The following is a 288,358-nucleotide window of genomic DNA, read 5'->3' as shown; positions in this document are numbered from 1 at the left end:
TTACATGGCCCTATATTAAACTGGTAACAAATGTTATATATTTGAGTTAAAATAACACTCTAGATAACGATTATTGAGTTAAAGCAACAAGAATTACCGTAATATTGATAAGTTTGCAGGACTAGTTTCGAAGATCTATAGTTGAAGCTTCGAAACTATTCCTGAAATGTTATGATAATTACGTTGATTCTTGTTGCTTTATCTCTTCTAATAAAGTATTATATAGTCAAAGATTTCGAATAGTTTGGCACAATCAATTAACAGTATAATAAGTGATCTCTTAAATCAATTAATAGTATAATAAGTGAGTCTCTTAAATTAATTATCAAAGACATTTAATCAGAAATTTAGTGAAAAGCACTTAATAATCTCTTAAAGCACAGGTTTTTAATGTTATTTTATTTACGTAGCAAATTAAATACATTGAAATTTTCCCTGTTCCTGGAGAATTAATAATTTCTTAAAATATTGTTTTTGCTTCTTGAAAGTTCAGCATAGTCCAGCATTTTTGAAAGCCCAGTATATTCATCATATTGATAGTAAATCAATGTGATGAATATACTCATGTTTTATTTTCAAAGGCACGCTCATAATCCTCTACTCACAACTGTAAAATTCGTAAATCTTGATGTTCAGGTCTTAGATCCACATACAGATCCTTACAATAAGCCAGTGACTCGTTTGTGCACCATTTTCAGGAATGTAACTACCGACGTTCAACACAAAAATGGAATAAATACAAATACGTTATTAATATGATGTAACGGCAGAGAAAACTTGACTCGATTCATCTTCAAAATGTTTCAAAAGAAATTGTCATTATACGACAAATTAAATAACATTAAATTCTTAAGCATTCGTTAGAGCTAAACGGTCTTCTTATTCGAAACTACGCATTGAGTTATTAATATTGTTACAATTTGATTGTCGTTTATTTCTAAAATAATTATTGAGACTATTATATATAAAAAAACACTAGATATAAGATGTTGCAGAAGAAATAAAGTGAGATAGGATATAGTAAGAATGTTTTTTGTATAGCAAGCAAAGGTCACGTTGAGACAGAATAATCATCAAGAAATATAATTTTACTCTCTAGTAACGTATAATTGAATAAATAATGTTCCAAATTAGCTTCCTTCTTTTTGTCACTACTTTCAATAGCGAAAGACTTTAAACACACTATATCTATATAGTATCTATAAATACTTATCCAGACTTTCGAGAATATTTATTACAAAATATTCTGTTATGATGCACCTCTAGGTTTTGATATACAAGCGCACTAATATAAAATCTAAGGCACTGTCTTGTGAACTCACAAAATATCTTCTTCTTTTTTTAAAACGGATTTTGTTTCAGTATGAAATCTAAATACATAAACCTCTTCAGCTCATACATTCTTTAATTCCTTTGAGTTTTTAAATAGAGTTTCACCAGTTCTTTAATAATAACATCCCCAAAATAACTAAAATTCGTTCTAACTAAATAACAAACGTGAGGACATAAAATTTAGATTCTTTTCTACAATGAGTTAAGACTATGTGAATCGAATTCGCAGAAGTTCCGAGTATGCTTGTTACATCTATCAGTCCTCTAACTTTGGGACATTTTACGATCAATTCTTAAGCAAGAACTACTTCAGAGGCTAAAAACATTTGCTTCTTGGACATGTTAGTCATTACAGCTTTGTCTGCTGGATCGATTTCACTTAATGTTTCTTATTGAAGTCAGTACAAATTAAATAAAAGTACAGGAACTCTGTCTAGTCTTGCAAAAGCCAATTTTAGAGCAACTCAGTACAAATTGTTTTAGCAATCTACATATTGAATTGAGTTTTTCAAATATTAAATTCTTTTAACCTTTGAATCTTTCGAGATTCAATGGAATTTATTTAACTGTAGCACAAGTATTTGCTCCCTGGCTATTCGGGATTATTTGCTTCTTGATTAACTTTGATACAGCTTTAATTAAAAGAGAGCTAATTGTTTATTTTTAATATTCCCATTTTTGCAAGTTTTGACGCATTTTGACTGTGCATAATTTTAAAAGAAATAGTCATTTATTCTTTACTTTTGATTTTGAATTTAGTTCTTGGGTTTCCTCACAATGAAATGTTTTTAGGATTTTCATCAAACGGTGCATAAAATTTTGGTATTTTTCCAATTTCTTTGACTTAAATTTATTCATTTTCAATCTTTTGTGAAAGCAAAAGAGACACGGCCTATCTAAATTTCATTTTCAACTGTTGTCATTTCTGCAAAGGACGAGAAAAGAAAAGAATGAAATATTATTTTAATAAACTAAGAGAGATTTTGAGACGGACTGAAAAAGGTCTTTTCCTTGAACTTTGTTGTCTTTATTTCTGATTCATTTAATTTTTACTTCTTATGAATATTTCGCTTCAGTTTGTTTATTTCGTGCAGCTCTGTTCTATAACAGGACAAGTAACTATTGGCCTTCAGACTTTGTTTGGATTTTTAAAATTTAATAGTGTACGAATAATTACGTATTCATATCTAATATTTGTACATCTAGCAGCAATTTTCATAATATAACCATATCTTAAAATTCTATAGTCTATTCTGTATTCTATAACTACATCACTGAAATCCTGAAATCCGCTGAGTTGGCTTCTGTCTCAGAGTCTATACAGAATTAGTTACCAACTCAGCAGTTTAAGGCCTTTGAAGATATTAATTGCACTGTGTTTTTAGGAAGCTGAAGCGATGGGTAATATCGTACATAGTACATGCATACTTACTAATACATAATACAAATATAAAGTATAAAAGCAAAAATGTGATGCAATTACATAAAGCATTCTTGAATAAATGCTATTACATTCTAGAATAAGTACTAAAACATTGCTGAGTTATTAAAAAATTATACAAAAGTGATTAATCTTATGAAAGTAATGTGTGCTCCCAATACCTGTACTTTATACCTATACACTATACATTTACCAGTACTTGATAGACCATTGACTTGTACCATATTATTACATAACTATATTATTACAGGTGACGGGTGACGGAGGACGGGGACGCCTGGCGTATAACATAGGTAAACAGGCATATGTCCCACGTCCTCCACTATCTCGAAAAAGCAACTCGCTGGAGCCCCGTGAGGCTGCACCGGGAGTTTACATGGCCATACAGGTGCTAGATGTCGGGTAGTTTTTACATAGGACGTTGTTAATAACACAAAGTAACTTAAAAAAGAATATAAAGGATAGCATTAAAACACTAAAACACTCATATAAGCTGAAACACATAGATATACAAAATTCAACGTAAAAGCATAAAAACACACTCGTTATTACGTAACATAAAGACAAAAACACACACGAGAATACATATCATGACACATAGAATACATATGGAAACACGTAGAGCACATAAATGCAAATGTTACACACAGAAGAAACATATGAGACATAGTAACGTGTGCGTAAAGCAGTAGCGCTGTGCGGAAATATGCTCAGTTCACATAATACATAATGTACATACTTTCATTAGGGGCTTCTGTTGCATGAATTACATATTTCGTTGCATACACTATATTCGTGCATTGTACGGATATTATATATTTCGATTTACGATAACACATCATTCCATTGGGTGCCCAGTGCTTTACACTGATGAACATGTCAGTAACATTATTTCTGCAAGTTGGTGGCTATTGAAAGCGGATGTTAACACGAGGCTCGAAATTGAATGTGGAATGTGTATTACAGAATGTGTACATACTGCGAATATCTAATCGTTGAGTACATTGTCTGCAGTACCATGCTACTGTGGCTCGCAAATGTCTTGCCCTAGAGCGTTGATTTGCTGTACAACTGCGCAGATACTCCTTATAGCTGGCGGGTGTTTGATTATGAAACGATAGTAAAGTGTTCTATCATTCATTGGATGTGGTAAGTGGTGGTTTGTTGTTAGACCGCAGTCAAATAGGTAGTGCTCGGGAGAACCTAGCATGCCACAGACACAATTGTCAGATGCTGAGATGCCATGACGCATAAAATAAGATGGAAATGGGCCATGACCCGTTATGTACTGTGTCAGTGGGGCTATTGTTATAAGACGTTCCGTGTCTACCTTTGGTAGGAAGTTATACGTCCTTCTCCCTGTGTCGCAACTATTCCATTCTTCTTGCCACTTTTCTTTACAGATATTACGCAGAGTTTTTTTGAGGTGTGAGACGGGGGTAGGGGCTCTTATAGTTTGTGCGTGGATGTTGTTGGCAGCCTCATTAGCCAGACGGTCTGCGACGTCATTCCCTTCGTTGTCGGAGTGTCCTTTCACCCATACCATGTTAAAGCGGGCTTGATGATTATTGCGTAAAAGTTGCTGTATATCTATGATGATGGGTGAAGTGTGGTGATGATCCCTGAGTGCGTGTAGCACTGACATGCTGTCCGTGTAAGAAGTCGCATTGGTAAGGGAAAGGTTGAGGGCATGTCGTAGCGCATTCAATATTGCTAGTGCCTCTGCTTGGAAGATACTATTGCTGTTAGTGAGATGTCCTTTCCATTCCTTTACTAGTGTGCCATGTTCGTAGTGAGCAAACGCGCAGCCCACTCCCTGATCATGTTTTGATCCATCAGTGAACAGTTGTGTAATCGCAGAGGAAGTGTGTTGTCTGGAGTGCGATTGCTGATGTTGGATTTTGACATGGATCCCTCTACCTTTGATGGCAGGGTGGATGTGTTGCACACTGCCAGGGAGTTCATAGTCTGTTGTTCTGAACGTAATTCCTGCATATGTGGCTTCTTGTATGTGATGGGTGATTCGTACATAGGTAGCCTCTGCCTCTGCCTTTATGTGTAATGGCAGCAGGCCTGCAAGTATCGTGGCGGCGCTGGACGCTGTTGTGCGATAACCTCCGCAGATGTTTAATGCAAACGGCCGTTGAATTGTGGTCAGTAGCTTGGTCTTTCGGCTGCTCATTGGTTGTGCCCATATGACTGCTGCGTAGAGAATTATTCTCTCTGCCACTGTTAGATACAATAGTTTCCTGATATGGGGGTTTTGTCCCCAATTTCTCCCTTGAAATTGCCTGGCTTTCCTTGCGATGGTCGATGTTTTTGTACGTATTTCTTGGAGGTGCGGTAACCAGGTGACTCTTTGATCCCAAGTGACTCCTAGATATTTAATCGTCTTCGTTATTTTTAAGTTCTTGCCCAGTAGCTTTATACATGGTCGTCTTGTGGGATTTGTGCCAGGACGTGGAATTACGATGGCTGCGGACTTTTGTCGAGAGATGATTAACTTAAGTTTATTGCATAGGTCCGTGAATATCGAGCAGGTTTCTGTGGCATTCCGTTCCAGTTCATCTCTTGTGCGGCCAGACACCAGAAGAGCTACATCGTCGGCGTATGCTATGATATCTGTGTGCAAAGGCCATTCATGTTGTAGTATGGAGTTAAAGGTGATTATCCAGAGCAACGGACCGGCGCAAGAGCCTTGTGGACACCCTCTTTCCTGCCGCTTGATAGTGAGGCCATTGTTGTTGGCTACTATGAAGCTACGTGCATGTAGATAGTCCGTGATGATGTTAAAGATGTTTTTGGGACATTGTGCCTCTCTAAGTGCTTGCTTTATAGCAGGCCACCAGAGGGTGTCAAAGGCGCTTTGCAGGTCCAGGGATATGAATGCCGTGTGAAGATTTCTGCCTATATTTTGTTCTATGCTATCTTTAAGATGACTCAGGGCATGCGTGGTTGACAAGCCAGTTCGGAACCCGTATTGCCGTGGGCTGAGGAAGTTGGTCTGCTGGAGATGGAATTTAAGTCTGTTTACCAGCAATTTTTCATAAATTTTTCCCACAGACGAAAGTAGGCAAATTGGCCGAAACGAGCTTGGGTCATCTGGGGATCTCTGCTTCTTCAGGAACAGGACCACTTCTCCTTTTTTGAAAGCAGTAGGGAAGATCTGGTATTTTAAGAGCTTGCGGAAATATTTCTCGAAGAAGGTAGGGCGGGATGTGTAAGCCACCTTTATTATTGCATAATCTAGACCGTCTGGTCCCGGAGCCTTTTTTATGGGAAGAAAACGGAAGATTTGCTGTATTTCAGCTGAGTCGAAGGGTATGTCGTCTGGTGTGTTAGGAATGGAATGGTTGTCCCGTATCTTCTGTTGTTCTGTTGAGTCATCATCCGGGTTATCTGCTAGGAAGATTGCATTAAGGATAGCAGATGCTGTGGTTTCTGCAAGATTGGTGTTGTCTGAGTTATTGGCTGATTGGGCATAAAGCTGGTCAGGCTTGTAAACTTTATTTGCAGCTAGTTTATGCAGGATTCCATAGACGTTGGTATTAGCTGTGCAAAATTTCCGCCAGCTATTGACTTTGGCTCGTAGTATGCATTTTTTATAATGCGCTCTTTCCCTGCGGAATGTGGTCAGCAATGCCATTTTGGTGGCTTCGTCCATTACACCTCGGAGACGCCATCTTAGGGCTCTGCACTTTTGCCGTAATTGGCGTAGTTCCTTAGTCCACCAGCATATGCCTTGTATGCGTTTAGCAGTGCGAGTCTTCAGGAGCTTGTCGCAAATACATCGCAATGTATTGAGGAGATGATCTGTATAAGTGTCTAATTCCTCTGGGCTGTTTATTTGGTCTATTACTTCTTCTTCACTCTGTAGGGTATCCGAGAAAGCCTTTGTTAATGCACGCAGTTTATTGCCTGGGATCTTGTAGCGCTTAAGGATAGTGATGCTTGTGTCGGTATTAATTGCAAAGTGGATATATTTATGCTCAGAGCAACTCTCGTCGTCTGTGACCCTCCAATCTGTTATATTGTTGGCTATGTTACTTGTAGCTATTGTTAAATCAGGCCATCCTTTGTTGTATGAGTTGTCGAACGTCGGTGGGGCATTCTGAGTATTTATTAACTGTAGATTGGCTGTCATAATAAATTCTTCTAACGCTGTTCCTTTCAGTGAGGTATCTGGGTATCCCCAAATGACGTTGTGCGCATTTAGGTCTCCACTTATTACGTGAGGAATGGTAGTATGTTTTCTGTGTATTTCTGCTATACTATCTACTGCATTACTATCTATTGCTGATGTCTTCTGGTGGAGAGCTGTAGACGGATGATAGGATAATCTGGGAGTTATTATAATTCAGAAGAATTGCAACATGATCTCGTGCCTGCTTGATAATGAGTGGGGACCATTGTGGATTACAACAAATGATCGCCGCTCTCGGGGGTAGTTCGTTAAGATGCGCTTTCCGCTGGAAGATCTTCCATGAGAGTGGTAGGCAGGCTATTGCGCCATTTCTGCAGTAAGGCTCTTGGAGAAGAATGATATCTATCTCATGATCGAGGACATGCTGCGCTAGTTGCGTATTAGCTGCTTCTGCCCGCTGGAGGTTAATTTGCGTGCATTTTATGGAGCCTGCTGAAGAATGAGTTAGAATCAGGTTGACTGGGTTGTCGATATTTGTCGGTAGGATCTCTTGTGAGAAAGTGTTGCTTTCTTCAGACCCATTAGGTAGTAACATAGCATTGGTAGGCTGCTGTGATGTTATAGCTTTAGTATTGTGTGTTGCAGCGTGTGTTGTAGACGGCTCTCTGGTACATCGGGCATTCCGGGTGGTATGCCGGATGTTCAAAGTTGTAGGAGGTGCCGTTGCGGTAGTTACAGTCCCCGCAGTTGATACAGGCTGGTGACTCTGCTTGACAGACTTTGGTGTTGTGCGAACCAGCGCAGAAAGCACAGAACTGTTTCTTACTGCGGCAGAGATCCTGGGAGTGCCCGAATTGCTGGCATCTATAACATCTACGGATTCCCAAGAACTCCGTGATAGTATGATCCTGCCATGCTGTGAACAGACGTCTGATGTTGATGGCGATTCCAAAGCTCTCCGAGGTACACTCGAGAACCCATTTGACTCTGTTTGCTCGGCGCTCTTTAAGTCGGAACAGGGGTTTGTATACTCTTGCTGATAGACCTGCTGTTGCGCTGAGCTCTGCGATGAGCTGTTCTGGTTTAACATGTTCTGGAACATTATGGATGGCTATTCTCGGCTGCCTCTTTTGCCTGAGACGAACCTCTGCCTGGACCTCAGCTTTTTTGATGTGCTCCTGTAACTTGAGTACCTCCTCGTTTGTATTACAAAAAACTTCTAGTCCGCCTTTTGGAGCCGGTTTGATAGCGTTGACGACAACTGGGATCTCACTAAGTGGAACCTTTTCTTGTAACTGTGTTCTTAGATCACGTGGATGGATACTCCCTAAAGGGTTGATGATCAGACTGGGTTTACTGAACTGTTTAAGCACTGCCGCAAAGGTTGGTTTCTGAGGCACAATCGCTGATGGTGTTGTCGCTGACTTCAAGTGGCTATGCCTTTCCCCTGTGTTCCTGGGAGCCTGTGTAGTTGCCGTTACTGGCAGGGAGTCCGTGTTTGTACTTGAAGTAACCACCTCAGGGTAAGGGGTGTTAGTGGCAGTGGTACAGCGCGGGATTACAGAAGTGTTCACGTCTTTGTTGACTACCTCTGTTCCACGTAATGCGATGTCCCGAAAGATCTCTAGAGTGGCTATGAAGCGTGGTAATATATTTTTATTACCTCGAACTGTATTGGCTATTTGTACGCTCTCGTCGAAGACCGCTTTTATTTTTTCTCTATATGAGAAGTCAGTTGAAACTAAGTGATTTGGCAAATCTAGATCACTGCAGTGTGTGGAGGTACGCATTTCAGACATACTGCATTGAGTCTATTGTATGAAATCACTAATGATAAATAAAAAATATATAAATTATTCTGCCATTCCACAGAGTCACTAAATGCTATTGGAATCTTTAAAATTATGCACTAAGTCTCTAATTTCACTGTGTAGACTATCTCACTGAATGCTGTAGAAATCTCTATATTATGGCAATTAGAGGCACTATACTGAGCACTAAATTGTGGCACTATAACAAGGAACTATCTTTAGGCACTGTAATCTCTGTATTAAAGCACTGCTGTTGAAGTCTTATATTAGGGAGCTGTTGAGATCTCTATATTAAGGCACTGAGTCTCTAATTCACTGAATACACTAAATCACAAAGCCACTGCATAACTGTAGTTCACTTGAGCAGTGCTTAAAATTGAGCCCGCAGGAAGAATTACAATGTAAAGTGCACACAAATTATCACTTGCGCAGAACTTGAAACTGAGCACGTAGTGAGAGTTACAGTACACAACATAGCAAATGTGTGATGGAAATAATTAATTATTAATGCACAAAAGTTTCAATAAGCACAAAAAATAGCAGTACACATGATATTTTGCAAGTATACACATATATAAGTGATAAACACGTGATCTATATAAGTCTATATAAGTGATCTAGATTATATTTAAGTGATAAACACGTAAACCGAGAGGTTGTAGTGGTATGCCAGAGGCCCGAAGAATGTTAATAAGTCAAAGATAGCAAAGAGAAGAGATGAGTGATGAAAAATGGGGGAGAATGTAAGGAATAGCTGAAACGTGAACAGAAGGAGAATCGCAGGTGCAGAAAGAGTAGTAATAGGAGAGCCTGGACCTTAAAGAGGTTGCGGGTTTACAACAGGAAGAATGTGGAGGTGATTCCACTAGAGGAAACTGTAAAAAAAAAAAAAAAATAAATAAATAAATAAAAATAAATAAAAAAATAAAAAAAAATACAAGTGTATAGTTGCAAAAATTGCTCGGAAAAAAAGGATTAATTAAAATATAAAAAAAAGGTGTGCAGAGGGTTGGGGTGGAAAGAAAGTGGGGGTCAGCAAAAGAAAAAAAAAATCTAAAAATACAAGTGTATAGTTGCAAAAATTGCTCGGGAAAAAAAAAAGGATTAATTAAAATATAAAAAAAGGTGTGCGGAGGGTTGGGGTGGAAAGAAAGAGGGGGGTCAGCAAAAAAAAAAAAAATAAGGTAAAGTGTCAAGAAGGGGAAAAAGAAAAGAGAGCGCTATCTAATGTAGTTAAGGAGAAAACTTAGAAATTAAAAGGGAATAACAGGATAACAAGGGGATGAAAAGAAGAGTTTGAGGCCGCTAAGTTACATAGAAGCGAAGTTATCAGAGAAATATAAAGAAGGGGAAGTCAGTTAAAGGGGGAAAGAAGAGGGGAAAAGGCTTGAAGACAGCTTAACTAGAAAGTCATAGAGGAAATAAAATTAATGTTGGACTGAGAACTTATACTACCCGTAACTTAAACCACAAAATACAGACATTTTAGTAGGAGAAAGAGACAGAGGAAAAAAAAAAAAAAAAAAAAAAAAAAAGGTTAGAAAGTGCAAACACAAAATTATTAAATTTATATCAATAGTCAGTAATTTATAATACAATCAGTAAATTTCATTAATCAATAAATTTACATCTATAAAGTATAAAAAGATTGTAACATAAACATGAATGGGCGAATAAATGACAAAGTTGAAGTTCGAAACATAAACAAAGCCGCGCGGTAAAAAGTTCTAATGTCACAGATGTCAACAGGTACTGTGCCAAGCGCGCATGCGCTTTGTGGGTGGAGGGGAAAGGTCGTTGTTAATATGCTAACCCTGAGGGGCTTCTTGAGAAAACAACAACCTTGCAACCCCTGCGTCGAAAAATTCGACTTGGAAGAAGTTAGTAGGGGGAATACGAGTTACGGATTATAAAAATAACACAAAAGTCTGCATAGCAGATGAACTAATAAACATAAATTCAAAGCAAGGGTACCGAAATAAAGAGTACAAGAAGACCTACTTTGCCGAGGATAAATGATGATGATATTCCAAATAGAAGCCGAGATATCCTAGAAGAAATCCGCAAAAATGACACTTTATGGACTCTAATTAAAATAATTATAACTCTGCTTAAACACACACCACAAACACAATTCTTGCACCGTTAGAAAGCGGAATGCGCCAGCTTTCTCCAGATATCTGTGTTGAGAACAGAAGGCAATTTGGTCGCGAGTAATCACTTAACAACGACGTAGCATAAAGCAGCACTTCATTTTCTTCTTCCGGTTCTTCATTCAAAAACATAGGCTCATGCGTAAACAATAAATGAGAATTTAAAAATTTCAATAACTCCGGAATTATAAGACGTACGAACACAAATCAAGCATCAAAATTTGTAGCTTGTTGAGACCTTTACGATGTTACTAACCTTGTAGACACACGACAAATATTACCGCGGTTATAACTCGTTCAACGAGGAGCTCCTAACACACTGCTGCAGCGTTGTCACGGGGCAGACTATATTATTACAGAAATGCATTATACAGCATGTACAAATACAATATATTATCAAACTACTCCTTCACGAGTAGTTTTACAAAGTAATGCATTATACAGCAGGTACAAGTACAGTGTTTTATCAATCTACTTCTTAACGAGTATTTTTTGCATTCTTAGGTAAATACTAAAATCTGTTTCAAGTACTGATACATTAAACACATGCAAATTTACCTTACAGTATATAGTACTTTATCCAATCACCTATACTTTATAATATTACTGCGCATAATACAAAACAAAAAGATAAACAAAACTTCCAAGTAAATTTATAATAAGAGTACATATATATACAAATACGAGTACATATACTTTATACAAATGTGTTGTACCTGTCTATTACATAGTTACCAATATTTAATACAATTGCAAGTATATTACAATTGGTACATTTACGGACAAATGTCAGAAGTGCATTAATTGCAAATACAGTTATGACATTTATTATCCACTTATTGATTAAATACTCATACATTACTAAATAATTGCATCTTACAATGTCTAGTACATATTATAATCGCTATTACATTATACAATTACTATGCACAATATTTCATCATCATATAACTTAAATAGATACAATCCTGATTACATACTAATATTTTGTTCAGTTACCACTTTTTTTGGGCATAAACTGAAACACAAATACATATTCCACCTTACAAAATTTAGGACATTATACAATTATAACAAGTCCAGTCGAATCCAGGTAAACGGGCTGGTTGCATGAGTGTTTTCGTGGATTTTCTCATGTGTAACATGTATGACAGCTGGTTTCCCTTAGAAAGTTCTTCACGAAGACATCCTTCCTTTTAGACAGATAGCCCTGCTTTGCCGTAACTTAATAATCCAATTCAATCAATTTCATCAGTATTTGAAGTATTCATTTTGAAGCCATGAGATAAAAGGAAAGACTGGTTTCATCAAGAGGTTTTGGTTTAATTAATTATGGCAAAGCACTCTAGAGCTATCTGCCTAAGGGGAGGGATGCCTTCGTGGAGGACTTTCTGAGGGGAACTGGCTCGTATACACGTTACACATGGGGGAAAACCACGAAAATGCCCATGCAGCCAGCCCGTTTGCGGGATTCGAACCTCGGACCGAACTACCAGTGTTCAGCGATTTTACCGCTCGGTCGCTGGTGGGCTCTCTCTCAATATACAAACCAACTGTTTTGAATAAGAAAGGTAATAATTGTAGGTGTAATGCATTTCTAAATTTTGTCAGCAGTATGTAAATGGTCCGCATTCAACAAGCTTGTAAGGAGTAATTTAAATTCCTTTACCTTTTAGTGATAGAAGTATTACACTAATACCTCCTAATATCAATTTTTATGAAAAGTACAATCCCAAATTAATAAGACAGAAAAATATATAGCAAATTATTGTGAAAGTGTATTATTTATTGCAGTTAATACAAAACTAATTGAACAGTTTTAGACTACTTTAAATGTAATAGTCAATTCAAAAATGGAATAAAGCCCCAATAAATAAATGGAATATATTAGCTTTGCTGCTTAATATAGAAAGAAAGTTAATTAGAAACTTGGAGCCGTGTGCTTCTAATTTATTTCATTAATAATATGTAATAAAATAATTGCTCCATTTCATTCCTAAAATTCTCGCAGAATATATGCCATCATTAATATCTGGCATAATTTAAAATTAATATTTATTATTCTTGTAAGTATTAATGATGTACTAACAAACCTGCATATTCCGCGGAGTATAGTGTTTTTCCCTATGTGAACAGCAAAAATACATAAGTAGACTTTAAGAAACTTTACAAATGAATCTTGTGATGAAATTGACTTTACATCTAGTTTTTAACAAAACTTCAATATAAAAAGAAAACAAATTCTGTTTTTCATGTTACCTTTCTCTAATTTTGAAATATTATTGCAAACAGTTTTTCATTTTAGCTCAATCTTTTTGTCCTTTCTTTACGCACTACAGCTTAGTCTCGGAAATACATGTCATGTCCTTCTCTTGACAAGGATTAATTGCCCTTCGAAAACAAAGAACGTGTGTGCGGGAAGGTTCCTTCCTTTTATAGTGCTAAGCTACAAAGAAAAGACTTCCTTACCATTATATCACTACAGTATAAAAGAATTCTCTACGGTTTCTAATTTTTATACTTATCCCTTATACATTTGGCTAGCGAAATCTTGCGCCTGTTGGGATGAAAGCTGCGAAAGAAAATACGCAGTCCTGCTTTCGTATTTAATTCAGCTTCGGGTTAAGATAAAGCGCTAAGGATTAAAAAATATTCTTTGAAAGCTACTGTGTTACCATGTCATTTTTAATGAGAGGGAGAAAGAAATGATTTTATTCTTTGCTATTTGTTCTTAGTTTTAATTATAGAGAGAATGTAGATAGTGTCTAGAGTATGCAAATGCAAAGCTTGAATTAAAAAAAAGCGAGGAAAAGTGTAAATTAAAGCAATGATATTCGCTAAGTATTGCACTCCAGTTTCGAGATTAAAGTAAGGTAAAGTAGTCGATTGTAAATTAAGGTAAGGTATTGTAAAGTAAGGTAAAGTAAAGTAGTCGATTGCGGACACTGCACTCAAATTCCGCTGCAGGTTAATTTAATATACTGTTAGCATTGAATTTCGATAATTTGTTCTATCGGAGATGTCAATGCGTAGCTTCCATCTAAAATTCATATTTTAATCAAGTTGTTTCATTTTTAAACTTAATTTAATTTATATGTTATATACTCCAGTTTACGCGCGTAGATTCTGCAACTGAGAAATTATTTTGTTAAGAGAAGTGAGCTAAATAAAACAGAAGATTGGAAAGTAAAGTAAGTCTAACACATCTGGTAATAAAGAATTCGAAAAGAAAGAGAGAAATTTAAACAAAGCAAAAAAAAAAAAAGCACCATAATGGAAAAATTCATATTTCATCAACGTGTTCTGCAGCTTAGAAATCACTTTCATAATCACACCGGATTTATTATTTTATGATGCTAATAAAATACTTTCCCCCGCCTAAGATCTTAAATGCAGAAGAACACATAATAATCATATGTGGTAAAAGTGTGTACCTAGCTTTGGTCGTAGACCATGGGTTGCAGTGCAGCAAGGTACTTTGCTTTATATTTATTTATTTATTTATAACATTTCTTTAGATGAATACTTTTATGTTGTATCTTTATATTCATGTATATGTTGTATGTTATGCTAAAATTTCTATGATACTGTATATAGTGTTATAGAATGATTTTACAACAAAAATATTCCAATATCGTTATTTCCGTGCAAAATGCTGCTGAAAATTAATTAATTATAGAGTAAAAGGTATTTTATAAGCTTCAAGCCAGTCCCACAAAGACATGAAAGAAATGACATTTAAAACAAGTGCAATCCCAAAATCTACAAATAAAAATTGTAAAAAAAAAACCATCAACTTAGTGTTTTTAAAACGGGAAAAATCCCCAAAACAACAGAAATACATACAAATCCATAAAAAAAAAAAAAAAAAAAAAAAGAAACGAAAAGGAATACAATCATAATTTGACTCAACGTTATCAAGGGAAGGTAGATCAGATACCAAACGAACTCAATTTACTACTAGAAAAATCACTGTGTTTGTGTTCATCCAAAATTAGCTGATGAGCCATTTTAAATTATACAATTATTATAGCTCATCCGAAAATTCTGAATATTAACTCTACACAACAGCTTTCCTTTCATATGAAAAAATAATACCTAAATGAAATAAATTCAAATTGCCTGATAAAGCAAAAGCAATATACACAACTTACTAATATTAAAATTCAAATAAAAATGTAACAATTTATAAAATCTAGAGAAGGCACTCAACTATTATTTACTAAAATGAATTATAAACTGAGAACAAATATTTTATCAAAGTAAGACAAGTTTGAACTTACCTTTGTTGAAAGAACAAAAGAATGTAATTCAAAATGGGTGAAAAGAGACGTTTAAGGTTGCCTGTTTGGCTCTATTGCCGATGGAAAGTTTTAAATCTCCCAAATAGAGAATATATTGTAAGAATGTTTTAAAAATCAAAATTGTAAAGCATTAAAATAATGCAAGAAGGAAAAGGAAATAAGGGACGAATGTTAGAAAAGAATAAAATTTTCACGCAATGGCCTTATCATGACGACTTAGAATAAAATAGGCCATCAGTTAATAAAGTAAAATCAAGAAAACTTATACAGTAATTACATAATTACAAATTACAAATTACCCTTTTAATTTATTCTTCCTTATCTTCTGCTATTTGAGCTTTCAGATAAAAAATTCATTACTTTAAAAACATTTATAGTGTGTAGACCACTCCAATTTTTTTTTAAGCTGATTGGATGAACTGGAATTTCATTTTCGTGAAAAACTTTAGTAAGAAGAAAAATCTCTTGCTATTTTTGTTCAATTTCAGTGCATACTTTTTAATTCTAGCAATTTGATTAATAATTGTGCTTGCAATAAACGTTTTATAAATGTTAGTATTCCAGTTTATAAGTTTAATTGTTGAAAAATTGAATTCTCTTCTTTTATTGAAAAGTTTTGCTTCTTTTAGATTACAAATGTTTAGATTTAGATAATACCCAATTAATTTATTCTTATTGTTGCTATTTAGTTTTAAACAGTTGAGGTAGATGTTGCTTATTTCAATAAAATTATTATTGTTGAATGTAATTAAATCATCTATATATCTGAATTTAATAAGATTATTATTGTTGAATGAAATTAAATCATCTATATATCTGAATTTATGTATAAATTTATTGAAATTATTATTTGAAAGGCTTTAAGAAGGCTTTTTTTTTTTTTAATAAACAGAGGTTACAAAAATGTGTTGTTTAATAAGAATTGTTTGATAGGATTTTTATGAAATTTTGGTATTGCATGTAAATTGGCAAATTTACTGTTTGAAATTTTTTTGTGAAAAGCCTTAATTGTATTGATTGATTTTACTTTATTTTTGGAAATACAATAGGTTTTTGAATTGTGGAGTTCCTTTCCAATAACCGAAATATAGAACTCTTTTCATTAAACACTAAAACTGCTGTTTGCTTTGTCAATTTGAGTAATTTTAAACTTTTTATTTCAGCTGTGTTATAAGGTAAGTTTTCCATTTTTTTAAGCATGCCTTTGTGGTGTAATGGTAGCACACTCGGTAAATAGTCGAGATGTATAGGTTCGAGTCCCGGCGAGGACATTGCATATTTTTCATGTCTCCTGTTCAAAATAAGTTCATGGTGTAATGACTCTACAAGTGGCACACGAACTAAAATATGGTGGACGATAATTAGTCACCGCCAGGATTTGGTTATTGGATCCCCTTTCCAGTCGCCCTTTAAAAGGGGGAGTCTTGCAGCATGCCTTTATGGTGTAACACTCGTGCATACTCGACGCATTCCAGAGATCCAGATTCAATTCCGGCGAGGGCATCACATAATTTTTCACGTCCTCAGCATCAAAAATCCTAATGAATCTATATCGTAATCTTTTGAAACAAATCTTTGCACTTTTTAATTCATTTAAATCCTTAAACGTATTTTTGCTTTGATCTAACATTTCTTATATATTGTAAGTTCATGCTGTATATATATATATATATATATATATATATATATATATCGCCTGTTTAGTTTGTGGTATATGTACATATGTTATATTTTACAATATTAAGAGCATGCCAAAGATGCCAGTCTGTACCACATGTACCATTGTAAAGAAGGCAAAAAACCATTAGGCATGCCAAACATTTTCTCAAAATATATAAACTTCCGAAACAGCACTTCTGTTGCCCCTAGGAGGTGTTGCTCTGGATATGAGAGGGTGTGAGACATACATCTAATAACATATGTCCGACGTCAGGTCCCCCCCCCCCTCATTTACCAGTAACCAGGAGTCATATCATCAGGGCTTTGATTGTTTTATCTAGTTTTGTTCAAGTACAACTTAGAGATGGGATACATGAGTCTGATACCATTTTACCATTTTTCCTCTATCGGAAACGTTTGACGAAGATTTAAGGATCAATGGATTTTAAATGTCTCCAGTTCACAAAGAAACTACATTGGAAAGCTTTCATGCTATATCCGGAATTCGAGTTCATTAGTCAGACTTCCGCTGAACATATACTAGACTGACGGCTGCTGACGGCTGCAATACTAATAAAAACAATAAAAAGATTAATTTAATTACGTTTCTATGAACAAAACAATTCCGGAGAAATGCCGGATGTAAGCTGTTCAAACAAAATGACACGTACGTAATTGGAAATAAATCACTTTCACCTAAGTAAAAAGATAGCGCCGATGACATACGCATAATGAATAATACAAATTAAAATGAATAAAGCCGTTCTGAAGCTTAAATGTAAAGTTGAATGAATGTAATAGAAGCTATGCTTCTATTCGCAGTGCCTGAAATTCTCTTTGATCATCAGGAGTAGAAAAATATCAGTATACTGTGATATTTATGTTAAGCGGTTATAAAAAAGTTACTGAAATATTCCACTTTTCCAATTATGTCCCACTGAATGATTTCCAATCATGAGTCAACAAAATTTTTGGCGTAGCAAAATTAATTAAATTCTGTTTGTTCCTTAGCGAATTTTCCTGAAAATAGCATCAATGTTCTTCGCATATTTAAGTTTAGAATACAAATCCACTAATCCTTCAATAGAGATTTCACAGACTGACAGATCAAAGAAAAGAAGGATTTGCATGTGCTTGCAAGCAATCAAATAACCTTTAAAATCTTTGTAGGCGAAAAATTAATAGAACGTGCTTCAAAACGCGAAAGTCGGAATCTGCGAAAGATGAAATGATTCAGTTGATAGAATTCAAGACAATGAAAGTCAGTGCTAGAGAAATATAAAGCAAAACTATTAAAAATAAGGAAATTGCAGATAGAAAAAGAGATGAAAAGTGCTTATATGATTTAACTGAAACGATTTTAATATCTTTGAGTAATTATTATTTTTGTATAATAGTGAAAGAAATCATTTCGGTTTATCAACTGTTTCAACTTTCTTTTGTCAATTCTGCAGTAGTTCGTTTTATATGCGTTCAGTGACTTAGTTTGAAGAGAAGTTCTGAACTATTTTCCGTGCAAGTCCCCATCTTTCTCATAGTTTAATACTGTGCCTTTCATTTGAGTAAACAATCTTTTTTACTACCTGCAGTGCTTATAAATAACAATAATAATAATACAAAAGCAATTGCTTTACGTTAGAAATGCAACTTACTAAACTCGAATAAATACATTTTCCCAATGTAAGAAAGCTCTGTGTAACTTGCGTTGTGCTTATAATATAACCTTTTGGTGTATACACTATGCAAGTATAGCAAATCCAGCATAAATACAAGATGTACACAATACTTATTAGATATGAAAAAAGCGATTTTTTATTAATGTTGGCTTATTTAATGCCTTCGTTTCAGCTAATGCTGATCCACAAGACTTTTAATGCCTGGCTTCAACACTGTCAGTAAATATATAAAGGTCTATCTGTCTGCACCGTCAAGACAGATATTAGCTTGACAGAGAAACGGACATATGACTAATTTCAGATTCACCAGTGTAAGATGTGAAAAAAAGGAAGAGTTATGTTGTTTGCTTGAATATGGAAGATAACTGAAATACTATCTCTTTCAAGGAAATATGACCTTAATGGAGCAGTTTCTAAAGGAAACTGGATTGTATTTACTTTACACTTGGGGCAAAACATTAAAATAACCATGTAAACAGCCCATTCGCCTGAATTCGAAATCTATGGGAAATAACAGCATTAGCTATTTCAGCGCTAATATAAGTGAGAGATCACTATATATATATATGCATATATACAGTGATCTCTCACTTATATATATATATATATATATATATATATATAGAGAGAGAGAGAGAGAGAGAGAGAGAGATTAATATCATACGGATTCAAATTTAAAATATCACTGGTACATATAGAACAATGATTTTAACATGATTTAACGTGGTACTTGCACAACATTCATAGATTCGAAACCAAGCGAATACTTTTCCATCAGCTAAATTTGTTTTACTCAAGAACATATTTTGTGTAGTTCTGTATTAAAGTAATTTGAGAAAGAAGCTGATCCTAAGAATGTTTTGCATAAATGATGTATTTGCTGATGACTGCCAGGAAAGATCCGCAGAAAAATCCTAAACGTTGTTTCGAAGGACTCAAAAGTCTTAAATGCTGTCAGATGTAGAACAGTATAAACAAAACATATGTTTTCCCTAGAGCCCCACAGCAGAGATTTTAAGTGATTCATTTTCGAAGAGTTATGGGGTTTTAACAGACAGGTGATAAAATAATAAATGCGGATGAGTAAAGCAAATCTGTGGGAATAAAATAAATGAAATATATTGTATTCTTGCAGCAAAGATAATTTAATTTTGTAAACGATTCCGCACATCTCTTCTAATTATCTGGAGATTTGCCTATTTTCATTTAATATTATGTGCAAGTGAAACTTAAACTAACATTCAAGAAAAATCAATAACGTTTTTATTTCTATGTGAAAATGAGAGTAACTGAAATTTATGCACATAAATTTAATATAACATCCAAGTTAAATGTTTGTATTAAGCAAATGTTTAAACAGAAATTTTAAGCTTGCCAGGTAATACAGAGAGTTAAAAAGATCAAATTGAAGGCACAATAGCTGAAATCCTTTTAAAACACTTTCTGCTATGTTATGTTACGAAGAAAATAACTATAAACCTCAGTGTATATTCTCTGAAATGTATTCTGATATTCGTAAGTGAATAATTGGTTATTTCATCTCGTCTTAACAGTTCTTCGAAACGATGACATGTGCAATTGTGGTGAAATCACTTAAAGAGTTCTTAGAGTTTAATAGTATTTTTTTCAAATGCATGTATTTCTATATTAGCCTACATATTTCTTTTAATGTACAACCGCACATACCGAAAGAAACATCTTGCTATTAGTAGAAATTTATAAAAAATAATATAGCGTATTCAAAAATATTTTCAGGGTTTTGACGTGAATCAAGGAAACCTCTTTTTAGTGAATACTATCTGGAAGAAAACTTAGTTTCATAGCTTTCATTTTAACAGCATGGATTTAATAAAAACAACAAGAAATTTAACTTTTAAAAATGATTTAACCTTGTATTTGAAGTCAAGAAAACATTAGTTGTTACACTGAGACACTTAATTACACTACCGGGATTTCATGAATCTTTTACTAAGGTTTCTCTGTTAGAGATTGAAGCTTTTTTCTTAAGGACTAACTTAAGGTTGGAACATATTTTGAGATATGGGATGTATCATCTTTATTATTTCATAAAGAAGATGTTTATCATCAGTTGCCTGAACTAAATCAAATCAAGTGTAATTAAATGGCCTGAAGATATCTGTGCTACAGCCCTTATGAAAACTGCAGATGAAATTGAAGGGGTTCGTCTTTTTTTCTTTTACCAATCTTCTTTGAATTCCCAAGAGACCCTTTCTGGACCGAAGAAAAGATTACACTTTACGCAGAGGGCAAGGGTTTCTTTTTTTGTTACCAACGTGGAAAAATCGTGTGCTATCTACTTAATAGATTTTTATAACAGCTTCACTACGGTTCTTGATAGAGAGAAAATGCTAGTATTGTGTTTATTGATTTTTCTTAAACTCTTTACAGAAGTTCCTCCTACCGTCTTGATTGTTGAAATGGAAAAAATATGTCTTGGAAGAAAAAAGTTTTGCCTGAATTTTACATGTCTACATTAGTTTGTTACCCAGGAATGATACCGCATTAATTTGTCTCCTATAATTTATGTGCGTATTTATTTGCATGCATGTATCGATTATTTGCAGAAATGATAGTATGTGAATGTGTATTTAAGCGAACTCGTAAATGAAATTGGAACAAGGTCGCTAATAAGCAAGAAAAATCAACCACAAAATCTGCTGGCGTGAATTTATGTCAAGATTAAATGATAAACCTAAAATAACTGAAATTTTTATATTAGAAATATCCTTAGCGCAATTTTTCAAAGGTTCTGGAGCTTTATGTTACGTTACATTACGCTACCGCGATTATATCATTTACTCGCTTTGATAAGTGCAGCACAGCGAAAAAATGGAGTACATTTGTCTTTCATCCGGCCATACCCTTAACTAGTTCTCGGAGTGCTCACATTTGGCAGAAAATCTTATCTACCGAATTTAATTTACCTGTTGTATTGTTGTGAATTATCTCAGTTGTCTGATAGTAACATCAGAATAAGCCCACGAAATTAATCGTGGCAAGGAGTGCAAGATTCCGCCTGTCACTGGCAAGAGCTTTGAGCACCATACAGTGACAGTATGACTCACCTGCTCAATTTCAGCCCCTCAATTGCTCAGTTTCACCCCCCTTCAATTGTGATGGGCAGCACCCCGAGGGGTGGTTCCAAATGTCTGTCACCCCTCTTCTCCTAAGATCAACCTCTCGAGAGGAGTAACGACTCGTCTCAAACTTAGAGTGCTCCATGCCGCACATACACTATACATTTACAAGAATCCATGCATTCTCCGAGATTCGAATCTGGGCCCTCCAAGCCGAAGTCAGCGTCGCTAACCACAATTCCGGTTGAGCGGGTTAATTTAACTTCAATTGCTAACAGTATGAGAGATTAAAAAGCCACGCACGCATTTCTTATTAATTCAGATCTTCGACTTATTTTTTTAATAATGTATATAACTCATGTAAGGTAAAATACATGAGGCTTTACTATAATTACTGAAACGTGTTTCTAACGCTATTTGTTATGCAATGTACAGGATTCCAATTATAGTTGTATTTTATTTTATTTCTTTTACTCTTTATGGGTAAGACAATATAAAGAAATATTAATACAGGAAAGGGTTACGATGGGAAAACTTTCCTTTCACTGATTAGCTAATTAGAATTTGATATAGGTCTCTAATCTGTATAAGAACATCGCAATTGGCTTATTACTACAGCGGTCTCAAACTGGCCGGTCGCATACGGCTCCCGAAGCAATTTTATGAAGCCCGCGAATACCTTAATTAACAATAATACTGATTATCAATAATATTACATTATTTATTGAGTTTAGACTTTGAAAAAAGGTTTAAGATTTTAATGATTTGAGTCCAATTTAATGATTTTAAGCAACTTTCGTTGCGATTAAAAATGAAAGTGAATGATGCCCCGAAAAATCTTCAAATGGAGCTAATTAATTTGCACTGTGATATAAATCTTATTTAAGGATTTGAGGATACATATTTGATGGTTGTTCCGTGTTTTTCAAAAGATAACTATTCTGAGTTAAGAATTGTTTCTATAAGAATAATCGTTATGTTAACGAACACACTTAAATGTGAACAATTTTCTTCAGCGGCTGAAAATTTAGAAGTTTTAAACGAAAACCCAGCTGATCAATAAGCATGTACTCGTATAATTCGTGATAAAGATACTTTCTATCAATTTTTTCCCATGGTTACAAACTTTGTCGAAATCGAAACGCCTTGAGATTTTGTAGATGAAAGCTGTAGAAGAAATAAAGAAGGTTATAACTATTTACATACAAATATATGTATTTTTGCCGTAAAAAACAGAGAAAGGTTTAATAAATGAAAAAAAGATGATAGATTTTCATTGTTTATTCTCAGACTTTGTCAGACATTGAAAATTCTCGTGATTCTTTTTGTTTTCAGTTAAACGTAAGCTATTCAATGGCTAATTCAACATATTAGAATTATTTTAAAGGAATGTCTGTCTAAAACTTTAAATATTTAACTACCACTACGTGCCGCCTATAAAGGAAAGTGGTTAGTGAGTCTGACTGCCGTAACGAAGGTCCCGGGTTCGAATCCCGGAGAAGGAATGGGTGTAAATTATCCATGATTACATAGGAGATAACGGTATCCTCCACAAAAAATGCCTATAAAAATATTGGTGCCTCCAAAATAAAATGACTAACGCTGCTGGCCTTAGTAGTTACCAAAAGGGCCAGCGTCCACCCTAAAAAACTTTACGTTTGAATTGCGAAGTGAAACAACAGGATATCCTTTGCAGATCTTAACCTTTAGATTTCAGGCACAGTAAACATAAATTGGAATTTGTTTCCTTTGCGTCATTATTTATATCTTTTGTGCATGTTTTGATAAATATTTAGTAAATAAAATTTACATTTAAATTAAAGAATCATTTTGTTAAAAAGGGTCGCTATGATTTTCCCCATGTGTGAATAATAATTTGATTCCTTTTGAAAGCCCTTCAACGAAGGCATGCCCCCTACACACATAGCCTTTGCAAACTTGTCTATAGCTGACTGATGGATCGTGTGATTTGCATAAAGCATATCTCACCCCCCCCACACACATTGAAATCATCGAATCAAATTATCTAACTGAGAATCGCAAAATGCTTTCGACAATTTCTACACAATCAACAATGCAGCCTTTTGGAGATAATCTACAAACAATCACAGAGGAAATCTATAGATTTTGCCTAAAACATAGTTTATATAACTAAACATTTTATAAAACTTAATTCGAATAAAATGGAGTTTTTTAAAATCGCAGGAATTTTATAATTATTTTCTTTTATTCCATTATGTACATCCTACAAACCTCAGAAAAATGCTGCGCTCTATTTCAACCTTTATGAAACCAGTTATATCATTAGTTGATATATTTGTAATAGATGTTACACATATACGCTCATTTCGTTTGAAAATATATATATAATATTTTATTTGTTTGTAGGGGGATACTGTATACTGTTTTAAATATTGTGTTTTGTATACTTCAGATTTTATTCATTTAATATTCTTTAGTACTCTTTGAGAGGATATAAAATAATATATTTCTGCAAAAATATGCTTTTTGTTTGCAAGAGAGAGTGCATAGTGTAGTTAGTCTTGAAATGTTTAGCAACTGGTGTATTTTAAATGCAAACCACATAATTATCTTTCCTTTTAAAGTTAATTTTTTAGTAACTATTTTTTTAATCAACAAAGAGAAAAGATTACCCCTGGTTTATAAAATCTGAAAAAGAAAGCTATGTAATACACGATTCCATAAATTTGTTTATTCGCCTAAATTTAATTTGAATTCAAAGGTTAGAGACTGATATCAAATAAGAGTGTATTTTTATTGGTCGTATAAGGAATATTTGATCATTCCACCATGAAATAAAAAAAAATCTGATGTGTACACCACATGACTTCCTTGTACGGAATATTAAATTATACGCATTTTTTCTTGCATTTTATTTAAACTTATTAGATTGAATTAAATCTGCTTCGTCGAAAGCGCATAGCGACACTCTGACGCTAGGTTTACTTAACAACGTTATATTTCGTTCATATTATAACTCAGAATGCACAAAAATTATATCATTTGAAGAATTATTTAATCGTTGCCACATGTTCTATTCAAATACTGTAATAAATCTAGGCCTATGTATAAAAGAAATTAAGCAAACAAAACAAAAAGGAAACAGTTTTTCACAGACGATTGAGTATTTCTCAGTCAATTAATTCAGTTCTCACTTCGCAACAATGCAAAAATACATAAAACTCAAAATATCTATATTAAAAATTACGAAATTAATCTTAAACACTTATTTCCTCGACAAAATTCCAGAAGGGATTAAGCATGATTTAATTCGGAATAATAAATGAAGGCGGTATCTTTGTTGTTGAGAAGCTTAATCTCTCTAGATTGGCAAGAAATCTACTATTCTGCTGTTTCAAATGTAAACAAATATATTATTTAAAATTAGGCTTAACCGCACTTAAACAGCTTTTAAATTTTTGATAATTTTACAAATATTGCTTGCAGATTTCCTAAAGGCATAAAAACCTTAACCGGAAGATAAGAACAACATAATTCAATCACTTTTAAAACAAAAAATGCACAATTTACAAACATATAAGAGTAAAGAAACTGAGCTCACTGAGCTGGATAACAGAGCGGATATATATATATATATATATATATATATATATAAATATATTTAATATATATTTAGTGCGGCCGATTGAAACCAAAATACGAGGTGCACATGTATATGTTATAGCAGTCCTGTATACAAAATTGTAACCTGTAACGTTCTGAGGCTATTCGTTTTTGAGTTATGCGAGGTACATATGTACGTACATACGTACAGACACCACTAAAATTTCTCTTCAGAATTAATTTTAAAGCAGTTTTATCATTTTTTTGGAGGAAAAGAGTATTTTATTCTATCCTTACGTTGAGATGTCACGCAAAAACATCGTTAAATTGCATTCGCTAGCGGTCAAAATGGATATTTTCGTTGAAATATGCTGCCTGAAACTTTTCGCGATTACAATACTTCCTTTTTACTTCGTACAAGGAAGTAAAAATGAAGGTAAGATTTCTTTCCTACTACTTTGAAGATTAAAATCTTTATCTTCGACACAAGATGCACGCGTCTTTCTTGCTGTTATTTTTGACTACCAGCGTAAAACTAATTTTTATTTTAAATTAAGATATTTAATGTATTTAATTGTTTTCACTATTGACATATTTAATAGTTTTATGAAACGTACCCTGGCTCTAAACATTTCTTAAAATAGTAATATAAAGGTAATGGAACGGAATGATTTAGTTGAATTAATTCGATAAAACATTCATTAACAGAACAGTAAATAATAAATCTTCCCGAGTTTGATGTTCTGTCGTTATATATTCCCATTATACAATTTAAGAAAATGTTATACAAGGTATTAGTCAGAAATGTTCCAGAATTCAGGGAAGAGAACTGATTCCATATCACTAGGATGAAAGGAATATTTTGGGCCTCAATGAAAATGTCTACGACTAGGTCTATACGAAAGTTGTGCGAGTTCAGCACAATAAGTACGACAGGGGTCAATTTCATGATAGAATGAACATTTGGAAGAAGAATATTATACGGAAATCAAAATACGCGCACGCAAGCCTGGAAAAAGAGAAAGGTTCTCACTGCAGCTGCATATGAATCGCTGACGAATGTCTTACTTAGAACTCGGAGGATGAATTCTCGTTGCTTAGCAACGAAAGAGCTCCCAAGTCAGTGATTCTTCCAAAATAAGTTTAGAGGTTAAAAGCTGATAGTTTCAAAGACATGCATGCCTCATTCATTAGCTGCGCTTTTACACGGCTAATGAATGAATCTAAGTGAGTGATTTTGTACCAAAATTGATAACCTCTACCTCTAAGGCCTTTTAAGAGCTTAATAAGCTTAGACGTGCATTTTAGAAATAAAGTGCTTTATGTCAACTATGATAAAAATACATTTTATTTTATAAGCATAGACTAAACGGCTTTCCTTGCTTATAATTCAATGTTCAACGTTTTAGTTGATGTCAAAAATTGAATAACCCTAAGATGCTATAGGAAGTGAAATGAAGGATTTAACAGATAGAATAATCTATTTTAACTATTTAGGACAGAATATCCTATTTTAACTATTTAGGACAGAATATTAAGAATTTAGAATTAACTATTTAACTAAGAATAATTTAGAATAACTAAGAATTAATTAGAATTAAACTATAAAGAATTTAAAAGTTATAATAAACAATTTTAACTAACTAACTTTGATCAGATTTGTAATAAGTAAACAAAACTGATAAAAGCATAAGAGGGTGAAATGTACGTACAGGTTCTTTAGTAATTCAGGTAACAAAGGATGCTAAAACAATAAGATGGTAAGATTTGCGCTATATTTTAATTATAATGTTTTAATTTGATTAATTAATGAAATAATTTGATTAATTAATGAAAACATTCGGACACATTATTAAGTGTTTCAAGTAAGTTGCTGTTAAAATGTCCTGATAAATCTACTGTACAAATTAATAATAGTTATGAAGAATAGTTAGGTTCAATTTGCAGAATAGGAATGTATTTTAGCGGGTTTAATAGCTCTAGTGAAACCAAAGCTATTGCAGTATTTCTCATCTTGACAGCAATGAGCTTTACTTTAATTTCACTACTTTGAAAACAGTATTCGTAAATTTGTACTTGATTAAAAATTTGCATCTGTCGAATGCTTAATTTACTTACTTTTCCTAATTATATGGAATTCGGTTATTTCTGCCTTTTAGAACTTTCACGCAATTTTCCCATATATGCTATCCAACTAATTAAAAAAATGAATGGATTTTATCAACCGAAAAAGTGGAAGGCTGTTACATTTTCATGTGGATTGCTTTGGATTTAATATATTTTAACGCTATGAAAAACTATATCATTCTTAAATATATAAATCATAAACTGTTTCAAAACTCCCTTTTGTTAATTAGGTTTGATAAAACATTAAATATTCCTAGCTATTCATCCTGTTTCTAGTTTTAAAAATTTGTATTTAGTTTCTTATAAAACCACTTTCTACATTTAAGATACAATTTTAGCTGTAATGGTTGCAGCCTGTAAAGTCTCCCCTTTAATTTTGTTATTTTCTCTTCTTGTCCTAAAATAATAAATTTATATTCAGTCGTTCTGGATTGCATCATCTTCAATTGATGCTTAAAATATGCACCTTATAGGAAGCTGCCGATTCCTGATGAAACAGCAAAAGTGAATGTCGAATACTATAGTATTCTTTTGAAATATCAATTAAATAATGATAAAGGTATTTATGTTCAGGATGACAAATCTTTAGTACTAATTCATGCAAAAATGGGACTAATCTGGGTTTATTTTGAAGTATTTATTTGCGTTTTACTGCCTTCAGAGCATTTTATGATATTACTACCTTAAATTCTAAATGAATTCAAAATAAAAGTTCGATAAATATTTTTGAAACAAATATAAAAAAAAAGGCATAATTTACTTCATAATGGTTATCAATGAGATTATGAACTGCAGCTTTCAGTCTTCATAACGAGTGTCCCACTTCTAACTCTAGCATTTATCACGTGCATATTAATTTCACATCTGACATGTTGCTTGCATCATTAGTCCATTTAACAATTAAGTTTCACTTATTTAATATGCTATTTGTATTCATAAAGCTGTTGTTACTCACAAGGAAACGCTGAAGAAGTAATTATTCATTATTTTAGCAGATATTTCTAAATTAACTGACTATTCAGAAATAGTAAAATCTGAAGCTAATGAATGTTTTAAATTTTCTTTCGTCAGAATACCTCCCTTAAGCAAGGGAGTATGTAGTCAATTTTGTATTTTATTTTGATCATGCTCATTGTTGGAAATTTTCTCTCAGTTTATGTTGATACACACGAAAGACGTAATACACCCTGACTAATGTAATTAAATCAAGCAACATTTTCTCTGTTAATACAATATTTTCTCTCGTAAAGTTTTATTTAAAAAACCCATAATTTTTTGATAATTTGTCAATCTTGCTATAGCTTTAAAAACTTACCATTTTCTCTCTGAGGTTAGGTTAGGTTATTTAGATATAGAAAAGAACACGAGAGCCATCTGCCTGAGAAAAAGGGATTCCCTCGGAGACGTTTTTCTAAAAGGTGACACCAAACATCCAGTCCGTTTGTAAGCATCTGAACCAGGATGAACTATCAATGTTCAGGTGTATTATTAATTACTCAGCTACTGATGAGAGACTATTCTTTACTATTCTCTCTCATTACATTCTTAAGTAAGGTGAGGAAATTTACAGTTAAGGTTATTATACTGTAGAAACAATCTAAGCAAAAATTATGCTTACCAAAATTATGCTATTTTTATCTTTTCATTTGAAGAAATTCCATATCGCTTACTTAAACGTTTAGATAGTGCGAAGAGAATTGAAAATTATATGGTATTGATTTTATATCATTGCTGAAGTTTGAAATACTTTAAAGAACTGACTGCAACAAATCAACAAAATGTATTTACCTAATGATGTGCAAAATACACTGTGCATCAGTAGCTAGAAGAGTATGGGATTATGGAGAACGTTAGCTGTAATACGAAGGGAAGATAGAAGGAAATCATGCTTCTGTTACTGACTGTCACCTATGATGCAGCGAAAGAAGAGAAAATATAAAAACATGTTTTTAACTCTAATTTGTTATTAGTACCGCAGTACTGGAAAATGAATGAAAAAGTACTAGAATTCTCCATGTGTGTACTAGTACACTAAAAATTAATAAAAAGTAACAAATCTAGTAATGAATCTAGTAACAAATCGATTCGTGTGTATGGCGAACTGATTCAGTTTAATGAGCGAACAAACGGTGATTCCGCAAAGCGGAGTGTGTAGTTCGTTTAGATTTCAACATTAAAGTGCTCTTGTTGAAAGCGTGGCAGGAAATTTCGATTCCCATTTTAGAAGAGGAAGAAATATTTCACCTGCATGTTAAAATTGAGTTTAATTTTTAAAATTTCCCAATTTTAACATTTTTTGAGAATTTTATCGTTAATTCTATTGCGAAAGGAGGTTCCATGAAACGCCAAAACTACAGTTGAAAGAAATCAGTCGACGGAGTTAGCAGTTTGATTGAATCGATAATTCTGAACCCACTGCTTGTTCGATTCTTTCCGCTATTAGCTTCGTCCCATACCACTCTTGATTCACTTCCAGTTCTCAATCTTATTTATCAGGTTTGTTGTTAATCAGCGGCGAGTCTTAAAAAAACGACTCAGTTCGGTGAGCGAACGGTTCTGATCTGATCTCATAAAAGCGCGGTGTTTCCCACCTCTGCTACGAAAGTAATAAAGTGGTCTCACTGCCTACGTCTCTCTATCAAAGTTACTATGTCATTTTTAATTTATCCTACTAGCATGATTCTTCCGGTTTCTTTTCCTTTGAAGGCTGGATACATGAGAAGACAAAGCTGCATGAGTGACACAGTAAATCTTCTTCGCAGACATGGTCTGTGAGAGCATTTCGTCTGCACAGGGTGATTTTGTATCAAAGTTGCTCTGGGTTGCAACTAGTTTTCGCGGTTTTTCCCATGTGTAAAGTGGATACCAGCAAGTTTCCCTAGAGACTCCTCCATGAAGGCATCCCTATCGTTAGGCAGATGGCCCATGTGTGCTTTGAAATATCCAAGTAACCTAACCGAACTTAGAGGATTTTAATATTTGGTTAACAGGGTCAATAATGCGAATTTTTATTTTCTACGACCTCTACATTTTGGTGTTGCAATTTTGATGTTCAGCAGCGTAAATGCTTTTCTCTCTATAAGCATAATAAACAGAAGGAAATCAAATAAAGCAGGTGAAGGAAAAAACTATTCTATAACTATTAGTGTTTATTTTCTTCGAGGAAATCAAAAGAATGCAATAATACGAAACGTTCTGAAAACTAACAGTAGCAGTTTATCTCATTCTTTAATAACTATATCTTATAACTGGCATTATGCGCCAGTTTATTGCATTTTTTATTAACATTAAGTAACCAAATTTCTGGCTGCTTTCAAATTACAATTCATAAGATGCAAGTAGCAAAGTCTTACAGTACAGTACACCGAGTACTACAAAATCTTACTTTCGATCCCCGCTAATGAGAAAAGGAAGTCAAAATTATAAGATATGGTGTCCAGTCAATTTGATTCGGTGTCTAACAATAAGGAGTCCAGTCAAATCGTCCAGCTAGTTCTAAGCGTTTGGAAGAAATCTGATAATGTTTCATGAAATATTTTAACTAAGCCATGAGAATTTAGCTCAATAAATCTTAGAAGGCTCTAGCAGAATCGATATTTCATGATGAATAATTTAAATCTCAGCGCAATTTTACATGAGCTTTAAGGAGATAAATTTACGATTTAAGCAAATTTGAATAAACTTAACAGTTAAATAATTAAATTATTTAACTGTTAAGTTTATTCAAATTTGCTTAAATTGCAATGTTTAAAATGATTTATTTTTCAAAAACCTGAAATGTAACTATGGTTGCTCTCAATAAAATATGAGAAAAAGAAAGCAAGAAGGTATTCATTGTGCGAAAGTAACTTTATGGAAGCTCTTTTATACTTTCAAAAAAACAGTTAAGAAAAGAAGTAATCTCTTAGAGCTCGCTTATATTTATCCTTGTCTGGAGTGTAAGGATTACTGATTAGTAAAACAGAATACAAAGCCTGAATTAATTATTCAAAACACATCTGGTATCAGCTTCAGGAAGATTCCCTGTCATGTCATTCCAACTTACTCTATAGTATCAAACCTTTTAAAGAAAATTTCAGAGCGCATTCTTCGTTCAAAGTAATCCCGGCATATTCTTTCATTCAGAATATTTCAAGCATCACTAGGCCTTTTAAATTTATTATGATGTACAGACGCAGATAACATTTTACTGTGGTATATTTTTCCAGGAATAGGGAACAAGGCTTTTGTGATTTGTTTGCTACATTAAGAGTAACCTTTTTCTTTTTGAAGGAAAACAGTATTTTTTCTCTGTTCTTTACATACTACTTTTTTCTTTTCTAAAACTTTTTTTTTCTAAAAGAAAAAAAGAGGAAATGAAAAGTTCTGTAATTCATTGCAATTCTTTTATTTATTTATTTATTTATTTATTTTCCTTCTTTGCATTTCAGTACTTATACAAGGTTACCATTCGCTCATTTTTATTTCGATTGGTGTAAAGCTGTCCTGTTACTTGTGTTACCTTTCTGTGTTGTATAAATGTACACCATTAAGTTTCCCTTTCAATAGCAAATATTAATTATTTTATTGTACTTTCTCTAACATCCTAACCTGATTTAAGATTTGGCCGAAATTGATTGAAAGGATTTTCTTGCGCGTTTTTTCGAATCAGCACATTTTTTATACAAAAACAAAAAGTTATACATTCAAATTAATCACATTGATAGAAAACGAAATAAAACTCAAGTTATCACAATTTAAAAACAAGAAGATTTTACATGACAGCTGATTTCTTTTAAGTTTGTCACAAACTTATTTTTCAAAAAAGGTGGTGTATTGGTGTATTAGGGATACGGCAAAGCACACTAGGGCCATCTTCCTAGGGGGAGGGATGCCTTCGTGGAGGACGTTCTAAGGGAAACTGGCTCGTATACACGTTACAGATGGAGAAAACCACGAAAACGCCCATGCAGCCAGCCCGTTCTCGGGATTCGAAACTCGGACCGAACTACCAGTGTTCAGCGATTTTACCGCTCTTCCGCTGGTGGGCTTTTCAAAAAAGGAATTTATCGTAAGTTAGTTTTAGGCTTTATCTGCATGAAAAAAAATTAGTTTCAATGTATTATGACAATGATGTTTATTTCATGCCTTTTAGAAACATATTTTCTTCGTGAATTTTTGCTCTGTTGCTCATTACTATTCCAATTATTACAACAAAACAGCGGAATTAAATTAATAGTTAAAGTGCTATAGTAAATAATTCGCTATTTAATACTGCAAATTCAGCAACTTAATATTAGCTCAAACCATCAAAACGAAGGCGTTTCTTAGTTGATTGCAGTCCTGCATTCCTTCGCAAGGTAGCGAAAGACGAATGGGTGGGTCCGAGTGAAGCTGTCATTTAGAAAGGACATATTCAACCATCTAAAAATGAATGACATTCCTGTAAGTGCTATTTTGAATAGAAAATGAGAAATTAAAAGTAACTGTTAGCTAATATTATAAACATTGCATCATGCACTGAAGTGTCACTGAATTGGGGATAGCATGTTGGGGCTCCTCTGGCCTTGTTATTGGCTCCCACTCGACAATGTATAGATTCAATACGTTTGCGGAAACATTCTACGGAGATGGCTTATCAAACATCGGATAGAGCTGTCTACAATTCAGGAAGGGTCTCTAGTGTTCTGTAATGCGGTTCCACACCTTTCTCCAAAGCATCCGAAAGGTACCCAGTAGTATTTAAGTCAGGATTTCTGGGTAGCCAGTTCATGACAGAGATGTCAGAGAAATGCTCATTAAACCAGGCAGTAGCCAACCGGGGCTTGTGAGAGGTGCAGTTATCTTGCTGGTATACTCCATTTCCGTGTGAATGACAGGATAACACAAATGGATGGAGATAATCACCCAGTAAAACTGTAGGGTTTTACTTATTTTGCATAACAGATTTATTTTAAGTTTTCCTGTTCTCAACTTCCCCTCATATTCTCTCGCCATGATTTAAATTTAAAGTTAAGTGAAGTGCTATTTAAAAGTGTGTTTATCTCAGTTTATTCAGAGCTTGTTTCGTAGCCAAGCGTACGTTTCCTAGTTAATTCACGGTCACGCTAGTAAGCCTCTTGGCCTTATCAGTTTAGTATCACGCCGGTTAGATTTTTGTGAGTCCACCTCTTAGGAGTAATTTTGAAATGCGTTCTTGCGCTCGTTTATTTTTCAGATTTGATTTGTACTATTATAGTCTACGTTTAGTTACCGCCGCAAGTAAATGGTATTTTGTAACGCACGAAGTCCGTGATCTCTGTTAAATTACTTTGATTTAATAAAGGGTTATTTTGCATACTTTTTCTGTGCTGGTATTTAATTCCCGCCTGTGCGAGAATTCGCCAGGTTCATTGTAGGATCTAAGTTAGTGTATGTGGAAAAGTAGAGATAGGTCTTACAAAATTACGTACTAAATTATATAAAAGGATGTTGGTACAAATACCCACGATTTCAAACACTGCCAAAAGCAAACACGGCACACCATTATTGAGCCGCCATGCCCTTGTACGTTTCCAACCTGACATGCAGGATCCATAGCTTCATGAGCCTCACGCCATATTTTCAGCCTCCATCGTTAAGTAGTCCTAATCAAGACTCATCACCCCATACTACTCGTTTCCAATCCTGTAGAGCCCATTCTCTGAGAAGTGACTCTATAAAGTAATATCGGAAAACATACCTATTTTATGGAACATACTACATGAAGCATGACCAAGACATTGTTAAACTGGTTGGAAAGAGTTGGTGGTTTTCTGATACCTACATCGTGGGAAAACGTCGTCTAAGCTTCTGAAAAATTAGCAACGCCTTCGCCGGGAATCGAACAGCGGATCTCTGGAATTCGCGTCCAGCGTGCAGACCACCATACCCCGAAGACATGCCAAGAAAGCGAAAGAAATACCTTATAAACTATAAAACATATTATGTACAAAACATGTGTAAATATGAAAATGGAGCATTGGCATGGTGAAATGGTTTTGAGTCTCTTCACGAAACTAATTGATCACCTCTAAACGATAACTTTAATGTTGGTTTTAACATACTGCCGAAAATTAGAGCAACCAAACAACGCTTTTGATTGAGAAAATTCTGCGACTGTGAAATCAGTCAGGCTTTCCTTCATTTAAGTTTGGCTAAACAAATAAAGAAGTTCAACTCGATTTATCTGATTACTATTGCATGTTTCTCTGGTTACAGACTTTGTTTTAAAATTATACTTGCTTTGTATTCACATGCGATGATCAGCACTGATTATTAAATTATCTAATGTTTATAATTTAAACTAATATAACTACTATGTAATGTAAAATTACTGTGTATATGTAACACAAGTTTAAAACTAAAAACACACGAAAAAATCATACGAGGGAAAACAAAGAGGATGACTACTCTGTTTCTGATTTAAAAACATAACGTTTAAAAAAGGTTAAAAATGAAGAATGAAGATACTGAATAAATTGTAAGTGCATATAAAACCTGAAATCAAACCCCGCCCTGAAACCTGCTGTAATTTAGCGGAAATGTAAACGCATAACTATAATAAATAGTAATAATTTAAATTAATATTACCTTGAATGAACAACAGATGAATAAAAAGGAATAAAGTTGTGAATAAACCACTGCTGTAAATTAAATAAGTGATATAAAAACAAAAAAATTATTTATAAAGAATCAAATAATAATAAAAAATCATATAAAGATTTCTGCATTTCTCTTGACAGATGAAAGGGTTGGTATTCCCAGAAACGTAAAAATAATTAGTAATTAATCATAATTTATATTTTATTACTATAATAATGTATATGAGAATAAAATTTACTTATATATTTAATAATTTATTATCATAATTAATCATAATTTAGTAAGTCTTAATGATTTAATAATTAAATAGTTGAATAAAATTTGGGGTAATTTTCTCATTAGCTGACCAACCCTGAGAGGTTATCAGTGTGAAAAAATAGCACTTGAATGAAATACTCTTGTAAGGAAAGGTCATTAAAAGAAACAGATTTATAAAATACTAACCAAGTCAGAATCAAAATGCGAATATCATAGAAAGCCAGTAATGGCTGCTCCGCGTGACTGGATCATAGAGTTTTCTATATATGTATTTAGAGACCCACATTTCAATATATTTTGTTGAAATCAGACGCGAAATTTATAAATTCTTTTAGAGTAAGTAGTTTTCAAAATACATAGTTACTAAAAGTACTGGGTAATATTTCACGATTGTTAGAGTATATGTGTATAAAACGTTACTTCCCGCAAAGTTTAAAGGCGCAGAAGTTTTAATAGAATTTCAGAAATCGTTTTATCCCACCCTTCGGTAAATTCAAGAAAAATACGTAATTAATGAGAAAACAATAACAATAAAAAATAACTTTCAGTGATATTTTTTTTGTTTGTTCAAGATGAGAATAGCTTGGAAGCTTGCATAATCAAAGATTGATCACCTTTGTGCAGCTATGACAAAAGAGGTCCTAATTAACGTCCGTATAACTTATTTATGAAATGAGAAGGTGATGCATCTAGTTAAATCTTATACGAAACTAATGGGAATACTACTAAAATCAAGTACCTTCTGACAGTAAAAAAAATACAAAAAATTCTCAGATTTATAATTATCCGTTAAATGCAATGAGGAAGAAAATAACAATAGTTATTGGAAGTACATACCCATCTCTCATTATATGATGCAGTAAAAATAATGGGCTTTCGGATAATGAACACGTAACACGACGAGTAGTCATTTATTATCCTAAATTAAACACGTTACCTCCCCCGGTATACCCAATATCTATTACCCGTCATCGCGGATCTCTTACGTAATTTAAGCTACACTCAATTTATGAGATAATTAATTTAACTTATACTTTGAGATGGTCTGAGGGATATTCCTTAAACGACATTTAATTGACCCTAGCGATTCTTTAAGTGATCGTTGTTATTCAAAAGTCAATTTGTTTATTTAATAGGTTAATCGTTATGCAATAGGCTACCAAAATTACTGTAAATTTAATAAATGCATAAGAACTTAAATTCAGATAGAAGCTTGGACTAGGCTGATGGCATTTATCTGCAGTTGTATTAATATGTAAAAGTTAACTGCAACATTCTTCTGTTAATTTTGTATTAAATAATATCGAATAATAAAGCATAGAAAGCACGCAGATTAAGTCTAGATAAAACTCTACATTGCTAAGAAAAGGCTGTTTTGGAAAAAAAAGTTAGATAATAATAATTACATTAGGCGATTTATTAAAATTAATAATATCTGAAATATTCAACTTAAATTCATTAATGACAAAACACTGGTTGAATGATGGCCGTATTCGCGGATTTCTTCATGCAGCAGCATAAATCCAGAGTAATTTAAAAGTTTTGATTTCGGAGTTTTATTAGCCAATTAAATATTTAACTTGCTCTATAACCATCGTCCGCTTTTTTCTGAGCCATATTACTCAGTTAGAAATAAACAAGTTAATTCACTAGTGTAAGCGGAAATGCATGTAGTCGCGATATAGCAGACCTAAGCTTTGTTCTTGACTTAGGTTTTGCGGTGAATAAGCTGGCTAATTCTTGAGTTGTGTTAGTATATACAGTACTGGCACTTAATTGCTACATTAGGAAGGAAAGCAAATAGCAGCATTTAGTTTTTGCACGTATATCTTATAGTGGGTTGGAGGAAGATATGATTAAATTTGCAAGTGATTTAGGGTACGCAGTGCACAGAATTCAGTATATTGAGCTGCCACCTCTGTCAGCAAGTAATCTGCCTGGGCATAAAGTCGAACTGTGTTTGTATGACATTTATGGGTATTTCTCTTCATATAGCTTCAGCTCTGTGCCTAAGTTCATCAATTGTAGTGTTGGCATGCCAGTCTCTCGGCAGCTTATGACCAGATGATCTCATTAGGTGACAGATCTGGAGAACGTGCTAGTCAGGGCACTGTGTTGTGGAAGGTCAGGAAAGCCGGGGAAACATTTGATCTTAACTAATCATGTTGAAAAATGGTGTTACGCAGGCCTCGAGGACAGGGCACAGCACGGGCCTTAAACGTCAAAGATATAACGGTGGCTATCGACATTACTGGCTCTGCGAACAAGAGATGACCGGGATGTGCATCCAATGGCACTCCATACCAGCACTGCAGGTGTTGGGCCCATATTACCATGACGGATGTAAGCTGGCAACTTTTGTTTTCTCGGTGCCCCCACACTCGGCTACATCCATCATGATGCTGTATGCAGAATGGGGATTTGTCTAAAAATAAGATGGTGTTATTTTTATGTCCGGTGTGGTAGTTTCTCCAACCATTATCGACGCGCATGTGCCTGCTGCAGAGTCAAGGGAAGCCGTAACAACGGGGGCTGTGTTGACCTGTTCATGGAGCTTTAGACGTATTCGCACTGTCCGTACACACACTTGAAGTCCGCCATCCAGGTACCTGACTCAGAGTAGGTGATGTGGCTGTGCGATTCTGCAAGGCCGACAGTACAAAATGTCTGTTCTTAAAAGCTTTAAGGCCGTTGTGAAGATGCACAGTTTTCAATATAACCATCCTGGACCCATCGATTTTATAGTCACCTGTTAGTCATGGGATCCCAACCAATACGAGCCGCTAAGTCTCGGATAGCTAAAAAGCAGTCCCGATATACCACGATTCTACTGCGGAAGAATTTAGACCCGTGCTGGTAGGAGTTTGTCCTTCCTTCACTAGACATAGCACAAATTTTACAGGAAAAACTAATGTTCAAATTCAATCTCCGAATGAGACACACACAGTGCACAGCGCAATGATTTATACACAACGAGATTACATTACTTATACCTGCTTTGTGCGCATGTGATGGGTTGTTAATATTTACAGAGTCCAGCGGGTAATACCTTTCATCCAAATTTGACGTTTGTAGCATGCCGCCTTCATCGTACAGCAATTTTAATGTGCTGCAGTTAGTGTCCAGCTCAGTAGTTAAGATTAAAATTTACGAGTGAGAAATTTCTGCAACAGACTTGTAAGCAGTCATGTTAAAAGAGATCTAATTTTACTGTTTATAGATCAGAGTTAAGAGAGTTAAAGCCTTAAGAATAAGGAACCTGAAGAACTTTTTATCAATAAATAATAGATTTTCATGAGTCGTATGTTTAAAAGACTGAAATTCAGATAATTTAAGGATGGCCAGTGGAAAAGTTACAGTAAAAAGTTAAGAGAGCTTGCAAGTTTCTCTTAAAATGCTTTGCACAAATTCACTGTTTTTAAGGGAGATATAGTTCACATATTTTGCTTTACTTGAGTAACCAACCCAAATTTCTTAACTTTATAAAGGTTTCCCAGACAAGCAGCTAAGACGATTTAGGTTGAAAAAAAAAAAAAAAAAAAAAAAAAAAAAAAAAAAAAACTATGCAGTTTCCTGGATTTTTAATTACAAGTTAAAATTTTGCAACATAATCATGCTCCTATTGAAAATGCATGAATATTATATGTTTTTCAATTAAAAACTTATTTTTTTATTTAATAATTTAGATTTATTTCTTTCTTCTAGTACAACTACATACACATTTTATCAGCTGAATTAAAAAGATAATTTTAGTTAAGTACAAAGTATACCATTGGCTTAATAAGTAAAGCCGCTGAATACTGGTAGTTGTTCAGAACACGTTTTGCGGTGAACAAGCTGGTTACAAGGGATTTTCGTCGTTTTTATTATGTGGAACTAAGAATTAGGTGTCAGCAGGAAGTCCTTCAGTAATGTATCACTTAAAATTGAAAGTGATTTTGTGTTAATTAATTAACCAGTTTACTAATTGGCAAGTATAAAATTATATGTGTAAAATTTATATGGTACATATCCTTTAATTTGAAATTTTAGAAACATGGGGCGTATTTATTTTGCTGTCATGCAGAAAGTAAACGGTAAAAACATAAATGTGTAATACGATTTGTTTTTGCGTATTTTATAATTAATTGTTTATTACCTCTATCACATTTAGTGACGTCAAAAAATTAAGCAGGGATGAAATATTAATGATTTCATTTTTACATACTAGGAAAAAAATGTGTTTTGAAGCACGGGGGTGAATCAAATATAAACAAGTTCAAAGTTTTGTTTAAACAAAATTTATTTTTCTAAATAATCTCCTCCTTTTATGATGCATTTTCCATTCCGTTTTCGTAGAATGAAAAGTTGGATGGGTGTTCCACTTCATTGTTGGTCTCAAGTCGCTTACCTCCAATTTCTTTGAAGGGGTCCAAACATGTGAAAATCGCATGGCGATAGATCTTGGCTGTAAATTGGATAATCAAGCATTTTACAGTGTTTTTCCATCAGTTTCTGCTGCGTTCCACCTGCTTTGTGGGGCCTGACGTCGTCATGGAGAATCAACACTTTGTGGATGGGACAATTCGTCTTTTGTGTCAATACTGAAGCTTAATCTGATCCAGGAGACCGAAGTAATAAGCTGCATTGATATCCATGTAAGAAATTCAACAGTAGAATCTCCATACAGTCCCAAAATACCGTGGCTAACAATTTCCCCGCAGACAATCAAGTTTCATCCGAAATCAGCTGATGAACTATTCTAAATTATTTAATACACTAGTGTGCAAAACTTAAGCAACATCAGGGTTTTTTGCCATAACCCAGGAGAAATCAACTGAGAGACATGAAATGCAGAAATGAAGGAGAGTATTATGTACGTAAAGGATGACGAAAGCATCGGAGCTGAAAAAGAAATACAATGCATACGGTATGGAATCAAACAAAAACAAGCTTTATTGAACACATAGTATCGTGACTCATGATTGTCTATCCAAGAGGAAGAATAACAAGAAGATGTTCCTTAATATGGAATATGCCCTCTCCTCATTACAATGGTTGCTTCGCACCGTCTCCGCATACTCAGACCCAGCTGGTGCAACATTTCTTGCTGTAGGAGTGCCCATTCCTCAATCAGCATCTGTTTAAGTTGTTGGATGTTCTCCGGAGGATGTAAGCGTGCTTCAATGCGTCTTCCCAAAGTATCCGACACGTGTTCGATGGGATTTAAATCTGGGGAGCACGCTGGCCAAACCACTCGAGTGATATCTTCACTTTCCAGTAGCTCCTCAACAGCAAGAGTCCGATGTGGCCGTGCATTCTCATCCATAAAAAATAAATCTGGACCAATACCACCTCGGAACAGACGCACATGGGGAAGGAGTACCTCCTCACAATAGCGATCCCCGGTTAAAAACCCTCTGTCGAAAACGTGGAGCTCAGTTCGCCCGTTCAGCATAATGCCTCCCCAGACAAGAACTCCAGGACCAAAGTTACGGTGTCTTTCCTTGATGTTACTGGGATAAAACCGGGTCCCGACCTCTCTCCAAATCAAAACGCGTTGAGAATCGCTTCTGGTATTGAACCGACTCTCATCCGTAAAGAGGACATGACACCATTGATCAGTTGTCCAGTTTTTGTGCTCTCTGCACCACTGTAAATGGTGGCGTCGGTGGCCAACTTTCAACGGGACACAGCGTTCAGGACGGTGGGCGAATAGGCCCCCCTTGCGAAGGCGTCTGGTCACAGTAAACCGCGACACTTGTCGCCCCGTTGCTGTACAGAGTTGCCGAGCAATGTCGCTTGCTGACTGCTGTCGGCCTCTTTTCGCCTGCAGGATGATATATCGGTCATCCCCTGCAGCTTCCGTCCTCGGGCAGCCACCACCAATCTTTCTAACAGCTGTACCTGTGGTTTGGAACGCTTTCCAAGCGCGCGAAACGACACTTTTGTTGATTTCGAACTTTGCAGCTACACTAGTGACAGTACGCCCCTCCTCCAGCTTGCCGATCATTCTTCCACGTGTAAAGTCGTCTAGGTGATTTCTTCTAGCCACATTTCATGAATTGACTCACTGGCACTTGCAGCGAATATGTTGAATTTCGTCTCCGTTCTTCCTTTTATTCTACTATTGAGCTCCGCGCGCCGACATCACGCGTTTTGTGTACGCTCACGTCGCCTCTGACGTTTCGTTCCTGATATTTGCATACGCATGACGTTTCTACTGACTTACGTGTTCATTGTACTGATCTCCAGACCTACTTTTCTGCAATTTCATGGCTATCTGCTAAATTTTTACATTGTTGCTTACGTTTTGCACACCAGTTTAGTAACTATGTTATTTAATAGTAAATTTTGAACTCCTCCTCGAAGCACAGGAAGTCTGCTAATGAAATAACAATACTATGATCTACTCTCTATACCTCATTGCAGTTAGGGAGTCTTTTTAAAACACATCCCGGGATGCGCGGGCGTCCAACATAATGCCTACCCTAACCATTATATTTCTAACACCTGAATGATCGTTTTTCCTGATGAAGAAAGGATAATATCGTGTTCCAGGCTCTTTTCAGGTACAGGTAAGCCAAGAATCAGTGTTCAAAAGGAATCTGGACTCATCTGTAAAAAGCAAAAACACGGTGCTCCACTAAAGTCTAATCCAAGGGGCATGCTGTCTACATTACGTTAAACGCGTTCTCTTGTGCGCTACAGTGAACGGGATGCAAACAGAGGGTCTTCTGCCATACAACCCTATCTCATAAAGCCTTAGGGCAACTTCTACTGTTAAAATCGAGTTACAGTAACAGCATACAGCTCACGTAAGAGCTGAGAAGTTGTAATACTTCTGTATCGCTATGATGAAAGTGCCAAATAACGATACTGATTCGTCGCTGTGGATCTTGATCGACCACAGTCCAGGTTTTCTCGGTATGTATCTTGTGCCCTAAAACTGTTTCCGCTACCAGATGACCTGAGCGCTACGTTAAGATCTGTAGCCACCTGCACTTGTGAATGACCTGTGTCCAATCTACCGCAACTCTCTATCTCATTCTCTCATCTATACGTTCGTTTTACCTTATGCCTAACAAAATTTATCCAACTATTGCGAAAAACGCAGTGAATATCGTGAAGTACTATGGGCACGCAAATCGTCGAACACCCCTCATATGCTTATATACCCTCCACAATCACAGCTCCGAGAACATGAAAGTATACTCTTACGCGTTCGACGTATATTTGCATAAGGTTCATCAACTTCCGTAAAAATAGACATTATTTGCAAATTCTTTTAGTTTTGCACACTGGTGTGCTTATTGGGCAATAATAAATGAGTAATAAACATTTATTACTTACTAGGCAATAAAAATAAATAATGGACATTTATTACTTATAAATTAACATCAAATGGACAATAATATTTTATTATTCGTTAGACAGTAATGAATTGTTTACTATCTATTAGACAATAACAAATGGGTAATTTTTTGTTTTTGTGGTTAGTGGACCGCTTCTATAAGCACTTGTTCTGAATATCCGTAAAGCTTATCAAAGTGTTAATTAATGAAATATGCTCGTTAACTTGAAGCTCATTAGTACAATGAAACCTGTTCACTTTAACTACATTCTGGTACCTCTATTTTACTTATCTTTGTGAACATAGAAGCTCTTCGAAGATTTGTGATGTCGAGAAGAGAGCAATTGTCTCTTGCCTGAGCTTTGAACTGGTATCCGTGCCTAACTTCTACTTCTTAGAAACACTTGTTTTCTCTTCGCAAAAGTTTCCTAATGGGAGAGATGCAGCGAGTTTTGCAGCATCATTAGCTTCATTCTTTCTTAATCGCTCTCTACTTCGTTTCCTTTGATCACGATCTTTCCATGTTGTTCCTTAATACTTTTCTGTCTCTTCGTATCATCTGAAGGACTGCAGCAATTTAAAATTTGAACTTCCAGAACTAAACTTTCTTGATCTCTATGTATTTTTTCTGGAATATTACTTTTGCTTAAGTTTTAGTGCTCAGCTCGGGAATGTAAGGAAGTTTAGTTGCGTATAACATTTCCATGTAGGTTGTTTAAATATTATAGTATTATAGTATAGTATAGTATCAATCAGTTAAATATCGGACCTGTAATTTATTTATACCGTATGCAATTTATTTATACTTTCTGCAATTTATTAAATTTTGAGCTCTAACCATACTCAAAGTTCATATCTTTACATTTGATTTCCAATGTGCAGAGGCACTCATTGGCGTTGAGCGAAAGTAAAATGTGTCCTGCTCCAAACACATGACAGAAGCTTGAAATTGATAACTATGGAAGAAGTAGATTGTGAGTGAATATAGCTTACGATACCTTAATGATGGGTAGCTTGAGCAAAAACGATTAATTTCACTTCACGAAGGGACTCTACAATGTTTTTTCAAATAATCTAGTTTTTCGTTTTGCAAAAAATCTGTAGGTTGGTAAATGATAGGATTATGAAATTCATAGATTCTGCAAGTACTTTTCCTATAATATTTCCCATAACTCTCCTTTTAATTGTCATGAGCGCATTTGTTAGTGCAAAGTACTTTAATGGCAGAAATTTAATTATTTAAGATAACTATTTTGATATGGTCACAGAAAAATATTATATATAGTACTTAAATTTATTGCTACTTATAAATAAAACAAAATTAAGCACTTAGAATAAGACGACATTCTGACTGATTCCATGTTTTAATTAATTTTAAGACTTGATATTCAGGATTTTGTATTTTCAATTAATTCTAAGAATTGATATTTAGGAGTTAATGCAAAATTTTGATAAATTGTTCCTTTTTTACCTGCTTGCTTTTTAATATTTCAATATATTTTACTCAATGGTTGAAAGGTTCTGGCATTTTAAGTAATAACTAATAATCAAAGTACATATATTTTTATATTTTCTATATATATATATCTTATATATTTTCTAGTTAATATATCACTGTATAGTGATAAAAATACAATTAGTGAGTTCTATAATAATAATAGCAATGTTAGACAAAACGCAGCCTTTTGCTTTTGTGAGAACACAGAAGTCTCACAGTGTACATTGTGGCTGCATCGATTCTTGTATCGTTATCACGCGCGAGCACGTGCGTCGAAAGGTATAAAAACTGGAAGGACTGGTTTGTCTCTCACAAAATGAGGATTAGGAGTGTAACACAATTGTTAATTGTAGATCAGCAAATCAAAAAAAAAAAAAAAGTAAAGACATTGTGATTATAATAAGAATGTAGCATGTGTACAAGCTAGATAATGAATGATGATCATGTGTGGTATGGGTCAACTTAGTGTAATAAAGCGCTAATTGCACGATTTTGGTAGAGTTGGCTGGTCCATATACCAGAAGAATTGAATTATACTATGCAGGGTCTCATTGATTACTGAGTAGCAGATTCCCAAAAAAAAGAAAAAGAAAGAGTGTGGTTCAAATCTCCTTGTCTTACTGCTGAATCAAATTGAAGGTATGTAATTTAGTAGTGGATCTAATACAAATGTAGCTTGTAACAATGTCATGACATATTGGTATATGAAATGTATATGTAAAATGAATATGATCAAATGATAAAAGTAGCTATGTAATGAAATAGTGAATGTGATTCTAAAATGTAAAGAATGAGATAAGGTAAACAATGGTTAAGAGGAGTACCATCAAAATTGATAATGCAAATGTTCTTAGTTTAAGTGATTAATTGGATATTTAATCATATGTGAATTGTAAATTATGTGTAAGTGCCAAATTTTCATTGCCTGGAATCGCATCTGTGGTGATATTTTAGGTAAGAGTAGACATGCATGAGTACGTAAAAGAATAATACTAATGTAAAAAATATATATCACAAAATGTTTAAAGTGCTGTGTTTTTTTTTCAAGCAATGTGAAATATTAACGTGAAATATGTGTGATAGTGCATACGAAAGCTCAACTGTTTTCATGTAATGAGGAATGTTTATGGAGTGCCAACGAAATGATAAAGTGCAGTGCCTTTGCAAATGATGTAAAGATTGGTGTGAAATATGTATGTAATGCAGACGAAAGTTCAAGTGTGTCCAGTAGAGAGGAATTTCATTTGTCCAGTGATGGGACAATTTTTTTTTCTTCGGCCGGAGGGAATGTGAGAACACAGAAGTCTCACAGTGTACATTGTGGCTGCATCGATTCTTGTATCGTTATCACGCGCGAGCACGTGCGTCGAAAGGTATAAAAACTGGAAGGACTGGTTTGTCTCTCTCTTTCCCTCTTTCCCCTCTTGCTGCCTGACGTCGTGTTAACGAGTGTGTGGGCCTTCGGGCCACACGCACTCAGCAGTCGCCATTGTTCCTATCTAGTTTTGCACGTGGAATGTCGTCGTATTTTTGCAGAGAAAGAAGCAGAATGAAGAGATCCAGTACCTAAAGTAGAGTGTTTGATTTGAGACTCACTAAGTCCTGCTGATGTGAATAACATAAAATAAACGCTCAAGCAGAACATCAATAGGTGTTCGACTTCAAGATGTGCTTAGCCAGCGATGTGTCACCACGTGATGATAAGTGTATAAAAATAACGTGAATGTAAAAAAAAAGAAGAGCTTACAAGTGTGTAACCAGACAGCGCGATAATACGAAAATGAATATGACAACTTTTCAACCGCAAAATTATTCGATGGGACAGGATTGCGCGAATAGTCACGCTTCGGCACTCCACGAACATTCCATTTGAGTTATCGCATTGTGTGTATCTTAGTTATGATATTTTAGTATTTTATATGTGTGTGATAAATGTGCCTTATTTAATCCAGAAAATATGTTCGATAAAATAAATATGAGATTGAAAAAAGAAAATATTCGGCTCATGCATGCATCATTGGGTAAGTCTTGTTAATCTATTTAGTAATGATTATGCAATGTACTAAACACTAAATTTTAGTTTAAGTATTTACGCAAAATTAATTTGTATTTGATATTCTTAGTATCGTCATTTTTGGCGATCACGCCAGTAACACCACATTTATGGTGCCGTGACAAAGAAAAAAAAAAAAAAAAAGGGAGGAATTTAAGTTTTAACTGTTTGATTTCAGGTAGAAAACCATTTTATGCTTATGCCTAAAAATATAACTACACATGTGATTCCAGTTTGATAATTGCTTAAATATTTTGAATTTTATGATGATGTCTGATATCAAATAGGTGAATATTAGTAATGATTGGATAAAATTTTAAATTTTGTGTTTATCTGATATGAATCATTAAGAAAAAGTTGAAAATTGCATATGTAATATATATATATATATATATGGAATTCCATATGACGGTTTCCTGCTAATGTGAAATAATTTAATGATGAAAAATAGATATGTGAAAATGGTAATATCAATTCAAAATTGGTCAGTATTTAAGAAATTATTCCTGAATGTATATTATATTGTGTGGTAATGAGTATGTAATAACTTGTATCCATGTGAAAAATTTCGATAAATTACAATAGTGCATTTATGAATGTACTATATATTAGAAGTAATAATAATAGTAATTTAGAGTGGTAATAAAGTATAGTAAATTGATTCAGAATGGCTAAGAAAAATAATGTAATGAATATGAGTCTGGCTACTGCTCTGCCTACTTTTTCAGGGGATGACGAAAATATAACGTTTTTCTTTTAGATCAGTTATGCCAAATGGCAAATTTAGAGAACTGGAATGAGAACAGAAAAAGTTTGGTATTAAAAATTCAATTGAGGGGTAAAGCATTAAAATTTGTAATTGATAATGAATCGTGTAAAGATATATCATTTGATGATTTAAAAGCATTACTAAGTAAAAAATTTGCAAAATCTCAGTCATTTGACACAATTCAAAATAACTTTAACTCAATTAGACAGACCCCAGATCAGTCAGTCGAGGACTTAGCGGAAAAAGTGAATACTTATGCCACAAAATATTTTGGGTGCTATCCTAGTTCGAGTGAAGAGGTACATAACCTCACTCAAAAAGCAATGCTTTCAAAATTCTTAGAAGCTCTCAGACCAGATTTAAGACTGGAGGTTAAAAAACTAGGACCTATTGATTTTGCTACTGCTGTTAAACAGGCAAAGAACATGGAAAAAGCATTGGAGGATTCTGGTAATAGCTCACAGACACATGATTTTTCACCTGAATTAAATACATTAATTATGCAACAAATGCAAAATAATAGAGCCATTCAGGATTTGTCAAAAAAATTCAATGAAATTTTACCTAATGGTAGTGTAAACAATGTAACAAGCCTAGAAAATAATGCTACACAAAGTAGTAATAATAGAGAGTCTTGTCATATTTGCCAACAGAATCATTGGACTACAGAGTGTCCTTATTTTCCTTCAAACAATAATTTTCAATATTATAGACAGGCTAGAAACAACCACAGAAGAAATTTTTATAGGGGTAACTTTATTAATAGAAGGAATAGATATAATAGTCGGTATGCTTTCACGCAAGGTAATAGACTACAGAACAGTAATAGAAATAGGCCACAATCAGAAGATACAATACTCGTAGAAATAATTTAAACTAATGAAGGGTACTTGCAGATCTCCCAGGTACACAAAGTATTACTCGAGTGCCCATAAAAAAATTTGGAGGAAACAAGACAAAATTAAGAAAATAAGGAACTCAAATAGGCCGAATACACATGAAAGATTCCGACACAAAATTAAAGAAAGTAATGAACAAAAATTGGTAGCTTCTTGCCAGACTAATAGTATCACAGAATTACCAGTAATAGAAATCAAATTTGGCGACTTTGTGGTAGAAGCATTACTTGATACAGGTGCAAATTTAAGCTTAATACAGCCAGACACCTTGCAAGTAATAAAAAAATTACACAAAGATTAATTACTTAAGCAGATCTGTAAGAATACATACGATAAATAATGCTACTATCCCATATTTATCTGCTGTAAACTTAAAATTTCGTTTAGGAAATAAATGGCTTGCCAACCAAGTTTTTGTTACACAACATAATTGGAACACAAATTATCAAATGATTTTAGGGTATGATTTAATTCAAAAAAATAAGATACTTATAGATGCAGATAAAAGTCAGTTAATCATTGATAACACATACTTTGATCTTTTGGACAAAAGAAAAAATTGTACTAATATTAATGCAAAAAAGGTAGACAAGAATAGTAGACCAGAGGAGTCGGGTATTGTAAGAGTAGTATTGAATACCAGAATTGCGCCAAATGCAGCAGAGATAGTAAAGTTAAGCATTCCAATTAATATGCAGAAAGCAAAGCAAATAATGTTCTCACCAGACAGGCGAAAAGTGGGCAAGATAGGTGTGACTGATTCAATTCATGAGATAAGTGACAGGCAATATATATTCACCATAATTGAAAACAATTCCAATGCTGCAATTATTCTAAGAAAGGGTGAAAAGATTGGTAAGGTATATAAAGTCGAAGAAAAACAATTTGAAAAACCTAGAGAGCAACAAAATTTGCAGATTAACCATATAACTTTAAAAGAAATTAAAATATTAAGAGAGGAGGAATTAAGCCCGGATGATTTTGATTTAAGTCATTTAGAAGCAGAACAAAAAAATAAGATGATTGAAATGCTCATGAAAAATTCAGCTGTGTTTTCAAAATCTTACACCACTCTGGGTGAGACTGATGCTGTCGTGCCACAATTTAATTTATTACATAACTTACCAATTCAAACTAGACCATACACTATTCCTCGCATTGCTAAAAAATATGTCCAAGAGGAGATAGCCAAATTGTTAGAAGCAGGTATTATAGAGCCATCGACATCGAGTTATAGTTTTCCAGTAATTTTTGTCAAAAAGAAAGCACCACCTAGTACTGATCCTAGTAAATTAAAATTTAGAATGGCAGTAGATTATAGATTGTTAAATTGCATAAAACTGAATCATATCAAATATGTCTACCTAAGATTTCAGATATTTTGCATAATATAGCAGGTAAAAGTTATTATTGTGTGCTAGATCTTAAGTCAGCATTTTTTCAAATAAAGTTAGATCAGAAAGATCAAGAAAAATTAGCCTTTTGCACGGAACTTGGCAATTTTCAACCAACTCGGTTACCTTTCGGTGCAAAAAATTCATCTGCTTATTTCCATACTCTAATATCAAAATGTTTAGGTGAATTGCAGGGTCCAAATTTACAATATTTTCTAGATGACATAATTGTTGCAGCTAACAGTATAAATGAACTAGTAATTATTTTACAAAAGGTGTTTGACAAGTTAAAAAAATTAATTTAACATTAGACCCAGCCAAATTGCAGTTATGTAAACAAGAGATTACGTATTTAGGTTTTTCGGTTAATAAGAATGGTTTTGCTCCTTCAGAGGAGAATATTCAGAAAGTAGCCAAATTTCCTAGGCCAAGAAATGTGAAAGAGGTTCAAACATTCATAGGCATGGTAAATTATTTTCGACACTTAATTTTTAATTATGCAGAAATCGTCAAGCCAATAGTAAATTTAACAAGAAAGAATATACCATTCGTGTGGAACGAGAGATGCCAAAATGCATTAGATAAAATACAAGAATTAATTTTAGAAAAACCCACAATAAAAAACATAGAAAATGATAAACCTTTATATTTAGTAACCGATGCTTCTAGATCAGCCATTTGTGGCATATTAATGCAAAAAAATGATAAGTTTTTCCCAGTACAATTTTACTCAAAAATTTTAACACCTGCTGAGGCTAGATATCCTTCAATTAGGAGAGAACTTTATGCAATCTTCAGATCAGTAAAGCAATTTCATGAACATCTGTATGGGAAAAAATTTATAATATTAACGGATGCTAAACCTCTGACTTTCCATATTAGTCTTGACAAACAGCCAGATATTGTAGCACGCTGGTTGTTATATTTACAGGAATTTCAATACACGATGGAGCATATTCCTGGTTTAAAAAACCCAGCAGACTACTTGTCAAGAGTTTCAGAGGATGTAGTGGTAAACAATGTAAATATATTTAAGACCAATGATAATTTGTCTATTCAAAACATAATTAGTAAACAGCAAAGTGATCCAGACATAAAATCAATTATAAAAAAATTACAGGATAACCACAAAGAAAGTGTAGAACAATATTTTATTGATAGTCATACAGATGTAGTAATGATAAAATTAAAACCTGTAAATATGAGAAAGAAAGACAGAAGTATCCAGAATAAAATTCTAATTCCTAATTATTCCTATTAATTAAATTCCTATTAATTAAAGATGTATTACAGACAGTTCATGCGCCTCACTTTGGTATTCAAAAGTCATATGAGTTTGTAAAGGCAAAGTATTATTGGAAAGGTATGTACAGCGATACGAAAAGTTTTGTAGAAAATTGTTCAGATTGCTTACAAAATAAGTCTAGACCTCTGCCACGTCTAATTCCTAAGAAAGATCTTGCTCCTGGAGAGATGATAGCTATAGACATAGTTGGTAAACTGCCAAGATCCATAGATAATAAGTTTTATGTACTCACTATGATTGATCATTATTCCAGATATTTGGAAACAGTTCCGTTAAACAACTGCACTTCTCAATCCATCATAAAATCTTTAAATGATTATTTTGCCAGATTTGGCATTCCAAAAATTTTGTTATCAGACAACGGTTCCTATTTTTGTTCCACAGAATTTACTTAATTTTTAAAATCGCTTAAAATAGAACACAGAGAAAGTTCAATTTATTATCCACAGTCCAATGGGTTGATTGAAAGAGTTCACAGGGTAATGAAAGAATCAATTGCAGCAATATCAAACAAAATATTTGAATGGCCACAAAAAGTACTGATGTTTAAACTGTATTATAATAATGCTAAACATTTTGTAACTCAATTTTCACCAGCAGAACTATTTTTCGGTAGAACATTAAATACTCCCATAGATAGCAATGATCCTCTTAAATTAGCAGAAGATTTCCAGGAATATTCCAAAAGAATAAAGGAACAATTGAGTAGAGATAAGCAAAAAGTAAAATTAAATGAGGATGAATACTTTAATTGTGCAAAAAAATATTTGAAAGGGAGAAAAATTCCAGAATTGAAATTGGGGGATAAAGTTTTTATGCAGGAATTTACTGATCGAAGGGTGCTACATCCAAAATACAAGGGGCCATATGAGATCATTAAAAAGCTACGAAATGATAATTATATAATACAATTAGAGAATAAAACCACTAAAGTTCACGTAAGTAAATTGTTTTTACAAAAGCCTTCAAGAGTAGATTCAACACAAAATGAGGATTAGGAGTGTAACACAATTGTTAATTGTAGATCAGCAAATCAAAAAAAAAAGAATGTAAAGACATTGTGATTATAATAAGAATGTAGCATGTGTACAAGCTAGATAATGAATGATGATCATGTGTGGTATGGGTCAACTTAGTGTAATAAAGCGCTAATTGCACGATTTTGGTAGAGTTGGCTGGTCCATATACCAGAAGAATTGAATTATACTATGCAGGGTCTCATTGATTACTAGGTAGCAGATCCCCCCCCCCAAAAAAAAGAAAGAGTGTGGTTCAAATCTCCTTGTCTTACTGCTGAATCAAATTGAAGGTATGTAATTTAGTAGTGGATCTAATACAAATGTAGCTTGTAACAATGTCATGACATATTGGTATATGAAATGTATATGTAAAATGAATATGATCAAATGATAAAAGTAGCTATGTAATGAAATAGTGAATGTGATTCTAAAATGTAAAGAATGAGATAAGGTAAACAATGGTTAAGTGGAGTACCATCAAAATTGATAATGCAAATGTTCTTAGTTTAAGTGATTAATTGGATATTTAATCATATGTGAATTGTAAATTATGTGTCGTAAGTGCCAAATTTTCATTGCCTGGAATCACATCTGTGGTGATATTTTAGGTAAGAGTAGACATGCATGAGTACGTAAAAGAATAATACTAATGTAAAAAATATATATCACAAAATGTTTAAAGTGCTGTGTTTTTTTTCAAGCAATGTGAAATATTAACGTGAAATATGTGTGATAGTGCATACGAAAGCTCAACTGTGTTCATGTAATGAGGAATGTTTATGGAGTGCCAACGAAATGATAAAGTGCAGTGCCTTTGCAAATGATGTAAAGATTGGTGTGAAATGTGTATGTAATGCAGACGAAAGTTCAAGTGTGTCCAGTAGAGAGGAATTTCATTTGTCCAGTGATGGGACAATTTTTTTTTCTTCGGCCGGAGGGAATGTGAGAACACAGAAGTCTCACAGTGTACATTGTGGCTGCATCGATTCTTGTATCGTTATCACGCGCGAGCACGTGCGTCGAAAGGTATAAAAACTGGAAGGACTGGTTTGTCTCTCTCTTTCCCTCTTTCCCCTCTTGCTGCCTGACGTCGTGTTAACGAGTGTGTGGGCCTTCGGGCCACACACACTCAGCAGTCGCCATTGTTCCTGTCTAGTTTTGCACGTGGAATGTCGTCGTATTTTTGCAGAGAAAGAAGCAGAATGAAGAGATCCAGTACCTAAAGTAGAGTGTTTGATTTGAGACTCACTAAGTCCTGCTGATGTGAATAACATAAAATAAACGCTCAAGCAGAACATCAATAGGTGTTCGACTTCAAGATGTGCTTAGCCAGCGATGTGTCACCACGTGATGATAAGTGTGTAAAAATAACGTGAATGTAAAAAAAAGAAGAGCTTACAAGTGTGTAACCAGACAGCGCGATAATACGAAAATGAATATGACAACTTTTCAACCGCAAAATTATTCGATGGGACAGGATTGCGCGAATAGTCACGCTTCGGCACTCCACGAACATTCCATTTGAGTTATCGCATTGTGTGTATCTTAGTTATGATATTTTAGTATTTTATATGTGTGTGATAAATGTGCCTTATTTAATCCAGAAAATATGTTCGATAAAATAAATATGAGATTGAAAAAAGAAAATATTCGGCTCATGCATGCATCATTGGGTAAGTCTTGTTAATCTATTTAGTAATGATTATGCAATGTACTAAACACTAAATTTTAGTTTAAGTATTTACGCAAAATTAATTTGTATTTGATATTCTTAGTATCGTCATTTTTGGCGATCACGCTAGTAACACCACAGCTTTCCAATGATTTTACATGTAAAGGCTCAATGCATTTGAAAAAGCAATTACGTTGTTTCCATTATTCTGGTTCAAATTATGTTACAGTCACCTCACTTCTAAAGCGAATTAGATTGTCGTGATTGCGTGCTATAGAATGATACATGCAATATTTCGAAATTCATCGAGTTTTTCATCTAAGGTCATAGCTGAAGAAAGAATTCTGCCAATTATTAGCGTGATTGTTGATTTTTCGTACGAATATTCCGCATTAAATGATAGGAACTAGGAGCATATTATATATATAAGCATATCCCCCCCGCAGAGTTAATATTATATGTCTAATCATAATGAAAAATAAAATAAATTTGTGATTAGTACATAAATAAAATTCTCATAGAAAACTTAAATAAATAAATGTAGAAGTTGGTTCATTCAAAATTTCCTTCATTCCGAGTCTAAGAAGTGAGTAAAAAGTGAAAAACATATCACAGGAAAATAATTTCCTGTGATATGTTTTTCAAGCTCAGAATATAAATTATCTGTGTAATCAGATAATTGCAATACTTCACTTGCACTAAATGACATCTAAATGAGATATTGAAATTATAGGATATCTGGTGGAATAATTTAAAATGCATTTTTTTATTTCATTACAATCTCTGTTACTTATATTGACCTACTCGAAAAAAGTAAAGCTCATTATTATTTTTAAATGTATTTACTTTTCCTTTGATAGTCAATATATATATATATATATATACAGGGTGGATATAATTAAACTTCCACTTTGAAATGATCATAAAAGAAAAATGCTATTAAACCAAATGCTATTAAACTTGGTAATCGTGTAAAGGGTGGTAATGGGAATTCATTTTCTGCAAAAAAAAATTAAAAAACTCACCACTAGGGGGGATATGGTGCTATATGTAATACTGTTAAACGAAATAACACATGAAGACATCTGTTTAAAAACGTGTTTAATCGTTTCTGAAACATGTTACAAAGCGTGTTCAATGTGGCGTCCACCATTTTCCGAAAGCTAGTTAAATCGTATTACATTTATGTGTATCGCATCTTTCAATTCCACCAAACTGTTTAGATTATCACCATAAATAGTACTTTTGATATAACCCCATCGCCAAAAGTCTCAGAGGTTGAGGTCTGGCGACCGAGGTGACCCAGAAATAGAAAAATGCCGGTCTATAATCCGTTCATTCGTGAAATGCTGCCTAAATAGCTGTGTGAAACATGTGCCAGAGTGAGGTGGGGCGCTCTCTCCGGCATAAAAATCGTGGTGTCTAAAATGTCACGTGGTTGCAGTTCAGAAACGAAACGTCTTAACATTGATGCTAGGCGAGCTGCAGTCACAATGCATGTAACAGGTCCAGCTTTTGGCTGCTCTTCAAAGAAAAATAGTCCGATTATGAAATATATATATATATTGTACAATGTTTGAAATAATAGTTTCATAAGTAAGGTCTGATTCTTTGTTTTTTAAGAATCAACAATCAGGATTTTGTATTTTTTCAGCCATTCAACAGTTTAAGCACTCTAATGAACTTCCTTATTATTTACGAGAAAACTCTCGAGGGCTAGAGAATAAATAATAGGTTATCCTCTTCCAGAATTGTCTAATGCAGACTTTATCGTGTTTGTATTACACTAGAAAATACAAAAGCCCGATACTATTAACCCTATAAAACCATAAAAACCTCGATAAAATCAATGCCAAATCGAAGCAGGGACGCATTGTCAGCGTTTTCGGAGTGACCAACTCAGCCTGTGTTTATCTGAGCTTAATAATAAGTTAAGTAAACTATTTTATCCTTGAAAAATATATGTATATTTTTACAGCCTGAAGAATGACAGAATGTTCTGCGATTAAAAAAATGCCTAACTTAATTTAGAATTAATCCGGTTGTGAATAATCAAAGAAAGAAGGAACTATGCAAAAGAAAATTTATAATGCAAATATAATAGCATACTTTGGCAACAAATGCTTTTGTTCGAATAATTGCTGTGTAGGGTATCCAGAATTTCAACAATTAGCATAAAATCACAGAGTTATTTAAATTAAAAAAGAACATTTTTTACTCCTTCACAGAGTTTTTATGTGTTATACTCACTGCAACTGTCTTTGGAATATATATATGCAACTGTCCTTGGAATAAGATTAAAAGTAAGTACAAGCAGTACATTGCTTTATAGTAGACGTATGAAATGACCTTGAAAGTTCGTTTTCAACCAGCACATACATCTGCTGCGATGATTTCCTGTACATAGTCTTCGATGCAGGCATCCATCTTAGGTATGTAAATCTCGAGCTTTGTGTTGTTATTCATAAACTTCTTTTTTTCCCGCCACGTCTCTAGCAAACTCGATATGTCGGATTAAATAAAAGCGAATGCAGTGGGCTGGAGCCAGAAACTAGAAATATTCACATAAATATGAATTTTACATAAACATGTAAAATTTATTACTTCACTGTGTTATTAAAAACTGTATGAAAACCTCTAATGCATATGGATGCTATAGAGATAAAATAAAATAAATCATATAAGAAAAATGAAAAGAAAAGTCTTTTTATATATTTAATTTATTTAGTTTCCCAGAATAACCTTACGTGATAACAAATGGATTCTCATAAATGTTACGAGCAGTTACATGTCTTCAGAGTACTTTACGAAAGAAGAAATTATCGAAAAATACTGAGGGACAAGAGCTTACGGATAATGAAGGCCAAAATATATTATCGGTGAAGCTTAGAAGAAAATATTAATAGCTCCAAAGTTTATCAAAGCATTGCTAGCGAGAAGAGAACACTGAATTTAAAATTTTGTAGAAGAAATATAAGGCCATTGTAGATGCTGTAATTTGGCAAGAAACATTATAGAACTTTTGCTCGAAATATAATAATCAATCAAGCATAAAAGAAATTGAAGTGAATACCTCAGTGTTCAATAAAGACGTAATGGTGACATAACAATTATAAAGCTATGTTGATCATGCACACGGCAGGATTGTAAGCCGTTCACCAAGAATTTGGCTGTAAACAAAACCAATCGTAATTATTTTTGTGTCCTTTAGTTGTCAGAAAGTTGATTTTTTAATTGCCAGATAATAATTAAGAAAAATAAGAAACGCACTAATAAGTTATGGTAAATCATTTTACCTTATTTTCTGTGTTCTGAAAGGTTGTACTGTATAAGCTTACATAAAATTAAACTTATTTTGTACTAAATGTACTAAATTTTAAAGGCTTTTATCACTTATGTCATTTCTCATACATAAAAATCATGGACTTTCAATGCCTTTTACACTGTTAAGATCGCTCTTTTGCAATATACGTATTTAATTTTGTTGTGGTGAATAATTCGCACTTTATGAAATATATCATCACTTTATTGCGGTGAATATTCTCTTGTTTTTCATTAATTCAAAAATATGACCAATGACATTATCAGGTTCAATGTTCCGTCTTACTTTCTTCGGGAACATGCAAGGACCTGACTCGGAACAGAGAGCTTACTAAAGCTATGTTCAATAACTGTGGGAAGTAGACAGGATACACAAGGGTATACAAAACCCTTTATTTTTCTCTATTTACAATAACTTCCGTACTTCGGAATACAAAGACCCACTACTTGTGGTCTAAACGTAAAAATATAAAAATAAAACTAATAAAACTAAACTCTAATTTAACTTTAAAATAATAAACGTGGAAGATTGACCTTATATTAACAGGAAGCCGTATGTAGTACAGAGAACTGTGAACACTACAATACGTTTAAAAATTATCAAGAGGATTAAACCTCTGGCCTGGAAGGCAACCAGCAACTGAGTAAAACTTCTAAGGTAAGCGGCTGCTTCGACTAACTGCTTCCTCTCTTTCACTTGGCAAAAAGCCACAACTTAAGTACTTGGTGTTCGCCAGACAAACTTTGCATAAATACGTTAACGCTTATAATTCTGGCCGGAAGTAGAAAATAAGAAGTGATAGTAAAGATTTAAAATAAAATAAACGTTAGTAAAACTTAAGATCCTTACATACTTCCCGCCAGAGTTAATTAGTTTGAAACTGAGGTCTAAAACGACCTTGTTGAAAACTTTTAGCTCTAGAATCTAACGCGAGGCCAATCTTTTACAAACATTTTTCGCTAGAAACTAGAAATTTAAAAGAAAGAAATTTGTTTTTACAATAGCAGCTCCCAGGACACGCAATTTTTTCATCTGTACTGCATCTAAACAGGAGCTTTTATTCAAATCTGGTTCCTTCCAGATATCTGGAAGGAAAACTAGTTTAATGAAATGTTACACAATGAAATGGCAAGTAACATGTATAATTATATTTCTCTTAACATTCTTATTTCATTCATGACCAGTTTAATTATCTCTCCCCGTGCTCTCTGACATGTGTTGTAAAAGAACACCAAACACGAATGTGTTTATGTCTACGTGTTAAACACTTCCTCCTACAATCAAAGCACTAACGTGTTAAAAATTCAACATACCAAGACCTCGTAACACACCCTAACTTCAACTCTAAACCCTGAGGTACTATTCTGAAAGTGGCTAACTCTGAAGTGTAGCGTCAGAGAGCCTAACTACATTCATTCAACCTTTAACACATATTCACCATGATTTAGTCTTTTTACAGTCACACGAATAAAAAAAAAATTTAACATTACTTTCACTTTTACCATATCACGGTATTTCTTAACATTTGAAATAACAGTTCACATTGTATATAAGAACATATTAACATGCCGTTAATTTTACGCATTTGACAACATACATTAGTAGTACATTGTTAACTTCTATTCTTTTCAAAGCAAGTGCCAATTTTTCTACATTGAAATACTACATTTCAAAAAGTCTTTCAGACTAAAACTTCTTTCTTGCCAGAATGTTTTAAATAAAATGTATACAATAACTTTTACAATATTTAAGTCTTTACACATCGCTATTATACATCAACTTTAGTTTTACACGCGAGTAATTGAAAAACATAATACCAAAATCGGTAACAACTCATTTCTCGCCCTTTTGGCGATAAAGGTAGACCTCGCATGAAGTAAAACTTCTTGAAATCTGCCACTTGCAGTAAGAATGAAAGATTAACTTAAGTTTGCAAAGTAACATAAAATTTTACTTATCTTTGTGATATTCGGACATTCTTTTCTGAGCCCAGTCCTGGAAAGTAGCGTAGATTGTTGTTTTATTTATCATCCTTCGTGTGCGGGCTCGCCCTTCAGTGCCTTCCTCTAGAAGCTTTCTTTTTTTTACAGTTCGGTCACCCTTGAATACCTTCTTTTTCGCCTCTGCCTGTGGTCTTGGCCGTTTGATGGCAGCTGGTCTTGGCGGAACCGGGAAACTTCTTTCGTGTTCCTGCTTGGACCTCGTTGCTGGCCGTTCAAATTTTCCTTGTAACTTTTCCTCCGCCGCTGGTGGCCCTTCCGCAGTTCGGCGACATTTGCTGCGGAGAGTCCTGTCGGATGAGTAGATCTTCCGTTTTAGAGCCGGGTTATAGTTGCCGTCATTTCTCCTGGCTCTCTTTGCATACGTCGTCCTTCTCCCTTCTTCATTCTGGAGGTGTTCGTGAGCTCTCTTTTCTGGACGGTGGAACGGCTTCTTTTTCTTGCTACCTTCAATTTTCCCGCGGGGAAACTTTCTTTTCACTTGCTCCTGCCTCTTAATGGCTTGCCCTTGTACTTGTTGTTCCACCTCTGGAGCTTGTGCCTGCGGTGTCTGCCGTGCCGTATCCTGCAAAAGATCACTTGTCGGATTCTTCGCTGTTCTTCATTAGGCAGGTGGTCAAGATTTAACATCGGCGGTTCAGCCTTTTCTCCACGAACTGGTTTCATCGTCAGCTTAAGGGACGCTTCATTAAAATCCAGCGTTGCTTGTGCCTCTGAAAGAAAATCTATTCCTAAAATAATATGTGCTTGCAGATTCTTTACTATGAAAAACATCACCTTTACTTATTCGTCCTTGATACGGACATACAGCGGTAATTTACCTATACACTTACATTTTTCTCCTTGCGCCGCTAACACTGTCGTATTATCCGAATTATATATGCGGTATTTCCGAAAATACTTCCTAAAAAAATCTTCTGCCACACAGGAACACTGCGCGCCTGTATCCATGAGTGCGGTGGCTGGGATATTATTCACCAACACTTCAATCTTCGGAAGAGTAAAATTTTTCACCATTACTGTATTTAACTTGAAGGAAGAGGGGGTTTCTTGGCCTTCGGATTTCCGCACCCTCCCGTCAGCAGAAATCCGTTTTAGTTTAAATTATTTTTCATTTCCGTGCTTTCCTTCTTTTTCCACTGGCCTTGAGACTTTTTTCCTGGATTGCTATTGAACTGTCGACGTTCGCCGGCTGTTTGTGAATGCTCGGGTTTTTTTGCCCACTGATTCGCTTTGCTTCCGTAGCCGTGTGCTTGAGGTTGCTGTAGTCTTGGCGCACGAAATTGGTTTCGCTGTTGATATTGGCGTCTTCTTTCAATGTCCGCCGTTCTTCTACTTTCAAACTGGATTGCTAGTTCAAATAACTTTTCCAGTGTAGTCGGATTTCTTAATTCAATAAAGTCTTGTACTTGGGGCAGTAACCTCGGCAAAATCACTTGAATTATCTCAGGATCCGGACGGTTTCCATACAAGAGTTTGAAGACGTGAATTTTTCTTAAAATAAAGCTTGAGAGATTTTCGATTCTTTGCTGATATATGCTGAAAAGTTCCGTTTCTAATTTCGCACGATCCCTTACAACAGGGAAGGCTTTTACTAGGGCAGTCTTGAAATTGTCGTAAGTATAGGTGGGACTTCCTGCTTGACCCAAGAGACTTCTGCCTATACATTTGAACCAGTTAAGCGCTTGGCCCCTCAAAGCGCTGGTAGCTAAGGTAAGTTTTTGAAACTCGTGCACGGGGTAGAGCATGAAGTGGTCATCCAATTTTTCCAAAAAAACTGGTTACCGGTGATTTCCCATTAAATGTTGCTTCTGGTTTCATCGAAGCGCGCATGGTCTGGACGATGTAACCAAATCCTTCCAGGGCGGCAGCTGGCATTTCTGGATTCTGAGCCGCTTCTGCAGGCAGCACAGGTTCTTCTTGAAATTCGGCCATGGTTATTCTTCTTCGTTGGGCGCCACTATCAGGTTCAATGTTCCGTCTTACTTTCTTCGGGAACCTGCAAGGACCTGACTCGGAACAGAGAGCTTACTAAAGCTATGTTCAATAACTGTGGGAAGTAGCCAGGATACACAAGAAGGGTATACAAAACCCTTTATTTTTCTCTATTTACAATAACTTCCGTATTTCGGAATACAAAGACCCACTACTTGTGGTCTAAACGTAAAAATATGAAAATAAAACTAAACTCTAATTTAACTTTAAAATAATAAACGTGGAAGATTGACCTTATATTAACAGGAAGCCGTATGTAGTACAGAGAACTGTGAACACTACAATACGTTTAAAAATTATCAAGAGGATTAAACCTCTGGCCTGGAAGGCAACCAGCAACTGAGTAAAACTTCTAAGGTAAGCGGCCTGCTTCGACTAACTGCTTCCTCTCTTTCGCTTGGCAAAAAGCCACAACTTAAGTACTTGGCGTTCGCCAGACAAACTTTGCATAAATACGTTAACGCTTATAATTCTGGCCGGAAGTAGAAAATAAGAAGTGATAGTAAAGATTTAAACTAAAATAATAGTTAGTAAAACTTAAGATCCTTACAACATAATTAAAAATAACTGTGCAAACTGAAATTTGCTTGTGTGGTTTCAAAATCTAATATCCAAACTATATGAGCCTGGTTAAGAAAACCCTGGTTAAGAAAGTGTATGTTAAATAAGGAAACAAAAGTATAATACCAAAAAATATAGCACAGAAATAAGACAATGCCATTCTTCCTGGAGAAATAAAAATTCAACTCATTTCTGAATTGCTAAACATGTTAACATTAAGTAAAATAATCATTTTTTAATAACATTTTTTAATAAACAATTATTCGGCAGTGGCTAATAACAAGGGGTCGGTACTGGATTCTAATTGATCCCATCTCCAAGGGTAAAAGAATGTTGTGCAAGTTTAAAGGATTGTACTTTCTTTTAAGGAAAACATCTATGTGCTCGGCCTTTGCCTAGATCTTGTTAGTGAGAACTTCAGAATCGGCGACGGGGCTCCTCGAGTTCAACGCAGACATCAATGCAGGCTATTTCGGTGCGAAGCAGCATCTTCTACGGGAGGGATATCAGGTGCCCACTAAGCCCATATGTGCGACAGCTTCGGCAAACCCGGCAACGGGTCTTCAATCGGAAAACTTCCACATTCCCTAAAACTACCCACAAGAGATTAGAAAATTTTGCAACCTCGCTAAGAACAAAGCAATATAAAAATTTCTATCTTCTTCCCATAACAATTCAACCTTTTAAGTTTTCACGACAAAAACCCCATCAAGGCAAATAACCCTTTTTGTGGGAGCATTCCTCTTCCGGAAATAAGTGGGAAAAACATACATCACCTCTCAGAAATCAACTTTGGAAGCTTAAAAACTGCACTTCTAAGTGGAAAATTCGAAGTCAAAAAATCTGCGCCATTTCTGCTAGAAATATATGCTTAATTGTGGATAACTTCTCAAGCAATTAAGCTAGGCTAAAAAAATATAATTCTACCAGAGAGGAACAAATTTTCTGTAGAAAAGCATATAAATTTCAATTTGTTAAATTTATAATTTCTATTTTTAAACTGAGATAATACTCCAGAAATACGAGAAACACTAGTCTCTTTAACACAGAATCAAACCCAAGGTACCTATTTTTGAGTTTTCCAAAAATTAACCACAGTTTAAAAAGTTGACTAACTATAATTAACTTTACTTATTAAAATAAATACTAGCAAACACACAAGTTGATTAAATGCTTAATTAATATTACTAATAAGGTGTGTAGCTGAAATTTATGATACACTTTGAGTAATCATTTCTAAAAATTACATTTCTTCAACACCTGTCGACATCACCACTAGAGTCAGAATATATGGATTCATAAGAATTTACCAGAAGGAAGGGTAAACATTAAACAAAAACTAATTAAAATTTACACACGAAGCTAGTAATTTACAGAATATTTTGTTAGGCATAGTAAAATTTATCCCTTTTCTCACACAAAATGCTCATTTCAGTAAATATTAGGATAAATAAGCCATAAAAATTTTAGATACCTGTGAGCCGTAGTTCCTGAGAAAAGGTACATCGAGTATAAAAAAATCGTGTAATAAACAGTACAAATAAAAACAAATAATTAATTTTAAAATTTTAGACAAGAATAAAAAGTTAAAAGTTAAAAACCAAACTTCGCTTTAAAGGATAAAATGATTAACACTAACAATCTTAAATTTAAAGTCAACAATTACAGCTTACAAAAATTTAACTTTGAACAATTACTTTAAACAAAACAGAATAAAATCAAATTAATAAATTTTAATTTTTGAAAAAAAAAACTGAATTAAGAAGCAGTAAATAACTAATAAACTGAAATTAAGAAACAATATTACATAAGAATTTTTTACTATACTGAAAAAAAAAAAAAATCAAAATACCGATAGTGGTTTTTATAGATCATGAAAGAATTTTTTTTTATTTATTGAAGTTGCTTAAATGTTCCTTAAAACAACTGCAAGACCATTCGTATGTATTAAAGTTACCAAAACTAATATCACGAACTGAAATTTTTATTTGTGTGTAACACAAAATAATTTTTTTCCAGATCTTGCTTCTAAAGATTGATTTTGCATTACATAAAATCATTTCTTAACTGTTTTTCGCAAATATGTAATATTTGGAAATCCTGGAAATAGTTTAAAGACGCATGACTAAAGCTGTATAGAAATGCACTATTTTTACTTAAAAATAAGCGTTGATAATCCCTATTTTTATGAAAATCGACTGATAGGAGACTGATTTATTTGAATACGTGAATTCACAGAAGGGCTATCTGCATAATGAAAAAGATTCTTTCATGGTGTGCAATGAAAAGTTAGCTTGCTTTTACGATACACATGAGGAAAAACAAGAAAGTTTCTATGCATCTAACTCATTCCTCGTGATCTAAACAATGGTCAGACTGCCGGTATTCAGTAATTTTAACGTTCGGCTTATGGAGGCGTAAGAAGCAATACATGATATTTAATTTCTGACTAATATCAAACAGCCGTTGTTAAAATATTAAAATTTTCAATATCATAAGGCAGACAGACTTCTTGGTAACGGAATAAGTCATTAAATATTAGATGTTAGACCACTGGTTCGATTCTTGATCTGCGGAATAAACTGGCATTGTGAATGCTTTTAGAAGCTTTCCTTATAGATAACATAAATACGGGCAAATTGGTGAATTTTCGGATTATGGTAACTTAGCGATTTTTTGGCGACCAACCCTGCTACAGCAACCTGATAGTTTTTTTTTTTTTGGACGCCATTTTGTTTTCACGAAGTAAAGGCTTTTTTTTTTACTCAAAATTTTTTCCAACAATCTGCTAGCCGAATTACGCTTATGCTAGAACTTTTATGGAACAAAAGTGCTTAATCATGACGAAGATTAGGTGCGAAATTAGGAGAAAGTGCAGAATCGCCCACTGCTTGCCAAGTTTTTAAGAATTGCACATACACGGTATCCATGTACACGTCGACCTATTTTCACTTAAAAAAATCTCAGAATTGCACAAAAATGGCATTGCGCACACTCTTGACTTTATCAATGTACACATCGACCTATTTTCACTTAAAAAGTCAAAGAAAATTGACAAAAATCCAATTCTTCTTACTCTTGTAAAAAGCGCCAAACAAATAAGTGGGCGATTCTGCACTTTAGCAGCGAAATTGTTTCTAAGTGCTTATTAGCTAAAATCATGATTGGAATTTTCCGGAAAATGTCACATTACATGTCTCATGATCTCTCATTTCTCTGAGACAAAATAATCTGTGATTCGAACTGTGTACTCGGATTATTGCTAAAGTCTTAGCTAGTAACCTTTATCGCCTTACCAAAACGTCGCCAAACTACCTGTTACCATATTCCAAAGATTAGCCGGCAAATTTATCTTGGAATATTCTCCATGAAACGTTACGAAATTTATAAAGAAGGCATAAAGGCCAGAATGCCTTCTATATTATGCTAATACGAGATGTCCAACATAACGCTATCATCATCATATAATCGAATTCCTTCTAGAATTCATAAATTTATTGGATTTTCAGAAATAGCATGTCCTCCTTACAGATAATATTGATGATTTATTTACCGGCCATGAAATCATCATAAATGGATAATTTGTACTGTTTAGAAATCTAAAAATTTATACTGTTTACGATCAAAATAAATGGAGAGGCAAGTATTTGGCTTCTAGTCTTTCTTCTATTGCTTAGAATTAAGGAGTGAATAAAGACTTTGAATTCCCTTAAGAATTTCCTAGCTTTCAGAAATGTTTTTGTAAACTATATTTCTTATGCAAGTACACTGACGGTTTTTCAAAAACAAGCATTCTCATTTTAAAAAGCAGCACGCACGTTTTATCAAGCTTAATCTTTTGTTTAGGTGATGGATAGAGTTTCAATCCTCCATAAAATAGAAACGAAAGAAGTGTAAAATAATGACTTAGAAGATGCATTTTAATGGGCATGTTTTTCAGCTAATTGATTAATGACTCCTCTTCCAAATTTATTTATTTAAAAATACGTATCCAGAGACTTGAGTAGTTTATCCATAGGAAGACTTGACCTACACCATATAACGTCTCCTTTTTATCTTTTGAGTACATGGACTGAAAAGGCAATCTGTGACGAAAAACCTTATGAAAGGCAGTTTGAATTTTAAGTCATTCAATTGTTTTAAGACTCATTAACCAGTGCTACATGTCGTATGCCGTGTTTCATGTATTATTTTGTGAAAAGAAATAAGCTCTCTTCTGTATAAATACAAGTCTGGAATACTAAGAAACGAAGTCATTCATTTTAATTTTTATAAAGAAATGGTATACATTATGAGATTTTTCTTAATCTGGTAAAAGTTAATCAGAGCAAAAACCCTTAACAGACGTCAAGCAAATTATCGTTGTATCTGAAAGTATCTGAAAAGTCAGAGAAAGGTTTAAATAAACCTTTTTATTTAAACAGAAGTTGAAATGTAAATACAAGTTCTTACGATAACAATGTCAATTCTAGCTCGTGGGAATTGCGACTAAAGGTGCAGTCAGTTTCAAGTCAAAGCATAAAATAGTAGTCAAAGACTACACAGTTTAAATATACTCTAAGCTGTAACTCTATACACTGCAATAAAACAAAACCAGTTTGTCTGCAGCGAATACGGCAAAGCCGAATAATTATAACCATCAAACTAACGTAGGAACTAAACGTAGCGTGCAAGCGCATGCCAGAAGCACGCTCTGTCTTTCATTCCAAAACCCTCAGTTTAAATTCTACAGAATTCATTTACATTCTGGTGAGGAAGCGGAAAGGAGAAGTTATAATAAATGCTTAAACTATAAATACCTGACTGATTTAAATAATAACCTTAAAATTTCTTTACCAAAATTTAAGTAATCGTAACGAAGGTCTTTAACGACCTTACTAAGATTTTAAATTTTTAATCTACATTATGAGACAACTTTTAAACATCATGAATTTAAAAGTCTAGAACTAAATTTAAATTTTACAGAAGTTTCAGATTCCATAGACTTAACTTCATGTCATCACTAAATTTACTTTATTAACATCTTCTTCCAGGCATCTGGAAGGAATAATATTTTAGCAAACACATGTTTAGATATTCATACATTTCAACTAGCGCTTTACAAAACACCTTTTGAAAACTTTGCTCCTTTTCTAAAATCAGTTTCTCATTTCAGCTCTCCAGCATTGTCATGTATGCGACAGGCGTGTGTACAATTGTAGAATGTATTCCATACTACCCCCTACCGGAAATTCTATGTATTAGTCACGTAAATACACTAGACTTTAACGAACACCTTATTCAAAGACTGTATGTACCTAATATACTAAGCTTACAATTTGATTACGACTTTCGTGTTGACTGAAGAGTCTAACTTTTAACTACTTACAGTTAGTCTGCGTACATCAAGAAAAGTAATATCAAATCCAAATTTTAAGGTGCGAAAAGGGTAGTTTCTTAAAGTTTTATTTTTTAAATATTTAGTTTCAATAAGGGACTTTGAAATTACTTAACTGTAATATTTTCATATCTAATAATTTATGCACACTAACTTTTAAAAGATAAGTGGCCAGAAATCAAAGCCAATAAAGTTTGCGTACAACGCGAAGGAGGCGGGGGATTTCTTATCTAGCTTTTAAACTTCAAACTTGAGAATGCAAAGAAGGTTACAGTTTCAAGGTCATTGACTTCCGAAGCAAATTTCACGTCGATTGGAAGTTGTTATTTCTACTTTCTTTGACGAAAATGACAACCAATAAAGAAATTCCTTTAGTTACGAGACAACTAATTATCAAATTGAGAGATGAAGGTTAAACTCTTCGTTATATTGGTAAAACCATCGGAAAACGATTTTATAGTGTGCAAAGAGTTATTCAAAACTATCTTGTCACTGGTAGTCTTGCTGTAAAACCAAGATGTGGGAGATCGAAGAAGCTAACGCAGAGAGAAGAAAGAAAATTTCTTTTACGAATTAAACAAAATCCTAAACTTTCTGCAAGCATTGAAAAAGACTTTTTTTTAACTAGCAACAAGAAAATTTTTCCTGAAACTGTACGAAAAGTGCTGCGAAAGGCCGATTATCATGAACGCAAACCTAGGTCTAAGCCATACATTTCCGAGACAAATAGAAAGAAAAGAATTGCTTTTGCCAAAACATATTTAAACTCTTCGCAGGACTTCTGGAACAATGTAATTTGGTCAGATGAAAGTAAATTTACAACATTTAAAGTTAATGGCCACCCTATTGTATGGAGAAAACCAGGAACAGAACTGAATCTGAGAAATTTAAATCCAACTGTCAAACATGGAGTTGGCGGTGTGATGGTATGGTAGTGTATGTCGTCGAAAGGAGTTGGAAATTTTCACATTATTGAGAGTCATGGATACGCATGTTTATCTGGATACTCTGAAGAAAAATCTACGAGACAGTGCCCGAAATTTAAACCTTTCTAATACCTTTATTTTCCAACAAGACAACGACCCGAAACATACAGCTAAAATTGTGAAGGAATATCTCCTCTATCACACTCCAAGACAGTTGCGTACTCCTCCACAGTCACCAGACCTCAATCCAATCGAACATTTGTGGGCAAAATTGGAGAAACGAATTCGAAATCACAATATTACGTCGCGAAATGAGCTAATTAGTAAATTGCAGGAAGAATGGGCGAAACTTACGTCGGATGACACTGAGAAACTAGTTCAGTCAATACCAAGACGTTTGCAAGCTGTTTTGAAGAATAAAGGATAAGGATATCCTACAAAGTATTGAAGTAATGTAAAACACTTTTTTTTTTAAATGTGCGCAGACTTATTGAGGGGAATTTCTGAGATTTTTGTGACTAAATATATAATTTTGAAAAAATGTAAAATGTATTACACTGATATTATTTACTTTTTATTTAAGCTTACAGTTTTAGCTAATAAAATAAAAAAATACAATGATTAAAATACATTTTTCTATGCTTTAAGTGTTTATTTTAATTTAAAATTTAGTCTGTACGCAGACTTTCGTGACTAACTGTACATTCACTACGCTAGCTTTTACTTTAATTTTAACTTATTGCTTGCTAGCTTCTATTTCACATTTATTCACAACATCAGCTGAACTTTTACAAAGCATTTAACAGAATACTTCATCAAGCATTTAAATTCAAAAGCGCTTGCATTTTATATCATAAGGTATAGAGCCCCAAACGTAAATTCTGAAAATCTTCCAAACAGTCTGTTGGACTAAAATCACAGTGTCATGTTTATACTAGAAACTAAGAATAAGAATCCTTCAGATAAATGCATAATTAAATTAAAAAGCATAAAATCTGAAATGTTCTCGCTTGAGGCAAAATTCAATAAGAGCAAAGTACTCCTGTATTTAAGATGTAAACTAAAACTAAACACTCAAAGAATTATTCAAAGATTTACTTCACTTGTCTTTTGCTTCGGCGATATGCGTCCATTCTTTTGTTTAAGAATTCCTGTGAAGGCAGTTGTACAAGAATTCTTCACAAAGTGAGTCACTGATTGCCTGGTTCATCTGGTAGTCTGCGTTTCTATACTTTTGTCACTAATTCCTTTAGAATTCCTATGGGCCTGCAGGAATTCTTGTATCTTCTTCCCGCTTGCTTACTCCTAGATTCGCCGTTAGAAACCTCCACTGGCTGTTTCAGAATTTAACCGGTTGAACTGGCTCTTCATCCATCGGTTTTTTGCAGCCTAAGTTCTGGCTTGCTTGCCCTGAGTTCTTTCCCTCTTTGCAAACCTCTTTCGGAACTGGGTTTATCGTACGTTGATTTCCCAACACACTCGATTTATCGCCGCATCCGTTGGATCTTTGTAGTTTCTTTTCTGTTTTGGATATTTCTCCTTTTTGTCTTCTTGGCTTTCCGTTATACGTATTTTGCTTTTTCTAAACTTGTCGAACTTTAGCCTTTTCTTGTCTTCGGCCTCTTCCGTTTCCTTTGTGGACCTTGTGTGCCCGATGTTGATCATTTCTCGTTGGCCATTCATTGCTCACACTAGGTGATTCCTAAAATACATCCCTTAGCAGTGGTATATTAGCGTGCTTATAATAGCGCTTGATCTGGTCTCAGAGCTTTCACCATTTTGAGGTTTCAGATATACTAGATTTTCCCTTATTCACCGAATCAAAAATGGGTCTTCGAACGTATTACAGAACTTCCTCACTTTTTCTTCTTGTGCGGACGAAAGAGAATGTTTAATTTTCAAGACTTTATCTGCCGCATTAAAATTAACTTTCCGCTCTATATTGGCATAATAAAAGTTTGTTTTGTTTCTAGCTTTCATCAATGCTTTTACAAAAGTGGTTTTAATTAAATGGAACTCATAGCTCTCACTGTCTGGTTCACCCAACAAAAATTTACAAAGACCTTTGTACCAGCTCACTGACTGTCCTCGAAGAGCAGCTACTGCTATCGTGACTTTCTGTGCTTCTGCAATCAGATGAAGCAAGAAGTGGAAATCTTAGTTGTTCCAAAAATTTCACTACCGACATTTTTAATTTCAAAAATTTCACTACCGAATGTAATAAAAGCGAAGACAATGCGCAATTAAGCATATTTGTGCATCATGCGAACGATAATTTTGATATTGTGAAAGAATTTCTTGATTTGTTCCAACTAGTCTTAACTGCAGGTGAGGAAACTTTTAAATAACTTAAAAATGTAATTGAAGTTAACAAAGTAGAGTGGACAAAATAAGATAGTGTTTGCACAGATTGAAGGCCTTACATGTTTGGTAGGATAAAAGGTTTTATTGCATTGCTTGAAAATTATTTGGAAAGAAAACCTTTTAAGTATTATTGCATTATCTACGAAGAAGCTTTTTGTGCTAAGGACTTAAACCTTTCTTCTGTTCTTGATCATACAGTGCGCTTGTATGAACAAAATACGAGCTCGAGCTCTAAATCGTCGACGATGTTGTGAACGTATACTTGAAGAAACTGAAGAGAATGGTGATTTATTACTTCATTGTTATGTGAGTTGGCTTTCTAAAAGAAGTACATTCAAGGGACTTTGTATTAAAATATTCGGAAGAAAACAATGTAAGTGCTTGCTACTTATGAATGAAGATTGGCTATGCGATTCAGCTTTTCTCACCGATATTATGAGACATTTAAAAACTTGAAACTAGAGAGAAAAGATTGTAGTTTTCGTGCCCTAGTTGGTCATATATCTTCTTTTATGAACAAACGTTTGCTTTTTTTTTTTTAACGATTTTGGAGAAAAAGGATTAAAACATTTCCTTTAATGCAGGAAATGGCTGTAAAAGTCAATAATGCTGCGAACTGTGATAGATGTAAAATTAATATCTGCTATGCAGGATTCAATCAGTGTTAGGTTTGATCATTTTAAGAAGATACAAAAATGCTGATCTTTTCACAAATAATTTTTCAATTCCTCTGCAAGATGTTAATTGTCACCCACCTGAAATCCGAATAGAAATTATGGACCTACAGCACCATTTTACACTGAAAAGCAATTATAAGGAACTTATTTCAACTACAAGTGATGCAAATTATATTGAATTTAGGGAATTTGCCAAAAAAATTACAAATTTATATGGTTTGGCTGTGAGATATTATTGTAGGATTTTTTTCGGGAGCCTTATTACGTGCTCCGCCCTTAGGCACTACACGGAAAGGTCTTTTTAAGGCAAACTGGCTCGTATCCACGTTACACATGGGGAAACCACGAAAACGCCCATGCAGCCAGCCCGTTCGCTGGGACTCGAACCCCGAACCGAACTACCAGAGTCCAGCGTCTTTTGTGGCTCGGCGGCTGGTGGGCATTATTGTAATTTGGATCAACATAAGTTTCTGAAAAATTAGTTTGTATTATGAACATAATAATAACAAAATATCGTTAAATATTAACTGATATGTACCTAAAACATCTAAGTTTTTTAGCATATTCAAATACTAATCCTAATATAGATGATTTGGTGAAAAAAATGATCATTTATAAGTCACATTAATTAAGTACTGACTGTTTTATATTTAGTTAGATTTAAATATTTCAAGTTATTCAGTTTTATTTTATACATACCTAACTGATTGAACGTTTAAAATGTTTATTAACAATAAAATCTATATCTGCACTTTTGTTTTATTTATTATATTTTTTAATCACCGCTACTCAGACATACATGAAACAAAATGTGCTGTTTGCATAAAAATCCCATAATCAGCCTATAAATAATATGTTTTCACAGATTTATATTTTTTATCGTGTTGGAAAAGTTAGAAGTGAAACGCATAACCTTTTTTTCAGATAGTGGCATTCTTCCCAAAATGGTTGGCCACCCCTGAAATAAAAGAAGAGTCAGTGTCAAGTTAAAACGTAGAATAATAGCCAAAGACTACGTAATTTAAAAATACTCTAAGCTGGCTCAGTAACTCCATCTGGAGTGTGAAAATTAGTTTGTCAGCAGCGACTCAAACTGGCAGGAACTAAACGTAGCGTGCACTCGCAGACCAGATATACGCTCTGTCTAACAATTCAAAATCCTCAGCTTAAAACAAACTTATTTACATTCTGCTGAGGAAATGGAAAGGAGGAATTACAATAAAGGCTAAAATTATAAACAACTGATTAATTAAACTAATAGCCTTATAATATTGTTGCCGCTATTTCTAACTATTGTCCTCCTTAAGTTCTTTATAAGTATTGCTAGAGAATTTTGATAGGGAGTTCTGAGCAAAGAAACTTTCTGAATAAAATACTAACTCATTTTTAATTGCTTATTACAGGAGATAAGTTGCTCTCGCTCTTAAAATATGTTGACATGAGGAAAAAGTTAAATATTTAACTACTTAGAGCTGCTTGTCATGTTCTCATTAAATATGAGGTTAGCGAAAATTTTCTGATCTTTTATCTTAGCGTGTAGAGTTTTATTTATCTTCACTAATAGTTATTTTAATTTGCGAGCGTTTCTGCTTTCTGATAATCCTCGACAGATGTAAATAAGTTAGAGTGAACGTGATTATGTAAGCTGTGTATTAGCGAAAGGTTTAGTCAGACCCTCATCTGAATCTGTCCTCCTGAACTCATGGTTAAGCATTGAATCTACTAGAAGCGCTCATAGAAGCATCACACTTTATGATAGCCGGAAAGCAGCTTGCATGTTGCAAAAGCTAATCGCGGCACACAGCCATAGTTGGAGGAATTTAGTCAGAGTGAGATTTCGCTATTGTGAGCCACGTTGATACTTTCTTCCAGCTGTTAAACTTAATATCGGCTACGAATTCTTCCTGCTGAGTTATTATTCTACCGATGTAGATTATGAGACAACCTATTAGCTTAAATTGAACTGTGTAGTCTTGCACTACTCTTTACCTTTAAATTTAGTTCTACATTATCCTTTAAGTTGTCAACGCAAGTGGTCGGTATTTGTGAGCACGCAAGTCCGAGCCGTCTGTGAATTATATTGTGTTCAATAAAAGGGTCTTTTACAGCCTTCCCCCTGCTTGTGTTCATCTTCAAACCTGTGGGAGAATTCGCAAGGATCAACACATAGGTAGATCTACTTAAACTTTGTGATAGTTAAAAAGACTAGATCTAACAAGCGTATATCATGTATTTTGAGAGGATTTATTATTTCATATCCTCTAAAGTGCTATAATTTTTTTCTTTAGTTTTCATTAGTCTGAACTTCTTTAATAACCAGCTGTCACAAAATAGACATTCAACTGTAACTTTATAGTTGAAATTTGCGATTTATTAAATACTTCTATAATGAGAAATATTCAGTTAAAGTTGAAAATTAAGAATTATGTTACTTAAGAAAAATATTTTTTTAATGTTTCTTGAATATGATTACAAACTTGTTACACTGTCATTTATGAAATCATTTTAATTCTCCATATCCAATATATCTTGAAATTCTTACATCTGAAAATCTCAAAATGCAGATCTTCCATTTAAACATTAAAATTAACATTAAAAATTTAAACAAAACAAAATTAACATTAAACATTTAAAAACTGTTTATTTTTGCTACATAAAAGGTAAACGTTTCAACTGTTGTAATATACATTAATACACATCCTTTAGTTACATTTCAAGCCCATTTACAATCCTAAAGCCCTTTCTAAGATATTCGCATTTAATTGTAGAAATTACTTCAGGCTTTTGATGTAGATTATTAATGACTTACATTTCGGAAAATTTTCATGTCGTGTTGAAATGTTACAGCTGATAGATTTCTTTTGTATAAGATTTCCAAGTTTGACTGAACTCAGTAATCAAATTTTATTTCAGAAACCAAACAAGCAATGAACCTTTTCTTGTAGAATACTTTCATCCGGCTATCATATATCATTTAATTTTATGAGACAGGTAATTAGATCCAAGCATTTACTGCTTTTTTCAGTATACAACAAGCTGCCTTAAAATGTTGCAATAAATGAATTACTGGTGATTGCCTAAAATTAAAATGGTATTTTATAGAGACATATTATTATACTTGTAATAAACTTGTGTCTTAATGTTTGAATACAAATTCTTCGTTTGAAATAAACAAATGGTACAGCAAAATGCCAATACAAAATTAAAATTAGGAAAAGGTTTTGAATAAAACTATCGATTTCGAAGACTATCAAAGATATGCCTCTCTCTTTCACAGGAAGAGAAAACTGCTTTTGAAGAAGAGGGACTTGTGTATAATTAATTACCCTAGAAATCGACAGCTTTTTTCAAAAACCTGTTGTGTAGCGAATTTAATTTAATTAAGTGATTCATAAAAATCAAAATTTTAATTTGTAATTATTCAAAATTTGAGCTACACAACAAGTTTGGTTATATTCTTTTATTTGGCTCATTAATTCTTGTGTAATTTATTTCGGCTATTCGAATTTACGCGAACTGCGTTTTCGATTTTGTACACTCAGACAATGGATTTAGGTGAAATTTTTCTTGAAATAAACTCAGTTTTTCATGTTAAAAATTAATTTGATTTCTTAGTATTTAATATCATTAGTTGCAGATAAATTAGCTCCTTAATTTGACATAACTTTCGTTTTCCTAACTTTAATTGCATTTTAGTTATGAGCTTTAATTAGTAGATTTTTTTTTTCGTTTTCATGGTGATTTCTCTTTTGGGGGGAAGAAATGCCCTTTTCCGGTAAAATAGTCGCTTTTTTCGAGTTTCAGCGTTCCCTCGTTGGGATGGTTTGCAGGGTTGTTGAAATTCCAAGTTTTCTCCTTCTTTAGGCGTGGTTATTTGGCGGCGGTTTGGCGATTTAGAATTTCCGTTGAGGTTTCAAAGTGGTGGCTTTGGCGAGTTTGCTAACATGAAGGAATGCTGTAGTTGCAACTGGTTTAACTATTGGCGAGGAGGGAGTTGTGCCAAGTTTGAATTCCGGCGCTCTCCCTTTTAACGGGTTGTTTTGTGGGACGAGGTGACTTTTTGACACGTTTTTGACTGTTTTCACTTGCCGAGAAGAGGAGCTAGCCGACAGCTGATTTTTTTCTGGAACCATGTTCGAGATGAAAATTTCTGAAGGGCCAATGTTAGGCCATTGCTTCTCGAATTTACCCTAATGATGTTGGCTCCAGTAGCCGTTTCTCGTGGCACTCGGCCCGAGAAAAATGCTCGGCATCTTTATAAAGTGAATTCCGACTGCATAGATTCCGACTGCTTTAAAAATGATCTGCAAATTCAATAAATATTTTTCAACATCGATATTAGCTACATTTTTCGTTCTACTCATGTTTTCTTTTCTTTTTTTTTTTTTTTTTTTTTCAATAAGTAAACAAGTGCTTCCTACCATGGTTAACGGTAAATGGTAGTGAAGAATCTGCATGGATCCACATTTAATGCCTTATTGATTCCTTTACCTTGCCCTGTTGATGGAAATTCATCTCAACCCTCTTCCGAGTCTAATTCAGCAAAGTAATGGTCTCCTGCTTTCACCGATGCTTTGCCTACAAATATGGACATTGGACAATTCATCTTGCTTGGTGAACTGCCGATGACACGATAACTTGATTCGTAATAAAGAGGTGTGCTGCTTCTGCTTCATCGGAAAACGACGTCCATTGTGTTCGGGATGGTGTTGTCCTAGCTGTCTGTCTGGATGTAAAGCTAAGTGTTAAATTTATTTTAGTGTTTTTTTTTTTTTTCTTTGTGTGTGTGTGTGTTTGCTTAACTATCTGAAAAAATAGAATTTTTTTTGGTTAAAAGGACTGCATTAACTTAATTTGTTGAGCCTTAAATTTTTTTTCTAGTTGATAAATTTATCCTAACTCTATTGAAATCATATTTTTCTTTTTTGTGTCGATTAGGTAAAAGCATTAGATTGAAGAAAGATTTACTACCTTATTAAAATTATTGTAACTTAACTTGGTTGATCTTTACATTATGGTAACTTGGCGTTTTTTTGGCGAAAATTTGGCGACCAACTCTCCTACATCAACCCTCTATTTTTTTTCCGCCGCCATTTTGTCTTCACGAAGTAAAGACATGTTTCTTTTCTTTTTATCTACTGAACACTTCTTCCAACAATCTACTAGCCGAATTACACTTATGCTAGAAATTTTATCTAACAAAACTGCTTAATCATGACAAATATTCACTGCAAAATTGGGAAAAAGTGCACAATACCATACTCCTTACGCGTTTTTCAAAATAACACATACACATAAACCATGTACACGCCGACTTATTTTTACTTAAAAAAACATCCCTGAATTGCACAAAAATGGCATTGCGCACACTCTTCACTATATCCATGTACACTGCTTTTTTCTCATAAATTAGAAGAATTTCACGGAAATACATGACAATTTTCTCAATCTTTAAACCCGGTAAAAAGAACATATATGAAATTACCTGATCGCGAAAAAGTATTTACCCTTTCCAAATATGAACATTTCCACATATAAAATAAATAAAATATCCAAAAACTTTTACCTCTAAATCATCTATTACATTATACACGTCACCAACGAATTCATACCGCAAGCATTACAAATACTTAGTGTCAGATATTTAAATTATTTCCATGCACGTTTACTTCAACTTAAACGTATACCAAATTCCTACAAACATAAAATTCACAAAATAACTATCATTTAATTAAAATATCACTAAACCATGTACACGCCGACTTATTTTTACTTAAAAAACATCCCAGAATTGCACAAAAATGGCATTGCGCACACTCTTCACTATATCCATGTACACTGCTTTTTTCTCATAAATTAGAAAAATTTCACGAAAATACATGACAATTTTCTCAATCTTTAAACCCGGTAAAAAGAACATATATGAAATTACCTGATCGCGAAAAAGTAATGAACATTTTCACATATAAAATGAATAAAATATCCAAAAACTTTTACCTCTAAATCATCTATTACATTATACACGTCACCAACGAATTCATACCGCAACCATTACAAATACTTAGTGTCAGATATTTAAATTATATCCATGCACGTTTATTTCAACTAAAACGTATACCAAATTCCTACAAACATAAAATTCACAAAATAACTATCATTTAATTAAAATATAATTAAATTCAAAAACACTACTTAAAATATAAATGAGCACATACATTAAATTAATACATACGTAAATACCCATTTCGAATTCACTTTAGTTACGGCCATGGGATCCAAAAATTCACGAACACTGTTTCACACAACACAGAATAAAGCCAAATACAAAATTTCCAGATTTTTTCCCGATTTCCCCCCTTTTCCGATTAAAGAACCGTAATTCGTCCATTAATATCACATGACATATCCCATGATCTCTCATTTCCCTCACACAAAATAATGCGTAATCGGAACTGAGTACTGCTCACATTATTACCAAAGTGCCAGGTAGTAACCTTTATCGCCTCCAAAATGTCGCCAAACTACCAGTTACCATATTGTAAAGATCAACCCTTAACTTAATAGTTAAGAAAATTAAGTTCTTCAGGAAATTATTTAATTGCATTTTTTTTTTGAGTTACTTCTTGGTGAGGATTGATTTGTAATAGTGCCTGTATTAGAGCATTTTGCTCCTCTCATGACGAACTTTTTTTTTGTAGAAGTGTAATAGTGTCACGAATTATCTTTATCCGGTTAAACCATATTTTATTAATCAAAAGAAAATAAATTAAATGATAAAAATTATTATGTGCAATAATAGTATAATATTTAAATGATGGTATTGAGTGCAATATTATGCAATATTTTTTTTTAGTATTGATCAATTCTGTGTGAAGTGGAAAGAGTAACTTGTTAAATATATTTTTTTTTTTATTTTTCTCCCCGGGGAGGGTACTGTTAATAAATTTGTAGTTTATTTTTGGTATGTTTTACCAGATTGAAATAGTAAATATAATAGAAATTACAAGGATGTTAAGAAATAATTTCTCAGAAATAGTTGAATGTGTAAAGCAACAGTAAAACTTTTGTCTAATATATTTTGATTTTTCCAACTAATGGATATATATATATATATATATATATATATATATAATTGGCATTAAGAGTAAATAAATAAGTTTTTCTAGATCAATCAATGGTTAAATTTATTTTGTGTGCTCATGATTTTTACCAGTCTTTTACTCAAATTGATTTAAGGGTTAATCCGGAAGAAACACAACGCAATTAAAACAAGTTATTGATAATAGTATGTTATGTTAGAAATGAATATTTTTATTGTTGTGGTCAATTAGTAGGGTACCTTTTTGGTAATTTCAAAAACGACAAACCTATGCCGAAATAAAGCTGCATTTTTCTTCACTTTATCCTTCATTGAAAGTTACATTTAAAGAGAAACTTACGTTTTAGTAATGGAATAAGATAATACAAAACATAACTGTTATTGTTCTTGAAGGTAATACTTTCTCATAATGTAAGGTTATGGGGTATATTCTCCTCCTTTACTGCACGCCTTCGTAGTGTAACGGTAGCACACTCGGCGCGTATTCGAGAGGTCCCGGCGGGGACATTGCTCACTTTTCAGGTCTCCCGCTTCTAAAAAAATCCTACAAGGTTACTTTAGAAATCAAACAACAAAAATAAGTGTTATGTTTGTTAAAAGAAACTGAAAAACACCCACATAGATAAACAGTTCAGCCGGGAAGCGAATTCTAGATAAAATTATAATACCTGAAAAATGCAATTAACTCTTTAACAGATACTGGCCTTTAAGAAACTTTATATTTTTGTGTTATAATATTTTTTTATATGTAGTGATGGGATTATGGTGATGGGATGTAGTTGAGAGTGATGGGATATAATGGAGAGACTCGTATGGTTATATCATCGATACAGCAGTTGTAGAGACATTAGGTTATTTCGAAGCAGAAAAATGAGCAACGCCTTCGCCGGGAATCGAACCACGGACCTCTGGAATATGTGCCCACCGTGTTGACCACTACACCACGAAGGCCTGCTAAGATAGCGGGAGAAATACCTTATATATTATCCCTTTTGAAGGACGACTGGTGTTTAGGGGACCCAGTCGCCAAATCCTGGGTGTGGAGAATCATCATCCACCACTCTTTTAATTCAGGCGCACTGTAGAGACATTAGGATTTTTGGAAAACGATGGATTTGAAAAATAAGCAACGCCTTCTCCGGGAATCGAACCACGGACCTCTGAAATACGCCGCGCCCAGCATGCTGACCACTACACTACGAAGGCGAGAGAAATACCTTATATAGTGTGATAGTCCAACATTTTACGATGTCAAGCATGGAATATCCCAGCTATCGATTATTCTTAAAATGTTTAAGTAGGGGGAAAAACATGTACTAAACTTGTTTATTTTTTTACTCTCTCATGATAGTCCTGCAGAATTCTTGCATCAACACCTTTTCCTCTGAGTCGAAATCTCGTTTTATCACTCTTTGGGGATTTTCGCATTGATTCTCATTTTCCCGTTTTCTGCTTGGAGCACTTCAAAGTTACTTTACTTTTCTTATTCTTATAACCACGTTTTGTTGTTTTTATTTTTGGTTGATTTCCGGTCTAACTAGCTCAGAAATTCTCTGTTGCTGATTAATTTTACCTTTCTCACAGTTGATAGATTTAATGAAAGTAAAGATCTGGTACAAGGATTACACATGAAGTTTCGTAATCTGTTCTTAAAAACTAAGCCAAAGTTTCAAATATAATCTACCATATTAATTCGTATTTTAAAGCTGCGAGAGAGCAGATGAAATAGGAGGGTTTCCTACAGTCTATTAATGAATAAAAAATTTTAAAGAATTTTGATAATTGTTAAAAAAGATTGCATCGAAAAAGGCATAAAACAAAAGCCAATACTTTAATAGCGCCTGTCGAATACAATAGATGGTCCAACGCAATATAGGGTGGTAATAAAAAAAATTTCGCGATATATGAACATCTAGCGGACTATTCGGTAAACAGATCCAAACGAAATTTCAAATAATGTTGTTTGAAAGCATGCGCTCGAGATTATGCTGATTTAAAGCAATAGATACGATTACGGTTACAATAAAAATATTCTGAAATTTTTTAATAGCAGTCCCAACTTTTTTCTTGCGCAAACTGATTAGCCTTTTGAAACCCGAAATGGGAATGTAACGGTATATATATATTACGAAAACTGACGGACTAAAAGCATCTGCAAGGAAGAACATTGTAAAGGACCAATGACAAATTAGAGAGGAGGTGCATTAACTCAATTTGCATAATTCACAGGGACAGACAGTAGAGACGTTTACTGGGCTGATAAAAATTCTCACGATGTGGCACCAGAGCTTTTGAACGAAGCTGAAGTGACTGTTTGTAGTGAGGCATCGCAAGCGCATTCGTTCTCGATCCGTATTTCTTCGAAGAGGTAATTTTCATAGGTACGAAAATGTGCTCCGTCACAAGTACTCGGAATTCAACAATGTTGCAGAACTACATAATTCCAAAACTGCAGCAGCAAAATATCGTTAATGACATTGTACGGATGTAAGATGGTGGTTCTCTCCGCGAAAGTCCGTCACATGTTTTCGGCTAATGCTGCAACAGCACTTCGGAGATAGAGCCATCTTCCCTAAATTTGAAGTTGCGTGACCAACGCGTTTTCCTGACTCCACTCCGGTAGATTTGTGGTTCTAGGGTTACATGAAATCTAAGGTATGTACATCAAATCTGTGAGATTCGTCTAAATTGAAACATGTCAAAAATCGTAAAGTTGTAGAAATTACTCCTGCAATTGTACGTTCGTTCCAATTCACCAATGGAAGAAACGTTTTGGATAATTTTTGGTAGACGCAAAGTCAAAATCTTGATTAAATTACCAACTATGGTTATCTATCGAAGACTCTTTAATTTCGCTTTTTCGGACATATGTGATTCGTGTTTTTTGACGCAAAACATTAACGCTCTTTATATTTAGCCGATATATCTCAAACCACACTGAGAGGTATGCTATAGATTCCTCTAGAATTACAATCAGAAATTGAAGCTTTAAAAATCGAACCATAGACTTTATTGATAGGTGATAAAATCAATTGAACGTCAGTAGAATTCAAGCAGTTTTGTAACTGATATGAACTGAAAAATTTGGAAAAGGTAAAAAGGAACTATTATAGAAAGCTACTACCCAAAGTGATAGAAGAAACTGAAGAAGAACAAAACATGACTGAAAAACAGAAGCGCATCAATGTAAAGGAAATCGCTTATTAGGTTGAACAAGCCTGAGCTGAGTAAGAGCTGCAACTATTTTCAAATGATGGAAGAAGCTGTTAAACGATAATGCAATTATGAATATGGAGAGCGCAGACGGAACCGAACAACACATTCCAACGTTAATGTAACGTATCCCTGGATGTAAAGATGCATCTTTTCCAGAAATCCAAAGTTGGATGAAGGATGATAAGTAGGAAATAAGTGATGAAGAAATTCGCTTGTCAACTGCAATGAAAATGAAACTGAAATTCAAGATCTGGTCACATCTGTTAATCCTCGCAGAATTTCGCTTAAAGACAAAATTAAGGCTCGAGAAACTGCAATATTAACAATTAAGAATAATCTACAGGAATTGGCATAATGATGCTACAAAGAGGCAGGCCTGGAAAAGAAGAAACGACACTCGTCAAGAAAGCAGCAGAAAGAAAAATGTTTTTCAACCAACAAACGATTGAATTTTAGAAGCACTGAACACAGTACATTTAATTTCAGACAATCCTGTAACTGGAAGATCATTTTTCTAATTAATATTTCGTTTCTTTGTTATTAAACATGATTATTAGGCTCCTCAAGTGTGAACTTAGGATATAAGTTGACGTTTGTAGGCATTTTTCTTAACACTTCCCTATAATTCAACATTTTCGCTTATTCGATATTTTGCCTGCCTGTTGTTGTCGGATAAGGAAGACTCTACTATATATATATATAAGAGAGAGAGAGAAATTTTGCGAAATCTCATTTTAATTTATCAGACGAATTTTGAAACACAGTTATTTTGTCCGACGAATCAAAGTTTAACATTTTAGAGAGTGAGGGACGATAATACGTGTGGAGGACGCCTAACATCGAAGTGGAAAAACAATATTTAACACCGACTGTAAAACATGTTGGAGGGAGCGTTGTAGTTTGCGGCTGTATGGCAGCAAACGGTAACCTGTGCTTCATTGATGGTATTATGACAGCTCTACGTATATTGACATATTGCGCCATAACATGAAATTCAGTGCCCAAAAATTTGGCTTAGGAACACCATTTGTGTTTAAACAGGATAATGACCCTAAGGATACAGTGAACCTCACTTGGCAATAGTTACTGTATAACGCTCCTCGCCAGTTAAAGACACCTCCTCAATCCCCTGACATAAATTTAATTGAAAGTTTATGGCTCAAGTTGGATCTAGAAGTCAGGAAACATAAAATTTTGTGTAAAGATGATCTGAAGCGTATACTCCTGTAAGAATGGCACAAAATTCCCAACAGGACTTTTTCAACAACCAGGATATTTTCTATGAGTAGATTACAAGCTGTTATAAATGCAAAAGGTATGAGTACAAAGTATTAAATTTTGTTCTCACATTTTGCTGTATGATCTTGCCAATACTTTTTTAACATCCAAATTTACGTTTTTTGGTGTATATTTTGTGTAAAAGGCATATTTTGCGTAAAAGTGGCATATTTTGAGTGATGGTGTATATTTTGTGTAAAAGTTTCATTAGATTTCTGTCTTTATTGCCTTCTGTGTTCATTATGTCCAGCTAAAATTCTCAAGCATTTCCTTTGATAGCTAGATTGATCAATTATAGTCAATTGCCAATACGTTTTTTACCCACTGTATGTATAGTAAGTTTATCTGTAAATTTCACATGATGGATCTGAGGAACTCAGGCTGCTGAGAATGATATGAAATTCGGCTCAATAAGATCATGTTATACTAAATGGTTATCCTACATTTCTTGACGTGTTGTACTAATAGTCTAATTCAAAATGCTACATTACATAATTGGCACAAAAAATAAAGGTATATTAATTTAAATTAAATTTATGATTTTGCGTTACGCAGAGAGTACATTTAGTATATTTACAGCCGCGGAAATATTCCAGTACTTTGGATTGCCACGTATCCAAGTATCTCTTTCCTGACTGATAGGAGTTTCTTTGAAACTATGATCTTAAACATGATGTTAGAGCTAACTCAAAGTGGGTTACGATAGAGACACCGTTACAGGTAACTGACTGCAAAATCGAGTTGAAAGCATTAAGAATCAATCGATCAATGCACTTGCTTATTAAAAGCGTCTGTTCCTTTACTTTTAAAATGAGTTTTAAGTTCTGATAAGCATTGCTATGACTTAATATGAGAGAATAAAAGCGCAACATATAATTAAAATATTGTTGTTAATTAACATAAAATACCAATAAAAATACTTTCATTTTCTAACCGATGCCTTTCATGATGATGAGTTTCTTTATTGTCGACATGTAAAATAAAGAGCAAACAAAGAAGCTTGTCTTATTTTTATAAAGGGAGTACCCTCCCATCGAATTCAGAAGCCTCCGTATGCAGTACCAGATTATGTAGTTAGATATTTAATAAAATTTAGCAATTAAAAATAATGAAAAATTATATTTCACCTTGCAGGTCTCTTGAATCATGTTAAATGCAAAATGCCAGTGAAATTAGAAGAGCCTGTGGTAGATTCCTAGGCAATACAGCATTTGTATGGTTTATGATAGATTATTGCTTCTAAATTATAATAGCGACCGAGGAATTTAGGCTACTACCTCTGCATATTTACCCATTGTGTCAGCATCATTATTTCCTTTGATCTTTGTGTGATCCATGATCTACGAGAATAGCGCAATATTCACGTCAAGTATGCTGACCCTGCAATATTCGCTTATCTAATGAACTGATCTGAATTACACTGGCAGATATCAAAGCTTCAGAGATTTGCGTTAATGAACCTATGTGCTGGGGAATGAAATGGTGTAAAATGCTGTGAAGTATAATGTATGACATCGATGTACATGACAAAATATCTAATTATTTAAACTAAAGTAAAATGTTTGTAATTAAAATTATACTAATGCTCTATTCTAACTTTGTAAGATAAATGAATCGCATTGTTATACAATGTTCAATAGCAAAGTAGTTATCATTTGCTTTCGTACTAACGGGATTATTTTGATCCTCAAGAGTTATGTCTAAAATGCATTTTTGTAGTAAAAAACGTTTAATGTCAGAAAAGATATTTATTTAAGAAAATGTTTCAAATAAAATCTTTAATCTAGATTTTAAGATTTTATGTCATTGTCCTGATGAGCTGAGAAATTATTAGCAATGTTGAGAGATTATGAGCATTCTTAAGTCATTATTCTGGCGAGTTGAGAAAATATGAGCACTGTTTATTTCAGAATCTGAAAATCTTTCAAAGAAAGATCAGGATTCAATTTAATAAGGAGAACTGCACTAATGTTATAAAACACTATACATTCAGGTATCCTAAATAACTGTGTTAATTCAAGTTTGCTTTTAAATAACAAAATTTAGTAATTAAGTTCCCTGGAATTAAAAATGTATTAGAATAGTGAGTGATTACGATTCAATTTGTTCAGTCTCATTTTCTTCCAAAAAAAGTTTTCACAATATCGGGTCTTAAATTTGATTGTGCAGTTCACCATTGGTAGCATTATGAACGAGAATTTCATCTGAACATTTAATATCCCACCATCGTAATAATAAATGATTTTGGTTCCTCTTTGAGCTTGGGGGCCTTCGCGATTGCAACTTGCGTGACCCTATAAATCATTCTCTTCAAGTCACAACTTTTTATTCAAAGTCACTGCTTTATATGCTCTATCCTTTGCTTTGCATTTTTGATTAACTGTATTAAGTGATAGGCTGCTATATATGAAATAATTTTATTGCGCGTTATGTATGAACATGTTATGTATAAAAGTATGCGTAACGAACGCGTACCGTGAATATGCTATGTATAAACGTAAAAGTATGCTCGTATAAAATACATAAGTACAGTGAATATGCATTACGTACCATGAGCTTCCTAGTATGCTATTTCCTAGGAACAATAAACGTTGCAGGAAATCTCTTAAAAATAAATTTTTTTCTTCATATTTCTATTTAGCTTTCGTGTTTTCTTTATTTCAGTATTATTTATTAAATTATGCCGCCTAAGGATTGTACGGAGATAGGCATGTCTCTGTAAACAACGCGAAAGATAATGTGTGATTTTATGCTTCCACTTGCAAATATCGTATCAGTGATCGTATCGCCTCTGGTCGTGTAATATTTTGGATTGGATCATGCCTCAACCTTCATTTCTGAAATATTTTGGCAGAGAATATTTGCATCGCTTTTGTGAAATAGCGCATTGAAATTCCCGAGGAGAACAGCTTTATATTTTTCCACATCATTTCCTAATACATAGCCAAAGGCAAAGCAGTGTCTTTCAAATCTGTTCCAGCTGAAGCAAATAACACCTTTAAGCAAAGATGTTATTATTATTTGCTTCTAGTGCTGAAATAGAAAAACGAGAAATAATCAACTTATGATACCTTACCAAATTATTAAATCCATAGATAAAATTCATACTTTTCATATTTTATTTTTTATTCCTTATATTACTGAAGAAATTTATTGTTTGTTTATTTGTTATTCCCTGTAGTTTTCTTTTTCTATGGTTTTAGAGCAACATGAACATTTATTTTTTATAGTTTGGCAAACGCATTAAACTTTACAAATAAATCTTTTGCAACTAGCAACGCCGTAAAAATAAAAGCTGAGAAAAGAACTACAAAGGATTTTTACTAAAGAATTTTATTCCTCTGGATAAACACTTTGTAGAGATAATTATTAATTTTTTTTATTATGTAGTGTTTCTAAAAGGGTAAAAAATTTTAACAAATCGTTGTTTTTAAGACAGGAGAATGAAAGGATATGTCACGGTAAAATTGCTAGCTTACTGACCTTTGAAACCAGGTGGTAAGAGAATATTGTTAATAATTTAAATGAATTATGTAGATTTATAAATCCTACTAAAATTACATTGTGTGGTAGATATGAGCTTAAAATGACGGGATACATCCAATCGACACAGAATTACTATGGCAAGAGCATGCAAAAACTAATTCAGACTCTCACAGTCAGAAGAAAGAAACTGCTAATCTTGACTATCTTGACAAAACAGATTCAAGATGGAGTAAAATACGAATAATAGAACAGTAAAATACGACAGCAAAAGAAACTGCCCAACGAGAATTATTTGATGAAGATCATTTATATAACACTTCAGATAAGAAACTTGCACTTAACCATCAATTATTACGAAAAGACTTGTTTGGGCACAAAATGCAAGAACTTCCTTGAAAATGAAACAGTATTTGTAGTTTTAACTGATCTATAATGATTCTTTGAATTTCGCAAATGTGACGGTGGTCCAAATAAATGCTGAAAAATCCAGATTTGGACAAGAATACGAGATACAAAATGTCCTCATGAGTCCATATTTAGTATATTTAAACCCTTTCTTTTGTAATATGAGATCAGAGATAAGCAGAGAGTATTCAGAATGTTTATACATGCGAGGAAGGAGCAGCGGTAGCCGGCCAGCGCAAGAAGGTTTTGGAAAAAAAGGCTGATTCCGCGAGTGATGGAGTAGTTTGAAAAAGTGCGTGAATTTTACACCATTTTTAACTGAACACCATTTTTAAGAATAGTAAAGTATCTTGCTATAAAGCTAAAATAATTTTATAGTTCTTAATTAATTTTACACCATTTTTAATTGAACACCATTTTTAAGAATAGTAAAGTATCTTGCTATAAAGCTAAAATAATTTTATAGTTCTTAATTAATTCTGATAGTAAACAGATCAGGTTTACAAAAATTATTTGTAACGTGGGAACAACATGCCTGTTTCTAATGCAATATATAATGTCCTGAAACATGTTGCCTGTATCCACTACAATAGATAACATCTTGAAATATGCACCTGCACAACTATGTATATCGCAATGTATATCATGTAATTTAATCCCTTTTACTTGAGCTAATTTAACGCTGAAAGGTTAGGAGTACCGTTGATGCCACCGCCGGTGGCAGTACTTGTAGTGCTCACTGGAGTCACAATTTGCATCACGACTCGAGGAATGATGCCAGAATGTTGTTAGTTTTCTAGTTAGTGTTTGGGGCTAATACCTGCTTACTTAGGGTAAATATTAGGTGCCCCCTCATTTCTACATAACATAACATATAAAGCTAAAATTACAAACACATTTCTACATAAAACCGATGTGGTCATATTTGATGGTCTGATGAATTCTCCGGATATGAACCTTAATTGAAAACATTTTGTAAAACATACTTTTTGTAATCCACAAATTCCATCTTGAATGTACATACTATTACTCAAATGCTGCAGCTAATATTCGGTATAAACCTAATGTAGCTCTCGCTGATTCGCCTTTAAATTCGTATTTCTTAAAAACTTCAGTTTTTTTCCGCTCACCAGCAGGAAAATCTCTTCACCCCTGTTTGAAATCCCAGGAAAAGAATTAATTGGCATAGGCGGTATCGTGGACTTCCCAATGTGTAACGTAGATACTAGCCAGTTTCTCTTAGCCATCTTCCATGAAGGCATCCTTCCCCATACGTAAATAGCCGTCTAATTACTTTGCTTATAACCTAACCTCAGAAGCTTTCCGTATAGCAGCATTTTCTGCATGATGTTACTCATTACTCTGTTAATTGCATCCATTTCGATCGGATGCAATTAACAAACACGCATTGCAAGCTCAGCTTCCTTTTTTCGAGCAAGCATTCCAGCTTCCGCTTGAAGCACTCTAACGTCTATTGTGCTCATCGTAACGGCAATACTTTATCAAGATTGAATGGAGTTTCAATGAAAGTGCATTTTGCGATATTTTCTCGTTGATTTGCGTTAGTGTTTATGTTGAAATTTGCTTAAGATTTAACTGTTCAAGGTAACTTTCTTGCAGCATTTTAATATTATCGTCACCGCAAACGCTGGTTATTAGGGCATGTTCATTGGAAAAACAAATGCGCTATAGAGTGATGAATAATAAAGTAGAATGTGTCCCTGGTTATTCAGTGAAAGTCATATACGTGTCTATAGAAAATTTAGATAAAGTTAACTTTCATTATGTAGGTAACAAAATTAACCAAATTCTTAACATTTTATGGGGGAAAGGACTGGAGAGACTCACGTTGCAGTTTGCGATAAGATCTCATGGTTGTACCAAGCAATTTGACAAGTACTTGATAAATTTAATCCGCATTTCCCCCTTGAAATGGGGTAACCACATTTGCCATTATATATAAGATAAAGCAATAAAACCCATTTGAAATGGCCTGGTTATACGTATTTCTAAATGGGTTTTATTGCTTTGGCTTATATATAATGGCAAATGTGGCAACACTTTAAAATCGGAATCATTACTTTTGAACTACTTAGGGCTTTCTGAAACTAATCGTGAAACAGAAAAATAAACAATTTACACCCAGGCAGTCACAAAACACGTCAAATTTAAATACTCAAGTAGTTGCCCGGGCATACGTGAAAATACGCTAGAGAAAATACGTGGAACACTGAAAAAAAAAGGCAATGTCAAATATTAATTTAACTAAATCACTGCCATAAACATGGTATTAAATATGAAAACTGCACCAGGAAGAGATCTGAAAGAATTCGATTATTATTGAGAAAAAGTGCAATTAAAATCTCTGGATGAAATTATGTGAATGCTACAAATAATTTTTATTATTTCACGGCTGTTATTTTGTGGATATAGCAAAAATCTCTGAGAGCTGTTGATTTACCAGTAGCACCCAAATCTCTCATATACTAAAACCTAGGAAAAGTTGTTTGTAAGAGCAATGAAAGTTTTCTATAAATTTTAAATTTTTCAGCTTGCGTGCAAGCAATAATTTGAAATTCACGATCTTAATGTTGCAAAAACGTGAAATTCGCAATCTAATTGGTGTAGACAGAACTACCAGTTTTCTGCATTTAATGTGAGTACTAAGAAATATCTACTAAGGTATTTCGATGCAATTATGTCATCGATATATTCCTCTTAACAGATACTTTTCAGAGTTTTAAGTAATCAGTACTCACAACAGTGGATTAACTGTACTAATATTAAAATTTAGTTATACCCAATACTTTCCGACGAAAATGGGTTTTGGGCATTTTCCCACTAAAAGCCTTTTTTATGTTCAGTATAATTTGAAGCTAGTTTCCTTCTGAAAGTTGCCGAGCAGTAACGTGGCTGAACACTGGTAGTTCGGTTCGAGGTTCGAATCTCGCGAACGGGTTGGCTGCATGGGTGCTTCCATGGTTTTCCCCATGTGTAACGTGTATACGAGCCAGTTTCCCTTAAAAAGTCCTATACGAAGGCATTCCTCCCTTAAGGCAGATAGCCCTCGAATGCTTTGCCGTAATCTAGTAAACAAACCTTCTGGAAGTTCTAAGGAAGGAACTCATGGCTCGCCAAAGCAGCCAAACGGTGAAGTCGCTGAACACTGGTAATTCGGCCCGAAGTTCGAAACCCACGAACGGGCTGGCTGCATGGTCGTTTTCGTGCTTTCCTCTAGTGTAGCGTGTCTAGGAGCCAGTTTTCCTTAGAAAGTCTACCACGAAGTGCCCTCCCTTTAGGCAGATAGCCCTGGAAGCTTTGCCGTAAAAACATAAACCAAAACAAATCATGGTCACAATATGTTATAATTAATAAAGTAATTAAGTATTTATGAATAAAGCTATGCTTTTCAGCGAAATCGTAAAACTTACCTGCAACAATAGGTATTTAAATCTCACAGAAAATTTCAGTTTTGTTAAACGAAACAATTAGTTCATAAAATGTTATTACTTAATTTATTATAATTTACAGATGAGGAATACAGATTTAACTACGCAGGCTAAAAATGTGAATTTTTGTATTGTCACTTTATGAAACGGCAAAATTTATTGTATCAAAACAAAAACATGAATGGTAGGAAAATTTATGGAAAACAGCACTTTCAAGATTTAATTAATGAAGGACATAATATCTAATTAGTAATGTGGCCCTATCATGGGAAATTTTATGAGAAATTTGTTCTTTCCGGTCAAAATTTATTAAATTTTTGTTGTTACAACTATTGTTTATTGATAAGGCAAATAGTTTCAAAATACTGACGTTCTGTATTAATGCACTTTAATAACATTTAGAATGTACATTTTCAAAAAATTAGGAATTTTTAAAAACTGAGAGCTAATTTCTATTTTATTGAAAGATTAGCATTACTTTTAGTTAATTATAGTGATGTAAAACTCTCAAACTGCGACAATTCTAGTACGGGTGTATGGTGTGGTGTATTTAATTATGGCAAAACACACTAGGGCTATCTGCCTAAGGGGAGGGATGCTTTCGTGGAGGACTTTCTAAGGGAAACTGGCTCGTATACACATTACACATGGGGAAAACCACGAAAACGCTCATGCAGCCAGTCCATTCGCGGGATTCGAACCTCGGACCGAACTACCAGTGTTCAGCGACTTTACCGCTCAGCCGCTGGTGGGCCAGTACCGGTGTATTTAAATTAAATAGAATTATATAAATAAATGGGAAAATCTGCTTTACATATGCTGAATCGAAATTTATTTGTTACTGATTTCAGGTACTCGTAGCATCAAAGCATGTATTTCAGTTTCCTAAAGTAATTATCTCCTCCATATCTCCTCCTTTGAATTTATTAAAGTTATTTTCTTTTTCTTTTTAACAATATTTTAAAATATTAATGACTTTGTATAATTAATGATTTTGTATAAAGCAAATTACTTTGTATAATTTGCCTTACGTATCTATGCTTATAAAATATATGCATATACTTTTTTTAATAAAATTTCAGAGTTAATTTTATATAAAGTGATCATAATTACAGTTTGCATATTAAGTCGTTTTGAAAATCACTAGATATAAATCTTCGAAACATGGTTATATAATAAAGGGTTATAATTTTTGAATAAAATTAACACTGAGAAACCAAGCGTTTGTTAGAAAGAAGAAAAACGTTAATGTGATTCTTATGAATTTTGAGTGTTGAGTTCTATTGTGCAGACATAATCCTTCGTAAAGCAACCCGTTTTATAACAGAAATTTCAACTGAAGTTAATGTACCGTGTAAGAGCCAAAATCGACTGCATTTCTCATTTCTGACGTACACTATCGTCAGGTCTTATGAATTATATGATTTTGTTCGCAAACTCTGTTTATTAGAAGCCAGGCTTATACAGTACATTTTTGAATAAAACATTCGAAAATCACAAATCGCTATGTTAAGTTCTCGTCAGAAGTAAGAAGGGTACAGCCTCGCATAACTTATGGATAGAAGAAGCCATAGTAATTTCATCGGTAATACAATAATAAGAATTCATGTAATGACAGGAAACACAACAGAATTTGATAAACGAAATTCTCATACATTCATCCAGTCACCAATATGATATGAAATTACGACCGTTACCATATACTGGTGCTGCTTCTTGAAAACGTAAGCATGATAAGGTTTTATTTTTATGTACCATCATTTGACTCATACTATGTTAAGAAAGTGAGTGATAAATATGTAACCCCCAACAACTGGTAATCCTAGCAGCAAGATATTCACGCATGACGGTAGTCCACTGCATATGAAACTTATGCCAGATGTTACTGCAATAATATTTCATGAGGAAAAGGATTATTGCAGCAGGGTTGTTCCTGTCAAATTACAACATCGATTATCAAATTTGAACCCATGAGATATTTGGCTTTAACATCAATATAAAAATAATGTTTAGTATGATAAAGTTAAAAATCCCTGCAATAAACAGAGATCTTTGTACCGCTCCGCTTCAGATGGTACGAAGAAGCACTGAAAGCATATTTAGCATGACATAAAAAATGGAGGGTTTGTTAGATAACTTGCACAATTATTAGAATTTTTTTAAGCCTCAAAACATAAAAAATCAGCTATGTCTTAGTCGGGATACAAAGCCCAGACTCTACACTTCTAACCAGTCGTATTTCCAATTAACCATGAAGACAGACGCCCTAGAAGGAGACATTTCTAATAAATTTAGGAAATCGTTTTCTTCCCAGAAAGTACCATTCTCTGGACTTAACAATATTATTAAGTTTCATACCCGAAATAGTCTCATTTTAAACATCTTTAACAAGGGAAAAATTTAATTAATCTTAGATTTAAATCCAATTATTCCTGGAGGAAGCTAATATTAAAAATAAAAATGAAACTTCTTAAGCAATGAACAACAGCGATTAAATAAAGTAGTCCAGCAATGTGATCTATAGTACATAAATGTTTAAAAAAATGCAAAAGTATTACAGAGAATAAAATTTCAAAGCAATGGTTTATTTTTTATGTTAGCTTGTTCCACAATGAATTTGAATTGAATTTAGATGTTTTTATTTTTTAATATTCTCAACTGTTGTTGCAGCTTATAGCGCATAATTGGATATTAGTTAGGATAACTTCAATTGTATTGCGTGTATATATACGTATGCAAGAGTTAAGAAAATAGGAGAAATAAAATAGGAGATAGATTAAAATAGGAGAAAGCTATTTTATCTCATCAGAAACTTACCTTTTTAAATGAAAACTCATCTGAAGTTTTATGTATTAGGTAATAAGTAAATTATAGTCACATTAATAATATTGCATTAATAACATTAATAGTTAAGTCACATTTAATAATATAATTAGATATTACGAATAATATTACTCAATTCTAGATACAAAATTCTCTCAGAAGAGATAATAAAAGCGTTTTTAATTTCAGATTTTAAGTACGCCAAGCAATACAAGCACTGAATGTATAAAAGTGTAAAGTGAGAGGAAAGTGCAAAAGGAAATGAAATAACAGACACACATTTCCTTTTGCAATTTTGGATGTGTTATGGGTTGTAGATCTATTCAAGAAGGTACTGTTATAGTTTAAGAAAACGCTCCGCAAACTGTGATCAGGAGGATTTCAGACAATTCATATTTGAACAGTGAATACCAGGTTCTTTTTTCGGTTGAGGTTCGATAGCTCCCTAGGGCTCTGTGAGAAATCTCCAGACGTTTCACTAGAAATCCTTGATTGGAAAAAATTAATCCTTTCTCTTTTACGAAAATAAGATTTAGACAAAACCATTACATTGCAATTTTTGCAATAGCTGAGAGAGATTGAAAGATTTTTGTTAAAAAATTTTTCATTTCAGTGTGGCAATAGTAACAGGCCATCTTTCATAAATTTAAGCTGAACATCAGCAAAGGTATATCCGTGGTTTACTAGGAGAACGTAAGATTTCTGATACCTTAAAAAAAAGTAGAGAAAAATTCATTTAATAAAATTAAAAAAAAAAAAAACTGAACTATATTTCTTGGAATATTTTAGCTAGAACACTGCGTATAAATAACTTAAGATATGCATATTAGCATGATATTGAAATTTTACAGAGTATAGCTTATGCTCAAATTCAGGTGTATAATAAATGTACGAGTAAGGCATTCGAATCTTCGGACCCCACGAAATCTTGAAGGTGTCATTAGATCCCAAAATTTCGAATCTTAATGCTTTTCTCTTTATTAGAATTATTAAGTTACAAAAATGTTAAACAATTTAAGAAAAAACTTGATTTTATTGACATTCAATAGTAACTTCGGTTTAAAAGGAAAAAAAAACGGTTTTTGGATTTTTAATGGACCTGGATCACCATCTTCTAGTGCCCCGAGAGGTATACCCTGGATCCGTCTGAAAGAATTTAGCCCTCATGTGAATTTGCATTAAACTTTGAAATCATCAACTGTTTATCATCACTTGCTTTGGTTAAAAAGATTCTGGAAAAAAGTTTGAATAAAAAGTTATCAAATTACATTGAGGATCTCAAGATTTAAGAGGGTTAGTTATATATTTCATATTGTAGAGACATTAGGTATTTTTCTGGAAGCAGGAGATTTCAAAAATGAGCAACGCCTTCGCCGGGAATCGAACCACGGCCTATGGAATACTCGAGCAGCATGCAGATCACTACACAACGAAGGCACGGTGAAAAGGCGGGAGAAATACTTTATAATATATACATATATATATATCATTTGTATCTTGTTTATAAAACGGAGCAGCATTTTGTAATACAGTATTCACAGGTTTTTTTTTATTTAAACCCTGATTTTATATTTCGTTTTAGTCAAAAACTTTTAATAATAAGCAAATTTGTTTCATTCTCTTTCTTCTTACTATTTTCCCCTGAAGAGTTCCAGGAATTTGATATTCGAAAAATTCTAGAAACTTTTAGGATTTACTTAGGATTGGATTTTTAGGACTTTCCAGAAATATATTTTTCATGAAGGGAAAGACAGAAAAATTTATTTAAAAATATTGTTTTCTACTCGATAAAGATATGTGCATTAGTATGGAATATTATGCTTGCAACATAATTATCCTTTTAACGCATTATCAAATGGAAGTATGCAGATGATTTCTGAGGTTTTTAATACTTCCTTTAAGCTAATTTCTTTAAAAAAGCTACTCTAGGAACTCCGAGACTGTTAATATGAGTAATGTAAGCATAAGACCGAATTGGAAGGGAGATACTCTTTCTCCTCGATTGTCTGGTCTTAATTCCTTAGGGCAAAGAAAGAAATCGATATCTATGTTAGAAACTTGGCTTTCAATGACCATTGGCAAAACGAAGCAGAAGTTTGCATTAAAAAAATTTAGTACTTCGTAAAATGACAAAAATTAAACATAAACAAAATTTGATAAAAAATGTAGGAAAGAACAGAAAACTGTAGGAAAAAACTGTGAGCAAAAATTATTTCTTTAAAATAATAGGTAAAGTATTTACTACACCAGTTTTACACAGACGTTAATTTTAATATTTTTCAGTTTCATGCAGCTCCTAACAAACAGTCATGGAAACATTAACAATAGCAAAATAGCAAATTGTGTTGATATTAGCCAAGTTACTAGATGAGTATTTCTTATTGATAGCATTATTACTTAAAATAACCACTCTCTTTAAACGAAAACCTAGACAGCAAAATATGTATTAAGGCTATCACCCAAATCTTTAACTTTACTCTCTAACTTAAATATTTTATGCGCAAGAAAATCAGGAACTAACTTAAAACCTACATTTGTGGGAAGAGTAACTGATCATAACCATTAATTTTATCATTTCCAAGCGTGCTATAATTTACACATTCGAAAGCTTGCTAAAATATTTATGCTAAATTTTGTATTGTTTGTATTTGCAGATGATAAAGTTTAAAGTTCAAGTCGCATCAAGTTATGCGTTTTTTCTTTTAACGTTATTGCAGTAATCGGTTTCAATTATTTCGAAGTTGTTACCTGAGTGCATGTGTTTATGCGGTTTAGGTTTAGAAAATCTTTAGCAATTGGACCTTAGATTAAGGTGCTTCAGCAACCTTAGATAACTATAACCATAAAACAAAATTAAAAAATATAAGCTTAGAAACACGATTAAAATGTACAGATGTTTCTGGCCGTGTGTCGTCGAATAAAAGAAATAAGATAAGAATAAATTTTAATTAAATTTAAGAATAAATGGAAAGAATAAATTTACGGGTGTGGTAAAACTCAGATCCGCCCCATAAATTAAAAGAAAAGAAAGCAATAAAAGGCAAATGATTAAAATATTCTACGAAAGAAAATACACACCAAAGGAAATAAGCCGTGTGAAGATGTAAACGATTTATTTCTGATTTGGTATGAAGGATTGAAAGAAAATTGACAGTTAAGGGTCTAATTCTTCGAAATAAAGTTACGAATCATGTACTGTTTACTATGTGGGGAAATTCTATACAAGTAAACGTCGTTCGGAGAAACTGCGCCGCTGAAATAATTACGTTATGAAAATTTATGGGGTGAAAGAGAATTCGTCAACGAGGAAGATGTGATAGACTGGCTGAAAAAGCTTTTCAAGTTAACAAAACATGATTTCAGGAAACATGCCAGTGGGGATGATATGATAGATCGGTTACAATAATTGCTTATTTAACCAAGGATTATGATTTCAAGCTCATTTATATAACATTGATGCAACGGTTCTTCGTTATAGGTTATTAGCAACTAAATCAATGACATCCAAAGGTTCTGATATGCATCGTACTAAAAGAGGAAAGTAATTAAGACACAATAACACGCCGAATAAATACTGATTCAGAAGTCAAACAACAAAAATCAGCGTTAATTCACAAAATTTTCACAGGACTAGTTTCGATGGTTTTACCGAACCATCATCTTCAGCTGCAAAACCTTTGCGGTTTTGCAGCTGAAGATGATGGTTCGGTAAAACCATCGAAACTAGTCCTGTGAAAATTTTGTGAATTAACGCTGATTTTTGTTGTTTGACTTCTGAATCAGGAAAGTAATTGTTAACGGTGATGCCATATGACAGTGTTTTATATAAACCAAAATCATCATTATTAATAAACAAATGGTAGTGACAATTTTTTTTCCGTTTCCTTAATTTTCTGTTGCTTCTAAATGACTACCTAACAAGTGGCTAAGCGATAAGACCTCTAGAAACTGGCAGTTCAATCCGAATTAAAGTCCTGACGAACAGGCTGCGGGCATGGTGATTTTTGCCATGTGTAATATGAATACAAGCCAGTTTCCCTTAAACTATTTTCCACAAAGTGAACCATATGCATAACAAACAGCTATCCAGTACTTTGTTATGATAAAAGGAATATAAACCAAATATAAATGGCCAATAGTTTTCTATCGCATGGATTTTTCTAAATGATACTTTAGCAGCATTAAATATCGCTTTGACTCGATAAACGTTCATCGGGTTACGTACCTTGTGGAAAATATGCATTTAGGTAATGTCATGGAGTAATTTGTAGTTCAGAAACAGATTAATTGAACTGCATTGGCTAATGAACACGATATTTACCTCCTGCTCTTTCCATGAAAGTCGAAACCAATTAATTGGTAATTTTAAGGAATGCCATTTGCATAGGTATGTAAAGGTAATACTGGACACCAGTGTACATTCAAATAAATGCTTCACTACTTAACACTTTTACTTTTCATCGTAGTTTCATGATTCATTTTTTTGTGATATAAATTTTAAGCCAAAATTAAATTTTGTAAACTTTAAGGCAATGTTTATTCCTTGCTGAATATTTCTATATGCATACCTAAGAGTTAGGTTAAAATTTACCCTCTATTTTTCGCAGCAATTATTTTTATGCTTGCAGTTTCACATTAGAAAACAATAAGCAGCTTTGTCGGTGATGTCAGATTTGCCAGAATTATTGAAAAAGTATTTTGATTAAACTATATAAGGCTAGCTCATGCATTTGTCTTTTAAATTTGTAACTAGATGTTATAACTGATCAGATTTAAAAATATTATCTAAGAACCAAATACTAGTACAAGTTGTATTACTATCTGCTTATATTTCACAGCTAGTTTTCGACAGGAAGTTCTCTTAACAAAAGGATTCTAAAATGATAAATTTGCTGCAGTCATGTTTATATCGTGTACGTCGTACTTTTCCCAATTCCTTTTACCTAATTCTTCCTTTCCTCGTTAGTAAGAAGTAATTTACATAAAGTACCCAGCCAACCCTAAGCAACCGAAATCATGGTTTAGAACTATAAATTGTAATAATACTAATCTCGGAAGACAGGAAGATCGGATAATGGTCGCTAATTAATGGATCACCGAGTTCCGTCCACGATCATTGGGACGCAATGCATAGAGAACGAAAGGCGATATCACTGATGTGGAAAGATTTCCATCGGAAATGGAAATGTGTTGTTCTCCTGGGTTCAAGACACGCAAAGAATTGTGAAAAATGAATTCTTCGAAAATGTTCATTTGTATTTAGAGTGTTGGACTTTGTTCTTTCAGCGTTTTCTTATTTACGCATTGAAATGTCCTTACAAACATAATTTCGCGGAAACCTCGACGTTCAGATGCTAAATTTTCATACGTACAAATTAGAGCATACGAATGTAAGCAGTTGTATGTATGTTTGTAACGAATGTAAGTTTACTATAATCTGGAACTGGAAACTAGTGTATGAGTTCATTGTCAAGTAGCCTGACTTTGACACAACTCAGCATTTGCCGTGTGGCAAAAGAGACGAAACTTTCGTAGTTTGTCTTTAAACTGATGTCTGGGAGTTCAATGGAATGGTTGAAAGCAGATTTCATGATTTGTTTGTTCAACGTGTAACGTGAAGAAAAAGTTGCCTTTAGAAGTTCTTCGTGGCAAGTTGTCCGTTTCTAGACAGATCTCAAATCCTTTGCCGCAGTTAAACTAACCTATTGCTATTATGAGATTAAAGCTTTTAAAGTTTTTAAATTTGTGAAAGTAAGATAAAATTGTGTTTTATTACAAAGGACAGCTTCAGTTGTGGGAACAAGTGACACTGTTGTAATTTCGATGTTTTAATTTAAGGGCTTTCAAATTCATTGATTTTTTTTATTGCAAATTTTATGTTAGGTACATAATTAAATATTTTAGTGAAACTTTCTACTGCTGTAATGTGTTTCTCTGTTTTAAGTTAATATGAATTTACTTGTTTAATAATTTTTGCAAGATGACGTTGAACGTACTTGCACTTCTAGTATTAAATTAGAAAAAGAACTTTAGAAGTATTTAGATAGTAGTATCCAGTGTTTTTATGGACATATTTATATTGAGAACGTTATTAATGAATGGATTCGGTTCCAGTGTAAAAAGTTTGGGGCTATTGCGGCTGGTTGATGTTGTAGTTAATAAGATATAGTGACTAAGTTTTTATCAATTATAGCCAAAAAAGTTAACTTTATTTAATTTTAAATATTTTGATTAGAAGGTTAAAAATTACTTACATTTTAGTAGTTATTCTCGTTTATTTGTATCAAGATAATCCTTATTTATTTGAATGACCGAAAATAAATAGATTTTAAAAGACTTACTCTTGGGGCGCTCCAAAATGCCAATTTCCTGGGAAAGAGTCAGAGGGAAGATTGGTTTTTGTTTGATGACGTTCTTCCTGTTTGAACCGTAATTGGCATTTTTGGAAATAAAGGAACGATTAGTTTTTGGCGCTTCCTTTCATCAAAGGCGCCGTTTAATTTCTTAGAGAAGCCGGAATTCCTGTATTAAAACGTAAGATGTGATGATTTTCCCACATACTTGTTGCTATCTTCTTACCTGCTGAGCCAAACGTCTTCTAAAGAGGTTTGCTGGCAGAGAGAGAGAGAAAGGAGACCCTCGGATCCGTCCCCAGGAGTAATTCTCCATCAAAATTGTGCTAGAGCTTCTACCACGAAATCCGATGAATCCATGGAGATTTCTAACTTCCGTTAACGTTAGAGAATTTTAAGACTAGAACTTGAAGTAAAAGTGCTTTCACTTTTTCGAAAGCTGTGTTTGTTTCGGCTGACCAGGTAAACCTAGCTTTCCTTCTTTTTAAGTTTAACAATGGTTGTGCTACATAGCAGAACCATTATTATATATCATCTTGGGGAGGAGTAGACTAAAAGTTCCCTTCTGTTGAGATATTTTCATGCTTTTGTTCGAGCACAACTATCGAATTTGACTTGCTCTGGTAGCATAAATTAATTTCAAACTCCTAAGAGACTTAAGACGAATTACTGCTTAGTTTGAAAATAACGACAGAGACAGAGAACGTTAAAACATGTCTTAACAACCAAAACTTGTGGCGATGTAACTTAAAATAACATTCAACTTCAAATTAAATCTTAACCTAGTACTCAAAGACTACGCAATTTAACTTAAAATTGAGTTATATCAGAACTTCTTTCCTGTGTAACAATTAAATGTCGGCAGCAACAGCGGAAAGCTGATAAATTGCAATATTATCAGAACTGTTGAAACCTATTAACGTGACCTCGACAGGTAGAAACACGTTTTGTCTTACAATCTGTGACTTTCGACATACCATATAGCCTCAGACTGATTTACATTTCTTGTGAGGAAACGGATAGGTAGAAATTATAGTAAAGTTCTAAGTCATAATAACTAGTTAATTAAAATAATAATAAATCTACAACCTTCTTAGTCAGCCGTCAGGTGTCCCCTGTCCTTTGTAACCAGTCTATTGTTTCCGAAATGTTTACCTGAAGCCGAAATGCAATGTCACGTGAGATCGTGTGCCACCTCCGAATTCAAAATGACTTTTTTTTTTTTTTTTTAAAGTTCGACGATTGTCAGTTTTGTCATGAAAGAGCGTGCGACATTTTTGGCTGATCTGTGGAGATGTTACGCTCCGAGTCTCCACCGACAATATTGCATATTGCAGCTAAAACATCGCTGAGGAAACAACGCAAATTGCTTGAAAATATGATTAGAAACTGTAGAGTAAAAACAGAAATTCACTGATAGCCAATGCATAATGTTTTAAGATTTGGCTCAAATCAGGGCTTGGATTACATACAAAGAAGGTACAGGAAGCATAGTTCCTAAAATAATTAATTTACTGCAACTTTCTGAAGAACGTCGAAGAACGCGTATTCCTACTAAATGAATTCCTTTTTCTGTTCAACAATTTTCGGGTTAGGAATTAAAAGGGTTAGGAATTAAAATTTCCACATACTGTGCCAAACTGTAAATGCAATAACAGCAGAATTGTGCAACACATATGCAAGAGATCAGTTGAGCTATAAAAGAGTTTCATTTGTGAAAGTGGATGTATCCTTTATCAGAGCTTAGTCAAAGAAAACTGGTTGAAAATTTGAATGTATATTTTCTCTTATAATTACCAATGTACAGATTTATTGTGTCATATTTATGTAATTTGTAAATTTTAGTTTGTTCACATTAACTATTTCTAATTTCATGAATATGTTTTCATGTATTTAGGTTATGTTATACGTAACAGAGCTAACACTGCATTTACTAAATTATACATTTGGATCTCCTCACATGTGCTATATATTCATAAAAATTTTATATCCTAATATATTAAACTTAAATGCTTGCAGGGAAGAAATAAATCTAAAATTAAACATTGAAACTTTAAACATTTAAAGTAAACATTTTAAATATTTGAAATTAAAACACTCTTTATAAAAATACATTTGATATATTATAATCTTAATTCAACACATCGAAACGACGACTTTAGTCTTTTTACCTTTCCGCCCATCTACTCTTACCACTTTCTGTCTTTCTGCTGAGTTATACTCAGTAATAATTTCCCAGATTGTTGTCGAGTAATTCAACGCATAATTTAATCATTATAAATAATATGTGCTGGCTTTAGTAAAAATTAACAAATTCTACTTTTGATAAGTTTTAATTTCAGTGTAAGTGGAGCTCTGAATTTCAAGAAAATACGTAAAGGTTTTCTTTTTCTTCATGAAGAAATTTTGCTCGTAATAAAGAGGAACTCAGTTATCAGCAAAGAAACTGTTATTTTGCATAAATACGCTTTTCATTCTTTTACTTAAATTAAAGTTTTCAAAAATTAAAATTTAACATTTATTTAAATTCTTTCGTATTATTTGCAAAATGACCAAAATCTCAAAAGATTTCTTGGAACTACTAATCTTAAAGATGAAATTAGAAGTGTGTAAGGAGCAGCTTCATTATGAAGACAGGTATATTTCTAATTGACTTTGTGAAGTCAGACACGGTCAATGGTTGTGTCACTGAATATACATTGCTTTTATTTTATTCAGATGCACTGATATTCAGACGTTTCTCTTCGTCATCTCAACAAAATATACGTATCTATCTTTAAAACGCTCTGAGAAAATGAAGATATTAGTATTAACTTTCAATGTTTTATATCAAATATTTAGGTCTTAGTGCTTATTATGTAAAGGTACAGGGACACGAAGATTTGATAGGATTTAGAACTCATTTAAAAATGCTATTTCTAACCCACGTAACCCTCTACTGTAAAAGTATTAAACTCATAATAACTCTACTTTTCTTCTTAGTAACAATGCTATCTGTCTTATTACCTGGAGCTTTATCTATAATATTGAACAGTGTAATATATACTTTATTTTTTTCTCTGACATTTGTTGCAGCTAAATCACCAAAGCTTGCACCCAGTGTTTGTGGGAATATGTCAGTTATAACTGGAATGAAAGAATAGTAATTTGAGAATTTCATATTTAGAATCAAGAAATTAATATTGCTTAATTTTGCAAGTTTTTAAGTGTATTTTTAAAACTTATAAAAATACTTCATTTCTTTCCATTGTCTCATTCTCTTCCACTTCTTTCCATTATGTATGAGTTTCTTAATACCATGTAATAGCTACTTGTTTAACTTCTCATGTGACAGCTGAAGCAAAGCATATGTATTGTTAAGAAGGAAAACTTTTCTGCAACAGGAGTGGCTCCGTCCCAACGTAGAGGGAAACATGCTCCAAATATTTGTTGCCAAAGCTTGAAGCGGGCGTCGAAGGTCACATTTATCAAGAGTTCATAAAACGAATATAGTTTTGAATTTCTTTAAACTTTAAAGGAACAGAAAATATATTTTCGCTCAAGTAAATTAATGAATGGATTAGTTATTTTGAGCAAGGAAAAGTACGAAAATCCGAGTTTAAATTATCGTGAAAAGTCAAAGAACGTTTCTTCTTAACACGTGCTTATCAGTTTCCTGTACACATTGGGGAGTATGAAGTTCCAGTACCTCCTACATATGTATGTAGGAGGTATTGAAAGTTCTCGCCATCAGGTTCCGTCGTCAAAGCCCTTGGCGAATTTTCCCTCCGCTTTCCAGAGGCGTAATAGCAAACTGGTTTACGTTTCGTCTATGGAATCTTTTCCTATGTACATAGACGTTCTTTTGGCTGAAGTACGTGTAGGAACCACACAGGAGAAGGGTTAAAAGAATCCTTTATTAAAACTATTTAAAACTCACATTGCGTCAGATTTGTCGCTAACAAACGACGTCTCATTCGGGCGATAACATAAATAACAAGAACGAAACAAAAATTCTAAGATATTAATAAACAGAATTACTCTACAGGGCTCAGATAATCATGTTACCTAAAACCGCGTCGAAGTCTCTGGGAGCTAAGCAATAGCTGTTACGCCACGTTAACCAGCAATAAAGGCAGAATCAGAAACTAACGCTACTAAGATACAGTGCTTGCCCATACTCTCTAATTTTTCCCTTCTAGAACTCAGGATTTTCACTTCAAGGTACCTTTTCACTTCAGGTAGAATTTGCATTCCTTCATGCGCGCTACCAAATTTAAATATTCTGGCATTGACAATTAGGGGAGTGATGGCTCATAGGAAAGAGTAAAATTTAAATTAACTGGTTAATGAAAATAAACATTACAACAAAATTAAAACAACCAAATTTTAAAAATGATAAAATGTCTTTCTTGACTACTGACATTTAAGAAATTTTAGAACTATTGCATATGTTAGTATAATACTTAAAGTATTTAAAGTAGTATTTAAGTATTTAAAAGTATTTACATTCAATTATAAATATGAATAACGTTTTTAAACAAAACGTGTAATAATTAAAACAGCGAAAACTTTGACAATGAATTTTATACCAAAGAAATTGACATTTTAACATTCGTAGGAAAGAACGAAATTGTTGTTTCAGCAGATAGCAATGTAAGTGATGAAAGTTAACACAGTCAAGTAATATATAATTTTGCCGATTAGTTACGAAATTACTAAAACCAGCATTCATCATAAAGGTCAGGTGAATTGTAGTGTAACGTTTGCCGATACAAGGAAACCGCTAAATTTAATCTCCGGTTACCTTCACAGAGTTTAGAAAATCGCGACTCTAAAACCACAATACTATCGAAATAATCTAACAATACAGCAATGTTAAAAATAATCTGTTGCATTCATTCTTGAAGCTTTGAAAAAAAATGAGCCAGATGAGATGAGAACAAGATGAATAGAAACAAACTGTGTATAATGCAAACATAATAATAATAATAATAATAATAATAATAATAAAAGTAGAAAATTTTTAGAAATGCTTCCTTAAGGTATTACAGTTTCACAGCTTTAAATTTATTTCACTTCAGTAACATGAACAATAGAATTAAGAGCGCCAGTAACTGAAAAATATTTTTTAAAACCCTGTAAAAGAAATTTGCTACACACGAACTTTAATAGGAATGAATGTCATGCTAAACTTAATTTTAATCTATTTGGGTAAGACGATTTTGTTAATTGGGTTTATTGCAATTTAAGATAGAAGAATAATCCACAAAAATATTACAAAATTTTAATTAATAAAACCTTAAATTAATGACTTGGACTTCAGTCAGCTGTCGTTGCAATTGTTTTAAAGAAGTTTGTCTGAATAATGAAGTTATGAAGCTCCTCACCATAAGAAAAAAAGACTTGAGTTGCATTGTTTAATTTATTTAGTTCTTTTTAATTATAAGACAAAATATGATAGAGGATAAAGGGTGACTCAGTGCTTATAGTCATCTGATGAATGAAAGCAATGTAAAAAAAATTCAGATTCTATTCATTGTCCAGTTTATAGCTAGAAAATTAACTGAATCTGAAACATGTTAAATGAAGTTAGATGAATTTTTTAAGCAAACGAATCAAGCTCCCATTTTGCAAAGTAAACAACTACTATTCATAACACATTATGCTAACACATTTACAGATTTATTTATGATTAATTCAAGTACAGTTAATATTAGAAGGCTAATTAATCCACTGCGTTATTTAAATTATTAAATAAGTCTTGTTTACGAAACATTACATTTTCTTTATAAAGTCCAGCCTTCTCAGGTAGCATAAAATTAGACCAGAATTCTTAAAGACAAATGGTGAATTTTCACTATGTCTTGCAAGTACTACGGGAAAGAGTGTACAGGATCCTTTATTTAATTCAAATAAAGTTTAACAGTCGCCACCAACTGGTGCTTACAGAAGCCAATAGCTTTTGCTTTAAATCAAAGGTAATGGAAGAACTAAACTTTAAATCAAAAATTGCTTTAAATCAAAGGTAATGGAGTTAAGTAGCGCCTTACGGATTCCCAGTATAACTAACTGCAAGCTGACTCTGATGATTGAAGTCGGCGTAAACAAGCCTAATGGTAAGAATAACTCAACGCTGCAGAATAGTGATCGCTAGAGAATCAAATTTAACAACGTGGCTTTCAGGAAGAACAGAACACGCTCTGATTTCTCCGCCTAAAACGTTCCTTTAAATATTCTCTACTTTCTGCGTCATTTGTGATATACTCAAAATTAAGAATGACTTTAATACCTTAATTTTGACTAACCTAGCCTTAATGTGATACATCTGTGCAAGAAATGTTAAATTATTCCATACTAAAACTTAAATTTTTTTATGTAAGTTACTATCTAAAATATCTGGCTTCAAATTAAAAACACATTTATTCTAATATAAAACTGAATGATTAAGATTTTTCATTTATGTGATAATCTCGGATGACTTTAAATTTTGTCTTAAAAGAGATGAGTGGTTAAAACCCTAGGGACGTCAAATTTCACATTTTACCCCACTCTTTCAGCCTGGAAAATTGGGGGAAAAGACATGGTCACTAAAGTGGACAACCCCGTCCTTTCAAACAGAGGACTCTATGACCACTATAATAACCACCCCGTCCTCAAAAGGTTAAAACAGATTTTTAACAACTCTGCACCTTGAGTCAGAAGGATAGGCTTACATCTTTTGAGTTAGGAATTTACATTCTGGAAGGGAAATGAGAAATAGGTTGATAGGATAGCACATTAACAATGAAATAACTGGTTAGAAACTTAAATTATACTTTATAGCTTATTTACTTTGATGTGAATATGTTAAATGAACGCACAATTTTTACTAGAAACGCTGATTACGGGAAGCCATGTTGTTATTTTTGAGTGATTCTATTGAATATATTTTAGGTGGAAGGAAAAACTAGGCGGAATGACAGACAGCTCAAACCTGATAATTATTGAATCACAGAGATTTGTATGACTTTTTTTTTACTTTTACACTACTAAGGAGGACTACTGACCGGGAACAAGCCCTTTCAATATGTTGACCGCCCTGCAGAAGCCATAACGGCATTTTTTTAGTCTAAATTAAAAAAAAAAGATTACAGAGTCGCATATAGATAGGGAATACAAAGGGCTACCTTGAATACATATGACATTCTTGACTGCATAGATTAAAAAAAATACTTAGAAGTACAGAGCTGCATTGATACAAAACTGGTTAGGTTAAAACAAAAACCGTGAAATTCAAGACTAACAATGAAATTTCAAGCCTGCAGTTATACATCACACTGACTATACACTTACTATTATTCCACACATTACCAAAAACATATGTAATATATTACTAGAATACTGAACAACACACTGACATAGTAAAGGTGATACTACAAATAAATCACTCCACTGCTCGTATCAGAAAAGTAGACAATTCTGTACCTGACGCTGTACTGTAACAAATCAAATGAACACAAGACAATAACCTTTGGAAGTAGTCACAGTGAAAAATAGGAAGGTAATATATTGTAGCAAGGCTAGAATGCCGAGTCAATTCAAAACATTAAATCCGACGAATTAAATAACGAAATGGCGAATATTACAAAATAACAATCAATATACAATGTGCTTATCAGAAAGTTGGCTCTGCGGCTACGAATATTTGTTAGAAACTGTTACATTTTGCACAATACTAGAAACTGTAACAAAACATTTGAACCCAATTTTTCATGATACTAGCCGAGAGCACTATATATGTGTTTACTATTATACCGCAAACTTATTTGAAAACATAACACAACACACTTACTACTTAACAGATCAATACACTAAGACAATATGCAAATTGAAATACACAGAATACAATACACAAATTAGGTAAACACAATAAAATTTAAAGATTAATAATGAATAGAAGCGACACTAAAGTACAAATAGACAGACATTGATTGTGGTAATCTGCATCTAGGAGGTAACATGTTCCAGTAAAGTTTTTCATGTACTGCACTAAACATGGCTGTCATGCATATATGTAATATAGGTACAATGACATGCCATTAAAGTGTCTGAAATTCTACTAATTTGAGTAAATGAACATTATCGTATAGAGTAAGATACCAAATTTGTAAAGTAAGAATTATGAAAGCTACTGATCTTCTATAGTTGGTTTAGAATTGCCTGCTGTACCTGCTGTTGACACCACTTCTCTTCAACGGAATTTACGAGCACAAATGTCTATCACTCGATGAATCTGATTAGATGCGAGCTTGATTTGTATGACTGTAAGAAATTTCGAAAGCAATTCTTCACAAACAACTTTTGGTCAAGCTAAGCATTATAGTTTCAATACCTGAAAGGCTAATTTCGTAAAATTATAAATGCATAAATTTCTCAGATTTATACAAAAATTCCCTGAAGCACTATTTTTAACATCTCTTTCATCATATTCCATAATGGATTTTTACTTCTGAGAGGGAAACGCTTATGTTTATAAATTTTGCTCTTAGAGGTAGGAATAAGTAGAATATTTTTGCTTCTTGGAACAGAAGGGCTAAAGTCAACCTCTCCTGAAATGCCCATAGCTCTTCAACAATGTCATCTCCACTGTATAATAAATTTTGCTTAATACTGAACATCATTAACTTGGTCTTAACTACCAAAAATTATCGGTCATCGAATTGATTTAATACTTATTTCAAATAATTGAACAGAATTCCTCTTAAAGGTTTTCTCAAGACAGACCTTGTGGCAAATTGAAAGTGAAGTCGAGAACTTAAGTGATGCACAATTCAAAAATTGTCCGAAGAAAGCATTTCAAGCAAAAGTTTAGGTAAATCTTCTTTTGCAGTGGATGAATAAGGTACGAATTTATTTATTACTGGAGACCACTGATTCACGAGCTGCGTATGATTAACATTCAAACAAGGAGGAAGAACCCACAAACAACGACTTATTTATCGAAAAGTTATCTCAACAAAGAGAAACGTTTAAAGGACGTTAGTCAGAATCATAATGAGCAAGCATAGCGAAAGAAATAGTCCGAAAGCTCATGCTTGGGACCGTGTTGTGGAACATTGTCATCAACGCAACGTTCCCTCTTTTTTATAGTAATAATCCCATTTGCTTCGTGTCAAACCTTTGTGTCAAAACCTTTCTACAGGTGGTCATAAAAAATAAATAGTCTATAAATATGATCACAAGCAAACATCGAAAAATACATAAACTGGTCAAACTAACACAAACACGTGATCTCCTCAGAAAAGTCTCACATTTTACTAGGTGGCCACAAAGTTCCACTCTAACACAATGCTTGAGTAAATTCAATTGAAAGGCTTTGAGTAGCAAGTAAATCACTCAGAGCAGTTTTAGATAGAAATTTTAACGGTTACTGCATATCAAGCTCATTATAATATTAGTCCAGATGTCCCATGTAATCATCAACGTGTTGAGTCATTAGGATTTTAGCAGGGAAAGCGAAAACTGGCAGGGAAAACGAAAAAGGAGGGAGAAAATACTGCCCCTTTTAAAGGGCGACTGGGGATTAGCGGACTCATTCGATAAATCTTAGTGGTGAAGCATCATCATCCACCACCTTTTAGTTCGGGCGCCACTGTAGAGTCATTAGCACTGCCACTTTATAATTCCATAACAAACCATGTTATACTGCATGGAGTGAAAAACATAGTCAACTCTTGAAACGCACCACTAATTTAATCCAACATATTTTCCTATTACGTACCTGCAGTGTCTGCTACACAATTTTAACGGAAGTCTCTCTTCTCCTAGTTGGTATACAAACACTAGTTCTCGAAGCAGAACGGAAAGCTTTCGTATGCTTTAAAAAGGTAAAAAAGATCCGACTTGTGTAGGGTAAAGAATAGAATGTTGTCAAGTTGAAGTACAACAGGGTTACTTTCAACACCAAGCTGCCCAACATAACTTCAATACTGTGATCCACACGAATTCACAGTAAACAGCCTTTTCCGAAAGCTCTATTTATAGATATCTCCAGAATAGATTATCATCTCAAACATAAAATGGCTTCTGTTATATTGAAAATAACAGTGCAAAATTATATGGAAACGTAGCCTGAGGAGCCGCAAAACAGTTTTCCAGGCAAGAACTATTGTTCCTTAACTAGGAATTAAGTCCGTTAAATGTAACCAAAGCCAGTCTAACACTGAGAGCGATTCATCCTCAATCCTAGAGGCGATCGCAATTGTGCGTAGTGCAGAAGCCGTTTCAGCCACAGCATCAGGTAAATACTGATAACGTAGTGACCAGACAAAAGACCCTACTTGTGTTCAGTTTCCAGCCAGAAAGAATGTTCTAATTAGCTCGCGAAGCAAACTGCCCAATGATGTGATAGTGATAATCTCCTTCTTTGTCTTAGCACAGATACATTTAAAAAGTGCACCTATGTAATAACTGGCAGGAGGAGGGTCATCTGCAACAATATGTGTCTTTCAATTCTGTTCGAAAGTCAAAATGGAGTTTCATAGGAACAGACTATTACTGACTAATATTTAACGATCCACTGACCCTTTTACATCTACCTGAAGACATTCGCGAAGAAGCACTTAGATCAATGCCAATGTGGAAAGGAAGGCATTCCCAACCATGATGAGTTTAATTGCGTTAATATGAGGAAACATCATATTAAAATACTCGATGCCTCGAATGGACAGCATAGGCGAACAATACAAATTCCAGTCATTATGCTCTAACGCAACTGTTTCATGCACTAAATTACGGTGTTATGTCAAGCGAATCCACCCCTCAAGAGCGGCTTTGCCTGAATCCCAGGAGATAGATTAATGTGTCAACTCTATATATTACTATAAATCATCCTGTACATTTTGCTCCATTACTGTATGCACCATGTATTGTTCACTATAATTTGTATATATAGTCTCAGTGTAAGCTCCATGTTTCGCATTTCTATTAGTTATTCATATCTTAATATTCTATGCATGTATATATATATATATATAGGTATAAATGGTAATATATAAGTATAATAAAATAAGCTAAAATACAGTATTAAAAATATATCAATGTAATAAATGAGATACAGGGAATAAATATTCATGAAAAGTGGTATTTTATCTAACAGGAAAACAGGAATAAAAAACGATAAGAAACAAATTCTTGGAAATTAAATAAACAAAAAGAAATAGACAAAAGTTGATAATACTTTGATCTTTGTCAATTAGCAGTCAAGACAATTACCAACAAAACCACATTTATGTTATATATCGACAGCATCTAAATGAATTACGAAAGTAAAATAATTAAATGCAAATATTTCGTTTTTAATTCAAAGCAAAAGTAATCAAATGAAATATTTTTTATACAAATAAAAAAAATTAAAAGGAAAAAAGTTTAATTGAAATTTTAATAAAATATTCATCAATATATAACCTGCTTTGTCAGTCGTTGAAAAAACTATATTTTAATAATTTAAATGCTAAAAGCAATACGAATAGTTACTGGAAAAAAAAATAAATATAAACGTGGAGAAAAATTGAAGAAATTTAAATGAAACCTCTTTAAATATATGGAAAAAGCTAAGAAACTTTGCACACAAAAGAGATAGAATTGTTCAAATTACTAAGAAGAAGTCAACTGGAAAAATCAAAATAAGAAAAATCAGCATTGCTTTAGGAGTGCAATGTGTATAAATACAAAAGTTGTAATAAATCAAAAACCACTGAAGAATTTTTTAGAAAATGTGCTAACGTTGTTGTATTTAGCAGTACTTTTTTATTTCATTTGGAGTCAGCTTTTTTTAAATTAATTATTCATTTGATTAGCATATTCATTTGTTTTTAAGTGACGAGTTTTCTTTGCATTTTTTTTATATATTTTTATAGAATACGTTTTGTGGTTACTACTGTAGTGAACCCACAGTTTTACAAGCCTCCAGTTCGCAAATTATCGCAGTGGAATTGCAAAGTAACTAACATTAACTTTTGAATTATTTTAAAAACTACCATTGCCCTTTTCTTCTTTTTACGATCTCAAGCTATGAATTTCTTTTCCCCAAATTCGGAAGTGAAAAACAGAAATTTTTAAGGATTTGTTGAAATAGCCCTCTTTTGGACTTCCTAAATTTATTAAAAATTCTTCAGCTATTTACCATCAATGAAAGATCTATTAAAATTCACTTGTGTCTTCTCAAAACCAATTACATTTTCGTGTTTTGTTGGCATATAGCGTATTGGCATCCGTACTTTACTGTACTGTATTATAGATTTGGAGATTTTTCATACGTGGCAAAGAACATCTAAACTGTGTTTGGTCATCTCATCGCTTGGCACATTTTGAATTCTTAGCTATGACATATGAAAAGAAGAAAATGCATTTTTCTGTGAATTATAGACAATAAAAATTAAAACAAATAGATTCTCCAATCTTGATTAAGTCTGCAATAGCCAAACGAGACGAATTTAGCTCCATAGGAGCATTAAGGAGTTCTGAAAATACAAACTCCAGTTTTCCATTTTTGCCTCTACTTACCTCCGAATGCCAAAAATTCGTTTCTGAAGCAAAAAGAAATTAATGCTCTAAAGATTAAAAGAGAATGCAAATTGCATTTTTAATACCTAATTTAAAATGTCTCGAAACGTTTTAGTGTTCAGTAAAAGTTTGTAAAAACAAGAGAATAGAGGGGGGAGTAAAAGTATAAAAATGTGTTTGTTAGTTGTTCGTAAAATTTTATGGAATTATAGTATACATGTTATTCAGTTTCTTTTATTTCAAAAACTAATAGTCAGTATAATTTGGAATGAAACGATTGTATGTTTCGGTGGAACAGGAGACGAAAAAATATGTTTTGATTCCCTTATTGTCATGGGTTACGTCGAATGGATTTAACTGTGTCTTTACTGTAGCTTTACCCTAGGGGTTTTATTTCATCCCAATTATAGGTATAAGTATTGCTAAACCTTATTACCCACTAACTTTCTACTTTCTGAAAAGTTGGGCTACGGAAGGAAATGTTAGACTTATCTCCTGTTTTTATAAAAACTTGTTCTAGTTCGTAAGTGGCTAATAGGGTAGTTTTTTAAAAGATGATTGTTTATCCTTCTTTCAAAAGAGTTTTCTGCTTTACTTGCAAAAAGAATTTGGGGAAAATTGCTTTTTAGAGAGCAGCGTTCACCCTTAACTATATCTGTCCTTCTGAAATAAAAAAATAATCTAAGACGTTTATTCAATAGGAATTGATATTTCTTAATAACACAATTAAATAATACGAGATTATTACGCAAGAATTAACGTAATAACATAATTTGTTAGCAAAGAAATTTCAGTGAGTTACGTTACCAATTAAAAAAACTCGTGTAAATACTTATGCTATCACTACCTAAATAATTACAATGATTCACAGAAATGAGACTATTATTTTCGTTAATATTTCTAAACGTAAGTTCAATGTTCTAATCCTTTATGTTCAGATTTCCTTGCCTTCTGGATAATTATTGGTAAAACAGCAGTACGCTACAATGAAGTTTTTGATATATACTCGCATTTGATGTGTCTTATTAGACATACACAGCGTGTTTAAAGAATATACATATTTCGAATGCGTATATTTCTTAAACTGTATGACATACGAATATGAAACTTTACACACAATATGTACAAATCTCTCAAGTTCAGATTACGGATATTACAGTTGTTCAATATGTCCTCCATCAGCGACACGAACAATATCACATCGGTACGCAAATTCCTCCCATACTCGGGCAAGCATCTCCATCGTCACATGTTATGACAGTACGGATCCGGTCCTTCACCTCTTCCAGGTTCTGTGGGAGTGGTAGTACATAAACGTTGTCTTTAATAAAACCCCAAAGGAAGAACACACACAGAAAGGGTGTCAAATCCTGTGACCGTGGAAAGCCAGCTGAGACAGGCTAAGTCGCAAGCTCTTTGACGACCAATCCAACGGTTCGGTAGAGTTTCATTCAGATAATCGCGCACTTGGTGACACCAGTGAGGGGGGCCATTTTGTTGAAAAATGAAGTTGTCTTCTTGCCGCCTTGGAAACAACCAGTTTTGTAACATACCGAGATACTGCTGACCGTTAATCGTGTTTCCATCAAAGAAGAATGGGTCGTAAACAGATGATCGAGATACCGCACACTCCACACTTGTAAAGAAACGTCTTAAGTAAATGCCATGGAACATGATGTAGCAGGTGCACAAAGAAGTAATAACAATCATTATCGGTTCAACATTTCTTTATTCTCTATAAAACATTATTGAAGCAGATGTACGCAACTGAATCGGACCAGGACATGTGCACGATCTTCAAGAGTTACATTTGTACTTTTCATTTTTATAATCTAATTGAAGCAAGAAAAGGAAGCACCAAAATGTCTTTTAGCAGGACAAAGATGCCGAAAAAAACTGCACATATTTCAGATGGATGATAGACTGAGAATAATTTCCATTGGTTAAGTTGTAGAGACATTAGGTTTTTTCGAAGCAGGAGACATTGAAAATGAGCTATGCCCTCACAGGGACTCGAACTACGGACCCCTCGAAATACGCGTGGAGCGTGCTGACAACTACACCACGAAGGCGGGAGAAATACCTTATATACTCCCCCTCTTAAAAGGCGACTGGGGATTAGAGAACCCAATCGCCAAATCCTGGTGGTGGAGAATCCTCATCCACCATCTTTTTTAGTTCGGGTGCCACTGTAGAGACATTAGGTTATTTCAGAGCAGGAGAGTTGAAAAATGAGCAAAGCCCTCGCTGCGATTTGAAACACGGACCTCTCGAATACGCATCGAGCGTACTGACCACTATACCAAGAAGGCATGCTAAGAAGGCAGAAGAAATACCTTATAAAGTTAAATTTGGGTTTGCAAATTTGGACATTACATTTGGCTTAAAGAAATTGGTTCGTTATGTAAGCGCATGCTTTATGAGCGTTACATAAGAATAATATAAAAAATATTAATATAAAAATTATGAGATATTTGTTGTAAATATGTTACTGTTTTTAAAATAGAGAGGGATAATGACTGAATAAATAGGTAACCAAAGGGGCTGTACTACGTTTGCTTTACTATATCAAAAGAGCAGCCGATTCACTTGGGAATAGTGTTTATTACCCTGCCAGTAATTCTAACTTCATTCACACAAAAATTGAGAAATACGTGTCCTTGAAGCTCTTTTTGTAGGATAGGGCAAAGGCGGTGAGGCCAATCATAAGCCTAAAGCATTTTGTTAATGTTTGCTTTTGAAAAGCATGAATGTTCAGCTGTTAACCTGGAAGCAGACAAGGATGGTACAATACATATGTTATTCTTTATATCAAAATGGAGTTGTCTTCTTTGGGTTTCTGATAATTTTGCCACTGTTTGATGCAAATATATAAACACATCGTTACAATGATTTTATAAATGCACGGACATACATCATGTTAAAATATAGTACATAACAAACAACTATACTCTTTTACATATGTACGGGGTGTAAATGAAGCTGTTTATACTGGTGAGATAAGAACGTGTAAATGGAGTATTACCTGTACAGAGTATACCTGAATTTACCTGAATAGGTCGTCTTCTATAAAAATCACAAATGTTTTAAGCTCAGAAGCTGAGTTTAGAAAAAGCACAATGCGCAAGAAAGATGGACTTGAAATTAATATATAGTTAATGCTGTTCTATAGCCATTGTTATAAGTTACACATTACTACTAGAAACACAATACTGAAGATTTAGCATAGTCTTGGATTATAGGAAACCTTGGGCAAGGAAAATAAGTTGCTTGAAGTAAACAATAGAATATACTTTAAGAAACATCAAAGTGAGTAGTTATAGAAACACAGAACACTGGTGAGGCTTTAGACAAGGCAGCATAAAATAATCTAAATGACAAATTTAGGAGAAAATTACAAAAATCTTAACTTATGATCAGATTTCCGAAACCTATCGAAACTCATGTAGTTCATTTCAGTCATTAAATGTTTTCATTTAGTTCTTTTTATTCATTTCGTATTCATGTAGAAAATTTATGCAAGTAAATAAAAATCCACTATCAGATGGTTTGCTAGTGAACATAGGTCTGTAGAGACCTTAAGTACACCTTTTGAAGCCGGAGAGATGAAAAATTAGCAACCGCCTTCGCCGGGAATCGAATCACGGTCGTCTGGAATACCTGCCCAACGTGCAGACCACCAAACCACGAAGACACGCTAGGAAGGCGGGAGAAATACCTTAAAAGTTTATAATTAGCAACAATGGATTCATCTCCACTGCTCTCCATCTTCTTTCCTTTCAAATCGTTTTTGCTTCAGCGAGTGCTAGACCTTTTTGAAGGCAAGGTTAAGAGAGTTGACTTCATGGGAAAGATTAAAGAAAGGAAGCCTCGGGTGCTGTCTAAATCTCAAGGATGCTAGCGTGTTGAAATATGGCAAAATTCAGAACTTTAAGCCCACAACAGACACTACACATACGAAAGAGAAAAGAAAATACTAAATAAACGAATATTTACTTTATGTCGATGAGAAAATAATTCACATTTGCGTAACTCATATCCCCATCAAATGGTTTTGGTTTGGTAAATTATTGAAAAGCACACTAGAGTTATCTGCCTGAGGGAAGGGATGCTTTCGCATAGGACTTTCTAAGGGAAACTGGCTCGTATACTCTTTACACACGGGGAAAACTGCGAAAACGCCCATGCAGCCAGCCCGTTTGCTGGAATCGAACCCAGGTGGGAAATACCAGTATTCAGCGGTTTTACCGCTCGGCTGCGGGGCGGCCTCGCATCTAATGATTGATATAAGATTCAGAATAAGGAGCGCCCTAAACCCTGGAATAACACAGCGAAAGAACAAAAACTTTCGAATTTTACTACTAGCCATAACTTATGGGGCTATTAAAAATGCATTCTTTACCTTACATTTATCGACTTATAATATTAGCTACGTACGTACTTTCATTTGACTTGAGATTCCTCTCTCTTGAAGCTGACTAAAATTCCTTCCGAGTGGGATTTCGGGCGACTAAGTGGACTGCCTGCTTCAGGATTGTGCAGTTTTCTAAATGTGTAACATGAATAGAAGAAACTTAGTCTCAACTGCGTTTAGAAAGACTACCAATGCGTATCTCCTAAGGCAAATATAACCCAATGTAACACAAAAGCTGTTTATTCATGAAGCGAACGAAATCAGAGATAAACTACATAGAAATATGTTTAACAGTGCATATATAAATAAGCCTAAAATACAAATAATGAAATATAACCCATCTTAAGGCGCATAAAGCTGCTAAGATTAAAAAACTTTTATGTTTTGTGTTATTTTACTAATGTAAGAAAGCTATTTAAAAGAAGTATTCAGGATAGTGACTTTCCTTCATTGTGGTGATGCTGTCGATGATTGAAACTCAATTATTAAATACTTCTTTTATGCTTGCATAAGCAGACATAACTCTGCCTTTCCGCAATAACATTATGCAAAAAATATCGATTATACATATAAATTACATTTTGATATACAAACATATGTTTTAAATGTGAATTTTTAGCTGAGTAATGGCGCTAGATTATTACACGTGCTTTTGACTGAACATTTGTGTTAGCATCTAATTATTATGCAATATTCTACCTAACGTTTTTATTGTATGAGCATACAGATATTTAAATACAAGAGAGAGGAAGTTTTAACACACAATATAATTACCGAAGGGCAGAAAATGCCGATGTCAAAGTTCATAATTACAGACGTGAAGACGTATCATCTCTACATTTAAATTAATACGCATTTATCTATTAATAACGTAGCTTGAAATCTTCGGGCTAATGAAACTGAACATAAAATGATGTATTTTTAGGAATTTCTATTGTAGATAAATTTTAAAACAAATATAAAAATAATAATTTAAAACTATTGAGAATAGATTTATTTTAGTCTTTAACGAAATAATATTCATATAATATTTCTTTTTACTTTTGTAGCAGACAAGTAATTTCCGCTCTTTATTTTATAAAAGCTGTTTAATTATTACATGTGCAAGAAAAAAATTTCTTCTTTTTTTCTTCGTCAAAGCTGAGGTAAGCAAATAACGCTACATGCGATATGTAAAATCTAGCAGGAATCCTTTTCATCTAACTAAGATGTCAAATTTGTTTCTCGCTGACTAACGGAGTGCACGGGAAAGTACGTTTTTCTGCCATATTGTTTAATGACATAAAGTGGTGCCTGAAAGCAAAAAAATATCAAAATGCAGAACAGAATACTAGGCAACATTCATATTTTGTCTTTTCTTTGGATCTCGGGCACGAAAATAAAATATGAATAATTCTTTAATTGAAATAAAGTAAATATCTTTTTATTTTTCAAATTGCATATTTAAGGAACAAATAATCGAGGAATACACGATAATGTGAGCACTTTCTTATTCAAATATACGGGGGAAATTTCAAACATTTCAGGTTTAAATACTGTTTTAAATTATTTAATAAATCTCACGGATTTATAAAACAATATTACTAAGTAATCATATTCGTCTTGATTTACTATTTCTGAGAATTTCTTATTCGAAAAAAATGGTATTTTAAAGGTTAAAACATAAACTGTTTTTCTGCATTGATTTAGTAAATTTTGAGTAGTATAATTCGTTATCAAAGAAAATTTCTCTTAAAAAACAACTTCCCACCCGCTTTCACCCACAAAAAACATGGAAAGTAAATTAGTTGTTCAGCTGTTATCATAATGTAGATTTTAGGGAACTGTGATTCAAAAAGTTCAAATTTATGATTTCTAAAACTCATGAAGAAAAGACTAGGACCGGAGAAAGTTATTTGTTTGACTCCAGTGATTAGTAAAATATCCTAATATCTACAACGGTTAGCATTGTTGATCACATTATTAAATGGAAACAAAATTGTATTATATTCCGCAACTATAATGCTCTTTTAATTCACGTGTTGTCATAAGCTAGCTTGGTGATCGTTGGTAATTTGTTTCTGACTCGCGTCACCATCTAGTAGCACCGATGAGAAGTGCACTAGCGCAAGTTCTACGTATGCCCTTGAAGATGATAATAGACTCGGACGGGGCAGGCAAAATTCGTACCACTAATCACAATAGAGCTCTCGTGTGACAGATTCTAAATATTCGATCTGCTTTGTAGTGCAAGCGTTTGGTTGGCTTTCAAGATCACTGAACTCTAAAATAGGAAAATAATTTAATTCTACAAGTAACCATCAAAAGGTTTTTTGGAAAATTATACTTGTTTGCTTTTTAAGTATATATTAATTCAATTCTATAAGTAACCGTCATAAGTTTCTTTGGGAATCTTTATTCGTTTGCATTTTAAGTAAAAAATCCTAATTATTCGACAGAAACCACTTTTCCATGTGAAAAAGAAATAATGCTGCACTCTCGGGCTTTTACTGGTTACGGTTGACATTAGTTCGAATAGCTATACAAAATGTAGGCCAATATTTGACAGCATTATGTTCTTGTTTATACTACGCTAGATTTAGTATCCATTTACGTGCATAACTACTAGCGGAAATAACGCGACAGTTCTGCATCTGTGACTTAAAAAATACCTGAGCTTGAAAAAGGACTGATTAACTTTGAACTGTCTTATGTTAATGCCATGCCTCAATAATTCAATTCTACGAGTAATTGAATTATTCAGAACGTATATAAAGATAATATCTTTAATCTTTTAAAGTAACTTCCAGTTATTTCAAATTATTTGGTTGTGTGTTCCAACTGTTGAGTATTTAATTATACCTTGAATAACAGATCCCTTTTGGATTTTATATTTGTTAAAAAGATAATGCAGAAACGAATAGCGTAATCAAGGAAACTTTAACGATGAAATCAACACACATTCGTTGGAGGTATACTTAAAAAGAAAATGGAGAAGGCATCTTTTGTTAATGATAAACCCAGATTTCCAGAATAAAAACGTTATTGTATTTTCCTGTTGCAAGAGTCTAGTAGAACATGCACCATTGAGCGAAAACTTCCATTTAAAATTTCCTGAAAAAAACGACCCCTCATTGCGGAACTAGTTTTTCGTGACTTGAAATCGATCGGTAGAAGTTCAAGTTAAAAGAAAAGACTCACTCACATCAATGCGTCTTCTCCGAAATCTCATTTTTTATCCGACTTTAATTACTAATCTCTTCTTAGAGAGAAAAAAAAGACTTTTTTAATATTAGATCGAAGTTTTCGCATCACATTTCTTATTCCGACTTTTTTTGAATCTTTAGAAAGAAATGAATACCTGTAGCTAACAATCTGATTGGTATTTAATTTAAGAAAATTCCGCTGGATACTTCGAGGCATATTATTTGAGATTATTCACTCATTCCGCCGTATAATGTTCATGCATCAGCGGCCATTAAAATAAGCTTTCTTCTTGAAAATAAATTATTCGAAAATAATTGTTCGTTTCCATTTTACATTGTGTCCAGAGTTAGGACCCAGATTTTATTTTTTAATATAGCTATTCCATTTCTTAATTATGAATTCTGATTTGGAGAAATCGGAAAGCTTTACTAAGTAAATTAAATATATTTATAGCTTAGACTACATAAATTAATACAGATATATTGCTGTCTATTAAAATCTGAAACCTAACCTATATTAAAGGTGGAAAAATAGTACTAACGATACATTGCAAAGTTTCATAATGTCAAGCGCGCCCACCAGCGGCACAGCGGTAAAGTCGCTGAACACTGGTAGTTCGGTCAGAGGCTCGAATCCCGCGAACGGGCTGGCTGCATGGGCGTTTTCGTGGTTTTCCCTATGTGTAACGTGTATACGAGCCAGTTTCCCTTAGAAAGTCCTCCACGAAGGCATCCCTCCCCTTAGGCAGATAGCCCTTGCATGTTTTGCCATAATTAAATACACCAAAATACACACCATAATGTCAAGCATAAAATCCATTGAGGACTGCCCTGACAGAGTATTTATACCCAATGTTACGTTTATTTAAAACTATTTGTTATGTAATATTCTTTTGGATTACATTGCGTATTTATCTGCATTTTAATATCAATTGTGTTTCAATCTAGTTCAAACGAGATAAATTAAAACAGCATTTACAACAAAATACTGAAAAAAAAAAGCGTTTTATGTTTCTGAAAATAAAAAAAAAAGTTTTATCTTGCTTAAATTTTTACGTATCTAAGGGTTTCAAAATTAAAATGTAATGAACTTTCGATTTACTTTGAATTTTAGAATAATATTTTTAACATACTTTTACCCTACAATTTTGCTTTTCCTTTCTGTTTTGATGATAACGTAATTGTCGGTAGTAAGACATGATTAAATCTAATTATTAAAATTCAATTCACAGCCTAAAAATTGGTTATTTCTTTACCTAAAAGCCTATTGAAAATTAGATCATCGTTCTTGCTTGCGCTGGTATAGATCGTACGAGTCATCGATGTAAATATATAATTAATATATTTTTTACAGGCCATGACAAATTTCGTTGCAATCTAAAAGAATATAACCTAAGCAAAAGCTCTAATCATAGCAATGCAAAATGGAATACGAACTTCTTATTTTTCAGAAAATATACTACATGGACTGTACTAGTTAATATGAAAGAGAGGGAACAAAACCCTACAATTCTTTCGCCAAACTCCTTTTAACAATTGAAAATCAAGCAGTAATAGTAATTTAAATTCGGATTGGACAGATAATTAATTAAGCAGTAATAGTAATTTAAATTCAGATTCAGATAATAAATAATTTAAATTCAGATTCAGATAATAAATAATTTAAATTCAGCTTGTTTAATGGATAGCCATTTGCTTTAAACACCTCATCGACGAGCATTCTGTAGCGCTCAAATATCACAAAGTTATGATATTAGCTTTGTTACGCTGAGTCTGCTATCATATTAGGCTTTAGTTTAACAGTTTGTTATCTACGCTTTTAGTTACATTACTGAAACTTTTGAAGTAAGTAACTGTATTTCGAATCACAAAAACAGAACAATGTCCAAATTAAATAAAAACTCGTTTATAAACCAAAGGGTTCCCTACAGGTTCCCTGCTGGTAAGCCACACTTGCAGCTTAAGATTGCTTAGAGATAGTAATAAAAGCAATTGAAAATAGCTACAGATTTTCTGCTAAGCAATGATGAATATTTAAGTCTTTTTTGCAATTAATTCTCAATTTATGTTTTATGCGTTCAAGCTACATCTGTATTTCAAACTCATACACTCATAGTAATTGTACTACTACAAATAATAATAACGCATATTATCCATAATTCAGTATCATAATCTGATAAAGGATGATATTGAAATGCAGCCATACTTACCAACTTAATTCTACTATGTTCAAAAGAGATTGTGGATCGTTAGTCTTCTTGTGAACCACGTAAAAATGACCAGCTAATATAGCGGATCAGTAACTGATTCGTACTTTGTAAAGCTGATTATAAAGCTTTACGTAAAGCTGATTATAAAGACGCTAAAGAAAATGAGCTGCACAATAAAACGTTCTATCAAAATTAATTTCTATGTATTTATATTATCATTAATATTTCTATGTATTTATATTATTATTAAGTAATGTCATTAACTTTTGCAATTTTAAGTAAATAAACTTAGTGCATGTTATTCAAGAATAGTAGAACGTTACAATTCTCACTAAAAATGAAGTGTACATGCGAAGATGTACTTTATCTACTGCGCTACGTAATCTGCTTAATCCCTACTAGACAAGTTAGGGAATTGTAGCTACTTCTGAAATATTATGACATAATTTTGAGAAGGTACTTTTAACATAAAAGGTACGACTTGTGTTACAGACAAACCACTTCTCGTGGCATGTAAATTAAACAATAACAGTCAAATAAATATAAACGCTGATAAAATAATATAAGGCTACATATTCAATGAAATGGGCTATAAGCTAGCTCAAATTACATAAAGGGATAAATTGAAAGCAAAAAAATAGTTCAAAGCCTAAACTAATTGTACGCTAGCAGCAAAAAAGTGTTTTAATAATGCAAAACAAAATGAAAAAATACGTTTTAAAATTCATCCCATATTCAGTTTGGAATTTTTTTCATGCAAAAACCAAGGAACAGAAGCAAAGTGGCAAACCTGAAGAAATAGGGAGGCGAAACATGCCAAAACCAAAAATGACAAATGGATATTTTCACCTTTCGTTGCATCATCATCAGAGGGTTGGTTTTGAACTACCAACGCACAACCTGTTTAGGTTTTGAACTGTTTTTCACTTTGATTTTTATTTTTTATTATTTCCTTTTACTCTTCAGTTGGCCTGATCACGATGCAGCGAAAGATGTAAATATCATTTTTCATTTTTTGTTCTGGCATATTTTGCCTGCTTTTTCTTGAAGTTTCTGTTTTTTGGTTCTTGCATGTGGATTATTCCGAACTGAATATAGGATGCATTTAAACTTATTTATTTTGCATATATATATAGAGAGAGAGGGAGAGAGAGAGAAGTAGATAAATAGATAGGTAGATAGTTAGATGGATAGATAGATAGACAGATACAGAGCATTAACTTCGAAGAAGTAATGTCATTAACTTTTGCAAGAGTTTATTATGCTGTGCGTCTTCTTGATTTAACTTTCAACAAATATTTGCCTCCTCGGTTTTACAAAAGAATAATGATAAAAAAAAACCGTCGATCCATTTTCCTAACATAGCGCATTCATAACATAACCCCATTCTTTGGTAAAGAATAAATTTTCTCGACTAACCCCATTGTTTGGTAAAAATCTGACACCACTCGATGAAAAAAATATTATAATTAAAGTTATTTCATCTTTTATATGCCCAAAAATGTTTTGTTCAAGTTTTGATTCATCTTCGATCAAAGCTGTGATATATAAATAAGGACACAGAGTTTTTCGGTGGAATGTCAACTGATCCATCGATTTTGTGTCTGGGTGTCGCCTGATATCTACTTATCAGTAAATGGCTTCTCATGACACAAGAGGTAGGTATTTCGAAAGGAAAGATTAACTCCATCGCGATGAGTTTTTTTTTATTAGAAATAGTGATCTTTAGATTATTTATGAACAATAAATATGTCATATTGTGAGCCAAGAAGCTTGTTCGTTCTTTAACATTTCATATGTCGACACTTTTCTTGTCACCCTTTTCAGAGTTTTTCTATTGGTCGAGCTCAAATGAAAATAAAACATTCTCGTATTAAATACTTAACTTTTTACAGAAATCAATATATAAATTCCCTTTTATGAAAAAGCTGTGCAATTAGCTTATATGATAACTATATAAATTATAAGTAAATGTCTTTACTTTCCTACGTAGTCTTAAATTTCTGGGCAAACGTTTAAATTACGTTAATAACGTTTAAATTCGTTCAGTTTACGATAAATGGATGCAACGTCCAGTGCAGTTTTATCTTCTCACATTATTTTTGAAACGAATGACATATTACGATAAATGGATGCAACATCCAGTGCAGTTTTATCTTCTCACATTATTTTTGAAACGAACGACATATTACTCTACACATAAATTTAATTTCTTAATAACTGTTCTTATAACGCATATGTTTAATTTTGCCATAAAATATTATTTTGATTAGCTTGATATTTCTCTTTTTATCAATTTAATATCCAAAAGAGTATTTTTGACTTTGAACGAACATACCTCGCCCAGTAGTTACGAAAGACCCAGGTATATTTTGCGTTCTGCAAGGAATAAATTTAATATAATAATATACTTTGCTACTCAGTATTCTTACAAAGTATTACTACAATGAAAGTGGTATTAAATAAAAAAAATACTTACAAAATCTGGTTTACTATGCATGATAAAAATTAACATGAATATTAAAAAACATTATTCTTCGTAACGGTTATCCTAAACTGTATTGAAGTGCTTTTTTCATGTAAAAATGTTTCATACTGTGTACTTAAAAGTACTTTTTCTGTAAGCTTCTTTTTGGCATAACATTTTTAATATTTCTTGTTTCTATCCAATTTCCACGCCTTCTGAAGTACTAGTAATTTTCTTGCTGAACGGTTTGGCACTTTCAATAGCATATTTAACCGCTTTTCCTCTTGGGTGATATTTTCCCGTTTTCATATCTTTTTTTACAAGTTTTTTCCTACGTTTTTCAAAAACAATTCTTGTTTAATAAGGACAATGTTTTTCCCTTGATTCATTAACTTTATAATAAACTAAAAAAGCGGTATATGCTGATACAACTAAAATATTGCTAAATACTTCTATCGGCTAACGATTTTGCTTCTTTTTGAAGTATATATAGCTATCATTTTGCCTAGCTTACTATATCTCCATTAGTTTTATGATGATCTGTGTTTTAACATTTTACTGAATTTTTTTAATCTCTATGCCCTACTTTGCTGAATAATATATTTATTTTTCTTTGGAACGTCAGAAACAAATTTTGTGCCTCTGTTAAAGGCAAAAGGTGAACAGTACGTTTTTCTTCCTGGCAAAATTACTTTAGGCGTCGACAGTATATTATTTCGTAAGGTGCCAATCATTGTTATATGGTTCTTCTGAGTAGCATCTGCACTAAATTGTAGAATGTAAACAAATTGTTATAAATAATATTGCATATTCGTAAACCATAGGATAAATCCCAAGCAGCCATTAATCCTCGATTCTTTTCTGGTGCATATCTCTCCTCTACAAGCAATAATTTGCTCACCAGTCGTTACACATTTCAGGATTAAAAAGATTTGGTAAATTTTCTACACATTTATCCCACAATTCTCTGATGGTACCAAATTTGTCATTTGATCTTCTTCATTTTCAAGTTTCTTTATCATCAGATGGAATAAATCATGGTATAATTTTGAATTTGTTTAGAAACATGGTTGCTCTAAACACATGTTTGCCCTTCATCTTTTGATCTGTCTACACCTGCTAGTAAATAACGGCTTATGTATGTATCCATATCTGCAATATTAAAATCTGTCCGATATTATCCATATAGACGTTTACCGCCTACATTGGAATAATTTACAATTCTAGTTTTTACATTATGCGGAAAAAGCAGTTCAAAAGCAACAAATTCATTTTTTACTCGTGTTTTTGAAACTCAAGTAGTATCAGGGGTAAAATCTAATATATTACTGCATCGTTATCAACCAGTATCCGGAAAGGGTTTATTTTGCCATGTTAGTTGTCCATCTTTTGAAATCATAATAACAGGCAATTCCCTTTCCGTCTCTATTTCTTCATCAGATGAAGAAGAATTAGCAATAGATTCATGATCCTCTTCCTCTGATACAACTTCGTACATATCAGATTAATTTGTTTTCTTCACTACTGTCCTCCAACATCTCCAAATGCTACTTTCATGTAAGGAACATAGGAAAATGCACAACCATTCTTCGCGACAATAATTCAGGCTTTTTTAAAAGCCAATAAGTCTACTTCTAACTGATCGAACATACTAGGCAAAATAATTTTCGCTATCATTTGACTACAAATGTCTCATTAGTTCGTCCTTTTCCTAGATTTTTTTCCACATATTCCTCTACTTTAACCACCTGTAACTTCTCTGTTGCTGTAAATCACAAATAAAATCAAACTTTCCAATAACGAATACCAATATGATCGGCTCTTTTATTTTTTACGTTCCTCGTAAAATATCGTCTGCTATCGGGAAAATACAGAATCGTTCTAATTCAAGATAATGGAGATTCAAAACTTTCAGTAAAATGGAAGTGTTCTTTACTAGAAGTTTTGCCGCATTAAAGCATTTTTATTAAATTAAGTAAACTCGTTTTCATTCGCGGGTCAAAAAAATAAATAAATAAATAAATAAAAATAAAAAAACCGAGGGACACATTTTTCGACGAGGGACGAGGTTTTCTTTTTACAGTAGAACTAAAAGCGCAGCGATTTGAAATTTTAGTACGTTAGTGGTTAATAAACGAGAAATCACGAAGCTACTAGAGATTTTAACAAATTCCGTTTGAGATACAGATGTCGAAAAATGCGTACAAGTTTAAAACGACCAGGAGCTTTTTAGGGTTTAAAAAGAAAATCATGTGCAGATTTATTACGTTAATTTTTTATCTTTATTAGGTTTCCGTATTAAGCATAAATTATAACGAGTTCTCTTATAAATAATTGTAAGCATTCGTATTAACTGTTAATTAGTCCAAAAGTGCTTTGTCCCTGAAGGACTGTTGTTTCCGTTTTGCGATTTTGAGTTGAATATTTTAAAAGCTGTATCACTTTTCAAATTGTTGCCACGAAATACTATCGTCCTGTATTATATTTGAAGAAAGTAAATAATGAAGAATCTGCATAAATGTATGCATGCTTCTCGCATTGTGATAAAACAACGGTACCTAGAGCTATCCAATTTTGAATGACGTAATCCTACTGTGAATATGGACATCTGAAAGCCCAAATTTAAAATTTGGAATTTGTTTTATTATCAATATCATATTTTGTTAAACGTTAACGAACTTTTGATTAACAAACTCACTGATTTAAAAGCGAGCAATGGCAACACTCTACGGGGATGGAAACTTTTTATTTCCAGCGCACGGAGCTGTGTATCGGAAATTCTAAAGATATGCTCATTTTAAAATTATTTTGCGACATTGCTGTTGAACTGAATTTTATGCTTTAAGTGCAAAGAACATGATATTTAGTAAATAAAGGTAACACACGAAACGTTAAAAAAACACCCCTTTGGACTAATTTAAAATCTGAAACCTTTCAGATTTATATATATATATATATATATATATATATATATATCCGTGTAATCACATTTAACAGTTTTAACGCATGTATTAACTTCTATTTAAAAATCTTAAGCACACAATTACCAGTTGTTTGTTTTAATATCTGAAATGTAACTCATTCTTTCACTCAAACACAATTTATAACTATACTGATGAGCTGGTAGATGATTTTAGAAAATCTGTGAAGTTCTTAATATTTTTATGTGTGTTATCTGAAACATGTTAAAACTGTAACCAAATGTAGTTCAATGTAAAACTTAGTGAAGATAAAATATGAATATGTCTCCAACTACATTTTCCTTAGAACCAGTACCACATTCATAAAACGTTGTTGATACAATAAACACAAAAGTAGTTGTAGTGTTTGGTTCATGAGTATGTTTCAATTTGCACGTGCATTCATTTTAGTTCTATTATATTTTTGTTTATTTTATACTACATAATGTAATTTCCCTCAAATATTTAGGTCGGTAAGATTGTTGCATCCCAATACAGTTTTGAGTATGCTTAAAGAAGCTAATTTTTGTACATTAAAATACGCTACTTTACATCTTTCTGTAAAATACTTAGTTAAGTCATTTTGGGAACTGTACTTTTTCATGAAGTTGATGGCACACAAGATATTTTATTCATGATCTCTTCTTTACTCCTAAAGCCGGAATATTAAGAGAAATGGAATACATATACTTTACACTGTCATGAAAACCTGATTGATTTAAGAATAATTACTGATACTTTCGTTTTCGAAAAGTCTCCTCTTAGGTCTTTTTTAACTGGTTCTTTGTATCTAATGGAAGGAAAGATACTATTATTATTGTTCTTGTAATTATTATTATTATTATTATTCGACAGTCGATGAGTTAATGCCATAGACTAGCTCCTTTACAAATGCGAGAAACATATTTTGTCCTTTTATCTTGAGGGATTTTACTCTCTCAACACAGTCTGTCACAGAAAATGCTTTCGTTTTAAGAGGAAACTAAAGCAAAAAAATGCCAACGAATATATCACTAATTACTTTCTTAAACTGCACACAATTTGAATGCAGAGCTATAACGATTGTATGCTCATATCAGGAAAAGTTCAACTAAGAAATTTTACATATAGGGCATTTAATTAGTTTAATTAATAGTAATTTAGCTAATATTATTAATATTAATTAAGGAGAGAAACTCTAAAACCTCAAGATAGCGGAAAAGCTTGGGAAATATTGTTTCAAGTATATCAGCAATATTTTAAAAACGAAAAGCAATTATGCTTAAAGAAGGACCATATTTAAATCATATCTTATAGAAACATTTTTTTCGATGCCAAGAAACTGAAGAAACTCGCAATCGCCTGCTGTAATTCGAACTCAGGACATCCTGATTATGTATCGGACTTTTTTCAATTGGGAAAAGGGGCGAAAATATCTTACCTTATAAGCTTTTAATAAAGAATGAATATTCATTCATGTTTATATAAAGTTTCATACCCAAATAAGCACAATTGTTTCCAGATAATGTTTATGTTAACTATCGCTAAGGGTGGCAGCAGAAGTTCCTAAAACATTCTATTCTAAACGTCATAATCTCTGAAATAATAAACAAAAATTACTGTCGAAACGCGATCCAAGCAACTACTGCTAAGTTACATATAAAACTGATAGAGATATAATTATGAAATTATTATTTATTGTCATCAAATCATAATCGCAATGCGAGTATTAAAACATAATTCGAAATGAGATCTTTACTGATAATCAGAGAACAGTTATGGAAATAAAGCCTCTTTTTATAGCAATGGTAGATTATAATATATTCCAATAACTTTTTCCCTGATTATCAGCATAAAACGTAAAATGTAAGATGTAATGTTTTGTAAATTAGACGTGAAACATCAAGAATCTGCGGGATCATAATACTACCATTACATTCACACGCATGATAAAAAAACTTACCCATTTATGAGTTACTTTAAAAGATATAAAACTACTTTATGCCTTACAAGATGATCAGATATTCGAAGTTTGCATTAAAATAAGATGCCTTGCTATTACTAGTGAACAATTTTGCATGCAAGTCTTAAATTTTGAAGTGGAGGAACGTCACAAAGGCCCTAATGTGGTACAAAAAGGATTCCCTTTCGTTTTAAGTCGAGACTTGCTCCCCGTTTTATTTAGTTTTCGAAGGAGAAAAATTCAACCGAATAAGTGGTAAGTTTGGACCTTCTTGTTTTATGGATGCCGCCGCAAATCGTGACACGAAAGCTAAAAATTGGATCTCGTGAAGAAATTGAGAAGACTGCACGTTCGAAGAGTGATAGCGCAAAGTAAAACAAATGTAATAAAATGTTTCTTGCAGCCCTTTTAAACGGATAAACATTTCTTTCTTCTTAGGCCCTTTGAGTTTTCCTTTATTCATTTTCGAAGCAATGAAGAAAATGAAAAATGGTTTACAGATAAACCATGTTTGTAGGCACTGGCGACGGAAAAAGCGAAAATGTCTAAATGTCTTCCTATAAACAACTAAACAAATTACTATAAAGCCCAGGAAAAAGTTATACATTTATAGTATCAGAACATTAATCAATATATATATTCTTTAACTCTGAGGAATTTAAATTTTTTCTTACATGCCATTTTAAACGTCAAAAGAACATACTAATACATTTAAAGTGATTAAGACACAATAACACGCCGAATAAATACTAAGACAGAAGTCAAACAACAAAAATCAGCGTTATATTTACAAAATTTTCACAGGACGGTTCATTTGCGGTTTTGCAGCTGAAGATGGTGGTTCGGTAAAACCATCGAAACTAGTCCTGTGAAAATTTTATAAATATAACGCTGATTTTTGTTGTTTGACTTCTGTCTTAACATTTAAAGTGTTTTAAACAATTTTAATGAGCATAAATAAATGTTTAGAATCAATAAGTTCGATTAAACGTTTATATTGCAAACGAATGGAAAATAAATGGATGTGAGAAATAAAAAAAAGTTACGCAAAAATAATTTTATTCAGTTACGCAGCTTTGTTCTGAACATAGCAAGATACATTGAATATTTCAATCACAATAGGGAACTGGTATGCTCATCAGACGTATTTGACTTAAAAAGAATTAAATAATGCTGTGGAGGGGAAAAAAGTACGTAACCCATATTTCCTCGCGTGCTGAAGCTGAGAAAACGTTTTTATAATGGGTTTAGAAACCTTCGTTATATAATCTATTAAAACCAGCAATAAATTTTCTTACACAATTTATGATACAAATGCAATCTGTGATTAAGCTTTTGCTGAGGCTTTTATTTACGTAGAAAGAGTTACGTTATATCCTTTTGTTTCCTTTCTGCAGAAAATACTTTAAACCTGTCAGATATATTTTCGTTCTCATAATAAATTGTATTTTGCTCAAGGCTTCCAAACTATTTGATAATAATTGTACGTAAAATATTACTGTAGTCGTTCTAGTAACTAAAAAAACTGTTGTTTATTGTATTTGACAAACCTCATCTCTGTAGTTAGTTCACTTCTTATCATTATAACTGAAAAATGATATTTAAGAAAATTCGGGAAGTAGTAAATAGAAATGTATGCATTGAACGCAAGTAGATGTAGAGCCATTTAAAGTAACTTGCATTGTTAACAAAAATGAATGAATGATCAGTGAAAACTCCTTGAGCTGTAACTAAGCATGTATTTTCAAGGTGATCTTATGGTATGAAAAAAGGAACACTTTGATATTTTGTTTGTATACCCTTCAAAAGGAGCAGTGACTGACAGTACACAGCATGCCATTGATTGGTAAAGGATGAGCTGTTGTGGAATGCCATGCGATGCAGCTTCGGCATACATTCACAGTATTTTAGTGGTCAGTACAAGAATATACGTTATACCAGATCGTCATCTGTTGAGCAGTTACATCAGTTTTGGGGAGATAAGACTGTCAAGCAATCAAGTCAGTGAAACAGTACATGTTGATCACAAAGGGAACGTTGGTATTACAGGGCAGTATAGCCTAGAGATTTGTCCTGATGAATGAGGGCCTCGGTAAAAAGATTATTTGAATAAGGCAGACACACGAGGGCTATTTACTTAGGGAAACGATGCCATCGTGGAGGGCATTTTCAAATAAACTGGCTCGTATTCACTTTACAAATGGTAAAAATCGCAAAACATCTCATGCAGCGAGCTCAATTGCCAGGATTAGTATTTGGATCGAATTCCCCTGCTCAGCGATATTATCGATCCAGCTACTACTTGGCTGCTGACTTTAGGCGTAGGTTACCAAAATAATATGATTCCACTTGCCGAGTTCTGTGTGATTTATCGTTGTCTTTTTACGGTTCTTGTAGCATTTACAAGAAGTAAACAAGAATGAAAAATAACAGCACGCAAAATGCGTAGCAGTGACAAGGCGCTCACAATATTCAAGTGCTAATCATTATAGTGTCTGAAAACAAAAATCTTATCTCTTTTGCGTATGAAACAGAATCTGAACTTACCATAAAGTACACTTTGCTCCAATTAAACTCCAGCTAAGATTTTCTGTATTTTTGAGTTTATAAGTCAGTATTTTTCTTGCCACAATTTACAGCTTTTTATGTAGATGATGTAGGAGAAGTAAGCCACAACAAAATCTGACCTACAGAGGAATGCTGCAACCATGAGTGTATAAGATATTTTCTCGCTCCTTTCTGCATGCTTTCGTGCCGTAACGGCAACACACTCGGTGCATAACGAGAGTCCCGGCGAGGGCACTGCGTATTTTTCACATCTTCTGCTTCCAAAAAGTCCTAACGACCCTACAGTGGCCCCAGAACTAAAAGGTGATGGATGAGGATTCTTCACAACCTGGATTTGGCGATTGGGTCCCTAATCACCAGTCGCCTTTTAAAAGAGGGAGTATATAAGGTATTTTACCCCTCCTTTCTTCATGCCTTCGTGGTGTAACGATAGCACACTCGGAGCTATCTTTTCACTACGAAGGTCTAGGTTCGAGTCACGGTGAGGTATTGCTCATTTTTCATGTTTCCTACTTCAAAAATCCTAATGCCTCTACAAGTGACGCAGATTATTTGCACTGACATCCTGTTGTGCTATTCTACTTGCCTTCTGTACCTTTGCTATGAGTGTTGCTGTACGGTTTATTTGTATTATGCGGCACAAATCCTGGGTTTCCATTTTTGACGAAGATGAATGTAGAATGTTCTACCTTTTTTCATCATACGTGTATAACTGAGCTGAAGATTTGACCAACATCTGCAGCAATTTAGCGACATGACAGATCATTTTTGAGTTCGAAACTTCCTCATGTTTCAAACTTCGTCAAAAGAGATTCGTTAATATTAACATTACTTCTCAAAAACCGCAGAATTCTCGCGAAGAGGTCCTTTCAGCTTCTGAGATTTTAAAGCGGATGATTTATCAGAGTTGTTTGTGTAGTATTATCGACTTCTTCCCTGATAGGCTCCTTAAAGCTGGAAACATGATTTCTTTATTATAATATCAGATGATAACGAGCTCATGAGAGAAATAAGAATATAAAATACGAATTCAAATTGTTTAACGAATCTTAATTTTTAGAAGTGGTTCCACCGATACATACGTATAACTGTCACACACTAAATAGAAGTAATAGTTATAATCATCTCGAATCGCGATGTACATTTTAAAAAGCAAGTGTTTACTTCGAATGAGATTATTGTTAGGTTCTTTTAACAATATAGGCTTTCCTCTTTCTGTTCATCATTTGTCAGTAGATGTGGGTATATCGACGGATGTTTTTCTAGAGGGTCTTGGATTCGTTCAATGCAATTTGTGTTCAGGAAACCAGTAAGTCACTGAAGCTATGTCCTAATTTTCCAGCAACATGTCAGCAGCAGCTCTGCGACAGTCTCTTGTCGTCAATAACATAATAGTCGCATTAAGAACCAATTTGAATGTGTGCAAATGGGGTCAGGGTTATCCTAGCATAATAGAGTTATCCACGTTTTAAGCAGAAAATTGGATCTGGGTAGTACGCACAACAATCCGACTAATATATGAGCTCTCTTCTTTGTCGTTCACTTGAAGAATTATTAAGGCCATCCAATGTAATGCTTTCGAATGCGAGAGGATCTCGACTGCCATACGAATACATTTTAGTATTGTTTGTGATTACAAGGCCAAACTCTTACCATGTTCACTGCTGAGTTTGAAACTTCTTTCAGCCGTAAACACTGCTTTACACTATTATATTATTTTCTAGACCTTGGATATTTTGCATCATCATAAGCGGTAACTATAAATTTCAAATTTTGAAGGAACGAGCTAATTGACGGTCAAACATGCCATCCGCTTTTGTGAAATCTGGTCATTTCAATCTGCAATATCTTGGTCCCGTACTGCTCCTAACAGCCTTGTTTGCAATAGCTTCTGCGTCTAGTGTTCTTCCTTATTCTATAAGTAGGATCTTGGATTTCGTGGTCAACCACCAGACATTATTTGGAAAGCACGCCTGCCTTTCTTATAAAAGCAATAACGTCTACAGTGATTGTAGTCAGCGTAAGGAAGTCAGGAAAGAATTTTGGACTTCTAGTTGTTTTGCAGTTTATGAGAAACATAGTTATATTTGACGTCAAGATTTCAAAATCTGAAAATGAACTAGAATCTTATGGAAGATCTAGGGTTTTGAAAATCTCCATATGCACTTTTTAAAAGTTGAGTTTGTAAGTTTCAAAAATAGGATAATTCTTTAAGTTTCCCCTAGCAAGTTTAATTTTGTTTATTTACCACTACTATAAATTTGCTTTAAAAGACATCACTGTACATATATGTAAGATTAAAAAAAATATGAAAGCAGACTTCTAATTTTGATTGGCTGTAACGTCTTTTATTTTTCATTTAATTTGAGGACTTTCTCTCTCTGTCTAAAAATAGCGCCATAAGTCTAAACTGCGTCATTCAAATTAATCATGCGATCTTACGTAACCCTTAATGAAGATATCTCTTGCCCCAATCAAAGTAATTTGCAAACCAAAACCTTTTTTGACTCCCTCCCTTCTTCCTCTGAAGTACTGCGACACTCGCTCTTTTCTAGCTTATAGGCAGATAGCCCTAGTATGCTTTGCCATAATTAAATACAACACCACCTTTTATAGCTTACGCTATCAATCTATGTTCGCTTCCACTGCCATAGTATCTAAAATGTTCTGAAAATAGGCACGATTGGAGTGCTAAGTGAATTGTGGCCACCAATGTGAATTTAAATAAATATGGACTTTATCCGGCTCGACTGCTTATTTTTCAAAATGGATGGACACTTTAAGCATCAAGTATCTACGCTAAACAACATTGCTTCACTTCTACGCGATTAGTATTTCTGCTTTTCTACACCAGTGCTTCCAAATTGGGGCTAATATTACATCTCTCTATATAGATATATATGAAATAATCGTACTTTTTCCCCCTCTGCCAAACGAAGAAATCTCTGGTGAATAGTCTAAGAAACTTCAGCAAAAATAATTTACACATTAATTAAGGTATCATTTTTGTTGGTGCTGCATAATTATTTTATGGTAATTCAGAATGCTTCTTAGAACTTGTTCTGATGTTGTGGGATGTTTCTTTCTCCCTAACGCTGTCCTTCTTTGTATAATTGTATGTACATCTAGTAGGCATTCGAAATGTTTGGAGTTCGAATCCCAGTATGGGCACTGCATATTTTCATTTCTCCTGCTTCGGCAAAACCGATTACTCTATAGTGGTGCCCGGAGTAAAATGTGGTCAACGATAATTCACCACCAATATGATTTGACAAAAACTAGAAAGAAACTAGAAAGAAAGGTATTTTCTACCTCCTTACCATGTGCTTTCTTTGTGAAACTAAAAGCACTTTTGACTTAGAGTCGGGAGGTCTGGAACTAAAATTCCGGAGAGGGTGTAGCACATTTTTAAAGTTTCTTGTTTCTGCAAACCTAATGGCCCTACATTTTGTTCAAATAAGCAACTTCGTATCTATTAAAAGCTATGTATTTTATTTAAATTTATGTAAAATATAAAATATAAATTTATGTAAAATATAAATTTAAATAAAATGAATTGCGTTTAATAATATAATAACATAATAATTGACCATTTAATAATATAATAATTGCCCGTAAATTAATAATTCCCCGTTTGGTTTGTAAATACGAGTGATTTTTATCTTCCATAATAAAATGTTTCAAATTGTATTATAAAAATATTTTGAAGACAACTTATTGCTTTAAGAGCACTTTAAAAATCAGGGAAATTGTTGCTATGCTCGGAAATTTTAATTCTCCTCTGATCTTCCTGATCTGATTCTCCTCTGATCAAATTAATTTATAGAAACATAAATTAATTTGACAATTTAACATTATTATGTTCAGCATACAGAGTAGCGTCGTCGATATTTTTTATAACAGATTTTCTAATCTTGGATATATATTGAGGGATGCATTTTAAATCATATTTAGCTATTCCAATACTCTGCCTATGTGTTAAAGATATTGTAGAAATGAGAACAAAAACTATTGACTGCTCGTTTTTCGTTTATGACGACATTTTTTCCCAATTAATAGGCTATAAAATATACGTAATCAACATTACTACATAATATATCTTATTACTTAGCCTTAATATACACATCTACAACACAACAAATATTACTCTATTACATACTATTTATTAGCTGTATTGCATGTTGGAAAATGCACAAAATATTGCTTAGCATCCATTTTTAGAACTCTCAAGTTTCAAATATAAAATATTATATATTTAGAACTTTCGAGGACTGGTCAGATTCTGCTAATTGTATTTCATTGAATCCTTGCACTATAAATAAATCAACATCAATGTTTGTAAATTAAAATATTCGGAACAGAGTTTGATTTCATAGTTCCCTATCACCTGGACCTCTACTTTGATTAAATCTGTTAAGCATATATTTAGTGTCACTTTACTTAATTTTCATGGACGAAAAGATTCGCTCACAAATTATTTGAGCCAGAAATGCAAATGAAATCTTACCACTTCCACTTTATCAATACTTGGTACCTTTGTGCCCCAGGTATTAAATAAAGGAATGTTATCCACTTAGCTATGCAATCACCATAGTTATCAATAGTGTTGCAGAGGTAATTTCGCTGGCTGAAAACTATCTGGTAAAAGTAATAAATGCAAACATTTTCGCGTTTTGCCACATCATATCTTTGTCGCATACTGAAGCATATTGCCGTAAAAGCTATTCAGGTCTTCAAAAACATTTTTCTGTAATGGTAAACAAAATTCATTGTAAGAGAGCTTTTGTTTTGTTATTAAAAATGTTATCTTTCTTACTCTACTACATTTTGGAATGGAAGGGAATCAGTTGCTTGCAATTCATGATGATAAGAGCAATTAGATTTGAATAAATTAATGTTTTTATTTCGCATTATCTGATATATTGAATTTGGTTTTCCAACATTTACATTGCCATTCTGTGCACTATAAGGAGACACATAATTCACATACAAATTGAGCATAACCAAACCATTAATTGTCCTAGACGTTTCCTAAGAATTTTCAATAAAATCTAGAAGTTTACTTTGTACTCATTTTAAAGGAATAGCTGCTAGATACAAACTAGAAGCATTATTAAATTGCTTCTGTTTGATGCATCGGTTATTAACAAAAAGTTCTGAAGTTTTTCTTTTTTTAAAGATATTTACATTTTTAGAAATCAAAATTTTCTTCGCTATAATTTCCGTATTAGTGCACCTGAATGAAAATTCGGAAGCAAATGAGGAATCATTCCAAATGTGGCTCACAAGTTTATTTCTGTAGTCCAGATTTTAAACAACCAAAGTTGTATTTCATTGCTTCATGCTCTAAAACAAGTTATTATGTAATGCTGTTGTCATATTTTGCTTCCGTTTTAAATTAGCAAAGAAATTTTAAAGTTTATTTAAACTTCCAAAATTACACGTATCCATTAATTTTATGTCCCTTATATTCCTCATGTTGTCTTAGGTCACTTTGTCTATCATGCGAAATTCCGCAAGGCCAAAATCCTTCTTATGCAACGTGCAAAATGCTCGCCTGAACCCAAGAAAACAGATCTTCCAATTTCTTAAAATGCACTGACGGAAAAAAAAAAAAAAATCATTGCACCGAGAAATAAATGTGCTAGATAAACGAAATTTGGTAGGCGTGTTTATACATCTAAAAGATGACGTCCATCCAAATTTCGAGCTAGGCACGTAAGCGTGGGGCTAGTAGCGCAAGTATGAACATGCAAATCAGGTTTACTTTAAATACGCTCTGTACAGTTCGTAAGGGTTATTTGTCTTTGAGATTTGACGTAGTGAGTTGATTTTAGTCAAGACTGCTTTTCAGGAGACGAAGCAGCCATCATCAAGAGCTCAGTGAGTTTGGACGAAATCGTGTAATAGGGCTACGGAAGGTGGATTTTCTTCCCGCGATATCGCAGAATACCTTGCAGGAATGTATCCGCTCTGCATGATTGTTGGCAGCAGGGGGCAAGGAAAGGTACTGTCTCACGAATACCGGGTTCCGTGTGGCTATGTGGTACTACTGAGGGGGAAGACCGTCGTATAGCATCTACTTGCGTCCGCAGCAGACTCAACAGTGACAGAATGAACTGTTGCAAATCGGTTGCTTTAAGGACAGCTCGAAAATAAACTCCCTGTAAATAGTCAGTGGCGAAAATAAACGCCACTGACTTCAAACTACTGTCGTTTTGCAACGTCAACGTTGTCAAACTAGAGTTTGTTGGGCAACGGAGAAGATATCTGTTGTGTTTGCGGATGAAAGCGGTTTCTGCCTTCGTCTCAGTGATGGCTGTGTGTTGATTAGGAGGAGGCTAGGTGAGTGCCTAAAACCAAAGTGTCTGCAGCCTAGACGCACTGGACCTAAATCTGTAATTGTGGACTGGGGAGGAATTACGTATGACAATAGAAACAATCTAGTGGTTATCCCACGCACCCTGACCGCAAATTTGTACGTCAGTCGGGTGATTGAACCTGTTCTTTTGCCATTAATGAACATTCAAGAGCGTCTTTTTCAACAGGATAACGGTATAAGGTATTTCTTCCGCCTTCTTAGGAGTCTTCGTGGTGTAGTGGTCTTCACGCTCAGCGCGTAACTGAGAGGTCCGCGGTTCGTTTCCCGGCGAAGACACTGCACATTTTTCAAATTTCCTGCTTTCTAAAAATAACCTAATGTCTCTACAACGGAAATCCTTATACCACTGTTTTAACCCAACGTGCTCTATAGAGTATTGACATGTTGCTTTGGCCTTCTAGATCCCCAGATCTTTTGCCAGTTGAGCACCTATTGAACATCATTGAACGACAACTCCAGCGACATCCACAATCAGCATTGACAGTTCCTGTATTGACAGACCAAGTGCAACAGACATGAAACTCCATCCCACAAACTGAAATCCGGTACTTGTACGACACAATGCATACACATTTACATGCTTGAATTCACAATTCTGGCGATTATACCAGTTATTATTGTATCAGCATTTCACATTTGAAATGGCTCTTCTTGTGCTTGCATTAATTAACCTGTGAATTTGAAAATTGATCAATTAAATATGTCACCTCGACAAGTGTCTTGCCGAAATTTAATTACTCTACATTTTTTCCCAGTCAGTGTATATTTGATTAGGTTTATAACCTGGGATTTCAACTTCGGCCATAGAGGAAATTTAATGGCTATTCTTCGCCCTTCAAACAATTTGCTAACTTGATTTTCTACGGAAGTTTTAATGTACTAACTTTATGTGTACTAACTAATGTACTACATTATATCCATTATCCACGCTTTAAACAGATAAGCGGAAATGAAAGGCAAAGTCAGAGATGCTTTAAATTTGCTAACGATTGCTACCGTATGAATGTTGTTTGCTGTTTTAAGTTGGAATCTCAAGTGCTGTTAATATTCGCAAAATGCAACATATCCAAAGAAAGTATAATAATGCCATTTTCAAAAAATTGCAGAACGTTTATGATATTATTTAGTAATAATAAAGGAGTATAATTTGCAGTAATAAATAAATAAAAAAGAACAGAAAATGAACCGGTCCCAATAGCCAATAAACAGAGGAAAATAATTTGAGCGAAAAACATGGGAAAATGCGGGATAAACTGAGGATTTGGAAACCCTAACTAAGAGTGTAAATAATATTTTTTAAAAATATATACAGGCCATTTTCACAAAACATTTACTAAAAATATCTTAGATTTTACAAAACGCTTGGGTGTAAGGCTTGACGGAATTTGTCATGTGATATATGAAGTGATTTTGGAATTCTCTATGATATCCAATAATGCGATGTTCTGTATTTATCGTAATTTAATTTTTATTATTACTTTACTTTCTTTCTCTTCGGTAAGCCACACAAAATGTTTGTTTCCACTGTTTGAATGTATCTTTCTTTTATTATTTCATTTTTAAATCTCCTAGCATTGAAATCCAATTAATTATATTGATAAGACTAGATTTATTTTGTTTTCCTGTGGAATCCAATTTTATTTATATTTTTCTAGACGAAAATATTTGAAACTCTTTCATATCTAATACATGTCTGCTATATTTTCGTAATAAGTCTCTGAAGCTTTTGTTCTTTCAATGTTATCATCATACTAGATTTATCAGACTTAAAATGTGGAATAAAATTGTCAGTGTGTTGTAGTTCCGGAAATAAAATTCCTTTTCTCTCAAATTGCAGTTTATTGGCCTCTTAAAACGACTATAATCAAATTACTGTCATAAGCCTAGATAATGCCATTACTTTCAAGATTCACTTCCTCGAAAGATACTATGAAAGATTCTAGATTAGTGGGATTGAAGTGATGTACTGTGATTCTGTTTGAAACCGAGCCAACGATGTAGTCTCTGGGGTGGGGTATTGCTGATATAATTTATACTGTAGACGTAACCATCTTTTCGTAATGCTTTTAAAAGCTACTCGGACCATAAATAGAATATCTGCGAATAACACAAAGGAGAACATAAAGAAGAAACTTCTTATTTTTGTTTGTATTTATAATGACCTCAGCTGCAATCAAAATTTTGTCCCAACTGTGCGATTAGAAATGTAGCAGAATTAAAAATTTTCAGTGTTGTGTTGTGTAAACAACATGTCAATATTATTGCGTGCGTGCGGATTTATAACAGATTGCATGCACAAGTCCGATTAAAGGTTAGCAAAATTTATTCTTATGAAAAGAAATATAACAGAATACTGTGTTTACAATATCACGCCATATAATCAGTAGTTATCCTTTAACTGGCTAAAAACGTTAAATAGAACGCAATCCACAGCTCAGAGAAAGCTAATCCGACCTCTCGCTAAACTCTAAACAATAACAACAGCAGCTATCTAAACAACAACTGAGCTGATATGTCTCTCTCCGGGTTTTTAAAGCTTTCAATCGTTCGCGAGAGAGTTCTAGTAATTTCTTTGCTTCTCAAGATTTCTGGAAACCAACAAAGTAGAAATACGGTTACAGCTAAAACAGTAGTCAATTACATTTATTCAGTTTTAATACAAATATAAGAGATATCCATTTATTGAATGTTAAATGCAAGTGCTCTTATATTTTTATTTTTTCGGCATAGCTTTCTCTGAATATTTACCACGCGCTGCATTGCACTGGAAAATAAAACAATTTTAATTGTAATTCTACTAACATTAGCTATCTAACTACAAAATTCGTAATAATATTTTAGTCGAATTATAAACTGAAATTTTTCGGGAAGCAAATAGAACTTATATATATATATATATAAATATATATATAGAGAGAGAGAGAGAGATAGATAGATAGATAGATAGATAGATATATCTAAAGTTCTATTCAACTTTACTTTGAATTCGATTTCATAATGACAATTTCCAATGTTTAATTTCTACAAATAATATAGTACTCAAATACATAAAGATGAAAGTTTCGGGGACGGTTACTCGAGTTTTACAGGATTTCTCTACAGTAATTGTAACTCGAGTAAAGACGAAACACTTTCGTATTTACGTATTTTTATCAATTATTGTTCATTGAACGGGAGTTGGTTTGTTCCCCTTGAAAAGTCAACTAATTTCCGATCAATGACAATGATTACATGTTTTAAGTTTTCCTTTTACAATTGAAATATTATTCTTCGTGATGATTTAACTCCAGTCCCCGTTAAAACATTATTAACATTTTGCTTTCAAATTACTTCAAAACATCTTTCAAAATATAACTTACCAGTATGGATGCACACTTTTAAAATAATTTTACTTTAATTAAACTTAGGAGATAATATAATCAATTAATCAATACTGTTTAGGAAATAAATTATTATATATATATATATATATATATATATATATATATATAGGCTTTATACTTTTAAATAGCATTACTGCCGTGCAGCTTGTATACACATATTTTAAATTTTAAGAGCCTTAACTATCAATTTCAGTACTGGATTTGCAGTTCTAAAAGAAAGAAAATTCCCTGTCTGACCTGAGGAGTTTTATTTCAAAATCTACGTACTCTAAGGTTGATTTTTAGGCTAATTTTAAATAATTATAATGATGATATCTAAATCTTGGTTTTGTCCAACCATTCCTCTATTTTTCGTTCTCCATTTTGTTCTTAGAGTTCGTACTGCTGTCGTTTTATGGTTACATAAAATAATCAATTTTATCTCCGGAAAGTAGATCTACAGGCAGAAGAAGATGGGGAACAAATAGAAAGAAAAAAAGTGAGAATGAGTGATTAGATTCTTAGAACACAATGACTACCTTCTGTCAACTCGCCAGTGATTGAGTGGTTAAAGCTGTGAATCTCTAGTAATTTTTCCCTAATCCTACGCATTCCCAGTGTTTGAAAGATCTGCCTCTAAGCCTTTCTCTGGTTTTCTCATGTGGCTCACCAGCAGCCGAGCGTTAAAAGAGCTGAACACTGGTAGTTCCAACCTGTGTAACGTGTATATGAACGAGTTTCCCTTAGAAAGTACTCCACGAAGGCAAACATTCCCTTAGGCAAATAGCTCTAATGTGCTTTGTCATGATCAACTGAACGAAGCCAAACTGGTTTTCTCAAGTATCACATAAATACGGGATAGGTTAGTGTCGAAATCCTGTACGAAAGCGACCTTCCTTGCAAGTAGATATTCAAAACGAATTTTATTAAGTTGTAATGTTCCAACGTAGAATGTACAGCTAAATGTGTGGAACCTTAAAAACGGGTAAGCGAATAGTCGTTTAGTTCAGAAAGATAGAAACTTAAACGTACAAAGGGTTAATTACCCTTTATTATTCAAAATAAATTTAACAGGTGACACTACTCCTGGAGTTTACAGCAAAGCCTCCACTTGGTCTTGAACTCAGGAATAGTAAGATTAAAACTTAACTAAAGAGATATAGCCGAAGCTATCAAGATTTTACAAGAGTTTCCCTCTTAACGTTAACTAAACGGAAAGTTCTCAAGGGCCTGAATTACGGCCGAACCTATAAATAGCTTAAGAGAGAGTAGCCTAAAAGGCGAATGCGTGCTGGTCAGAATCTCTGGTTCTCTAACGAAATCAGTACAACTTCAACTTTAAATACTTGCATTTCCTTCATTGGCATTTAACCCGAGTCTGAAAACACGTTCTGGTAGGGAACTGTAACCTGGAATTTAGAAAGGACAAGAAAGTCGCTTTAACTAGAAATGAACTGTTAGAAACTTAGGATAAACCTTACAAAGTAATAAAATGTTAATATGTCACCTAATAATGCTCTTGAAAGCATTATTAATAATGAATAATATTATGCAAATCATATGTACTATCACAAATTAATGATTCTGGAAAGTAAAATATAGGAGAATATATTAACACCTTTCTTGTAGCGTGAAACACCGTGAATATCGAAGACATTCTTGGGTGTTATGGAATGGTAGTTGAAATGTTTCGCAAAATAAATCTAACTGGAAAATTCATCATTTCGTTTCAGAGAAAAATTCATAGAAATATTTAATTGAAATTAAAGGAGTTATGTATTCTGATGGCGATAAAGAAGCTGGATATCTCTGTTTGAAATAAAACGAAACAAAAACAAAAAAAAAAACTTTCAATAAATGATTAATTATCCTCTTTGATACGTAGAAAATGTAATTTTGCTGCCTATTTGTGATAACAGGCGAGACCAAATGACTACTAGAAGAGTTAGGGCATTGAAGACATACTTTCTATGCAGAAATTGTTACCTCTTGTCAAGGAAAAATTATAATCCGTAATGAAAATATACAGTAACGAATTCTGTGTGTATGTAAATTTAGTGAAATTATGTGTGTACCATCTATTGTATAATATAACATGTAAAGACAGAAGGGAGCAAAGCTCTACCGGAAAAATAAGGCAGCCGGGGGAAGTTTACTTAAGATTGAGGTAAATTTCTGTTCGTGAAATTTACAAGAAAACTTGGCTACCTTTTGATGACATTTTCATCCATTCTGTATAACTGTAATTGATACTGTGAGTGAATAACTGTAATTAATCCCTATATGTAACTATAAGCGGATCCGGCTCTGATATATAACTTTAACCGTATATGCCTTCCAGTAATTTCGAGAAATGGAAGGCACTAGAGATTTCTCGTAGGAGGTAAACTACATTTTGCAAACTCTTTGTGCAGTCTCTTAAGGCACCTAATTTCATTTCCATTTTGTTGTGATTTGTTGTCTTTTTTTCTCGTTCGAGATTTTCACTTGCACAGAAAGCACAGCACTGTAAACTGTAAGACTGGATATACATTCTCTGAATATATACTGGAACTCTGAATAGAATAGATTGAAAGTAAAGCTTACAGTCTGTTAGAGCCATAAACCTTCAGGCTGCTAGCGGCTTGCAAGTAGAAGGAATGCGAATGGTAATCCACACCGGCTAACTGAAATTTTTCATCCATTTTGTTACTAACAGTAATAAACTAGATTGTAGTTTCCAAGAGAAGAACAAAAGCTCTCGATTATAAAGAATATCGAGCAATCGAGAGTTTAGTTTGCGGTATTCTACTGTATAAGGTCTTCCATGAAGGCATCACGTTTTAGATGGTGTTTTTCACGAGTGCTTAGCTATTATTTAACTAACTGAATTAGCTGCACATCTCACCAACATAGTCGTCAATACGGTTCTTTCTCAAGGTCTGCCATAACATTTTAATGCACTTACTGCGGATTCTAATTGTTTTCAAGAGCCGATTAAGGAATCGAAGAAAATTAAAAATTGTATTTATTAAAAAAGCTAAGAATTTCAGAGCAAATATTTCCTATTTGGCGTTAATCCTGCACACTAAAAGAATCAAAACGGGGAAACCCATTGTACTTTTATTAATAGCGACGTATCCTTTCAAAGAAAAACATAATATCATAGGCGAAATCGAAAGGAGTTGCATTTTAACTTTACTAATAGGCTTATTCTCTAAAAAACTGAAATATGGAAACAGAATTTAGAAGCTTGTCATAAAATGCTTCAGTTTAATGCATAATGAGTTCATAATTCTGTTAGCTGGCAAATACTTAGCAATATTAAATTTGCATACAATAAAGTTTCACTGGTCTTCCTTATATAACAACAATTACTTAATATCTTCGGGTAATTAACTTCTTCAAATTCATCATCTCTACTACATACAATTTAATAAGTTTCTTGAAGGTTTCTCTCATATCTTTACAAAATTAAGGAAAATGGTCAACGTAAAATAGTGTATTGCAGAAAGCTTTAAATAATTAATTTTTAAATTACAGTTTCTGTTCCAAGCGTCTGCAATGATAATGGGTTGCTGTTCCTGGAATCAAAATGCTAAGAGCTCCATCGATCGTCAAATTTTCCTGTGGTAAGGATAACCGAAAAATATAAAAGCAAGCTATTTCAACGAAAAATTGATGCGAGATGATGCTGTTTCACAATAAATTAAGATAAAACGCTGGAGACGCCGTGCGTACCATTTTTTTTTTTTTTTTTTTGTATTTTACGATTTCTTGCTGCTACACATATGGCCCACACGGCTACTCAGTGGCTCAGAAATTATCAGTACTGAATATAAATTTTAACTTATGCAGTCACCGAAGTAGAATATGAATACTTCTTACCAATTCATACAGTACTACAAAAGAAGTCAATTAACCTTGTAGATTGTCGAAATTCTGTTCTTGACAAGTATTACAGAGTTGAGACTTTACGAATTATTTCTGCTTGGAAGAACATGATACTTATAATGCTAGCTAGCATGCTTACGGGAGACATGTTGAACATGTTGCACAGTAAACTGAAAGTTATGTAAATATTACATCTTCTGGAAATAAAATTTTCAAATATTATCATCTGCAGTCCATTTAACCATTCATCTCTAGCTTCAGAGTTTTTCTAATTTATATGCTTTTCTCCACGTCTAATTGTTTGTTTGTTGTCGAGTCCATATTTCATGGAAGAATGGTTGCCAGAGCCTCAAGACTTGTTGGACTTCTACTTCCACCCCAGGTTTGAGGAAAAGCGCTGCGGGGGGTGTTCCGAAGGTCTCCCACCCCTCTCGCCTACCATCAAGCTATACGAGAGGACTTTCAGCTCGCCGTATATTTGGAGTGTCTCCATGCCACATAATTCTGTACATTTCAAACATATATGTCTTTTCCGGCATTAAAGCCCGGGCCCTTTTTGTACGACAGTTAGAGTCACTAAGTACTCTCCTGTTTCGGCGGCGCATCTAATAATTCCTGATAAAGTAATGTTAACTTCCAAATTTCGTTGCTAGGTTCTTATTTTGTATAGCATGATTGCTTCACTGTCCCATTATATAACCTTTTAAAATTATTGTTAGGTTTGTTTAAAATTTAAGTAGATGCCACCTTTACAAACGTTATATTTGGTTACTTGAATATGGCAAAGCCACAAAATCTATCTGATTAAGAGGAGGGTTTGCCTTTATGGAGGAATTTCTGAGAGAAACTGAGTATTAACGTCTGAGGACTCCTAATATATATGGCGAGAAATAGGAAAACCAGCCATGCATCCAGCTCTGTGGGCTGGGACTGAACTATCAGTATTCAGCGATCTTAACTACTAGGCAACTGGTAGGGCAGTTTGGAAAGGATTTCAACTGTTATCACTAAATGTTTGCTGAATATTAAATTCATGTAACAAAATGTCAATGAACGGCATATAACACTTTTTGTATTGTACCATAACTGTTTTAATATCGTACGATGAATATCTTATCATATAAAGTAAATGAATATTATACATTATAGAAATAGAAAGAACTACTATTATATAGAAAAGTACTAATATTTTTGTTCTTTGTTTTGAGATGGAAGCATGCCTACGATTTTGTTTCCATTTTAATAACGATCATTTAAATTTAATAAAGACCCTATAAATACCTAACATTTAAATAATATATCATTAAGATATATTAAAATGATAAAAGGAAAAAATTAAATTTTATGTTTATGATAAATTCGTTTTAACACTTTAAAAGTAATTATAAGATTAGAAGCACGTATCAAGAGAACTATATAAAATTTTCCATTTCCCCACTTTTGTTTGTCTAAAATGCAAATACTGATGGAATTTTAACTTTTCTTAAAAACGAAATAGAATTTATAAAACGCACCATGTATTGACCCAAGAACATATTTAGTTATTTTTAGTTATTCAGTTTTCTTCTCAATTTTTATGATTTAGAACGCACTTTTAGGAGATTCGTTGTGCCGGAAAATGCATTTAAATAAAATACCTGAAATGCTTTTGATAAGATTTAAAGAATTCTAAATCTGCAAAAATCTGAAAAGGTCTTCTATAAAAGAAAACAAAGAATTAAACTCTTAAATGCTTTGATTGCGGTGTAAAATACTTAAAAGATTAAAATACTGTTCCATGCATAATTTGTATTCAGTTCTTAATACCTGTAATACGTTTTACATCTCATTTTTTATACATCATATACAATTCTCAGTGAATGGAAAAATAACAAATGTGGAGTTCATCCTTCCTATATTGTGAACTTATAGAGTTTCTAATTTTTATTCTGTTAAACTAAGTATCGAGAAACCTAGTGAATAACTAAGCGAATAATCGCTTAAGGCCCAAGAACTCAGGGTAACAGAAATGTAAACTCAAGAAGGGTTAATTACCCTTTATTTCACTCAACATTTTACAGCAAATCCTCCACTTGTGCTTAAACTCAAAATGTAAGAAATGAGAACTAACTAATGACTAATTTAAATATACAACTTAATTTGCATATGACACTTCTTGCAATTTAAATTGTTTAATCACAAAACTTTGTTTTCTAGTTTCAGGTTAATTTAAATATCTTGCATATTATTTTATTTTCATTTAGTAGTCTGAATTATGCACTCAAAGGCGTTGTTCTAAATAGTGTATAACAAAGCAGAATTAATGGAGCTACCAAATAATACCTATTAAAACGTAATCTGCATATTTTCGTATATGTATGTACAGAGGGCGTTCACACATTTTTGTAACGATTTTGGGTTTCTCCATGAATTGAAATATTAATTTTAAAATTCAAATGTGACTAGCATGAAATTGGAATAAGGTTTGATTATTGTCTGCAGTGTTAAAAATATTATTTTCTATGAAATGCCGCTAAAAAATAAACAATGGATCGAAGGCTATTTTTTTTGCCTTGTCCGATGAGAAATACTTTTATTCAATTATTAAAAAATGTGAAAAGCATGGGTTAAATATTTCTACAAGTAAAATAAGTGACATAATTAATATGCAAGGAAAGAAACGTCAAAGTTTACATATGACTAGGAAAAGGGCAAAAAATGCATACCCAACAATACGTACAGAGCTTATTAAATCTAAAAACACATCTTATGTTTTAAAGGAAAATCCAGCCTCCCAAAGAGGTATTGCAAAATATTTAAATATCTCCGTAGGAACTGTGAAAAAATATATAAAATCTGATTTAAAGCTTATCAAAACAAAACAAAAAAAAATAAAAAATAAAAAATAAAAACATGATGTTCATCTCCTAGCGCTAAAACATGTTTCTCAGCGTACGTCTATGTGCAGATTGCTGTATGAAAATTATTTGGCCAGTGAAAAATGGAAATACATAGTTGCAATTAATGAGGCTTGAATATACTTATATGATTGCAATAGAAAAATTTTGATTTACTACCAAAAAACAGGAGAAAAGGCTTACCATATTGGTTCAGAAAAAACAAGGAAAGTTTTTCGAAAGGTTTTACAGTTATTACGGGATTTGCTTACAACAGAAAACTTAAAATAAGAAAAGCAGAAAAAATGTCAAAATTAATTCGGATTATGATCAGAAATATGTTTAAAACTTATTTTTAAAGAAAAATGCCATCTCTTTATCCAAACAATCTTCACTGTGTTAAGTCTATCAGGATAAGGCTCCAAGACATATCTTTAAATTCCTGCTATATATTTTTGAATAAATGAGAAATGAAATCGGAATGGAAGCTACTCCCTTTAAACACATTCCAACCAAGTTCCCTGATGTGTCTTCTATGGATTACTGTGCATTTGGACTTTTAAAACAAGCTCTTTATAATCGGTATCCCAAAACATTGGATGAACTCTGGAATATTGTGAAAGAGGAGTGGAATAAAATCAACCTGGATGTTTTAAGAAACGGACTTTTATCTTGGAAATCAAGATGTAATATGATAGTAGTTCAATAGAAGAGCTATTAGACTGAACATATTAGAGAACAAAACTCTAAGATTAGTTCACATATAAATCTTTGCAAAGTCGTTACAAAAATGTGTGAACATTATCTGTAATCTGTAGTTCCTATATGTATGTATCTGTATTTCTGTATGTATGTAATCCGAATTCATATTATGCATGTTCGCGTATTGAATTCTGTGATATGTTTGGAATGATTAGAAAGAAAGCAATGAGTCCGAAGTTTCTTCACTGGGTTTTCTTCTTAGTAGATGGATGATAATTTGTAAGCGGACGATAATGGCATTATATGACACATTTGGGCCGTTAACAAACTCATGTTTAAAACTGAAAAAATACATACAGTTTACATTAATAAGACATATGACTCCCGTTACCACAACACAAACTTTACAGGAAAAACCTATGCTTTTAATGAAATGATTAGGCATCTTAAATGTTAGCAATGGCTATTCCTCTAGTACAGTTTTTAACTGTTTGAGACTGGCTGAAGGAAGTGAACCTGCAAAGATAGCATTCTCGAGGATATTCTAAAAATTTTCAATTGTATTGAAACTGGTGAAATACAGCAGCCATTCTATAGGAGAAATGCAATCATAATTCAGGTACTCGTTAACGGTGTTGTCTCGATTGGTATTATTATCCATAAGAAAGAAATAAGACTAATTGATGCCACCTAGAATCTGACTTGACTTAGAATATTAATTCTTCGAGAAATTTCGTGTCATAATTTTCCTGCCAAAAAGGGAACAAATTAATTTTTATGCTTAAACTCCTTTTGGAAAACAAATACTTAGTGCATCGAATAAACTCGTTTAAGGAAACGACGTTTTATAGCGTTAGGTTAATTAATTTTAAAATTTCAATATTTTTTTCTAAAATGACTTTTGCGAGACATTTCATCTATTGGAAATTTATATTTACAAATTAAGCAGCTGTTTAGAAATATTTGTATACTATCCTCCATAATTTTACTTGGTGGTTCTGAAGGCTCTGGGAAAGGTCACTTATTGGCCGGCCCTGGAGTCTGGCACGTCCTAGCGCGGCGTGGTACTAGTAACCCGGGGGTCTCCCCCGGGGTCGCTGGGTAATGTCCCGCTGCGACGGGCTCGCCCAAGCGACTGGTAGGAGCATTAGACGACCGGTGCTGCCTGGGGTACTTCCCCAGGTGGTGCGCTGCTCTCCTGATGGGTAATAGTGGAGGTTGAACCACCATGATGTGCCCAAAGGGGGAGTGGACCCGGAATGACATTGAGTTCTCGATACGGGGAACGCCCTAATCTTCTTCTTCTTATGCCAAAATTTACCCCCCCCCGAGGGTCGACGTAGAGAACTCTGCGAAGTTACTTGCTAGGATCTGTACCTAGGCAGTCTCGGCCACGGGGGATAAAATTTATGAACTTGGTGGTTCTGAAGCCCCTGGGAAAGGTCACTTATTGGCCGGCCTCGGGGACTGGCATGTCCTGAGCGGTGTGGAACCGTAGCCGGAGGGCTAGTTCCCCTCGATTTGCTGGGTAACGGCCCACTGCGACGAGCTCGCCCATGCGACTGGTAGGAGCATCTGGTGCTGCCTGGTGTCTTATCCAGGTGGTGCGCCACTCCCTTGGAAGGGTAATAGTGGAGGTTGAACCTCCACGAAGTGCCCAAAGGGGGAGTGGACCTGTAGTTTGATTAAGTTCAAGAGGCAGGGAAGCCCAAATCTTGTTGTTGTTGTTGTTATGCCAAATTTTTAATAGTACGGGAGTAACATAGTTTTTGTTATTCGACTATTCTTCTATGGAAAATATCTTCCACGTTGCTAACTTTTACTTCTGTGAGACCAGGAAAAAAATGACCAAAATTGTCGCAATGTGAATGCTTACATTATTTAACTCCTTTCTTGAACTGGAGCTCACGAAGCATTTTTCTGTGCAAACTCTTAAAAGACCCTGCATATATAAATATATACTGCAGGACATTACAATTGCCACAGCAGGAAGGAATAATCTGACGAACCTCAAAATCACATGAAAGGAAAAAGAGGTTGGGACATGCAAATAGTTAGTACTTCAGCGCATTTAGACGAAGCAGAAGGGACAAATGACATTTGAAGCACTGCATAAAAGAAAAGTTGCGTCGTGGATTTCTCATTCCGAAAGCGTTTCTTAAGGTCTGTGTTCCCTCAAAATATCGTTTTATGCCTCGAACAAGAAGAAGAAATACTTTCCAGCAAATGTCGGAATTCGACAGTGGCAGAATCGTTGCCATTCGAGAGTGTGGATTATTTTTTCCTGATATCACCCTTTCACTGGTCGACATCCAACCAGTGTCATGCGAATATGGAACCAATGGGTTGCTGAGGGTCACACTAAACGTCATGCAGGATGCCAATGCCCTCCTCTGACTAACGCCTGAGAAGAGAGACATACTGTAAAGTCAGCCCTGCAAAACCGTAAAACCATATAAAGAACCATTAGTCAGGAAATGGGTATGTTTACAGTCCGCCCAGTATCCGCTCATACCATGCGTCGACGTTTGCACCAATTTAAACTATCAGCACAGCGACCATTACTTCGGTTTCTCTTGACAATGCAGCATAGAGAGAGACGGAGACTTCGATCGCCGAATGCCAGAGCTAGATACAGGATTGGCACAATATCGTCTTTTCACACCAGTCCCGGTTCTTCGCGCAGTATTTTGATGGTAGTATACATGTTTGGGGACTCCGAGGAGACTGCACGTCACCTGGCTGCAGTTGATATCGACATGGACACCCTGCCCTTGTGTGATTACTGGGAGGCAGTTGGGTAAACGACACGCACATGTCTAGTTCGGATCGACGGTAATTTGAACGCAGATCGCCACGTTTCTGAAATCTTACGTCCAGTGGTTGTGCCCTATATTCGAGGCCTGCCAAGCGCCATCTTCCAACAAAATAATGCAAGACCACATGTTGCACGTCGTGTTCTGACCTTCCTCGATTCACATGGTATTCAATTGCTGTCCTGGCCTCGTGCACGGTTTCTAGATCTGTTACCCGTTGAAAACATCTGGTTGTGGGTTGCTGAGAGACTGACACTTCACTCCTCTCCAGCTTTTAAGGTTGATGAAGTATGGCATAGACTTGAAGCTGCATGGCATGAGTTGCTCGTTGCTGTCATCCAAGCCCAACGGGTAAGGACTGTTTTGGCTTATCAATTATTATTGGGTGGTAGCTGTTTGCACATATTTCGCACCCCAGTAAACCACAAAACTGCTTACAATTTAATCATTTTGTCTTCATGCCATACTGTTTACGTACAATAAATATCTTTTTTTTTTTGTATTTGCTTTCTTTCAAGGTGTTGCAATTTTAGAGGCCAGCAGTGTACTTCTTTCACATTGATCACTCTGCAGAATTTGAACTTTGTTTCCCCACCTCTCTCTTTCTCTCAGATGGTAATGAGAATGCATTTATCGAAATTGAATTAACTGATGTTGTAAGGTATTTTTTCTTCTCTTGACGCATAACTTCGTAGGCTAAGTGGAAGATTTGTTTGACGCATATTCGGGAGGTTCGAAATTCATATCCCGGCAACAGCATTGTGTATTCCTTGAATTTGCTGACATTGAAAGAATACTAAATAACTCTACAGGCGGCGTCCGATCTAAAACGTGTTGGGCGGTAATTCGTTGTTATCAGAATTTGGCAATTGGGTCCCATAATCACCAGTCGCCCTTTAAAAGAGAAGTACATAATGTATTTTCTTCTCCTTTCTGCATATATTCTTGGTGTAGCTGAAAGAACGCTCGACGGGAGTTCCGGAATTCAAATCTCGCGGAGGAGACTACATATTTTCCGTTCTTCTGCATCGTTATAACCTAATGACTCTACAATGTATTAAAAAGTAAAGAAAGTGTTTTTCAGCCACAGTGTAATATAAAATTTTTAGTAGTATGTTTAAATATTTATCAGACGTGATTTCTTTTTCACAAACTAAAACTAATTTCCCTCATCCATTCCCAACCGAAATGTTGATAAAAAAATAACATTTAATCTTATCAGTTTCGCAGAAAATTTTACAATTATTCTCGCATCACATGAGCTAGAAATTTCTAATTACTTCTTATCCTTCTCCAGCATTTCTTTTCCCTAAATATGCGTCTTAAACGTTTGATGATTAAATCCTTAGAAAATAAGATAGCGAGTGCCATTTTTTTTTTTTTTTTTTTTTTTTTTTTTTTTGTAAAATACTTTTGCGATTTTCAGCAAAGCCTTCCGTAATCACTTTTCAGAGTGCCCTGAAGATAAGAAATATTGCAGTTATGAATAACTTTTGACACTTACGTGTGAAGCTATAATGTGCTTATGACAGACCTTATATTTTCTTGCATTTATTCATATTTTACTCGAACTGTATTTCATGTAAATTGGATTTTTACTACAGGAATATAGTTTGATAAACATCGCAAAAAAATTTAAGAAAAATAGAAATGTTGTTGACACGTTGATGACATAGTTACTGAAATATCATCAACTTTAATAATTTTAATTATTAGCTAAGCGTTAAGCACTATTTGCGTTTCTTAAGAACTTTAGCTAATAATACTTTTCCTTTTTATTTTAGGTCGCATGAGTTCCTGTTAATTCTGCTGCTTTTTACCATTTTTCAATGCAGGTTTCACTACAGAGATCGTGTTGTAGAGATATTAGGTTTCATTGGAAGCGGGAAAGATGAAAAATGAGCAAAGCCTTCGCAGGAAATCGAACCACGGACTTCTGGAATACGCGCCCAGCGTTCAGACCACCACACCACAAAGACATGCTAAGAAAGCGGGAGAAATACTTTATAATGTTATCTCATTATGCAGGAAAATATTCTTGATAATTTATTTTGTAGTTATTGTAGCTTCAATCTGAATTGTATTTTATTGTAGCTTAGGTGTATCAGGGTCAATGTTCCTTCTAACCTTCTTCGGGAACATACAAGGACCTGGCTCGGAACAGAGAGCTTACTAAAGCTATGTTCACTAATTGTGGTAAGTAGACAGGATACAGACGAAGGGTATACAAAACCCTTTATTTTTCTCTATATACAATAACTTCCGTACTTCGGAATACACTGACCCGCCACTTGGGGTCTAACGTAAAAGTATAAAAATAAAACTAAACTCTAATTTAACTTTAGAATAATACACGTGGAAGATTGGCCTTATAATAACAGGAAGCGTATGTAGCACAGAGACTGTGAACACTACAATACGTTTGAATTTTATCAAGAGGATTAAAACCTCTGGCCTGGAAGGCAAACAGCAACTGCGTAACTTCTAAGGTAAGCGGCCTGCTTTGACTCAACTGCTTCCTCTCTCTCTTGCTTGGCAAAAAGCCACAACTTAAGTACTTGGCGTTCGCCAGACAAACTTTGCATAAAAACCTTAACGCTTATAATTCTGGTCGGAAGTAGAAAATAAGAAGTGATAGTAAAGATTTAAAATAAAATAAGCGTTAGTAAAACTTAAGATCCTTACAGGTGAAATAAATAAATAAATTTGTAAAGCTAGAAAAAGCACAAAATTGTGAGTTGAAAAGTCCATCATTGCACTGTTGCAATAAGGCAAATTAGCAATCGGAAAAATCTGGCGGTAAAACATTATATGATGTATAAAGACAAAAGCACAAGGTCAATATAAATCTCCATGAAATTGTATGGCATATAACTATACCTTCTACTTGTGCAGCAAATCGTAATGCAATTGTATTCCTTTCATAACTCATTCTAATGCTATATAAGGATTACACTCGTAGTCAGATAAACCCATTCTTGGTATTGTGTCTGCTTTGCAGAAAGCCCTATCAGTTTCGAAGGCATCAGATAAAACACATCATTGGTATAGTGTAAGCTTTAGAGTAAGCCTTATTAGTTTCGAAGGCGTCAGGTGAAAGATGACTTTCTTCAACGGACGAACATATTCTAAATTTAAACTTTTAGGCAGAATATTTTTACTCATTAAAAGAGATGGAACTCTTTTGATATCTTGGAAATCGATTGCTTTCTATAAAACTATCAAATTTGATTTTTAGAGAATTTCTTATTTGTTACTGTCATGCGTTTCTTCTGTATAACACGTATGCGGTTTCACAAAGTTTGTAGATTCTAGACAATCTTAGCAAAAGCTGCCGAGCTGAAACGCACCTTACGAATACATGGCACGGTCATTTTCTTGAGATGAGGATATTGAATATATAACTTGAATTTCAGTTGCTAACTACATAGAACAAACATTCATAGCTAATTGTACCTATAATACATGCTGTCGACGAAAAAGAAAAGATATGCCTACAAAGTCAAGTGAAAAGGATGAGTCCTATATGTTATCATCCAAAGACGAATCCTATACGTTATCACTCTGTGTCTTGTAGCCATTGTAGGTAGTGATAATTGTCTCTAGGTAATGGATATCTCTAGAAGTCGAGATTTTACGAAGATTTTTGACAGGTTGCAGACGAGCACTTTTTGCTTTCTAAACTGTAACTGTAAAGCTTTCCAAAAACATTAAAGGCTATTTAGCGTTCTGAACCGCAATATTTCGGAATGATATGCATCGCCCTCTCAGAACTTTTCATCGCTGAAAGCAACCCATTTGATGCTTCTGTGGCATCGGTAAATTTACAGAACAGAGCTAAAAGGAATATCAAAACCACCGAACAATTAGGTTTAGCAAATAGTTTTGTGTGGCCTTCACCGAGTGCTTAACTTGCATATCCTGTGCTTAAGAGTACGTGATGGGATTATTTTCCTTCTTTCTCGTTTGTGAATATGCTTTTACCAAATTATTTTTCCCTCCTAAAAGAACTCTATATGGCCTTTAGTAAATTATCTTGTGTTTCAGCATCCACGGATGGATCCGAATACGAATGCACATCTGTACGAATACGAATGCCCATGCATATGAATGCCCTTCTGTATACATACTTATTAAAATGGCTTTGTTTTAAGTGCAAGTATTTTATAAATTTCATTAAACTATTCCGTATTGATTTATAGTGAATTAAAGTTACAGATTACTGAATTTTACCGTATACTGTTATTTAAAACCTGTGAATTTGATAAAAATGACTTTTGCATAAACTGAAAGCCCATGAATAAAGATTTAAATTTACTTTCTTGTAATAAAATTAAATCGTTGTAACTAAATTTGTAGCATGAACTGCAAAACAGTAGATTTTGTGGTTGCTCACAGATCCAAACAAGCAGCAACATTTATATTTCCAGTATTTTTAAGCAATAAAGATAATCAAATATCTTCGCATTTAATAATTGGCAAGCCTTTTAACATATAAAGAGATAACTTGAGTTTGTTATAGTGTTTTCTAAAGCTTATTAAATGACGAGACTGTCATTCCATCATGTGGGACAGTAATGCTCATTCAAAATTTAAGTGAATGCCTTTAGATTGTAGAGCAATTAGTTTATTTCGAAGCAGGAGAGATGAAAAATTATCAATGGCCTTGCCGGAACTCGAACCACGGACCTCTCGAATACGCGTCGAGCGTGTTGACCACTACACCACGAAGGCATGCTAAGAAGGCGGGAGAAATACCTTATATACTCCACCTCTTAAAGGGCGAATGAAAAATACGGGACTCAGTCGCCAAATCCTGGTGATGGAAAATCATCACCCACCACCTTTTTTAGTTCGGGCGCCACTGCACAGACATTAGGTTATTTCGAACCAGGAGAGATGTAAAATGAAGAATGCCGTCGCCGGAACTAGAACCAAGGACCTCTCGAATGCGCGTCGAGCGTGCTGACCACTACATCACGAAGGCATGCTAAGAAGGCGGGAGAAATACCTTATAAGGTGATTGCTAGCTAGTTGTGCAATTCATAAGTTATTTGAAAAAGTACGTAAAACAAGCATTATTCCCTTCATCAATAACTCTATTCTCTTAAAATGGACAAAGAAAATCCCTTATTTGTTTAGTAATTTACTAAGGAAACATCTATAGGTACGTATCATACGAAGCATACATATACCCCCCCCCACACATGGTATATGGAAAGTTTTCTTATTATAACTATTATGAATTATATATCTGTCTATCTATCTATATATCTTAGTGGCAATGCGTAAATTAACTCTAGTATACTTAAACTAGTAATACAGTCTATAAATATCTAGAATGAGATATTATAATCCATCTCTATTTCTTTACATAACCAATCGCCTTTATAATGTATGCAAAAATGCAGATATGAAGAAGATGGGTGAATTCAAGCATACTATAAAATTTATACGCATCCATAAAAGTCAGCTATCAGCTTAAACAAAAGAGAACAATTCACAACCGCTTAATTTTAACAATTTGAATTACTTTGTATTACAGCACAAAAAAATTATAAACAATATGATCGCAAAGTATGAATTTCTACTATTTAGCTGAAAGTAATTTGCAGTTAAGTAACAGCAAAAACTGAATTTAAAAGCTTTTTCTAAGCCATAACTTGAAATTCATGATATTTAAACGAACGAAAGAACTGGGAAAAAAGGAAATAACATGAGACTGTCTTTATAGTCCGTTAATCGGTTTAAGACTGTTTGAAAAATTCAGTAACTAATGAACTGATCCAAGGAAATCAATTTCATATCATAATAAAGAGAAACAACACGAAAAGACAGCTTCATATCGTCGTAAAGAATGTGAAAGAATAACATAAAGAAAAATGTGAAAAGATGATTAATTACCTTCCGTTCGGTGTAAAAATGAAAGAAAAAACTAGATTATACAGTTATAAGAAAACGCCGTATCAGAAGTTTGGTTAGACAAATAAAAATAAGAAAATTCACCGCTGTGTGTCTTCTTTATGCCGCATATATTGTTCAGACAAAGAAAATTGTACATACTGAACAATTTAGCAAATCCGAATCATATGTTTTATAGCTGCAAGCTGTTAATAAATGTTTGCTTCAACTATTTCCTTCGCTAATATGCTGCACACTCTTACGTTTTTCTAAAAAGAAATTTAAAGGACGCTTAAATGAGTCTTCATACCATGTTTTGTAGAAAACTGACTTTACAATTCAAGATTTAGAGGATAGTAAATATCCTCTGACATTCAGATCTCAGCAAATTACTAGGAAGAGCTGCAAAAGTAAAATGAAGCGAAAAAATAAGTTAAAAAAAATTCTAGAAATGGTTCTGAAATCACGAAGTAAAGAACAGATATAAAACTTTGCAGCAGCATTTCAGTCGTTTTTTTTTCCCTACATCGGTAATGTGAAATTCGAATGCAACCAAAGATTAGAATAAAGTCATGAGGCAGAACAAACAAAGCAAGTATGCCATTGAGCGCAATAAATTCTTTGTAAAAGCAGTGGGGAATTTGTTTATACCCATATATGAAATCTCGGTCAGTGAGCATGTGAACAAAATAAACGAATTCAAGACAATGGGTCTTTTTGAAAAGGGATCTCGTTCATATAAAGATGTAAAACTTTCGATCATAATTGCATGAATTGCAATATATATATATATATGTTTGCATGTATGTTTACAAGCTCCATCTTCGTATATATATACTTTTTTAAAAGTATAATTTTTCGCATCAAATAGATTACACTATCCTGGAAGATTTAAAGAACAGTTGTAACTGGAAAGTATTTATTAAATAATCAGAAGTAATTAAGACTAAGGAATTTTAAACAAAAGAAATTATGTATAATTCTTTTTTAAATATTATGACAAACTACAATGAATTTTCCTCAGCTGAATGCCTCAAACAGGCATTGATATAAACAGTTTGATTTAAAAATTTATGGAAAATCATTTTTTGTCTAAATATGCTTAATATTACCTTTTAGTTGTTAAATAAATATTTTCGACTTACAATAGTTCTCTACATTTCCCAGGAAAGTATAATCTTCTTATTGTGAAAAATTATGATTCTTAAAAAATTTAATTATCAGTCTAAGCTGTTTAAGCGCTATATTTTATTATTGAATGTCCTATTTTTGATTACATTATTATTTTTTCTCTCTCTATATATATAATTCATTTATTATATAAATATATATATTTAATGCACATTAGCAGAATCAATGAGGAATCGATCAGAATTTGAAAAAGTCCAATGAAGTACATGAAGCGTGCAGCTTAAGAGATCCGAATCATGCACAGCACCATCCGACTTATTTTGAAGGCAGATCTACAGTGGATGGACAAAAATATGGAAACACCTTGTGAAATGCATGTTTGAAAAGAAAGATTGATTTTAATGAAATATGTAGGTGGCGCTGGCGTTTTTGACTACTGACGCCACCTATACAACTTCGTAAATGTGGTAAACAGTTCAGTTGTTGTCGGAGTACTGTTATGTGAGGTTGTCATTGCATTATGTCACAGTTAACAGACTTCGAACGTGGGCAAATTGTTGGAGCACGTGTGGTAGATGCTTCCGTAAGCAAGGTAGCCGAGGTGTTTAGTGTTTCAAGAGGTACTGTATCGAAGATTTATTCCGCATATTTGAAAAGCGGAAAAACATCATCTGCTAAATCACAGCGCGGACGAAAGTGTGTCCTGAGTGATCGTGACAGACGATCATTAAGGGCAATTGTGACGAAAAATAAGAAGACCACAGCTGCAAAAGTTACTGCTGAAATGAATGTTGTGTTACCGAACCCTGTGAGTACCAAAACAATTAGAAGGGAGCCTCATAAACAGGGAATTGCTGGCCGTGCTGCAATTGAGAAGCCACTCATCAGTGATGCTAATGCCCGTAACAGGAAAAGGTGATGTTTAAGTCATAAAGCCTGGACTATAGAGCAGTGGAAGCGAGTAATATGGTCTGACGAGTCTTCTTTCACATTGTTTCCCACTTCTGGCCGAGTTTACGTCTGGAGGACGCCATCTCAAGTCTATAATACAGACTGCTTGTTACCAAGAGTGAAACATGGCGGGGGTTCTGTTACGGTTTGGGCAGCCATATCGTGGTTCTCTGCTAGCCCCATGATAACGGTGTCAGGGCACATGACTGCCAAGACTTATGTGAACATTTTGGCCGATCAAGTTCATCTCATGGTACAAACTTTGTTCCCCGATGGTGATGGTGTCTTCCAAGACGACAAAGCCCCTGTTCACACAGCTCACATTGTCCAGGACTGGTTTTCTGAGCACGAGGATGAGTTGTCCCATCTCCCCTGGCCACCACAGTCACCAGACCTGAATATTATCGAACCTTTGTGGTCTACATTGGAACGGAAAGTGCGTTCTCGTTATCCACCGCCAACATCGTTATCTGAACTTGCCACCGTTTTGCAGGAAGAATGGTAAAATATTCCCTTGGCAAACATACAGGAACTGTATTTATCCATTCCGAGAAGACTGCAAGCTGTTTTGGATGCCAACGGGTTTCCTACACCATATTAAGCAAAGAAACATGTTTTTTTAAAGGTGTTTCCATATTTTTGTCCAACCCCTGTATGTTCCCCAAAATATTTAAGATCCAACAGCCACTAACACATGGGATTGCGAGTGCATTTTGCTAAGGCAGCGCTAACCAAACACTAGCAATAAGAATGAATCATCGAGTTTTGTGAGCCGGTAAACTTGGACGATATGAAGATTAGAAAATCCTCTAGTTAGAATTGCTGCATGGCTCTAGTTGGAATGTGTGTTAGTGTGGTATTCTCATTTTATGTCCTTCTATCCTATGTCCTATGGCTGAGATTGTGGGATCAGAGCTTTTGGAAATGTGTCATTGCAGTGATACTGATAAGTGATTCAAGATGAGTCCATTCTGATCATTTCAGGGTTAGAATGGGGTTGCATTCATAAAGCATTGATTTTTGCAAGAGTGTATACCTTTCGATCACGCAGATGCCGTTGTCGAAATTTGGCATGAACACTTTTGAAAAAACATTCATTGCATTGGGTCATTCAAAGCTTTATAACTGTAGCGTGGACTGTTCCCTTTATTTACCTGATTTTAATCCATTAGATTTTTATAAGGTCATCGGAGGAACCACGTGTACCACACGGATTTTAAAATTTTGAACAAGCTAAAATCATATACTAATAGAGACATTAGGTATTTTTTGGAAACAAATGAGATTGAAAAATGAGTAACGTCTTCGCCGGAAATCGAACCACGGACCTCTGGAATACGCGCCCAGCGTGCAGACTACCGCACCACAAAGGCACGCTAGGAAGGCGGGAGAAATACCTTATGTACTCCCCCCTCCTTTCAAAGGGAAACTGGAGTTTTTTAAGGGGACTCAGTCGCCAAATCCTGGGTTTGAAGAATCATCATCCACCACCCTTTTAGTTCGTGCACCACTGTAGAATCATTAGGTTTTTAATTTGGGAGCAGAAAAGATGAAAAATGGCAACGCTTTTGCTGGGAATCGAACCACGGCCCTCTGGACTACACCCGCAGCGTGCAGACCACCTCACTACGAAGGCGGAAGAAATACATTATATACTGAGCGTGAAATTTTAGACACTCCCGTCTACATTTTTACGAAGGTGGTGAGCAATTTTGAAATCTGACTGTGTAAAATCATTGAGGTTGATGACAAATTCATCGAAAATTCTGTATTATAAATGACCAGTAGTCATATGTATTGTAGTCAGCCTATTTAGTATTGTGCATATCTCTTTGTCCCTGTAAAACACAGCTTTAAATTTAAAAGATGGTTTTGGGGCCGTCCTGCATGAGCAGCTGTAAATAGGTGCAAAATATATTTGATTAGAAAACTACTACTAATATATTTTGAAAGGGAATAACGACTGCGTGAAATACAATGGCTCAAAAATTCAGAAGTTGAAAAACAGTTACACATGGCGACAGTCCGATTTTCTTTAAAAATATTAAGCAGTTTTAAAATCCAAGATATTAAATAAAGGTGTGTGATACATTAATATCAAGTTATTAGATAAAAAGGAAATCAAATTGTGTTTTGAGTAACGTTAGGTTAAGCTACATGTTTAAACGAAATTCAAAGTGATTATTGAACTCTACAAAGAGAAAAGGGTCTTTAGCCTTGTAATTTATTTAGTGTGATGTAAAAAATGCATGTAAAGATAACCCAGAAATATATGTTGCAAGTTTATAGAGAACATTTCAGCAAATACTGCATCTTATATCTTCGATTTACGCGCTTTCTAACGCAAAAAACTCCATTAGAAAAAAGCCGTGAAAGGAGGAAGTGAAATTTCGGTTGAGATTTAGAAACGGAAGAATGGAAAAAGCCTATACAATTGATAGAATATTGAAAGGATTTTTCTCAGTAACTTATGTATATCATGATGTTATTCTTTAAGTGGCACAGTATTTTACATGCCAATATTTCTGCTTCACAGAAAACTCGCAGATTTGAATTTAGAAGTTTATGTAGAAGAGCTGGATAAAATGAATTGTTTGCGTTTTTATGAAAGTCTTCTCAGAAGTATTAGGTAAAGAATAATTAAATTCAGAACTAACATATAAATAAATAATATTTTCAGGAATTTGGAACAAATTATTTGTGAATGACGTCAAAAAATATATACTGGGTGTTACTAGTAATGTTTAAAACACAATGAACAGAGAAACAGCAATAAGTTTTAGGATGGATTAAATTAGAGTACGAAAGACAGGGTACTTATTGGTGTTAAAATTAATCACATATTTGAAATTTTATATAAAAAATCGCTTTAAGTGAAGTAAGAAATCTTGCATAAACGTGAAGTATATATCTAATGGAAATCTAGCATAGAATCTGAATCTTATGTAAATACGAGAGGTTTGCTGAAGAAAAATATTTGAGCGTTGGAAGATTCTTTTAAAAATGGAATAAAAAGAATCCATAAAAATGGAATCACAGAAGAAATGAAGGACAAAGGGGAAAATGAAAAAGAAACACTGAAATGCTTAAACTGTTTTTTACAATGCTCATAATTTAGACCAAAAATACAGTATCATGTAGAAATGAAATAAATTTCATAAACAGCAGAAAGCTGAAAATGATGCTATTGATATGCAATAAGTGATAGAGCACTGATTGTGTTTTGAAAATTAGAGCTAAAACAGAAAAGCGTCTTTCGGACTGATTATTTCAGAATCGTTTAGATTTGATTTCAGAAGAAGAAATATGGATACTCTTCGAAGAATTAAAGAGCTAAGCTATACATTGACTGCAGAGCTCCATATTGCAAGAAAAGCGTTCAGAAGCAAATAGCTAGAAATGCATTAAGTTTCTAACCTTCTTAAAAAAACCTAATATTATGTGCAACTATGAATGCTTAGTATTTGACTGCGTATTATTACTCATTTTTCTTTAACATAAAATATGAGAAATATTGAAATCTATTGGCCTATAAATGAAAGAGGATAAGAAATTTAATGATATTTAGAAGCAATTCGGCCAAGAAAACATAATGCTAAGTTGTAAATGATGATATGAATGATAAAACAAAAATTCCGCAAAAAAAAACTTTATTCCTAATCATCGCCGATTTTTTTTCCTGAAAAAGCATAAAATTTTAAAATGTCCATTTCCTTTAGCTCTCATGCTTCATCTACACTAATTCCAGGGGGAACATTTAGTCATGTATCTAAACAGAGAAATGAAGATTATTGAAATAGAAGAAACACTCAAATAGACAAGAAGATTTAAATATTAAGTTAGAAGAAGTTTTAGCACTAGGTTAGAATTTCGTTAACTGGTAACAATTTTTTCTGATTTTTGCAGCTCATTCACTGTAAAATGAGATTAACTTATTCCAGCACTTGGCTTCTTAAGCTATATATAAATCTATCTTGGTAAGAAGACAAATTGTTAACGCTTATAATAGCCTTAGCCTTATAATAGCCAGCTAGCTTTTTACCCCGTTAACAAAACTCACTGCCGAACCGATGGGACAGGCTTTGACACAAGGAGAAGGCATGAATATATGAAAGCCTATAGTGTTCGTACGGTAAGGGGACCGCCTTCCCCAGGGTGTTCTCCTTCAGAATTAGGGAGGACCTGCATAGTTGGTGGGATGAGACTATACCTGTACGGCCTGAAAATTCTGGTATCACGACCATTTCTATCTTTATTTGTCAATTCAAAAACGTTATTAAATTGAAGTTTGTTTAATTTGTTCTCTCAAGTCGCAGCGAACTATTAACGTATGTTTTTACTTTTTTTTACTTTACTTTAAAAAATTCTGCATTTTCATAGAAACCAAAATTTTTTTAGAAACTTTTTAATCATTAATTTTTATTACGTAAACAATGAGATTTCTTCATATAGTTGAAATGTCACATATACAAACAAAATTTAACATTCGCAAATACATTAATTCAAAATTTATGATTTGAGATAGGCTAAGAATATAGAAATTAAGGCTGTTTTTGCCATTTGCGTTTACTACGTTTGATCATCTTAAGCATCATTTATCAGTGTTAATGTTATAAACATACAGAGAAGTCATAAAATAAATGCCCCCGATGCACGAATTCCCAGCGGCCTATCAGCTAACTAATCGAACTGAAATTACAGATATTGTTACTTGTAGTTGTGCGCTCGAGACTTTGATGATTTAAAACAACAAAACTCTCATTGTTACGGTTACAGTGAAAACGTTCGAAATTTTTGAAAGCTAACACTCACCTTTTTTCCTGGGCAAACTGATCAGCGCATTGAAAAACTATAAATGGCGTTGGAACGACACGTATGATGAAAATGGCTGGCGCAAAACGTTTGTAAGGAAGATCAATCTAAAAGATCAATTACAGCATAAGGGGGCAAAAGGAAAGAAACTTCTGTTGGAATTACAAGTTTTTAACATGCCCATCTTCGCAGATGATAAAGCATTGCATGTGAGTGATCGTTGACAACAGTGACAGACGTAACATCTCACGAGAAATATCTATGACGTTTATGACATCTTTCAACTCTAATAAATCTATATATCTTTAACTAACAATCTATATAACTTTAACTAACAATCTATGTAACTTTAACTAACAATCTATATAACTTTAACTAAGAATCTATATAACTTTACGTTTTATGGCATCTTTCAATTCTAACAAATTTGGGTTTGATGTGTATACCTTAGATTTCAGATAACACCAGAACATGAAATCCTTCGGCGTGAGGTCGAGGTGACACGGGTACTACGAAAGTGCAAAGTTACGGGAGATGACTCTATACTGAAACGTTGTACATGTTGAAAATTTGTAAATTCCAATAAAAGTTACACCCCCCTCTCTTTTCATGTGCTGTCATTGGTCGTTTGCAATGCTCTTCTTGCAAATGTTTTACACCGGCAATTTTCGTCATACATGTATCGTACCAACGCCATTTATGGTTTTCTGTTGCGCTGGTTAGATTGAGCGGGAAAAACGTGGTGTTACCATTCGAAAATTTCGAATTGTTTTCACTGTAACCGTGACCGCGAGAGTTCTATTATTTTAAATTATCACTTTCATGCACATACCTTTAAATAACAATATCTGAAATTTGACTGCGACTGGTTTGAGCGGATAAGCCGCTAGGTGTTCATATACCGGAGGTATTTTTTATGGCTGTCTTGCACTTACATTTCTATGCTAGTGGAGAGAAATGATCAGCAGTTGCGTTAGACAAGACAGCCAATTTTATAATTACACTTAACGACTGAAATTCTGCCTCTCATAACAGCCAGTGTTTATATTTGATACGGAACAGCACTCAGTTTCAGAATCTAATTCAGTAATTCAGTAGTTTATTAGAAGCCCTTGCTTAAATATTTTCATAGAACTTCAATTTACAAGGACTCAGTAGTACATATTAAAATTTTTTTTTTCCTCAACTTTATAAATATTTGCTTACAATTAAAGAGAGAAAAAAAAAAAAAAAAAAAAGGAAAACAAAACTCCTTGAGCTTTCTTTCTTCGCCAAGGTAGTTCGGTCCGAGGTTCGAATCCCACGAACGGGCTGGCTGCGTGGGAGTTTTCGTGGGTTTTCCTGATGTGTAGTGTGTATACGAGCCAGGTTCCCTTAGAAAGTCCTCCACGAAGGCATCCCTCCCCTCAGGCAGATAGCCCTCGAGGCTTTGCCATAATCACACACACAATTTCTTCACCAAAATTTAGGGCATTTAATTGGATATTACATACAAGAATTAGATTACATTCGCCAATACATATCTTCAAGAGGGAATATATCATAGCTAAACTAAGTTAGAAAGTACCTCATTTTGAAATAATATTGCAAAATAGAAGATATTTGCATAATGCGAAGTATATGTAAATTCGGCATTGGATGCAAGAAATTCGTATGCACTAGTTTTGTGGAAACGTTGAAGACAATAAACTTAAATATTTCTGCTATCAAATCGCCTAAAGGTCTACACTTCCATAAAAATAAGCAAAGAAGTTTGAAAGAGAGATTGATATGCATTCAGAAAGGGATATATCACGTCTAAAATATTCGAAAAAGATACCCACATTTTTAAATAACAGATCGCAATAGAAAATGCTCATATCATGTGAAGTAAAAATAATGCTGATATTTGAGCCAGCGAATACATATGAAATATTACCGAGCTCTGTGTTGTTTTATAGAATAATGCTAAGACTGAAAGTACCAGTTACCGAAATAACAAATGATAAATATATCTATATATATACATATATAGATATATAATTTCTTTGGAATAAGAATAATTTTTTATTGAATGAAGTCAATATGCTGTCTAATGTACTAAAAGCAGCCTATAAGATATTTCTCCCGCCTTTTTAACATGCCTTCGTGGTGTAATGGTCAGCATTCGATCAGCTCGGCGCGTATTCCAGAGGTCAATGTTTAGAGTCCCGTCGAGGGCATTGCTCAATTTTCACATCTCCTGCTTCCAAAAATTCTAATGTCTTTACAGTGGCGCCCGAACTAAAAGGGGGGCGAATGATGAGTCTTCACCACCGCCCCCCTTTAAAAGGTATATAAGGTATTTCTTCGTACCATGCCTTCGGGGTGCAGTTGTCAGCATGCTCGACGAGAATTCGAGAGGTCCGTGATTCGAGTCCCGGTGAGGGTATTGCTCCTTTTTCATCTCTCTTGCTTTCGAACTAACCTAACAGTCTCCACAAGCCTAAGTTTCATTTCATGAAAAAAGGAAGATGTATCTTGCTTTGGTCAAATTGTGTATTTTATATAGTTTCGAAAATAAAGGTTAATTTATTCACAAAAATATTTAACTTCATAAAAGCACATTTGAATTTTATAATGGTTTGATGTAAAATCATTAAAAATGACATGTATATAGCATGCATATCTGGGAGTAGATATTTCATCTACAGCAAGGTTTTACGAAATTTCTTTTAGGATGATTAGTGAACAATATTACTCATATGTGCCGTTTGGAATCACTGAACACCTAAACCTAATTTGTATATATTACAGGTTGAGTCTATAAAGCTACTAAGCACCGACAGTTTGCTCAGTTTCTATTTCCTAGCGAGAGGATTGGAATTATAGGGTTATCTTAACTTTTCCTCGCGTTTTACGCGTATCTGAATCCCCCCAATTGCATTTAAAGTGTTCTCGTAGAGGATATTCTTTATAAAGCCCATAGCTTGGGAACACTTCGTGAAATTAATTAATCAACCAACTCCCCTAAGGAAAACAGTCATTACATGCTTTGGCAATAATCGACTTCTAAACAAATCAACCATATGAAAACTAGGACACAATAGTACGCCGAACAAATACTAATTCAGAAGTTAAACAACAAAAATCAGAGTTATATTTTTAAATTTTCACAGGACTAGTTTCGATGGTTTTTCCTCAGCTGCAAAAGCGCAAATAAATGACATAGGATATAATGATTAGGTAAGATAAGAAAACTTGGACAGGAGATAAGCTACTGGTGCCATCTGTTGATAAAACCAGAACTAAGGCATAATTTCTTTCAAGGCTGAAGGCAAAGATGGATTGGAATTAGGATCGTTAACTAGAACAGAAAGTTTTTTGAATGTGAAATGCCACTGGAAAATCCAGTTCACCAATGGAAGATGTTTTTTTGAATAATGCTGTCAGCTGAAAAATTGAAATTGTGATTTTCGGACAGTCATGACGTGATGACCACGCATACGCAGTTTAGCCGATCGGCCTGCAACGTCTCTCTCTCATGAGACTTACTAGACAAGAGTGGTTAGTTAGTAGGTAGTAGCGAAGTAACGAAGGAAACGTGCTGTATATCAGCTTGGATGCAAAATACGCAGTTATACTTGTGTGTTAATCGTTTGTACTTATTATTTTATTTGTGCGTTAATAAAGTTTTGTGCCGTTAAAATGGCTGGCTTATGCAATGCCCACATTACGATACGTATACGGTAGGAATTAAATACATATCCAGAATCTACACGCCCAAGAAGAATAAGGATATGACAGTGATGTCAGAACAGGAGGATATGTCATTCTGCAAAGTTCACGGGAAAATGCGTAAGTGAGTCTTCAGAAAGGTAAGAAATTTGTTCAATTTATTTTGTGGTAAAGTGGAATTCAAGGTTACAAAAATGACTGAAGAGCGAACAAAATCTAAGAAAGAACGGAAAGTTATTCGTTCAGCCATTACTAAAGTAACAAATGCTATTGAATCCTTAATTGCAGCATGTAACCTTGAAGACCTTGAAGAATCACTGAAAATTTTAAAAGTAAAAGCTATTTCTTTGAGAGCGTTAGATGAAAAAATTAAAACTTTGACTGATGTTAATGACATTGAAACCGAAATCGAAAGTACCTTGGAATACGAAGAAAAGATTGCGAAATGGAGCTTTAGAGGCACAAAAGTATTGAAAGAAAAAAGAAATAGCAATAATTCGCTAGTTTCTAATGGTTCTTCTAATGATAGTAACAATTTATCTATTTCTGGTGTCGATAAAAGTTCTGATTATAATGTTAAGTTGCCAAAGATTATGATTGATAAATTTTATGGGAATGCTGAAATGTGGCAAACATTTTACAATTCTTTTGACACGGCAATAAATCAAAACGAAAAACTATCTAAAGTGGATAAGTTTAATTACTTGCTTAGCCTGTTAGGCGGTGCAGCTTTAAAAACAATAGAAGGCTTTTATTTATCTCCAGAAAACTGCGACGAATCTTTTAAAATTCTCAAAGAGAGATATGATCGAAAAGATCTCCTTATTAATTCTTACATGCATAAACTTTTAAATTTACGGCCTGTCCGAAGTTCTAATGACATTAATTCTTTGAGGGAATTGTATGATACCTGCAACGTACAAGTAAGGTCACTAAATTCGGTAGGGGTCAAGACCGAATCGTATGGAAATTTACTATACCCTTTGTTAATGAAATGCATACCTCAGGATATAACGCTTGATTTTCAAATCGTCAAAGCGCAGACGATCGCTTGATCGTCAAAGCGCAGATGAGGAAACTTTTAATGTCGACAACCTCGTGGAATTTCTAAAACGGGAAATTGAAAGTCGCGAACGAATTTCATTAAATTTATTTTATTCTAAAAGTCACGCTAATTCTCTTGGAAGGCATTCACAACCAAATGAAAAGCGAAACAACTTCCACACTCGGAATTCATTCAACGCCAACAAATTTGGCGCCAGCTATTCCCCTAATGTAAGCAATATTGCAGTTGTTCGAACTTTCCCTTGCTTATTTTGCGAAAGCGAGAATCATGCTTCGGAAAAATGCGTTATGTCTCCGGAAGAAAGGAAAAAGAGTTTAAGGGCTTCTAATCGGTGCTTTCTTTGTTTCAAAAGGAACTATAGAACAAAAAATTGCCCTTCTCAATTAAAATGTTCAAAATGTAATTCTAAGTATCATAATATATTGTTGCATGAAGATAAGGAAAGGGTTGCTAAAGAAGAAATTAAGAATAATTCTAACGCCGTAACTGCAAAGATTTCTTCTAAATATTTTACTGCGAATCAAGAAGTTAAAGAATTAATAGATGACTTGCCAATCGTTAAACTTATATGTGATGGTAAATTAATCAATGCAGTAGCATATACAGGCACGCAATTAACCGTTGTCAAGGCCGACATTGTACCAGAAAAATACCGTACGCTACATGGAAGTGTTATCCTCACGTCAGCTTTCGGACAAGCTTTAAAAGCTCCTCTCATTAACCTACCTTTAGTAATGTATTCTGAAAATGATAAATTTATGTCACCTATTTTTATAACATGTGCAATGGTGGATAAGTTATGTAATGATTTACTCTTGTCGTTATAGGGACTCGTACACCTTAAAACCCATAAGATCTTCAAATATGTGACTGTTGCAAGAATTTGGATAACTTATTTAATTTAAAAGCAATTTCTTCCAACTTTTCACAGCTGACTACATATAGCTGTTTTCTGAAATAGTGATCAGAAAGTTTGTGTTGCCACAAATATTTTTATAATTTAATCCGATTTTTGACAAAAGATTTTCGTCATGTTTCCACCTTGCGCGCACAGTTTAAAACATTCTGTTGCATAATTTATTTCCATATTTAATATATAGCTTTTATAACATTTAGAAACTACTGTGAACCAAAAATTCTAAGAATTTCACGTTAATTTTTTTATTTTATTTGGAGTCAAGTATATAAATTGTATTTTATTAAAAAAATCTGTAATGTTTTCGTCCATAGAATTTTTTAATATTAAAAGATTCATCAGATTTTTGGTTCAGTCAAAAATTAGGGCTCATATAAAGAATTCCATCAAATTTCAAGTATGTACCATTAGCCATTTTTTAAATATCGTGCGCGCAAGGTGGAAACGTGACGAAAAATTTTGTCACAAAGAGAATTAAATTACAAAAATATTTGTGGCAACACAAATTTTCTGGTTACTAGTTTACAAAGCAGCTATACTATGTAGTCAGCTGTAAAAAGTTGGAAGTAATTAATTTTAAAATAAATAAAATATCTCAATTCTTACATTAGTCACATATTCGAAGGGTGTTAAGGGGTTTAAGGTGTACGAGCCCCCTTAAGTGCTTTTAATGAGTTAAGGGGAGATGATAAAAGAAAGTTTAATTTTGAATGTAGAAATGTAAACATTACTACTGATAGTTTCGGTGAAATGCCTTTTCATGAAACTGAAAATTTTGACGAAATACTTAACCATGATAGGGAAAACCTAATTAATGAAAAATGTAATGAAACTGTTAAGAAGATAATAGAATGTTGTGCTCTTGTATATGAAGATACAGGTAAGGATGATTCCAAAGGTAGCAGGAGACACGCTCAATGTGTTTCGGATTCAGAACTGTTTTGAGTGCAACAAATGAATGACCCATCTTTAAAAACATGCTGGCCAAATGTTAAGAAAGGAAGTAATAACTTTATTGTTATTGACAACTTTTTGTATCATAAAGATAAAGTTCTAGGAGAAAGAGTTTACCAGTTAGTCGTTCCTAAAGAAAAAAGAAAACAAATTTTGGACTTAGCTCATTCTAGCTTATGGGGAAGTCACCTGCGAACCAAGAAGACATCCGAACGTTTGAGATATTCGTTCTATTGGCCTGAAATCAAGAAAGATGTAAATGAATACTACAGTGCTTGTACTTCTTGTCAACTTCAAGCGAAAAAGCGTCCCTTTGATGAAGTTCCGATTACGCCAGTAACACGTCCTAAAGAACCATTCCAGGTAATTAATGTGGATATCCTAGGACCAAGGACACCTGTAGAGCCAAGCTGTAGAGGTTACAAATATGTTCTGTGTGCTGTTGATCAATGTACAAGTTGGCCCGAAGGGGTGCCATTGAAGAATTTGAATGCCAAAGCAACATGCGATGCATTGTTGCAAATCTTTTCACGCACAGGAATTCCTCAGATTGTTGCTTCAGATCAAGGAACTAATTTTACTGCTTCGTTGACTCAAGAGTTTTTGAAAAGAATTGGATCGTCCCCAAGGTTCTCGACTCCTTATCATCCAAGTTCAAATGGCCTGGTAGAAAGATTTAATGCTGTTTTAAAGGGAATGATACATCATACCATTAGAGAACATTCCAAAGATTGGGGGAAACATATACCGTACTTACTTTGGGCTTATCGAGAAGCTCCTAATGCTACTACTGGGGTTAGTCCTTTCTAAATGCTTTATGGAAGACGTCCTAATGGCCCTTTGTCTATTTTGAAAACGTCATGGACTAATGAAACTCCTGTTCCTCATGGACAGTTAAGTTCAGTTACCGATTATCTGGATTGGAAAAAGCTGCTGAATACGCAGGACTTACAGATGTTGGAAAGCAACAAGCTTATGCATTCTACCGTAACCGAAAGACTCGTCATAAAGAATTCAAGGAAGGTGACAGGGTTATAGTTTTAATTCCTGATAGCCAAAACAAAGTTAATAAGTTTATGCCAGATGAACGGGACCTGCTACGATCATCAAAAAGCATACTGATTATACGAGTAGTTACATAGTACAAATGCGTGACAATTCCTCGAAGCACGTTCACGCAAACAAGATACGAGAGTTCAATACCGCTGTGAATAATGTCGGTGTGATATATGATACAGATATTGATTTCGGCGAAGTTGAAAATGTTCCAAGAATTGTTCCACGGAAAGCAAAAGAACTATTCTAATAAAGAATGTGATTTTACGCACCTTGAACAGCATAAGAAGAAAGAACTTATGGAAATTTTAAGAAGACATAAGAACCTAAGAACTGGTATTCCGAAAATCGCCAATGTGAGAGAACACAGCATCAAACAGAAACCTGGAATTATGCCAAGAAAGAAGAAACCGTATCGAATAGCTGAAGTTCTAAAACACGAAGTTGATGGACAAATAGATAAGCTTTTACAGCTAAAGCTAATCTTTGAATCAGAAAATGAATATGTGCATCCAGTAGTTTATGTATCAACAAAATATAACGGTAACATGTGTAGACTAAAAGACTATCTTGAGTTTATTAATGACGTGACTTAAAATGACATGATTATATTCCCCAGTGAGTGAAGCATGACTGACGTTATGAACTATGAACTATAAGACATTTTGACTGTTTAGTTTGAACTTTTGTTTGAGCTAAAATGCTAATTTTTTCCCAACGTTATGTAATAGGTTTAAAGATTTAGCCAGGGTTTGCTAATGTATTATATTTAATTTTAAATGATTGATTTGTATTGTCTCGTTTATATGATAACTGCTTATATGAATATGATTATGTGAAGGATTTAAGTTTGAAAAGTTAATTGAATGTTACATCCTTTTAAATGAATAGGATTACTGAATTTATGTTGAAGTAATTTTAATTTAAAATGGTAAGAATTGCTTAAGTTCGAAAATTTCATGAATGTTATTTTATTTTGTTTCAAGAAATGTTTATATATGTGGATTTAACAGGTCATTAAAAGACGCAATCAAATCTTTTCGAGGGGAGGTGTCATGACGTGATGACCACGCATGCGCAGTTTAGCCGAATGGCCTGCAACGCCTCTCTCTCATGAGACTTACTAGAGAAAAGTGGTTATTTAGTAGGTAGTAGCGAAGTAACGAAAGAAACGTGCTATATGTCAGCTTGGATGCAAAATACGCAGTTATACTTGTGTGTTAATCGTTTGTACTTATTATTTTATTTGTGTGTTAATAAAGTTTTGTGCCGTTAAAATGGTTTATGCAATGCCCACATTACGATACGTCTACGGTAGGAATTAAATACATATCCAGAATCTACACGCCCAAGAAGAAGAAGGATATGACACGGACCAAAAATGTTGGGAAACAGAAGACTTCTGTTTTTTTTTTTTTTTTTTTTTTTTTTTTTTTCTAACATAAGCCTCATGTTCCTTGAAGCAAACTTAGTTTAGCCAATGTAAATTAAACCACACTGGCAAGGAATCTTGTAAATAGCACAGGAATTCACATTCGGAATGGGGTCCTTGTGTATGGAATTCGTAATTTTATTGATGGGAGAATAAACGACCCGAAAGTTAAATTTCTGCAAAATACGTGCAACTTTATAGTTAATTGATGGAAAAGAAGGTAATGACAACAGAATTTTTATAATCTCCTAAAACAAGAGTGTGCCTTTTGGTGCGTTGAGATGAGAATTTTTTAACTCCTTGATTAATAATGTTGGGTGAAATACTCCTTTCAATAACTATTCATTTAAAATAATTTAGTTCTTCATCAAGGGATAGTTTGGAGGAGCAAACTTGAAGAGCACGGAAAATATAGGAATAAAATGAAGCTAATTCTTGTTTCGTCGGATGACATGATTTAAAGTGTGGTGGAAGGCAAACCCATGAAGGTTTACGGTAAACCGTAGTACTGAAGTTGGATGTGCTACATGTTACTAGAATGCCGAGAAACGGAAGAGAGTTGCAAGTCTCAAGTTCAAAAGTAAACTGAATAGCAGGATCAATAGAATTCATTGTTGAAAGAACTTTATTTAAATCATCTTTATTACCTTCAAACAGGGTAAAAGTATCGTCTACGTAGCGGAACCATACCGGGAAGTTTAAAGTTTCAAACAATTTTGATTCATAATAATGCATGTCAATATCAGACGGCATGGGACTGAGGGGACTTCCCATGGCTAATCCCTTGGTTTGCTTGTAATATTTATTTTGGAAAACAAAATGCGTTTGTTTCAAACAGAGTCGAGTGAGAGAAATTAGCTCATCAATTTCGATGCAAGAGAAATGAAATTCGCGAAGTCTGGTTTCTTGACATCTTCGTGCAACTACCACTGGAACATAGGTGAAAAATGATTTTACATCAAAAACAAAACTCTATGAGTAAATGTTTAGGAGAAATGTTTTTAACCTTTTTAGGAAACTCTATTGAATTTTTTATGTTGTAAATGTTATTGTCTAATAGAGTTGAAAATCTAGAAATTAAATATTTAGCTAACGGATACGAGGCAGTAACTAAATTTGATACAATAGGGCGGAAAGGAATACCACTTTTAGGAATTTTGGGAAGGGCATATAATCTGGCACAATTCGCAACAGATGGGATAAGCGAATGTTTTAAGTTGCTTGAAAGGATTTGTGAAGATTTGATCGCAGATTTTATTTTTGACAGGTCCGAAGGTGAAGGATCTTTAGGGATCGGATTATATGGTCCTTGGTTCAAGAGTTTAGTGACACCATCGATGTAAGTGTTCTTATCCATGACGACTATCTGGCCACCTCTGTCGGCCTTTGAAATGATAATATCCGGGCTAGAATGAATTTCGCGCATTGTAGCTCTCTCTCTCGCAGTTAGATTTGGTTTCAAAGGTTTATTATTGAATTTCACATTATGAGCGATAAGATGCCTAATCATTTCTTTCTGTGAATCTGAAACTTTACTGAACTTGAAAGCTTTTTCGATAGGAGCCAAAATCTTTGGAATCGAGGGTTTACAGGTTTGTGAGAAGTTAAAATTATATTTTAGAATTCTCTCTTGTTCTTCTGAAATACTAACATTAGAAATATTAACTATTGGCCTGATGTTTACAATGGGAAGATTTTTTGAACTACGTGAACTGGAAGATTGTAAAAGAAGTCCAAAATTGAACAGACAAGAAAAGCACAATATCCAAATATGCGAAATACAAACATAACTTAAAAATTGCAAAAAACGTACTTACCGAAATTCATGCAATCACAAAATGGCGGCCTCACCACGTGCAAAAAAAGGAAGCGAAAATTAAGCCGTTTTCCACTCTGAAACACATACAAACGCAAGACGACGAAAACCAAGTGAAAAAAAAAAAGAAAGCGAAAACACAGAAGTCTTTTGTTGCCCAGCATTGTTAGTCCGAAAATCACACTTTCAATTTGTCTGCTGCCAACATTATTCAAAAAACATCTTCCATTGGTGAACTGGTTTTTCTAGAGGCATTTCACATTCAAACAAACTTTCTGTTCTAGTTAACGACCCTAATTCCAATCCATCTTAGCCTTCAGCCTTTAAAGAAATTATGTTTTAGCTCTGGTTTCATCAACAGATGGTGCCAGTAGTTTATCTACTGTCCAGGCTTTCTTATTTTATCTAATGATTATATCTCTTATCTACCTTTTTCATTTTTCCTTTTGCAGCTGAGGTGATGGTTCGGTAAAATCATCGAAACTAGTCCTCTGAAAATTTGAAAATATAACGCTGATTTTTGTTGTTTGACTTCTGAATTAGCATATGAAAATTGTTGTTAATACTTTAAAGAAGAGCAATACATATCATGGCGTAGTACTTAATAATGATACAAAAATTAAATTTCGTCAAATCGTGAAGGGTCGGCGATTTTAATGAGTTTATGAAAAGAAAATTTGAAAAAAATTAGCTGATTGAAATGTTACCTTTTACTTAATGAGTAGCACTCTATGAAAAATTTAAACGGGCATAATTAATCATAGCTACGTCAAGACTATTATGTAGGGCATATTTAAAGCTTTTACTTTTATAGAGCGATTTACCGACTTCTTTCAGGAAAGGGCCAAAATTAGTAAAATCAATCAGGAAAAGGCAGTTGAAACCTGAAGTGATGCGTCCGGCCAGAGTTTCGGAATTTTGATTTCAAGTAACGATTAAATCATATAGCTCACTTTGCGCACCAAAAGTGTGCTATTTGCAGATAGAAATCGTTCTAAGATAAATTTTCTCTCTCTCTCTCTTTTTTTTTTTTTTTTTTTTTTTTTTTTTTTTTGATAAAAAAGTATTTAGTATGCAGAAGATATAGGCAGCACACGAAAATGCCCTCTGCGAAGGCTTAGCTCCATGAAACACTTAAATAGAAACTATCAGCAGTCTAAATTTCCCTTCAGTTTTATGAATCTTGATACAATATATGAGGGAAGGGTACAGAATTTCTAACTGTGTTCTTGTGGCTTTGTCCGATTTTGAAAATAATATACGAATTCTGTGAAACGTTTTCAATTATTCAGAGAGTTATTCTCATGGCTATTGAATTTAATGTGGAGATAATAATAACTGAAGTTTAGTGGTCTGAGATGTAAATGCTAATAATGTTGACTTGCAAAACCGATCTAAAACTGCAAAAAAGTTTCAAAATTGCATGCTTTTCGTTTGCAACTTCCGATTAACTTTCGTATTTTTCGTTTGCAACTTCCGATTAACTTTCGTATTCTTCTTTCATTTTTATGAAGCTCTAATTTCTTTCTACAGATCAAGCCATGCTATGAGAAGATAGCAGAAAGTCAACACAACAGTAGTCTATCTTTTGGACTTGCAAATTCGTTTTCACTATGTATTGAAATTCCATCTAAAATACCTTTTGAGAAATAAGAGAAATTTCTGGTAAAACAAAATAACTCAGGCAAAGGAACTTCTAGATGCGAGTTCATAAAACATCGAAGAAACGACTGTAATCTTTTTCATGATTACTTCTACTCGATAAAAGAGCAAATCAATTAAACTGATGATAGGATCATTGATGGCAAACTCATATATTTTAACGGATTAAAGCCTCATGGTTTTGTCAATTATGAGCAAAGCTTATGATGATTGAATGGACACGTCAAGAATCTTGCGAATATTATACTTCCAAAATATCCAATAATTCCAATTTTCTTTCATTTTAGGAAGTATAATTTTCAGCTTAGTTCCGAAGTTTTTCTAACATAAAGTAACATAAATACATACCAATGTTCATAGGTAACCATATTAAAATTAAAATTTTATTAATGGATAGATTTCCTAGACATGGAATCAGGACAGAAATATAAATCTGGATGGGGATATATATCTCTTAAATTGAAATCTCAAGAATTATATATATTTACACATCTACTTATCTTCGATTTAAAGCAACGATTTTATGTGAATCTGCTGCAGCAACATTTGCATGTCAAATATTAGTGTTATTAATTTCATATTATATGCGTATTACTCATACTAGGTCATCATAAAGAATTCATTGTGATTCTCGTTGACTATATAAGGTTAAGTGCGCTGAAAAGTGCAAATCACTTTTCTGAGATCTCATATTCATCGTTAGGACGTTTATTTTCGTAATATTTTCTTTTTCCCATCTGATAGACTTTTATCCTTTTACAAGACTCATTATATTTTTAACATCGAGTCAAAAAATTCTAATCTTTCACATCTCTTTCATATTTTTTTCTCCTTTTCATGAAACGCTTCTTTTCAGCTTTTGGCAGCTCTTTACAGTATAGTTTTTATAAGTAACGATCGAAATCTCGGTTATTGAATAAAAATGCTTTTCGAAAGAATAAAAACAAGAGGCAGTAAAAGAAAATGAAGTCTTTTTCCCGACTTTTTGATGATAACTTTACTTGACGGATTTTGAAATTCAATATATAAAAGATGCCTTGACATTAAAAAAATATTGATGGAAAAGTTTCAATAACTTGAACGAAGTAATTAGTTTCTCCTCTTCTATTAGTTAATTAGCAATTAACTGTTTAAAGGAAATTTCACTTTTTCAACTTGTGGTCTTAAATTCTACACAAAAAAGAATAACGTGAAAAGGAATAAAACCACAGCTTCTAAATTAACAATTAGCATAAGCGAAGGACCGAATTATACTCATTTGCTGGTATGTTTTAAAAGGATTACATAAAAAATGTTCCTGAAAGCTCGTCTGGGCTACTTGAAGAAACATTTCGGGATATCATATAAGATTAATTAAGAACACTTAAGAAGTGTTAATAAAAGCTTTGCAGAGAACTCTGAAAAAGAAAAACACTTTAGAAATTAGATAAGATATTTTGATATGGGTCTGATTATTTAATGAAAGGGATTCATCATAGATATCCTGTACTAATTAAAATTAGTTACATCTAATAAATAGAACAGAAGCAACTCAACCTGAGTTTTATAGTTATGTAAAATTTAATTCTTGATTGGTTTTAAATTTAGAAAAACTCCATTCATTTTGATGAAATATAACCCCCATGTTAAGTTTTTAACTTCAGTATTAAATTACTGGAATTCTATTTTTACCTGATCTGAAACTGGTAAATTAGTACAATAAATAATCTTTTGATCAAAACTTTTACCCCAAGATCGTTTTGGAGCATCCAAGAGCCTGGTTTCATCGAATTAAAAAAATAATTTAATCTTATCCAATTAAAGAGCAACCTAATAACATCCATCATCACCAAGACTCATGGCCGCTCCTTGGGAGTGTCAAACTCTAGCTGGTTCATGCATTGGGGAAATACTTGTTCGATTCTGTAGTGACGTTTCTGATGTCCCATGCACTTTTACCTGTTGGAAATTAAACTCTTCTCTCCGTTCCCCTATGTGTCCTCCGTCAAAACTGAGGGGGAGCTGCACAGGTAGTGCAGTAACACTCTACCTGACGCTGTACGACCAACGACCAATGGTTTACTTCTGGAGTCGCACCCACCTTTACCTGTACCTTTTAGAAACTAAACAATTCAAAATAAAAACAATAAACTTGCAGGGTTCCACTTCTTAACTACCTTAACTTTGGTGCCTAGTGAGCGTCGGGCGAATTATCATCCGGTCTATTAAATGACTACAATTCAGAAAAAGATATTAACAAACTTTTTATCGAAAGCTTTAAACACAGCAAATTCACGGCTTGTGCTTACAGAACAGTCTGCGTCTCTTGCAGAAATTAAACTAATATAAAATATAATTTCAAGACTTAAAACAATTTAAATGAAGATTCACAAACCAAAAACGTTTCAAGCGTTGGTCATAATGGTCTACTTGCGAGAGTAAACTCAGTACACTGCTAAGGCCGGTTAAAATACCTTACAGAGCTGGGAGAAGAAATATCACAACGGTAAACGTTGCTGCTAAGACTATCTCCTTGAATTCCAAACACTCTGTTCTCATATATAAATATATATTTAATTTGCATCTTGGGCTGACCGAAAATAGAAATGACAGTATAAATGGAATAATAAAATAATTGGTTAATTTACATAAATCTAATCATATTAGTTATGACATCAGACTGAATTCAACTCGACAAATCACAAATAAAGCATTAATTCAGCCTTGAAATAACAGCTCAGCATACACCGGGAATCAAACTGCCAGAGGTCACACATGGATGCACCAACTAGTATCTACACCAATGGCTTACTTCTGGAGTCACACCCACCTTTATCTGTACCTTTTAGAATCTAAGCAATTCAAAATAAAAACAAAAAACTTGTAGGGTTCCACTTCTTAACTACCTTAACTTTGGTCCCTAGTGAGCTAAAAGCTTTGCAGAGAACTCTGAAAATAAAAAAAAAAAACACTTTAGAAATTAGATAAGATATTCATTTGTGTACTGTTTGTTTGTGTACTGTTAAGTTCATTTGTGTACTGTTTAAGTAACCTGCGACTGATTTACATCTTCTGAGGTCATGCTGGAGGAAAACGAAGTCTTAAGAAAGAAAAACAAATGTTAGTTAACATCAACCATTAAATTATTTTAAATTAGGATAATAGCTAATTTAATTATTATACAATAGGATAGGATAATTCAGAAGAGCATTTGACGATAAGAGGTAATGTAACTTCTTGACTCGAGAAATTTCAATAAAGTAGTAAGGAAATAAATTCAATGAAACTGACTTCGAGCAAGCTGCTATTTAGGAAAACCAAAATCTTTGCAACCATAATTAGAATCAGATTCGATTTCTTTACGATTTTTAGCTATGAATATTTCACATTTAACCTTATAACTACATTATTTTCGATATTATAAAGACTATCGATCAATTGTCTTCAAATATTGTAACTGAAGATATCTGTCTGAGTATCAAATGTTAAGTTTCAAGAACACTTTTTTCGGACATACGAGTACAACTTTAACAAAAATTAACAATACTAGAATATTTGTTACAATTACATTAAAGTTCAGTACCATTAACGTTCTACAGCAGCGGTTCTCAACCTTTTGACTAACGCGTACCATCTAAACAAACATTGAAAAACCTTAGTACCACCACTACACTTTACAATGATTATTTTTCAAATTCTCAATAGAAATATTTAAAAATATATATTTTTCGCCATTTGCACAAATTTTGGGCTATTTGTGTTAAATAACACATAAAAAATGTTAGATTAAAAATTTGTTACCATTTTAATTATTAAAATTTAAGTTATAATACTTAAATTCAAAATTTAGAGTGAAATTTAGGTGTGTTTAAGAGAAATCAACTTCTTTATTGTCTGGCCTTATTTCATTTAGCTTTAACCGTAAATTAGGATCCACTTTAATTTTTGTTCCGTATTTATTTTTCAATCATAACATGGAATAAAATCCTTGTTTACACAAATAGGTTGTGCAAAAATGCAATAAAAATTTAATAACTTTATTTGAGACGCTTTTAATTTTTTTTTCCAGTCAAAAGTTAACCAATGTGTTAATTTTGAAATCGCAGATAAAGTTAGAGATCGATCACAGGAAATTTCTATCAACTGTTTTTTTTTTCTTCACGAGATTTTTGAATTTAATAGTTAAAAATACTTTGTTTCTTTGCATACCATCTATTTTTCTCTTGCGTATCACCGGTTGAGAACCGCTGTTCTACAGTATTCAAGAGCCTTTTTTTACCTCTCGCCCACTAGCAGTTGAGAAGTAAAATCAATGTATACTGATAGTTTGACCCAGATTGAAATTCGAGCGAATGGGCTAGCTGCATGCAAGTTTCGGTGGTTTTCTTCTTCAGTAGTATCGGATAACAAGAATGTGAGGCAGTTTCCCGTAAAGAGTCATTCACAAAGTCCTACTTCCTTTTAGACAGCTGTCTCTTGCGTCGCCATAATACAAATTGATTTTTATGATTTCTTTACCTTCGAACCTTTTTTTAACGTATTATCAAGCAAAGAAATGAATACATATCATTATATTTTTTGCTATTAATGGTAAGAAATAAACATTTATTATTTTAAGGTCTAAGACTATATATATCTTTGCAACAGCAAGTAAACTGCTACAAAATTATCTTACTTATGTTCAGCCATAAATCTTTTCTTCTAAGACTGCTATTATTCGAATATATCGGCAACAAGCATTTGGTTCATCCTCTCTTTATTTGGAAACTTATTTGAAACATATTACATCCATTCTGTCGCTTCAGGTTTAACAAACATGTACCTACATATGCATTCCGGGAGACATTTGATAGCAGAATTCGATACACGAATTTTCTATGTAAGTACCTCGACTACAGGTCCCCTTGATGAGAAAAGATATCTAGGGAACAAATATCATCCTTATAAATCTAAGCGGACGTGACCTACCATCTAATTGTCCAATTCGATCTTCCGAGCAATTGCGATAGGTAGAAGCAAAAGATGTTTCGCTAAGGCCAAAGAGAAAGTTAATAGCAATTCTATTGACTGACGCAATAAAATGAATCAGCTCACACTCTAAATAGTCAGTGCTTTTGTGAATGTATAGTACAGCTTTAACTATAAATTCTTAAGTAGAATATTTTGAACATGTTTCAGTAAGTTTGAATAAGTTAACTGATACAAAAATTAATTTATGAAGTTGAATAACTTGCTCCGAATTTTGGGAAAGTATGAAACAAAAGTTTATTCTACATTATGTTTCGAAATGCACATGGCTAAATAAAATTATGAAGTGCTTTTCACAAACAGTGCAATGATTTTTCAGGAAAATGATTTCTCAACGCTCTATAGCTGACAGTTAGTTAAGTGTAACGAAAACATTTCTAGATTTTGATTCTGTGTAGGTAAACTTAGGATTATTGAAAGATTTGTTGTTTTAAACAGTTTTGTATTGCTTTCTAAATTTTTCTTAATTTTGCATGCATAGAACTTTACAAAATTTACTTGTTCCTGCGGTTCTTAACCGGTTTCATGCATGAGCTCTGGGGTTTGACTTATTCAGTTTACTTTTCTAGGCAATTCAAGTTAAACAACCTATTTTATTACTTAAAATGTATGCAACTGGCAGTTAACAAATAAAAGTGTTTATTTTATTTTAGAATTACTCATACAATGACTTAATGCAAAAAAAAAAAAAAAAAAAAAAAAAAAAAGGTTTCGTCTTCAGTGAAACAAAATACACAGTATATTCATCAGATTAAAAAAGTGCATAAGCAATCGATTTTCCTACGTAATGCGAATCAACGAGTTTTTAAATTCTAGATACGACTCTGTTAATGTTAAAGAAACATAAATTATTTTTACAATGTTAGTTCGATTAGGATTTTATGAAGCTTTTGATAATAAGTGAGAAGTCGAGTTCATCAAAGAAGATGTCAGAAGAATAATAACTTTTGTTTTAAACATCAACACCTTAAAAAATTATCACATAACACTACCTAAATCAAACAGATAAACAAACTCTACCATCATTCCTTTCCCATTCTCAAAATGATATAGGTATTTTAGTCAAGAATAAAGTTCAAAATGCACCGCATAGAATTTACTACTCACGAAGTTTACACAGAATTAAATTTTTAAAGTATTTGTATGGATAGATATTTTATAGACTTCGTATGTGCTTAATGATTTCTGCATCAAACTATGCGAAAGTAAATTTTCTTTTAGTATGAAAGTTCTACGCTTTAAGATTTTAAACTTCCTGCGTGAAAATTTTGCTAATACATTCCTTTGCAGATAAACTAATTACACATTTTAGCTTCATTTTAACTTTGAAAACCTATACCAGTGCAAAACCTTAATTATTTATACTTTATATTCATTAAGAATTGTACTAATGAAAAATTACTGAAATGCTTGCATCGTCCATCACGCGTCACTCAGATTTGAGTGCATTACAGGTAATATAATGGATTCAGTTATGAACTTGCTCAGATCGCAAATAATAAAGTGAAACAAACTGACACTGATCAAATTTTAAATATGTTGCAATAAATGCTGTGCCTCATTTGAAATGTAATGTAAATGAATAAGCTTACATTTAGCAGTGGTACCACTTGTATGTAAATCTGTAGTTGATATTAAATTGTAAACATCGCAAACTGAAATATCTGTTTTTGCCATGTACTGGATTAATCATAAAGATTACCTAATTTTCCTTGAGTGGGATATATCTTGGTCAGATGAAAATCACGGTAAAAGTTTAATTGCCGCCTTTGGTGGGCGACTTAACATTTGATACTGGCACGATGGAATAAACGTTGCTTATGAAATACCTGATAAATACAATCCCGTGCCCAGTACAATCCCGTGGCTTCCAGCAATGTTGCATATTAATAATTTGCTATCATAGCTAAATTTCAAATTTTTTCAAATTTCTAATATTAGTGGGATTAAATTAATTGAAATTTAAAATTTTAAAATAAATAAAGTTTATTTAATTTAAATAAGTTTCATAGTCAAATCTCACCAAGATCGGTTTCGTCATTTATATTGTATACCCTAAACCCTTATTCAAAACATAATATGCATACTTTTAATTTTCAATGATATTTAATAATGTATTAGAAATCATGGAACAAATATATTTACAATTTTTTTGACAAAATAAAACAAAACATTCCCTAAAGTCATTTTAAACTGGAAACTTATTTTAACGCACATCAATAGGTGAAAAACGCAACAGAAAAAAAAAAGCTACAGTAATTTTATCAATTGCAATAATTAGTAAACATGAATGAATAATGGTAAAAACTTCTCTAAAGTTAAGAAAAACGTGCTTCTTCGCAGTTGCTGACCTGAAGAATATACAGTAGTCACGTCCTTAGCATTAGTAGCAGAACGATGAGATATTCAAATCAAAAAAGCGAAAGTGAGCAACGTAAGTTATTTGTATTTATTAGAATACATTTGTATTCTAATAATATTTGTATTTATTAGAATACAATAACTTAAGAATCTGCTGAAAGATTTGAAAGATAATTTCAGATATTTTGTCAGGTTTTTTTGTAATAAGTACATTTTGTATTTAATAAATGGACGGCTGTATTCAAATTTTATAGAGCTGATAACTATTTGCAGGTGAATGATTGCTATTTCTCTTCATTTTATATACAATGCCCTAAAACGACTGATGTTCGTACATGAACAGCATAACATTGTGAAAGATTTGAGTAATAATCATGTTTTGTGAACGATGCTGAAAAAGCCATTACAGGCAAACTATGAAACTTCAGATAAGCCATTTGACACGTTTTAATATCCAAGCCCATTTATTCTGTACTAAACTGCAACACCGGCCTTTGAGTGATTGACAAAGTTACAAAATGCTTCTAATGTATTACAAAGAGTATGTATTACTAATTAGGATCTGGATACTATCACTAAGATAAAGATCCTAGAATCAGAAAAAAGCATTTTACGAAACTCGAGATTGAAAATGATCAAAATTACGCTGTGTTTAAGTTAAATTTTGGCAAAAATGTAAAAATGAATTTCCACTTAGTTTAAAAGATTTCATTCTCATGCATATCTTTTATGCTGTTCATAGTAACAGAGACTGGAAGAAAAGTAGCAAAACAATATGTAGCAGTGATAATTTTACATATTTTAAGAATTCGTTTATGTTTATAACTCACTTAAATATCTTCTTTGGAAAACTGCGTAAAAATCTATGTGACCAGATCAATATTTATCACACTGCATTACGCATCTCAAAACTAGGTTAGCTGAATGAGTAACTTTGATATAATGTTTAAAACTAAAGGTTTAAAAATTAAAGTTGAATAAAAAGCTCTTTACTGCAATATATTTTCCAGGTCTCACTAAAACGCGAAGAAACATAGGACATTTCTAAAGGCTGAAAGAAATATATCAATTTTTGAAATAGACAGCGCCAGGAGCAACCTCTCTGAAATGCAACACTTTTATTTTTGAGCTCAATATTTGTTCCCGAGAAAGAGTTACAAGAAGATTCGCGAAATCACTATCGAAGAATGAGAGTGAAATGCTAACACTTGGCCTTGGATTCATACTCCAGAATAATGACTGTCAACCTAGCTCAGTGCGAAGTTTGCTCAAATGTAGATCAAGCCGGGAGTTCTCAGATAGGATAACTGCTTTAACTGCCTTTATGGAGCATATTTAGTAGCTACATATTTAGAAGCTCAAATTACCAAGGTGTAAGATTTTTGAAGATAACAAATATATGGTATTTGTGAGAGCATGTGCAAGAATTTCACCTAGATGATCTCGTTCATGCTACATAGCAAAAACTGAATTTATTCAGTTGCTGTAAAGAGAGTTATCTTTCTATTAGCCGCAAATATTCACCATAAATCTGAGATTACGGAAGTCTAAACCCCATTGATTCGAAGCCACTATTGTTATTTACACGAGATTTGTTTTTAAATAACTTGAAAACAAATAGTCCATTAGTTTGTAACGTCTAGTATTCTTAGCTAGCGCAAACTACTTAACATACTGTGTAAGGAATTATCCTTAAGTAGTCCAGAGAAAGATTGTAAAGGATCCTTTTTTATCTAAATATGTACACAAATGGCACCGACTCGACCGGCAGATGGCATTCGACTATTTACAAAAGCCATTACTTTTGGTTTAACTCAAAACGTAAAAAGTAATTTGGAATAGAATCAAGTTATTTCAACAGGTCACTTGAACCGCACGCAGGCTTTCACTCCTAAAAGTCGAAGTAAACAAGCCTAACTGCTAGAATCGTTCAATGCCACAGAGATCTAATCGCTAGTAAATTAAGTACAACAACATGGCCTTCTGGAGGGCAGAATATACTCTCTCCCTTTCTCTCTAAATTTACCTTCAAAAACATTTTCTTAAATACTAACTTCTTTCTAACTCATCTGAATACACTCACGCCAACACATTTGAATTTAGGTAAGAAAGAGTAGTGTAACAGAAAAGTTGCTGCAAAATAAAATTAACTGTTAAATAACTTAAATGCCCACAAATTGATTAAGATCTTCTGAATGATTTGAATTAACTTTTAAATCTGTAACGATGTATTCGCTTTTAAAATGATACACCATTTTAACCATTTTCGTGCGAAGTTCAATTTTCATGTTCTTTTAAAACAACGTTGCTTCTGAAGGAAGAGAATGGCACTGCGTAGCTTTCGAAGAGAACTAAGCATTTTCTTAAAATACAGGCTGAATTTGACAAATATTGATCAAGGAGGCCATGCTTATATTACTTTTTAAAAATTTAAGCATGCCAGCTTCCTTATTCAGAAAAGCTGACCAACACCATGAAGAATATAAATCAATACTTTCATTTGTATAGGTAATAATTTTTTTAAAAAACGACTGACATAAAAGTAAGCGATATTTTTCCTAATTGAAAATTTTATTCATTTTATCTAACACATGCTTACTCTTTGATCGAAATTTAATATCGTCCTCTAATTCATAAATTCAGCTAATGGTTAACTGAATCACTCGAAATTATTTTCCATCCTATCATCAGGAAGCTAAATTTCTGTGTTCTAGTGTTGAAAAAATACCTAAAGCGGCTAAGAAGCTAATATATAGCTTGATGTCAGAATGATATTCTTCCTGAAAGAACAATTGACATATTTTGTCATATTACTTAGCCATTCTTTTATGGCAAATAATTGCGCTTTCGCTAAGATTAATTCCAGATTCTTATTTTTGTTAAGAAACTTCTGCAGTGATTTACAGATGGCATTTTATTATTGGAACTAGGCCAGAAAGTACGTATTTTGCTATTTCTTTCTGCTGATGCATTAATTTTTAATTCAGTTGGTTCGATTTACTTTGTAAATGAATCATTAAAAAGCTTTCCTTCTTTCAAAACAGTGGAATACTTCCATGGGCATTCAATCTAATTCACCAGTTTTCAGAAATTTCAGCGAATAATGACATTTTGAATCATAAATGAATTTTGACATCCATTTTATAATTATGATTATACAGAAACCTCAATTTCCATCATATTTAAATAGTAAAATAAGTATATTGTATTTAATGATGCTTCGTCTTCGTGTTTAGTTAACGCATTGTTATACTATATATGTTTAACACTTTGTTACATTTAATCTAATAAATTTCTAAACCTGATTAGTTAGCCGCATAGATTTCATCTTTTAATAATTTTAAAAAACACATTGCATTTTATAAAAGAAAGAACGTTTTCCACCAGCATCACACAAGGGATTGTTATTATAATTATTACATTTTATATTTTTACTTTGTCAACTTTCATTTTTTTTCATTTATAGTTTTAAATAAAGCTTAGAACCTGTAGAAGCAGATATATAATTAAATTATACCGCATCGCATAGAAGCAGGTCAGAAGTTGAGCAAAACAGGGCTTTTTGCTTACGAAAAAATCCCCATTCGTGAAGAAGAAAGATATGAAAAGTAACTAAGTTTTTCTTTCAATTTCTTACAGATGAACTTCTACATTTATTGAATTTCTCAGCATAAATAAAATACATAAGTTTTTAAAATCAGGTATTATTGTTGCTTTATTTTTACGCAAGATTATGAATGTGAAAAATCAACTCAAGTAAATAAATAAATTAAATTAATACCCTGAATTTCCGTCTTAGTCTTATAAACTTGTTTCATCTTAACTTTTCCATTCACGTGGGGAATTAAAAGAATTCCAACAGACACTATCGGGTAAATAAATAAATAGACCGAATTTAAGAAGATTTCGGAAAGGCAACTTCATTTCAATTAGTCTATTTCATCACGTAGCCAGTTCAACTAATAGCAAGCTAAGGCACTGGTCACGTACTCTAGGCCATAGCAAAATTAAGGTACGGTGCAATGAAGCGATCTCCGATTTCATGCTTTTTTTAGCCCCCTTATCTTTTCGTCCTTTGTCTAGCATTTACTTTTTTCTTTTGTGAAATTGGCTTCTCTAGCATACGTTCGGATTTTTGCTTTCTTATTAAGACTTTTTTCTACCTTCTCTCTTTTATCTCAGCAGATCAGAATTTATTTTGCGTTTTAGACCCTTTGCAAGTCCTTCTCAGACTGTTCTCAGATGTTTATTGGAGGTAAGAGGCTAGTTTCGCCTTTATAAGTAAATACTGAAGTTCAAGACAATCTCTTTGCAGGGAAGAAAACTAAGGAATGTACTAAATAAATGCGTTTTATGTTGCCTATCCAAAGTCGAAAGATTTTATTTTATATAAAAATCTGAAATGAAGGAAATGAAAAATACCTAGTTTCGACATCCCCCCCTTTTTTTTTTTTCTTTTGTTTTGAATAAACCAGAAAAACTCTCTCAAGGAATTGCACAAGAGATTCAAATTTGATTTGTTCAGGAGAATTAATATAATTGGGAGTGGGGAATGCTTTATGTTTCAGTTTATGAAAAATCCTCGTATTCCTCTTAAGCCATTTTCGAAAAGCCACTTTAAGGATTTCAAGATTACGAGAAGCATTTTCTCTTTTTTTTTTCAAATTAAATTACTTACGTTCCCTTCTTTCTCGAAGTGGAGATATTTCACTTAAACCGAAGTGTTTTTGGTTCTAAGTTACTCACATCCAATTCAAAAATCGAAAGAGTAAACTAAATCCTCCTTGTAAGAAAGCTAGAAATTGAAATAAAATAAGAAAAATTGATTGCAACCAGAAGTTTAAATGAAATCAACTTTAAAAGAAAGAAGTCTAAACCTGAGTATGGGTATTTTACAATCATGGATTTCGTATCAAAAATGGAAAAGTGTCTGATTACGTAATTTTATCTCTAATGGATTTTATCTCTATTAAATAATTATCACACATAGCAAAGCTTTATTGTTATATCATTATACTTGTCACTTCTCAAAGATGTTATTCACAACCGCATTTTGCCATTATCACCAAAGACGCTGATTTAACTTAACCAGTACGGCCTATTTGCATCTCTTTGAGTCATTCATCCGAAATAACGTAAGAGATCTTCCATAATTATTCATCCTTAAAGTTTTCAAAGCTACAAAACTATCTACGTGTACATGTCAAAGAGGTGACATTAACTTCCTCACTTTTCAGTTGTTAACTGGAACAGTGACACTGCAGGAAATTTATTTAAATCTAACATTTGAATATACACCATTCCATAAAATTTTAAACAAAGGGCAGCTTAAATTGTGAGAATATTTAAAAGCCTTTTCATTTAATTATTTGGTAAACATATATGTGTGTTAAAAGAGAGAACTTTATTTTAGGTACAGCATTTACATATATATATTTAAAGTTTGAGTTTATTAGGAAAAGAAATCCTGATTATTTCATCTAAGGAAAGATGTAGGATACGTGTTATAGGTGTAAAACTTTATAGTTGATAAATGTCAAGTAAAGGTTCTTGTACGGGAATTTAAAATTAGTCAAAACGATAGAGCAATCTTTAAAATTAAAATTAAAATTAGCCATGATAGTAGCCGTGTAAACGTAACGCAAGATGCAATATATATTGAAATATGAAAAATGATAACATCAAAATATTAAGCTCCCCTGTTTAATGTTTCAAACAAACCTTGTCAAAGGGTAAGTATTTGAAACACTAAACTTGGTCTATTAATGAATGCCGAATAACATGTTTTATTTCTCTGGGCAATATAAGATTTTAAACCGTTTTAAAAAACTTCCTTTTTCGAAAAATAAGATCATATTTGTTCCCCAGCTTCCCCTATATGCCATTTCTACTTTTAGAGTTAAACACACGAACAAAATAAAAATCAAATACATACGGAGCATAAAATTCAAAAATTAAACAAATAAATAAAGTACAAATAACAACAAAGTGAAAGAAAAATATGTGTTTCTGTGTGTGTGTGTGTGTTAACGTGAAAGACCGAAATTGGAGAATGTCGACTTTCACCGGAGCATGTCAACATTCACCAAATACGTCGGTGAAAGATCGAGTATTACATTACATTCTTGTACATTAGGACCCTCACCAGTGTATCTCGACAATCACAGATATGCTCTGGTGTAGGTCTAAACGATTGACTCAAATTGGTGGTACTGTACGAATACAAGTCCCTGATGTCGACCGTGGTCGTACAGATAACCGAAATGTGTTAGCGATTACTGTTGGAATAGAAGACTCCGACTTCTATAAACTTGCAAACGAAAATGGTACCCTCAAGCAGCTTTACAAACGTAATCAGTTCGTCATTTGTAAAGAAAAGTTACTTTCCATAGATGAGATTTATTTTAAAAAAATCTGACTGAGAGAAACAGCTGCAGCTAATTCGAGAAGTGTTGGGTAAGGCTATACACGCTGTCATAGCAAAAATAAGTGTTCCACAAATAAATACAGTTGTAAAAGCAAGGGCCTCTTGTGCAATTCAAAGTTCCATAATAGTTTAAGTTGTTGCAATAAATAAGATCTGAATCACATAATTTAGTAATTTTTTTATGATTATTATTTTATTTTCTCATTTAGAACGCACTGTATAATTAAGTAAGTTTTTAACTTCTATTATTTTCCTTTCTCATTTTGAATGTACTGTGTGTTTTAAGTTCTTATGTTCTTAAGTTCTTATTTTAAGTCTCAAGTGCGTTTTTTCGCAACTGAATTACGGAGAAGAAAATATAATATTCTTATATGTTCAACATTCACCATTAGTAAGTACATGGTGAATGTCGACATTTACTGTTGTAAGTCAGAAATAAGAGTATTAGGAAAATATTTCGGACATACACCAAGTGACTATGTGAATGTTGACATTCACCGGTGAAAGTCGACATTCTCCAGATTTCGGCGTTTCACCATAATATATACATCCAATAAACAATCCATCTCGTATGGCTTGCGTAACGCTAATAACTTAGCTAATTCGGAACATAAGCTCAAAATTTTGACAATTGAAACCTTTCTAACCTAAACCAAAACCTTATCGCTTAACCTCTGCTAGCTATTGTCCATGGTTCTAAAAATATAATTTGCATAAAATTGTGGGGATGAAATAAAAACTGAACCCACAATGATGATGCGCAACGAAAATGAATATGTATGCTAAGTTCTCAAGGAATAGAATTATGTGAGGAATTAACAGTTACGTCCGTCTTCGTGTGTCATCTTTCTCCCTCGCTGTGAAGCTTCTCCAACTTATAACGCAAAGAACAATTGCCAGTCCGTTGCAGCTATCTCCAAGTCATCCTGTTGCATATGTATATATATATATCTTCGGTAACTTTCTTAATTATCGTCAAAGAAAAGAAAACATTAATAAAATATTAATCATTAACAGTAACTAAACGAGAAGAAAAGATAGCTGTTATTTATTGCTCATGAAAAAATCATAAATATCAACAAACGTTTATATAACTGTTTATCAGACAAAACAAAGAACAGTTACTTACATCTATACATGTCACTGACTATAAGCCAAAAGTAGATTTAGATGAACTTTAGAGTCACTTATATCTGAAATGCTTGAACCCGGTTTGTTTGATAAATGTATTTTTATTACAGTTGTCGTGTGCATCTATACTTAAAAGAAGAAATAAGGGTCCATTATTTGTAAAAAATTGTACGAATTGCGTATTATTTTAATTTATACAGATTTTTACAGCTGTTGTAGCTGCTTGTTTTGGTATTAGCAATATGTTTCACTTATGTATCTCGTAGGTGATGCTTCATTTTATAGAACAGTGATTCCCTATATTTTTCAATCAATGCAACATGTAAATAAGCCAGTGTTTTCGTTACAAACTAGTCTAGAATTATCATTGCTATTGGTGTGTTGCTGTGACTGTTTTTATATTAATATTTATGTAAGTAATGTAAAATCTGCCCTTGAGCGAATTATGCAACAAACAACAAATGTAACATTAAGGCTGTTATTGAGATTATATACACACACATGTATGATATGCATACACAATAAAACCACAAAACTAACGAGCACATTTCGGAAAAATGAAAAACATTAAGAGTACTATAATATAGCAAATATAGCTGCTGAAATAAATATATAACATATTCTTAATTAAATCTTTTAAAGAATGAGGTCACTTAAATCTCTTAACTCGGACCTATGAAAAGCAACATAATTCAAAGAACAACGGCAAAACATCTTCGTAACTATATGAAAAATAGCAGATCAAAGCTTATTTTCCACAAAATGCAAATAATAGCGTGCAGACGGAATTAAATAAAAATGAAAGCGATTAGGGAAAGAAAAATAAATCTTTAAATTAAGCCACAATTTCTGAAATGTAAATGATTTTAGTTGGAACAATTACAGATGGAAGAATGGAAGCTGATTGGTTTACATTATCTTCATCAGCAGGTGCAGTAGCATTAAGTCATCAGTCTAAATACAGTTAACATATTTCTTACTTAAGCAAAGAATAACACAGTCACTTTTAATAATCAGCTTAAATTATCACTAAATGGGCATACAGTAAAGAAAATGTTAGTCACTACATTTCTTCCCCAAAGCAGCAAAAATAGTCAAAAAACGTTTTCCACTAGAAGGAAACGGTATATTTAAGAGCAATATGTATAGTTGAATCGGGTACTCAATTCAATAATCATATCATAATATGATATAAGGTTTTTAATATATCTGAGAAATGAGAGAAACAAATCATTGTGAAAAACAAACGAGCCATTTCAAAACCCTCTCGAAGTGAATCATGTTCCATTTTGATCATGAATGTTAAATTAATGAGTAATTTGGTCGAGTTGTGTCTTTTGCATTTGGTCTTTTGTTTCATTCTTTAGCTTACTGTAAAAACTTTTACGTTGCATTTTGAAAAGGATATTTACTATATTACATGTACTGTCATTTGTGTCCAAATGTATTTTCTTCATTTTCCGTTTTGTGTTAGGATTAATACAATTTATTTACCTCTCTTCTAGGTCATTTACCAAGTAGGTTAAATTCTCACTCAATTCACAATACGAAATGTATTACTTTCAGCGCTTGGGTATGTATTTAGCTATCATCATCATTATTGTCAGCATCCTTTATCTTCTGAAATGTGGCTTGGGCTATTTTTGCTAGTACAAATTTTATATTATAGTTAGAGCAGGCAATGCAATTAAAATGTATATTTTTTACTCTCCATTGATTTATTTAAAATGTATAATATTAATTATTTGAAACTATATTATTGTGTTATTCATTACATAAGTCAAGAACACCGATGTAATGTTTATTTGATTGGTTTTTGATACTCCTTTCCTTGATTAATACCAATAAAGATCAGGCTACATTCATCTACCTGAAACTGTTCCAGCTCAAACATTATCTATTGGCTTAGAGGTTTACGTTTGCTTCACTAAGGAATTTCATTCAAATTAATTACAACTTCTGGTATTTGTATCAAAAGAACATTATACAGTATTCTGTAAATTTTTCTTACAGTTTAGTATTGATATTTAGTTTTGCATTAAGTTATTGATCACAGTTTCATATTCTTGCTCACCATGGTGAAGGATATAACTAACCATGTTCATATATAATCAAACCTTCAAGTGCAGTACTACTGCTAGTATTTTTTAAAACAGTACTAACAGTAATACACTAAAACAGTTAATCTCAAGCATTTTGCTTTTTTATACTACAGTTCTGGCCGTACATTCGTCTTAGAAACAGGCTAGTAAAATTAAAGGAAGAAATCTTGGCATGCATACCAAATTCCAATTTACTATCGAAACACTAATCAGTTAAAAATAAAATGCATCAGATAGATGACGACTTGCGTAAGACTACATTTTTTTGCTCTCTCTTTCAGCCTTTTGTCCTTTTTATCAGTAAGTGTCATTTTTAAAGGCATCCAAACAATCTTCTCAATAGTGCAGAATGGGGAGGGAGAAAAACTTGAGCTTGCTTAGAAAGCCTTTTTTCGTGACAAAAATAAATCTTCCTAAAACGATCCAAATTTTTGCCAGAGGATTCCTAGGAATGAAATCTTTTAGCTTGCATGTCAGAACGAAGAGAAAAATGCTTGCACAAATCACTTCAATTGTATGCTAGATTCGTTAGCTAAGTATTGCATTCGACGTCATCGAACCTTGCACTTTCCTAAATCAAATTGTTAACGATTTCTCTTTGCTGTCTCGATGGGAAGGGCCAAATGACTTGCAGAAGCCTCCTCTCGCTGGACCTTTTTTATGAATTGAAAGAAATTTTTTATTTGTTATTTAGGATTCATATAAATGCGATAAAAGAACTAATGTTTAAACGCGTCCTATAAATTTTATTTTATACATGGTTTTATAGTAGGAAATATCTATCACTGTTTCAAGGAATGCCTAGCTACTTTATTCTTTTACAGTATAATATAGTGCTTGAATATAATACTTGGATAAATGGGAGTTATAGAACATGTGTCATTTATTTCGAAACGTTCGTAGACCTCAAATATAACTTAGGCCCCCAAATATAATTTTCTTTTCTTCTGAGTTTTAATAAAACGAAACGTAATGAATGAACATTAATTAAAAACATGATGTTATATATACTTCCATATTATTTTACAATGTACCAGGGAAAAAATAACGTTCTAACGTTTAACATAATGCCAGATTATTTTCCAAATTACCGTCCTGTGAGATTTCGCTGTGAATGGTGATCTATCTCTGACATACTATTCTGTTAGGTTAAGAAACACAGTTCAAGACAAAAACCAACAGAACATTATATTTAGCTCTGCTAGAGATAGAACAACAGAAACAAAATTATCCGTTTATATGAGCTAAACGTGTTCGGTGAATATCAGAGAGATGTCTAAATTAAATAAACATTCTCATTAGCCTGAGTTTACCGCTAAAAGGCATATTTTAAGAAAAATAGTGGGATAATATTTTTCATTATATAGCCTAATTTTGTTTGCCTTTGAAATTTTAGCTGTCAGTGCCCATACATTATAACTATTTTATATTTAAGAAAATTCTGCAGTTCTCCCCAGGCAAGAAGTTTTGGAATAATCACACATAGAAACGATGAAGCATTTAAAAAGAACATGAAACTAAAATTTAAGCATAAAAGCTAAATTATGTGTAAAAATACTTGAGCATTTGAGAACTCGCCCAAATATTTGAATACGTGTCTAAATTCCTTTGTTGATAATCATGGTGAACTCTGTAGACGAATGAGATTTTATATCACGATATATTAGTAATATTCTAAGAAAGTAATCTCTTAATTCATACAGTCATGTGTATAGTTGTCTTCCTCATAATTTAGATAATAACTAAGAAATTCCGAAAGCAATTTACATACATGCGTATTATAAAATAATGTATCATAATTATTTGAATTTCATCTAACATAAGTACGTATGTAGAGATCCAAAAAATCATACTCTATTCATACCCTCATTATTTATCTGAATAATGTTTTGAATTACGGTGAGGATTTTTATTGCTTCCCATTTAGATTTTATAAATTTTAATTTCAATTAATTTGATGCTATTTATCTCGTATATATAATGGCTGATACACGTAAAACTGCATAAGATGTTAAACTGAGGTGACGTAATTAACTGAGAGAAACGAGTTCAAAAAACGTACACATTTGGTGATCCAGAAATCCATGTAAAATATATCATTTGCAGTTATATTTTCAGTATGAGAGGAGATCAGTAAAAGGATCAACTCATCTGAGAAACGAATTGCAAAAAAAAAGGTTACTGCACTTACTCGAAGGTTATTTGAATGGCGCAGTTACCGTATTTTAAACCATAGAATGGATAGGTTCGCTTGAACTGGTTATGCAGTAAATGGTATTAATTCTTTCTAATATGATCAATATTATCTTACTCGAATAAATGGATGCAAGCATTGATATAATAGCTAAAAGCATAACAGAATCACCCCCTTGTTTTGCTGTCAGAAGCACGCACTCTGCGTCGTAATGTTTTTTCTTAAATTTTACTGACAGTTAGTTTAAAGTTAATTTCTTTCCTTTATGCCTTACTCCACGTACTGTCTCAAACCAGAGGTTTATGCAAATTGTGTGGCACAGGTTAAAACTAGAATGTAATCTTAACTGGGATTCTGAAAAGAACTCTCTCCGCTGTGTTGCTGCTTCCAGTCAGAATAGAAGGTTTTTAACTTCCGTCGCTATCTGCGTTTGGTAAGTGTAATGTTAGTTTTTTTCTCCTGACCTAACGGTTTGCAACTTCGAACAGGGTTTTCATAGAATTATAATCTATATATTTGATAGAATAATAATATAAAAGAATCGAATTATATAATAAAGTATAATTTGAATAGGGTTTTCGAATAGGGTTCGAATAGAATTACCCTCCGAATAGTGTTTTTATAGAATTATATGATAGAATTGTTATCCTCCCTGATTGGCTAAGTCAGCGAGTTGCCATATCTGCTAGTCGATGGGAAATCGAACTATTTATTTGATTAAATTTTTAGTTGTAGTCCTACAAGTAGTGAAAATAAAGATCTGCAGTAGATTTTACCTTCGAATATCTCATGTTCCACAGTTCTCATTCAGAGAAGCATTAAGTCGCCTTAGTTAGTAGATAGCTTTATGTTTTATAATGTAAACCCGTTCGTCCTGTGATGTGAAGTACGGCAAATATTGATTCATCTGAAATCTATACTTTTTTCATTGATCATCATATAGAGTCTTTCAGTTTTGTTCCACATACACTACAATAGGTCCTTTAATGACCTGGCGAATTCTCACACAGGCGTGAATAAAACTGCAGACTCAGACTAAGGGTAAAAATAACCCTTTCTTAATTCAAAATAGTTTAACTATTTTACAAAAACACTGTTAACTTGCGGTGAAAACTAAACGTAAACTATAATGTAAGTCAACTTAAAATAAATAGTGTAAGATAGCACTTAAGATACGCCTAGACGTGGACTTAATATTCTAATCAAACCGACGTGAAACTAAATCTGATAAGGCCAAGAGGCTTACTCGTGTAACACGAAATAACAACGAAACGTGCGCTTGGCTAACTCTGAAAAACTCAGATATTTACCCGTTTAAATACTTAACTTTAAATAAAATACTTAACTAAAATACTTTAACTAAAATACTTAACTTTCAGATATTTACCCGTCACTTCACTTAACTTTAAATTTACATCCTGGCGAGAGAATGTGAGGGAAAGTTGAGAAGTCTAGAATAGGCATCAAACATAAAACAAATTTGTTATGCAAAATAAGGAAAACCCTACAATCATTCCCCTTTTTATATTCCTATTGTCACTCTGATCTATATTTTGCATTTATTCGTGAAATAAGAAGTAACCTGGTCTATGTTGATGCATATATGCTCAACACTCATTTTTTCTGCAGTAGATTTTCTTTTTGAAATAACAATCATCTTTAATGGCCTTCTGTGTCCCAGAAAATTTCGATTTCCCCCACACTATATCTTGCATACGTTGGTTTGCTGAGAATACTGTGTGTTGTTATGTATTATTACACAATACACATTGATGTGTCCCCAAAAGCTTTTAAAATTAAGCTACAGATTCACTAACGAACCGAGCATAATCATTCTGCCTTTTTTTACCACATTCAAGTCACTCATTTTCCTTCACAACGAACTAGTATGTCTTATAGGATACTAGTTCGTTGTGATATATTTGCAGTTTTACGCAACTTTAGAATATGTCTGAGATAATTAAAGAAGAAAAATTATAGCTGCTTTTAAGAGATAATTTATAATCAAAAGAAACAAAATTAATTTTCCTGGGCATAATGTTTCCATTATTTTGTACAATCCTTGTATATATATGAGTGAAGTTAGCGCTTATAAATATGCTTTTCTTGTTTCGTAAGAGAAACATTTTCGCGTTTTTAGATTGTTTTCGAGGAAGAGGAGGGCACTTTCTCATATTACAAGATCTGGGTTATTATGAAAATGCTTTTAGTACGTTAAAAAATGACCTCTTGATTTGAATTTCCTCTGTAAGGTGACGGGCAGAATTTTTTTTTTTTTTTTTTTCATTTTTACTAAAGTGTGTGACTTTACTAAAAGTAATTCCAAATTGAATACCTACCTCGTTTTATCACTCTGCTCTTAATCTGAAATCACGTGTTTACTTCTAAGTTTTAAAGATATATTGGTTGTGACAGAGTGTTCAAACACCCTAGCGAAAACATTTTGTTTGCATCATATTCTTTCCCCATTTAATTACAGGATACTTTTACATGTATTTCAATTTTTATCAGTGAATTCAACTCTTTAATAAGTCACTCAAAAGAAAATTTTTCACATGTTTCCGGTTTGAAAGAATTACCACGCACAAAACTCTTTCCGCAAAATGTTCTAGCGTTCTAGCGTAATATTTTTAATTTTTTTTAAAATTCACATAAATATTTTCAAAATACAATTTCTAAATTAAAAATATTTCTCGCTATGTTGCAGACAGATTTGCGTATTCAAAATTCCTAACAATGAAATTTATTTAAAGAAGCATTTTCTTCCTACGCCAGTACGCCGAGAGTTACTTAATAGTATCTATCGTTAAGCACGCTCTGCTTAATATTAAACATTATGATGATATGAACATTACTGAGGCACATGCAAGAGAACATTACTGAGGTATATACACTGTATTTCATGTACATGTCCTAATAGCCGTCGATTACTCAAAATTCCTTTAGCCTCTTTTGCTAAAATAATTTCTGCTCAGAAGAAAGAAAATTTTAGAGCATCATGTAAGGATAAAACGAAAAAAAAGTATAGCAAAGCTTTTGTCCGTATTTACCTATCTTTCTAACTGAGAACACTGCCTATAAAGAACTAACTACAAGGTGTATTGAGAATACGGCCTATCTGCCTAAGGGGAGGGATGCCTTCGTGGAGGACTTCCTAAGGAAAACTGGCTCGTATACACGTTACACATGGGGAAAACCACGAAAACGCCCGTGCAGCCAGCCTGTTCGCGGGATTCGAACCTAACTACCAGTGTTCAGCGGTTTTACCGCTCGGCCGCTGGTGGGCCTCTAACTACAAAGAGAAAATAATATTGCTCCTCACGGGATGGACGACGCTTAAATAGCCAATCCGTTTACAGGAATTCAATGCGCATCCCAACTTTCGAAAACATCAGTCAGTTTCTCTCAACTACCAGTTCTATCTCGGGCAATTCTAAGTCCTTAAAATGATCGAATCTAGGAGTAGAAATATAATTAATAAATGAATAGATTTATATAGAATCTTAACTGGCATGGATCAATTCATGTGCGCCTTTCATATGTTATATCTATTTTATAAATTTATAGCTAGTCATCTTTAGCTTACACGATTACAGAAATTTATGGTAGAAAGATTAAAGCTCCTGCTTTTAATATGCACAAACTTTTTATTACTCATATTAACTAATATAAAGGTCTAAAATCCATAAAAATGTTTCATCTTTTTTGTTTAATTACTTAAATATAATTAAGCACGAAAGGGATGTCTGCTTAAAGAGAATGACAGTTTTGTGTAAAAAACATCAGCACGAAAATGCTCATGCAGCAAGTCTATTCACTTGCATTCGAAATCAGGTTGAGCTATCAGTGCTCAGTGATCTTATCAACTCGGCCACTGGTGAGTTCTTGCTCTTTCCTATTTGAAAAATGCAGATGGACATTTCATGTAGCAAAAAGTACGATCATTACAAATTTAAGTTCCCTTTTGATGTTTAAATTAAAAAAATGATGAAAACAGTGACGTATTTTAAGCCACCAAATTTTCCGAACTGAGTCAAAGCACAAGACAGCCAACCACAAACAAACGCAATTTGTGAAGTATGTAGAAGAAATGCAACAAAATTCAGCGGTGGCATGGATCAATAAAAACATACGGATAGTTCATGCTACATCACCCCTGTGGCATCTGATGGAAAAGAATACTAAGAGTATATCATGATATGGAATGTTGTTTGAAATTAGGCAAAAAACCGTTATTAATATTTTAATTCCACTAAATGGCCAAAGAATTGAATTATCATTACAATTTATATTTTCGTATGTAGTTAAATAAGGAAATTATTACCTAAATAAAATTTTGTTACCTAAGACATTACTTGAAAGTGTTTCTTCGCTTCATTTAATCTATAAATATAGATTTATTTATATTACCTTAGATCTATCTTTTACAATGAAAGCATTCCTTCTAATTAGATTTAGATAATGTCCTAAAACGGATTTATTTCACTTTACGAAGCTTCAATTTAATGTAAAATATTCGCTTGCGTTTCCTCCTGTTCGGTAGAAATTTCACAATACTTCAGTTACGTTTGTTGTGCCTCTTACTGCCACATATAATTGTTCTTCATGCAAAGATCCACTGGCCTCAGCTTGTTGAAAATTCAGCAAGCTCGCAATTAAATTATGTTAGAAAACATCCTGTGAAAATTAAGGAATTTTATGTAACCTTTAAAGAATATTTACGTGTTTTTGAAACAATATTTCACATTATATATCATTACCTACAAAAAAAAGAAAAAGGGCACAGAAAATCCTCAGGTTAGCAGAAAGGCTACAAAAAGTCAACATATTAATTCAAACCACTTCCCAAAATTGGTCTTTGGTCGTCAAACTTGATATATATATGTAAATTACTTTTTTCTGAATTTCCCACAGGAAGTTATCAGATAATGTTGAAAAATACAACTTATACGTGTAAAACAAATAAAATACTTCTTAAATATATAACATTCTATGCTAATATGCCTTCCATGTAAGGAGCACAAAAGATTTTATTCTTTAATTATAACAGTCTCGTTGAGCGACAGTTAGTTGCAATAACTTTTGAAAAGTTACACACTATTAATTTTGCATATAGTTTGTCGGCAGTATACATTAATAGATTACTTAGCCATTTATAAAAAAGTGATTTATTAAGGCTCTTTCTGTGTCCTTCGTATAACTGCACTTTCAACTATTCTTATATCTCATTTAGCTCAGCGTATACAGCAGACCTTTTTTAAAGTTTCAACGTGTGGCATATTTTATTGACATTTTTCGATGAAAGGTATAGAGAAAGAGTGAAAAATAACTATTTGTTGGCGTTCACACTTCATTTAAGAGTTGATTTTATAGATAGAAATCAATGAAAAGAAATAAAAAAATATTCCTATGAGACTTTTCATTAAAACAAAAGTTACCATAAAATATGCTGCAGGTGTTAGGTATAAAATTGAACAAAGTTTCAAAACTGACAGCTTTCAATGATTCCCTTTAAACATTTTGCAAAAATAGCTAATGCGGAAAAGTTTCCTTATTACAAACAACGCTTTTTAGTGTTAGAGATTGGTTATTTGTGTTCACTACTGGTGTACTGAATACGTATAATTATTTGCAATCATTATTAAACAACTATAAATAACACAGCTTATAACATGCTGATGACCATACTCTAAATCGTTTGCTTCTTGAAATTAACTGTTCCGTATATCATCATTTTCTGGCATTTACTTATAGGATGTTTATGGGAAGGGCAGCTTTTTGTACATAATTTTAAAAAGTCATAATGGTTTAAAGTCTTTCTTTGTGACAACATATTAAAAGAAATCGTATTAAAGGACATACCAATTTGCCTTAAAAATTTCAAATAAAAGCAAAAAACTGAACTTTGTGGTGAGAAAAGCCTTAACATTAGATAAATTAGATGACATTAGATTAGGGCTTTTAGATATATCCATGGATACAACTCCAAAGTTTGAATCTAACAATATACTTACATTCACTAAAATTTTCGGAATTAGAATTAATCTTTTCAAAAATATTGAAGCTATTAATTTGGATTTAATTCCATTGAAATCTTTTACAGCATATCTTTTAAAAACCATGGTCCCTTAGAAAACTAAAACAAAAGGCAAGTAGGGTTAAATGTGCAAAATTAACGAAATATTATAATTAATACCAGTCATTGCACTTTGCCCTTTCAGCCATCCTAAAGCCTTTACCTTACTTAAGGTGTCAGCAGGTGATTAATATATTTTAGCTGAGTTCACTATTAGTGAGAACTCTTTGGCTTCTGCTTTGTGAATTAAATCTTAGTTTTGCCATCATAAACTATTTTTAATGTCGAATTCAGTTTTAAGTTAATAAAGTATCTGCATACTTTGCACAAGAGGTTTAGTTTATATCGCATCTTTGGGAACAAAAAGAATGTCCTTTTTTAAGACTTTATTTTGGACTGATGATCGAATATATTTGAAGTATATGCATATATACAGTACGTTTCAAAACGAAATATACAGCTAAATATCCCTTAAATTTAAAAACAAAAAACGTTACCATAGACTAAGGTAGCTTGCCGCGTTAATACTATAAGATTGCACTTCTGTCTTATTTCTCTTCCACTTATACTTCCTGAATGAACATTCGAAGATTTATGGTTCTTTTTTCGAAAATAAATCAAAAAAGTGTAGTTGCTACCAGTTTTAAAGTTTCTGAAATATCAGATAACGATTTTTCTGATAATGATTTATACACTATGATATGGAATGTTTTTAATAAAAGTATTTAGCACTTTGTATGATACATCTAGAATAGAAATTCAAATTAATAAAACGTTAATTATTATAGAGCACTTTGTAAAACGAAATCTTCTTCAGTAAAATATTCATTATGCATTCATAAGTTAAATGCAAATTTTACCTACCTTCAGGCGTGAAATTTGACGAGATATTAAATATAAATTATTTTAGATAGATCGCTTTTTAATTATTGCTTAATTATTTCGTTTAGATATTTTGTGAATTAAGGAAAAACTGCAAACCAAATTTTTCTTGGTTTAGTGATAAATAATTCTGTATTTCAAACAGCGTAAAATATCAATTTCATAGCTCAACCCAGGATATTACTATTATATCTGAGAATATTACAAGTCCAGGATATTACTAATATATCTGAGAATATTACGTATTGAAGGTGTTGTATTTATCTTATTGAAACAAATTGGATATTTGTGTAAGAAGTTATTTTTAATTCAAAACGCTCTCTTCCCTCAGCATTGAAAGCGTTTTTATACAATTCCTTACCTTACTTTGAAATATCTCTGTAACTCCAATTATGCACATAAGCTCGATATTTAAAGAAATAAACCCTGCAAAAGCCTTCCTCGAAAACTATGCGTTTAAATACATAATATATTGAGTACCTACAGTGTCGTATTTTTAACCATATATATATATTTGATATTTATTATGATACTTGTTTGTCTTACTATTAAATTTGCTACGATTGAGATTGAATGAAGTATGATCCAGCAGGTCCGAAAGGAAATAATTTATATTAATCCAAAAAATTACAAATTTCAAAATAAGTGTTTTAAATATCTGATGTTTTATTAGCTATTTAAAATTCTCTGCACTCGTCAACAGGCTGATCACTGATATTATAACTTTAAGTTCAGTTAATACAATTCTACTAATAATTAAATGGATTCGCATTCAGATATCGCAGGATGGAGATTCTGGAATACTTGCAAAGACGGGAAGCTGATCTAAAAAATATTCACTTGCTATCCAAAATATTTGACTTAAAGCACCGTGTGAACAGTGATAAAATGTCCATTTGTAAACCGAATCACATGTTATCTCTTTTCAACCAATTTTTATCCGGGAAAGACGAATTTTCACTGAAACTAAGGAAATATATAGAATTGCTCTTTCTAGAGATTTTATTGTAAAGCTAGATTTTAGGTACTTCGGTTTTCAGACTGCTTGCTCAGTGTTTGGTAAGAGTAAATCTTTTTTCTACTTAAACTTCAAGCTTCAAGAACAGATGTAGATATAAGTGTAAAATAAACAAACAAAACAACAAGAAAAAACTAAAAATGAGAGCTCTGTGTAGAACTCTGGATTCGTACATAAAAGTGGTATCTAGAAGCATGTAGTCACAAAAAATGGATTTAATAATTCAAGTAAACTGCCTTATTCCTTGAGAATCTCTAAAAATAGAATATTTTGGGCATAATGTTCTTCAGCGCGAAAGATGAAAGTTTCAGTACATCCTGAGTATGTTTTCTTTTTAGCTATCTAGTTGCTTTATGTAAACGTATATTTACCGACTAAATAACGAAACCAAGATATTTTCCAAGTATATTTTCGAGGAAAAAATATCAACCTTAAAAACGAAAACATAATGTCAAACTTTTGACACTCTTTTCATAACATCTTACTGCTTAAAAGTAGATGTTCAAGGCTTACTATTGAGGATTATTTATCTATCAAAGGAAAGTTAGTAATAACTAATTAATCAAATGGAAAACAAACATGGCCATGTAAGATTTAAAATTGGTCAAAACAGCATCCTTAGTTTGGTGAAGATTTTGTATTAAGCTAACGGTTTGGAAGGCACTCAAACACAGACCATTCTCTCCTCTTCAGGAGCAAAAGAATTTTTTCAAAAGGGAATATATATAAAAGGGGACTTTTGCTTTCGATGTATAAAACAGTTTATACATCAAAAGCAATGAGTAGAGCATAGCAACCTCGAATGTACCTGTGCCCAAAGATAGAGTATTGAAACATGAAAAGCTAAGACAGTAGGATTCTGGAAGTGTTAGGATATTATTTTCTTATTTTTATGTCATTAATTCCAATCCAATCTTTTCTAACTTATTCAGAATTATAATAAAAAGGTTTTTCACATTTTAATATTATTTTCCTCTACTGATGGCACTTCGTTCGTTTTCGCTTTGTCTGCCTCTTGGTTTATATGCAAAAGTGATCATCGCTTCTCCCATTTTGCATTTTTTTCCCTCTTGAGAAAGATGAACTTGTATATGATTGATTTGAAAATCTATAGAAATTATTCAAAAGCTAACCAAACTAAGGTTATTCCTCTGACTAATTTTAACTAAATAATCATTCACAGTAGACATATAAAGCATATTTTACTAGTTAGTACAATTTACTTTGAATCGTGTCTTGCGACTAATATTGAAATATGTATGCAGTGTCGCAAAACTGAATCCCAATACAGGAATAAAATTTAATAGAAATTCTTTAATAAACATTATAGTTATACGCTAAAGATACATACTCTTTCTTTACTAAATGTTTAATAGTATCTACATCTAATCTTATAATTTGTTACAGTATGTAGAGTCATTAGGACTTTTTTAAGGCAGAAGGTATTTATTTATTTATTATTATTCCGCCTGCTTCACCTCTCAGTGGGCAATTACAGGTCAGTCATGTTATCCTGATCGTTGCACCAGAAACCGTTTTTAGTTGTTTAACGTTTAACCTTATTATTCATAAATAGATTTAACACTAGTGTATTACTTTTGTTGGGTGCTCTAACTTACAATGTTTTGGGTATGTTAGTATAAAATTAGCAAAACGTTTAGTTAGTTTAGAGATATTTATATAAGTACATGCATGGAGGCTTGCTGCCTTTACTTGCCTTTACTTTGTTCTGACGCCCCGCTATCCGTAGTAATCCTGAAGAAGGTCTTTGAGGCTATGTGATCCCTGTAGTTGAGGAAGAGGGGCTTTGATGGAAGAGGTGAATGGACAGTCGTTGATGTAATGGGAGACGTAGGCATGAAAAAGAGCAATGCCCTCCCCGGAACTCGAACCTCGGACCTCTCAAATACGCGCCATGTGTGCTGACCTTTACACCAGGAAAGCATGCTAAGAAGGCGAAAGAAATACCTTGTATATTTACCCTTTTAAAGGGCGACTAGGGATTAGGGAACTCAGTCGCCAAATGCTGATTGTGGAGAATCATCCTGCACCACCTTTTTCAATTCGGCCGCCACTGTAGAGTCATTAGATTTTTTTAATGACTCTACAGTGGCGGCTGAAAGACAGAAAAAATGTGCAATGCCCTCGCCAGGACTTGAGCCCTGGACCTCTCGAATACGCGCCGAGTGTGCTCACCATTACACCATGAAGGCATGCTAAGAAGGCGGGAGAAATACCTCATAAGTATAATAATATATTTTAAAAACGTGTCACAGCAACGTAATTTATATTATTCATTTTAACGCTTTTGTTAAACGTAATTTGTATTATTCATTTTAACGCAAGAAATTTAATTTATTCATTTTGCAGACGAAACCAGCTCCAAAATATCATCATTAATTTAAATGTATTAACGTAGGATTAAAATGTAAACCTTTGCGAGTATTTATATTTGCAATACTCGTGCTCAGATATTGCTGTTTAGTGCAAGATACAAATATGTTCTCAAGCGGATATTTATAACACATCTGTCATATTAGTGCATGGCTAAAAGATTAGAATGCATTTTCGTCCAAGTATTTACATCACGTTATGCTCAGGTATTGCTGAGCTACATGTTTGTGAGAAATATAGCAATCAGTTAAATTTACATCGTTAAAATCCGATTACAGTGTACAAGGGTTAAGCAGAATATTTAACCCTGAAATTATACTTCTCATTGCTTGCTGTTTCAGTATGAAGTGCTGTTCTTGCAGAAATAGGTGTGTTTAATGTAGACACAGAAATAAATATGAGAGGTTATTTTGTGGAGAAAATAAAGCTTCTCGTAACACGATATACGGATAATCAACTACCTATTCACGAGGATTCGTACCACGGATCTTCGAACTGCTAGTTGAAAGTGATACTATTTACATCACAAATATACTCACGAGAGAATGTGATAATTCTTGAGATAATTCATATTTGCTCCCACACAACGGGCAGCTAAGGATAAGTGCAAGGTCCAGTAGATCAAATTCATGTGGTGACAAATTATCACACAACAGAGATGCCACTATAGAGTCTGTTAGGTGTTTTTGGAGTAGAAAGTGTGATTCGAATATTCCTTCACTGGAATTCGAATCATTCCATCTTCTAATTGCTAGTTAGATTTGCTATCCACACACATCACAAGAATATTTACCGGAGTATGCAATAAATCCTTATGTTTAGTAATGAATTATAGAACTTAATGTTTAAATACTGGTGTTTCCCTCACTGAAAAAAATCACTTTTTTTAAGATATACATGAATACTCCCATCATAGGCATTAAATAAAAGTATTAATTTGTGATAGAAATGTAACATACTTGTTGCTCGCTTCGAACTGAATTTTTATGACAGAAGTAAATTTTAAAATCTTTAATAATCAGAGCTTCAAATCTATTATCCCAGACACTAACCAAGTAATCGACAAAAAGTAGGATAAAACTACGAAATAAATATCATTGAACTCAAATTTGTATAGCTACGTACAAGCTCAACTAGAAGACAGTGAACTGGATTAACAGCGTCAAAATTCACTAAATCTTAGGCCTGAGAATTTTGCAAAAATTTAACTCCTTCCTATCAGAAATTTTAAACGATAGTTTATCAGTCTGTAAGATCGTTTTGATTACCCTTTTCTTGTGGGGTGGGGCCTATGTGTCCATGCGTGGACTGCATGGAATAAGGGTCAAGAAATTTAAGTTCACTTTGATGATTTCAATTTACTACTTAATATAAAGATAGATGTGTCAGAACCTATCACTTTGATTTTTCTTATTTTTCTGCCCAAATACAGGTTTAAATGACCATAATGAATGTAAAATTAATCTTTGCAGCTCACGGAAAAATATTACATAGCATACAGGAATCTGGAGGCAATTGTTAAAACGATAATAAATTTAGAAATTTAGAGCAAACTTTGATAATTGAATTTTCATTAATTCAACATACAGTTTTGATCATTGTAATAAATCCGTTAGTCATGATACAGACTGAAATCTCAGTAGTTGAAAGGAAATCGGTCGTTAATCAGTAGAAATCACAATTAACCGCTCAAGTAAACATTACTTCTGCTTGCTTTTCATTTACTATATAAGCTGCCTTTCTGCATCAGAATAGAATTTGAATTAGTTAAATAGCGAAGTAACATAAAGAAATCTGTTTCACTGTTATGCAAATTACATGAACAATACACTTAATGAGTTAGGATACTGATTTCATTACTGAAGTTAGGAGTAAATGGAAATGCTTCCCATAAATTTTTCCTTCTAATGGTAATTGCAAATTTAAATTAGTGACTTCTTTTCTTTTTACAGAGATTAAGGAATATTTCCCTCAGAAGTGTATACTAATTACATTGTTGAATCATGGATGTGTGAAATCTTAATCGTTATTTCCTGTGTCGGGCAATGTAGGATGTTCTTGCATGAGTTATCGAACTCGAGTATTCTTGCATGAGTTAATGGCATTGCTTTACAATATAACGTTACTAATTGTTTGCTCATTATGCTAAGAGTATTAAATGAATAGTGGTATGCATTTTAACTTCCTGATAAAGATTTCTACTTTTTTTGTGAGTGTGCGCTTAGCTATTAAATAATGCTTCGTTAGTTCATGTACTACTTAAATTAGGCCAGGGTGCTCGAGAGAAATTCAATTCTATAAAATTAGCGATTTATGAAATACATAGCAGACAAATACCTAAAGTATATAATTATGAATGTTTTTACTGGTACGGTTTCGAAGAGCATTCATTTCATCAATTACCTATTTCTTCTATAGTTTCGCTTACATTTGATGATTTTACCGAAACTCTGGTAGTATTAATTAATTATAGTGAGGTCTATTAACATTTTTGCAAAACATCTTTAAATAAAGTGGAATGAATTAATGTTAATTCAAACAAAAGGTGAGTAGCTGGAGAAAAACAGTGTTTATAGATGCGTTGACTAGCTGGAGAAAAACAGTGTTTATAGATGCGTTGATGCGTTGATATTTCACGCATTTTAGTACTTTGGTGTGGTGCATTGATAATACGGCAAAGAACACTAGGACTATCTGCCTAAGGGGAGGGATGCCTTCGTGGAGGACTTTCTAAGGGAAACTGGCTCGTATACACGTTACACATGGGGAAAACCACGAAAAAGTCCATACAGCCAGCCCGTTCGCGGGATTCGAACCTCGGACCGAACTACCAGTGTTCCGCGATTTCACCGCTCAGCCGCCTGGTGGGCCTTTAGTACTTTGAAGCATCAAAATACTGCAAAGGAAACTACAAGGGTTTCTTAAAACTTTGTTTTTAATTTTGATTCCAGTTACATTTTATACATATTAGGTTAGTTCTGCGTATACAAAATACATTAAGCGTTTCATTACAGCTCAAATTACCTTAATCTTTATCTAACATTTAGTGCAATATGAAATGTTGAATGAACCTATGGACAGGTTACATACAGCAATAAAGGAACCAAAACAGTTCGAAATTGCATACACCAGTAAAAATACGCATCTGAAGCGCTCAATGCAGACCAAATAAAAAATAAATCTACGATGCAACGCACACTAATTATGCTTCCCACGAAGTCCCGTATAATAATAGAATTACTAATATAGAATCTTTATGTTTTTTTAAACTCATTAGACTCGCAAATATGTATACTTCAATAACCCTTTAAAGCCTCTGCCTTTCTTTCTTGAGCTCTAATGTATTCTTATTTTGGAAATTCAAATGTATTTTCGTCTATGTTCATTTCGCCACCTGTAATGCAGCAAGGTGTTAGGAAAGGGTTATGTTAAAAACAATGCCGACAGTTTTTTTTATGCTTTGCGGTATGTTTATAGAGTACAGTATTGCGATAAGACTATACGCGTATTACTGATGGCAAAGTCTTAATTTACTCTTATCTAATTTTACTTATTATATGGAGCATCATGAAAAATATATAATTTCCCATAACGATAAGGACAATCTTGTACCAATTCCACAGAAGAATATCACATGCCATTTCTTTAGCCATGAATTGTTGGCCTCCGTCCAAAACATGCTTAAGCTATTACAATAATAGAAAGGTAGCATATCAGGACAACACAGGATGATGAACAGTATAACTACAGTTGAGTTCTTCCTGATAGTACCTGCAGTACCTTTATAAAGTATCCTACAATATAGTTTATATCCACTTATTATACGAAGTTCATTTGCATACGTTTTGTCAAAGTTATAAATTGTTACAATACTGGTATTCCTCCTGCGATAGTATAAAAAGCTGCTATCTGCATGAAGGTTTCTCCAACTATATAGTGAAAATGACCAATTTCCCTCAAAAATCCCTCTATGACTGCTCCCTTCACTTTAAGCAAATTGCCGTAATTCACTTACGTGTTTCGCCATATGTAAGAAATGCAGTCCATTGATTTTTTCGATTTTAAATAGTTAGTTGGTTATCTTGATCATTCCTCGAGTAGTTCAAGTTTCGTTTCTCGAAGACAAATTTAATCGACTTCCTGCTACACTTCACTAATAATAATAAATTATAAGGCATAATAAGTATTTAAATTTATTACAGATAATCTTCTGTTCGAATGCTAAAGAAAAGAGTTAAATGATAGTGAGAAAAGGCATTAATTTTAGAATCTAATTTGATATGCGGTTTGTTGAATGATTTATGATACAGTTATTCCTTTGTAGGATAATTTTACTGTAAAAATGGCACATAGTAAAAAAAAAAGACCTCGCCACATTTAAGGCACATATTTTATCATCACGAGTATATGCTGATCATTTATGCACTTTATTATATTTAACACACTTTCTCTAAAACAATAGTCTTATTAACTTATTCATGATAAATCGTTGGGTTTTTTCCCTTTCACTTCCGCCTCTGAAAGCGAATCTACTGGCCTGAATCAAAAACCAATCAATCAAGCGTGGCAGATCCAATCAGACGCGGTGTCATTTAGGAGACATCTCGGAGCACACACACCTTACTAGTTAATGAATGTTACCCTGTAGGCAAGTGTTATCAGTCAACTATGTACTTCCTGTTACGTCGGTACCCTCAGGTAGACGAATATCTGGATGCCAGGTATTAGGATATTAATGACACATGTTAGGAACTAATTCTGTGTAACATGGATACAGTAATGTCATTTGGATCAAAACTAGTGCTACGAGTTCATTACTAAATGCATTACGCTTTGATAGATGCAATATTGCTGAAGGTATAATCGGGCTGATGTTTGGTCAGCGTTGACGCTTATGACGAAAAATATTTGATAGCTCTGGCATTCTAGTGTAAAACCTAATGATATTCAGAAAGAATATTCCAGAGAAGTAACTTATGCAGAAGGTAAGAGTATGCGAGTAGTTCTGTAGGCTTCAGTCATAATACGTACATTTCATTAAAAACATTTTTGATCTCCCTTCAAATATCAACACAGTTTAACCTCTGTTACAAACTGTAGTACTTAATTTGCAGCAACTAATATATAAAACAAAGTAATTATGTAACTGCTTTATTAAGGACAATCTATAGCAATCTAAAATTGCTCGTTATACAGTTTAACAAAGATTATAAATAAATTATGAAGACACTTTTAAAGAAAACAATGTACATAGGACTCTCAATAGTGCAAAGCTAAGGGAAAATAATTTTGAGGAACTGTCGGTTTATCATTAGATGCCTTATTTGGAAGCAGAAAAAATGAACAGCGGCTTCGTCGTGACTCGAACTCTGGACCTTCCGATTACTAAACGAATTGCTTTCTAATTCCACGAAGAAGGCAAGCGGGAAGAACGGAAAGAGACTTTACAATGCAAAGATGCCAAATGGCAGAAAAAGGTCAAACACAAAGTTCATAATAGTAGAAAAGAGTATGCAGAAATTGCATTAAATAAAATAGTAAATAATGAAGAATGTTTCCTGGAAAAATCATTACAATTACCGTGGAATGAAATAAAAAAGCATAGAAAGAAATCCGCATTCCTTTTATCTTAAGGGAAGTGTAAGTGACGAACAGATAAAAATCCAAGGAAGTTGCGTTTCGTATAGTAAGTACGCGTTTTGGTTTCGAAATCTACTCCTGATTCAACAGTATTGTAAGAAAATGAATATATTGGTAATGAAACCGAAACAAAATAAATAAATAACTAATAAGTAAGGAAAATGATTCAAACTGATCCTGCATAGTATTGCATTTTAAAAGTTTTGCAATTATTAACTTTCTAATGCACAAAGGCTTTTATAACAGTAATAATATTGTTTAATTCGCACCTAAAGTTAAGTTGCAATTTACACTTTTCAATTCTGAAGATTTATTCTGAGGTCTTTTTGCTCTTTTTGATCGAATTAATGTAAATTTTACTCATTGCGTTAATATATTGCAATTCAGTTTTCTCATGTAGGTATATTAGAACTTCTAGAATTTATTTCAAAGATGAAACATCATGCATCATTTATAGCTTTACGTCTTACATGTATAGGAAAAATGAGCGTCATACACTGTTTCACAATCCTGAAAGCACCACGGTGTTGAAGTAAAAGTTTAAAAGATTGTGCAACACTTTACACAGGTTTATATTTCTTTTCAACAACTGTGAATTTCTTTGGGAACAGCGTATTATTGATTTTCATTTGAAACCGATTACACGTTGCTGAAAGAAAGATGATAATTACTGCTCGACGAAATATCAATCGATAGCAGGTGTTAATATTACTCTTATAATTTTCAATAGAAAGTTAATAATATCAGATTGTCTCAGTAACAGCGAATGCACGATTTTATGTTTTCTTTTATATTACTACTGAAAACAAATGTTAAAATTTAGATATTTTATATTGTAGAATGAAGGTTTCGGATTGGATTAGTGTACCTATATGACAACGAAACACGCAAAGGCTACCTGTCTATGGGGAGGAATACCTTCGAGGAAGAAATTTAAGAGAAACTAGTTCATATTTACGTTGCACTAATTATGTAAAACCATGTAATTTTCTGCTGTCATCCAGTTCGTCGCGATCTGAGCTCTAATCTTACTACCAGAGTTCAACAATCTTACTGATCGTCCACGGTTGGGCGTAATTGGTTCGGACAAAATCTTATAAGTTACTTTCACCAACATTATTACTCAACGTTATTCACATCTGAAAAATTAATAATAGTTATTGAGTAATTGATTTAAAGAACGACACAAATTTTTAAGCTTTGTGTTGAACAACACATGCTCAGTTGCTTGTATTGTATTGTATTTAAGAATATATGACTCATTATTCTATTGCTCCGTTTTTCGGTCTGTAAGTTTACTCTGTTTTTGTTTCATAACTTCTAAAACAAATATACTGTTAATGGATGAATGTATGTTATTTTCCCGGTCTTCGCATAATTAGCGTAATTTTTGAGATTATCTACAGGAATTTTTCCATTTATTTAATAAGCAGATTGCTACCTCTTATGTCCCGCTGCAGTTGCAAGGGATGATGAATTGTTAAGAATACACATACGAACTTATAAATACCTATTTAACACTACTAATTTTATTTTAATGTCATTTCTTCTCAAATTTCTTACTTAAATTGCATTTAAAATGAGGCAAAATCAGAAACTTTTCGATCATGTCCCCGATATGTTCCTTTAGTCTGCAATTCTGATCACCGACGTAAAGTTTCTGTCCCATAAACGAACTTCAGTGATCATCATTTAATATGAGCGCGCTCATTGAATCGAGTCAGCAATGAATCGATCCAGCTGACAAAGTCTTTTAGACGAACACGTAGGCAAGTGTCCACAACAAAGACAAGCTAATGGCGCAAGCGATTAATCCTATGGCCTACCAGAAGGAAATCGCAGTAAATAAAGCAGCTTTATATAACATTAATGTTTATGAGGCCAGTCTGAGGCATCAGGTGAGCTTAGGAGACATTATGGAGTGACGGAGATTTGCCATCGAACTGATCGCTGCATGCGCTTGTCCTAGGAGAATTCATGGGGAAGGATTTCGAGCCGAAATAATTGCAAGGGAAATGCTATCCGCCGAGTACTTTGGTGCAATGGAGAATATAAGGGATTTGGATGAGAAATGTTATTGACCTAGATTAATTATTAAAACTCACATGGTACGTCCTCCGAAACATTCTTTACCAAAACACCGATTATTTTTATTCATAAATCGCTGAACGAATAAAATATGAACGTATTTGAACAAGAAAGGATGAAACTGTTGAAATATAACGTTCGTACTGAAATAAAAGGTATATAAAACATGTTCCCTACGCAAGAAGAAATTACTTTGTCAAAACTAGCGAGTATAAACACTGCGTGAGATAAAGCGTGCCATTACTTTTTAGAATTCAAATAGAAACCTTATGCATTAACTCATCTTCATGAAATTTGAACAATATTATATGCTTGAAGTAGTTAATTACTTAGTTTTAACAAAAGCATAAAATTACACATAAAATCTCATTTTCTTTGATATTTAAAACATTGTGTTTTATTATCATTCTCCAAACTTCAAGTATGAACAGAAGCCATGAAAGAAATTCTACAGAGCGTAGCATTTAAAACTCATTGCTTATGTCATCCGAGTTCAGGAAAGCGAAAGTCGTTAATCATTTCAGAAGAAAATGTAGTACTAAAAAAACTTCTGCTGTTCAGATTCATCTTGATGTGATTAAATTCAGCAATGGCCTCGAATCATTTCTTAATTTCCAAGATTAAGTTCCTTTCAAGGCAGGTTAGTGCTTTTAAAATATTTTTTTCTGGTATAAACTCCCAATGTAAAAAGGGTAAATACATAACTTTTTCTTGTAAAAATAAGACATTCATAGCAGCAAAAAAATCTTCATGAAAAGTGAAAATGAGGTACTTTTAAATTAATGTGAATTTGCATAGAATGCTTACATTGCAAACTTTCTAAAGCAATATGGCCATTATTAAAAACATTCACGCTGCACTATAATATAAATATGCATAATGCTAAGTATATACTTTACAACAATAAAATAAATGATTTATGATCAGTGTGTAGCCTACAAATTATTAACCCTCTCCTTTAAAAATGTAACAAACACAGTAGTATACCTCGATAAACGTCCGCTTTCAAATACGTCCAACTTAGTATACGTCCTATATGGACGCGAAAACTTTTGTTTGTTCTATGACATTTGTTTTAATACGGCTTGAGTTCGATGAGTTAAGGGGACTCATACACCTTAAAACCCATAAGATGTTCGAATAGGTGACTGTTGCAAGAATTGGGATAACTTATTTATTTTAAAAGCAATTACTACCAACATTTTACAGCTGACTACATAATATAGCTGCTTTCTGAAATAGTTATCAGAAAGTTTGTGTTGCAGAAAATATTTTTATAATTTAATCCGCTTCGTGACAACATTTTTCGTCATGTTTCCAACTTGCGCGCACAGTTTAAAACATTCTGTTTCATAATTTAATTCCATATTTAATATATAGCTTTTGTAACACTTGAAAACTACTGTGAACCTAAAATTCTAATAATTTCATGTTAAATTTTTATTTTAATTTGAGTTAAGTTTATAAAATGTAATTTATTAACAAAAATTTTAATGTTTTCGTCCATAAAATTTTTCAATATTAAAATATTCATCATATTGTTGGTTCAGTTAGAAAGTAGTGCCCATATAAAGAATTCCATCACATTTCAAGTACGTACCATTAGCCATTTTTAAAATATCATGCGCGCAAGGTGGAAACGGGGCGAAATATTTTGTCACAAAGAGGATTAAATTACAAACATATTTGTGGCAACACAAACTTTCTGGTTACTGTTTTCCAAAGCAGCTATATTATGAAGTCAGCTGTAAAGAGTTGGAAGTAATTGCTTTTAAAATAAATAAAATATCCCAACTCTTGCAACAGTCACATATTCGAAGATCATAAGGAGTTTAAGGTGTATGAGTCCCCTTAACGGCTGCGCGCACTGCACTTGTTAAGCTCTTTCCAGAAATGCTTTACTCTCCGCGAGTTATAGTATCACTGTTCCTATAATCAGTAAACAAACCGCGCTATAACGCTGCACTTACGAGTAATGTGCTTTTTTGAGCGTAAAATTTTTGTAAATTCATTAACATTGGTAAATTTCTTAAGCTTTAGTAAATTTAGTGAGAAGAGTTAAGCAAGAAAACTGTTAGGATAACCATAAAGGTGGAAAAGTGTGAGGATGGTACGCTTATTCGGAACATAGATATTAAATACCGTATGCCGAGTACGATGGTGACTACGATTGTGAAAAACAAAGATGCTATTAAATCGGCTAACCTTGCTGCGAAGGGGCGGGGGAAATTCGATCACCAAACAAAGATCAGAGACTTTAGAGCATGCTGAAAAATAGCTTCTGACCTGGATCGAAAACCAAAATACGGACAGTATCATGTGCAGTGTTTCATTTATGTGCAGTATACATTTCACCCATTGCATTTGTATTTCAGTATTAAAGCGTGTTACAATAATAACAATATAATTTTTATAAGAACCTATTCATTTTCCCTTTATTTCTTATTGGAAAAACTGATTTGGTATACGTTCAAGGATCTTGAACGGATTAATGACGTATGCCGAGGTACCACCGTAATTAACTGTAACATACTCCAACTTTAAGCTACTTATACTTTTCTTTTATTATTAGAGACTTGTCACAAAGTCTTTTAAAAACCAAACTTCTATTTGAAATAAATTATTAACGTATATCTCTGTGAAGCTATTTGTTTTTAGAGGAATTCCTTAAGTGATGGAATGGTATGAAGACCATGTAATCGCTTGTGAAGAGAACATGGGCATCAAAAACACCACGAAAGGCCTTGTATATACGCTCATTTCTTTGAGTACAATGTGAGATAAATTAGGCCTTTTTCACAGATTTTATCACTTTGGGCCCTGGTCATCTCAATTATAGATCATTATTATTTACGTCAAACTAAGCTACATTATCCAGATTATTAATGCTGATTTTCTTGAATGATTTTCTAATTAATGTATTAAAGAACTTGCGTTGCGTCTTCAGAAATTACTTCAGAGAAACACGTGTCTCCCGAAATGCTATTTATAAATTTTATCTATTATATTTGCAAAATTTCAATCCATAATTATTAACCCGTATATTTCTTAATTAATGTTTGAGTACCCTTTTTCGGTTGCATAATCAATCAGTCAAACGTTTTGCTCGATCGCGGTAGTAAAAGACATTAAGAGAAGGAGAAATTCTAAGTAAACTCCGTTAATCACTTCTTGGCAACCTGTCTCAACTCCCATCGGAGAAGGCAAAATGAACACGAGACTTTAGCTGCTAAATATTACAGTGCCCCTCTCCCTGGGACCTGGCTACACATAAAAGATTAGGAATGAGGAATCGTGTCCTGTAGTGCTGTACGCTTAGCGGACTAAACCTTCGTGGGTCGTTACACAAGAAGTGTACGAGAAAGATCAACAAGACATAGCTCACTGTCCCTATTCATCAAACAACAGCTAATTCATTGACTATCCCTAAAGGATGTTTATCTCGGCACCACACTGATCAGGATGCTTAAAGTAGGCACTATGTTATTAGCTAGATAATTACAAGCGAAACCTTTTTGTACTGATATTTCTTTAAATAATTTCATTAGAACTTTATTTTTTAATAATAATTATTATTTAGATTTTACGAAGCAATTTAAGAATTTGCGCTCACTTCTCCTTAGGTGGAGTTGATTGTCTACGGTGCACACAGATACTAATTTTAAGAATCAAATGCATATTTCTTAATTTTCATTTAATTTCAAATGAAAGTTATTCTTTACTTCTTAATTTTGTTCTAGACAAATACAAATTTTAGGCAGAAAAACGCTTTTACTAAGAATTTTATTTATTTATAATATCTTACAGTATCAGTTCAAATGGCAAGCAGCATGTAAGAAGGAACAGCTGTTAATTTACTTTTTTTCACTTTTTGATGTATTTTTCTCTGTGGACGATTATTCTCTCAGAGTTGTTAAACTTCTTAAAAATGTGCTACGATATTCACTCATTTGCATGATGGATGAGGATAAGAAAATAATGAAAAGAAAAAGAGCCAGCTAGTAGTTTTTAATTAAACGAATTCATTATAAAACTACTTTCCACTTTTTATGTGTTGTTGTAAAACTAAAACAGTTGTTATTAGCCTGTTACAGGACTCAAACTTTTAATACATTTGCACGATATCAGCATCTTAAGAATGGCATTTAGAACTGAAGCTATATATCAGTCATACCATGAAACACGTTATATGTGAAGTTCATAAATTGTATCGCATTCTTATCAGGGTTTGTTTAAATTATGTTTCAAGACTAAAAATAATCTTATTTTATGACTTCAATCATTTACTTTGACAACACATTTTTGCATTTATTAATGATCATTATATATGCCTCAGATAATATTTATCAAGTAAAACACTTTACATTGGTTGAAACCTTTCACCTCTTATTTATTAAAACATTTCACCACTTAAATTTTAGCAAATGAATTATAAAATAGAATCGTAAAATTCTGAATCGGTGTGGGTCAAAGTATTCATACGACAGCCAATACAAGTGAGCCCGCAGTCTGCAAAATATATATTTCGTTTAACAAATATTCACAAATATGACCTATAATGTTAAATAATATTACTATCTTGTGTTTAATATTGCTGGCTAAATTCCTAAACGTTCGTTAAGAAAGCTTGTAATAGCATTTATTTTAAATTATCTTTCAGTTATGACAAATAAAACAACACTAAGACACAAACGTAAAATAAAAACTCTCAACTATATCGAAATTCAATGTCATTTTGAGCAAATTTATCAGTAAAATACTTTTGCCTTTCATTTTAAGGAAAATAATATAATACGCATTAACTAGAACATTATGGGCCCTCATGCGAAGCAACGAGGTTATCAAAATTAATATTTACCCATATGATATCAAAAGTCTACACGTGCAGTGCCTAAATGCAAAATACATTTTGTGAAACATTATTACAATGAAATAACATATGTAGCTTTGTGATATTTGCTTAAGTTCAAGTGTTTGGAATATGGTATGTCTTTGGAAAGAGATAAAAATTTTCAGCTAACTGATTTTTGAGAGATCTTCCGCAATGTAGAAGATCAGCAATTACAGCTACATTTGCAATGTAAATAGACGCATTTGTAGAGTCAACAATACTTGAATCAACAAGGTTTCATATCGAATTGGCAATCCATAATAAATTCCAAGAAAACTGCTAAATTCAGGGCTTCAAAATTCATCCTCCTTCGGACTTTATTGTTTCCATTTGCGAGCTTACTATAACTTTGCATTCTGTTGGGGATAGGCGCAATATACTAGATCCAACAGTAACATAAAATAAATCATGATAAAACTGTTAACCTGCCGTAGATTTATGGAGTTACTTATCGATAGCGTTACCGGGTATTATGATTTCATTCATTAACAGATTTTTATGAGCTAAATGAAATTTAATCTCTGTGTATACACATTATAAAGTTTGACAGTGACTGTGGCGGGGAACGAAGCAGCAGCGGTAATGGAGACAGAGAGGCCAGCAGTAATAGCGACAAAGCAGCCCCAGCAGTTGTATTAGCAGTAAAGCAGCCAGCAGAAATATATGTGGTAATAGTTTAGTAAATTACAATCGCAGTGGTTAACTTCTTTTCCTAATAACAATAAGAAAAAACTAAAAATAATTATTGACATCACGGCAACCTTCTAACTGGCAAAAAATGTTGTAAACTAGAAGTTGTTAAATTTTCTTAGAAATCAAGCAATGGTATAATTTTCTTTGAAATCAAACAGTGCTATAATTTTCTTTGAAATCAAACAGTGCTATAATTTTCTTTGAAAGAATACTTTGTTTAATTTACTGCCTTTAAAATTTAAAAGAAAAGAAATAATGCGATTGATAATTGAATAAAACAGTGAGTCAAACTCATGAGTGTGCGACCCGTGAATCAAATTATCTCAAATAACATTTCACAAAACTCCGTTAGCCTCTAATTTATATTTATTTGTATTAAATAATTAGTTACAGTTTTTAAAAACAGCGATTAGATGAATACGAAACGCTTGAATAAGGTTAATTTAGATGCAGAACTGTTGCAGTGAATTTTCTGTAGTCTCATTACAGAAGCTAGAGTACTTTTAATGAACGGTGAAATAAGATGTGCGAAGTGAACCTCTCTCGTCTTAATATCATGATTAGTCATGATACTTTTTCAGAAAGCTAAAACTTATTTCCTATTTAAAAGCGACTAGTAGATATATGAAGCTGAGATTCATAAAATTCTAGAAAGCTCTTCGTATTCTTAACCATTTTTGGCGACAACCATGTTTTTTTAGAATTTATTTAAGGAATTTAATATTTTAATGAAATTCGTATTTTTTATACTCATGTCAAGATATCAAATAAATCAGCAGTTTTTTAGTCTGACAGTGTGTAACGATGACGTCTAGTAGGAAACAGCACAAAGTTGGCAAGAAACTCACATTGTTTTGAGAGCAATAAATTTTCCTGGCATTGGTTCTACTCCATCAGTAACATTTCTAACAAAATTTATGTAAGATTAAAAGTTCTAAAAGTGTTAAGATTTGAGGATTTATCTCATTTTTTAATAAACGTGTAAGACTGCTATTGATCTGCAAACTACAGTTGGGTCACGCAGATCCTAATAAATAAGGTAGCGAGTTATTGTTGAGACTTAAGAACTCGCAAAAAAAGGAACGTTAAACCTTACTTATTTTAATCTGACCTGAACGTAATGCACGATTTGAGCTACAGACACCCCCCCCACTCGTGATAGTTTAAATTAAGCAATGACAGGCAATTTAATTCAACAGCTGATTCTCTACACATTCACTTTAGAGTTTAGAGTATCGACTGTTCAAAATGTCAAAGTCAGTGTATCACTTTTAGGAAGAGCTGACGAAATCTAACAGCAGAGGCGAGTGTCAGAAGCTCTCTGTCACAAAGATTCGAAATTCTAAGCTTAAATGCAACCAAAACTAATTTGCTTTCTGTTGAGGACTGTGGAAAAAACCTTATATTACAGATCGAAATTATTAACTGTTTAACTAATATAAGAACTTTACAAACGTTTAAATAAAAGTCAGAATATGTTGGCAGTGATAGCAAATGAATTACAAAAGATCTAGAACCTACTCTGTCAGTGGATTAGTTAATTTTTAAAAGTAAAATTTATCATTGTAAATGTATCATTACAATCTTGACATTAGGAACTGACTTCTTAATTTGGCCACTAACTCTAAGGTTACACTGTCATGTCATCTATCTGCTTTTCAATCATTGTCCTTTGCTAATGCCAGTGTAACAGTATAAGTCCTGATCATTTTATTAACAACTATTGCTCTTCTACACTTATTCAGTATTTTAAATAATCTCTAATACATCTCCGTAGCTTTTTCATTCTATTACTGATATTAATTGTTGTCTATAAAGATAGTTAACCTGTTAAAACTATTTTTTTTGTTTGTATTCTGAATAGCTGAATTTAAATGAACACGACTAGATGTTAACAGCTCCTTGTGGGATTAAATTTCATAAAGCGATAGAAGCTATAAAATCTAGCAAAATATAGTATTAGTTAATTTTTATTGAAGTATTACCTTTTGTAATTAGGAGATACATTAGAATTATGAATATCTCATACATTGTTCTTTGGGCACAGGGAGAATATTTTTGGATTTATAAAACGGGTTTTAAGGTGTTCCAGGTTTAAACTAAAAAAAGCCTTGAAAAATTTTGCCTCAGAAACATTTGAAGTATAAAATACTTATATACTAAATATATTATACATAAGAAATGTTTTAAATCAATATTCCAAAGGAAAGAAGCAAAATAATTTTATTTTAAATAATGCATAACCCTCAGAAGTTTCTTAGCAATAGAATGAAACTCGTTTTATATATTTTCCCCAACATCACATGGAACCAATGTCCAAGCGTAGTTTAGTCCGATATCACGCCAGCGGAATTAGCTTTCATGTTTCAAAATGAAACACTAAAATCAAATAATAATTCATTATACGATAAATAGTGGGAAATGGTGAGAAATTTTGTCAGAACAAATAAGAAAGGAAAAAGTTTGCACATTCTAAATGGTTGATGGACTAATGACCTAATGCTTGGAAGCTGTGAGATGTTTATACCGGTTTCGATTCCCAGAATCGAAGTTGGATCATCGCACTGATGATTATATTGTTTTCTTCCATAAGGAAAATAAATACAAGATAGTTTTCCTTAAAATTTAAGAAAGAGTCTTCAGTTAAGCAGAAATCAATATGCATTTAATAGCAATTAATTAGCCATGAGACCTCAATGATTAGATAAAAGAAATAAACCTGCATCGCAGTGAGAAATATAATATTATACTAATTTTTTGCTTCTAGAAATAACACAGCTAATGGATAAAATGAGTAGTCATGCTTTGGAAACATCGGGAAATTTAAAATCTTCTCTAACCCACTCTCAGCGTCATAGACGGAAAATTCCGTATAGAAGAGTTCATTACACATGGAAATTTTTGCCAGCTTTTATTTCGGGTTGGATGTATATTGGAAGAAAAAGAATCAAGGTACAAAGTGAGAGGGTCTTTTTTTAAAATTATAATCAAGAAAATACCATTTATTGATGACATTTTGAAAAATTTTGAAATTTTAGGGCTAAACCCGTAACGCTACGTTTACGTGTCCTCGTAAAACTAGATGGCAATGCTCATCCGCATGCAATATCTTTGTGGTCATAATATTTAGAAACAGCTACAGGTACAAATAAGGAGGGCACAATATATTTACCAGCAGGTGATCCAGGTGTTGTCCCTTCCTACTAATTATTCTCAACATCTTGCGCTCTGTGGAACTCCGAGGATCCCCTCAGGAGAAATATGTGGGTCCAAAAGCTATCACTCGAATGGATTGTAAAGCTTACTGACTTAAATCAGAATGAGCATATGTGGGATGTCTTAGAATTGCAAGGCACAAAATATCTCCCCAGGGAATTTGGAAAACGCGCCTTCAAAAGAGTAGCATGGAGTTCTCAATGACGTGATCAACATTTTGATAAATTTTGTGTAAGCAACCATTTTCCTTTCATTTTCAAATTTCCATATATTTGGCTTTAAATTCAATATTTTGATAATAATCAACAGGAAAGCAAGATAATTTATTTTAAATAAAACTTTTATACAAACTGTTTTTTATTCTTTTACAATAAGTAACAATTAAGGTTATTTACTCTCAACATCATTTAATTGTGATGAGAAGTGTATTTAAGTGTAAGTTTTTTTATGCATTGTAATGAGTTTTGAGCAGTGTAAGCTTTTTGATGAATTGTAGTTCTCTCATTTAATATAATTTTCGCAGCTGTTAAAATTTGAGGCTCTGAACATGGATAAATTTTATAAAGACTGTTGTTTCATTAAGGTAAGTGTGCCATCTGAGAAGCTAAAGCAAGTTACAACATCAGACGAAGAAAAAGGTAAACTCGTTTTCTAAAGACTCTTCTTCCAAACAGATCTACGAAAATACAAAATAATAACATCTTATGTTTTCTTTGAATATCCAGTTGCAATGTGGAATGTAAGAAAATATTTCTAATAAAAAAATCTCTTTGGGCAGAGAAATGGACTGAATGCTGATACCGCGAAAGCTGAACTTCAAATTATGGCCAAACTGGGATGATGATTCTATGAGCCTGCTGCTTGAAGTCTAACTAGAAAATAAAATTTCGTTTTACACTATATTTCTTATTCTTAAAACAACCTTTATAATGCAAATATGTTACTGTAAATAAATGTAAATTTCGCAGTCGCGGAACATTTTTATGATACAGGGACAAAGTGTTCTCCCTTATCTTTTTAAAAATTTGAGAGCCCTATATGCAAATTAATGTCACTGTCTAATTCTTAGTTCATTTTCTAAAGATTGTACTTCAGTTTTCAATTATCTCTTAATTATCAGAAATATCACTTGTTAATTGTTATGCCGCTGAAAAATATTAAAAGCTAGGTTATAAAACGATACTTTAACGCTCAGTTACTACTATTACAGTGAAAACAAGAGTATATACTTCTTACTTAAAAAATTATTCCTTGCAAAAATTCAATGAATCTAAGAATACATTTCTTATGCCTTTTTTACTTCACTGGGAAGAGAAGGGAAAATAAAATTGTTATACCATTCCGTTTTATGGATAATTCATTACATCGTTTATAAACTAAAATTATCGTAACTACGGCACGATTAGTTTTGTAAACTAAAAATTATCGTTAATTACGGCACGATTAACTTTGTAAACTAAAATTATCATAACTACGGCACGATTAACTTTGTAAACTGAAATTATCGTAACTACGGCACGATTAATATTCTAGGTTTTTATTTTTTTTTTATTTTTAGGTATTCGTTTTAAGCACAGGATGATCAAAAAGTCAGAGAATCATTAAAAATCTGTATTTTTGTAAGCTTTTAATATGCGATTATAGTAACACAAGTGACAGAGAAATATAGACAATCATGCTTATTTTAAAAAGTTTTTATTACGCGAATTTTTAAATATTACTTCATGTTGTGCAAGACTTTTCATATGTAAATTAACAAAATTATCCATAGAAAAGGCACATTTGGCAATCATTATTACTGGGAACTGCCTCAAGAACTAATATATATCAGCAGCAAAAACAGAAAGAATCGTTTTTTTGTAAGTTTTGTAAGAATTGTTGATGCGAGCCAACAAGCATAGCCCTTAAGACTACAAAAAACTTTGCAAAATATATGTAAATTCGTGAATTTTTGTAGCCGTATAACAAAAAACCACACTATTTAGGGATATGGATAACCATTTGTTACTAAATTTGGTAACTTATTATTCTATTACTTCCGAACGTTGAGTAAAAAATAAAGCAATATGGGGTGATGTTCCATCCAGAATTAATGTCGCAAGTGCAATTTTGGCATTTCGTCTTATTAGAGAAAATATTTATTTCATGATATTTCAGTATACTGCTTAATCTGATACTAAAATTCTGATGCGCAAATTCGAAGAAACAAACCGGTGTGGTGAACACAAATACAATCAAGAAACCTTCGTAAATTTTTTTTTTTTTACCAAAAACTCTAATTTCATGCATTACTGTGCTAATTGTTTTACCAGACATTGTTATTGTTAAGACACTGAACTGCAACTGTTTCAAATGCGTTTCTGCAATTTTATAACATTTCAGTTAAAAGATGAAAAACGTATAAGGACTTGCAAAACTTTCTTTTATTCTGTTACGAAATTTTCTCATTTTTTTGTTTTTGTATTTTTAATGTAGTGGTGATGACATATAATTGCATTTTTGTAAAGACGAGACTAACCATAGCATAGTGGCAAATAAGTTCTCCAAAAAAAGAAAAGAAGAATACACCTCATATTTAATTTTCTTTAACATAGTGGGGGAAAATATTTTAAAATACATGAAACAGATTTTAACATATAAAGCAATATTCGTCGCAAAATGCTTTATCATATGTTTTGCTTAGTAATCCTTTAAAATAATTATTGTTATTTTCAACCACTGAAATCTTGAATGTATGATTTTGTCATTTGATTGATTACTTCTTTTTCTAAAATAGTTTGAAGTCCAGAAAATAACTCCGACATCTTCTCATCTACTAGATGTTTATATTTTGCTACTATGAGTAATGTGATTTTAACTGAATTACATCTAGTTCTAATTTTAATTTTTGTAAAATATTCATACAGCTAATGTATAAGAGGTTATAAATGTTAATGGGTTTCGTTCAATAGTAAAACAGAGAAACTTAATCCAAAAAAACCTAAATTTAAATTCTTCATTCAAAAAAATCAAATTCTGTATCCAAGAAAACCTAAGCTCAGATTCTTCATCCAAATAACTTAAATACAAATTCTTTATTGAAAAACGTAAATACACTAAGCCTGGATTATTCAGAAAGTTTAAGCTGAACTGTGCACCTTTCACGCTTGCTTTATTTCTGACGAATGTAAACCCGCATTTGACATATTACACATAAGAATTTTCCTGTTCTGTCAGTTATTTATTTTACGAGCTAAATGACAAACATTTTGTCCTATTGCAGATTATGTACCTCTTGTCACCTACAGAAGAACAAGAAATATTCCGCAGGAAATTAGTAACGTCTTCTTTCAAATGTTTCAAAAGCTATGTGCAAAACAAAGGCTCAGGATGTGAGGAGAAAACTCGAGAGTTATAACCATTCATAAACTGTGCCAAACAATGAAAGGAAATTCTGCTTTTAGAATACAAGAGAAAAACATCAAAATTTTCCCCCAAATCAAATTCTTCAGAGCCATAATTAATAAAAAATTCTCAAGTCTCCAACATATTTCTCACTGAACGAAGAAAGTACACAAATACAAGAAATTTCAAAATGCGTGCGAAGCTCAGACTGGGGATTGAATTCTCATATTCTAAAACTCTGCATCAGACGGTAATATTTCGTATTGCAAACTGCGGAGCAATTACCTTGACTTTTCCAATGAAAAGAAAGAAGAAAAAGGAGTTACCATCCATATAAAAACTTTTTCTCCTCCAAATTAGGAAGGCCTGCCGTACCATCTCTAATTATGCTTTGTGTGTTTTATCAGGAATCCCTCTAATTTACATCCAGTCAGAATAACAGGCTACAACTCAAAAGGAAGCCTAACATGCTTGATAAAGCCTTTGCTTGCTTCGGCAAAGTGAGAATTTAAGTACTGTCTTCAAATGACACATCTTTCGCATCGATTGAACTGAAGAATTATTCCTAAGAACAACAATCATAATTGCATCTTACCATTAGCATTTACCCGAAGGTTCAAAAACCGATGGAAACGTGGGCTATGTCTATGTGATTTTCATGCCAGCGGAAGATGAGATGACGTGGAATATTTTCTTAAAGCCACAGAACAGTTTATTCCAAGCTGAACTACTAGCAATTGAATAAGCAATTATTTATTCAGCGACACATGAATTTACCAAACTAACTATCAAATACCAAAGTCTTTCAAAGTTTTATGCACTTTAAAACATGAAGCATTTTTCCTAAATAGTTCAAGATATTTTTTAATAATCGACAAGAGCCCTCAAATTAATATTACAATTGCTTAGGTGAAAGCTAACGCAAGCGTCTTTGGTAATAAATATGCAGATCAACTCGCAAACGAAGCGGCCCAGAATATCAGTACTAGAACCTAGATATAAAATGGCCAAGTTCAGATGAAAAATGCAGAGAACAAACAATGGCAAACTGATTGGGATAATGTCCTTTAAGGTAAAAGACTCGCCGAATTTCAGCTACAAGTAAACTACGATAGGAAAGAACACTAATTTCTTTCTAAACCAGTCCTGGGCACGGTCCCTTCCAAACGTAATTTTAGAAAAAGAAGCTCTCTTTTAATGATAATATTAGTGAAATAGGTGGGGAAAGAGGAGATCCTTATCATTATATTTTCAAAAGTCCGTTAACGGTTTTGCATATCACAGCAAGCTCCCTGTAACAGACTTTATTACCTTTCAAGGGGTACCTAGTAAAAACGAAGCAGATGAAGTGCAAAATAATTAAAATAATGACTCTTTTCCAGTCCTACGGCACTGAACAATGTCACCCATAGGACATCATCCAAACAGCTCCTCCTTCTGCAAAATTATTACTCATTCTTTACAGCTTATTTAATATAATACTTAATATCATAATAGCAACTTTGTAAAATGAATAATAATTGTAACAATTTCAAATATTGTTGTGATGAGGAAAATTTGCGCAATATAAAAAGGCGCATCAAATGAAGACTACTCATGACCCATTCCAAATGACGCATTCCATTATCAAATTCCTTTTTCCAAAGCACAGTGTCTCATTCCTAGATTTAGATTGGAAATTGTATAAACATAATGAATAGTAATAATGCAATAGTATGTACTACAGTGTACTGTAACCGATCAATAAGTGTTTTGCCATAGAGAAACAGTAAGGAGAGAAGGTGCCTCTTTGCTATTTGTGCATATTGTGTATCCTCCGTACTTCTGTCTAGATATATATATTTCTATGGAGTCACACAGACGGTATGGTGCTTAGTGACGCTGATTATCGTATCGATGGGTCCAGAAGATCCAGAAGAACACAGGAATGTTTATAAGCGTATAGTGTCTGTCCGGCAAGGGAACACTCTAAATGCATGGCGTGCTAAAAGTGCTCTCGAAAGTTTGTTGGTAGGTAAAGAGAGATGGAAAACTCTCTAACCGCCCTTCGCCATATTCTTCATCAAAATTGGAGCCGAGTTTTACTCTTCACAAATTCTCGTCGGTACTTAATATAACTTCGGGAATGCATGGGTGACTGCCTTGTTTCAACCAGTACCTGTATATTTTCATTGAAAGATATTTTGTTAATTATACACGAAATGACCTTCTTTATAAAGCAAGTCTGGTATTAAATTGCTCATTATATTCTTAATGTTAAATATTATACTTCGTTTCAAAAAAAGAAAAAGAAAACTACTTACTATTTTACTGCAATAAATTAGGTATTCAAGAATTTTATTTAAAATATTTTATCTTTCTTATCAAAGCTTAAATCTGCTTAACACTAAAAGAATATCTCTTATAAATTTGCGACACGCACAATCAGGTAGATCATTTATCCTTCGACCTGATCGTGACAGCGACTTCCTGTCATGATTTCACCTCTTTCGTTTGAAACGTGATTAAAACGATTCTGACTCGTAATTTGCTGTCTTGACTGCAACTTTCCTTCAAAGTTCTCACTTTCCTAACAATTCAAACGAGGTTCATTGAAAGTTACTAAGTAGCAGTTTATTATGGTAAAAGTTACAATTCACTGCAGCAGTTTCAGTAAATTTCTATTATTATATTTAAACCCAAGTAATGACTTGAGCTGAAAATTATTTTACAGTAATAAAAGAATGAAATTTTAAATTTATAACGAGACTATTTCTTAAAGCAAGTATTACTTTATACATAGGTATAAATGATCCTGCCCATAAGAAATTAATACCATTATTTCTCTGAGCGGCCCGGGCTTTTGGATTTGTCATGAAGACTTATATTTAAAGAGCCTTTATTAGCTAAATATGAACATTTATCTATTTTAGTGTCTATTGTCATAAACTTACATTCATCAAGATGGCATTTATCTTGATGAATGTATATATTACTTATTTTTTAATGAAAATAAGAAAGCAAACTATTTTAAATTACAAGCTAATAGCAAGTGACAAAAAATCTCATAACCGGATAAAGCCGGTCATGGCGCTCAGGGGGTTAAAAATCAGTTATAAAGAAGCAATTACATAAAAAGCTCATGTATACGCCACATGACTTACTCTTACGGAATATTAAATTATGGGCATTTTTTCCTTCATTTCATTTGAACTTATTGAATTGATTTAAGTCCACTTGGTTGATAGCACATAAACGACAACAGAATAAATACACTCGTTAAAATTCTTACATTTATTACACAAAAATTACACAAAAATTACATTTATTTACCATATGGACACTCTGGTGTTAGGTTCACTTAACAACGTTGCATCTCTTTCATTTTATAACTCAGAATTCACAAAAACTATATCACCTGAAGAATTTTCTAATCGTTGCCACATGTTCTATTAAAATAATAAATCTAAAATGATGTATAAAAGAAATTAAACAAATAAAAAAGAAACAGTTTTTCACAGATGATTCAACGCCGCTAACCTAATGCGCATCCCCTACTGGTAAATATTCTCCCGTATTCGAGACAGATTGGCGACAATATTTGCTGCTAATGCGAAACACTTATTTCTTCGAATTTCATTAGAGATATATTGCTCATTCAATTAATTCATTTCTCGCTTCGCGACAAGGCAAAAAAACATAAAAGCTCAAGATACATTCATTAAAAATTGAAAGATATACAAAAACGTAAAACACCAAGTACGTTAAAACAATTAAAAAAAACAATTTTTACAATTAAAATTACATTTTCTACCCCCCCGCCCAAAATTCGGTTAGCAGGCAAGAAGGCGGATTTTTCGGTGCACAAAAATTGCATGCAGATTAACTAAATGCATAAAAACCTTAACCGGAAGATGAGAACAACGTAACTCAATTATTTTTAAAGATAAAAATGCACAGTTTACCAACAAATAAGAATAAAATCATTGAGCTCACTGAGCCGAGTAAGTATATATTTATATACTTTTGGTGCTGCCGTTTGCAACCAAACAAAATTGGAGATGCACAACTACATGTTATAGTATTCCTGTATACAAAATTTCAACGTTCTAGGCTACTCGTTTTTGAGTTATGCGAGATACATACATATAGACGTACATATGTACGTACGTACAGACGTCACGAAAAAAAATTCTTATAATCCATTTTAAATCAGTTTTATAGTTCTTTTGTTGAAAAAGAGTCCTTTATTCTGTGCTTACGTACAGATGTCACGCAAAAACGTCGTTAGATATCATTCGATAGCTGTCAAAATGGGTATTTTCATTGAAGAATGGTACCTGGAATTTTTCGTGATTAAAATACTTCCTTTCCTTTGTACGTAAAAAGAAACACGTTCAAATTTAGGAAAATCAACACCATAATGATGCTTGTTCTAAAAACGAGCTCAAAACGATTATTTCTGATATAATGTCTAAAAAACGAAAATTAAAGTAGGTTAAAATAGAAAGGTAAAATATTCTTATTAACGATTTAGAAGGAAACATTTTATGAAAGCACTTATCTCCAGCATGCTTGATGTCGTTCAGTGTGTAAAATACTAGCAATGATAATAATGAGACACAAAGCAAGGTACTCGCAGAAACAATAGTAGCCATGCACAAAAACTTAGCACTGTTCATCAGGTTACAGAATGTGATTATCTTTCGTAACATAAACTACTATCAATCTCCTAACAAACGTAGAGCGAATTATAGGTCTACGTCTATGTTCGGAATAACAACAGAGTCTCGAAAAGGTTTTAAACAAAACTTGTCAAATCAGAACTTGAACATAAAAAGACTGCACAAACAGATTTAACGAGAAGTTGGCTTAAAACGTTTCACCGACGTAACAATAGAAATGGTGGCAGCTGTAACGCAACGCCAAAAAATTACTGTCTTATCAGAGCTAGAGAGACCTATCAACAATTCGAAAACTTAAACCTCAGCTTACATACTCGCATTCTAGTGAGGAAGCGGAAAGGGAGAGTGATAATACAGTCTGAAATTATAAATAACTGGTTGCATAAAATAATAATAACTTTACAAGGCCATCCCATAAGTAATGTTTGTTAATAAATAGGACTTGTTAAAACAATTTCTAACATGTGGATTTTTTACAGACATATATATACCATTAAGCAATGGTAGCTTCTTTCGTACAAATTCTGGATCGCAAGCACACTGATACTAGTTCGTTCTTCTAACACTGGGCTTGGTTTTGGTTTATTTAATTACGGCAAAGCACACTAGTCCTATCTGCCTAAGGGGAGGGATGCCTTCGTGGAGAACTTTCTAAGGGTAACTGGCTCGTATACACGTTACACATGGGGAAAACCACGAAAACGCCCATGCAGCCAGCCCGTTCGCGGGATTCGAATTTCGGACCAAACTACCAGTGTTCAGCGACTTTACCGCTCGGCAGCTGGTGAGCCACTTTATGTGAATGGCGGTCAAAGAAACGCATACCATACGCCATGCATATTCACAAAGCCTACAGATCATTTCTCTACCGTCTGCTCTCATTGGATGAAACATCTGCTTGGCGAGTTATCGCCTTGTCGGCGTGCTCATTAACGCCAAACAAATGGAAACAGCGTTTATTTCATTCGATAATTTCTTATTTTAAGAATGAAAGCTTAGAGGAATTGTGTGGAATATATTTTAAATAACCTTCTGATCTTTCTTATTAATAGTTTATTTGTATTTGAATTTAAACTTTTAAATGCACGTAATTGTTTTGCAAGAAAAAGGTGTTTACATGGAGATAGCATATGTACTTTTTCGTAATTTCTGTTAGAAAGAGTCTATTGTGTAAATTTCCATAGCGCATTAATTTATAAAATAAAGGAATATATATATATAAATGAAAATATTCAGTAAACATTTAAGAGCGTCGAATACCTATTTTTGTACCTAAATTATAAGTATAACTAAAATTATATTTTATTCCATTATGCGCTATTTCTCTTGAAACGCTTTTCGGGATCTTTGATCGTAATCTTGCTACTGGTACCTACTCCAAAGAGTACAAACCAGTAAATAAAAAAAAATTAGCATTAACAAAAGTAGAGAAAATAAATGTGTTTAACTTTTAACACCGCACCCGAATTCGAAAAGACAAATAATGACAATGTCATTCAATAAAGTTAAAATAAAAATAAGTTTGTAAAAGCTAAGAGCGGGGATAGAACCGGCGATCTAGAAATCTGAGAATTCCCCCGCCCCCACGCGCTCGTTACCGCTGAGCTGCAGTCTCTCCGCTGAGTTATGCACCCTTTTTGGTACACGACGCTTATATACAAATTGTAAAGGCGATGAAACAAAATTCGCCAAGCACTAGATTCTGTAACCCTACGTTTCCTATTTTAACCAATCGGAGCAAACAGCAGAAGAAACGGTCTGTATTCTTTGTGAATATGCATACGCCATGCCCTATAGCAGGGGCTCTCAACCGGTGGTACGCGTACCACTGGTGGTACGCAAAGAAGCAAAGTATTTTTAACTGTTAAATTCAAAAATTAAAACCCCAACATCCTAATTGATTTTTCTCTCTAAACCTCGTATATTTATGCAATCTGAGCTTTGTTCAAGAGTGGTGCTGGTAGTAGTACTTTGTATTGGTGGTACTAAAGGTTTTCAATTTTTGTTTAGATGGTACGCGTTAGTTAAAAGGTTGAGAACCACTGCCCTAGAGTATTAAAAAGATATATCATACAGCATATGCTTTAAATATGTAGAGGGAGTTTCTAGTGAAGGTGTTTATAATATTCTCAAGCACCTACGATCTTTCTATAAACTTCGACGAAGCAATGTTAGCTTGAGGGATACCAGATGTTGTGGATGCCACGAAGTGTTTGGTAAGAATGTGCTGAATGTTGCAGGAGGAAGCAATTCCTATCCAACATTTAAAGAATTGGCAGAAAAGGTTAATTTATCTTCATCAGCTTTCCGTCGCCATTTAAAGGAACTTGGAGTTGATCAAAGCTCAGCAGGCGAGCTCCACATAAACTTACTGAAGCTAATCAAACAGGAAGTGTAAACTTTTGCAGTGCGTTTAATTCACGTGATCTTGCTCTTTCAAAATATCATTTATTCCGAAGTTTGAGACCGCCTCTATATTGCGTTCGTTGTATGGTCACTAGGCAGTTGACGTTGTATACCTGCGCCTCTTTTCTCTTCTTGTTTACGTTTTCCATGAATTTTAAAAATGTTTTTCCTTACTTCTTCTATAAAATTTTATTGATCTTCATCCGAATATTTGTATCTTCTTCCTCTAGAATTTTAATAATTTTAAAGTTTTCTCGATTTCTCATTTTGATACCAGTGAGAGGATCAAACGGTTGACACTTTCTGCTTCTGCTCTTAGTGCTGTTCAAGATTCGTTGTACATCCGTAACGTGTTTATGCCATTTGATAGGATTTTCTACGAAAAATTTGGACAGAACTGAATTCAAAATCGAACGAATTCATTCACCCTTCCATTCCTTCTGGGAACGCCGGTAGCTGTAAATATATGCTGGGTGTTTTCTTGCGTCTTCAGAGGTAAAAGTCGTACCTTTACATCGGTTATCATTCTCGATGGACTGCTGAAAGTTTAATATTGCATTTCAGCTTCTGCAGTGTCTTTTGAGCTGATGTAGACTTCTCTGGGTAGAGCCATACGAACTTTGTAAACGCGTATATGAAGTTTGTTAAAAAAAACTGTAAAAATATGATTGTAGTTCTAATTTGTGAATGGTAATTGTCCTATAAAATCAATGTGAAAAGTTCTCAAAGGGTCACTTATCTTCAGGTATGGGATTCCGCAAACCCTCGCCCTCACCTCTTTTTTTTTTTTTTTGGTCGCACAAAATGTACTCTACACAATTCACGATGACTTGTTCTAAAGCATACGTTAAAACATTGTTGTATTTAAGATACAATAACGCCGAACAAGTATTAATTTATAAGTCAAAGAACAAAAATCAGCGTTATGTTTTCAAATTTTCACAGGACTACTTTCGTGGTTTTACCAAAACATATTCCTCAGCTGCAAAAGCGCAAATGAACGGGATAAGATATGGTGATTAGATAAGATAAGATAAGACTGAACAGGACAGGAGTTAAGCTACTGGCGCCATCTGTTGATGAAACCAAAACTAAAACGTAATTTCTTTAAAGGCTGAAGGCAAAGATGGATTGGAATTAGAGTCGTTATCTAGAACAGAAAGAATTTTTTGAATGTGAAAATGTCTCTAGAACAGGGTTTCTTAAATTGTGGGTCGCGACTCTCATGGGGGCGAAACTTCCATGGGGGTCGCGGAACCTGCAGAAGGGGGTCGAAAAAAGAGTTCCATACTTAAGGACTTTTAATTTACATTGGTCAAACTAAGAGAGCCTTAAAATTTCGCGTTGAGGAACATGAGGCATATGTTAGAAAAAAAAGGAAACACAGAAGTCTTCTGCTACACAGCATTGTTGGTCCGAAAATCACACTTTCCATTTTTCTGCTGCCAAAATTATTCAAAAAACATTTCCCAGTGGTGGAATGGATTTTCTAGAGGTATTTCACATTCAAAAAAATCTTTCTGTTCTAGTTAACAACACTAATTCCAATCCATCCTTACCTTCAGCCTTTAAAAAAATTATGTTTTAGTTCTGGTTTTATTAATAGATGGAGCCAGTAGCTTGACTCCTGTCCATTCTTTCTTATTTTATCTCGTTCATTTGCGCTTTTGCAGCTGAGAATGATGGTTCCCTAAAACCTTCGAAACTAATCCTGTGAAACTTTGAAAATATAACGCTGATTTTTGTTTGACTTCTAAATTATTATATTTATCACCTAATAAGTTAATCAACACTTCTGATTTTTACTCAACAGGTAAGGTTTTGGTAGTAAAAACCTTTTTAAGCGATTGGAAAGACCAATGTCATGTTTCCGATCCCTGAGGGCAACTATAGATAGGGTGTTTTAAAGCTTTTGATGATATTTTCTAAACTCCGGGATACTGGGTTAGAATCTGTAATGACAGCACGATTGCCATTTTCACCAGCCAGTTGTAACTTCAGGTTTTGGAGCTCAGTTTTATTCTCAATCTGAGCTAACTTAATTTTATCAAGCTCTAATTTTGACTACTCTTGAGTTATTTTGTTCTTTTGACCCTCAGCAACAGTTTTAATAATTCAGAGAACAAATTCAGGATGAGTTTTCTAAATATTCGCATTCTCAATCATAGTTTTGATTTTAATAACTTTCGCTTGAGCCGGCACTGTTAGGCCTAACTTCTCTGCAATTATTTAAAAAAATCTTGTTTTTAATATAGTTTAACCCACTCATGATTAAAATAGTTAAACTGATATAGAACACAACTTTGCCTTTCCTGTTTCTTTGTCGAATCCCGGCCGGGGCCCCAGTTTTTTTGAAATTGAGAAAACGTCACTTGGTAAATTTTGAGGAATCTTCTTTTTCCCACCACAGAGCATTTAATGCAGCATAACAGATTAAACTGAAATGCAACAGTTGTTAAATGTCTCCTTGCTAATAAATGTATGTATATATGTATGCTAATATACGTATATATGAAAATGTGTATAAGCACTTTCGGGTAAAAATTACAATAAAAAGATTACGAAGCAATAGGCTATAATCCCATTTCTATTCTAAAAATCCTGATAATTAGAATGTAACCTAATAAAACATAAGAATTTGAAAAAATGTGTGCACAAAATGTTTTTAAGCAGCAAGTAGCAAGATTAATACAATAACTATTCCTCTTTCATTTGAATTCATCACGTTTCATGCTGTATGTACGCAGACAATATCTCCCTATGTTCTAGCCTTTATTTTTTCACCTGCTTGTCGTAGAAAAGCATTTCTACTTACAAAAAGGCTCCAAATGTCCCAAATATTAATGTTATGCCATTTTTAATTTTAAAAAAATCGATTTTTTGAAAATTACGAAATCTAACTTTTTGTACGTTCTCCTGGTCTTTATATTTAGGAAAACTTTATGCTATTGATTAAAAATAAAATACAAAAAATGTTTGATACCAGTAAGACAAAAATAATAAAAATACTTTACTTTAATGTTGCAGGTCATATTTAGGGGTGAAAAATTTAAGAATATAACATTTGCATTTGTATATAACTAAAAATAAATTATCAATTTAGAAAAGGTTTCTGATTTCGATACGTTATGCAACGAGCATTCCTAAACTGATTGTCATGAACGGGATTGATCAATACAATTTTTCGTAAGATTTTACTCACAGAATCTTATAGTTTGATTTAGTTTATTTAGTTATTTGAAACATTCAAGGGCTATTTCAAAGCTTTCAAGGGGAGGGATGCTTTCGTGGAGGATCTTCTAAGACAAACTGTCTCGTATACAGGTAAAATATGGGGGAAACCATGAAAACACCCATGAAGCCAAACCGTTCGCCTTGGGATTGGAATCCTGGACCGAACTACCAGCGTACAGCGACTTTATTGCTCGCCCGCTGGTGGACCAAATCTTATAAAATCCGCCTTAAATAAACTGAGAGGCTTGAGTATTGGATTATTAGATAATTACTCTACAGTAATAATACTTAATGACAATAAAAATAACACATATTTAGCGTTTGAAGTTATATAAATTATTTGAGTGAAAACTTTTGTCATACCAATCGTAACAATATTATAAATAAAAAAAATATTAAATACTAATAAATTGCAAACGATGTCACTGAGGGGCATTTAAGTGCGGGTGGACTTGAATTATTTTAAGTTATTTATTAACCCATTTTCAATGCAAGTTGGAAATGACATGAAATTTTCCAAAGTAGAAATTAAATATTTCATTAGACGTTTGCCAAATAGAAATCAAGGATTTTGTGTTTTATTATTTGCAATTAATATAACATTTTTCTTATTGTAAATATAGGAGTAGGAAAACCTTGTAAAACTAGGATTTCGTAATTTTTATAGCCTTTTATTGTTTTAATTTTAAAAAAGTTAAACTGGCTAAATATATGCGTCATTTAAAGCATTTTAGTCGTTGTAAGTATATGTCTACGACCAGTGGTTGCAAAAATAAAGACCGAGTTATGTCTTTTATGGACACGGTGTATATAATTAAATAAAGCATAAACTAGCCAAAATTCTCTAAGGAGATACAAAGAAGTAAATTGGTTCAATTTAAAAATAGAGACAACAACCCGAAGTATCTTCAAACGAAATGTTCTACCACTAGAACGTAAAAAGCCTTCTTTCATGACGAAGAGTGAAAAATAATTAATTACGTAAATGTAAGTGCTTATAAAAACTGCTGCAAAAGCTATTAAGGGAACAACCATGAGTGTTTCAAGGTAACGATGTGAGAATACTAATAATATTTTTTATGAATTTTGGTAAGTGATTTAGAAAAACTAGATTTGAGTTAGAAAAATGGCTGTGTTTAGTTCAAATGCAACAAAAAATAATATAATTTAGAAAATTAAGGTTAGAGATAGTTAAATAATATGGAGAGTTCTGAGACGAAATTCATGGAGCAAAATCTTCGAAAAAACGAAATTAATAAAATGTCTTCTCGTCCGTATCACGCACTAGTGATTAATTTCAAGAATTAGGTACTTAAAAAGTTTGACGAAACATCAGAGAAGATATTTAATTAAAAAAATGGCTGTTGTGTTCTCCCTTGATAGGGAGTGTTTATTCATGCATGATAAAATGTGTATGCGTTCTAGATGTTATGCAGTTATTAGAAAATTTTAAAATTTATCTATTTGAAAAGAACTATAAAACAATGAAGAAAAAGTAAGGTCATTTTCTAGCCTTTTCTATACATATAACCAAGAGAAAATTTAAATAATTAAATCATTAAAAGTGACAAACTTATTAGCAGGAAGAATAGTTAATTTAAACCAAAATTGCATTTGTTTTCCAATTTTGACTTATATTAAATATTCTTCCCGTTAACCAGTGGCTTCCATTATGGAACATGCAAACTGGATTTGCAATCCACAAATCGACAAAAACCTGTCATTTTATTTTATCTAATGTAAGCTTAAAATATTATGTAGTAAAATTTCTAGAACACTTTATAGCGTACAAATCACACTAAATTTCATCATTCTAGAACTTCTGGATTTTTTTTTTTTCATTTATTTTCAAAGTTGCTGTAAACGGATAAAACTTTAGAACAGTAGAACATTAGAACTCTTTAACAGTGTAGTGATTCTCTCGAAGCCTGTACGCCCTATGCACTGAAACTATGTAACATTAACCTCTGGATGCTGGCTCACAATCTTCAATTTGATAGTGCGAAGCCAGAGAAGCTATTGAATTATGAAGAACTCAAGCTTTTTGACAGTCTGCCGGCAAAGCAGCGGCTTGGTAGTGCCGGTCCTTCTGAAATTTAACTCTTTCCGAATAGGTGAAATCCTGAAGGGGTATAAGAGTTTAACGAGAATGAAGCATTTGAGGTATAAGTGTTTAACTTTCAGAATTGTAAAGGATTATAAGTGAGTAAATCTCTTGGCGTACAAGTGTTTAACTTTCAGAAATTTGAAGGATGTTTTTAGCGAAATCGTAAGGATGTATAATTTAAATAGAACGCAATTTAAACGCTTCTCCCTATACATTAAAATACTCAGAGGAAAGCGTATGACACCTTCAAACGAATACGACAAGCAAAATAGTTTCAAAGACTTAGTGAATGTTCCTTCTGTTAGCTCAGTGCAGAAGAAAAAAAGCAAGATAAATAGTCCATACAACATGATACTACTCTGAAACAATTCCGGTTTGATGATTTCAGAATTATAATGTCTCACTGTTAGATAAAAATACTCAGTCATATACCCATATAATTGGCGCATTAATTGAACTATAGTCAATCAATGCGTCAATAACAGGGTAATAGGCAATGGATTCTTTAGCCTATGCAGCAGCGTTACTCGCTGTCGTTCTTTGGGAATCCGGTTCTAGAACTTTATATTTTATGAAAAAGTTGTCTTTCGATTTTTTTTTGGGGGGGGGGGCAAACTGAAAAGTGTATAAGTTCGGCAAAGTCGTGTAGGGAGTTACAGTTTGGGGGTATTTACCTAGGTATGCAAAAGTACTCGTTAAGAAGTAGATTGATAAAACACTGTACTTGTACCTGCTGTATAATGAATTTCTATGCAAAAATACATTGATAATGCATTGTATTTGTACATGCTGTATAAAGTATTTCTATAATAATATGGGACAAGTTATTGGTCTATCAAGTATTGGTAAATGTATAGTGTAGAGGTTTAAAGTATAGGTATTGGAAGCATACATTAGTTTCATAAGATATAATCATTTCTGTATAATGTTTCAATAAATCAGTTATGCTTTAGTACTTATTCAAGAATGTATTAGCATTTAGTCAAGAATGTACTATGTATTTGTATTATGTAATTGCCTCAGATTTTTGGATTTATATTTTATATTTGTATTAATGTATAATGTATTAGTAAGTATGTATGTATTATGAACGATGGGTAAGAACTTCGGCTTCCTAAAAAACATAGTACAAGTAATATTTTCAAGGGCCTTTAACTGCGGAGTTGGTAATCAATTCTGTATGGATTATGTAATATTCTGGGACGGAAGTCAACTCAGCTTATTTCAGGATTTCAGGTATACCCATAGCATTTACTTAACAAGTCTACCCGCAAAAATATAGTTTTGTTGTCACTTCTTCAATAAGATTCAAGCAAATGCCCTAGTAAGGCATCTATAACCCAGTACTGAGATCTTACATTTGGAAATTTTTGTGGAATGCTAAAATAATTCCGGAAATCCCAAAAGTCATCTTACTTATACATTTAGTTTAGGCACATTTCCTTCAGCTCGAGGCGGGCCTCTTTAAGCTTCCGGTTACCGTGGTTTCTAATATTTTGATCATTCCGCTGCATTTAATTTAAAATTACTTCAAGATTTAAGACTTTATTTACAGTGCTAATGTTATGCAGATGTATAAATCTTAGATAAGAAAGATTAGAGCTTCTTCATCTATTCCTGAGTGTTTTAATGAACGTCCCAACTGTTAAGAAAGCTATTTACTTCCGAAAAATATTTATGCTATAATACACATTCATTGCAAAGATTAATGTCATAAAATGCATTCCATTAACTGTATTGCATAATTCACTATTAAAAATAATGCATCACATATATAATGGCGTAATAGCTATTGGCAGATTAAAAAATAAATTTTAGAATTTGCATCAAAGTTTCTGCTGTAGGATTTAATCTTAGGAATAAAAAATTTCCATAATCCTTGGCAGATTCTTATATACTAGGAAAGAAATTATATTGGAGCAATGTATCCTTTCTTTTTACTATGTTCTTTATTGAAAGCTGGAATAAGAAATAATAGCTGAGCTCCGTGCATTTATAATTGCTTGTTTCACTTATCTGTTTTCTCCGCCTTTTCGTGATCATTTTAATTTTTGATGTTGATCCTAAACGACATAAGACAAATGATTTCTGTTTCCAAAGAAAGGAGAGCGCGATGAAATTGGTCATATTTTCTGTTAATATTAAGATTAAATTAAATAATGATACTTCGAAAACGCAACGCTTTTGTCTTCCATAACGACTTTAAATTATTTCGTAGAAATAGTTAAAAATTACTGAGCTCAGAACGGATTAATTTCCTATTTCTTCCGTTTTCAGAGTATACGTATGATGCCAATATCTTTCCTTTATTAGAAATGCATATGTTGAAAGGAGACCAAAAATTTGCTACAAAAATTGGCGTTATGTAATTAAAGCCTGCTATACTAAACTTTCATTGGTGAGACACCCCTATTTTTCTTTATTTTTGAAGTAGGCAATACTGCTTAGCATTCTAAATTTTAGAAGCGCATGTTTTAATTACGTTACCATAATCTCTTTTGCTAATTTTGTGCTCTTGGAAGAAATCAAAAGACTTTTTATTGCTCTTGTGGTACAGTGGATAGCACATTTAGCTGGTAAATGGAAGGTCTCATGGTGTATTACTTGTGACGCCACGGTTAATTTTTAAGACATCCTGCTCACAATGACGTAACGCATTATAGTAATGGACGAGGTAAGATGTGGAGACAAATCTGTCTCGCTTTCTTATGCTAGCATCATTCCTTCCCTGCATCTTAATGCAGTAAAATTAACTAGCGAATGGGTAGGTCTCAAACTCGATGCCTGAAGAGCGTTTGATCTTTCAAGATTCGTGCTTCCAAAACAGCTTATAATCTTTCATTATTTCAGATTAAAATAATGTTTATGAAGACATTAAACAAAATTAAAACTAAATAAGTTATCCATTCAATTCAATTCTAGCTCGGTATTAGACGCTTAATGTTAATAAATACCCACTTATTATTATTTCTCCCTCATAATAGGAATTTCAGTAGAAATTTTGCAAGCTAATTTCCTTTATTTTGGGTAATTTTGTATGATTTAACTTTTATTCTCATTACCTCTTATTTAAAATATGCTGTGCGAGATTTGAAACGCTTCTCTGTATAATTTAGAAACCATTTTTTAGGCTTGACAAGCTTATAAAAATCAGGCTAATAAGATAGATAACCCATTTTTGGACGCGAAAAGCTTACATAGTTCAGACTAATTAGATAAATAAGTATATTCTGTAGCATCAGTTGGGCAGCTCCTTTCATCTATTACACCGTAACTTGATTTCCTTAATTTAGCCACAGATTATCACAACGAAAAATTAATAAGGATCTCGCTTCTGTATTCAGTAAGACTTAATTTTATTATAGTGTTATATATTCTTGCGTATAGAAATGGGATAGAAATGTCCGTCTTCTGAAAGCCAAATAAATCTGCGCTAAAAAAATGTGCAAACAAACATCAAAATTCAGCAAACATCTTGTTTGGCAAAGTGCCATGGGAATTGCAAGCCGTATATATGATTTAAAATTTTGGGAGAAATACTCAATAAAGCTCGTAAGCTTGTGCCCTCGTTTCTTTCAGATATGTTTATTAAAATACGGTGGGGCTGTATAGTAGTATCTCATCGTACGGTTATGAGAAAAGCGAAGTAAGTAAAGATGCTGAATGTATAGAGAACAAAGAGCAAACCTTATAATGACGAGAGTCTAAAAGCAGAGGGCCTCAAATATGTGCTCAAATTATGGTTTACGTGTCAATAGTATGTAAAAGTTCTAATCTACCTCTTATTCATTTTTTTAGCACTTACACTTCTTACTAGATAAAAAAACATTAATTAAACATTTGGAAAAAAATCGTAACTCTTACTGCTTTAACCCTTTTCGCCGTCCTCTCCTGTCCGCGAAAATTTCCTCTCGGCGGCCGTCTGTTTTCCGTAGCGTGTAATGTTGCTTTCGCTGTACATCATACCTTTCCATACATGACTTTCATAGTGGATTAATGTCAATGAACATTAAGTAAAATTATAAGGAAATAAAGCATAGTGGAAAAATAATAATATCTCTGCTTATTTCTAACAGCAGGATAATTTGATAATATATGATTCAGGCGGTCCACTCCTCCCATTTTGCTGTAATCTTTTACAATTATTGTTTTTTTTACAGTTCTTTTCCGTGTTCCAACATCAGTCATCGAGTTATTATGGACTGTATTCATCCAACGTATATCCTTCTTGTCTTTCCAATTCACAACCTCATTTTTTCTCTTTTTCTTCTGAGTAGACGTTGAAGCCATCTCTCACTGTCTTGTATCTTATGTAAAATGGAGTGAATATTCATAAAACCCGGGGCAAATTCAATTAAAAATAGAATGCCTGATTAAAGTTGCCCTCTAGGAGGTATTAGAACAAACAAAAATAAAAACTCAAACAAGTAAGCATTTAGAAAGCGTTTAAACGTTTAAAAATTTTAAAATGCAGAACACTTGAAGCGCGTTACGGTCGCCCTGCGGAAGTTTCACTTGGACGCGCTAGACGCGTTATTGGCGACGAAAAGGTTAAATAAAAATAAACAGATAAACCATATTTGTGCAAAACAGTCGTTAGGATGCGAACTAGCTGGAGGAACTCAGTAAAATTCAAGGAAATGCCATCAGAAAAGATGGTAACAGAAGTGCAGAACAGAGTCACCAATGCTAAAAATTATTTTCGTTCCGCTGCCCTGCGGGCATACAAAAAACAAAATCAGCATACATTGGCAACGCTGCCTATCGGATGGCAGTTTTTTTCATTTGCAGAGATGGCAGCACTTTACAATATTAATTTATCCTATAACATCCACCTCGATGATGAGCTTCACTCTTCGTCAGTTATAATCCGTGATGGGCGGGCTTCGATTTTCACTTTCATCCAATACTACTGAAAGGACGGAACTAAAGAATTTGCGTGATGAAAATAAGAAACAACAATTTCAGTCCAAGTGGCAGTAAAGTTACTTTATTGATGAACGTTATGGAAAACCACAGTATGTTATCTGTTCTCGAGTCTTAAGTGTTTCGAAGATGTATAATGTAAAACGCCTTTTAGAGATGGCGAGCTCATTAAAAGATGTGCTGTAAAAAAGTATCTTCATTTCAATATAATAAAAGGGCTAAATATTTGGAGTGTTCTTGTTTCATCAGACAACAAGTAGAAGAATGAATGTAATGAGAAATGAAGTTTCAGGTACTTTCAAGGGCATTTTGGAAAAAGGAGATTTTTACTTTGTAGCTTGAGTGAGATCACAGATATAACTGAGATGAGCCAGCTCCTTATCTTTTTCAGAACAATAAACGAAGAATTTGAAATTCTTGAAGAACTATTGCAATCATTAGAAACCAGAACCAAAGGTATTGATATATTCAGCGCACTGAATAATGCAATTTCTAAATGTGGAGGTTTTGGGAAGTGCCCTGGGATTGCAACACATGGAGCTAAAGCAATGGTTGGCCAACTGGATTAATAGTACTGTGTTAAGAAAAAGATTTAAGTTGTTTGGTTTTCTACAGTATTATCCTCCCGGAGGCTCTGTGTGGAAAAATTATAAAACTCAGTTAGACAATGAAAACTGTTTAAATACTGTAAATTTAATAAGGGAGGTAATGAAGCCCAGACCAACGGAGTATTTATTGCATTCCTGGATAATCTGAAAGCTGAAAATGGTCACATTACATTACACTGTGAAGTTTGCTGTGTAATTGCCGGAATTTACCTGCAACAGTTTTTTGGTTGAGAAATGAAATTCTTGCTTTTCTGAAATACAAAAACATTGGGCATAAGTGTCAAGAAAAACTGCAAAATATTTAGACTATATAAGAACTTTCAGAAATAAGAAAATAAGATATCCTACATAAGAAATCCAGACTACTTTTCTGATAGATTTAACATCCGATCTAAATGCTTTATACCTGAAACTAGAAGGCAGAAAACAAAATTTCTCTTAACTTTGCACATATTGAGGGCTACTGCAAAATACTTGATGCAATACAAATTGCACTGAAGGCAAATAGTACAGCACTACTTGCCATCTTGTCAGAAGTTGAAAGAAGAAGAAAATTACACAAATTGTAATATGTTTCATGAAATAATAATTGATTTCAAGAAAGAGTTTCAGGACAGATTCCAGGATTTTGACTTCCTAAAACCCAAGCTTGCACTGTTAAACAACTTCATGGAGTCTGAAGTAAGTTAGCCTGCCATTTTCTAATGGACATTTGGGATCTTCAGACAGATCCATTCTATCAAATTAAAAGGTGCGATGTTTCTGAAAATTTCTGGAAACTGATTTTTGAAGAGCGTTTCTCTAAGCTGCTTAAATTTTCTCTGCGAATATCATCACTGTTTTCCATCACATACACTGGTGTGCAAAAATTAAGGACGAAGTCGAAAAATTAGCATATCAGCTGAACGAAGAGGCAGAGCGGACAGAAAGACCAGTCAGGAGATTAAGTAAGGTGATGTACGGTAGCACATGCGCAGATATGCAGGTAGACGTAATGGGGAAGTGTCTGAGTAGTATAAAGCCTATTGTCGGTGTAAGATCAGTATTTCTGGCAAAGAGATTGCACGCCGTATAGCAGTTCAAATCACACCGAGCTGCTGCCTCAGCGAGAAATGGCGAATAATCAAACTGTTAGACGACATCTGGATGCTTTTACCCGAGGTCGAATCATTGGGAAGTTGGAGGAAGGCCGCAGTGTGACAAGTGTGGCTGCAGAGTTCGGAATTGCTCACAGCATCGTTTCACGATTTTGAAGACAATTTCAAACTACAGGAACAGCTATCCGGGGCTTTAGTAGTGGTCGTCCACGAGGAACCACACCCGCAGATGACCGGTGTATTGCCTTACAGGCCAGAAGAAACAGGCGGCAGAAATCGCTAGACACACGACACAGGCGACTGGACGACCGATATCGCGTTTTACCATGGCCAGAAGACTGCATGGTGGTGGTCTGTTTGCACGACGCCCTGTACGGTGTGTACCTCTAACGCCTGCCCATCGGAGAAGGCGTTCTCTGTGGTGCCGGGAACACCGGAATTGGAGAGACAATGAATGGGGACGAGTACTCGTTACAGATGAGAGCAGATTCAGTCTGAGTAGCGATTCTCATCGCATACTCATCTGGAGAGAGCGGGGAAGCCGCAATCATCCCTCGAATGTCATTGAAAGGGACAGGTATGGAGGTGGCGGTGTTCTCGTTTGGGGAGGCATCATGCTTGGTAGTCGTACAGACCTTCACATCTTCGACGCAGGTTCAGTCAACGGGACCCGTTATTGTAACGAGATTCTTCTTCCATATGTGCGTCTTTTTAGAGGCGCTATGGGTCCTCAGTTCCTTTTCATGGACGACAATGCACCATGTCATCGCACAGTAGCTGCCGAACAGCTCTTAGAGAGTGAGGATATTAAACGTACGGATTGGCCGGCACGATCTCCGGATCTCAATCCCATCGAGCATGTATGGGATTTTCTAGGCAAACGCTTGGCAGCTCGTACCTTACCAGCAGTAACGATTTCGGAGCTTCGATTGGCGCTGCAAGACGAATGGGCAGCAATGCCTCAACAACTCATTGACACCCTCATTCTCAGCATGGGCAGACGCTGTGAAACCTGCCTAGCAGTCAGGGGAGATCATATTCCCTATTAAAGACCGGATGTTTCTTGCTGGACACCCATCACAGGGATGTTTCGGCCTTCAGTCGCATTGCGCTCCATGCTACTTTTTCAATAAAGCCTCTTTTTATCCCTCTGATTTCTCTTTTAGTAAGTGTTGCTTACATTACTCATGTCCTTACGTATTGGGGATGTTACGGTATTAAATGTGTTGATTTGGAAAGCTTTTGTACAAAGTTATATTGAAAAAACCTTCTCGTCCTTAATTTTTGCACACCAGTGTATGTGAATAAACGTGCTTTTTTCTGCACTGGAAAACACAGAGAAATAAAGTCAGCTGTATTCTATCTGGGATTCAAGCAAAAGACCATCCATTTGTGTTGTGTAGTAAATTAACGTAATTAATTTAATTACAGCTATCAAAATTTAATGTATTTATTATTCTAAATTTTATGCTACACAACATGTATTTGTTCAGTTAATTATTCGTATTGTTTGGTCAATTCTTTATCTGAAATTGCACACAAATTTTTAGCTAGCGTCATTCATTCTTGCTTGTATTCGTGATTGCTCACAAAATGGATCTTGGTAAATTTTCACGTAATAAACTAAAATTTTCATGACTTAAATTAAGTTAAACCCTTACAATTTAATATCAATAGATGCAAAAAAATTAGCACTTCAATTTGAGACTACTTTCCTAATTCTACCTTCAACAGAATTTAAGTTATAGCCATTTAATTAACGTAAAACTTGAAAAACCCATTGTTTGGCTTAAAAGGGGGAGGAAGTTACTTTTAAGGAGAAAATGGTTGCCAGTTTTGACATACAGCTGTTTGCTAGGAGTGGCCTTGCTTGGCGCGTATTTGGCGAGAATTGAGTTCTGTCTTTAGTTCAAAGCTTCAGAAAAAGTAGAAATTTTGCATGGCATAGGCGGGAGTTTTCGACAACTGATTTTTTCACCTTTTCGGGCGGGGGTTTAGCCAAGGTGGCTGTCCCATCATATCTGAAAGGGGTTGTTTTCGCGGGAATTCGTTCTTCTTGCCCCTCGCTCGTTCGTGAGACTTCCACTTTTGGAAGAGCTTTTTGCTTGGCCTCTGTTCCCTGATGATCACCTCATAATTCTACTTTGCTTCTAAGTCCCTTGGCGGGATTCTTAAGCAGCATCGTTCGCGGTCAGTTCGTGGGAGGGTGACCTCCCACGTGACTGGCTCCGGCGAATCAGAAGTTAGCACCTTTGAATATCGTGCTTTTCGATGATGTTCAGGACTGTTCGTACCAGCTTAGCGGCTTTCTACTTCTTTCGGCAGTATTTACAGCTTTCGTAACCCAAGTTTAAGTACTTTTATGTTGTTTAATAATCTTTTTTTACAACGATTCTAGGTCCTTACTTGGTTATTTCCTCCCAGCAATCGAAACTTCAAGATGTTCTACAAGGGGTATGACCTTCGGCCCAGGTACCCTGGTGTACCAAAACACCGCTCTACCGGGAGTGTGCTCACCTAATGATTGTCAAAGTAGCGGATTCTCGTGACCTTCGGCCCGAGAATTTTTTTTCTGCGTCTGTTCGCAGGTGAAGCTTCGGGATGAGATTAAGAGATTTTTTTAATATCTTAAACATCGATACTAGCTTAAATTCCATCCTACTAATTTTTTTTCAATATGTCATCAAAGTACTTTTAAACCTTGGTCTAACCTCCTTGAAGAAAATGGCTAATACACCGTTCTCAGCGTAAAGTGAAGATCCTCATGTAGTGCCATAAATTTCTTGCTCCTCGGAGTTCAAATAACTTTTCATCTTAAACGTTGCTTCTGGAAGGAACTTTCATCTTAAATAGGAGGTTAAGACCCACTTCAGATTCGAATTTCGCTAATATATCCTCAGGGATCATCTGAGCGTCATCCTAATGGAAGTATGGTTCTACTCAACTGATCTTGCTGTGATTTCTACACCTTTTCAAGGATGTGCTTCCTCCGGTCACCATCGCCCTCCAGAACTATTCTCACCTGAATCTTGCTAAGTGTTAATACCGCTTTCCAGAACTGTTCCCGCCTGCCTCCTTATTAAATGTTAATGCCTCTTGCTGTTATCCAATTCTTCCGATTAAGTTCCAGCTAAGTAATATGGCGAAGAGTTTACTTCGGTCTACATTCTGTTACCTGAACAGTTCACCCCGGCATCCTTAAAATTGTTCCATCGCCATCTGGAGTACGGATACATTCCAGATAAGTTAAAGCTTAATTAATATCCAATATTTAATTCCTGTATTCTTTTAACTGGTAAATCCAGCGTTCTTCACTTATGCTGATTAATTATTAATTTAATCTTTCTTATGTCAGTTCAACCTCTCTTTTCTGGCATTTTTGGTCACTGTTGGGTTAGGCTGAGTTAAATGTGTTTTACTTTTTGTAAAGTAATTTGTTGAGAGGATAATAGTTTAAAAAATAAAATTGAATAATTTAAAGCTGTGCAATATAAAGTTAATTACCTTATATCCAATCCGGTTGTGTGCAATTAATTGTTCCGGTAATTTTCATTAGAATGATTTTCTGCTTAAGATAAGGAAAAAAAATATCTGTACTCTAACTTATACCCGGTCATTCTAGTATTATTATAGTAATTGAAAAATGTGCAATTATTAAGTATTTTGTTTTGAAATCTGAAAGCGTTCACTTACTGTTTAAATGACATTATAAAAAATTATTTATTATAAAATGACATATAATTATTATCGTTTTATTCTAAGTAGCTGTGAATAAATTGTGTTGAGTATGACTCTTTTGGAAATATTTGAATTCCAGTTAGTTAATTTAAGTGTGGAAAATTAAATTATCTTCTTTTGTCGTAAACTTTAATAAAATTGTAATCTATAATATGTAAATCAAGGTAGACTACATTATGCTGTTCTGTATTTGTTTTATTTAGTTTTAAGCATGCAGAGTAGATATTAGCTATTTCTATTTTGTTGTAGTTATTAAATGCAATGACATCATCAATATATCTATAGATGTGTTGGTAAATGATACGTTCTTCTGTACTGAATGAACGGACATAGGTCAATTCTTTAGTAAACAGGAATAATTCACAGACAGAGCTTGAAAAATTACCGCCCATAGGGATACCTGTACTTGTTTATAGATGTTATTGTCAAATTGAATAAAATTATTGAAGAGCACGCTGGTAGGAATAGTTGCCATTTTTCGTTGCTGAGAATGGTAGAAATTTGCGGAAATAAATCTGGAAGAGCAAATAAACTTGTAAAAATTTCTTCGAGCGGTAGAGATGTATAGAGGTTTTCAAAGTCGTAGCATTGGATATGGTCTATTTTAAGTGAATTCATAGTTTTAAGAACTAGTTCATTACTAGAGATCATCCAGTTGCAATGCAAACCCTCAAAATCATAGTTATTGATTAGGTCACGTATCATACGAAGTTTTTGTGCAAAGAGATAATCTATTTCTGAGATAACTTTTGGTACTATTCGCTATAAACCTGAATTTTATTGGAGACTTATGAAATTTAGGTAAGGCATAGAGATTGGCAAACCTGTTGTTATATTTCTGGGGTTGTATTTTTAGTCTTTTATGGAGTGCTTTAAATTTATTGAGAAGAATTTTAGCATTGGTAGTGATTTTTTGGTAAGTGCAGGTGTTATTTAACTCTTTATGCAGAAGGTTGTAGTTGAATTGTTGTCAAATAATACTAAAATTGTTGCTTGCTTTGTCAATCTTCGTGATGATAAAGTGATTTTGCAATTTTTGATTTAGATCCTTTAGGCGTTTTTTATTGTGTAAAGAGTTGAAACAAGGTGCCTTGAACAGCAAACGTTGAAATTCTTTAATAAGTGCAGCTTTCCATTCAAGAAAAGTTGTAGTGGGTAAATTGGATCTATTACTAGCTAAAATAATAAATTTATCAAGATCATTATTGAATTGTTTGAGGCAGACGTGTCTATTAATACCGAAAGTAGGACGAAATTTGGTGCCAAGTTGCAAAAGGTTACGTAATTCAACATCTTCAACAATATTAAAATCTCCTGTAATAATATGTTGGTGGAAAGGATCGACATATTTTTTGTAGACAGTCAATTGGCAGTTACATTTGCTATTATCTTGTATAACGTGGTGGTTGATAACTAGTTGACCTAAGGTTTTTTCAAATTTAAAACAGGGTTTAATTTGGAGTGGTTGGTCAGGAAGCAAGTGTTGAAATTTTTTAAAAATGCTAGGTATTTTTAACTTATCGTAAGAAGGGTGTTTGAACTGAATAGTACAAAAAAGTTTTTTGTCAAAAAAAATTACTGTTCTTTAGTTTAAAATTGCAGAAGTCTATAATCAGATCCTTGACTATTTTGAAGCATTGAGACGGTTGATTTACTGTTTTTATCAGATTCCATAAGGTAGTATTCTTAAAGGTATGAAGAAGTTTTATGCGAATTCTTTATGTTCAAGGTAGGAATTAAGATTGTGAATAATTAATTTCAGATCTTGTGACGAAAAAAAATTTTTGTTCTTGGTATCACCTCCTCTAGTTCCTCTGGTAGTAGTAGTGCTAAAAAATCTGAATTGTCCATGTATAGAGATCTCGTGCAGTCTATTGGTGGTATTACTGAGATATGCATTCAGTCCGTAAGGATAAAGTGACTTTTTTTGAAGTATGTAAATCGATTCCTTAAACAGTCGAAGTTTGGTGTTTGGAACAATATCAAGCACGTTTATTTTTATGTTATCAAAATTATGTAGATTATAATGTTCAAGAATAGCTGTAAGCTGATAATCTTTGGTGCTATTATTGTTTTTATTTTTAAATTTTTTGATATGAGATCTATGGTTATTAATTCTGAGGTTGAAAGGGTTTTTTGTTTGACCTATATACGTGAGAGAACATTCTTTACAGGTAATTTGGTAGATGCAATTGTAAGTCTTTCAAAGTGATTGTGTTTTACTTGAAGTAGAAGGAGGCGGAGTAGCATTAGCCTTACAGGTTTTTCAAAGCTGATTGCTTCATTTAATTATTTCTATGTTATTTATCTGAGCCAGTGATTGAAAGTAAAGAGGAAGCTAGCCTGCTTTACAGTGTTTTTTGGGAGGAAGACTAACCTATCGTGTAAACAGTTTCCGGCAACTTATAAGCTAAACCTCAAAAACCTAAAAAACTAAAACATCAGAACTTACTGATACTTTTTTGCGCTAAAAGCTGCGAAAAAGAAATAATATATCAAGCAAGGTAGTAATTACAATTTTGAAAAACCAATTTTGGTCTAGAAAACATCTTGCGCAATATGCTGCAAAATAAGTAAAATATAAAAATTGTAGTAAGCTCGCCTAAAAGTTACCAAGAGCTGCTGCTCCAAAAAGTTCAACACGTTTTAAAAAAATAATACATATGAAAATCAAACCATTAAACATGCAAAACATTAAAAGAAAAAAAAAACAGAATCAGATAAAAAAAAGTAAGCGGAAAATGGTAAATTAGCCCAACTCGACTTCCAAACTGGCTTTTCAAGGGAAATTTAATTTATTTGAACGTCGAATCAAGCTAACCCCATTACGCGTTTCGCCGAAACAGACAATTGAAACTTTTTCGCTATATATATATATATATATTTTATTTTTTTTTTAAATTTAGACAAAGTGTCTTGGAAATTTTAATAGTCTCAATTCTCTGTTCCAATTTCCCGACGCGTCCGCACAAAATGACACATTAAGGTGTTAAAATATGTTAAACTATACCTAAACATCTTAAATCATTAGTTCACATTATCGAAACTCAAGCAAAATTAACAAACCAATCCTTTTTACGTAATCATAAAAATAATGGACAGAAAAATCTTTCACAGTTTGGATTTTGACAATGGAAAATTTCAATGTCAATTGCAGGGAAATGAATTGAATGCATTTCGATTGACAACGTGCTCTGAGCATATTCTTCAGTAGCAAAGCATGCTATTTTAGAGAGCTGATTAGATTTTACCAATTTTGAAATGAACACGCGGATTAGTCTATAAAGCTAATTAAATTGCTAAAACTGTTGAAATTTTAGAACTTATATATAGCACACATATTATTGTAACTAAGTTATGGTTAAATTTTGTCAGCAGTGAATAAAAAAAATTTGGTAGCATAAATATGTAATACTTCAGGAAGAAATTTCCTGTGCATTATTTAACTGTCTGATGTTAAATAACTATGACCCACAAGTAGAATCCAAATACAGAACCATGAATCTCAAAATCTCAATACAATTCCGTTTTTTTTTTTTTTTTTTTTTTTTTTTTTATTTGCTAAAATATACAGAGATGTTTTAGCATTATGCATGAAGCTTGCTTTTGACATTGACTGTTCAGCCATAATGATGACAGTCAAAAATTGTTTTGTGGTTGTAACTTATTCTCTTGTATCGTTACATTAGAGGTTGTACTGAAGTTTACTAAACAGGGAGTCGGAATTTGCCTAACAGGAAATAGCTGGCAAAAGGAAAAGCACAATTTCTGGCTGGCCTTAGCGTTTATATTTTCGATGTCATTTGCCAATTGGCTTGATAAAGCAAAGTGTTAACTTATTGCGGGTTTTCGAGCATTGGAAGAAGCGTATATGCTTGATGGGATATGATTCAAGCAGCTACACAGATTGTCATAAAATCTGAAAGGAATAGGTTTTCAAAGGACCTAACTGTGAATACGAATTATTTTCTCCATTTTCATTAAAAATGGAGTAACTTAATTCCGTACAAAAAGCTTTGATTATTTGAATATGGCAAAAGCTATCAGGGCTATTTTTCTAAGAAGGAGAATGCCTTCGTGGACAACCATTTTTAGGGAAATTGTCTCATATTCACCTTTAAACGTGAGGAAAACCACAGTAGCCAACCATGCAGCCAGTCCGTTCGTTTGTCATCAAACCCACACCAAGTATTGTCGGTATTCAGGGGTCTTAACAACTCGGCTGCCGGTAACACCCTTACAGAAATAAATAATCTGTTTACAGGAAGAGTTTCACCAGATTTACAAATAAAGCATTTTTATTTCTTTATAAAAATAAAATGGTATAGATACCATGCTAGTGGAAGGAAAAGGAAAACAAAAGCAAAGGTTCCACTGAACATCAGACAGTGATCACAGAAAATGCAACTTTTCATGTGAATGGCAATTCACCTCCATGACATGTTGAATCTCTTGTCATCTTGGGCTTTTATGCGCTTTTCACGACGACCACTTTCACACATAAAGCTTTTTGTCTACAATGATTAGTCTTTTAAAATCGAGAAATGATGTAAACTTTCATTACTGTTGCAAATTCTGGCGCACCATATTAATTTATTTGATAGTGCACCATGGTGAGCACTTGCTGGTACGCCAACGTCAGGCGGCGGCGGATTCTAAAAATTAGTTATTCTCTGGCGATTGTCAGATAGTCTGGAAAAACAAGAAGGTATTTAAATTACATATAACTTTTACTTTTTAAGAAAATTTCGAGCTATTGAAACTATGTTGTAAAATACAGATGAAGTAAATTCCGGTCAAAGAAAATTAAATATTTTTACATAAATTTATTTTGTACACAGAAGGAGCAGTAAGAGAATATTTCTAGTAGATCTAACAAGTAACTGATATAAAATACTTTGTAGACCATTGCTATGTATCAGCTTATGTGTGTTTAGATATTTATTATAAGACCTGTGTTTACCCCTTATTGTGCAAAAATTTGAACAAGTAATTTTCTGAGACTCAGATGCATAAAATTATATTTGTGCTATTAACTATTTAGGGGAACAATAAAATATAAAATATCTTTGTAGATTTCAATCGTTACATTGGTTTAAGATGTTTTAACATAAGGGTTAAGTAGATCTAGGTAAGTAGATCTAGTTTAGCCTCTGAAATACTTTAATTACTTTAATCAAAATTAAAATAACTTTTTATTATATGAATTAAATTGTAAGGATAGGGCATTGTGTTTCCAAACTGAGTATTTTAGCTCTTTAATTGTATCGTTTCTAAAGGAAAACATATTAAAATTATATCAGTAACTTCAAGATAGTTAGCCTTAGAATAATTTGGTATTTTCACAGTTGAAAGCATTAAATAAATTGAGTTTTTTTCAATATGCGTAAAAATTGATAGACTACAAAGATTATTACTGGAAGATATAAATGTTTTCAAAATTCAGAGATCATATCATTCGACCATGTAATCCTAATTTTATCCGACATGACAAATATATAATAACTTAGACTAAAAATAAATATAAACGTCCAACCAGATCATAAAAAGATATACAGAAATAAGAAAGAATACAGAGAATTACTCTCACGTATTATAATAGTAAGCTTTATTACAAGATAAAGTTACTAGTTGAATTATTTCTCAGTGCACAATATTTTCTTTTCCATCTATCTAAAGTAGATTTCTTGGAGCGATATGTGCAATTTTTTGTACATATTTTCTGCACATGAAAATTTATTGCAGTAGAACCAATTTCATGTACTCTTTCGACTAAATTATTTTACTGCTTTATAATCAGGACGTGCCAAGGTACCGAAACTGAAATAAGAAAAATTAAAACTTTTTACATTCTTTAATACGATTTAGCATAAGCTAAAAATAGCATATAGCTAAAATTTTAGTACTTCTGATATAATAACGTATAATGTATATTCTCCCTTCTTTCTGCATGCCTTCTCGGTGTAACGGTAGCACGCTCGGTGCGTATCCGAGAGGTCCAGGTTCGAGTCCCGCGCGAGTATTGCTTATTTTTTATATCTTTCTCATAAAAAAAAAAACCTAATGAATCTACAAACTTATGTTTAACTTTTTAATTGATAAGTAAGAATCATTATATTCTTAGTAAGTCTGGATCTTTAGGAAACCATGGTATTGCCAGAATATAAGTTAACAATTTATTCACTGTAGTACTGAAGCTTGATTTTTTCCCTCCCATAATTCTCATAAATCTTTCTAACTGATGGGTGGAAGTGAAAGTTTTAAAAATATATATATACAATCATTTAATTATTTTCATTGATTCACGAATGTTAGTAAGTGATGTTGCTTAGATTACGCTTGTGCATATAAACAAAACAAAAAAAAAAAAAAAAAAAGGAAATTTTCACTTTCGAGAGAATAACTCATACTTTTAAATCAAATTTATTGTTTTTTGAACACATGGTAGATATACAAATGATGCAGATGATACATATCTCCAGATTCACATGCAACACTATCAAGATTTCTTTTTCAAACTCTAAATAAAACTTTCACTTCTCTTAATTTCATCGGCATATCATTAAAACATCCTTTAATAATCTAAAAGCTCAATCGTAAAAAGCAATTAATGGCTTTATTTATAACAAATAATTTGAATTAAGAGAATAGTATATTTACAAAAATGTAAAACTTCAGAAACGTTTTCAAGCATGAATAACAATTATTGAATACAAATATTTTGATTAATATGTGTAAAACTAAGTGAGTAAAATTTTATTTTAATTCGACAAGCTTCAGTCTATGTTGGTATTTCAATTTTTAATTGATACTGGGTTCCTTCCGCAATTTTTAAGCATTATCTCTTCAACTACAAACTGCATCCCAATTTTCTATTCAAACTTAGATGGCCTTAAGTTGTGACATATGAAAAGAGGACGTTTATTCCCCATGAATTTTCCTAAGCTTATGCGAAATAAAGTGAAATTGTATATAATTTTGCAGTATTAAGTACTGAAAAAGAAGTGTATAAAACAATATATTTAATGCACAGCACTGCTTCCAAATTTCCTTCTGTAATAAAGAAAAATGCCTCACTATTAGAAGCCACCTTGAAATCGGGTATTTATTTAGAAACCCCCTTATCCGGCAGGCATTAGAAAAGAACAGCTATTTCCAGAAATAATGCAAACAATTACTTACATCATTATGCCTCTTAGCACAGAAATTAAAATTTGTATATTGAAATGCTCCAGAAATGAGCCAGATATGCTACAGTAGGAGAAAGTGTTATTCAGCACCAAAAATCCCTCTTAAATCAGATTTATGTAGAGTAAAATGTGTGGTAGGATTTATGCTTTAAATATGAAATGCATTGTCCCTGATCATAATATTATGCAGGCTCTATTTTATTGAAAAGGATGTATCTTATTTACATATTTTACTTTAAATGCAGGAAGAGGATTTGAGTTACAGAAATCGTGACTCCAGATGAGTTATAGCGTTATTAAATACGTATTCCATTCCGATGAAAAAGCACTGCACATAGAAGCAGCCTCGCAGAGAATAATGACCTCGGCGTCGTGATTTTAATACTTTACCCGGTTTTTTAAAGAAAAAATTCGATGGAGATGTTCTAGAGTTATAAGAAGGAAAATTAATGTGGGTAATATTTTTACTTTAAATGGGAGATTCCGTTTCTTATCATAAAATAATTGAATTCTACATTTAAAGTAAAATACATAATGCAGTTACGGCGCTTTGAAAATTAGTTTCTGGAAGTCGTGCAAATTTATTTTACGATGTGTGTTTCATTACGTTCCCAAAAACTGATATACCTAAAGCCTGGGAATAGTGGTGTGGCAAAGTGTAAAGTATAACCACCGAAGATATAAAAATTGGACATAGCATAACATTTCTTTTAAGCGAAGTTTAATTACGCTGATGACAATATAGGTTTGGCAATCTAGTAATCGATTTCAATTCAGATTTCCCAACCCAAAGAGTTTTGTATTTTTGTTACATTATTAACTATTAGTGAAACATTTAATGTTCTTGGAAATTAATATTATTTTTTACTAATGTTCGTGAATATTTTGAACTCTTCGATGGCACGCATGAAAAGATGCACGTAACAAATAAACAATTATAGAGTATTTCTTTTTGTTATTGGTTATCGTTATTTTATGATGTTGCTTAATAAAAAAATCATTTTTTATAAATACTTCGGTGTTCGAATGTCCTGAGACGTAGGTCTCTTATTACGTATGGGCTCAAAATACAAGTAAATGTCCGTTTTGGCTGAAAAATATTAAAAAGAACACGAGATTAACTATAAAAATCTGTAAATCATAATGAAATATGTTCAAAAGACTCGTTCAAGGTCGTTAATCAGCATAGTATGTGAACACTTGTTCTGTATTGCAATATATTAAAGTAAATAATGAGTCTTAATATTGAATATAGGTAGTTCTTAGTGTATCCCAGGCATGTAATTCTGTCTTCATGGTGGTGATCACATCCTTCATTGCCCTGCTCTAACACAGTGCTTATTAAGAATCTCGAGATCACAGAAGACTTTCTTGTTAGTATTTTTTTTAATTTGTCCTATGATTATTTTAAACATTCGTGTATAATTTCTTGTTTTACCATTGCATCCTACCTGTATGGTAATTCTCTGTATTTTATTTGCATCTTAGTGTTAAAGAAAAGCTTCCAAAGGCATCTTGTGCATTGGGATATAACAAGAAAAATTTTATATTGCAAATGGATTTTAAATATGTTTTTATTTATTTTAAATCTGAACCATGAACATAGCACTTGTACTCGTAAGTGAACCTTTTTTTAATTAGTCCGTAACAATACTTAAAATGAATTATTACCTTCATGTGTAAATTAGTGCAACAGTAATTATTATGTTCTCGTAAATATCCCATTAAACTGATTCTTAATCAAGTGTATAACTAAGACTGTAATTAGCTATACATAATAGACTATATTAATAGACTATATTGCATACTATGTATCATTAAATGGATTGTATGAATAACCGCATTACTTATTGCATTAATTAATTGCGCCTTTGTTTAAACGTCATACCATAATTTCTTGGGGACAATTGTGCTAAGAGTAAGTAATTAACATTGCGCAGTTTCAAAAGTAAGGGAATTGTTTATACTCAGAGAATATGTTAAGTTACCATGTTTATGTTAAAAGTTTTACTCCCACGGTGAAATGTCCTTTTTTGTACTTCTAACCTATTCTAAACGCACGCAAAAATATTGTTAGCTCTTCCCGGATACAGTCTGTAACTACTAATAGGTAATACTCTCGACAGGACTCACAAGCTGAAGTGTATCAACGTGTAACCAAGCTCCATTGTCATGTGTACGCAAAAATAGAAGTAATGTAAAAATAATCTAAATAGGTCATTTTCGTAAACAAAGTAATATTAATGAGGATTTTAAATGCACGCTTTCTGTCTCTCGCCTTTGCATGTAAATTTGATACCATGAAGTTTCCTAAAAGCTTTTGTGTTTAGCATATCTAGTTCCTACACCAATGACCCTGGTAAGACACTGAAGTTTGCGTCTGCAATGTCTTTGCAAGTTAATACCTTTAGTACCCGTCAATCAGAAAATCCTGTTGAGTGACAGATAGTAGGGAAAACTGAGTACAAAATTCTTAGGTTCAAATTGTCTTACGTGTTGTTGATAGAAACTGGGGTGGCGTTAGCCAGAGTTTTGCGGTCAACATACTTATTCATAGACCTCTTTGTATAGGACTGTTGCATACTGATAGTTCGTCCTACATTCGAAACCAGCTCAACGGGCTTGCTGCATGGTTGGTTTTCATGGTTTTTCCCATGTGTAACGTGAACACGAACCACTTTTACCAAAGAATTCCTCTGCTAAGACATCCCTTTCTTTAGGCAGATAGCCCACATGTTCTTTGTCATATTCAACTAAACCGGTATGTTTGAAGCTGTCAGTGAAGGTTATCAACAAGAGTTTAGGGGAGTCTTCTACTAAATATATATTAGAATGCTCAATATAATATAACTTTATAAAATAAGATGCAACTTTTCCATATTCAACTTCTAATTTATTTAATACAAGTTACTTGAACGCGTAGGGTAAAAATTACAGCATTTCTATATCGAAAGGAGCGTTTTACCGCGTACCTCACGACATCAAGTCTAGAGTAAGTCTAATCTGGCGACGCCTGTCTGCTTTCTCCTCTCCTCGAGACGCCATCACCACCTGTTTTCCTATGTTTACATCCGAGACGCGCCTTTCAAGAAATATAGTTCTGTGAGATCGCTACAAAGAGTTACATTTGAAAAAAATTGCGTTAAAACTTGCATAGCGGATGTAATGCATTGGTAGTTATATTGGTATACGAGTGTAAATTTTGACCTGTTAAACCAGGTGTTAATTAAAAATACATATTTTTCTGTTCTAACTAGAATAAATTTATCTGATTTTATTTAGAAGTTAAGAGAATTAATCTGCTCGAAATTTCTACACTAAAGGCATATATACCAACACATTGTTCTTGAAGTCCGCACACATTTTACAAAACTACTAGCTTCTGTTAAAAACTGCCAAAATTCACTAAGATGGTTCCTCAATAATTAAACTGCAAACACGTACGTTAAGTAAATTCAGATTCTACGTTAAGAAAAATTATTGGTCGTACAAACTACAGAATTTGGTTAGATTTTCTGCAAACTACTATGCAGTTTTAAAAGTAAAAGACAGAGAAATTCTGAATATTGCTATTTTCATGTCCCCGGAAATAGGAACAGCTCTTTACTAAATTTCTGAAAATTACACCATGCCTGCTTAAATAAATTATTCAACTAGGTAACTCAACCAATCAGTAACTTCTAAAGCCGCGTTTATGGAGAGTTCCTTATGTACAATTCTTGAACACTAGGATTTCGATCCAGACTCAAAAGGCAGGTTCTGTGGCTTCCCCCACGTGTAATGTGAACACGAGCCAATTTGCCTTGAAAATTCTGTGTAAAATTATCCCTGCCCATCATGCAGACAGCTCTTGTGTGCTTTACTATAATCCAGTTCATTCTTGGAGTATCACAAATTTAGTTTTTGAAAATGAAGAAAACACAGACATTCTCCAATGTGGATGAATGTTATAAATTATTATATGGTTAAATAAAATCGTAAGGATAATTTTAGGAATTTCTGCGTTAACAAATAATTGCAACTTAATAATTATTTTTTTTTATTGACAAATGACAGGTTGCGCGTCTTATGTGTATAAATTTTGTATAAAATATATTGTATATGTATAAAATTTTAAATTCAATTTCCTTAGGCATGCGCATAATGCTGAAAGTATTATACATAAATTTAAATGGTTCCTCTCCTGCACACACTTAATGGATCGTTTCCGTTGCGGAACAACACGAGCTAGCAAATGTTCTGTAAAAACGAATTTGTGTGATATTGATACTTTCAGCAAGTAAGCAAATTTTCTTCATCAGCTGATTTCAGTTGCAGTAAACATTTAATAAACATACGCAATATATCTCATATGTAAGTTATTTTAATAAACAGAGAATGAAATAGAATCTCACATTTTAAAAGCTTTTTCATTGGCAGTACTTACATGAAAATTGCTATAGGAATTAAGAACAACACATTCAATTTAACAATGACTAGCAAAGCCACCCAAAGGGATAGTGCTATTGATTCTGGTTACCACACCGAAGGGCCCCAGACTCGAATCCCGGAGAATATATGGATATTGTAAATATATAGTATGTTTGCGGCATGGTGCACTCTAAATATATGGCTAGCCGAAAGAACCTCTCGTGTGTTTGGAGTAGGGAAAGAGGGGTATGAGCCCTTTGAGCCAACCCTCCCGGGTGCTTTCTCACAAAATGGGGGTGGAACTGAGCAAAGAACTACTGTTATCTGAATGGTGTCTAAGGGTCTTTTTCCCTTCCCACAGTCGCAGGCTTGTTCTGATTAGGTCAGACAAGGGAGATTAGATACAACAACATCAGTATGACCAGTAAGTAACATTGGGTCATGTAAGTATCTTTCCTATTTGGCGCGCGATGTCCTGTGAGTGAAAAAATCTCAAATTCTAACACTTGGTTAAAACAAGTTGGAACTTAAATACAGATATATGTTTTACATGAGAAATAATTATTGCAGAAAACTGAAGTGAATTGCAATAAAATGTAGTCAATCTAGATGTCAATGACGTAACAGCGATTTTTGAAAAACGAAGGAACCTTTGTGAGTATTTTCTGAAGGTGCATAAGTCGGAAAAATAATTCAGTATCTAAACTATGCGCAGGAAAAAAACTGCAGGTAATCAGATTCAACTTTAAACCTACAGTTATCACAAATATAGGAAATATTCATCAGTATTTCAGCTATTTATTCGATTATGGGAAAGCATGCTATTTTTATCTGCTAAATGAGAGGGATGTTTTCATGTAGGATTATCAAAGAAAAAGTCTTCATGGTTCACATGGGAGAAAAAGAATTGTAGTACATATTAAATATACTGTTTTAAAGAACGTGTATGTTCGCTTGAGCTCATTTTAGAAGAATATGGATGTTTAATTACGTATCTCAAGCTTAATGCTTACTAATTTGAAAGCAAAGAAGCTATAAATTGAAAATAATAACACCCCCAAAAAAGTTACATTTTTAGATAGAAAATTAATAAACAGGAAATTAGGAAGAGAATCAAATATCTAAGTTTAACGTCTTAAATTAAACAATAGGAAAAAACTCAAGCTGAAAATAGTATTTAAATTCAAAATATTAGAAATTTTACGTTTTCAGTAAGTATAAAAACATTATAAGCTATTTTTCCCTCATTTTAGCATACTTTTGTGGTGTAACTGGAAGCACGCGTGACCCGTCTTCGGGAGGTCTAGAGTTGGGTACTGCATATTTTTTTTTCCATTTCTGCAACGATATAACCTAATGGCTCTACAAAATTACTTTAGAATATTAATTAAATTAAGTCAGAAACTTTTAAAAGATGATGACGCAGTAGCATCCATAATGAAAGAATATGTATCACTCTTTTATAATTCCTTTACTTAGAAAACAAAAAAAAGTTCATTTAGGTAGTTATCATTTTTCGAGTAAGTAACATATTTGTTTCAAAACAACTTAAAACAGATAGCTCAATATTTTTTTATTATCGTATGTATGCTTTCTTGTACTCATGTTGAGTAAGTGATAAACCCTTGAGGCGAACCATACAGACACTTTGATACACTTTGATAGGTTGTAAGTTTTCTTTTTTATAATTACAGACACAGCAATTGTTTTCATGTTATGAGAAGTAATCAAATTAGCATTCGCCAAGAAAAAACAAATGAGATTAGTGGGGGTAACCGTACATTGAATAAAGTCTGATATTTCCTAAGGATATAATAAATCCAATCAGAACGATTTTCATCAAAGTGAAATTTTGATCATTACAATTTTAATGTTTCCATTTCCATACAATCATGTCTTATTTATTTTGAACTCAATATTTTGCATAAGTAGTTTTATCAGGTTCAATGTTCCTTCTTACCTTCTTCGGGAACATACAAGGACCTGACTCGGAACAGAGAGCTTACTAAAGCTATGTTCACTAATTGTGGTAAGTAGACAGGATACACATGAAGGGTATACAAAACCCTTTATTTTTCTCTATATACAATAACTTCCGTACTTCGGAATACACTGACCCGCTACTCGGGGTCTAACGTAAAAGTATAAAAATAAAACTAAACTCTAATTTAACTTTAAATTGATAAACGTGGAAGATTGGCCTTATATTAACAGGAAGCGTATGTACCTCTCTCTCGCTTGGCAAAAGGCCACAACTTAAATACTTGGCGTTCGCCAGACAAACTTTGCATAAAAACCTTAACGCTTATAATTCTGGCAGGAAGTAGAAAATAAGAAGTGATAGTAAAGATTTAAAATAAAATAAACGTTAGTAAAACTTAGGATCCTTAAATACTTCCCGCCAGAGTTAATTAGTTTGAAACTGAGGTCTAAAACGACCTTGTTGAAAACTTTTAGCTCTAGAATCTAACGCGAGGCCAATCTTTTACAAACATACTTCGCTAGAAACTAGAAATTTGTTTTTACACAAGCAGCTCCCAGGATATACAACAATTTTTTTTTCATCTGTACTGCATCTAAACAGGAGCTTTTATTCAATTCTGGTTCCTTCCAGACATCTGGAAGGAAAACTAGTTTAATGAAATGTTACTCAATGAAATGGCAAGTAACATATACAATTATACTTCTCTTAACATTCTTATTTCATTCATGACTATTTTAATTATCTCTCCCCGTGCTCTCTGACATGTGTTGTAAAAGAACACCAAACACGAATGTGTTTCTGTCTACGTGTTCCACACTTCCTCCTACAATCAAAACACTAACGTGTTAAAATTCAACATAACAAGACCTCTTAACACACCCTAATTTCAACTCTAAACCCTGAGGTACTATTCTGAAAGTGTCTATCTCTAAAGTGTAGCGTCAGAGAGCCTAACTACATCATTCAACCTTTAACACATATTCGCCATGCTTTAGTCTTTTTACAGTCACACGAATAAAAAAATTTTAACATTCACTTTTACCATATCACGGTATTTCTTAACATTTAAAATAACAGTTAACATTGTATATAAGAACATATCAACATGCCGTTAATTTTACACATTTGAAAACATACATTAGTAGTACATTGTTAACTTCTATTCTTTTCAAAGCAAGTGCCAATTCTTTCTACATTGAAATACTACATTTCAAAAAGTCTTTCAGACTAAAACTTCTCTCTTGCTAGAATGTTTTAAATAAAATTTATACAATAACTTTTTCAATATTTAAGTCTTTACACAACGCTATTATACATCAACTTTAGTTTTACGCGCGAGTAATTTAAAAACATAATACGAAAATCGGTAACAACTCATTTCTGGCCCTTTTGGCGATAAAGGTAGACCTCGCATGAGGTAAAACTTCTTGAAATCTGCCACTTGCAGTAAGAATGAAAGATTAACTTAATTTTGCAAAGTAACATAAAATTTTACTTATCTTTGTGATATTCGGACATCCTTTTCTGGGCCCAGTCTTTAAAGGTATTGCAGATAGTTGTGTGATTTATCCTCCTTCTTGTACGGGCTCGCCCTTCAGTGCTTTCCTCTGGAAGCTTCCTTTTTTCACCAGTTCGGCCACCCTTGAATACCTTCTTTTTCTCCTCTGCTTGTGGTCTTGGCCGTTTGATGGCAGCTGGTCTTGGCGGAACCGGGAAACTTCTGTCGTGTTCCTGCTTGGACCTCGTTGTTGGCCGTTCAAATTTTCCTTGTAACTTTTCCTCCGCCGCTGATGGCCCTTCCGCAGTTCGGCTACATTTACTGCGGAGAGTCCTGTCGGATGAGTCGATCTTCCGTTTTAGAGCCGGGTTATAGTTGCCGTCATTTCTCCTGGTTCTCTTCACATACGTCGTCCTTCTCCCTTCTTCATTCTGGGGGTGTTCGTGAACTCTCTTTTCTGGACGGTGGAACGGCTTCTTTTTCTTGCTACCTTCAATTTTTCCGCGGGGCAATTTTCTTTTCACTTGCTCCTGCCTCTTATTGGCTTGCCCTTGTACTTGTCGTTTTTCCACCTCTGGAGCTTGTGCCTGCGGTGTCTGCCGTGCCGGATCCTGCAAAAGATCTGAAAATATTTGCATTTTATTACGATCGAAGTAGGGCTTGATTTGATCAATGTTTGCGGAACAGGTTTCACCATTTCTGGCTTTTAACACTACTAAAGCGTGAGTTATTTTTTCTATAACATATGGTCCTTCAAATCGTGGAAAAAAATTTGGCAGTTTTATCTTCTGGTGCTGAAGAAAGTGAATGCTTAATTTTTAAAACTTCATCCCCTACTTTATAAGTTACTCCCCGTCGTTTCAAATCATAATAGAGCTTCTGTTTTCTTTGTGCTACTTCCGTATTCTTCTTGGCTTCCTTAATTAGTTTTTCTATATCACCCATTTTAAATTCTGGGGCTCTTTGTTGCACATAAAATAATTTATCTAACGGTGTTATAATCTTTCTGCCTAGAAATAATTCAGCAGGAGTTTTGCCCGTTGTATCATGTTTTGTGGTCCTAAGGGCGAAAGCAAATTCATTGACATAGTTATCCCAGCTTTTATGAAAATTTTTAACATAACTACGGATAATTTTCACTATATTTCTATTGACCCGTTAAGCTATATTTGATTGCGGCCGATACGGGACCATTTTTAAATGACGTATGCCCAGTTTTTGGCACATGTCTTCAAATATATTACTTACAAATTGAGGACCATTATCCGATATAACTTTTAGGGGCGCCCCGTATTTTAAAATATATTTATTTAAAATAGAATCAGTAACTAATTTCGCGGAGGCTCGTTTTAAGGGAACAATTTCGGTCCATTTACTAAAATGATCAACCATAACAAGGAGATAGCGACTTTTATTTAACTGACTTTTTGGGAAAGGGCCCAATAAATCGATGCCAATTATTTCATTTGGAAATTCGGATTTAATACTTTCTAGAAACCCGGCCGGGCGGAAATTAATATAATTAACTTCTTGACATGTTGGGCAGGACTGGACATACGCCCTTGTTAACTTTTGCAGTTCAGGAAAGTAGACTGCCTCGCGTACGCGTTGGATAGTTTTTCGAATACCAGCATGAGAAGCTAAAGGGCTGTCATGGAGCTCCTGCAGGATATTTAATATAAGACTAGCTGGGATAACAGGTCGAAATTCGTTGTTGGAATTCGTAGTTTTTGTATAAAATAATAGACCATCTATTAGTTCGTAATGGGCCGCCCTATTTCTTATCGCCACAATATCTTGGTGGCTAAAATTTTCAGGATTCTTCAAATACTCAAAAATGCTTCCAAACTCAGGATCCTTACCCAGTTCCGTTATTACAGTTTCTCGGGAATTTAATGTACATGCTGTAAGCATTGCCACCTTTACGGTATTTCCTTGTTCGTCTATTTTAATTCTTGATAGGGCATCTGCTACGATATTTTCCTTTCCAGGGGTATGCTTGATTACCAGATTATATTCTTGCAGCTTGAGTGCCCATCTTATTAACCTGGGGGATAAATTTTTCCCTGAGTACAATCTAGTTACCGCCGCATGATCAGAGTACACTGTTATCGGCGCCTTTCCAAAATAGACTCGGAACTTTTGCACTGCTAACAGAACTGCAAGTGCCTCTCTCTCGGTCGCGGAATAGTTTCTTTGTGTTTGATTTAAAGTTCGGCTAAAAAATGCCACGGGCTGCTGATTTTGCGAAAGTACCGCTCCTACCGCATAATCCGAAGCATCCGTTGAAATTTCTAAATTCTCATCCTTTTCAGGAAATTTCAACACAGGGGCTTGCGTTAATGCTTGTTTTAATTTTTCGAAAGCACTATTGGCTTCGGCCGTCCACGAGAATCTTGCCTTTTTCCTTTTTAATTTTAATAATGGCTCAGCGATAGCTGCAAAATCTTTTATAAAGGAGCTATAATATGAACAAAGTCCTAGAAAAGAAGAGAGCTTCTTTGCCGTGTTTGGAGTCGGATACTTTTGTACAGCGATTATTTTTGATTCATCTGTCTCGATCCCTTTTTGAGATATTTTGTAACCTAAATATTTTAATTCAGGGGCTGCAAATTTGCACTTTTCGACATTAACTTTTAGACCGGCCTCATTTAATAATGAAAACACCTGTCTTAAATCCTGTACATGTTGGTCGAGATTATCACTAGTAATAATGATATCGTCTAAATAGATAAATGTGGACTTTCCAAGAACAGGCCTTAGCACAATGTCCATACATCGCCGAAATGTTGCCGGTGCCCCTGAAAGGCCAAACGGCATACGCAGGAATGCATAAGTGCCAGACTTGGTTATAAAAGCAGTCTTAGGCACATCTTCCGGTTTAACCGCTATTTGAAAATAACCAGTCGTTAAGTCTAACGTAGTCATATATTTGGTTGATTTTATGTTCCTTAGAATTTCTTCTATAATCGGTAACGAATATACCGGATATTTAGTTATGGAGTTTAATTTACGGTAATCAATAGCGAATCTCCATCTTTTTGGATGCGTCAAAGGATAGTCATTATTTTTCTTACATAAAACCACCGGGCTAGCATAACTACTTGAGATGGGCGTTATGATCTTTTTACGTAGCATATCGGTAATATGCCATTCCATAATTTTTTCCTTATTCTTATCATACCGGTATGGTTTTTGACGAACTGGCATTGCATCTCCGGTGTCAATACTATGGTTAGTAACCTGAGTAAATCCTGGAATATCACTAAATAACGAAGCAAATTCACTTACCACTTGTCGGATTCTTCCTTGCTCGTCATTAGGGAGGTGGTCAAGTTTTAACATCGGCGGTTCAGCGTTTTCTGTACGAACTGGTTTCATTGTCAGCTTAAGGGACGCTTCATTAAAATCCAGCGTAGCTTGTGCTTCTGAAAGAAAATCTATTCCTAAAATTAAATGTGCTTGCAGATTCTTTACTATAAAACATCACCTTTACTTGTTCGTCCTTGATACGGATATACAAAGGTACTTTACCTACGCACTTACATTTTTCTCCTTGCGCCGCTAACACTGTCGTATTATCCGCATTATATATGCGGTATTTGCGAAAATACTTCCTAAAAAACTCTTCTGCCACACAGGAACACTGCGCGCCGGTATCCAGGAGTGCGGTGGCTGGGATATTATTCACCAAGACTTCAATCTTCGGAAGAGTCAAATTTTTCACCATTACTGTATTTAACTTGTAGGAAGAGGTGTTTTCGTTGCCTTCGGATTTCCGCACCCTCTCGTCAGCAGAAATCCGTTTTAGTTTAAATTATTTTTCCTTTCCGTGCTTTCCTTCTTTTTCCACTGGCCTTGAGACTTTTTTCCTGGGTTGCTATTGAACTGTCGACGTTCGCCGGCTGTTTTTGAATGCTCGGGTTTCCTTGCCCACTGATTCGCTTTTTCTCCGTAGCCATGTGCTTGAGTTTGTTGTAGTCTTGGCGTACCAAATTGGTTTCGCTGTTGATATTTTCGTCTTCATTCGACGTCCGCCGTTCTTCTACTTTCAAACTGGATTGCTAGCTCAAATAACTTTTCCAGTGTAGTCGGATTTCTTAATTCAATAAAGTCTTGCACTTGGGGCAGTAACCTCGGCAAAATCACTTGAATTATTTCAGGATCCGGACGGTTTCCATACAAGAGTTTGAAAACGTGAATTTTTCTTAAAATAAAGCTCGAGAGGTTTTCGATTCTTTGTTGATATATACTGAAAAGTTCCGTTTCTAATTTCGCACGATCCCTTACAACAGGGAAGGCTCTTAGTAGGGCAGTCTTGAAATTTTCGTAAGTATAGGTGGGACTTCCTGCTTGACCCAAGAGACTTCTGCCTATACATTTGAACCAGTTAAGCGCTTGGCCCCTCAAAGCGCTGGTAGCTAAGGTAACTTTTTGAAACTCGTGCACGGGGTAGAGCATGAAGTGGTCATCCAATTTTCCCAAAAAACTGGTTACAGGTGAGTTTCCATTAAATGTTGTTTCTGGTTTCATCGAAGCGCGCATGGTCTGGACGATGTAACCAAATCCTTCCAGGGCGGCAGCTGGCATTTCTGGATTCTGAGCCGTTTCTGCAGGCAGCACAGGTTCTTCTTGAAACTCGGCCATGGTTATTCTTCTTCGTTGGGCGCCACTATCAGGTTCAATGTTCCTTCTTACCTTCTTCGGGAACATACAAGGACCTGACTCGGAACAGAGAGCTTACTAAAGCTATGTTCACTAATTGTGGTAAGTAGACAGGATACACATGAAGGGTATACAAAACCCTTTATTTTTCTCTATATACAATAACTTCCGTACTTCGGAATACACTGACCCGCTACTCGGGGTCTAACGTAAAAGTATTAAAATAAAACTAAACTCTCATTTAACTTTAAACTGATAAACGTGGAAGATTGGCCTTATATTAACAGGAAGCGTATGTAGTACAGAGACTGTGAACACAACAATAGGTTTTAAAATTTATCAAGAGGATTAAAACCTCTGGCCTGGAAGGCAAACAGCATCTGCGTAACTTCTAAGGTAAGCGGCTTGCTTTGACTCAACTGCTTCCTCTCTCTCGCTTGGCAAAAGGCCACAACTTAAATACTTGGCGTTCGCCACACAAACTTTGCATAAAAACCTTAACGCTTATAATTCTGGCCGGAAGTAGAAAATAAGAAGTGATAGTAAAGATTTAAAATAAAATGAACGTTAGTAAAACTTAAGATCCTTACAGTTTGTTGAACTACTTATGAAACATACTCAATATTTTGCATAAGTTTTCGGAAAAATTTGCTCAGAGTTCATTTTAATACGTTTAGCATTATTTTAAAAAGTTTTAAAATGTTTAACAGCCTTCGATGGTCGGAAGATTGGTAAATAATAATGAAATACGGTAATTTAAGAAATTAGTCTAACTTTAAATGTTTGTTTATTCGAAAATTGCAAATCATACAACGTTGAAATGTGTGATCCTATCTCACGTTACACATTAGGAAAATTGAAACCCCCATAAAGTCAGACAGTTCGCTGGAATTCGAACCCTATGTGTCAAGTTCGAATAACATTTTGTTCACGTATGAATGAAAAAAAATCTTTTAAAGGTACGTGCCATCCAGTGAAAGTAAGCATAAAGTTTCTAGTTTCTATCCGAAACAATAAAACATGTGATACTACATTTTGTACTAGCGGGATTTCGAAATTAATGGATTAGTGAAAGATAATTCGACATTTTTAAAAATGTTATTGCAATAAACTTTAATCCAAATTGCTGAAATGTGAAAATATATTCGTTACGAGTTCCGGAGCAACACTTTTAGAAAACGCATAATGTTATAAATTTTGGATTTGTACTTAATTTTACAATATGGCAAACAGTACACTAGATTTACTGCCTGAGGGAAGGGATGAGCTTTTATTAGACCTTTGAGAAGTTGATTCGCGATCATGTTACACATTGATAAAACAAGAAAGCACCTGTACTTGCTGTCAGTTCGTCGGGATTTGACCCCAGGGCGAACTATCAGTATTCAGTGCTCTCCCCAATCGTACGCCATTTATGCGCCTATTAAATTTGTTCCGTTTGTGTTGTTTGCGTTTTCGTATTACCTGCATTCTTCTTGATAATTTCGAATGTTTTTGATTTTCTAAAATTCAGAACTAATTTTATTAATGAATTATAAAATAATTTAATTTTTATGTATGACAAAACCCTAATCTAGTGAAAATTCACTGGAACCTTATGCTTTTCAAATTGCGTTTTGTACATTTACTTCTCAGCAGGGGGGAGCAAAAGAAACTTAAAATTACAGGATCCGTATGAATATTTTTTGTCATCATACGTTATTACGCAATAGAAGAGATTATAAATAATCAATAAAAGAGGTTATTACGCAATAGATCTTTTGAAATGCTACTTTAAATAGATCATTTCGTTAGGAACTTTAGACTTTTGAATTAATAACGTTTTACCAAAAGATGAAAAAAAATATTGACAATTTTCTTTTTAATTATAATGTGTATGAAATTTATGAGCGAAATATGGTTGAGCTTCCATGCAGTTTGTCTGCAGAATAAGTGGGTTTTTAATAGGTAATATTTAGCGTTAAACAATTACATTTAAGTAATTAAAAAAGACTCAAAAAATAAATAAACATACTTTTAGAATACAAAAATAATTTTTTCCATTAAGTAATAATGGTGGTCAGCACATTCTAGAAAAGTGTCAATACTTACGTATGCATATTTAAATCCATAGTGTTTAAAATTTCTAACACGTGCTATCATCGGTTGGTTTAAAAATCTGCATTTATCGGGCAACCATCTATATAAAACTCGACTAAAGAACATTTTGTAAAAAACTGAACGAATAAAGAAAAGTAAACACAAACGAAAAGAGTGTTACCTTGTTTCGGCATTAACTAATTTGTAAAGTAGTAAATCTCATTCAACAGTTAATAGTTAAACAACTAAGTAAAATGAAATTAGCTGAGAAATGAAACACCCGAAATGCTATAAAAATAAACTTTCAGCATATTTCTCAAAATTTGGTGAGCAACTGCGAAATATGAAAATACATTTTTATCTTTTCTTTGCTTTTATAAGGTAATATGCTATTAACCGTTTTATTACTTTGCCTCATCTTATCTGCTTTCTATCCATAAGTAGGTCTGCTTGTTATTAAATCCCGAGTACAGTTTATGTTAGACTCTGTGGTATTACATTACAAACTTATTATCTTTCTGTTTCAAATGTTATATAATCTTTCTATTTAGTGCATTTAGTCATTATTTGCCCAAGCGCAAAAAGTAAATTTTTTTTCCAGGTGAAACAAAATTTGTACTTACAAGGTGCAGTTTTATCTTTCCATTTTATACCTATGTATTTACTTTAGACATCTATAAATGTAACGTAAATATAAGCGTAAACACATTTTTATGAGTAGTGAAAGTTTCGATTAGTAACACTTGTAAGTTCTTTATCACCGGCCACAAAATAAGACGTCAGTTTATATCCTCTAGCTCCATGTGCTTTAATACGAACTTTTACTTAACGTCCTGTTATGTAAGGCTACACTTTAAGTCAGGAAGTTACCACGTAATAACTTAATAAAATATAACACAGCATATTTAGCTACTAAATTAGAATTTTTGCAAACTATTCCTGACAGATCAAGTGTAGAACCTGAAAGTTCAAATATAATGCATCAAAATAATTTTAAACTTCACTATATTTCATTATAAATTCAGAATTTATAGTACTCAACTAATATTTAATTTCGCTTAATGTCAACAACAAAGACTGCATGGAGCAGAAGTACTCACAATAGTAATTTATTTAATTATTAATTACAGTTAATGCGTAGTCTTAGTATCTAACCATATTAGATAATTTCCATCCTCTTCTGCGGCGAATTCTTGTGCATACGAAATCAGAAGAAAGCGAAGACCCAGGAAATTTAAAATATATGTTTAAAAATTTATAATAAACTTCACACGGTTTTATGAAAATAATCGTTACATAAATGCACCATTAAACAATAAATCGCTAGTTTTAATGAGAGATTTATTAAAGGAGAATAAGAAAGAAGTGTAACACCGCCATTTATACTATCTTATCAAATAGCCGGCACTGCTGACATAGAAGTAAGATAGCAGACTATCACAGACTTACACTTATCACTGGCTCATAATGTGTATAAAAGTCATAATATTAATACCTCTCTAAGTTGTAAACATATTATTTGGAATGATTTTTAATACGTGTAAGGGCAATAAATCTGTGAAACAGGTATTTCTTTCTACACAATAATATGAAGTGAATTACATTTAGCTAACGGAACATAGTCTCACTGATCGGTATGTCCCAGTTTGCTTCGAATTACGTTCTCAGTTGCAAGTAGTGCTTGTAAGTATGATGAATGAGAACAGTCACTAATAAATAAGGTAACAAATATTACGGGTCAAAGTGAGAAGAATAGATTGAGATCTTAGATAGAATATTAAGAATTGGGGTTCCAAGCAAAAGAATGTATGATTTTGTTTGTGACATAGTTCATACACGCAAAATAAATGAAATGCTCCATCTTAGAAATTGAAGTTTCTGGAAATTCCTAATAATTCCATCGAAATCCTATGAAGACATTTATCACAGTAACTGTGAGATCGATATTATACTTGTAGTCATTTCTGTCAGATTTTTTATGGTGTCAAAAATTGTGTTGTACTTCGAATAAATACACACCTTGATTAATAAATTAAATAATATCGAAATGTAATTAATACCATAGCTATTTTTCTGGGTGAAAGCCATATAATAATAAAATAGACTATAATATATTCATTAAATAATAATTATTAAACAGCAAACTACTACAGCAAAACAGTACTTCTCTTTTAATTGAAATGAGCTTATTAACTAAGGAAAAACGTATAAAGGTTCTATCAGCGGTAGAGAGTAGAGAAAGGATGTCTTCGCCAACGACTTTTCTAAAGGAAAATGCATTACGGCATTTAGGTTACACAAAAGAAGAATGACATACAATCCATAAGAAAGCACGCAGTGTATCAATGACCGAGAGGATAAGGACTGCTTTATTTAGATTTTGGCAAAACACGTAAGGGCTATCTGCCTAAAGGGGAACTACCATCGTTGAGATTCTGTGAAGGATTGTTTCAGGTTATTCGGAATTGCGGTAAAGCACACGAAGGCTGCTGTCTAAAAGAAGACATGCCTTCATGGATAACGTTTTTACAAGAAACTAACTCGGGACCTTTTAACGGAAACACTCTCGTATTCAGATTACACAACCGAGTGGATAAAACTGTTGGTTCTTAGTAGGGTTTCCGTCAAATGGACAAGTGATATGTGAATTTTGTTACTTCTTCGGTGTTAATTTTGAATAATCAGTGCAAAACCACAGCAGCAATGTGTTAGAAATATTTTCACGAGATTAAAAAATGTGCATTAGCAATTTAGAACAGCCTGCGTTAAATATGGGTTTATTACAAATACAAACAGATATATCTAAAACTACATTGTTAGTTTTAATTTTCGTTTTTTCTTTTATTTGTAGAGATTATTTTATTTCTACAGATTTTTTCTTTCTTTTGCAGATTTCTGTACATTTCTCTTTCAGTGTGAATGATAAATGTTATTTATTCTTCATATTTTTTTCATTATGTTTTCATTTAATTGTAACGGCCATTTCATGGCTTAAAGAGTTGAGTAGAAATTCAGAAATCCCGCACATCTCCGACTGCGGCACTGCAAATAATAGCGGGAAAGCCTCTTCATTGACTTAGTCACATAGCGAGAAGCTTCGATAAATAAGTTTTCTCGACATGGAGTGACAGTTAATTTATGGGGACAAGAATACGTCACATTATGAACATCATAGCCCAGAAAATCCCTGCCACCCAGCGGCAAATAATCTAGAGGATATATCTCCCTTATGAAACCAAATGACCTCAATACTACAGATGGAATGTACACAGACGATTCTAATTCCCTAGAGGGAACACGCAGTGGCCTCTACTACATAGAAAACAATAGACTTGCCAGTGGCTAAGGAAACTGGTACGTTTACCTCAGGTTGGCAGAGCTGCTAGCGATTAGAACAGCCATAATGTATCTTTTCGAAGCGTCTCTGGCATCCCATCTCATCTATACGCACTCAGCTCCAAGTTTAGCTGATATAGCAGGGACTGCTTCAGGCAATCCATTAATGAATATCATTACATTTCTACTGCTACAAGTATTCCATTCAGACAAAAAGCCTCATCTACACTGGATGCCCGCACATTTTTGGGATATATGGCAATGAAATGGTTGACCATTTTGCCAAAGAAACAGCATGTTCCACCAGACTCCCAGAATTACCGGCTCCCAAACCGGTCTCTTTTCTCAAGCAACAAACAATGTCTCAACTTATAACCAAATGGCAAGACGAGTAGAATAGAAGCATCAGAGGACGAAAAGTATATAAGTACTAGAAGTCTACCTGAACAAACATATTCCGCCTTCTTATACCACTCACTTTTGGACAGGCCATGATCCCTTTCCCTCTTATCTCTACCGCTTTAAGATTAGAGATAATGCATCTTGTTACTGTGGTGAATAAGGCAGGCGATACTACGTTGCATTAAGCTGCAATTTACTTAGAGATCAGAGACTCAGGCAGCCAAGTGATAATAATAAGCCCATGTGGTACAAGCCCATGTACAAGAGCCTCCCATATCATAGGTATTCAACCACCCGTCTCTAAAGCATTATTGACTCATATGCAGATAAATACTCTTAACACAAGCAAGCAATTTCCGTCTAATCAGTTTAATAAAGGAATACTGTAAATGAATATCAGGGATAGCCCATTTGTAATTGTAAGAAAATTATAGCAAATTAATATGCTCCATGTCTGTGATAGTACATTTGAACTGTGCTCTTCTACAATACATTGTATAATGTATTTGTAAATGAACGTGCTTTGTAATATATGAGTAATTGTATTATATATTGGTAATAATATTTTGGAAATTACACATTGGTATTGACATTTGTAAAGGTCTTGTAACATGTTAGCAATTATACATAGGTAATTATTTAGTGATTTTTTACATTATTTCGAGGTTGCGTTATAAGGTACAATAACTGTTTAAATATTAGTAATTGTATAATGTACTGGATTTGTAATAATTGTATAATATACTGGATTTTGTAAGATGGGACCTTCTACTCGTATTTTTGTAAAGTTTCAGTTTATGCCAAAAAAATTAGTAACTAAACGATATATTATTATGTAATAAGCATCGAATCTATTTAACTTATATGCTGATGAAATATTGTACACAGTAATTGTATAATGTAACAGCGATTATAATATGTACTAGATATTGTAAGATGAAATTATCCAGTATTGTATGGCTATTTAATCAATAGTGGGTAATAAATATCACAGCTATATTTGTTAAATAATGCGCTTCTGGCATTTATCCATATATATATACTAGTTCTAATGTACTTCCAATTGTCTTAAATATTGGTAACTATATAATGTAATGGTATAACATATTTGTCTAATGTACTTACGAGTTTTTTTTTTTTTTTTTTAATATTATGTTCAGTATTAATAGTATTTTATTATAAAGAATAGGTGACTGGTAAAGTACTACTTCCAGTATATGAAAGTAAATTTGCATGTGTTGTAATGTATCAGTATTTGAATCAGGTTTTAGTATTTACCCAGGAATGTAAAAGTACTCGTAAAGAAGTAAATTGATAAAATATTGTACTTGTATCTGCTGTGTAATGCATTTCTATAATAATATGGTACAAGTTATTGGTCTATCAAGTATTGGTAAATGCATACTGTATAGGTATAAAGTACAGGTATTAGACGCATACATTAGTTTCATAAGATGTAATCATTTTTGTATAATGTTTTAATCATTTATGTTTTAGTACTTACCCAAGAATGTATTAGAATTTATTCAAGAATGTACTATGTATTTGTATTATGTAATTGTATCATATATTTGATTTGATTGGATTGGATTAGTGGTTATATGGTGATATATTTGAATTTATATTTTATGTTTGCATTATGTATTAAAGTATACATGTATTATGCATACAAGTATACATGTATTATGCACAATGAGTAAGAGCTTCGGCTTCCTAAAGAAACACAGTACTATTAATACCTGCAAGGGCCCTAAACTGCCGAGTTGGTAACCAGTTCTGTATGGATTATATAATTAATACTCTAGGACGGGAGCCAACTCAGCGGTTTCAGATTTCAGTGAGTCTGACAGGATACAATGGACCTACGTTTGTCTTTAATTCAAGAGTCAAAATTGCATATAGACTTACAAAATATGCTTATTTCACTAACAAGGTTTTAGTTTCTTCAACGACATGCGCGTTTCAATATTCAGTATTTGTTTATCTGACATTTGGAATGCCTACACTTTTTTTATTCCGCTGATTATCGGTGAATAGTATCAAAAGTTCTAAAGTTCTAATGTCCACTACTAACAAGAAGTGAAAGAATTTCTTATCATCATTCTGTCTCAAGTGCTTAAAAAATCTACCAGTGCTTCAAATATAATCAAGCATATCATTTATGATGTGCTTTAGTGACTGTCTGAAAGGTTTCAGCATTTCAGAATATCACAGATTCGAAGGTCCAGAATGCTTACAGGAAGTACCTCCTTTCCGGGAAAATGTTTTTATATTTCGGTTTTCCATTCCGTTGATCCATCAGATGCGTTTAAATTTTACTCGTTAATAGTGCAACTAAAAGTGTTCCTTAGAGTAGAAAATTCCTAAGAATTAACGATTTTTGTTTTATTAATTAGCGATTTTTTAAATTTATGATTATAATTAAGGATTTTTTAAATCGATTATTTTGAAATTTGAATATATTATATTGGTTTTAGAAAAATGATGCATTAAAACTTTATGGCTCTAAAAATTTAAATAAATATTCTTAATAAATTAAATGACAAGTTTTAAAGTTTCCATACATTTTTAGGAAAGGCTATTAAATTTTAATGTGATTAATAATCAAAGTTTTTGATTATCAAAATTTTTTATTATTACGAAAATTATTGAATTATTAAAATGAACGAAGCAGTTTTGAAAAGTGATGTAAAAAATTGTATAAAATTTGTGCTTCTGAGTATTAATATAGCAAATATTAAATGTTTGATACTGTATATTGTTACAATAAAAAATTGATAATTTAAGAAATTGAATAACAATAATAATAAAATTGATTATGATTAATATTATTAAAAACTGTAACGAACAGAGAAAGGCAATTTGAAATTGTAGTTTAACGGATATTAATTATCGAATAACTGTACGGCAAGGTAGCCTAAATTTCATAAGTCACCTATTAAATTCAGGCTCATTGCCAATAGTACCAAAAGTTATCTTAAAGAAATAAATTATCTTTTTGCAAAAAAATTCGTTTAATACGTTACTTGATTAATAACTATGATTTTCAAGATCTGCATTGCAACTGGATGATTTTAAGTAACGAACTCGTAATTAAGACAATTAATTCAATTAAAATCGAACATATACAATGCTACGATTTCGAAAACCTTTATACTACCTTACCGCTTGAAGAAATTTATACCAGCCTACTTGCTCTACCAGATATAATTCCTCAGATTTCTACAATAATTGATAACGAAAAATGGCAACTTTTTCTTACGAGCATGCTTTTCAATAATTATATTCTCTTTAATATTGTATCTTTAAACAAAATCAAGGGATCCCAATGGGTGGAAATTTTTCGAGCTCCGTCTGCGAATTATTCCTTTTCACAAGAGAATTGACATTTGTCCGATCTCTGGACGTAGCAGAACAAAAATTTTTTCAACACGTTTATCGTTACATTGATGATATCATAGCCATTAACAACCATAACAAAATAGAAGCAGCTAATATCTACCCTACCAGCTTAAAGCTAAATAAAACAAATACGGTGCAAGATAATGTAGTATACCTTGACCTTAATATCATTGATTACAATTTTATTAAAGTCTACGACAAGAGGAGAGAATTCACTTTTTCTACACTAAAGTTAACAAACTGGAATTCTAATATTTCCAAAAGAATCATCATTAACACAATTTTTTCACAGCTTCTTAGAATAAAAAGGATCTGTAAAACAACAGAACACTTACAAGAAGTACTCTACTTCGTCACAATTTTGAAAAATAACCAAATTCCTAAGAAAATAATTAAAAATACTTTAAAAAAAGCTGGCATTAAGCCTTACCAATTTTTAGATAATTAGGTTTCGATAATGAAATTTTCTGCTTAAAGCCTATTGGAGGGCAGATGATGGATGGCTAATTCAGATTATCTAACGTAAAAATTGTATAAATGTAAATGTACAGTTAATTCTTCTTCAAACATTTACTTTCCTCCAAAGTTGTTGGCACTCTACTTTAATACTATTATGTAATAGTTTTAAATTACTCAGAAGGCCAGACTCTGCTTTTATTAACAAAATTGGGCCTTTACATTTTTCATAGTAGCTTGACAACCCTCTAGCTTGAAGAACGACGACTTTTATTAACAGATGATTATTTTCTAATTTACACTTTCTTTCTGTGGCCAAAAATAAGTAATTTTAGCTGAATTAGCCATTTTCACTTATTTTTAACAATTTTGTTCTTCCTACAACTTGACTGACGCCATTTTGAGTTTTTCCGTGTTTTTTCTCATTTGTCACCCCCTTCTGTAAAAAAGAGGGGGACCGGCCAACTTTCTCTCTCTGCCCATTGGCCTCTTCAGTTTTAATAGCTTCGCACGATGACGTCATTATACGATAAGGAAGGTTGGTTTGACCAAGAAAGGATTTTTGCGCCCTTTTCCAAAATTTTTTCGGAAGCTGAGGACGGAACCTCTCAGGTCAGTTTTTTCGTTTTTATTACAAGTTTTTTGGTTCTAATAAGACCGTGCAACGTTTTTACTTACTAAATTGAATACATTTTTTTACTTACAATGTCGATTACATTTTTATCTGTTTACAGCACCTTTCTTCTAATAAAAGTTACGAAGTCTTTAAGGTAAAGGACCAGCCCGTACTTTGATGTGTATTTTGACTAATAGCAGACCGCTATTTATTTTAATTTATTATTTTTAATTTATTATTTTTCTACTTTGATTTTGATTTTTATTTTACATCGCTCGGAATCATAATAGCCTTTGACACCTTAATGTGTTTTTCAGCGGACGCGTCGGGAAAAAGAGACAGAGCAGTGGAGCTACTAAAAAGGATTTATTCCAAAAAAATTTTTTCGGAAATACTAATATACTTTTGTATAAAATTTTTTTCGCATTAAACAAGAGCTTCAATGGTCTGTTTCGGCGAAACGCGTAATGGTATTTAGCCTATTTCGTAGATCAGCTTTTTTCCTTTGAAAAGCCAACTGAGAGTACGAGTGAGCTAATATACTATTTTTCCGCTATTTAATTATTGTTTTTGTAGCTAGTTTTTGATGCTTTTTGTATCTTTTTATTATTATTTTTTTAATTTTGATTTTAATTTTTATGTATTGGCATATTATATATTGGCAATTTTAATTTTAATTTTTTATGTATAGGCATTTTATATATTGACATTTATAATCCATGTTTTTGTAACTTCCTGATATATATATATATATTTTTCCGTCCATCTTTTTTTCATGTGAGTTAACTTTTCACATTACACAACGGTGAGATTAATTAATTTTTTTCGTGCAATAGCAAGTCTTCCAGCACTAAAATTTGGCAATTTTATCGCACTTATACAGTTTTTCCAGTTTTACCAGGCAAATTTCTTATTGTCTATGTAGTACTATGTTACAACATTTCGTGGAGCTACAGCTCCTGGTAACTTTTTAGCAAGGTCGCTGCAATGTTCGAACCTACTACTATTCTTTCAAATCTTTTTGCAGCATTATGCGCAAACGTTTTTGAGACCAGATAGGTCTTTCGTCTAATTACCAGTTCGCTTTACATTTTCTTTTTCAATTATATATATATATATATACAGATAAATAAGAAGTAAGAAATTTAGAATCAAATCCGCAAAGACATGAAAGAAATGAAATTCAAACCAATATAATCCAAAATTCCCTATAAGTATGTCAAAAATCAACCAATAGTCACCAAACCAGAAGAATAGGAAATTTAGAAGTTTTACAGGATCATGAACTAAAGATGCTCATAAAAAAAGGTACAAAATTTAGTTAAATACATTCCTAAGTTCAATAGCTTGGAATCTATTTCAGTAGATAATTGATAAGTTCATACTGAAAGCGAGTTCTCTACTAATTTTACTTTCTCATGTTTTTAAGGAATGGAGAAATTAATTATTAGAGCAAAACAAAAAGAATATTGGAAAAAAAATAAATAATTTAAAAGGATTAAAAATTGGAAACATTTATTTCAGAAGTTTTCCTATTTGAAAAAAAAAAAAAAAAATTTATTATTGCCAAAATAGATAAAGAAAGCAATAATTTTAGTTTTTTATTAAAAAGTTCTACATTTCTGAAAAAGCTGCATAAATCAACAAAATATTGTATTTATAAAAATAAAGACAGTTCAATAATAAAGAAAATTTATGATGTTCACAGAAAATGGAAAGTTTTTCTTTTTACTACAAACCATAGATTTGACAATTTATAAGCAATTCCAAAATTTCTTAAAAAAATCCTGTCAAATTTAGATTTATAGCAAATAGGATAAGAAACTTAAAGAAGATTTTTGATTATATTTTCACCAATCTACTTTAAACAAATAAATCATAGACCTTTCGGATAATGATTTCAATAAATTTCAGCACACTTCCTAATTGAAAACGAAATCCGCAAGGACATGAAAGAAATGAAATTCAAAATCAATATAATCCAAAATTCCCTATAAGTATGTCAAAAATCAACCAATAGTCACCAAACCAGAAGAATAGGTAATCTAGATGTTTTACAGGATCAGGAACTAAAGACGCTTATAAAAAAAAGGTACAAAATTTAATTAAATACATTCCTAAGTTCAATAGTTTGGAAACTATTTCAGTAGATATTGATAAGTTCATACTGAAAGCGAGTTCTCTACTAATTTTACTTTCTCTTGTTTTTATATACTCATGTTTTACTTTCTCATGTTTTACTTCTCATGTTTTTCTCATATAACAGAGAATATATATTAATGATATTATTATATTCAACAATAATTATCTCATAAAATTAGCAACATCTACTCCAACTGTTTAAAACTTAACAAGAGCAATAACAAATCAATTGGTTGCATATTATCTGCATCCTAGCACTCACAGTCTTAAAGAAATAAGACTATTTGAGAAGTAGAGAATTTAATTTTTCTATAATTAAACTTATAAATTGGAACTCCAACATCTCTAAAAAAGTAAGAGCAAATACAATTTTTAATCAAATTAACAAAATTAAAAATGTTTGTACAGAAAGAAAGTAAACAAAAACAGTAAGAAATGTTTCTCTTTCCTAAAATTGTAACAAGAAAATGAAATTCCAGTTAACTTCATTAACAGCCTATGGAGCAGTTTGCACCCTATAAAATATTTTAAAGTAATGAATGTTTTATCTGAACTGTAAAATAGAGAATGATAAAGAAGGATGTTTTAAAGGAATTCATAGTATATATTTCAATACATTTGTATTACGGTAAAAGTTTTCTTCACTTTACTACTAATAATAGAAGAGCTGCTCTATTTTAAGTCGTCATGATAAGCCCATGACGTGAAGACTGTATTCTTCACTAACCTTTGTTTCTTTTCTTCCAATTCTAAAAAACACTGAAAAAGTACTTACAAGCTTTTAATTCGCAGCTTGGGAGATTTCTATATTGCCGTCGCCAAATGGTTCGAAAATGAAGCCAAACTCGCAACACAAGCGTCTATTTTTGAATTTCCTTCTTTTGGTCTTTGTTTCTGTCTTGTTAAGTTCTGATGTTAATATTCTCTGTTAATTTTTATGTTTATTTCATATTACTACATTTTAATTTCAATCTTAAATTCAGTAAACATTGTCTAATTAATTTCTTTTACTTTATTTGACATTGGAATTTTTTACATATGGATGTGTTTTTGTACATTTCATTAACGGATTTCCTTTGCGTCGAGGAGGAGTTCAAAATTTTCGGGTGAACTACCGTAATTAAATAATTTAGAATGGTTCATCACTTAATTTTTGGATGAAAAAAACGTAGTCGTTTTCGTTGGGGAAGAGGTTTAGTTGAATCTGATCTACCCTCCTCTTAATGACGTTGAATCAGATTTTGATTGTATTCCTCCTCCTATATATTTTTTGCATTTTTTGTAATTTTTGTATTTCCCATATCTATAATTTTTCTGATCTGGTGATTATTGGTTGATTTTTTACATATTTATAGAGAACTTTGAATTTTACTGATATTGAATTACATTTCTTTCATGTCTTTGTTCATTTACTCAAGCAGTGGCAGGCGCGGAAACGTAATGTTTAATAACTGCGGTCATATTTATATACGGAAAGTCATTGTGTGTGCTGCGATTGGACAGTGTAGAGTGTGTGTGTGTGTGTGTGAATATGGCAAAGCCTCGAGGGCTATCTGCCTAAGATGAGGGATGCCTTCGTGGAGGGCTTTCTAAGGGAAACTGGCTCGTATACACGTTACACATGGGGAAAACCACGAAAACACCCATGCAGCCAGCCCGCTCGCGGGATTCGAACCTCGGACCGAACTACCAGTGTTCAGCGACGTTACCGCTCGGCCGCTGGTGGGCTGGGCAGTGTAGAGAAACTACAAGGAAAGAGTGAAGTAACATGCTGGAGAGTGAAGGAAAATAGGTGCAGAGCATATCTTTGAAGAGGGAATTTTTTAATTACAATTTATGAATTTAAAGTTCTACTGCCAATCGATTCCAATTAAGTTTAATAATTTTGTTTCATATTTTATATTGTATATATATATATATATATATATATATATATATATACATATACTGTTATGAATTTTACATGATGAACATGAAAAGTCTTAAGAATAAGATTATATTGATAAGTCTATTTAACAGTGAGTAAGTGTCTATCTTATGGTTTTGGTTACTAATTTTGGTTGCAACATTTGGCGAGAAATTGCCACAAGTCGCAAACATGGTGACAATTTGGCGACATTTTAGTCCAGTCTCTATTTAACCATAACTGGTGCTGTAAACCATAACTATTTAACCATAACTGGTAACCATAACTATTTAACCATAACTGGTAACCATAACTATTTAACCATAACTGGTACTGTCCCTTACATGTAACTTTAACCGTATGTGCTTTCCAATTATTTAGAGAAATGGAAGGTCATAGAGATTTTGGGGCGGACGAGGTAAAACTATATAAATCTAGAAAGAGCATCAGTTCTCAGTTTTTCAGTCCACAGTCGACTTCGGAGTACTCAGATATCTTCGCTCTTTAGATTAGCTTTGCATTGCGTTGTTTTTAACGTTCTTTGTAGTCTGAAGTGCAACTACAGATTGTGCTCTGTAATTCTGAGAAGAGCTGTACGAACATTTCCTCGGAAAATTTCAGAACTATAAAGTGCTCCTTTTGCTAAAATAAATTTTATCACGTTACCATCGGTTCCATACGCATTGAATCCATTAGGAACCCACCAATACATATATATATATCTATATATATATGTAAGGTATAACAAAATATGATAGCTGTTTCAAAAATATAATTGGCGACCTCAAAATTAACATTCTAAATTTGGTGATATGCCTCTAAATTCATCTCTTCTCACATGTTCCAGATTTTTCTATCTTACGTAACGTTTTAATGCAGATGCCTCTTGTCTAATCAAATTAATAGTAAACCAAAACTCTGAACTGAAACTTTCCCACTCCCAACCTTCTTCCTCTGAAAGCATTATAACTCTTTCCCTTTTCTGCGTAAGCTCTCCTGCCGGCAAGATGCTTTTTATGTATGCTGCTGCCACTTATTTGCTTAAGATAACGTCGTACTTCAAAATGGAAGTTATTGTATTCAAATATAATTAGGAAACATCTTGTTTGAAAAAGGATGATTTTATATGTGTAAAAAAATAAAGATTGTGATTTTTCAAGATACGCCGTGCTCAATTGCGTCATCATGCTTTCCGCTCTGCCACCTTCAACCCACTACGGTATTCTTGATCATCAACGCAGTATCTTAGCTGTTAAAGTTCCACTGCCTTCATCTACGCATTTTTGAAATCATTAAATATATATATAACAATATAAGTGCGTGTGTGTGTATTGAATGGCGTAGTTAATAATTTCTAAAATTTAGGTAGAATTGTATACGTAAACATATCAAGAACAGTGAATGCATGGGTTCTGCTAATATGAAATGTAATTTGATTATGATTTTCACAAATAAAAGCTTCCAACTGTTAAAAATTCTTGTCGTGATTTAATAAATAAAGAAAGTGTCTACATCTAAGCGAAGAACTCATGGGGATATTTAAGAATACACGCGTTTAATAGTTTAGATAGCATGTCTATTTCACTTAATAAGTGATTTCGACCAATTTTTAATAAGATTTACAGAAATCGTTTCAACAAAAGTTGCTGCTTCTAGAGATGAAAATACTTCCTTATTCGTTGATACAACAATTGTTGTTTACTTTAAATATGTCCCTATGAAGTTATTAGGCGTTTTCGCGAATCTTATTACGAAGGTAAGGAATGTTTTGTATTAAATTTATTGAAGCACAATGAATATTTTTGCTCTGCGACGATAGGATTCAACACAAAATATTAATTTTTGTATTGACTCCTGTCCGCGAGTACGAAGCCATTTTCATAAACTTCAATACCTTATTTTGTGAAAGTTGGAAATGCGTGTCTAGTATCATTGTTTAAAGAAGCAAAGCTTGACAATTTTTTCTAACACCAAGAGACCCTATGCATTAGCATCATAAGCTATATATTTGGTGATTTATCAGTTTATTAAGTGATTAATAAATCTGAAACTACTAAAGGTAAGCAGTAATATTTTGACAAGATGAACGGATCTTTGCATTCGGAACATTGCATTTAATTTATATAAAACAAAAAAAAATATTCAGACATTTCTACATGTTCCGTATTTTATGCTTTGATCATCAATATCCAATGAAGTCGTGAAGGAAATTCCTAGGACCCATATAAAGTCCAGACCTTGTTGTCATATGGGCTAGTTGGCTTTTATCTCTGGGAACGTAAAAATGAGGCTTAGGCGAAAGATAGTGTTGACATACAGCACTTGGAACAAATGTCCGTCACCACTTATCATCATTTCGTCATTGAATATATTAGTGAAATGATTAAATAGATTGAATATGTAAGTTACAAACTGTATAGTTTATTTCTAAAATCTTCTGTAAATTTTAATGGAGAAGTGTGCATACAAGAATCCTGCAGTTTATGACTAACAGCTTTTTCAGATTATTTCCTTCCTAACCCACAAATTCGTTATCATATTTCGACTTATTTCATCTCAAATTCTTGATAGAAAAGTTCAATATTTTTGGTGTCTGGAATATGATCGCTATCGTTCTTCATAATTTCAGTTGATGTAATGCTGTTCACATCTTTTCGAGACTAAAATATATCGGGTTCTAAAATACCAGGTTTTCAGTTTGACGATTTCTGATGTCTAACAGTATTGTCGTTTCCATCTTGATGAATAAGCAATTAATTCCTGAAAAATAAATTTAATTATTAGTATCTATATTGAATTAAATTTATTACATAGATTCTGAGTAAAAGCTGTGAAGTCATACTGATAAATGATAAAAGTTAATAGCAATCGTTTGGTAATAGGTAACCGTGTATATATAAGTATTGATTATCCATTCTGAAGAAGATTCTAAAGGAAATGTATAGGAAGACATAAACAAATTATTTTACGAAGAGAATAACAGCCAATCATTATTGCAAATATTTGGTACAATTATTGTTCGTAAATCAACAAATTTCTACTATTTCTGAGGATTTCGGTTTTTTAAGAAAATTTCAGAAACTTCAAACTCATCTCGAAATAAGCACTTCCAAATAATGCCAATTATTGTTAATTGGCGTCAGTATTTGTTATGTAAATTTTGTGCTTATATCTATTTCTAGGCTCCAATTTAAGTTTCTAAGTGAACAGAAACATCTGAAGTACCAATGGGGTCAATCTGGTTTTTTGTATTTGGTAAACAAGGCAACTATATCGTAATCCCATGTTATGGAGTCCACTATTTTATTCCACGAAATAAAAGTTTCTTACTTTTGGCAGAAAATGTGACTTATACCGCTTATTCTCTAGCTAGAAGAAACGTACAGAAATACATTGACGTGATTTATACCACTTTGACCGTAACATATCTTACGCCATTATCATTCTCAAGGGTCTCAGTTGCTCGCATATCTGGAGCCAGCAAAGTGCTGAATTTTTCCAGACCTATTCTATTCAGCATTCGGTGCAAAAGTTATGTTACATTGATTTTCTTGAAAGAAGCTCTTATTTTTTGAAAAACCTTTCTCATGAATTTAATAAAATTAATTCCTTCTAACAATAGTTTTTAGGCTATTTATGACATTAAAATTTTCAGATTTGTTTTCCGGAAAATTTAAAAGCAAATTAACACTTCAAAACGTTTACCAAAAGTTACAATATGTAGACAAAAATAAAGAATAAACATTAAAAAGGTCATGAGTTTTTTTATTCTTTCTGTTATGAAATAGTTAAAGGTTCTGATTTTCTTATTTTTAAACGTTCCCTTGAAAACTTCGCTTCAAATTCCATTTTAACGTCTAAAGCAAGTTTAAGCCAAGCAATTATGCTTAGTCTACTTATTTACATAATAAATTGTCGGGAATTCAATATAACTATATGACTCAATATAAAGAGTCATATAGTTAAACTGTTCAAACAAGCAGTACGAAATGGTAGAAACATACTGTTATGATATTATTTCTCGCACATAGCAGTACTAAATGGAAAACAATTACTGTTATGATATTATTTCTAGTACATTAATGGAGTGTGGAGATTTATGGCATTAACATGGAGACTTCTGGCATTAATTTAGTGAACTTTTTATTTTGTTACGGCATTAACTAGGTTTGTCGAAAGCACTAAACATTTTTATTAAGGCCTGTTTCTATCAAAAAGGCACTCCAATATTAGAAATAACCACCCTCATTCCATTTGCTCTTTCTATCAGTTACAAAATTGTTCATATGTTGCAGAAGGTCAAATGTGAAGGCCTTTTCTCCGTGATCAGAAACATTAATTATTCAATTTTTAAAGATCCCTTCTTTAATTTTAATGGTCAGCGAATTTATACTCTGCCTTTTCAGTGAGAAAATTTGAGTCAAGGAACACAAATCAGTTCAAAAAGAAGAAAAAGAAAAAATCTTCGATAGCTAATAATTGTTGGACACTTAATCCTAATTTTGGCTTTGAGCGTGTGAAAATTATCCATAACTCCTCTTCAGTATGTAAGTTTTCTCCGCATAAAACTCTATATTTTTTAGACTTGGTTTACTCATTGCTTTTGATATAAAATGGTTCCCTTTTCACCTAGTTTTATAAAATTAATTATATTCCTGAAGAAAGGGACCGTATCTGATCACTCTGTAAATCGATACCTTTATTCAAACCCTGCAACCAACTAAGGTTGCTTTTATGCCTAAGTTTAGATTAGTAAACATCTATTCAAAGCATCTGAAAACTTTGTGTCAGATACACAATACGCCCGTCAAAATTATCCCATGTTTAAACAAAAAACTTCACACTAAATACTTCATTACTGCACGCATGGTATTTTAATTTAATCTGAAATACGAGTATTTTAAATATCTATTTTAATATCAATAATTTTTGCGATAAAAAGTCTCGCAAAAAGTGTACTAAATTAGCTGAGTGAAAGTTACTATCTTATGCAATCAAACATCACTGAATTTCTTTAGAGATTAATATCAAGTTATTAAAATTTCAGTTATATTAAAGATAACTATTGAGCGCTGTGTTTAATGTTTTTTTCCCTCTCGTTCTTATCAAACTTGTCTGCGTTCTCTTCCTAAATAAAACACTTCACCTTTTGGATATGACAGTTCCGTTTCTGCTTCTCTCTAAAATGACAGATGGGATGCGCAACCGCGTCTCCAAAAATGTCAACAACTAAACACAGAGGACTCCCATTGAAACGAAAATACAATTTTGACAAGAGCTTTCTCTTCATATAAATTCCTTTACGAATCTGAAAATGTTTTCTACCGTTGGTGAATTCCTCTTCTCGTAACTTTAGTAGAATGAAATTTAAAAAAAAAACCTGATAGATTAAACTTATTTAGCTGTTAATATACTATAAATGGAAGGGCGAAGATTAAATTTGAAGTACGATAACACAAAAATTATGATAGACAGAAAAGTATAAGAATACAAAAATATCCAAATCGATGTTTTAGCTGTTTTTAGAAAAGTTAGTCCTTAACCAGTTTACCTAATATGATACGAATGTTTTTCCCTTCCAACAATTTGTCGGAAACAATATTTTATTAGAACAAACAACACATAATTGTTATCTAGAATACTCTGTAGTGTGTTTATAACAATTATGCTAGAAGCAAGATCTTAAGCGCTGTTTTGTCCATCATCACTTAGAAACCGGAGTAAAATGAATAACATGTTTTCGACTCTTCAGTGTAATTTGGCGGTGTAATGGTTGAACATATTTTATTCTTATGAAGTTCAGTTTGATTCTCCACATGTCATATTGATAAATAATTAATGGCCTCTAC

This window comes from Stegodyphus dumicola, chromosome X2, assembly GCF_044657685.1.
Source record: "Stegodyphus dumicola isolate Sdum_Otavi_A_Nest chromosome X2, ASM4465768v1".
Taxonomy (NCBI): Eukaryota; Metazoa; Arthropoda; class Arachnida; order Araneae; family Eresidae; genus Stegodyphus; species Stegodyphus dumicola.
Note: the sequence above shows the minus strand (reverse complement) of the source record.